The following is a 241,649-nucleotide window of genomic DNA, read 5'->3' as shown; positions in this document are numbered from 1 at the left end:
CCATTCTCTATTATTATTATTATTATTATTATTATTCTTCTATTTTATTCTCCACACTTTTTTGACACGTTTCATCTTCCACATAATTCATCCGATTCACTCCATTCCACTTTTCACGTATTCCAAATATTCACGACATGAGCGCTTATATTTTTCTCGTTCCGAAAATTTTCCGATTCCGCAAAATTCCCAAAATTCCGACAAATTTTTCCCCATTCATTCTTAATGGCACATTCGACATTTCACATTTACGTCGTTCCAATTTGAAATTCACATCATTCAGCACATTCTAATCACATTCGGAAGGATTCTCAACATTCCCAAAATTCCCAAATTCGAAAATTTCTCGTTTTCACGTTAAAAATTCCGACAAATTTTCACAAAATTTCGTTTTTCACCTCTAACTTCTACATTTTTCAACCGATTCAACTCGTTCCAACTTTCAACTGTTCATCTTTTGCCTACCTATTCCACAACGTCCCACTTACCAAAAACTTCACATCTTTTATTTTGAAATTCAACCAAAATTCTCTAAAATTTCATTTTTCTACTCTAATTTCTACATTTTTCAACCGATTCAACCCATTCCAACTTTCAACTGTTCATCATTTTTCTACCGATTCCACAACTTCCCACTTACCAAAAGCTTCACATCTTTTATTTTGAAATTCACACCCAATTCCTTTTCCCTTCTCATTTCTACATTTTTCAACCGATTCAACCCATTCCAACTTTCAACTGTTCATCATTTTTCTACCTATTCCACAACTTTCCACTTACCAAAAACTTCACATCTTTTATTTTGAAATTCACACCCAATTTCCTTTTCCCTTCTCATTTCTACATTTTTCAACCGATTCAACCCATTCCAACTTTCAACTGTTCATCATTTTTCTACCGATTCCACAACTTCCCACTTACCAAAAGCTTCACATCTTTTATTTTGAAATTCACACCCAATTCCTTTTCCCTTCTCATTTCTACATTTTTCAACCGATTCAACCCATTCCAACTTTCAACTGTTCATCATTTTTCTACCTATTCCACAACTTCCCACTTACCAAAAACTTCACATCTTTTATTTTGAAATTCACACCCAATTCTCCAATATTTCCTTTTCTCCTTCTCATTTCTACATTTTTCAACCGATTCAACCCATTCCAACTTTCAACTGTTCATCATTTTTCTACCTATTCCACAACTTCCCACGTCCCAAAAACTTAACATCTTTTATTTTGAAATTCCCACCCAATTCCTTTTTCCCTTCTCATTTCTACATTTTTCAACCGATTCAACCCATTCCAACTTTCAACTGTTCATCATTTTTCTACCTATTCCACAACTTCCCACTTACCAAAAACTTCACATCTTTTATTTTGAAATTCACACCCAATTCCTTTTTCCCTTCTCATTTCTACATTTTTCAACCGATTCTTCTCATTTCTACATTTTTCAACCGATTCAACCCATTCCAACTTTCAACTGTTCATCATTTTTCTACCTATTCCACAACTTCCCACGTCCCAAAAACTTCACATCTTTTATTTTGAAATTCCCACCCAATTCCTTTTTCCCTTCTCATTTCTACATTTTTCAACCGATTCAACCCATTCCAACTTTCAACTGTTCATCATTTTTCTACCTATTCCACAACTTCCCACTTACCAAAAACTTCACATCTTTTATTTTGAAATTCACACCCAATTCCTTTTTCCCTTCTCATTTCTACATTTTTCAACCGATTCAACCCATTCCAAATTTATTCACTTAATTCACCTTATTCTTCCCACATTCACTCCCATTCACCCCCACTTCCACTATGCTTACACAATTCAACCCTTGACCCCCAATTCCAGTGTGGCGGCCATCTTGGATGACCCTGAAGTGCCACCAATGAACCCAGAATGAACCGGAAGTGCCCAAAATCAAACCGAAAGTGACCCCAAATAGACCGGAAGTGACCTCAGGTAAACCGGAAGTGACCCCAAATCAAACCGGAAGTGACCCCAAATGTACCGGAAGTGACCTTTTTAGACCGGAAATGACCCCTAATAAACCGGAAGTGACCTCAGACGAACCGGAAGTGACCCAAATTAAACCGGAAGTGACCCAAATAAACCGGAAGTGACCCCAAATAGACCGGAAGTGACCCCAAATAGACCGGAAGTGACCTCTGGTAAACCGGAAGTGACCCCAAATCAAACCGGAAGTGACCACAAATGAACCGGAAGTGACCTTTTTAGACCGGAAGTGACCCCAAATAAACCGGAAGTGACCTCAGCTAAACCGGAAGTGACCTGTTTTAAACCGGAAGTGACCCAAATAAACCGGAAGTGACCCCAAATAGACCGGAAGTGACCCCAAAAAGACCGGAAGTGACCTCAGGTAAACCGGAAGTGACCCCAAATCAAACCGGAAGTGACCCCAAATGTACCGGAAGTGACCTTTTTAGACCGGAAATGACCCCTAATAAACCGGAAGTGACCTCAGCTAAACCGGAAGTGACCTGTTTTAAACCGGAAGTGACCCAAATAAACCGGAAGTGACCCAAACTAGACCGGAAGTGACCCGAATCAAACCGGAAGTGACCTTATTTCAACACTGAGTGCCCCAAATAGCTACATTTGCGCTAACTTTTTCGTTTTTTGTCTGATTTAACCCGTTTCAACATTTTTACCCCAAAGGTGAACCTCCTGAGGCCGTTTTTTTTGTTTTGTTCCAAATTTAGAAAGATTTTGGCGCAATTGCTTTTTTTTGTTTTCCCATTCATTCTCTATGGGGATTCAACATTTGCTCTAACTTCTACATTTTTTAACTGATTCAACCCGTTCCAACTTTCAACTGTTCATCTTTTGCCTACCTATTCCACAACTTCCCACTTACCAAAAATTCCAAATTTGAAATTCAACCAAATTCTCCAAAATTTCGTTTTTCTACTCTAATTTCTACATTTTTCAACCGATTCAACCGATTCCAACTTTCAGCTGTTCATCTTTTGCCTACCTATTCCACAACTTCCCACTTACCAAATATTCCAAACTTTCAATTTTGAAATTCACCACAAATTCTCCAAATATTCTACATTTCTCAAGTAATTCAACACGTTTCAACATCGTTCGGCAGCATTCCCCGAAAAAGTTATTCATACATTTCGCCTTCACACGCAATTTCTCCAGAAATTGCAAAATTCTAGTTTTATATCGTGTCGCTTACTTGTATGTCTATCGTGTAATATGTCTCGTCACCGTGGGATAGAGAAAACGTAATTTCGGTTTCTTTGTGTGTTTTGACATGTGAAGAGATTGACAATAAAGCTGACTCTGACTTTGACTTTGATTCTTCACTCATTTTTTTACTTCAGAAATATATATTTTACGAATAAAGACATAACCACAATGACAGTAACAATAATAATAATAATTTGTTGGCAGACAGTCATGGAATACAGACATGTTCCTCTTTTCTGCCACAATATAATAATATGAATACAGACACGCAATTCATTAAATGTAATCAGCAATATTTGTAATATTATGCAATATTTGTTTTAATTCATTTATGTATTGTTTTTAAAAGCATATTTCTCATACATTATTATTATTACTATTATACATACATACACACGTTTACATACACGCATGCATACACACTGTATGTAAAACTGTCATGTTCTTTCTGTCATGTCCTTTTTTTTTGTTTGTTTGTATTTAGACTTTTCTATGTTTTCCTTGTTCCTATTTATAAATGTCATCTTTCTCTTGTGTTCCATTTTTTTCAATTTCTGTCTCGTTAGGTTATTGTTTCCACCTTGTCTTGTCGGTTTGATGTGGGTAATGCGGTATTATCTCCATCCGCACTGGGTGGTCCCCAGCTACACGAAAAATTTGATGAGTCCTCGATAAGGACGCTAATCAGTCAGTGTGCAAAAGTGGCGCTGCCTCGCTTCGTTTACGAGTGAAAAATGCAACTTCAAGACTGCTCAACGCACTTAGCCTCGGGAATTCGAGACGTAAAATGGGCACACAAGTCTTTTGTAATAGCTCACGAAACAAAGTCGGAATTCTAATGAGAAATAGTGGCCATTTAAGAGGAAAAAATTAGGAGAAGAAAGTCACGATTCATATTTACCTCACACAATTATTATTTGTCGTAAATGTTACTGAAACCTGACGGGTGTTGTAAAAAACATTTCTTTGCGTATGTAATATACTGCCTCCTGGTGGCCATGACGCAAACATAAACAGAAGGAGCTGCACAATGACATTTAAATTGTATTCAATTTTTCATACACCTCTCATACCTCGCATTGTACTTGATTGTACTGTTGTGTCTTGTGTGTATCTTTTTATAAAATACAATACTGGTGAAAATTAGTTTTCAGGGCGGCTGGAACAGATGAATGGCATTTCAGTGGGGTGAGATGATGTGAGCTGCGCTTATGCTCACAGTACGAATCAAACTCATTGGTCAATTAAAATATGATTTTAAAAAAAATCATCTGTTTGTTTTTCCATTCAAAATTTAAGACAATAACGACACAAGTGGAAAAAATAGTTTGGCGACGTGAGGAGATTGCTATGATATGCTCTTGGCATGTGAACGTGTGCCAAGGCGTGTCGCGCACATTTTTCCTGTTGTTGATAAGGTGAAGATGGAGATGGAGCGTAATTGTCTCGCGTTCAGCCTAAACAGCCCTGTGTCATATAAACCCTCCCACGACGCGGAGCTACAAAAAGGCCGCACGCCGCATTTACCCACAACACTACACCGCGCCACCACACCACGACGTCATCGCTCCGTTTACGAACTGAAAATCTCGAAGAGGTAAGAGCTTCACGAGCACATTAAAACGGAATTAAAATCGATACAAATGCCAAATTGACTAAATTATTTGTGGATTTTATGAGGTTTAAAAAAAAAAAAATCATTTCCAAAAGTGATGTCTGAATTTTACATAAAAAGTCATCAATATTTTACAAGGAAATGTATTTAAGAAAAGGTGTCAATTTTACAAGATAAATGTAAAACCTTTGCATTGTAAAAACATTCTGAGAAAAGCCATAAAGTTGCCAGATTAAAGGTATTGGGAATTAGACTTTCCTTTAACAATTAAAAAAAAAAAAAAAAGCATAGGTTTGTCAAAGGAAAAAAGAAAAAACTATGGGGTTTGCCTTGGAAGCTAACGATGCGTACTTCAGCAAAATAACTATTTCAATCATTAGTCTTATTTGGTTGCTTCTGCTGAATTACCTTCTGTTGTTTTTTTTCCTCTTGTCGGTGTTTTAGATGCTTTGTTCCAGGTGTGTGCTGCCCTTGTTGGCTGTGTTCCTGTTCCTGGAAGTTGCGGCCAGAAGACCGAGGACCAGAAAGGTAGTTTGTTGTGCTGCTATGAGATACCATGATTGGGTTGTAATCTCTTGCTATTCTCTGGTGACCTCGCCGCATCAGGAAGTCAGCACGGTGGAACAGGAGCAGGAACAGGCGCAGATGGCAGGCTGGGATGTCCCAGCCATCGATGGCGAGTTCAACCCACAGCCAACGGCAGTCCTCCGCACTCGCCACAACCAACATACCAGCCACCAAAGGAGGTAAACAAGGAGCTCTTTAAAATCCCAAAACTGTAAACATATTGGAGGAAAAAAATGCAATAAGGTTTAATTCTGAATAAGAAAATAAGGCAATATATGACAATGATGGTTCCAATTTGACATGCACAAGTCCTATTTTAGCAATTAAGGATGATGTTGCTTGACGACAAAACCGAACAACTCCCTTTTAAAACAAGATCACAAATACAATTTGCGGCATGACAAAAATTTCCCCCAATTATGATTGTTACGAGACCGATGCTTTTGTTTTTGCAGAAGGAAGGCGAAGGTGGCTCGTGTGGATTCTATTGGCAGTTCGCTGATGTTGACTTTCAGGAAAGCAAAGGTGCTCTCCCCAAAATCAGCTCACAATTAGCAAGTGCTCAGTTGTGTTTGAATAACAGAACTTTTTTTTGTAGGATTAACCGAACCACGACTGGCAAGAACACATTGGGCATCTTGAATAATTATCATTATTATCATTATTCACTTCACTGGTTCTTTTATCTCAAACAAATTATTTTAGGTGCATTACCTGACATGTTTCGGCTTTTTAGAATCCGCCTTCATCAGAGTGCCAAGGTCTGTCGATCCATTGGTCTCAAATCATTACATTGAAATCAGAGGATACTGCAAGGAGTGTCCATGGCCTTCTCAACATGAATTGTGGCCGAGAGCCCGAAATGAACAGCCCAATCATATTGAACTGTTTCATTAAGAACAGTCATGACTCCCTACAGACATCCTAACAGCCTGGAGTACGAAGCTGTGGGTGAGTCTGGTGGTACGGGAGGTGTAAATGTCCTTCAGGGAGGGGAGTGAAGCACCATCTAATCCTACCAGCTGTGTTCACTATGCGCTGCAGGGCCTTCATGTTGTATTCAGTGCAGCTACCACCCCACACAACGATACAACTGGAGAGGACGCTCTCAGTGGTGCCATGGTAGAATGTGCGCATGATGGCTGGTGGAGCGCCTGATGTTTGCATGAAATGACTTTTTTTGTGTCTTTCTTTTTTACGCTACACTAGTGCGGTGGCCTTTGGAGAAGCTGTCGGTGAATGCTTCATTTGCGCAATACTATATTAGGCGCAGGGTTCAATGCCATCGCCGGCCATCTAGTGTGGGCTTTGCATGTTTTCACCCCTTCCCTGCGTGGGTTTCCTCCCACGTTCCTAACACACTGATGAGAGGCGGAATGGCCGCTCCTAATTGTTTTTTTTGGTTCAGTTTTTATAATGGTGACAGACAGGACTACCCGTGACCTTCGTGAGGATAAGCGCTTCAGGACAATGGATGGATTTGACGTGAATACGTGAATAGCAATATCAAAATCGTTACAAAGCAGTATACATTTTTTTCAAAATGGTTCCAAAGAGCAATAAAAAATGCACCCAAATGGCGTCATGAGGAAGTCTGACTAATACTCGTACCTCGGGCGTAATAAATTAGTGATCAAATTGACCAGATTATAAAATTGCCCTGTCCAAACCAGTAAACTATTAAATGAGTTAACCAGGTGACACACCGATTGTCTTTATTATTTTATTATTTTTTTGGGTCAATTAAACAAGGTAAAACAACAGATGGTATAATAATAATGCATGGTAAATTTAACAATAAGTAAATGAAATATAAGAAATCAATGATGAAAATGCACGGTAAATCTAAGAATAATAACATGGTAAATTGGCATAATCATAATGCATGGTAGATTTAACAATAAGTAAATGAAATATAAGAATTCAATGATGAAAATGCACGGTAAATCTAAGAGGATAACAACATGGTAAATTGGACAAAGGAATAATAATGCATGGTAAATCATCAGATGGCATAATCATGATGCATGGTAAATCTAACAATAAGTAAAATGAAATAAGAAATCAATGATGAAAATGCACGGTAAATCTAAGAGAATAATAACAACATGGTAAATTGGACAAAGGAATAATAATGCATGGTAAACCATCATTAAGTCAAGAAGAAGTAAACAGAATCATAACGCTTGGTAAATCTAACAAAAAGACTAATGCATGGTAAATCAGTCATAGTAATGCATCAATCAATGGTCAATCAAACAGAACGATCATGCAAGGTCAATTGCATTCATACGATTACTCGCCACTTGCATTGGCGCCTTTATCCAGCGCATAACGCTCCGTGGGCATCTTACACATGTAGCCGTTGAGTTCCGCGCACGACTTCATCTTCCATTTGCCACCCACCTGGCTCAAGGCGGCCACGCAATTCTCCAACCCCTCGCCAGGTTTTTCCGGAGCCCAGTTGGTTAAGGTCACCTTCTGGTGGTCCGACCACGCGAATTTGCCAGGAACCACCAGGGCGTTAAGTCCGATCCACGTGTCGCCGGGGGCTGCAAACAGCAAGAGCGCTCTCATTTGCTTTCCAGATATGGCAGCGATCAAGCAGTTGCGACGCTTGGCGAGCGCGCACCTGTCGTCAGGAGGTCTTGCAGCCAATCCCGCTCAACCTTGGAGCGAATGGACACCAGGTTGGCCTTCAGACAGGAGCAGTTTTGTCGAGCGCCGTACCACGTCTTTCTCTCATCAAAACGTTTGTAGCAAAAGTCCGCAAACTCCTCCCATTCAGGTCCCAAGCATCTCGGCTCTGCGCGCAAGATGGCGTCACGTGATGAAGTATGCTTTCTATTCTAGGCAGCTTACTCACCCTGGTCAAGAAAAGTGTAAGACGGAGACTGAGCCAAACCGCCACCATCCCTGCAGACAGTAAAGTGAGAATGAGCCGGGCGTCTTCAAATAGACGCTGCAGTGAGAGCCAACCTCGAGGTGATCCCGTTCCTGGCGGAGCCCTTGTAGGCCTCCTGTGGGTCTCTCTTCAGCAAAGACACAATTCCTCCAATCGCGTTCTCAATGACGCCCGAGTGAATGGCAGCCGCGCAGATGTTTGACTCCTGCACTCAGAGAACATCTCAGACAAAGAAGAAGAACTCCGCTGGCAGGTCGTGCACTAATTAACATACTTGTTTGTAGATCTTTGTTCCGTAGACCGTGTAGATTCGGGCGCAGCCCGCCGGGCATCGGACCCTGCGGGAGACCATGAGTTACGAGGAGGCTTTTCCGCAAGAAAAATTGATGGCGGGTTTGACTCACGTCATTGAACCGTCGAGGCCGAGGCTGGTGGCTGTGCTGCTGCATAAGATGTCTGCGGGTCAGAAGGTCAAATCAAAGGCTGTTTCTTGCTGGATTTTCCACTGCCCTCCAAACGTCGGTACTCACCGCGAGAGGTGTCGTCAGGCGTGCACCCTAAGACGTCAAAGCGAAGGCCAGAAAACCTTGGCAGGAGGCGGACGTACTTGGCGAACACGAACCTGGTTAGCATGTGCGTCCCCACAACAGGCTGGAAACAAAACACACGCGCGTTTGGAATGAATGACAACAGCCTGAATGACAAAGTTGGAGTCGGCTACCGCTCGCTCACCTCCTCTGAGTGGCGATACCAAGTCTCTCCGTCACTACTGAACTGCAACTCAAACTTGCTGGAAGAATACTCTTGGTACATACACCTCTGGGTCACAATGCCCGTCACCTTGTAGGTCTCACCGAGGTTCACCTGGATCCAGCTGCCGACTGAGGGAAGGCATTCCATTGCATTGCTCAGGATAACAAACGACCAACAACTAGGACGGCGAGCTGGTTTTTTTTTTTTTTTTTTTTTACATACGTTTGGACGGTCTCCAGCAACCGCTGCCCCCCAAACGTGCTTTGTGAGGTTCGCCATTGATCGCAGAGGAAGAGGCTGAAAAGGAGGAGTCTGGGATTGTCCCGTCAGCGATGCCCAGACTGTCAAGACACACTGAGGAAAGACAAAAAAGTGGAAGGAACGCTCGCTCATTCACTCTCATGTCTGGCCAGCCGACGCGCTTTCTGGGGATCCGTTGGATTCTTTCCTTGTGAAGCCCACCTTTCTCCTCACAGCTGTAGACGATGTGGTGGTATTTGGAGACACCAGGGCAGGGGTCCGTACCCGTAGGTTGAATGGGGCAATGCTGATGTTTGTCACACAATGCTCTAAAGTGAGAGAGAGCCCCTTTCATCCTGCAGCGACCTGCAAATGACAACGCAGCGCCATTTGATGCACATTTCATTCACATACTTCAACTGGTTGCAGGACAAAGGGAATTTCAATGGTTAATGACGCTTTAAAGCGTCTAACTCCATGCATATTGATATTGAATTATAGGTTACAAATGAGTTACTGGACTGCATGTGACACCTCGCGACAGAAACTAAAGCTAAAATCAACAAAGCCACTGGAGGATTCTTACCCTGTGATCCGGCGCCGCCACTCGGACAAACGTTGCTATGCCTCCGTCCATGGAAAGCCGACTGTACGCGGATGACGCTTTCATCGGAACAATCAAGGACTTTCAAATCGTCTTGGCAGAAAATTTCCTCCTTGTAGCCTGAGAGCAAGAGAGCACAACCATTGACTTCTCTCCGTCTTTTTTTTTTTTTTACAGAGACGTTGAAGGCGACTTACCGTCATGTAGCAGCAGCTGGGGTTTTGCTGTCTTTCCTAGAAGCGGGAACCACAACGTGTGATGAAGGTCCGCCCACCGTGGGGCGTCGCATCTCACTTACCTTTTCCTCTTTTCTTGCAGACGTAGCCTTTCATGTTGTCGCACTTGTCACGCTTCCAGTCATTGCTGCCAGTGCGCAAGGAAAGACATTTCCCCCCGTTGGCGTCACCTGGAGGGAGGGAGGGGGGGGAGACAAGATCTGAGCGAGCGCTCATCCGTTCCTCCAAAGTGCAGCTGACAACCGCCTCAGCCCGACCTGCACTCGAGTGGAGGTAAGAGAAGGGGGATCCGTCAGCCCACTTGCCGCCGTCACCCTCGATGCCTCCGTTGGCGCCCAACCACAGGGAGGCGTCATCACCCATAAGAACCTTGGCGATACCTTTGGATCCCAAGGAGAACACGCACGATTCCAAAACGACTCACACTTGACTACAATTTGACGGGTGTGGCACAGCCATGACAAAGTGCTAACAATACTGCAACAAAGAGTGAAGCCAAAAAACAACCAAGCAAAGCTGGCCATATCTCAGCTTGATCAGGTTTTGAGTTGGAAAGGAAGGTGAAGTAGGAAGAAAAAAAAAAAAAGTTTCTTTCTCGAGTCATATGCAAATTCACGGCCAGCCTACCCTCTATGAAGGCCTGCTCACGCGAGTCGGTGATGCTGAGCAGGTCCCCTTCGAGGCGTTTGCAGTCGTCTTGCGCCTTCTGCCAGGTCTTGGTGGGCTGGCTGATCATCAGGTAGCAGAAGTCGCTGGAGGGGTAGTCCAGCCACCAGCCGCATTTGTAAGTCCAGTCTGCGAGCCAGACGTAAGACGGCGTTACGCAAGACAGTGCAAGACGGACGGCGCCAGTGCTGGACACCTACCAGGTTGGCCCACCAATGGTGGACGCCCTCCGCCGCGCTTGGCTGCAGAGAAAGGGGGTATAAGCAAATGCGGGACCCGTCCAAAAGGAGCGCTCGGGAGCGACGTTAGCACCTGTTTGGCAGATAACTGACTGCTTCCAGTAGCATGGGAAGTTCAGGTAGATCCGTGCCTGATAACCTATTATTGCACAGTCACCACCGGAGAAGTACCTGTCATCGAGGTCTTCGTAGTCCTGCGGACGAGATTTTGGACAGAACTTTAAGCGTGTTGCATTTGATCTGGTCGTCTTCCTGCCGCATTTCCTCACTTAATGGCGTACCTTCTCTCATTCAAGTTTCACTTTGGTTTGTCGGCTTCACTTTATTGTCAGTCAAAGTAGTACGAACATTGCAATGAAATGAAGCATGTTGTGCCCTCTCTGGCGACCCAAAGGTCTCATGCACAATGCCACTAACCCTGAAGACCTAAGACAAACCATAGGCACCATCCAGGATATTTCCTGGACATCTTAAGTGCCTCCTCGCTGTCTCTAAAATCATGCCTCAAGACAGAACAGATGCCTGCAAACCGACTTTTCCAAAGGCCTCCAGCAATTCACTTACCAAAGCTGTTCCGTCATTCCACTTGTAGTCGTTGCCCTTCTTCTTGAGTCCCACCCAAGTATCAGAACTGAAAAGGTTATCTTGATGAAAGGAGGGAGAACAAGAGCTTCAGGGCAAGAAGAGCTTCAGCCAAGTGACGACTACGGCGGTTCTTCTTGGTGCTCACCATACAGGAATTGGGCATCTCGCTTAGAGTGGACGCGAGGCAGGTGGGCTCCCCGGGCGAGACAGAACTCCTCAGCATCCTCTTGAATTTCATTACTCGGGCCATGAAAATAGCAATGATCGCCATAAAGGATGTTGCCATCGTCGCAGTCAGAAGCTGAGGCCACAACGAAAAACATTGAGGAGGAAACCATGACCAGATGGTGCAAATAGGCGTGCTGCAACTCACTCTTCACTACAGCAGGACCACTTTTGGGGGAACACGTCGAGCAGTCTGCATAGAAAAAGACCCTGTTTGAGCTTTTCTCCTTTCAAAGTCAACCTGATTACAAACATGCAGGCTTACCCAGCGGCCGTTTGCACATGTAGGCTAAGGAGGAAGCGCAGGAGCCAGACCTCCACTTCCCGGAATCCTTCCAAACCTTTTGGTCGACGTAGGCGCAGGACGCGACGTCAGCGCTGTCGATAGATTAAAAAAAAAAAAGGAATATTTTCCTATTTTTCCTTGAGTGGTCATTCTCAAACTTGGTTCCAGAACCTTTACGCCGACGTCTCCGCCTGACAACAGCATGCAGAGTTGTGAGGTCTTACCTTTCAAGTTGATTTGGGGCCCAGTTGCGGTGTGTTGTTGTCTGGCCATCAGACCAGGCCAGCTTCTGTCTCCCGTCTTCAAAGCGACACCAGACCTTGTCACATTTCTGGGGGGAGAAAAGAAAACAGTTCCAGTTGTCGCCCCAGAGTCCACTGCCGCTTCCGTCTCACCTGGTTGGAGAGTCCCAGCCAGAAGCGGGTGTCCACCCCCATGGTCGCCTTCACAAAGTCTTCCTCGGCCGAGGAGGTGATCGATACCAGGTTGCCGCCCTCAGAGACGCAGTGGTGCCAGGCGCCCAGCCAACCGTTGGGGACTTCCATCTTCTTGTAGCAGCTGGGGCCGTACCCGCGCCACCCGGGATCACAGTGGTTGGCTGAGGGCACAATTTGGGGAACGGGCGCACAGATCAGAGCACAGCGATGGCATGTTTTTACTCGATGCTCTTCATTGGGCGCATGGCAACCAATTGCACGAGGTGGTTGATTGATTCACTTTTATTTCTTCACAACATCATTGGTGATGAGATTGCACACAACTGCCCCAAAGTTCTGCTATTAAGCTTCAGATGTACAGTGGGGCAAACAAAGGATGTAGTCAGCCACCAATTGCGCAAGTTAAAAGATGCCTGTCATTTTCATCAGAGGTACTATGAGAGACAAAATGAATCGAACTCAAACTCACAGTGTTAGCACTTCATCTTCACCATCAGCGATCCCCACCCACCAGTCACGCACGTGTGGCAAATCCATGACCAATGAATGACCTAAGCCCAAATCAGGTCCTCGCACATTTCACCGCTGGGGGTGCTAAAGCACAAGGCAACTCAGCAACTGTAACATTGCAACAGTTGGACCCCGCTCCACTCTTTTTATCTCAGGAAGCCCGTCTCCTTGAATTAAATGACAAAGTACAAAGCCAAGCTAGGCTGGGCTGGGCTGGGCTGAGCAGTGCAGGGGTTTCATGGGGAAGAGGGGCTTTTAAACTGCGGGCTCAGTCAGGTTAACCGAATAAGCACGGGCCTCGAATGGACTCTGAGGGGCAAATGCAATATTCAGATGAACACGCACTGAAAATCAGAGTCTCTCGTCAAAGTCCGGCTGAATTTTGCAAAGAATTTCACTGAGAAAAAGAAATGAATTTTTTGAGAGAGAAATTCATTGAGAAAAAGAAATGAATTCTTTGAAAACACATTTAGATGGTGCAAATGGAACACTCACGGCAGAAATATTTGGAACTGTGTCGCAAGTTCTTTTTGTGTGCGATAACAGAACAAACAGGAGCGTGTGATTATTTTCTGTACAGGAAGTCAACCATATTGTTTGTTGTCAAGCCTAAGAAATCAGGCATGTGGTGCCCACAAGTTATCTGCTGAGCACTGACAATTTTCAATGGGAAAACAATACCAGTCATCTGTTTTTCTGGGATTTCGATTCGAGCCAAATTTAATCAAGTCGATATTGTCCCGATTGTGAAAGATAAGGCTGGCACAATAAATAGCAAAGACAAATCATCTTTGCTCGTAAGTAGGTCTTGTATAAATAAATCATCAAATGGATTTGTGTGTTTGTTGTCTCTGATGACGTTTTTGATCATATAATTCACCAGACATTTTTGTTTATGAAGAAATAATTATTGTAGAAAGAGCTGTACGAAATTATTATTGTTAAATTATAATGATTATTTATCATTTATAATTTCATTACAATGTACATAATTTTTAATTATTATTCATTATATTTAGATGAAAGAAAACGAGAAATAGCTTTATAATAGAGGCGCTAAGAAATATCTGTTGTATAAAGGGCTGTAAGAAATAATTATTCGTAATATGTCTCAATAATATCAATAATGATTAAATATTAGGGCTAAGAAATTGTTTAGTTAGGAAGAGCGCAGGTTCGTCAAGTAGTGCTTTACAAGTTCATGTGAAGTTGAGCAAGTTCGGCAGGAATAGTTCACGGCCAACAAAGACGTTACTTGCGACATGGTTGTTGTTGTTGTTGTTGTTGCATGATACGTAGATTGGATGTTTTCGTGTTACTTTGTATCGTTATGTGGCGTGGAGAAATCGCGGACGTTTGAAACGTGTTGCTGCTGCCTGCCGTCCGTCGCCCGTCATTCATATTTCTCACATCCACCGCTAGAGGTCTCCCCAGACCACCGAGATCCGCTCGTCCGTCCGTCCGTCTGAGTGACTGTGCCCTTGAATGAGCATAGTAGAGACAGGTTGACTTCCTCTATAGGCCCTTTGGAATTACTTCAAAGTCAAGTTGTTCGTATATTCTGACAGAGGGCCAGCCAACATGAACGAAAAGGATAAACGCACCTTAAAAAGCCACCCCGTATTTGAACGAACGAGAAAGGAATAGAAAGAACCCGATTGGCAACGGTACGAAGGAAGCAATTGCGCTCACTCGAGCAAGAGTGACGTCATCAAAGTTGTACACAGCAACAGCATCAGAATAATTCAAAAGTTCACAAGAGCTAATTTCTGTGCTCAGAATTGGATCCATTGCAATAAAGTGTTTTGATCTCAGGCACCGTAATGTTTTGACAAGAGTAGAGGCAGATGCAGCCATGCGAACTCACAGTACAGCACATTTCATCACGTTGTCGACAGCGGTATTGTTTTAGCAACGAACTCTGTTGAACTGACTCTTTTTAATTGACTAAATTGCTTACCTGACACGCATGTCCAATATAGGCCAATCATGAGAATAGACCTCTCGAGTGCCTCCCACATCTTGGAGAGAGAGGGAGAGAGAGCGCGGGGGAAAAAAAATCGCCTCACTGAGGGTCGCAGCGATTGCACTTCGGAGAAAAGAAATGACAACGGCCTGTGGATTCCTGTCTGGAGAAACAAATGGACGTTTGGTGTGCCTGCTTGCTCCAAGCCAGAGACAGGCCAAGCCCACACGCCAACCACGTCACGTAGCACAAAATGTGGGAGTGGCGAGCGCGTGTGATGGACGCACTGTACCCTTTGAGTCCTTTCTTTTTTTTGTTACTTTGATTCCTTTATTTTTTTTGGTTACTTTGTAAATGTTCTGGTGTATGCGTGAACAACAGCAAGAAGCAGTCAACTCATTTAACAGTAAATCGAAATCATGAAATCCAAGTAGGAAAGTGGGAATGAAAGTGTAGAAACTGGATGTCCTCGAGGTGGAATTCATTGTATTCATTTCACAGTAAATCGAAATCATGAAATCCAAGCATGAGCGTGGGAATGAAATGATGTGTTATTCAATGTATTCATTTAACAGTAAATCGAAATCATGAAATCCAAGTCTGAAAGTGGGAATCAAATGAGATGTACTTGTGAATGAAAATGAGCGAGGAGGCGATGAGCAAATGAATCTGAGAGAGATGAGGGGGAAACGTCAAGGCCCTTGAGTGCAATAATTTGCACACCATGCGGGGATCTTGTGGCTTGTTGGCTCTTTGGGGGAAGCAAACGCTTGAGGACTCAGACGACTCCTCGATGGGATTGTTATCTTGTACACATTTTCAGGCACTTACACAGGGTGACCAGATTTGGGTTTTTCAAAAGGAAGATACCCTTTTTTTGGGGGGGTCATGGGTGTGTCTGTGTATGTTATGACACAAATGACATGGTGTCTGGAGAGCAATTGCATTTATTGGTTCAAATAGCACAAAACATAGGTAAAATACTTTTTATTAATAATGTTTATAATATAAATAAAAGAAAAAGTCTCATATTATTCTTATTGAACTTTTCATTCAGCTCCTCCGTGAACGTGCAGTTTGGTTTCGGCATTGTTTGTAAACACTCGGTGTAAAATGACTGAAACGTCAAGGCCCTTGAGTGCAATAATTTGCACGCCATGCGGGGATCTTGTGGCTTGTTGGCTCTTTGGGGGAAGCAAACGCTTGAGGACTCAGACGACTCCTCGATGGGATTGTTATCTTGTACACATTTTCAGGCACTTACACAGGGTGACCAGATTTGGGTTTTTCAAAAGGAAGATACCCTTTTTTTGGGGGGGGGGGGGGGTCATGGGTGTGTCTGTGTATGTTATGACACAAATTACATGGTGTCTGTAGAGCAATTGCATTTATTGATTCAAATAGCACAAAACATATGTAAAATACTTTTTATTAATATTCTCATAAAAGTCTCATATTATTCTCATCGAACTTTTCATTCCACTCCTCCGTGAACGTGCAGTTTGGTTTCGGCATTGCTTTTACACTCGGTGTAAGCTGACTAGCCCACCCTACATCCACACGCACACGCGCACACACATAGTCGCTCCTCCATTTGTTGCTCTTGCCACCGAAAAGATGTTGTGAGGATATGAGGGCATGTACAACGCCTCTCTCAGCTGCGCTGCAGACGGCAGACGGGAGCTGCGCTGTCTGCTGGCGCCCGGCATCGTCACGTAGGTAGATCAATGCTGTTCCTCTGCGTTGTGCTATTCCACTCCACTTGGTCCCGTCGGCTAGTTCCACTGAATGAGACTCAGGCTTGAATGACTCATCGAAGCTGGTGAACGTCTGGATGTCATTCACAATGTGAGATGTAGCTCCCCCGTCCACCATGATGCCTTTCACCTCCACGTTATCTGACAGTCTCTTCTTTTTCATGTGCTCGGCTTTGAAAAGTTGATCTTGGTTACCAGTCTCTCCCTCTGCGATTTGTCTCGCTCCATCTTGAGTCCTCTTTTTCCTGCATATGGACTCTTGATGCGTGTTGCTGTTGCAGTAACTGCACCAAACTTTTCTGGTCCATCCTCTTGACTTGTGCCCTTTTGTTCCACATCTGTAGCATGTCAGGTCAGCAGAATCTTCACCGTTTCTGTTGCTGATGTGCTTTTTAGTGGAGCCTCGGCTTGGCTTCACACAAGTTTTCATCCCATTATCTGCAGACTCTATTAGTTTCATCCTCTCAGTTTCTTCATAAATCCGTAGCCTTCTCTTGAAATCGGTGAATGGAACTGTATCTTCATTTTGTGTTACATGTACGGCTAGTGGCTTGAAGGAATCAGGTAGGCCATTTAACACCATTGCTATGGTCAATCCATCACTCATAGTCTCACCTGCATCCCTCAGAGCAGTAATCAGGTTTTCTGCCCTTATCATATAGTCAGTCTGTTACACTCTCGTTACCTGTCATGTTCAGTCTGGTCAACGAGGTATACAAGTTTATGATTCTTGGCTTGCTTTTTCCTGAATAATGTTCTCTGAGCATTTTCAAGGCTTTCCTGCCATCATCAGCTGCATCGTGTCTGATAAGCTTTTGTCGTCTAACAGCCTTATTAGCTCTGGATAACAGTCAGCATTTTTAGCTACATCTTGGGCTAATTCCTCTTCACTGGTGTCGGTTGCGGGCTCATTCAAAATGGTCCTTTTTAACTTACGAATGTGCAGGTGTCCCAGGAATCTTGTTTCCCATAGTTCATATTTATCTTCTGAACCGTCGAATAACAGCTGTGCTGCAATGATTCCTACTGTTGTGCTTGCCATTTTTCTTATTGTTGTTATTTGACGCGCCACGTTCACTCTAGCTTGCTAAAATACTTTTCACTTGCTAAGCTAGGTTGTTTGCTTCTTTAGCATTTACAACAATGGTTCCCAAACTTTTGCAGGCTGGCGCCCCCTTGGCTCCCCAGTGAATTCCTTTTTCTTAACCAAATAAATGGTGTGCAGCGGTGACTTTTCCGCTGTCTGCGTGGTGGAGAAAAGTAGGACGATGCGTGGTTCCTTTTTCAGCTGAAAACAGCGTATTTATTCAACAAACACACTGGCGGTAACGCAACAATTTCTCCGTCAGTCAATCCCATACAACAATCCGCTAGGGATGGGCGGATCGATACCAAAATATCGAGATATCAATCCAGGCTGCTCATTTTTGAGTATCGAACTCCCTAACTAAAATATCGATACTTACAATTATTTAATTATATTCTTTCCTCATTTTTTTCTGCTCCAATTTGACGACTTGCACTCATGCTAGCACTACTTTTCCTTCCGCCTGCTGCACCGGCGTGTCCTGCTCTGCTCTGCTCCCGCCCCCTTTTCTCACAAGCCAAGCCCTCCTCCTCCGCCTCCCGTTCCAATCCAAACACAAACAAGCATGGCCACGGCGGCGGCCCAGTCCGAACGTAAGAGAAGTCTGGTTTGGAGGTATTATATTTTAGTTAATAACAACGAGGCAAGATGTGAAATATGTCACAAAACGATTAAATATTGTGGCAACACCACACACTTAACAAAACATTTAAGTAAAATTCACCCCACGGTTCATGAAGAGCTGCAGTTGAAACGTGCCGCAGACACTAAGGCAGCAACGGATAACCCTGCAGCCACACCGAGGCTAAGGTACCAAAGTACCTTAGAAGCAGCGTTTCAGAAAGGCAAGACATCTCCAGGTATCAGGTGCTAACCAAAAATCGTAAGCATTTGTGGTTGATGTGCTATTTGAAGCAATAATTACTGCGCTTTAGTCAGTCATTTATAAATAAAGTTTTCCCCTTTTCAATTTCTGACTAATACTCGTATCTCGGGCGTAATAAATTCGTGATCAAATTGACCAGATTATAAAATTGCCCTGTTCGAACCAGTAAACTATTAAATGATGACCAGGTGACACACCGATTGTCTTTATTATTTTATTATTTTTTTGATCAATTAAACAAGGTAAAACAACAGATGGTATACAAATAATGCATGGTAAATTTAACAATAAGTAAATGAAATATAAGAATTCAATGATGAAAATGCACGGTAAATCTAAGAGAATAACAACATGGTAAATTGGACAAAGGAATAATAATGCATGGTAAATCATCAGATGGCATAATCATGATGCATGGTAAATCTAACAAGTAAAATGAAATAAGAAATCAATGATGAAAATGCACGGTAAATCTAAGAGAATAATAACATGGTAAATTGGTCAAAGGAATAATAATGCATGGTAAATCATCATTAAGTCAAGAAGAAGAAGTAAACAGAATCATAACGCTTGGTAAATCTAACAAAAAGACTAATGCATGGTAAATCAGTCATAGTAATGGATCAATCAATGGTCAATCAAACAGAACGATCATGCAAGGTCAATTGCATTCATACGATTACTCGCCACTTGCATTGGCGCCTTTATCCAGCGCATAACGCTCCGTGGGCATCTTACACATGTAGCCGTTGAGTTCCGCGCACGACTTCATCTTCCATTTGCCACCCACCTGGCTCAAGGCGGCCACGCAATTCTCCAACCCCTCGCCAGGTTTTTCCGGAGCCCAGTTGGTTAAGGTCACCTTCTGGTGGTCCGACCACGCGAATTTGCCAGGAACCACCAGGGCGTTAAGTCCGATCCACGTGTCGCCGGGAGCTGCAAACAGCAAGAGTGCTCTCATTTGCTTTCCAGATATGGCAGCGATCAAGCAGTTGCGACGCTTGGCGAGCGCGCACCTGTCGTCAGGAGGTCTTGCAGCCAATCCCGCTCAACCTTGGAGCGAATGGACACCAGGTTGGCCTTCAGACAGGAGCAGTTTTGTCGAGCGCCGTACCACGTCTTTCTCTCATCAAAACGTTTGTAGCAAAAGTCCGCAAACTCCTCCCATTCAGGTCCCAAGCATCTCGGCTCTGCGCGCAAGATGGCGTCACGTGATGAAGTATGCTTTCTATTCTAGGCAGCTTACTCACCCTGGTCAAGAAAAGTGTAAGACGGAGACTGAGCCAAACCGCCACCATCCCTGCAGACAGTAAAGTGAGAATGAGCCGGGCGTCTTCAAATAGACGCTGCAGTGAGAGCCAACCTCGAGGTGATCCCGTTCCTGGCGGAGCCCTTGTAGGCCTCCTGTGGGTCTCTCTTCAGCAAAGACACAATTCCTCCAATCGCGTTCTCAATGACGCCCGAGTGAATGGCAGCCGCGCAGATGTTTGACTCCTGCACTCAGAGAACATCTCAGACAAAGAAGAAGAACTCCGCTGGCAGGTCGTGCACTAATTAACTTACTTGTTTGTAGATCTGTGTTCCGTAGACCGTGTAGGCTTGGGCGCAGCCCGGCGGGCACCGGACCCTGCGGGAGACCTTGAGTTACGAGGAGGCTTTTCCGCAAGAAAAATTGATGGCGGGTTTGACTCACGTCATTGAACCGTCGAGGCGGAGGCTGGTGGCTGTGTTGCTGCATAAGATGTCTGCAGGTCAGAAGGGCAAATCAAAGCCTTTTTCTTGCTGGTTTTTCCACTGCACGCCAAACGTCGGTACTCACCGCGAGAGGCGTCGTCAGGCGTGCACCCTAAGACGTCAAAGCGAAGGCCAAAAGACCTTGGCAGGAGGCGGACGTACTGGGCCAACACAAACCTGGTTAGTATGTACGTCCCCACAGCAAGCTGAAAACAAAACACACGCGCGTTTGCAATGAATGACAACAGCCCGGATGACAAAGTTGGCGTCGGTTACCGCTCGCTCACCTGCTCTGGGTGGCGATACCAAGTTTCTCCGTCAGGACTGAACTCCAACTCAAATACGTTGGCACTTTCCAATTGGTATGTACACCCCTGGGTCATAATGCCCGTCACCTTGAAGCGCTGACCGAGATCCACCTGGATCCAGCTGCCGACTGCGGGCGGAAGGCATTCCATTGCATTGCTCAGGATACCAAACTACCAACAAGTACGACGGAGAGCTGTGTTGTTTTTTTACATACGCATTTCGGACGGTTCCCAGCAACCGCTGCCCCCCAGACGCGCTTTGTGAGGTTCGCCATTGATCGCAGAGGAAGAGGCTGAGAAGGAGGAGTCTGGGATTGTCCCGTCAGCGATGCCCAGACTGTCAAGACACACTGAGGAAAGACAAAAAAGTGGGAGGAACGCTCGCTCATTCACTCTCATGTCTGGCCAGCCGACGCGCTTTCTGGGGATCCGTTGGATTCTTTCCTTGTGAAGCCCACCTTTCTCCTCACAGCTGTAGACGAGGTGGAGGTATTTGGAGACACCAGGGCAGGGGTCCGTACCCGGAAGTTGAATGGGGCAAAGCTGATATTTGTCACACAATGCTCTAAAGTGAGAGAGAGCCCCTTTCATCCTGCAGCGATCTGCAAATGACAACACAGCGCCATTTGATGCACATTTCATTCACATACCGACTTCAACTTGTTGCAGGACAAAGGGAATTTCAATGGTTAATGACTAAAGCGTCTAAGTCCATGCATATTGATATTGAATTATAGGTTACAAATGAGTTACTGGACTGCGTGTGACACCTCGCGACAGAAACGGCTCCAGGACAGCGAGCTAAAATCAACAATGCCAATGAGGATTCTTACCCTGTGATCCGGCGCCGCCACTCGGACAAATGTTGCTATGCCTCCGTCCATGGAAAGCCGACTGTACGCGGATGACTCTTTCATCGGAACATTTAAGGACTTTCCAATCGTCTTGGCAGAAAAATTTCTCCTTGTAGCCTGAGAGCGAGAGAGCATAACCGTTGACTTCTCTCTGTCTTTTTTTTACAGAGACGTTGAAGGCAACTTACCGTCATGTAGCAGCAGCTGGGGTTTTGCGGTCTTTCCTAGAAGCGGGAACCAGAACGTGTGATGAAGGTCCGCCCACCGTGGGGCGTCACATCTCACTTACCTTTTCCTCTTTTCTTGCAGACGTAGCCTTTCATGTTGTCGCACTTGTCACGCTTCCAGTCATTGCTGCCAGTGCGCAAGGAAAGACATTTCCCCCCGTTGGCGTCACCTGGAGGGAGGGAGGGGGGGGAGACAAGATCTGAGCGAGCGCTCATCCGTTCCTCCAAAGTGCAGCTGACAACCGCCTCAGCCCGACCTTCACTCGAGTGGAGGTAAGAGAAGGGGGATCCGTCAGCCCACTTGCCGCCGTCACCCTCGATGCCTTCGTTGGCGCCCAACCACAGGGAGGCGTCATCACCCATCAGAACCATGGCGATACCTTTGGATCCCAAGGAGAACATGCAAGATTCCCAAACGACTCACACTTGACTACAACTTGACGGGTGTGGCACAGCCATGACAAAGTGCTAACAATACTGCAACAAAGGGTGAAACAAAAAAACAACCAAGCAAAGCTGGCCATATCTCAGCTTGATCACGTTTCAAGTTGGAAAGGAAGGTGAAGTAGGGGAAAAAAAAAAAGTTTCTTTCTCGAGTCATACGCAAATTCACGGCCAGCCTACTCTCTATGATGCCCTGCTCATGCGAGTCGGTGATGCTGAGCAGGTCCCCTTCGAGGCGTTTGCAGTCGTCTTGCGCCTTCTGCCAGGTCGTGGTGGGCTGGCTGATCATCAGGTAGCAGAAGTCGCTGGAGGGGTTGTCCAGCCACCAGCCGCATTTGTCAGTCCAGCCTGCGAGCCAGACGGCGTAAGACGGCATAAGACAGCGGCAGTGCGGCATGAGACAGCGGCAGTGCGGGACACCTACTGACTAGGCTGACTGATGATGCCAGCCGTCGAGTCCCTCCGCGCTTGGCTGCAAGGAAGGGGGTCAAATATCAGCAAATGCGATGGATGCGTCCAAAAAGGAGCGCTCGGGAGCGACGTTTGCACCTGTTTTGCAGAAGAATGGCCGCGTCGTTGAGCACTCACAGCCACTCAACTCCCCAACAGAATTTGGGAACGCACAGTCCCCCGTGGTGTCTTTTTCCCACCGTTTGTACTCCTGCGGACGACACGCGTGTATTGGACTCCCAACGCCCTTCCTGGGCTCACTCGTGCCCACGTTTTGCCCATTTCCCCTCCAAAACAAGCCAATCGTTGAGCGGCATTTCTCCCCTTTTTTTTTATGCTGCTCAAATTTGGACTTTCCCAGCGCAGCTTTTGAAAAATAAGCAATTCACTTACAAAGGTTGTTCCGTCACTCCACTTGTAGTCGTCGCCCGTCGTTTTCTTGAGTCCCACCAAAGCAGATTGTGAGGTCTGCGAGTGATCTTGAGGAAAAGAAGGAAGGAAGGAAGGAAGGACAAGAAGAGTTTCAGGGCGAGAAGAGCTTCAGGCAAATGACGAGTGCGGAGGTTCAACTTGGTGCTCACCATACACAAATTGGGCCTCTTGCTTAGAGTGGACGCTAGCCAGGTGGCCTCCCCGGACTTGACAGAACTTCTCGGCATCGTCATAATTTTCATACGTCTTCTCGTAACGGTAACAATAATCATCATAGTGGAAGGAGTTGTCGTCGCAGTAGTCAGCTGGGCCCGCAAAGAAAAACGTTACCGTGACAAGACGGCCAAAGTGCAAATAAGTGTGCTGCAACTCACTCTTCACGACAGCAGGACCACGTTTGGGGGAACACGTCTGTCCCTCTGGGCAGCCTGCACAAAAAAAGACCCGTTTGCTTCTTTCATTGGCAACGTGAGCACGGACGTGCAGGCTTACTCTGCGGCCGTTTGCACATGTAGGCCAACGAGGAATGACAGGAGCCAGACCTCCACTTGCCGGGCTCACCACTTCCCCCTTGGTTGACGTAGGCGCAGGACGCAACGGCGGCGCTGTCGGGAGAAAAAAAAAGGAATATTTTCCAGTTTTTATTTTTCCTCCCAAAGTGTCCGTCTTCAAAATTGGTTCCAGAACCTGCGCCTGACAACAGCATGCAGACTTGTGAGGTCTTACCTTTTGAGTTGATTTGGGGCCCAGTTGGTGTGCTTTATTGTCTCGCCATCAGACCAGGCCAGCGTCTGGATCCCGCCTTCAAAGCGACACCAGGAGTCGTCGCATTTCTGCAGGGAAAAACAACAACAGTCCCAGTTGTTTCTCCAGACTCCACTGCCGCTTCCATCTCACCTGGTTGGAGAGTCCCAGCCAGAAGGGGGTGTCCTTCTCCATGGTCGTCTTCACAAAGTCTTCCTCGGCCGAGGAGGTGATCGAGACCAGGTTGCCGCCCTCAGAGACGCAGTGGTGCCAGGCCCCCAGCCAACCGTTGGGGACTTCCATCTTCTTGTAGCAGCTGGAGTCGCGCTCGGTCCACCCGGGATCACACTTGCTGTCTGAGGGCACAACTTGGGGAAAAGGCGGACAGATCAGAGCACACTCCTGTTTTTGCCCTGCAATCCACTTTTGAGCAAAGGGTCATTTTCTCGGGTCGGGCAAATTGGAAGATCACTCGACGTGGTTAAGCTCAGCCCAGTGCATTTTTTGAAATGATTCCGGAAAATTCACCTTCACGCTTGAGAAACAACCCGGCCGCACGCACACAAAGTGCCGCTGTGCAAGTTAAGACGATGCAAAAAACATTCAACACGTGGCTGAGTACTTCACAAAAATGAACAAAAAACTGCACAGAATTTGTCGGTTGGCATGGTGTGACTCCAGGATCATGTGTTTTTGACGCTCAGTCCGACTTACCGTCAAGAGTCGGCGCTGTCAATCCTGCAAGAGGAAACGAAAAGACAGACATTAAGGCACAGACGGAGGTCAAGGGGCGATAACGGTCGGTGGGGCGTCATGCCTCACTTACCTTTTCCTCTTTTCTTGCAGACGTAGCCTCTCTTGTTGCCGCACGGGTCGTACTTCCAGTCGCCGCTGGCAGTGAGCAAGGAAAGACAATGCCCCCCTTTGGTTTCACCTGGAGGGGAGGCAGACAAGATCTCAGTGCTCCTCCGTTCCTCCAAAATGCAGCAGACAACCGTCTCCGACCGACCTTCCCAACGGCGCTTGAACGTGAACGAGGATCCGTCAATCCATTTGCCGTCATCGTCATCGAGTGAGACATCGGCGCCCAACCAGAGAGAGGACGCTTCTCTCTGACTCTTGAAGATAACTGTGGATCAAAAGAGAACATGCAAGAAGAATAGGGGGATGTTAGCCAAGATGACGAGTAGTAGAATCAACACCAAGCCAGCAATAACCGTGTGGTATACTGCGCTCAAACTATTATTTCATGTTCTAATGATAACATATGCACTTATATGGTTTCATATGCACTTATTGATACACAAACAATGTATGTTTAAAAAAAAAAAAAGGGTGACACTACTTTGCGGGTGGTCTTGAAACCAATTATCCGCGGTAAACGAGGGATTACTGTACCATCAAACCTGTCCTGTAAAGAGATATAAAAATAATACGAAGGGGATGTGGAAGGAAGGTATTTAACACTGGAGCTAAAAACAAAAACACAAAGTACCCGGCTTATTGTATTGAAATCGAGCGATCGATACACAATATGAAAGCGGTGGTCAATGAATAGTTTTTTTTTTTTTTTTGGTCAATGTGGGTGGGACCTGCTCAATCCATATATTTCTTGGTGTAGAAGTAAAACCTCAACTGATGACAATGATATTGGTATTTGTAGCATCCACAAAAGTTCTTGATGAAATTGCACAACCACTGACTCACATCCGCATTATGTCTTACATCTGGTAGATTTCCAAAGGATATGAAAATAGCTACTACCGCTGTAGAAATAGACTAATTTCACGCAATTCTCTCTCTCTGCTCTTTCAGTTCTCCGAGATCCTTGAAAAAGTTTCACAGAAAAACTCGACAACTTTGTTGAATAAAGAAAAGAAAAAAGTCAATATGGATTCTCAGCGCAACATCAATGGCACTAATGGATCCTATCGAGAGCGTCACACACACAAAAAAAAGGTGATGGGTTTTTTCACAGCTCTAAAGAAAGCATTTGACACAATAAATCAGGGCATCAGAGTGGACTGGGTGAGGAGCGACTTAATCAACAGGCAGCAATTTGTAAAAATTGGAGATCAGACTTTTTGCCCATAACATGTGGAGAACCTCAAGGGTCGGCTGTCCTTGCTCCTAAACGCGATCATCGTGCAGTAATGCAGCAAAAATAATGAAATGCATTTTGTTTTGCTCGTGATACAAACATCTATTGCGCTGTGGACAATGGACAGCAGCTTATGGAAACAACCACAATTTGATGGAAACAAAATTCGCATGATTTGCAAAGTACACATATCGAACCTCATTTGGAAGGGAAAATTGACTTCTGAAATAAAAGTCCTGGGTGTGACTGTTGACAATAAAAATCAGCTGGAAATCATGTCAAAACAAAAATGTCAAAGGCAATTCGGAAGCATTGCGGACTCCAGATACCGACATCGACTCAGATTACTGTGCGGGGAATATGGGGTAACACCAAATAAATCAAGCGATAAAAAAAATAACAAGGAGAATACAAACGCACTTTTTATAATACCAGACAAAACTTTTGTCACTCAGGGATCTCGATCAAACACAAGACAGCTCAAATTATGATGTACACAGCAAGATATGGTGACCTTCTTCCAAGCGGGAGACACTTTTTTTTTTTTTTATGGAAAGGCAGGCAGGGTGGCTATCATCTGAGAAGGAAACTGAATATTAGGCGTGGAAAAGTCTGCTGAACAACCATACAAATATGTATAACTGTTTGTGGGGTGAAATTGTGCAATGGTCGAGAAAATGAGCGCACGTAAAAACTGCTCAAAAAAGTGTATCAAATCTGGTCTCTTAACATGCAAGAGAAAAAAGACAAAGTGACTACACGCAGCCAAAAAGGAATCTGAAAGTGTGTCTACTTCTGTTTTTTTGATTTGTATGTTGAATTATTTGTTGAATGGATTAGGGTGGGAATCTAAAAAGCTCTGCTTCCTCCTACTCCAGCATTCTTTGTTGTTTTTGGGTTGTTGTTTTTTCATTTTGGGTGACTTCGATATGGCACTTTATTTTCCTATTTACGTGTTTTAAATATGTGCAAAAATAAACAGAACTTGTTCATGGCCAATATTTCAATTCACGGCCGCCTACCTAAGTCCTGCTCGTGCGAGTCGGCGATGCTGAGCAGGTTCCCTTGGTAGGCTTGGCAGTGGTCTTGCGCCTCCTGCCAGGTCTTGATGGGCTGTGGGATGATCAGGTAGCAGAAGTCGCTGGAGGGGCGGTCCAGCCACCAGCCGCATTTGTCAGTCCAGTCTGCGAGCCAGACATAAGACGGCGTTACGCAAGACAGTGCAAGACGGATGCCGCGAGTGCTGGACACCTACCAGGTTGGCCCACCAATGGTGGACGGCCTCCGCCGCGCTTGGCTGCAGAGAAAGGGGGTATAAAGCAAATGCGGGACCCGTCCAAAAGGAGCGCTCGGGAGCGACGTTAGCACCTGTTTGGCAGATAACTGACTGCTTCCAGTAGCATGGGAAGTTCAGGTAGATCAGTGCATCAAATATTAATGTACAGTCACCACCGGAGGAGGAGTAGTCGAGGTCTTTGTAGTCCTGCGGACGAGATTTTGGATAGAACTTTAAGCGTGTTGCATTTGATCTGGTCGTCTTCCTGCCGCATTTCCTCACTTAATGGCGTACCTTCTCTCATTCAAGTTTCACTTTGGTTTGTCGGCTTCACTTTATTGTCAGTCAAAGTAGTATGAACATTGCAATGAAATAAAGCATGTTGTGCCCTCTCTGGCGAGCCAAAGGTCTCATGCGCAATGCAACTAACCCTGAATACCTAAAGACAAACCAGAGGCACCATCCAGGATATTTCCTGGACATCTTAACTGCCTCCTCGCTGTCTCTAAAATCAGAGCGCCAAAAATGGCTCATCGGCTGCCCGATGCCTCAAGACAAAACGGATGCCTGCAAAGCGACTTTTTCAAAGGCCTGCAGCAATTCACTTACCAAAACTGTTCCGTCACTCCACTTGTAGTTGTTGCCCTTCTTCTTGAGTCCCACCCAAGGCCATTGACTTTTTTGACGGTAATCTTGATGAAAGGAGGGAGAACAAGAGCTTCAGGGCAAGAAGAGCTTCAGCCAAGTGACGACTACGGCGGTTCCTCTTGGTGCTTACCTTGCAGGAATTGGGCATCTCGCTTAGAGTGGACGCGAGGCAGGTGGGCTCCCCGGGCGAGACAGAACTCCTCAGCATCCTCTTGAATTTCATTACTCGGGCCATGAAAATAGCAATGATCGCCATAAAGGATGTTGCCATCGTCGCAGTCAGAAGCTGAGGCCACGAAGAAAAACATTGAGGAGGAAACCATGACCAGATGGTGCAAATAGGCGTGCTGCAACTCACTCTTCACCATAGCAGGACCACTTTTGGAGGAACACGTCGGGCAGTCTGCATAGAAAAAGACCCTGTTTGAGCTTTTCTCCTTTCAAAGTCAACCCGATTACAAACATGCAGGCTTACCCAGCGGCCGTTTGCACATGTAGGCTAAGGAGGAAGCGCAGGAGCCAGACCTCCACTTCCCGGAATAATCCCGAACCTTTTGGGCGACGTAGGCGCAGGACGCGACGTCGGCGCTGTCGATAGATTAAAAAAAAAAAAAAAGAACATTTTCCTATTTTTCCTTGAGTGGTCATTCTCAAACTTGATTCCAGAACCTTTACGCCGACGTCTCCACCTGACAACAGCGTGCAGAGTTGTGAGGTCTTACCTTTCAAGTTGATTTGGGGCCCAGTTGCGGTGTGTTGTTGTCTGGCCATCAGACCAGGCCAGCTTCTGGCTCCCGCCTTCAAAGCGACACCAGACCGTGTCGCATTTCTGGGGGGAGAAAAGAAAACAGTTCCAGTTGTCGCCGCAGAGTCCACTGCCGCTTCCGTCTCACCTGGTTGGAGAGTCCCAGCCAGAAGTGGTTGTACTTGGCCATGGTCGTCTTCACAAACCTTTCCTCGGCCGAGGAGGTGATCGAGACCAGGTTGCCGCCCTCAGAGACGCAGTGGTGCCAGGCACCCAGCCAACCGTTGGGGACTTCCATCTTCTTGTAGCAGCTGGTGCCGTACCCGCGCCACCCGGGAGCACACTGGTTGGCTGAGGGCACAATTTGGGGAACAGGCGCACAGATCAGAGCACACCGATGGCATGTTTTTACTCGATGCTCTTCATTCCGAGAGCACACTGGTTGGCTGAGGGCACAATTTGGGGAACAGGCGCACAGATCAGAGCACACCGATGGCATGTTTTTACTCGATGCTCTTCATTGGGCGCATGGCAACCAAATGCACGAGGATTCTGTCAGGGAGGGCAATGCTCATTGTGCCTTTGGCCCCTTCCAAAAACTTGCCTGTCCTTCATTTTGGGGTGAGCTGCTGATTGTTTGCATCAAAGCATCACTTGTGCCTGCCAAGGATTGATTGGTTGATTGATTCACTTTTATTTCTTCACAACATCATTGATCATGATTACATGTACACAGATCATGACAAGTTAAACGATGCCTGTCATTTTCATCAGAGGTACTATGAGAGACAAAATGAATCGAATTCAAACTCACAGTGTTAGCACTTCATCTTCACCATCAGCGATCCCCACCCAACAGTCACGCACGTGTGGCATATCAATGACCAATGACTTAGACTTAGACAGACTTTATTGTCATTTTGTAAACACTAAACGAAATTACGTTGCTTACGGCTCTCAACAAAGGAATGACATTTCGGCTGGATAAAAAGAAAACGTAAGCCCAAATCAGGTCCTCGCACATTTCACCACTGGGGGGTGCTAAAGCACAAGGCAACTCAATTGACTATAACATTGCAACAGTTGCAACATTGCTAACCCTAACCCGCTCCACTCTTTTTATCTCGCCCGTCTCCTTGAATTAAATGACAAAGTACAAAGCCGAGCCAGGCTGGGCTGGGCTGAGGAGTGCAGGGGTTTCATGGGGAAGAGGGGGGCTTTTAAACTGCGGGCTCAGTCAGGTTAACCGAATAAGCACGGGCCTCGAATGGACTCTGAGGGGCAAATGCAATATTCAGATGAACACGCACTGAAAATCAGAGTCTCTCGTCAAAGTCCGGCTGAATTTTGCAAAGAATTTCACTGAGAAAAAGAAATGAATTTTTTGAGAGAGAAATTCATTGAGAAAAAGAAATGAATTACTACTAAGTGAATTCTTTGAAAACACATTTAGATGGTGCAAATGGAACACTCACGGCAGAAATATTTGGAACTGTGTCGCAAGTTCTTTTTGTGTGCGATAACAGAACAAACAGGAGCGTGTGATTATTTTCTGTACAGGAAGTCAACCATATTGTTATCAAGCCTAAGAAATCAGGCATGTGGTGCCCACAAGTTATCTGCTGAGCACTGACAATTTTCAATGGGAAAACAATACCAGCCATCTGTTTTTCTGGGATTTCGATTCGAGCCAAATTTAATCAAGTCGATATTGTCCCGATTGTGAAAGATAAGGCTGGCACAATGAATAGCAAAGACAAATCATATTTGCTCGTAAGTAGGTCTTGTATAAATAAATCATCAAATGGATTTGTGTGTTTATTGATATCTCTTTGATGAAGTTTTTGATCATATAATTCATGAGGCATTTTTGTTCATGAAAAAATAGTTCTTGTGGAAAGAGCTGAAGAAATTATTATTGTTAAATTATAATGATTATTTATCATTTATAATTTCATTACAATTTATATAATTTTTAATTATTATTAATTATATTTAGATGAAAGAAAACGAGAAATAGCTTTATAATAGAGGCGCTAAGAACTATCTGTTGTATAAAGGGCTGTAAGAAATAATTATTCGTAATATGTCTCAATAATATCAATAATGATTAAATATTAGGGCTAAGAAATGGTTTAGTTAGGAAGAGCGCAGGTTCGTCAAGTAGTGCTTTACAAGTTCATGTGAAGTTGAGCAAGTTCGGGAGGAATAGTTCACGGCCAACAACGACGTTACTTGCTACATGGTTGTTTTTGTTGCATGATAAGTAGATTGGTTGTTTTCGTGTTACTTTGTATCGTTATGTGGCGTGGAGAAATCGCGGACGTTTGAAACGTGTTGCTGCCTGCCATCCTTGGCCCGTCATTCATATTTCTCACATCCACCGCTAGAGGTCTCCCCAGACCACCGAGATGCGCTCGTCCGTCCGTCTGAGTGACTGTGCCCTTTGAATGAGCATAGTAGAGACAGGTTGATTTCCTCTATAGGCCCTTTGGAATTACTTCAAAGTCAAGTTGTTCGTATATTCTGACAGAGGGGCAGCGAACACGAACGAAAATGATAAACGCACCTTAAAAAGCCATTTGAACGAACGAGAAAGGAATGGAAAGAACACGATTGGCAACGGTACGAAGGAAGCAATTGCGCTCACTCGAGCAAGAGTGACGTCATCAAAGTTGTACACAGCAACAGCATCAGAATAATTCAAAAGTTCACAAGAGCTAATTTCTGTGCTCAGAATTGGATCCATTGCAATAAAGTGTTTTGATCTCAGGCACCGTAATGTTTTGACAAGAGTAGAGGCAGATGCAGCCATGCGAACTCACAGTACAGCACATTTCATCACGTTGTCGACAGCGGTATTGTTTTAGCAACGAACTCTGTTGAACTGACTGGTTTTAATTGACTAAATTGCTTACCTGACACGCATGTCCAATATAGGCCAATCATGAGAATAGACCTCTCGAGTGCCTCCCACATCTTGGAGAGAGAGGGAGAGAGAGCGCAGGGGAAAAGAATCGCCTCACTGAGGGTCGCAGCGATTGCACTTCGGAGAAAAGAAATGACAACGGCCTGTGGATTCCAGTCTGGAGAAACAAATGGACGTTTGGTGTGCCTGCTTGCTCCAAGCCAGAGACAAGCCAAGCCCACACGCCAACCACGTCACGTAGTACAAAATATGGGAGTGGCGAGCGCGTGTGATGGACGCACTGTACCCTTTGAGTCCTTTATTTCTTTTGTTACTTTGATTCCTTTATTTTTTTTGGTTACTTTGTAAATGTTCTGGTGTATGCGTGAACAACAGCAAGAAGCAGTCAACTCATTTAACAGTAAATCGAAATCATGAAATCCAAGTATGAAAGTGGGAATGAAAGGAGGTGGAATTCAATGTATTAATTTCACAGTAAATCGAAATCATGAAATCCAAGCATGAGCGTGGGAATGAAATGAGGTGTAATTCAATGTATTCATTTAATAGTATATCGAAATCATGAAATCCAAGTATGAAAGTGGGAATCAAATGAGATGTACTTGTGATTGACAATGAGCGAGGAGACGATGAGCAAATGAATCTGAGAGAAATGAGGGGGAAACGTCAAGGCCCTTGAGTGCAATAATTTGCACGCCATGCGGGGATCTTGTGGCTTGTTGCCTCTTTGGGGGAAGCAAACGCTTGAGGACTCAGACGACTGCTCGATGGGATTGTTATCTCTTACACATTTTCAGGCACTTACACAGGGTCACCAGATTTGGGTTTTTCAAAAGGAAGATACCCTTTTTTGGGGGGGGGGGGGTCATGGGTGTGTCTGTGTATGTTATGACACAAATGACATGGTGTCTGAAGAGCAATTGCATTTATTGGTTCAAATAGCACAAAACATATGTAAAATACTTTTTATTAATATTTATAATATTAATATAAGAAAAAGTCTCATATTATTCTCATCGAACTTTTCATTCAGCTCCTCCGTGAACGTGCAGTTTGGTTTCGGCTCGTATCTCTTGGTATGGCGCCGTGAGTGGCTGCCTCCCAGCAGTGTTCTCTCTCTTTTCCTCTTTATTTCCTTCTTTTCTCCTTTTTCTTCTGTCTTTTTGTCCATTCGGCGTTGCTGGTGCCTTCTACCGCACCTCGGTACCTCTTCGGATCGGATATTTTATTTTATTTATCTTTTCTTCCTGGGACCGGGATCATCGGTCGAGGCCGGCGTAACTCTACGACAGCTTCCTGCTTATCCGACCAGCGATGACCGGGTCCCTCGCGTTGGCCTTGCAGCCGCAACACCTGTGGGGAGTCCGCTCCCTCGTGCTCGTCGGAACCAACGACTTTCGCCATGCTAGCCCCGTGGTGACCATCTGCACGTCCCCCGACAGGGTGCCCGGGACGCTGCTCGCACGTTTGCCTGCTTTGTGGTGTTTTCACCAATTCACCACCACGGTCCATTGGGCGCCGTTGAACTGGACTGCCCTTACACCCGTCGATGGACCCCGTGGAGGCTATTTTGTGTGTTTTGTGGTGTTCTCTTGTATTGAGGGGTGCTAGGTGGCCGCTGTTACTTTTTTTCCTTTGTCTTTTAGCTTTGATTTGCTTTGATGGCTTTTATCTTGTGCACTTTCTGACTTTCTTTGTGGCGCCGTTGTGTGGCAGCCTTATGAGAGCCTATTGAGTTGCGCTCATGCCATCTGTGTGTCTTTTGTATACCCGCTCTGTGGTATGGATACTGCTGGGGCCTGAATTTCCCCACCCCTGGGGATCAATAAATATTCAATCAATCAATCAATCATTGCTTGTAAACACTCAGTGTAAGCTGACTAGCCCACCCTACATCCATACACACACGCACACGCGCACACACACGCGCACACACACACGCACACGCACACACACAGAGTGACAATCAGCAAATTGATACATTTGAGGAGAAAGGCGTGACTTATTTGCAAACCATACTGGGAAACCTGGAATTGAGTGAAACGGAACGGAGTGGCACTTCTATTGACAATGTACTGTACATGTATTAAGTTTGAGGCAGTCCGAAAAAGTCCCGGAAGATTTTGAAATTGCCCCCAGACATCTTTTTAGCTCTCTAAAGTAGGACAGAAATATACAATTTTGAAACCTGGCATCTGGACCCATATCACAAATGAACAAATCGGAAAAACAGTTCAAATTCCTTGCACATTTGTTTTTAAAAGAGTCAAGGTCTGTCTATCCATTTGTAGCAATAGCAAAATTGTTACAAAGCAGTATACCGTAATTTTCGGACTATAAGTCGCGTTTTTATTTTTCATAGTTTGGGGGGGGGGGGGGGGCGACTTATACTCAGGAGCGACTTATATATGTTTTTTTTTCCACAAATTTTTACTTGATCATTAACACATCACTTACTTACTAGTTGACCACTTCACATGTTATTTTTAGTATAGTTGATCACTTCACATGCTTTGATATCTTTATCTTGAACATATTCAAAACATGAAAAATAGAGAGAAAAAATCAAATAAAGCAATTAACACTTTAAAGCGCCATATCCTCTGGACATGTCCTCTGTCACCAGGATGACATTAAGGATGAGAAATTTGGTCGATGGATTTAATGATTTGGAGTGACACAAATGGTTTGATAATATTGTTGTTTATGTGATAGTTATTTAAAATATAGTTTATATATCGTTGTATGGGCCTTTGGAATATTTCGAACTGTTGACAAAGGACGATTGATAAAAGACGAGAAATTTGATCGATGGATTTGGAGTGACACAGATGGTTTGATAATATTGTTATTTATATGATAGTTATTTAAAAGATAGTTTATATATCTTTGTATGGGCTTGTGGAATAATTTGAAGTGTGGCGCGGCACACGGCATTGTTGACAAAGGACGATCGATGGATTTAATGAATTGGAGTGACACAGATGGTTTTATAAACGTGTTATTTAAGTACCGTATTTTCCGCCCTATAAGGCGCACCTAAAAACCTAAATTTTTATCAATAGTCAACAGTGCGCCTTATATAATGTTATATTATTAAATAACTGAATGTTATGTCAGACCCGTTCTCAGCTCCTTGTTTGTGCTTGTCACGTTAGCATACCGTATCGTTTAGCCTGTTGTTGCTCGTTCTTGTCTGTTCTTGGATTTTGTCGAATAAATTGACCCCAAAATGCGATTTATACTCCGGAGCGACTTGTATATGTTTTTTTCCACATTTTTGGGCATTTTATGGCAGGTGCAACTTATAGTCCGAAAATTACGGTACAATCATTTTATTTATTTTTTTAAATGGTTCCAAAGAGCAATAAAATAAATGCACCCAAATGGCGTCATGAGGAAGTCTAATACTCGTACCCCGGGCGTAATAAATTAGTGATCAAATTGACCAGATTATAAAATTGCCCTGTCCAAACCAGTAAACTATTACCGTTTTTTTCCGTGTATAGTGCGCAAAATTTAACTAATTTATTGTCCTGAAATCTGGCACATTCACAACACATTGCCTTGTTCCTTTCGTCTCTGCTGTTCACTTCAAACACGCTCCATACGACCGCAATGCTCTGGTATCAGACAAGGCTTGCTCGATCACCTGCTCGTTTGCTGTCTGTCACAATGTACCCTACACAAATCCGAAACATTTGTTGCGGCTCCGAGTCACGACGAGGGGCAAGTTTTGGTTTCCAAGGGTGTTTTTTTCCTCTTCAACGTCTCTCCCATACAGAGCCACCTTTTTCACGTGCGCACGCCTCTTTCCCGTGGTGCGTTTACGGGCAGTCGGAGAAATCAACGCCAACAAAAAAAAATTACATCCAGCCTAGTTAAGACCATACCAAAGACTATAAAAATGGGACCCATTGCCTCCCTGCGTGTGTGACGATCATTGGGACTTAAAAAAATGTTTTTTTAAAAATTCATAAAAATTGGGTGCGTATTATACATGGGTACAGGCTTTTTTCCAGCATCAGCATGCCATTTTTAGGGTGCGTATTATACATGGGGGCGCACTATACACGGAAAAAAACGGTATTTGTTGAATGGATTAGGGTGGGAATCTAAAAAGCTCTGCTTCCTCCTACTCCAGCATATTTTGTTGTTTTTTCATTTTGGGTGACTTCGATATGGCACTTTATTTTCCTATTTACGTGTTTTAAATATGTGCAAAATTAACAACTTGTTCATGGCCAATATTTCAATTCACGGCCGCCTACCTAAGTCCTGCTCGTGCGAGTCGGCGATGCTGAGCAGGTTCCCTTGGTGGGCTTGGCAGTGGTCTTGCGCCACCTGCCAGGTCTTGGTGGGCTGTGGGATGATCAGGTAGCAGAAGTCGCTGGAGGGGTCATCCAGCCACCAGCCGCATTTGTCAGTCCAATCTGCGAGCCAGACATAAGACGGCGTTACGCAAGACAGTGCAAGACGGACGGCGCCAGTGCTGGACACCTACCAGGTTCGCCCACCAATGGTGGACGCCCTCCGCCGCGCTTGGCTGCAGAGAAAGGGGTATAAGCAAATGCGGGACCTGTCCAAAAGGAGCGCTCGGGAGCGACGTTAGCACCTGTTTGGCAGATAACTGACTGCTTCCAGTGGCATGGTAAGTTCAGGTAGATCTGTGCATCAAATATTGTTGCACAGTCACCACCGGAGTAGCTTCTGTCGTCGAGATCTTCGTAGTCCCGCGGACGAGATTTTGGATAGAACTTTAAGCGTGTTGCATTTGATCTGGTCGTCTTCCTGCCGCATTTCCTCACTTAATGGCGTGCCTTCTCTCATTCAAGTTTCACTTTGGTTTGTCGGCTTCACTTTATTGTCAGTCAAAGTAGTATGAACATTGCAATGAAATGAAGCATGTTGTGCCCTCTCTGGCGACCCAAAGGTCTCATGCGCAATGCAACTAACCCTGAAGACCTAAAGACAAACCAGAGGCACCATCCAGGATAGTTCCTGGACATCTTAACTGCCTCCTCGCTGTCTCTAAAATCAGAGCGCCAAAAATGTCTCATCGGCTGCCCGATGCTTCAAGACAAAACGGATGCCTGCAAACCGACTTTTTCAAAGGCCTCCAGCAATTCACTTACCAAAGCTGTTCCGTCACTCCACTTGTAGTTGTCTCCCTTCTTCTTGAGTCCCACCCAAAGAAAATGATAATTTTGAAGGTGATCTTGATGAAAGGAGGGAGAACAAGAGCTTCAGGGCAAGAAGAGCTTCAGCCAAGTGACGACTACGGCGGTTCCTCTTGGTGCTTACCAGACAGGAATTGGACATCTTGCTTAGAGTGGACGCGAGGCAGGTGGGCTCCCCGGGCGAGACAGAACTCCTCAGCATCCTCTTGAGTTTCACGACTCGGGCCATGAAAATAGCAATGATAGCCATAAAGGATGTTGCCATCGTCGCAGTCAGAAGCTGAGGGCACAAAGAAAAACATTGAGGAGGAAACCATGACCAGATGGTGCAAATAGGCGTGCTGCAACTCACTCTTCACCACAGCAGGACCACTTTTGGGGGAACACGTCGGGCAGTCTGCATAGAAAAAGACCCTGTTTGAGCTTTTCTCCTTTCAAACTCAACCTGATTATAAACATGCAGGCTTACCCAGCGGCCGTTTGCACATGTAGGCTAAGGAGGAAGCGCAGGAGCCAGACCTCCACTTCCCGGAATCCTTCCAAGCCTTTTGGTCAACATGGGCGCAGGACGCGACGTCGGCGCTGTCGGTAGATTAAAAAGGAAGGATTATTTTCCTGGGTTTTTTTTTCTTCCAAAAGTGTCCGTCTTCAAAATTGGTTCCAGAACCTCCGCCCGACAACAGCATGCAGAGTTGTGACGTCTTACCTTTCGAGTTGATTTGGGGCCCAGTTGGTGTGCTTTATTGTCTCGCCATCAGACCAGGCCAGCTTCTGGCTCCCGTCTTCAAAGCGACACCAGACCTTGTCACATTTCTGGGGGGAAAAAAGAAAACAGTTCCAGTTGTCGCCGCAGAGTCCACTGCCGCTTCCGTCTCACCTGGTTGGAGAGTCCCAGCCAGAAGCGGGTGTCCACGCCCATGGTCGCCTTCACAAAGTCTTCCTCGGCCGAGGAGGTGATCGAGACCAGGTTGCCGCCCTCAGAGACGCAGTGGTGCCAGGCGCCCAGCCAACCGTTGGGGACTCCCATCTTCTTGTAGCAGCTGGTGCGGTGCCCGCGCCACCCGGGAGCACACTGGTTGGCTGAGGGCATAATTTGGGGAACAGGCGGACAAATCAGAGCACAGCGATGGCATTTTTTTACTCGATGCTCTTCATTGGGCGCATGGCAACCAATTGCACGAGGTGGTTGATTGATTCCCTTTTATTTCTTCACAACATCATTGGTCATGTGATTGCACACGACTGCCCCAAAGTTCTGCTATTAAGCTTCAGATGTACAGTGGGGCAAACAAAGGATGTAGTCAGCCACCAATTGCGCAAGTTAAAAGATGCCTGTCATTTTCATCAGAGGTACTATCAGAGCCTAAATGAATCGAACTCAAACTCACAGTGTTAGCACTTCATCTTCACCATCAGCGATCCCCACCCACCAGTCACGCACGTGTGGCAAATCCATGACCAATGACGGAAGCCCAAATCAGGTCCTCGCACATTTCACCACTGGGGGGTGCTAGAGCACAAGGAAACTCAGCAACTGTAACATTGCAACAGTTGGACCCCGCTCCACTCTTTTTATCTCAGGAAGCCCGTCTCCTTGAATGAAATGACAAAGTACAAACCCGAGCCAGGATGGGCTGGGCTGGGCTGGGCTGCGCTGAGCTGAGCAGTGCAGGGGTTTCATGGGGAAGAGGGTGATGGGGGAAGATGGGGAAGCTTTTAATCTGCGGGCTCAGTCAGGTAAACCGAATAAGCACGGGCCTCGAATAGACTCTGAGGGGCAAATGCAATATTCAGATGAACACGCACCGAAAATCAGAGTCTCTCGTCAAAGTCCGGCTGAATTTTGCAAAGGATTTCACTGAGAAAAAGAAATGATTTTTTTTGAGAGAGAAATTCATTGAGAAAAAGAAATGAATTACTACTAAGTGAATTCTTTGAAAACACATTTAGATGGTGCAAATGGAACACTCACGGCAGAAATATTAGGAACTGTGTCGCAAGTTCTTTTTGTGTGCGATAACAGAACAAACAGGAGCGTGTGATTATTTTCTGTACAGGAAGTCAACCATATTGTTATCAAGCCTAAGAAATCAGGCATGTGGTGCCCACAAGTTATCTGCTGAGCACTGACAATTTTCAATGGGAAAACAATACCAGCCATCTGTTTTTCGGGGATTTCGATTCGAGCCAAATTTAATCAAGTCGATATTGTCCCGATTGTGAAAGATAAGGCTGGCACAATAAATAGCAAAGACAAATCATCTTTGCTCGTAAGTAGGTCTTGTATAAATAAATCATCAAATGGATTTGTGTGTTTATTGATATCTCTTTGATGAAGTTTTTGATCATATAATTTACGAGGCATTTTTGTTCATAAAGAAATAGTTCTTGTAGAAAGAGCTGAAGAAACTATTATTGTTAAATTATAATGATTATTTGTCATTTATAATTTCATTACAATGTATATAATTTTTAATTATGTGGGTGTGTCATGGGTGTGTCTGTGTATGTTATGACACAAATAATAATTGTGCTGTCCTCACTCTGAAGCATCTAGTTTTTCACCAGCTAGACAGCGAGTTAACGACGCTCCAAATAATCAGACTTGGTTTCTTTTAGCTGATTTATTTGTAGAATGGCCTCAAACCATTGCCCTCTTAAGACCGTCGTAAAACTAGGAGAAAATACAAGTAAAATTGTGCGTTAGCTAAACACATACAAGCTACATCACATTTACGGTGAATAGGTTTGCATTAAACATCACATGTAACCAAAATAAAATATTGTTTCAAAATTCGAATAATACTCACGGACAAATCTTGTCCAAGGCACAACATAAAAGGTTTAAACATCAGCTTTTAACACATGCACACGAGTCGACATTGCTTGCTGCCATTCGGTATTTGCTCTCAAAAACAACTTCCCACTGCAACCATTAGAGGGAGGTAAAGCGCTACATGTAAACGTGTTTCTACTTAAACTTATTACAAAAGGCATAATAATAATAATAATAATAATAATAATAATAATAATAATAATAATAATAATAATAATAATAATAATAATAATAATAATAATAATAATAATAATAATAAATTTTATATGTATAGGACCTTTCATACAAGAAGTGCAGCTCAAAGCGCTTTACAACAATGAAAGAAAAACATGAATACATAAAAACAAAACATTAATGTATGCGTACACAATTAATAAAGTGAGTTTAAAATAGGAGCGCGCTTTAATAAAATAAAGAATATATCATTAAGAAAAGGTAAAAAATAAAATAAAGATAAAATTAGGCTTAAAATGAAATTTACAAAAGATAATTAGTTAAATGCTCGGGTAAAGAAATGAGTTTTAAGTTTTGTTTTGAAAATATCTAGCGACCTGGCCTCCCTGATACCTATTGGCAGTGTGTTCCATAGTTTGGGGGCGTAATTGACAAAGGCTGCATCACCGATCTTCTTTCTGCTGTTGCTGGGAGCCTCCAATAAACCACCAGCAGATGATCGCAGGGTTCTTGGAGGTATATAGCTAACAAGAGAGTTTGCAATGTAGCTTGGTCCCTGGCCGTTGAAGGCTTTGTATAGAAGGAGAAGGATCTTAAAATCAATTCTAAATGTTACAGGAAGCCAGTGCAGAGCAGCTAGAACTGGTCTAATGTGCTCTCTCTTCTTGGTCCTGGTTAATAGGCGAGCTGCAGCGTTTTGGATGAGCTGAAGTCTATCAGTGTTTTTTTTCGGGAGACCAGTAAAGAGCGCATTACAGTAGTCAAGCCGGCTTGAAATAAAGGCATGAATCAGTTTCTCAGCATCATTTTGATTTATGAACGCTCTTACTTTGGCTATATTTCTAAGGTGGAAAAATGATGTTTTGGTCACCTTGTTAATGTGGGACCTGAAGCTTAGATCTGAATCTAAGATAACACCAAGACTTGGAACCTCGGATTTAATCCAGGGAGTTAATTTCCCCAAATTATTAAACAGCATTTCTCTTTTTGTTTTAGGGCCGATTAGCAAGATTTCAGTTTTATCCTCGTTTAACTTTAAGAAACTGCTGCTCATCCATTTATTTATAGCCAGAAGACAGTTGGTGATGGAGCTTATAGGTGTAGCATCATTGGGTTCTGCAGATATGTACAATTGTGTGTCATCCGCATAACTATGGAAATATACATTGTGCTTTCTGATGATGTCGCCAAGCGGCAGCATGTAAAGTGAGAATAATAGTGGACCAAGGCAGCTGCCTTGTGCAACCCCAGAGTGGCTGTCATGTGTGTTGGACACATGCTCTCCTCAGCTGACATAGAACTTTCTCCCTTTGATATATGTTCCGAACCAGTTTAACACACAGTCCGAAAGACGGACTAACCTTTCAAGACGATTGGTTAGGATATCATGCTCAATGGTATCAAACGCTGCATTTAGGTCTAAGAGGATAAGAATCGGCACCTTGTTTTCATCGGAGTTTAGTCTGAGGTCGCTGATTATTTTAGTAAGAGCAGTTTCAGAGCTGTGGTATGTTCTAAAGCCTGACTGAAATTCCTCCAGGATATTGTTTTCTTTCAGAAACGAGTTTATTTGCACTGAAACTATCTTTTCAAGTATCTTACTAATGAAAGGAAGGTTGGATATCGGCCTATAGCTGGTCAGTACATTTCCATCTAGGTTGGGCTTCTTTAGCAAAGATTTTACCACAGCTGTTTTAAAGGCATCTGGGAAGATGCCTGTTTGAAGGGATGTGTTTATAATGTTTAGGACATGACTTGAGACACTGTTGAATACCCGCTTAAAGAATGCTGTCGGTACAGGGTCAATACTTGGAGTGGAGGAGTTACACTCAGTGACAGTCTTGCAAAGCTCATTCAATGTAATACAGGTGAAGGTTCCCATGGTTACACAATTTTCATAGGATTTACTGAGATCATCTATGTTTATATCGGCAACAGTGCTGGCTCTAATTGAAGTTATCTTACGAGTGAAGAATAATGCGAGTTCTTCACATTTTGATGCAGAGAACTGTGGGGGTGTGGGGGCAATGTTGAGTAGTTGATCAATAGTGGAGAATAATATTCTAGAGTTTCCAGTGTTCTCTGAAATAATCTTCGAAAAGTAATCCTTTCTTGCCAGACAAATGACATGGTGTCGGGAGAGCAATTGCATTTATTGGCTCAAATAGCACAAAACATATGTGAAATACTTTTTATTAATATTTACAATATAAATATAAGAAAAAGTCTCATATTATTCTTATCGAACTTTTCATTCAGCTCCTCCGTGAACGTGCAGTTTGGTTTCGGCATTGCTTGTAAACACTCGGTCTAAGCTGACTAGCCCACCCTACATTCACACGCACACACAAACCCAAAGTGACAATCAGCAAAGGAGGAGAACATTTGAGGAGAAAGGCGTGACTTATTTGCGAACCATACTGAGAAACCTGGAATTGAGTGAAACGGAACGGAGTGGCACTTCTATTGACAATGTACTGTACATGTATTAAGTTTGAGGCAGTCCGAAAAAGTCCCGGAAGATTTTGAAATTGCCCCCAGACATCTTTTTAGCTCTCTAAAGTAGGACAGAAATATACAATTTTGAAACCTGGCATCTGGACCCATCTCACAAGTGAACAAATCGGGAAAACAGTTCAAATTCCTTGCACATTTGTTTTTTAAAAGAGCCAAGGTCTGTCTATCCATTAACAGCAATTTTAAAATTGTTACAAAGCAGTGTACAATCTTTTTTTTTTTTCAAAATGGTTCCAAAGAGCAATACAAAATGCACCCAAATGGCGTCATGGGGAAGTCTAATACTCGTACCTCGGGTACGTCATAAATTAGTGATCAAATTGACCAGATTATAAAATTGCCCTGTCCAAACCAGTAAACTATTAAATGAGTTAACCAGGTGACACACTGTTTGTCTTTATTATTTTATTATTTTTTGGGTCAATTAAACAAGGTAAAACAACAGATGCTATAATAATAATGCATGGTAAATTTAACAATAAGTGAATGAAATATAAGAAATTAATGATGAAAATGCACGGTAAATCTAAGAGAATAATAACATGGTAAATTGGACAAAGGAATAATAATGCATGGTAAATCATCATATCACATGTTAAGTCAAGAAGAAGTCAACAGAATCATAACGCTTGGTAAATCTAACAAAAAGACTAATGCATGGTAAATCAGTCATAATGCATCCATCAATGGTAAATCAAACAGAACGATCATGGAAGGTCAATTGCATTCATATGATTACTCGCCACATGCATTGGCGCCTTTATCCAGCGCATAACGCTCCGTGGGCATCTTACACATGTAGCCGTTGAGTTCCGTGCACGACATCATCTTCCATTTGCCAGACTGAAAGTCCAAGTGAGATTGATTTTAATGCAAAAAAACCTCGTCTCCGACGAGCGGGTCAATCGTTTCCGCACCCACCTGGCTCAAGGCGGCCACGCAATTCTCCAACGCGTCGCCAAGTTCTTCCGGAGCCCAGTTGGTGAAGGTCACCTTCTGGTGGTCCGACCACGCGAATTCGCCGGGAACCACCGGGGCGTTCAGTTCGATCCATGTGTCGGCGAGGGCTGCAAACAGCAAGAGAGCTCTCATTTGCTTTCCAGATATGGTAGCAATCAAGCAGTTGCGACGCTTGGCGAGCGCGCACCTGACGTCAGGAGGTCTTGCAGCCAATCCTGCTCAACCTTGGAGCGAATGGACACCAGCTTGGCATTCAGACGGGAGCAGTTTTGTCGAGCGCCGTACCACGTCTTTCTCTCATCAAAACGTTTGTAGCAAAAGTCCGCAAACTCCTCCCATTCAGGTCCCAAGCATCTCGGCTCTGCGCGCAAGATGGCGTCACATGATGAAGTATGCTTTCTATTCTAGGCAGCCTACTCACCCTGGTCTTCAAAAGTGTACGACGGAGATCGAGCCAAACCGTCATCATTGCTGTAGACAGTAAAGTGAGAATGAGCCGGGCGTCTTCAAATAGACGCTGCATTGAGAGCCAACCTCGAGGTGATCCCGTTCCTGGCGGAGCTATTGTAGGCCTCCTGTGGGTCTCTCTTCAGCAAAGACACAATTCCTCCAATCGCGTTCTCAATGACGCCCGAGTGAATGGCAGCCGCGCAGATGTTTGACTCCTGCACTCAGAGAACATTTCAGACAAAGAAGAAAAACTCTGCTGGCAGGTCGTGGACTAATTAACATACTTGTTTGTAGATCTGTGTTCCATAGACCGTGTAGGTTTGGGCGCAGCCTGGCGGGCACCGGACCCTGCGGGAGACCTTGAGTTACGAGGAGGCTTTTCCGCAAGAAAAATTGATGGCGGGTTTGACTCACGTCATTGAACTGTCCAGGACGAGGCCGACGGCTGTGCTGCTGCATAAGATGTCTGCGGGTCAGAAGGGCAAATCAAAGGCTGTTTCTTGCTGGTTTTTCCACTGCACTCCAAACGTCGGTACTCACCGCGAAAAGTCTCGTCAGGCGTGCACCCTAAGACGTCAAAGCGAAGGCCAAGAAATCTTGGCAGGAGGCGGACGTACTTGGCAAACATGAGCCTGGTTAGCATGTGCGTCCCCAAAGCAAGCTGGAAACAAAACACGCGCGTTTGCAATGAATGACAACAGCCTGGATGACAAAATTGGAGTCGGCTACCGCTCGCTCACCTGCTCTGGGTAGCGATGCCAAGTCTCTCCGTCAGTACTGAACTCCAACTCAAATACGTTGGAACTTTCCAATTGGTATGTACACCCCTGGGTCACAATGCCCGTCACCTTGAAGCGCTGACCGAGGTTCACCTGGATCCAGCTGCCGACTGAGGGCGGAAGGCATTCCATTGCATTGCTCAGGATAACAAACGACCAACAACTACGACGGAGAGCTGTGGTGTTTTCTTTTTTTACATACGTATTTTGGACGGTATCCAGCAACCGCTGCCCCCCAGACGCGCTTTGTGAGGTTCGGCATTGATCGCAGAGGAAGAGGCTGAAAAGGAGGAGTCTGGGATTGTCTCGCCAGCGAGGCCCAGACTGTCAAGACACACTGAGGAAAGACAAAAAGGTGGAAAAGTGCTCATTCACTCTCACGTCTGGCCAGCCGTCCGTCCCTAGCCGACGCGCTTTCTGGGGATCCGTTGGATTCTTTCCTTGTGAAGCCCACCTTTCTCCTCACAGCTGTAGACGATGTGGAGGTATTTGGAGACACCAGGGCAGGAGTCCGTACCCGTAGGGTGAATGGGGCAACGCTGATGTTTGTCACACAATGCTCTAAAGTGAGAGAGAGCCCCTTTCATCCTGCAGCGACCTGCAAATGACAACACAGCACCATTTGATGCACATTTCATTCACATACCGACTTCAACTGGTTGCAGGACAAAGGGAATTTCAATGGTTAGTGACTGAAGCAGGGGTGGCCAACCAGTCAGAGACTAAGAGCCACATTTTTTACTGTGTCATCGCAAAGAGCCACATCATACACATGAGCACACATGACCGCCCCCCCCCCCCCCACACACACACACACCCCCCTCTGCTCAGCCAAATTTACTGTGTGACATTATGTCACGCACCAACATGATAATGACAAATTGACTCCTACAGTACTAAAACCACAGACCAAAGACCACATTTTCAACAATGAACATTGTGTGCATTGTCTCACACAGACAAAAACTCTCAGTTCAACAAATTCCACAAACAAAAACATAAGTTTTTTCACTTACTATGTGTGGCAGGACAGACCATTCGTTTTAGTTTGTCGTTTTCAGGAGACAAGATTTCAATAACGTCACTGAGGTATTTTTTAACGAACTCCGCTTCATTGTATGGCTTTTTAGCCCGCGCAATGTTCCAAGCCAATTGAAACAATCCAAGTGTGACAGTCTGAGTGTTTCGTAATTTCTTGGAAAAACTGTTACCCATTTTTCTGCCTGTGTCCAAACTTGTGCTTGCGAAATTCAGTCCCTTTTGCAAAGTCCTTATCGATATTGGCATGAAGTGAGCGGAAGTGGCGCTGAACATTTGAAGCTTTTAAATGCGCTAATGACGTCCGACATATCAGGCAGAATGGCTTGCCATTGCGTTCAACAAAAAACAACTTTAACTCTGTTAAAAACGTCCTGTGTTCATCGTCATATATTCGTTTAGCTGTGCATTTTTTCCTTGCCATTTTGAGAGCAAAATTGACACTCCTCAAATGGGTTTGTCCCTCCTCCTTTGCGGGATTTCACCTAACGCGCATGCGCGTTTGACCAAAATACCATATTGAACTCAAGCGAAGCAAATACGCATGAAAAAAACCCACAAATGTTGATATGAACGTAAAAGAGCCGCATGAAACCAGCCAAAGAGCCGCATGCGGCTCGCGAGCCGCGCGGGTTGGCCACCCCTGGACTAAAGCGTCCAAGTCCATGCATGTTGATATTGAATAATAAACGCCTCCAGGACAGCGAGCTAAAATCAACAATGCCACTGGAGGATTCTTACCGTGTGATCTGGCACCGCCACTCGGACAGACGTTGCTACGCCTCCGTCCGAGGAAAGCCGACTGTACGCGGATGACGCGTGCATCGGAACATTCAAGGAATCTCAAATCGTCTTGGCAGACAAGTTCCTCCTTGTAGCCTGAGAGTGAGAGAGCACAACCGTTGACTTCTCTCCGTCTTTTTTTTACAGAGACGTTGAAGGTGACTTACCGTCATGTAGCAGCAGCTGGGGTTTTGCTGTCTTTCCTAGAAGCGGGAACCAGAACGTGTGATGAAGGTCCGCCCACCGTGGGGCGTCACATCTCACTTACCTTTTCCTCTTTTCTTGCAGACGTAGCCTTTCATGTTGTCGCACTTGTCACGCTTCCAGTCACTGCTGCCGGTGCGCAAGGAAAGACATTTCCCCCCGTTGGCGTCACCTGGAGGGAGGGAGGGGGGGGAGACAAGATCTGAGCGAGCGCTCATCCGTTCCTCCAAAGTGCAGCTGACAACCGCCTCAGCCCGACCTTCGCTCGAGTGGAGGTAAGAGAAGGGGGATCCGTCAGCCCACTTGCCGCCGTCACCCTCGATGCCTCCGTTGGCGCCCAACCACAGGGAGGCGTCATCGCCCATCAGAACCTTGGCGATACCTTTGGATCCCAAAGAGAACATGCACGATTCCAAAACGACTCACACATGACTACAACTTGACGGGTGTGGCACAGCCATGACAAAGTGCTAACAATACTGCAACAAAGAGTGAAGCCAAAAAACAAACAAGCAAAGCTGGCCATATCTCAGCTTGATCACGTTTCAAGTTGGAAAGGAAGGTGAAGTAGGGGAAAAAAAAAAAAGTTTCTTTCTCAAGTCATGCGCAAATTCACGACCAGCCAACCCTTTATGAAGCCCTGCTCATCGGTGTCGGTGATGCTGAGCAGGTCCCCTTCGAGGAGTTTGCAGTCGTCTTGCGCCTTCTGCCAGGTCTTGGTGGGCTGGCTGATCATCAGGTAGCAGAAGTCGTTGGTGGGGTTGTCCAGCCACCAGCCGCATTTGTAAGTCCAGCCTGCGAGCCAGACGGCGTAAGACAGCGGCAGTGCGGCATGAGACAGCGGCAGTGCGGGACACCTACTGACTAGGCTGACTGATGATGCCAGCCGTCGAGTCCCTCCGCGCTTGGCTGCAAGGAAGGGGGTCAAATATCAGCAAATGCGATGGATGCGTCCAAAAAGGAGCGCTCGGGAGCGACGTTTGCACCTGTTTTGCAGAAGAATGGCCGCGTTGTTGAGCACTCACAGCCACTCAACTCCCCAACAGAATTTGGGAACGCACAGTCCCCCGTGGTGTCTTTTTCCCACCGTTTGTACTCCTGCGGACGACACGCGTGTATTGGACTCCCAACGCCCTTCCTGGGCTCACTCGCGCCCATTTCCCCTCCAAAACAAGCCAATCGTTGAGCGGCATTTCTCCCCTTTTTTTTTATGCTGCTCAAATTTGGACTTTCCCAGCGCAGCTTTTGAAAAATAAGCAATTCACTTACAAAGGTTGTTCCGTCACTCCACTTGTAGTCGTCGCCCGTCGTTTTCTTGAGTCCCACCAAAGCAGATTGTGAGGTCTGCGAGTGATCTTGAGGGAAGGAAGGAAGGACAAGAAGAGTTTCAGGGCGAGAAGAGCTTCAGGCAAATGACGAGTGCGGAGGTTCAACTTGGTGCTCACCATACACAAATTGGGCCTCTTGCTTAGAGTGGACGCTAGCCAGGTGGCCTCCCCGGACTTGACAGAACTTCTCGGCATCGTCATAATTTTCATACGTCTTCTCGTAACGGTAACAATAATCATCATAGTGGAAGGAGTTGTCGTCGCAGTAGTCAGCTGGGCCCGCAAAGAAAAACGTTACCGTGACAAGACGGCCAAAGTGCAAATAAGTGTGCTGCAACTCACTCTTCACGACAGCAGGACCACGTTTGGGGGAACACGTCTGTCCCTCTGGGCAGCCTGCACAAAAAAAGACCCGTTTGCTTCTTTCATTGGCAACGTGAGCACGGACGTGCAGGCTTACTCTGCGGCCGTTTGCACATGTAGGCCAACGAGGAATGACAGGAGCCAGACCTCCACTTGCCGGGCTCACCACTTCCCCCTTGGTTGACGTAGGCGCAGGACGCAACGGCGGCGCTGTCGGGAGAAAAAAAAAGGAATATTTTCCAGTTTTTATTTTTCCTCCCAAAGTGTCCGTCTTCAAAATTGGTTCCAGAACCTGCGCCTGACAACAGCATGCAGACTTGTGAGGTCTTACCTTTTGAGTTGATTTGGGGCCCAGTTGGTGTGATTTATTGTCTCGCCATCAGACCAGGCCAGCGTCTGGATCCCGCCTTCAAAGCGACACCAGGAGTCGTCGCATTTCTGCAGGGAAAAACAACAACAGTCCCAGTTGTTTCTCCAGACTCCACTGCCGCTTCCATCTCACCTGGTTGGAGAGTCCCAGCCAGAAGGGGGTGTCCTTGTCCATGGTCGTCTTCACAAAGTCTTCCTCGGCCGAGGAGGTGATCGAGACCAGGTCGCCGCCCAGCCAGACGCAGTGGTGCCAGGCCCCCAGCCAACCGTTGGGGACTTCCATCTTCTTGTAGCAGCTGGAGTTGCGCTCGGTCCACCCGGGATCACACTTGCTGTCTGAGGGCACAACTTGGGGAAAAGGCGGACAGATCAGAGCACACTCCTGTTTTTGCCCTGCAGTCCACTTTTGAGCAAAGGGTAATTTTCTCGGGTCGGGCAAATTGGAAGATCACTCGACGTGGTTAAGCTCAGCCCAGTGCATTTTTTGAAATGATTCCGGAAAATTCCCCTTCACGCTTGAGAAACAACCCGGCCGCACGCACACAAAGTGCCGCTGTGCAAGTTAAGACGATGCAAAAAGCATTCAACACGTGGCTGAGTACTTCACAAAAATGAACAAAAAACTGCACAGAATTTGTCGGTTGGCATGGTGTGACTCCAGGATCATGTGTTTTTGACGCTCAGTCTGACTTACCGTCAAGAGTCGGCGCTTTCACTCCTGCGAGAGGAAACGAAAAGACAGACATTAAGGCACAGACGGAGGTCAAGGGGCGATAACGGTCGGTGGGGCGTCATGCCTCACTTACCTTTTCCTCTTTTCTTGCAGACGTAGCCTCTCTTGTTGCCGCACGGGTCGTACTTCCAGTCGCCGCTGGCAGTGAGCAAGGAAAGACAATGCCCCCCTTTGGTGTCACCTGGAGGGAGGGAGGCAGACAAGATCTCAGTGCTCCTCAGTTCCTCCAAAATGCAGCAGACAACTGTCTCCGACCGACCTTCCCAACGGCGCTTGAACGTGAACGAGGATCCGTCAATCCATTTGCCGTCATCGTCATCGAGTGAGACATCGGCGCCCAACCAGAGAGAGGACGCTTCTCCCTGACTCTTGAAGAGAACTGTGGATCAAAAGAGAACATGCAAGAAGAATAGGGGGATGTTAGCCAAGATGACGAGTAGTAGAATCAACACCAAGCCAACAATAACAGTGCGGTATACTGCGCTCGAACTATTATTTCATGTTCCAATGATAACATATGCACTTATATGGTTTCATATGCACTTATTGATACACAATGTATGTTTAAAAAAAAAAAAGGGTGACACTACTTTGCGGGTGGATGTGGAAGGAAGGTATTAAACACTGGAGCTAAAAACACAAAGTACCCGGCTTATTGTATTGAAATCGAGCGATCGATACACAATATGAAAGCAGTGGTCAATGAATGTTTTTTTTTTTTTGTCAATGTGGGTGGGACTGCCAGCTAGCAGGAAAAACACAGGATCCAGTCAGACTCGGCTGCTCAATCCATATATTTCTTGGTGTAGAAGTAAAACCTCAACTGATGACAATGATATTGATATGTGTAGCATCCACAAAAGTTCTTGATGAAATTGCACAACCACTGACTCACATATGCATTATGTCTTACATCTGGTAGATTTCCAAAGGATATGAAAATAGCTACCACTGTAGAAATAGACTAATTTCACGCCATTCTCTCTCTCTGCTCTTTCAGTTCTCCGAGATCCTTGAAAAGGTTTCACAGAAAAACTCGACAAACTTTGTTGAATACAGAAAAGAAAAAAGTCAATATGGATTCTCAGCGCAACATCAATGGCACTAATGGATCCTATCGAGAGCGTCACACACACAAATAAAAGGTGATGGGTTTTTTCACAGCTCTAAAGAAAGCATTTGACACAATAAATCAGGGCATCAGAGTGGACTGGGTGAGGAGCGACTTAATCAACAGGCAGCAATTTGTAAAAATTGGAGATCAGACTTTTTGCCCATAACATGTGGAGAACCTCAAGGGTCGGCTGTCCTTGCTCCTAAACGCGATCATCGTGCAGTAATGCAGCAAAAATAATGAAATGCATTTTGTTTTGCTCGTGATACAAACATCTATTGCGCTGTGGACAATTGACAGCAGCTTATGGAAACAACCACAATTTGATGGAAACAAAATTTGCATGATTTGCAAAATACACATATCAAACCTCATTTGGAAGGGAAAATTGACTTCTGAAATAAAAGTCCTGCGTGTGACTGTTGACAATAAAAATCAGCTGGAAATCATGTCAAAACAAAAATGTCAAAGTCAATTCGGAAGCATAGGGGACTCCAGATACCGACATCTACTCAGATTACTGTGTGGGGAATATGGGGTAACACCAAATAAGTCAAGCGATAAGAAAAACAACAAGGAGAATACAAGCGCACTTTTCATGATACCAGACAAAACTTTTGTCACTCAGGGATCTCGATCAAACACAAGACAGCTCAAATTATGATGTACACAGCAAGATATGGTGACCTTCTTCCTAGCGGGAGACACTTTTTTTTTTTTATGGAAAGGCAGGCAGGGTGGCTATCATCTGAGACGGAAACTGAATATTAGGCGTGGAAAAGTCTGCTGAACAACTATAAAAATGTGTATTACTGTTTGTGGGGTGAAATTGTGCAATGGTCGAGAAAATGAGCACACGTAAAAACTGCTCAAAAAAGTGTATCAAATCTGGTCTCTTAACATGCCTGAAAAAAAAGACAAGTGACTACACACAGGCAAAAGGGAATCTGAAAGTGTGTCTCTTTTATTGATTTGTATGTTGAAGTATTTGTTGAATGGATTAGGGTGGGAATCTAAAAAGCTCTGCTTCCTCCTACTCCAGCATTCTTTGGTGTTTTTGGGTTCTTTTGTTTTCATTTTGGGTGACTTAGATATGGCACTTTATTTTCCTATTTACGTGTTTTAAATATGTGCAAAATAAACAGAACTTGTTCGTGGCCAATATTTTAATTCACGGCCGCCTACCGTGCACTAAGCCCTGCTCGTGCGAGTCGGCGATGCTGAGCAGGTTCCCTTGGTAGGCTTGGCAGTGGTCTTGCGCCTCCTGCCAGGTCTTGGTGGCCTGTGGGATGATCAGGTAGCAGAAGTCGCTGGAGGGGCGGTCCAGCCACCAGCCGCATTTTTCAGTCCAGTCTGCGAGCCAGACATAAGACGGCGTTACGCAAGACAGTGCAAGACGGACGGCGCCAGTGCTGGACACCTACCAGGTTGGCCCACCAATGGTGGCAGCTGTGGACGCCCTCCGCCGCGCTTGGCTGCAGAAAAAGGGGGTATAAGCAAATGCGGGACCCGTCCAAAAGGAGCGCTCGGGAGCGACGTTAGCACCTGTTTGGCAGACAACTGGCTTCTTGTATTGGCATTTGACGTTCAGGAAGATCCGTGCCCCAGGACCTATTATTGCACAGTCACCACCGGAGAAGTGCCTGTCATTGAGGTCTTCGTAGTCCTGCGGACGAGATTTTGGACAGAACTTTAAGCGTGTTGCATTTGATCTGGTCGTCTTCCTGCCGCATTTCCTCACTTAATGGCGTACCTTCTCTCATTCAAGTTTCACTTTGGTTTGTCGGCTTCACTTTATTGTCAGTCAAAGTACTATGAACATTGCAATGAAATGAAGCATGTTGTGCCCTCTCTGGCAAGCCAAAGGTCTCATGCACAATGCAACTAACCCTGAAGACCTAAAGACAAACCAGAGGCACCATCCAGGATAGTTCCTGGACATCTTAACTGCCTCCTCGCTGTCTCTAAAATCAGAGCGCCAAAAATGTGTCATCGGCTGCCCGATGCTTCAAGACAAAACGGATGCCTGCAAAGCGACTTTTCCAAAGGCCTCCTGCAATTCACTTACCAAAGCTGTTCCGTCATTCCACTTGTAGTCATTGCCCTTCTTCTTGAGTCCCAGCCAAATATCATATCTTACACACTCATCTTGATGAAAGGAGGGAGAACAAGAGCTTCAGGGCAAGAAGAGCTTCAGCCAAGTGACGACTACGGCGGTTCTTCTTGGTGCTTACCAAACAGGAATCGGACATCTCGCTTAGAGTGGACGAGAGGCAGTTGGGCTCGCCGGGCGAGACAGAACTCCTCAGCATCCTCTTGAGTTTCACGACTCTCGCCAAAAAGATAGCAATGATCGCCATAAAGGATGTTGCTATCGTCGCAGTCAGAAGCTGAGGCCACAAAGAAAACCATTGAGGAGGAAACCATGACCAGATGGTGCAAATAGGCGTGCTGCAACTCACTCTTCACCACAGCAGGACCACTTTTGGGGGAACACGCCGGGCAGTCTGCATAGAAAAAGACCCTGTTTGAGCTTTTCTCCTTTCAAAGTCAACCCGATTACAAACATGCAGGCTTACCCAGCGGCCGTTTGCACATGTAGGCTAAGGAGGAAGCGCAGGAGCCAGACCTCCACTTCCCGGAATCCTTCCAAACCTTTTGGTTGACGTAGGCGCAGGACGCGACGTCGGCGCTGTCGGTAGATTAAAAAAAAAAAAAAAAAAGAACGTTTTCCTATTTTTCCTTGAGTGGTCATTCTCAAACTTGGTTCAAGAACCTTTACGCCGACGTCTCCGCCTGACAACAGCATGCAGAGTTGTGAGGTCTTACCTTTCAAGTTGATTTGGGGCCCAGTTGCGGTGTGTTGTTGTCTGGCCATCAGACCAGGTCAGCTTCTGGCTCCCGCCTTCAAAGCGACACCAGACCGTGTCACATTTCTGGGGGGAGAAAAGAAAACAGTTCCAGTTGTCGCCGCAGAGTCCACTGCCGCTTCCGTCTCACCTGGTTGGAGAGTCCCAGCCAGAAGTGGTTGTACTTGGCCATGGTCGTCTTCACAAACCTTTCCTCGGCCGAGGAGGTGATCGAGACCAGGTTGCCGCCCTCAGAGAGGCAGTGGTGCCAGGCGCCCAGCCAACCGTTGGGGAATTCCACCTTCTTGTAGCAGCTGGTGCCGTATCCGCGCCACCCGAGAGCACACTGGTTGGCTGAGGGCACAATTTGGGGAACAGGCGCACAGATCAGAGCACACCGATGGCATGTTTTTACTCGATGCTCTTCATTGGGCGCATGGCAACCGATTGCACGAGGATTCTGTCAGGGGGGGCAATGCTCATTGTCCCTTTGGCCCCTTCCAAAAACTTGCCTGTTTGGGGTGAGCTGCTGATTGTTTGCATCAAAGTATCACTTGTGCCTGCCAAGGATTGATTGATTTACTTTTATTTCTTCACAACATCATTGATCATGATTACATGTCCACAGATCATGACATGAGATTGCACACAACTGCCCCAAAGTTCTGCTATTAAGCTTCAGATTTACAGTGGGGCAAACAAAGGATGTAGTCAGCCACCAATTGCGCAAGTTAAACGATGCCTGTCATTTTCATCAGAGGTACTATGAGAGACAAAATGAATCGAACTCAATTGAGCCACCAATTGCGCAAGTTAAAAGATGCCTGTCATTTTCATCAGAGGTACTATGAGAGCCTAAATGAATCGAACTCAAACTCACAGTGTTAACACTTCATCTTCACCATCAGCAATCCCCACCCACAAGTCACGCACGTGTGGCAAATCGATGACCAATGACGTAAGCCCAAATCAGGTCCTCGCACATTTCACCACTGGAGGGTGCTAAAGCACAAGGCAACTCAGCAACTGTAACATTGCAACAGTTGGACCCCGCTCCACTCTTTTTAGAAGAAGGGCTTTTAAACTGCGGGCTCAGTCAGGTTAACCGAATAAGCACGGGCCTCGAATGGACTCTGAGGGGCAAATGCCATATTCAGATGAACACGCACTGAAAATCAGAGTCTCTTGTAAAAGTCCGGCTGAATTTTGCAAAGAATTTCACTGAGAAAACTAAATGAATTTTTTGAGAGAGAAATTCATTGAGAAAAAGAAATGAATTACTACTAAGTGAATTCTTTGAAAACACATTTAGATGGTGCAAATGGAACACTCACGGCAGAAATGTTTGGAACTGTGTCGCAAGTTCTTTTTGTGTGCGATAACAGAACAAACAGGAGCGTGTGATTATTTTCTGTACAGGAAGTCAACCATATTGTTATCAAGCCTAAGAAATCAGGCATGTGGTGCCCACAAGTTATCTGCTGAGCACTGACAATTGTCAATGGGAAAACAATACCAGCCATCTGTTTTTCGGGGGTTTCGTTCGATTCGAGCCAAATTTAATCAAGTCGATATTGTCCCGATTGTGAAAGATAAGGCTGGCACAATAAATAGCAAAGACAAATCATCTTTGCTCGTAAGTAGGTCTTGTATAAATAAATCATCAAATGGATTTGTGTTTTTATTGATATCTCTTTGATGAAGTTTTTGATCATATAATTCATGAGGCATTTTTGTTCATGAAAAAATAGTTCTTGTAGAAAGAGCTGAAGAAATTATTATTGTTCAATTATAATGATTATTTATCATTTATAATTTCATTACAATGTATATAATTTTTAATTATTATTAATTATATTTAGATGAAAGAAAACGAGAAATAGCTTTATAATAGAGGCGCTAAGAACTATCTGTTGTATAAAGGGCTGTAAGAAATAATTATTCGTAATATGTCTCAATAATATCAATAATGATTAAATATTAGGGCTAAGAAATTGTTTAGTTAGGAAGAGCGCAGGTTCGTCAAGTAGTGCTTTACAAGTTCATGTGAAGTTGAGCAAGTTCGGGAGGAATAGTTCACGGCCAACAACGACGTTACTTGCTACGTGGTTGTTTTTGTTGCATGATAAGTAGATTGGTTGTTTTCGTGTTACTTTGTATCGTTATGTGGCGTGGAGAAATCGCAGACGTTTGAAACGTGTTGCTGCCTGCCATCCTTGGCCCGTCATTCATATTTCTCACATCTACCGCAAGAGGTCTCCCCAGACCACCGAGATGCGCTCGTCCGTCTGAGTGAGTGTCCTTTGAATGAGCATAGTAGAGACAGGTTGATTTCCTCTATAGGCCCTTTGGAATTACTTCAAAGTCAAGTTGTTCGTATATTCTGACAGAGGGGCAGCGAACACGAACGAAAATGATAAACGCACCTTAAAAAGCCATTTGAACGAACGAGAAAGGAATGGAAAGAACACGATTGGCAACGGTACGAAGGAAGCAATTGCGCTCACTCGAGCAAGAGTGACGTCATCAAAGTTGTACACAGCAACAGCATCAGAATAATTCAAAAGTTCACAAGAGCTAATTTCTGTGCTCAGAATTGGATCCATTGCAATAAAGTGTTTTGATCTCAGGCACCGTAATGTTTTGACAAGAGTAGAGGCAGATGCAGCCATGCGAACTCACAGTACAGCACATTTCATCACGTTGTCGACAGCGGTATTGTTTTAGCAACGAACTCTGTTGAACTGACTCTTTTTAATTGACTAAATTGCTTACCTGACACGCATGTCCAATATAGGCCAATCATGAGAATAGACCTCTCGAGTGCCTCCCACATCTTGGAGAGAGAGGGAGAGAGAGCGCAGGGGAAAAGAATCGCCTCACTGAGGGTCGCAGCGATTGCACTTCGGAGAAAAGAAATGACAACGGCCTGTGGATTCCAGTCTGGAGAAACAAATGGACGTTTGGTGTGCCTGCTTGCTCCAAGCCAGAGACAAGCCAAGCCCACACGCCAACCACGTCACGTAGTACAAAATATGGGAGTGGCGAGCGCGTGTGATGGACGCACTGTACCCTTTGAGTCCTTTATTTCTTTTGTTACTTTGATTCCTTTATTTTTTTTGGTTACTTTGTAAATGTTCTGGTGTATGCGGGAACAACAGCAAGAAGCAGTCAACTCATTTAACAGTAAATCGAAATCATGAAATCCAAGTATGAAAGTGGGAATGAAAGGAGGTGGAATTCAATGTATTCATTTCACAGTAAATCGAAATCATGAAATCCAAGCATGAGCGTGGGAATGAAATGAGGTGTAATTCAATGTATTCATTTAATAGTATATCGAAATCATGAAATCCAAGTATGAAAGTGGGAATCAAATGAGATGTACTTGTGATTGACAATGAGCGAGGAGACGATGAGCAAATGAATCTGAGAGAAATGAGGGGGAAACGTCAAGGCCCTTGAGTGCAATAATTTGCACGCCATGCGGGGATCTTGTGGCTTGTTGCCTCTTTGGGGGAAGCAAACGCTTGAGGACTCAGACGACTGCTCGATGGGATTGTTATCTCTTACACATTTTCAGGCACTTACACAGGGTCACCAGATTTGGGTTTTTCAAAAGGAAGATACCCTTTTTTGGGGGGGGGGGGGTCATGGGTGTGTCTGTGTATGTTATGACACAAATGACATGGTGTCTGAAGAGCAATTGCATTTATTGGTTCAAATAGCACAAAACATATGTAAAATACTTTTTATTAATATTTATAATATTAATATAAGAAAAAGTCTCATATTATTCTCATCGAACTTTTCATTCAGCTCCTCCGTGAACGTGCAGTTTGGTTTCGGCTCGTATCTCTTGGTATGGCGCCGTGAGTGGCTGCCTCCCAGCAGTGTTCTCTCTCTTTTCCTCTTTATTTCCTTCTTTTCTCCTTTTTCTTCTGTCTTTTTGTCCATTCGGCGTTGCTGGTGCCTTCTACAGCACCTCGGTACCTCTTCGGATCGGATATTTTATTTTATTTATCTTTTCTTCCTGGGACCGGGATCATCGGTCGAGGCCGGCGTAACTCTACGACAGCTTCCTGCTTATCCGACCAGCGATGACCGGGTCCCTCGCGTTGGCCTTGCAGCCGCAACACCTGTGGGGAGTCCGCTCCCTCGTGCTCGTCGGAACCAACGACTTTCGCCATGCTAGCCCCGTGGTGACCATCTGCACGTCCCCCGACAGGGTGCCCGGGACGCTGCTCGCACGTTTGCCTGCTTTGTGGTGTTTTCACCAATTCACCACCACGGTCCATTGGGCGCCGTTGAACTGGACTGCCCTTACACCCGTCGATGGACCCCGTGGAGGCTATTTTGTGTGTTTTGTGGTGTTCTCTTGTATTGAGGGGTGCTAGGTGGCCGCTGTTACTTTTTTTCCTTTGTCTTTTAGCTTTGATTTGCTTTGATGGCTTTTATCTTGTGCACTTTCTGACTTTCTTTGTGGCGCCGTTGTGTGGCAGCCTTATGAGAGCCTATTGAGTTGCGCTCATGCCATCTGTGTGTCTTTTGTATACCCGCTCTGTGGTATGGATACTGCTGGGGCCTGAATTTCCCCACCCCTGGGGATCAATAAATATTCAATCAATCAATCAATCAATCATTGCTTGTAAACACTCAGTGTAAGCTGACTAGCCCACCCTACATCCATACACACACGCACACGCGCACACACACACGCGCACACACACACGCACACGCACAGAGTGACAATCAGCAAATTGATACATTTGAGGAGAAAGGCGTGACTTATTTGCGAACCATACTGGGAAACCTGGAATTGAGTGAAACGGAACGGAGTGGCAGTTCTATTGACAATGTACTGTACATGTATTAAATTTGAGGCAGTCCGAAAAAGTCCCGGAAGATTTTGAAATTGCCCCCAGACATCTTTTTAGCTCTCTAAAGTAGGACAGAAATATACAATTTTGAAACCTGGCATCTGGACCCATATCACAAATGAACAAATCGGAAAAACAGTTCAAATTCCTTGCACATTTGTTTTTAAAAGAGTCAAGGTCTGTCTATCCATTTGTAGCAATAGCAAAATTGTTACAAAGCAGTATACCGTAATTTTCGGACTATAAGTCGCGTTTTTATTTTTCATAGTTTGGGGGGGGGGGGGGGGCGACTTATACTCAGGAGCGACTTATATATGTTTTTTTTTCCACAAATTTTTACTTGATCATTAACACATCACTTACTTACTAGTTGACCACTTCACATGTTATTTTTAGTATAGTTGATCACTTCACATGCTTTGATATCTTTATCTTGAACATATTCAAAACATGAAAAATAGAGAGAAAAAATCAAATAAAGCAATTAACACTTTAAAGCGCCATATCCTCTGGACATGTCCTCTGTCACCAGGATGACATTAAGGATGAGAAATTTGGTCGATGGATTTAATGATTTGGAGTGACACAAATGGTTTGATAATATTGTTGTTTATGTGATAGTTATTTAAAATATAGTTTATATATCGTTGTATGGGCCTTTGGAATATTTCGAACTGTTGACAAAGGACGATTGATAAAAGACGAGAAATTTGATCGATGGATTTGGAGTGACACAGATGGTTTGATAATATTGTTATTTATATGATAGTTATTTAAAAGATAGTTTATATATCTTTGTATGGGCTTGTGGAATAATTTGAAGTGTGGCGCGGCACACGGCATTGTTGACAAAGGACGATCGATGGATTTAATGAATTGGAGTGACACAGATGGTTTTATAAACGTGTTATTTAAGTACCGTATTTTCCGCCCTATAAGGCGCACCTAAAAACCTAAATTTTTATCAATAGTCAACAGTGCGCCTTATATAATGTTATATTATTAAATAACTGAATGTTATGTCAGACCCGTTCTCAGCTCCTTGTTTGTGCTTGTCACGTTAGCATACCGTATCGTTTAGCCTGTTGTTGCTCGTTCTTGTCTGTTCTTGGATTTTGTCGAATAAATTGACCCCAAAATGCGATTTATACTCCGGAGCGACTTGTATATGTTTTTTTCCACATTTTTGGGCATTTTATGGCAGGTGCAACTTATAGTCCGAAAATTACGGTACAATCATTTTATTTATTTTTTTAAATGGTTCCAAAGAGCAATAAAATAAATGCACCCAAATGGCGTCATGAGGAAGTCTAATACTCGTACCCCGGGCGTAATAAATTAGTGATCAAATTGACCAGATTATAAAATTGCCCTGTCCAAACCAGTAAACTATTACCGTTTTTTTCCGTGTATAGTGCGCAAAATTTAACTAATTTATTGTCCTGAAATCTGGCACATTCACAACACATTGCCTTGTTCCTTTCGTCTCTGCTGTTCACTTCAAACACGCTCCATACGACCGCAATGCTCTGGTATCAGACAAGGCTTGCTCGATCACCTGCTCGTTTGCTGTCTGTCACAATGTACCCTACACAAATCCGAAACATTTGTTGCGGCTCCGAGTCACGACGAGGGGCAAGTTTTGGTTTCCAAGGGTGTTTTTTTCCTCTTCAACGTCTCTCCCATACAGAGCCACCTTTTTCACGTGCGCACGCCTCTTTCCCGTGGTGCGTTTACGGGCAGTCGGAGAAATCAACGCCAACAAAAAAAAATTACATCCAGCCTAGTTAAGACCATACCAAAGACTATAAAAATGGGACCCATTGCCTCCCTGCGTGTGTGACGATCATTGGGACTTAAAAAAATGTTTTTTTAAAAATTCATAAAAATTGGGTGCGTATTATACATGGGTACAGGCTTTTTTCCAGCATCAGCATGCCATTTTTAGGGTGCGTATTATACATGGGGGCGCACTATACACGGAAAAAAACGGTATTTGTTGAATGGATTAGGGTGGGAATCTAAAAAGCTCTGCTTCCTCCTACTCCAGCATATTTTGTTGTTTTTTCATTTTGGGTGACTTCGATATGGCACTTTATTTTCCTATTTACGTGTTTTAAATATGTGCAAAATTAACAACTTGTTCATGGCCAATATTTCAATTCACGGCCGCCTACCTAAGTCCTGCTCGTGCGAGTCGGCGATGCTGAGCAGGTTCCCTTGGTGGGCTTGGCAGTGGTCTTGCGCCACCTGCCAGGTCTTGGTGGGCTGTGGGATGATCAGGTAGCAGAAGTCGCTGGAGGGGTCATCCAGCCACCAGCCGCATTTGTCAGTCCAATCTGCGAGCCAGACATAAGACGGCGTTACGCAAGACAGTGCAAGACGGACGGCGCCAGTGCTGGACACCTACCAGGTTCGCCCACCAATGGTGGACGCCCTCCGCCGCGCTTGGCTGCAGAGAAAGGGGTATAAGCAAATGCGGGACCTGTCCAAAAGGAGCGCTCGGGAGCGACGTTAGCACCTGTTTGGCAGATAACTGACTGCTTCCAGTGGCATGGTAAGTTCAGGTAGATCTGTGCATCAAATATTGTTGCACAGTCACCACCGGAGTAGCTTCTGTCGTCGAGATCTTCGTAGTCCCGCGGACGAGATTTTGGATAGAACTTTAAGCGTGTTGCATTTGATCTGGTCGTCTTCCTGCCGCATTTCCTCACTTAATGGCGTGCCTTCTCTCATTCAAGTTTCACTTTGGTTTGTTGGCTTCACTTTATTGTCAGTCAAAGTAGTATGAACATTGCAATGAAATGAAGCATGTTGTGCCCTCTCTGGCGACCCAAAGGTCTCATGCGCAATGCAACTAACCCTGAAGACCTAAAGACAAACCAGAGGCACCATCCAGGATAGTTCCTGGACATCTTAACTGCCTCCTCGCTGTCTCTAAAATCAGAGCGCCAAAAATGTCTCATCGGCTGCCCGATGCTTCAAGACAAAACGGATGCCTGCAAACCGACTTTTTCAAAGGCCTCCAGCAATTCACTTACCAAAGCTGTTCCGTCACTCCACTTGTAGTTGTCTCCCTTCTTCTTGAGTCCCACCCAAAGAAAATGATAATTTTGAAGGTGATCTTGATGAAAGGAGGGAGAACAAGAGCTTCAGGGCAAGAAGAGCTTCAGCCAAGTGACGACTACGGCGGTTCCTCTTGGTGCTTACCAGACAGGAATTGGACATCTTGCTTAGAGTGGACGCGAGGCAGGTGGGCTCCCCGGGCGAGACAGAACTCCTCAGCATCCTCTTGAGTTTCACGACTCGGGCCATGAAAATAGCAATGATAGCCATAAAGGATGTTGCCATCGTCGCAGTCAGAAGCTGAGGGCACAAAGAAAAACATTGAGGAGGAAACCATGACCAGATGGTGCAAATAGGCGTGCTGCAACTCACTCTTCACCACAGCAGGACCACTTTTGGGGGAACACGTCGGGCAGTCTGCATAGAAAAAGACCCTGTTTGAGCTTTTCTCCTTTCAAACTCAACCTGATTATAAACATGCAGGCTTACCCAGCGGCCGTTTGCACATGTAGGCTAAGGAGGAAGCGCAGGAGCCAGACCTCCACTTCCCGGAATCCTTCCAAGCCTTTTGGTCAACATGGGCGCAGGACGCGACGTCGGCGCTGTCGGTAGATTAAAAAGGAAGGATTATTTTCCTGGGTTTTTTTTTCTTCCAAAAGTGTCCGTCTTCAAAATTGGTTCCAGAACCTCCGCCCGACAACAGCATGCAGAGTTGTGACGTCTTACCTTTCGAGTTGATTTGGGGCCCAGTTGGTGTGCTTTATTGTCTCGCCATCAGACCAGGCCAGCTTCTGGCTCCCGTCTTCAAAGCGACACCAGACCTTGTCACATTTCTGGGGGGAAAAAAGAAAACAGTTCCAGTTGTCGCCGCAGAGTCCACTGCCGCTTCCGTCTCACCTGGTTGGAGAGTCCCAGCCAGAAGCGGGTGTCCACGCCCATGGTCGCCTTCACAAAGTCTTCCTCGGCCGAGGAGGTGATCGAGACCAGGTTGCCGCCCTCAGAGACGCAGTGGTGCCAGGCGCCCAGCCAACCGTTGGGGACTCCCATCTTCTTGTAGCAGCTGGTGCGGTGCCCGCGCCACCCGGGAGCACACTGGTTGGCTGAGGGCATAATTTGGGGAACAGGCGGACAAATCAGAGCACAGCGATGGCATTTTTTTACTCGATGCTCTTCATTGGGCGCATGGCAACCAATTGCACGAGGTGGTTGATTGATTCCCTTTTATTTCTTCACAACATCATTGGTCATGTGATTGCACACGACTGCCCCAAAGTTCTGCTATTAAGCTTCAGATGTACAGTGGGGCAAACAAAGGATGTAGTCAGCCACCAATTGCGCAAGTTAAAAGATGCCTGTCATTTTCATCAGAGGTACTATGAGAGCCTAAATGAATCGAACTCAAACTCACAGTGTTAGCACTTCATCTTCACCATCAGCGATCCCCACCCACCAGTCACGCACGTGTGGCAAATCCATGACCAATGACGGAAGCCCAAATCAGGTCCTCGCACATTTCACCACTGGGGGGTGCTAGAGCACAAGGAAACTCAGCAACTGTAACATTGCAACAGTTGGACCCCGCTCCACTCTTTTTATCTCAGGAAGCCCGTCTCCTTGAATGAAATGACAAAGTACAAACCCGAGCCAGGATGGGCTGGGCTGGGCTGGGCTGCGCTGAGCTGAGCAGTGCAGGGGTTTCATGGGGAAGAGGGTGATGGGGGAAGATGGGGAAGCTTTTAATCTGCGGGCTCAGTCAGGTAAACCGAATAAGCACGGGCCTCGAATAGACTCTGAGGGGCAAATGCAATATTCAGATGAACACGCACCGAAAATCAGAGTCTCTCGTCAAAGTCCGGCTGAATTTTGCAAAGGATTTCACTGAGAAAAAGAAATGATTTTTTTTGAGAGAGAAATTCATTGAGAAAAAGAAATGAATTACTACTAAGTGAATTCTTTGAAAACACATTTAGATGGTGCAAATGGAACACTCACGGCAGAAATATTAGGAACTGTGTCGCAAGTTCTTTTTGTGTGCGATAACAGAACAAACAGGAGCGTGTGATTATTTTCTGTACAGGAAGTCAACCATATTGTTATCAAGCCTAAGAAATCAGGCATGTGGTGCCCACAAGTTATCTGCTGAGCACTGACAATTTTCAATGGGAAAACAATACCAGCCATCTGTTTTTCGGGGATTTCGATTCGAGCCAAATTTAATCAAGTCGATATTGTCCCGATTGTGAAAGATAAGGCTGGCACAATAAATAGCAAAGACAAATCATCTTTGCTCGTAAGTAGGTCTTGTATAAATAAATCATCAAATGGATTTGTGTGTTTATTGATATCTCTTTGATGAAGTTTTTGATCATATAATTTACGAGGCATTTTTGTTCATAAAGAAATAGTTCTTGTAGAAAGAGCTGAAGAAACTATTATTGTTAAATTATAATGATTATTTGTCATTTATAATTTCATTACAATGTATATAATTTTTAATTATGTGGGTGTGTCATGGGTGTGTCTGTGTATGTTATGACACAAATAATAATTGTGCTGTCCTCACTCTGAAGCATCTAGTTTTTCACCAGCTAGACAGCGAGTTAACGACGCTCCAAATAATCAGACTTGGTTTCTTTTAGCTGATTTATTTGTAGAATGGCCTCAAACCATTGCCCTCTTAAGACCGTCGTAAAACTAGGAGAAAATACAAGTAAAATTGTGCGTTAGCTAAACACATACAAGCTACATCACATTTACGGTGAATAGGTTTGCATTAAACATCACATGTAACCAAAATAAAATATTGTTTCAAAATTCGAATAATACTCACGGACAAATCTTGTCCAAGGCACAACATAAAAGGTTTAAACATCAGCTTTTAACACATGCACACGAGTCGACATTGCTTGCTGCCATTCGGTATTTGCTCTCAAAAACAACTTCCCACTGCAACCATTAGAGGGAGGTAAAGCGCTACATGTAAACGTGTTTCTACTTAAACTTATTACAAAAGGCATAATAATAATAATAATAATAATAATAATAATAATAATAATAATAATAATAATAATAATAATAATAATAATAATAATAATAATAATAATAATAATAATAATAAATTTTATATGTATAGGACCTTTCATACAAGAAGTGCAGCTCAAAGCGCTTTACAACAATGAAAGAAAAACATGAATACATAAAAACAAAACATTAATGTATGCGTACACAATTAATAAAGTGAGTTTAAAATAGGAGCGCGCTTTAATAAAATAAAGAATATATCATTAAGAAAAGGTAAAAAATAAAATAAAGATAAAATTAGGCTTAAAATGAAATTTACAAAAGATAATTAGTTAAATGCTCGGGTAAAGAAATGAGTTTTAAGTTTTGTTTTGAAAATATCTAGCGACCTGGCCTCCCTGATACCTATTGGCAGTGTGTTCCATAGTTTGGGGGCGTAATTGACAAAGGCTGCATCACCGATCTTCTTTCTGCTGTTGCTGGGAGCCTCCAATAAACCACCAGCAGATGATCGCAGGGTTCTTGGAGGTATATAGCTAACAAGAGAGTTTGCAATGTAGCTTGGTCCCTGGCCGTTGAAGGCTTTGTATAGAAGGAGAAGGATCTTAAAATCAATTCTAAATGTTACAGGAAGCCAGTGCAGAGCAGCTAGAACTGGTCTAATGTGCTCTCTCTTCTTGGTCCTGGTTAATAGGCGAGCTGCAGCGTTTTGGATGAGCTGAAGTCTATCAGTGTTTTTTTTCGGGAGACCAGTAAAGAGCGCATTACAGTAGTCAAGCCGGCTTGAAATAAAGGCATGAATCAGTTTCTCAGCATCATTTTGATTTATGAACGCTCTTACTTTGGCTATATTTCTAAGGTGGAAAAATGATGTTTTGGTCACCTTGTTAATGTGGGACCTGAAGCTTAGATCTGAATCTAAGATAACACCAAGACTTGGAACCTCGGATTTAATCCAGGGAGTTAATTTCCCCAAATTATTAAACAGCATTTCTCTTTTTGTTTTAGGGCCGATTAGCAAGATTTCAGTTTTATCCTCGTTTAACTTTAAGAAACTGCTGCTCATCCATTTATTTATAGCCAGAAGACAGTTGGTGATGGAGCTTATAGGTGTAGCATCATTGGGTTCTGCAGATATGTACAATTGTGTGTCATCCGCATAACTATGGAAATATACATTGTGCTTTCTGATGATGTCGCCAAGCGGCAGCATGTAAAGTGAGAATAATAGTGGACCAAGGCAGCTGCCTTGTGCAACCCCAGAGTGGCTGTCATGTGTGTTGGACACATGCTCTCCTCAGCTGACATAGAACTTTCTCCCTTTGATATATGTTCCGAACCAGTTTAACACACAGTCCGAAAGACGGACTAACCTTTCAAGACGATTGGTTAGGATATCATGCTCAATGGTATCAAACGCTGCATTTAGGTCTAAGAGGATAAGAATCGGCACCTTGTTTTCATCGGAGTTTAGTCTGAGGTCGCTGATTATTTTAGTAAGAGCAGTTTCAGAGCTGTGGTATGTTCTAAAGCCTGACTGAAATTCCTCCAGGATATTGTTTTCTTTCAGAAACGAGTTTATTTGCACTGAAACTATCTTTTCAAGTATCTTACTAATGAAAGGAAGGTTGGATATCGGCCTATAGCTGGTCAGTACATTTCCATCTAGGTTGGGCTTCTTTAGCAAAGATTTTACCACAGCTGTTTTAAAGGCATCTGGGAAGATGCCTGTTTGAAGGGATGTGTTTATAATGTTTAGGACATGACTTGAGACACTGTTGAATACCCGCTTAAAGAATGCTGTCGGTACAGGGTCAATACTTGGAGTGGAGGAGTTACACTCAGTGACAGTCTTGCAAAGCTCATTCAATGTAATACAGGTGAAGGTTCCCATGGTTACACAATTTTCATAGGATTTACTGAGATCATCTATGTTTATATCGGCAACAGTGCTGGCTCTAATTGAAGTTATCTTACGAGTGAAGAATAATGCGAGTTCTTCACATTTTGATGCAGAGAACTGTGGGGGTGTGGGGGCAATGTTGAGTAGTTGATCAATAGTGGAGAATAATATTCTAGAGTTTCCAGTGTTCTCTGAAATAATCTTCGAAAAGTAATCCTTTCTTGCCAGACAAATGACATGGTGTCGGGAGAGCAATTGCATTTATTGGCTCAAATAGCACAAAACATATGTGAAATACTTTTTATTAATATTTACAATATAAATATAAGAAAAAGTCTCATATTATTCTTATCGAACTTTTCATTCAGCTCCTCCGTGAACGTGCAGTTTGGTTTCGGCATTGCTTGTAAACACTCGGTCTAAGCTGACTAGCCCACCCTACATTCACACGCACACACAAACCCAAAGTGACAATCAGCAAAGGAGGAGAACATTTGAGGAGAAAGGCGTGACTTATTTGCGAACCATACTGAGAAACCTGGAATTGAGTGAAACGGAACGGAGTGGCACTTCTATTGACAATGTACTGTACATGTATTAAGTTTGAGGCAGTCCGAAAAAGTCCCGGAAGATTTTGAAATTGCCCCCAGACATCTTTTTAGCTCTCTAAAGTAGGACAGAAATATACAATTTTGAAACCTGGCATCTGGACCCATCTCACAAGTGAACAAATCGGGAAAACAGTTCAAATTCCTTGCACATTTGTTTTTTAAAAGAGCCAAGGTCTGTCTATCCATTAACAGCAATTTTAAAATTGTTACAAAGCAGTGTACAATCTTTTTTTTTTTTCAAAATGGTTCCAAAGAGCAATACAAAATGCACCCAAATGGCGTCATGGGGAAGTCTAATACTCGTACCTCGGGTACGTCATAAATTAGTGATCAAATTGACCAGATTATAAAATTGCCCTGTCCAAACCAGTAAACTATTAAATGAGTTAACCAGGTGACACACTGTTTGTCTTTATTATTTTATTATTTTTTGGGTCAATTAAACAAGGTAAAACAACAGATGCTATAATAATAATGCATGGTAAATTTAACAATAAGTGAATGAAATATAAGAAATTAATGATGAAAATGCACGGTAAATCTAAGAGAATAATAACATGGTAAATTGGACAAAGGAATAATAATGCATGGTAAATCATCATATCACATGTTAAGTCAAGAAGAAGTCAACAGAATCATAACGCTTGGTAAATCTAACAAAAAGACTAATGCATGGTAAATCAGTCATAATGCATCCATCAATGGTAAATCAAACAGAACGATCATGGAAGGTCAATTGCATTCATATGATTACTCGCCACATGCATTGGCGCCTTTATCCAGCGCATAACGCTCCGTGGGCATCTTACACATGTAGCCGTTGAGTTCCGTGCACGACATCATCTTCCATTTGCCAGACTGAAAGTCCAAGTGAGATTGATTTTAATGCAAAAAAACCTCGTCTCCGACGAGCGGGTCAATCGTTTCCGCACCCACCTGGCTCAAGGCGGCCACGCAATTCTCCAACGCGTCGCCAAGTTCTTCCGGAGCCCAGTTGGTGAAGGTCACCTTCTGGTGGTCCGACCACGCGAATTCGCCGGGAACCACCGGGGCGTTCAGTTCGATCCATGTGTCGGCGAGGGCTGCAAACAGCAAGAGAGCTCTCATTTGCTTTCCAGATATGGTAGCAATCAAGCAGTTGCGACGCTTGGCGAGCGCGCACCTGACGTCAGGAGGTCTTGCAGCCAATCCTGCTCAACCTTGGAGCGAATGGACACCAGCTTGGCATTCAGACGGGAGCAGTTTTGTCGAGCGCCGTACCACGTCTTTCTCTCATCAAAACGTTTGTAGCAAAAGTCCGCAAACTCCTCCCATTCAGGTCCCAAGCATCTCGGCTCTGCGCGCAAGATGGCGTCACATGATGAAGTATGCTTTCTATTCTAGGCAGCCTACTCACCCTGGTCTTCAAAAGTGTACGACGGAGATCGAGCCAAACCGTCATCATTGCTGTAGACAGTAAAGTGAGAATGAGCCGGGCGTCTTCAAATAGACGCTGCATTGAGAGCCAACCTCGAGGTGATCCCGTTCCTGGCGGAGCTATTGTAGGCCTCCTGTGGGTCTCTCTTCAGCAAAGACACAATTCCTCCAATCGCGTTCTCAATGACGCCCGAGTGAATGGCAGCCGCGCAGATGTTTGACTCCTGCACTCAGAGAACATTTCAGACAAAGAAGAAAAACTCTGCTGGCAGGTCGTGGACTAATTAACATACTTGTTTGTAGATCTGTGTTCCATAGACCGTGTAGGTTTGGGCGCAGCCTGGCGGGCACCGGACCCTGCGGGAGACCTTGAGTTACGAGGAGGCTTTTCCGCAAGAAAAATTGATGGCGGGTTTGACTCACGTCATTGAACTGTCCAGGACGAGGCCGACGGCTGTGCTGCTGCATAAGATGTCTGCGGGTCAGAAGGGCAAATCAAAGGCTGTTTCTTGCTGGTTTTTCCACTGCACTCCAAACGTCGGTACTCACCGCGAAAAGTCTCGTCAGGCGTGCACCCTAAGACGTCAAAGCGAAGGCCAAGAAATCTTGGCAGGAGGCGGACGTACTTGGCAAACATGAGCCTGGTTAGCATGTGCGTCCCCAAAGCAAGCTGGAAACAAAACACGCGCGTTTGCAATGAATGACAACAGCCTGGATGACAAAATTGGAGTCGGCTACCGCTCGCTCACCTGCTCTGGGTAGCGATGCCAAGTCTCTCCGTCAGTACTGAACTCCAACTCAAATACGTTGGAACTTTCCAATTGGTATGTACACCCCTGGGTCACAATGCCCGTCACCTTGAAGCGCTGACCGAGGTTCACCTGGATCCAGCTGCCGACTGAGGGCGGAAGGCATTCCATTGCATTGCTCAGGATAACAAACGACCAACAACTACGACGGAGAGCTGTGGTGTTTTCTTTTTTTACATACGTATTTTGGACGGTATCCAGCAACCGCTGCCCCCCAGACGCGCTTTGTGAGGTTCGGCATTGATCGCAGAGGAAGAGGCTGAAAAGGAGGAGTCTGGGATTGTCTCGCCAGCGAGGCCCAGACTGTCAAGACACACTGAGGAAAGACAAAAAGGTGGAAAAGTGCTCATTCACTCTCACGTCTGGCCAGCCGTCCGTCCCTAGCCGACGCGCTTTCTGGGGATCCGTTGGATTCTTTCCTTGTGAAGCCCACCTTTCTCCTCACAGCTGTAGACGATGTGGAGGTATTTGGAGACACCAGGGCAGGAGTCCGTACCCGTAGGGTGAATGGGGCAACGCTGATGTTTGTCACACAATGCTCTAAAGTGAGAGAGAGCCCCTTTCATCCTGCAGCGACCTGCAAATGACAACACAGCACCATTTGATGCACATTTCATTCACATACCGACTTCAACTGGTTGCAGGACAAAGGGAATTTCAATGGTTAGTGACTGAAGCAGGGGTGGCCAACCAGTCAGAGACTAAGAGCCACATTTTTTACTGTGTCATCGCAAAGAGCCACATCATACACATGAGCACACATGACCGCCCCCCCCCCCCCACACACACACACACCCCCCTCTGCTCAGCCAAATTTACTGTGTGACATTATGTCACGCACCAACATGATAATGACAAATTGACTCCTACAGTACTAAAACCACAGACCAAAGACCACATTTTCAACAATGAACATTGTGTGCATTGTCTCACACAGACAAAAACTCTCAGTTCAACAAATTCCACAAACAAAAACATAAGTTTTTTCACTTACTATGTGTGGCAGGACAGACCATTCGTTTTAGTTTGTCGTTTTCAGGAGACAAGATTTCAATAACGTCACTGAGGTATTTTTTAACGAACTCCGCTTCATTGTATGGCTTTTTAGCCCGCGCAATGTTCCAAGCCAATTGAAACAATCCAAGTGTGACAGTCTGAGTGTTTCGTAATTTCTTGGAAAAACTGTTACCCATTTTTCTGCCTGTGTCCAAACTTGTGCTTGCGAAATTCAGTCCCTTTTGCAAAGTCCTTATCGATATTGGCATGAAGTGAGCGGAAGTGGCGCTGAACATTTGAAGCTTTTAAATGCGCTAATGACGTCCGACATATCAGGCAGAATGGCTTGCCATTGCGTTCAACAAAAACCAACTTTAACTCTGTTAAAAACGTCCTGTGTTCATCGTCATATATTCGTTTAGCTGTGCATTTTTTCCTTGCCATTTTGAGAGCAAAATTGACACTCCTCAAATGGGTTTGTCCCTCCTCCTTTGCGGGATTTCACCTAACGCGCATGCGCGTTTGACCAAAATACCATATTGAACTCAAGCGAAGCAAATACGCATGAAAAAAAACCACAAATGTTGATATGAACGTAAAAGAGCCGCATGAAACCAGCCAAAGAGCCGCATGCGGCTCGCGAGCCGCGCGGGTTGGCCACCCCTGGACTAAAGCGTCCAAGTCCATGCATGTTGATATTGAATAATAAACGCCTCCAGGACAGCGAGCTAAAATCAACAATGCCACTGGAGGATTCTTACCGTGTGATCTGGCACCGCCACTCGGACAGACGTTGCTACGCCTCCGTCCGAGGAAAGCCGACTGTACGCGGATGACGCGTGCATCGGAACATTCAAGGAATCTCAAATCGTCTTGGCAGACAAGTTCCTCCTTGTAGCCTGAGAGTGAGAGAGCACAACCGTTGACTTCTCTCCGTCTTTTTTTTACAGAGACGTTGAAGGTGACTTACCGTCATGTAGCAGCAGCTGGGGTTTTGCTGTCTTTCCTAGAAGCGGGAACCAGAACGTGTGATGAAGGTCCGCCCACCGTGGGGCGTCACATCTCACTTACCTTTTCCTCTTTTCTTGCAGACGTAGCCTTTCATGTTGTCGCACTTGTCACGCTTCCAGTCACTGCTGCCGGTGAGCAAGGAAAGACATTTCCCCTCTTTGGGGTCACCTGGAGGGAGGAGGGGGGGGGGGGGGCTGAGACAAGATCTGAGCGAGCGCTCATCCGTTCCTCCAAAGTGCAGCTGACAACCGCCTCAGCCCGACCTTCACTCGAGTGGAGGTAAGAGAAGGGGGATCCGTCAGCCCACTTGCCGCCGTCACCCTCGATGCCTCCGTTGGCGCCCAACCACAGGGAGGCGTCATCGCCCATCAGAACCTTGGCGATACCTTTGGATCCCAAAGAGAACATGCACGATTCCAAAACGACTCACACATGACTACAACTTGACGGGTGTGGCACAGCCATGACAAAGTGCTAACAATACTGCAACAAAGAGTGAAGCCAAAAAACAAACAAGCAAAGCTGGCCATATCTCAGCTTGATCACGTTTCGAATGGAAAGGAAGGTGAAGTAGGGGAAAAAAAAAAAGTTTCTTTCTCAAGTCATGCGCAAATTCACGACCAGCCAACCCTTTATGAAGCCCTGCTCATCGGTGTCGGTGATGCTGAGCAGGTCCCCTTCGAGGAGTTTGCAGTCGTCTTGCGCCTTCTGCCAGGTCTTGGTGGGCTGGCTGATCATCAGGTAGCAGAAGTCGTTGGTGGGGTTGTCCAGCCACCAGCCGCATTTGTAAGTCCAGCCTGCGAGCCAGACGGCGTAAGACAGCGGCAGTGCGGCATGAGACAGCGGCAGTGCGGGACACCTACTGACTAGGCTGACTGATGATGCCAGCCGTCGAGTCCCTCCGCGCTTGGCTGCAAGGAAGGGGGTCAAGTATCAGCAAATGCGATGGATGCGTCCAAAAAGGAGCGCTCGGGAGCGACGTTTGCACCTGTTTTGCAGAAGAATGGCCGCGTTGTTGAGCACTCACAGCCACTCAACTCCCCAACAGAATTTGGGAACGCACAGTCCCCCGTGGTGTCTTTTTCCCACTGTTTGTACTCCTGCGGACGACACGCGTGTATTGGACTCCCAACGCCCTTCCTGGGCTCACTCGTGCCCACGTTTTGCCCATTTCCCCTCCAAAACAAGCCAATCGTTGAGCGGCATTTCTCCCCTTTTTTTTTATGCTGCTCAAATTTGGACTTTCCCAGCGCAGCTTTTGAAAAATAAGCAATTCACTTACAAAGGTTGTTCCGTCACTCCACTTGTAGTCGTCGCCCGTCGTTTTCTTGAGTCCCACCAAAGCAGATTGTGAGGTCTGCGAGTGATCTTGAGGAAAAGAAGGAAGGAAGGAAGGAAGGACAAGAAGTTTCAGGGCGAGAAGAGCTTCAGGCAAATGACGAGTGCGGAGGTTCAACTTGGTGCTCACCATACACAAATTGGGCCTCTTGCTTAGAGTGGACGCTAGCCAGGTGGCCTCCCCGGACTTGACAGAACTTCTCGGCATCGTCATAATTTTCATACGTCTTCTCGTAACGGTAACAATAATCATCATAGTGGAAGGAGTTGTCGTCGCAGTAGTCAGCTGGGCCCGCAAACAAAAACGTTACCGTGACAAGACGGCCAAAGTGCAAATAAGTGTGCTGCAACTCACTCTTCACGACAGCAGGACCACGTTTGGGGGAACACGTCTGTCCCTCTGGGCAGCCTGCACAAAAAAAGACCCGTTTGCTTCTTTCATTGGCAACGTGAGCACGGACGTGCAGGCTTACTCTGCGGCCGTTTGCACATGTAGGCCAACGAGGAATGACAGGAGCCAGACCTCCACTTGCCGGGCTCACCACTTCCCCCTTGGTTGACGTAGGCGCAGGACGCAACGGCGGCGCTGTCGGGAGAAAAAAAAAGGAATATTTTCCAGTTTTTATTTTTCCTCCCAAAGTGTCCGTCTTCAAAATTGGTTCCAGAACCTGCGCCTGACAACAGCATGCAGAGTTGTGAGGTCTTACCTTTTGAGTTGATTTGGGGCCCAGTTGGTGTGCTTTATTGTCTCGCCATCAGACCAGGCCAGCGTCTGGATCCCGCCTTCAAAGCGACACCAGGAGTCGTCGCATTTCTGCAGGGAAAAACAACAACAGTCCCAGTTGTTTCTCCAGACTCCACTGCCGCTTCCATCTCACCTGGTTGGAGAGTCCCAGCCAGAAGGGGGTGTCCTTGTCCATGGTCGTCTTCACAAAGTCTTCCTCGGCCGAGGAGGTGATCGAGACCAGGTCGCCGCCCAGCCAGACGCAGTGGTGCCAGGCCCCCAGCCAACCGTTGGGGACTTCCATCTTCTTGTAGCAGCTGGAGTTGCGCTCGGTCCACCCGGGATCACACTTGCTGTCTGAGGGCACAACTTGGGGAAAAGGCGGACAGATCAGAGCACACTCCTGTTTTTGCCCTGCAGTCCACTTTTGAGCAAAGGGTCATTTTCTCGGGTCGGGCAAATTGGAAGATCACTCGACTTGGTTAAGCTCAGCCCAGTGCATTTTTTGACATGATTCCGGAAAATTCACCTTCACGCTTGAGAAACAACCCGGCCGCACGCACACAAAGTGCCGCTGTGCAAGTTAAGACGATGCAAAAAACATTCAACACGTGGCTGAGTACTTCACAAAAATGAACAAAAAACTGCACAGAATTTGTCGGTTGGCATGGTGTGACTCCAGGATCATGTGTTTTTGACGCTCAGTCCGACTTACCGTCAAGAGTCGGCGCTGTCAATCCTGCGAGAGGAAACGAAAAGACAGACATTAAGGCACAGACGGAGGTCAAGGGGCGATAACGGTCGGTGGGGCGTCATGCCTCACTTACCTTTTCCTCTTTTCTTGCAGACGTAGCCTCTCTTGTTGCCGCACGGGTCGTACTTCCAGTCGCCGCTGGCAGTGAGCAAGGAAAGACAATGCCCCCCTTTGGTTTCACCTGGAGGGGAGGCAGACAAGATCTCAGTGCTCCTCCGTTCCTCCAAAATGCAGCAGACAACCGTCTCCGACCGACCTTCCCAACGGCGCTTGAACGTGAACGAGGATCCGTCAATCCATTTGCCGTCATCGTCATCGAGTGAGACATCGGCGCCCAACCAGAGAGAGGACGCTTGTCCCTCACTCTTAAAGAGAACTGTGGATCAAAAGAGAACATGCAAGAAGAATAGGGGGATGTTAGCCAAGATGACGAGTAGTAGAATCAACACCAAGCCAACAATAACAGTGCGGTATACTGCGCTCAAACTATTATTTCATGTTCTAATGATAACATATGCACTTATTGATACACAAACAATGTATGTTTAAAAAAAAAAAAAAAGGGTGACACTACTTTGCAGGTGGTCTTGAAACCAATTATCCGCGGTAAACGAGGGATTACTGTACCATCAAACCTGTCCTGTAAAGAGATATAAAAATAATACGAAGGGGATGTGGAAGGAAGGTATTAAACACTGGAGCTAAAAACAAAAACACAAAGTACCCGGTTTATTGTATTGAAATCGAGCGATCGATACACAATATGAAAGCGGTGGTCAATGAATAGGTTTTTTTTTGGTCAATGTGGGTGGGACCTGCCAGCTGGCAGGAAAAACACAGGATCCAGACAGACTTGGCTGCTCAATCCATATATTTCTTGGTGTAGAAGTAAAACCTCAACTGATGACAATGATATTGATATGTGTAGCATCCACAAAAGTTCTTGATGAAATTGCACAACCACTGACTCACATATGCATTATGTCTTACATCTGGTAGATTTCCAAAGGACATGAAAATAGCTACTACCACTGTAGAAATAGACTAATTACACGCCATTCTCTCCCTCTCTGCTCTTTCAGTACTCCGAGATCCATGAAAAAGTTTCACAGAAAAACTCGACAACTTAGTTGAATAAAGAAAAGAAAAAAGTCAATATGGATTCTCAGCGCAACATCAATGGCACTAATGGATCCTATCGAGAGCGTCACACACACAAAAAAAAGGTGATGGGTATTTTCACAGATCTAAAGGAAGCATTTGACACAATAAATCATGGCATCAGAGTGGACTGGGTGAGGAGCGACTTAATCAACAGGCAGCAATTTGTAAAAATTGGAGATCAGACCTTTTGCCCATAACATGTGGAGAACCTCAAGGGTCGGCATTCCTTGCTCCTAAACACGATCATCGGGCAGTAATGACTCAAAAATAATGAAATGCATTTTGTTTTGCTCGTGATACAAACATCTATTGCGCTGTGGACAATGGACAGCAGCTTATGGAAACAACCACAATTTGAGTGAACCAAAATTCGCATGATTTGAAAAGTACACATCTTGAACCTCATTTGGAAGGGAAAATTGACAATCTTATGATGGAAAGAGCTTCTGACATAAAATTCCTGGGTGTGACTGTTGACAATAAAAATCTGCTGGAAATCATGTCAAAACAAAAATGTCAAAGGCAATTCGGAAGCATTGCGGACTCCAGATACCGACATCGACTCAGATTGCCATATCTGAACTACCGTGTGGGGAATATGGGGTAACACCGAATAAGTCAAGCAATAAGAAAAATAACAAGGAGAATAAAAACGCACTTTTCATGATACCAGACAAAACTTTTGTCACTCAGGGATCCTGATCAAACACAAGACAGCTCAAATTATGATGTACACAGCAAGATATGGTGACCTTCTTCCAAGCGGGAGACACTTTTTTTTTTTTTTTTTATGGAAAGGCAGGCAGGGTGGCTATCATCTGAGAAGGAAACTGAATATTAGGCGTGGAAAAGTCTGCTGAACAACCATACAAATATGTATAACTGTTTGTGGGGTGAAATTGTGCAATGGTCGAGAAAATGAGCGCACGTAAAAACTGCTCGAAAAAGTGTATCAAATCTGGTCTCTTAACATGCAAGAGAAAAAAGACAAAGTGACTACACGCAGCCAAAAAGGAATCTGAAAGTGTGTCTACTTCTGTTTTTTTGATTTGTATGTTGAATTATTTGTTGAATGGATTAGGATGGGAATCTAAAAAGCTCTGCTTCCTCCTACTCCAGCATTCTTTGTTGTATTTGGGTTGTTGTTTTTTCATTTTGGGTGACTTCGATATGGCACTTTATTTTCCTATTTACGTGTTTTAAATATGTGCAAAATAAACAGAACTTGTTCATGGCCAATACCGTTTTTTTCCGTGTATAGTGCGCCCCCATGTATAGTACGCACCCCTAAAAATGGCATGCTGATGCTGGAAAAAAGCTTGTACCCATGTATAATACGCACCCAATTTTTATGATTTTTTTTTAAAAAAAAAATTTTTTTTTTTTTTTTTTTTTTTTTAAGTCCCAATGATCGTCACACACGCAGGGAGGCAATGGGTCCCATTTTTATAGTCTTTGGTATGGTTTTAACTAGGCTGGATGTAATTTATTTTGTTGGCGTTGATTTCTCCGACTGCCCGTAAACGCACCACCGCGCTCCGTGCGCATGGAGCGTGTTTGAAGTGAACAGCAGAGAAGAAAGGAACAAGGCAAAGTGTTGTGAAATAAAATATTACCTGTAATACGGATTTAGGTAGAGAACTGAACTCTCGCTCTTTATATAGCTGACGTGTCTTGCTCATCCGTTCTGCGCATCTGTAATGGCGGCCTCCGTATGATATCCGGTTTGCGTGTGTGCGAGAGCGAGAGAGAGCGAGAGAGAGAGCGTGCGAGAGAACGCTCAACCGTAGCGCGCCGCCGACCGCCCAACTGCACCGGGCTGGTCGTTTATTGTGACAGAGCCGTCGCTGAAATTTAGAAGATATTTTTAAAGTCCTGATGTACTTTCTAAAATTTAAGTGGACCTCAGTGCACACTGCGCAGGGAGCTTAATTTGGTGCAGCGCGCCGGGCGCTCACTGTCGCATTGCTTAAAGAGCGCCTTTGTGTTTTAGGATGAACAGCAAAGACCAAAGGAACAAGGAAAAGTGTTGTGAAATAAAATATTACCTGTAATACGCATTTTGTTATTTGCTGATTGAAACTGCTAATTAAACTGTGAATTGAAACTAATAGGAAGAAAACAACTCTCGCTCTTTATATAGCTGACGTGTCTTGCGCATCCGTTCTGTGCATTTTATTTCACAACACTTTGCCTTGTTCCTTTCTTCTCTGCTGTTCACTTCAAACACGCTCCATGCGACCGCAATGCTCTCGTATCAGACGCTTGCTCGATCACCTGCTCGTTTGCTGTCCCGTGCGCGCACGAAGCGCGGTGGTGCGTTTATGGGCAGTCGGAGAAATCAACGCCAACAAAAAAATTACATCCAGCCTAGTTAAGACCATACCAAAGACTATAAAAATGGGACCCATTGCCTCCCTGCGTGTGTGACGATCATTGGGACTTAAAAAAAAAAAAAAAAAAAATTTTAAAAAAAAATTAATTTTTTTTTTTTTTTTTGTACCCATGTATAATGCGCACCCCCGATTTTAGGGCAATAAATTAGTAAAATTTTGCGCACTATACACGGAAAAAAACGGTATTTCAATTCACGGCCGCCTACCTAAGTCCTGCTCGTGCGAGTCGGCGATGCTGAGCAGGTTCCCTTGGTAGGCTTGGCAGTGGTCTTGCGCCTCCTGCCAGGTCTTGATGGGCTGTGGGATGATCAGGTAGCAGAAGTCGCTGGAGGGGCGGTCCAGCCACCAGCCGCATTTTTCAGTCCAGTCTGCGAGCCAGACATAAGACGGCGTTACGCAAGACAGTGCAAGACGGATGCCGCCAGTGCTGGACACCTACCAGGTTGGCCCACCAATGGTGGCAGCTGTGGACGCCCTCCGCCGCGCTTGGCTGCAGAAAAAGGGGGTATAAGCAAATGGGGGACCCGTCCAAAAGGAGCGCTCGGGAGCGACGTTAGTACCTGTTTGGCAGACAACTGGCCACTTGGATCGGCATCCGACGTTCAGGTAGATCCGTACCCCAGAACCTGATATTGCACAGTCACCACCGGAGAAGCTTCTGTCATTGAGGTCTTCGTAGTCCTGCGGACGAGATTTTGGACAGAACTTTAAGCGTGTTGCATTTGATCTGGTCGTCTTCCTGCCGCATTTCCTCACTTAATGGCGAACCTTCTCTCATTCAAGTTTCACTTTGGTTTGTCGGCTTCACTTTATTGTCAGTCAAAGTAGTATGAACATTGCAATGACATGAAGCATGTTGTGCCCTCTCTGGCGAGCCAAAGGTCTCATGCGCAATGCAACTAACCCTGAAGACCTACAGACAAACCAGAGGCACCATCCAGGATATTTCCTGGACATCTTAACTGCCTCCTCGCTGTCTCTAAAATCAGAGCGCCAAAAATGTGTCATCGGCTGCCCGATGCCTCAAGACAAAACGGATGCCTGCAAAGCGACTTTTCCAAAGGCCTCCAGCAATTCACTTACCAAAGCTGTTCCGTCATTCCACTTGTAGTCGTTGCCCTTCTTCTTGAGTGCCACCCAAAACTCATATCGTACAGACTCATCTTGATGAAAGGAGGGAGAACAAGAGCTTCAGGGCAAGAAGAGCTTCAGCCAAGTGACGACTACGGCGGTTCTTCTTGGTGCTCACCATACAGGAATTGGGCATCTCGCTTAGAGTGGACGCGAGGCAGGTGGGCTCCCCGGGCGAGACAGAACTCCTCAGCATCCTCTTGAGTTTCATAAGTCAGGCCATTAAAATAGCAATGATCGCCATAAAGGATGTTGCCATCGTCGCAGTCAGAAGCTGAGGGCACGACGAAAAACATTGAGGAGGAAACCATGACCAGATGGTGCAAATAGGCGTGCTGCAACTCACTCTTCACCACAGCAGGACCACTTTTGGAGGAACACGTCGGGCAGTCTGCATAGAAAAAGACCCCGTTTGAGCTTTTCTCCTTTCAAAGTCAACCCGATTACAAACATGCAGGCTTACCCAGCGGCCGTTTGCACATGTAGGCTAAGGAGGAAGCGCAGGAGCCAGACCTCCACTTCCCGGAATCCTTCCAAACCTTTTGGTTGACGTAGGCGCAGGACGCGACGTCGGCGCTGTCGGTAGATTAAAAAAAAAAAAGAACATTTTATTTTTCCTTGAGTGGTCATTCTCGAACTTGGTTGAAGAACCTTTACGCCGACGTCTCCGCCTGACAACAGCATGCAGAGTTGTGACGTCTTACCTTTCGAATCGATTTGAGGCCCAGTTGCGGTGTGTTGTTGACTGGCCATCGGACCAGGTCAGCTTCTGGCTCCCGCCTTCAAAGCGACACCAGACCGTGTCGCATTTCTGGGGAGAGAAAAGAAAACAGTTCCAGTTGTCGCCGCAGAGTCCACTGCCGCTTCCGTCTCACCTGGTTGGAGAGTCCCAGCCAGAAGTGGTTGTACTTGGCCATGGTCGTCTTCACAAACCTTTCCTCGGCCGAGGAGGTGATCGAGACCAGGTTGCCGCCCTCAGAGACGCAGTGGTGCCAGGCACCCAGCCAACCGTTGGGGACTTCCATCTTCTTGTAGCAGCTGGTGCCGTACCCGCGCCACCCGGGAGCACACTGGTTGGCTGAGGGCACAATTTGGGGAACAGGCGCACAGATCAGAGCACACCGATGGCATGTTTTTACTCGATGCTCTTCATTGGGCGCATGGCAACCAAATGCACGAGGATTCTGTCAGGGGGGGCAATGCTCATTGTCCCTTTGGCCCCTTCCAAAAACTTGCCTGTTTGGGGTGAGCTGCTGATTGTTTGCATCAAAGCATCACTTGTGCCTGCCAAGGATTGATTGATTCACTTTTATTTCTTCACAACATCATTGATCATGATTACATGTCCACAGATCATGACATGAGATTGCACACAACTGCCCCAAAGTTCTGCTATTAAGCTTCAGATGTACAGTGGGGCAAACAAAGGATGTAGTCAGCCACCAATTGCGCAAGTTAAACGATGCCTGTCATTTTCATCAGAGGTACTATGAGAGACAAAATGAATCGAACTCAATTGAGCCACCAATTGCGCAAGTTAAAAGATGCCTGTCATTTTCATCAGAGGTACTATGAGAGCCTAAATGAATCGAACTCAAACTCACAGTGTTAACACTTCATCTTCACCATCAGCGATCCCCACCCACAAGTCACGCACGTGTGGCAAATCGATGACCAATGACGTAAGCCCAAATCAGGTCCTCGCAGATCTCACCACTGGGGGGTGCTAAAGCACAAGGCAACTCAACAACTGTAACATTGCAACAGTTGGACCCGGCTCCACTCTTTTTATCTCAGTACAAAGCCAAGCTAGGCTGGGCTGGGCTGGGCTGAGCAGTGCAGGGGTTTCATGGGGAAGAGGGGCTTTTAAACTGCGGGCTCAGTCAGGTTAACCCAAATAAGCACGGGCCTCGAATGGACTCTGAGGGGCAAATGCAATATTCAGATGAACACGCACTGAAAATCAGAGTCTCTTGTAAAAGTCCGGCTGAATTTTGCAAAGAATTTCACTGAGAAAAAGAAGGAGGAAAATAAATGAATAGGTTTTTGATCATATAATTCATGAGACATTATTGTTCATGAAAAAATAGTTATTGTAGAAAGAGCTGAAGAAATTATTTTTAAATGATAATGATTATCATTTATAATTTCATTACAATGTACATAAATAAATCATCATACGGATTTGTGTGTTTATTGATGTCTCATTGATGAGGTTTTTGATCATGTAATTCTTGTAGAAAGAGCTGAAGAAATGATTATTGTTAAATTATAATGATTATTTATCATTTATAATTTCATTACAATGTACATAATTTTTTATTTATTATTCATTATATTTAGATGAAAGAAAACGAGAAATAGCTTTATAATAGAGGCGCTAAGAACTATCTGTTGTATAAAGGGCTGTATGAAATAATTATTCGTAATATGTTTCAATAATATCAATAATGATTACATTTTAATGCTAAGAAATGGTTTAGTTAGGAAGAGCGCAGGTTCGTAAAGTAGTGCTTTACAAGTTCATGTGAAGTTGAGCAAGTTCGGCAGGAATAGTTCACGGCCAACAAAGACGTTACTTGCTACATGGTTGTTGTTGTTGTTGCATGATACGTAGATTGGATGTTTTAGTGTTACTTTGTATCGTTATGTGGCGTGGAGAAATCGCGGACGTTTGAAACGTGTTGCTGCTGCCTGCCGTCCGTCGCCCGTCATTCATATTTCTCACATCCACCGCTAGAGGTCTCCCCAGACCACCGAGATGCGCTCGTCCGTCCGTCTGAGTGACCGTGCCCTTTGAATGAGCATAGTAGAGACAGGTTGATTTCCTCTATAGGCCCTTTGGAATTACTTCAAAGTCAAGTTGTTCGTATATTCTGACAGAGTGCCAGCCAACATGAACGAAAAGGATAAACGCACCTTAAACAGCCACCCCGTATTTGAACGAACGAGAAAGGAATAGAAAGAACACGATTGGCAACGGTACGAAGGAAGCAATTGCGCTCACTCGAGCAAGAGTGACGTCATCAAAGTTGTACACAGCAACAGCATCAGAATAATTCAAAAGTTCACAAGAGCTAATTTCTGTGCTCAGAATTGGATCCATTGCAATAAAGTGTTTTGATCTCAGGCCCTGTAATGTTTTGACAAGAGTAGAAGCAGATGCAGTCATGCGAACTCACAGTACAGTACATTTCATCACGTTGTCGACAGCGGTATTGTTTTAGCAACGAACTCTGTTGAACTGACTCTTTTTAATTGACTAAATTGCTTACCTGACACGCATGTCCAATATAGGCCAATCATGAGAATAGACCTCTCGAGTGCCTCCCACATCTTGGAGAGAGAGGGAGAGAGAGCGCAGGGGGGAAAAATCGCCTCACTGAGGGTCGCAGCGATTGCACTCCGGAGAAAAGAAATGACAACGGCCTGTGGATTCCAGTCTGGACAAACAAATGGACGTTTGGTGTGCCTGCTCCAAGCCAGAGACAAGCCAAGCCCACACGCCAACCACGTCACGTAGCACAAAATGTGGGAGTGGCGAGCGCGTGTGATGGACGCACTGTACCCTTTGAGTTCTTTATTTCTTTTGTTACTTTGATTGCTTTATTTTTTTTGGTTACTTTGTAAATGTTCTGGTGTATGCGTGAACAACAGCAAGAAGCAGTCAACTCATTTAACAGTAAATCGAAATCATGAAATCCAAGTATGAAAGTGGGAATAAAAGGAGGTGGAATTCAATGTATTCATTTTACAGTAAATCGAAATCATGAAATCCAAGCATGAGCGTGGGGATGAAATGAGGTGTAATTCAATGTATTCATTTAACAGTAAATCGAAATCATGAAATCCAAGTATGAAAGTGGGAATCAAATGAGATGTACTTGTGAATGAAAATGAGCGAGGAGACGATGAGCAAATGAATCTGAGAGAAATGAGGGGGAAACGTCTCCAATTGAGCCTTGGGGGCCTTGAGTGCAATAATTTGCACACCATGCGGGGGATCTTGTGGCTTGTTGGCTCTTTGGGGGAAGCAAACACTTGATGACTCAGACGACACCTCGATGGGATTGTTATCTTGTACACATTTTCAGGCACTTACACAGGGTGACCAGATTTGGGGTTTTCAAAAGGAAGATACCCTTTTTTTTGGGGGGGGGGGGGGTCATGGGTGTATCTGTGTATGTTATGACACAAATGACATGGTGTCTGGAGAGCAATTGCATTTATTGGTTCAAATAGCACAAAACATATGTAAAATACTTTTTATTAATAATGTTTATAATATAAATAAAAGAAAAAGTCTCATATTATTCTTATTGAACTTTTCATTTAGCTCCTCCGTGAACGTGCAGTTTGGTTTCGGCATTGCTTGTAAACACTCGGTGTAAGATGACTAGCCCACCCTACATCCACACGCACGCGCGCACACACACGCACGCACGCGCACACACACAGAGTGACAATCAGCAAACTGATACATTTGAGGAGAAAGGCATGACTTATTTGCGAACCATACTGAGAAACCTGGAATTGAGTGAAACGGAACGGAGTGGCAATTCTATTGACAATGTACTGTACATGTATTAAGTTTGAGGCAGTCCGAAAAAAATCCCGGAAGATTTTGAAATTGCCCCCAGACATCTTTTTAGCTCTCTTAAGTTGGACGAGAAGATACAATTTGGAAGCCTGGCACCTGGACCCATCTCACAAATGAACAAATCGGGAAAACAGTTCAAATTCCTTGCACATTTGTTTTTAAAAGAGCCAAAGTCTGTCTATCCATTGGTCTCAAATAATTACATTGAAACAAACAAAGTGTGAGCAGCGTGACTCACATCACACACAATTGTGGTCACCTTGCGGGTGAGACGGGAGGTATAAATGTCCTTCAGGGAGGGGAGTGAAGCACCATCTAATCCTACCAGCTGTGTTCACTATGCGCTGCAGGGCCTTCATGTTGTATTCAGTGCAGCTACCACCCCACACAACGATACAACTGGAGAGGACGCTCTCAGTGGTGCCATGGTAGAATGTGCGCATGATGGCTGGTGGAGCACCTGCTCGCCTGAGTTTCCGCAGGAAGTACAGGCGGCGCTGAACTTTCTTCGCCAGTGATGCAGTGTTGGTGGTCCAGGAGAGGTCGTCACTGGTGTGCACCCCCAGGAATCTGGTGCTGCTCACTCTCTCCACTACAGCACCGTCGATGGTCACTGGCAGGTGTTGGGTGTGACCCTTCCGGAAGTCAACAACAATCTCCTTGGTCTTGCTGACCTTCAGCAGGAGGTTGTTGTCCTTGCACCATGTGGCCAGAAGGTCGACCTCTGACTTGTATTGAGTCTTGTCGCCCTTGGTGATGAGACCCACCAGCAGCAGCAGCAGCAGCAGCAGCAGCAGCAGTAGTAATAATAATAGTAGTAGTAGTAATACGTATGATTATTTTGTGATTTTAGTAAATATTGTTTGGGAGCAAATGGAGTAAGATTAAAATTCTCATCAATAGAAGTTATGAAAATAATCAGAGACAAAGGTCACCCTGGGCACAAAAAGAACAAAATCTGAGACAAAGAGCGCCCTGGGCGCAATAAAAACATTTAGATCTGAATTTCTACATAAATCTAGGAAATAGATTCTTTGAAAAATTACAATTAATTTCAATAGTTTCAGGCCTCACAGCTGTTACAGGCAGGTGGGGTGGAGACAGGCAAAATCATTGAAATTGTTACTGTAGCAGAACTTCACTGAAGGGCAACATTTGTTTCTTCTAGATCACTTTATTCCCAAAATGTTCAACCAAACAAGTTTTATGCCTCACATAATTGTGTAATTAAAAAAAGATACATCTTGGAATCTCTGTTATCATGTACAGGAAATACAATAATGTTTGAAAAACAAAAATAAATCCCTGCACCGTAACACAAACATTTGGAGAACGAAAAAACAGGTTACAGCTCACATTTAGCAACAAGCGCTTATTCACACACATACAGACAGTAGGGCATGAATCATTTATAACATTCCACACATACATACCGGTCATTTCAGCCTGGATTTTCCATGCCTCATTTTGTTTCATTCTCCCAGAAATGACGTCCACGAGGGCCAACCTCTGAGACTTTGGCTCATGATATTGCAGTTACACAGGAATGTGTCATGGCGAGAAGAAACTGCATGTCAATGAGTGAGGAAAATGTCCATTTCATCAAAGCAGAACTACAAGGGATTTGTTCTGTCACCGGAGACAAAAAAAAAAAAAAAAATGGACCATCCATATACAGTAGTTTAAAATCAGAGAAGATACGAAACTATTTAAGTTACTATGCTGGAAACAAAAGTGCAGAGCATGAACAAATTCCAACATTTCGAACAAACATACCGAGAAAAAGAGAAAAATTTCAACCCTGAGTCTCATCAGAGCAACGAGAGCCTCTGACACTTGACATCGCACTACGACCGTCAGCGGGAAAACGCAATCCATTAGAACGCGGGGCTTGTTTCTTTTTCTTGCAGCGTGACGCCAGTGGAATGACAGAAGAGTGACGACAAGCAAGTGACAAGCGGCGGTTGGTTTGAGTGGTCCCATGCGGCAGTTAACCCCCCCCCCCCCCTTCTCTCACTTGCAGTAGATTGGCAACTGCCTTCAAAGTGGGCATCTCATCACGAGTAGATGGTGATGACTTCACTTCCTCCACCTCGGACCAGCAGAACACGCTCCAAACCCTCGGTGAGAACTTCCAGGAACTCCATGTCTGCTCAAGTGAGTCACGGACAGCCAAACATTCACGCAGACGCTGAACCTCTCCGAGCACAAAACAAACCACCAAAAGGATTAAGGATACAGTTCTCATCTCCGTCCGGGTTCTTGGGTGGTCCCGGCATATTGAGGAGGACTACTCTGGCGTCGTGGGATTTGTTGACGATGACTTCGTTGAGCTTGACGGCCGTGTGCATCCTCCTCACGTTGGAATGGTCACTGAAGAAAAAGACATACTGGATGATGCTTGTGCGGAGGGGGAGGAGCCACGTATGAACACTGACGGTCGGATGCTGAGCATGTCTCTGAAGCCCTCGGGCGTGGAGCATCCAGAGTGCGCTGCCCGGTACTGCGACGCCTTCTCTTTGGTCCAGGTCATTTGAACGCGACGGTGGCGCTCGGACGAGGACCCGTCGCCGGCCGCCGCCGCCGCTCGCTCCCGTTCGCCGCCGTCCGTTTCGTCGTCCTCGTCTGAGCCGATGCTGGTCAGTCGCAACATGGAGTTGCGGTCCTTGACCAGCTGAGCCTGGCCCGCGGGTCACAAGATAAAGTGGCAACGTCAGGTCATAGGTTCCTCTTGGACTTGTCTGCCTCAGCCCTGGCTCCCGCGAATTGGCGCGCGACACATACTGACTCGCTAGCTCAACTACATCACATCTACAGTACTAATGCGTGGGCCTTTGAGTGGATATTAAAGCGAACTCCTCAAATCGCTCGCCATAATTCCGTAGAAGCAATCTACTTGGACTAGCTGATGGCTGGCTACTCACATCATCAAAACTCCAGCGCACCCGCTGAGGAAATCCAGCGGCGAGAAGGAAGCCAATATTTCAAAAATGTAAGGGTCAGGCGGGCGGAAATATTGCCCACACGTAGCCGCGCGGCTTTACCTCTCGCTCACGGTCCGATTTGGAAAGCCGCATCTGGCGGAGCATCTGCGACCTCTGCTCCATCATCAGGGTCCTCTCGTAAGTGTAGGCGCTGATGTCACTGTCGTGCTGGCACAGCAAAAAGATGCGTTTAGTTGATGCCCTCCAAATTAAGAAGAGCAGCGGTGGCTTACCATCTCAACGACTTCCACCTCGGCCTCGATTCGTAAGTGATAGAGGAACGTCGCTAGGTCCTTCTTCATTTGGATGGAATTGTCCTCCATCTGGGCCACGGTAAAGATGCGCATCCCGCACTTTCGCCATACCTACTCCAGGCCAGCGAGAGAAGAACACAGCAAGGTTAATAGAGTTCGCTGGACAACAAAACAGAGTTGTTGGGGTTTTTTTTAATGGAAAATATTTATTGTGTTATTTGTTTATTACTTATTCATCACTCATATTATTTATTTATTATTTATTGCTTGTGCCTTCTTGTTTTTATTTTGTGTCGTCTACTTGTATGTCTATCGTGTACTGTGTCTCGTCACCGTGGGATAGAGGAAACGGAATTTCGGTTTCTTCGTGTGTCTTGACATATGAAGGGATTGACAATAAAGCAGACTTTGACTTTGAAATGTTAATCGGCAACTAATGTATTGTGTGGCCGGCACCTTGTGCTGGCGTAGCAGGAAGGGCAGCAGCATCAGCATCCCGCCGTCGTGCACGATCCACCACACGTCCATGTAGCCGTCGGCGCACGGCTCGTTGTTGCTGGGAAAGAGGGAGATGTTTTTCGGCACCAGCAAGGCCAGGTGAGCGGCCGTGGTGACGCGCACTGTGTCTGGAGGGAGGACAGGGGGCGCCGTCAGACTCTCAATTGAAAGACAGTGGCGGGATGTACAAATCTTTTAGTAGTAGCAGGCATCTGTTCTGTCGACACATATTTTTGAAGCCGCGCAACTTAGTCAGCAACAGTTCAGAATTGTAAATGCCATAAATGGGAAAAGAGATAGCATTTGCGTTGTAGGTAAGCAACAGTGAGAAAAGGACACACACAGACACGCAGACACACACAGACACACACAGACTCGAGTAAGAGTATGTTTGCCACTTGTGTGGGACGGAGAGGAGCGAGAAGCAGCACTCACGGATGAAGGTCTTCCAGGACTGCGGATCTTCGCTCTGCCTCCAGGCATGAGGCCATCCCATCACCACGGTGTTGGGCTTCATCCCCCCCAGACCGCTGGACTGGATCATATGACTGATGCCTTCACGTGCCTTCTGTGCGACGATGCACTGGCAGAACCCTTTGACCCGCTCCTTGTCCATCAGAAGCTTTAGGGTCTGACAAGATGAATTTTATTTGTGTTAATCAAAAAGCAGGACCTTGTAGTCCAGAAATCAAATCCTGGCCGACGAGATCTCACCTGTTCCGCCGCCAATGCCTCTCCGTAGCTGTGAAGGAAGTTGCCGGAAACTACCGTGCCCACGATGGTCAGGCCTTTTCCTGCCTTCAGCTGGCTGGCAAAGGTCAGCAGGCGCGGAGACTTGACGTGCGCGTCTTCATCCAGTTTGAGTAAAACCAACAGCTGCGGCCTGCAGGAGACAGGTCTTGAATTGGAGCCCGAATCAATTCTTGCCGTCTTCACCTCACGGGGAGAATTGTGTACCTCCAGTTTTTAGTGTGAGGTGGGCCCTCTTCCAACCGCAAGAGGGCGTAGCGGGCGGCGCTGAGCGAGAGTCCGCGGATTCCATCTCCCCACTCCTTCTCTGCTCTGGATTGCAATACAGGACAGACACTCATGTTACCCATTGCTCATACTTCAGTGAATTATATGTTTAAATGTGTTTCTAATCTCTGTGTTAAAAGACTTTAAATATGAAGTGGCATAAATGCTAGACAAACCATGCGTAGGGAGAATTTCTCAAGGGGACTGTATTTCTTTATTGCAAATTTCACTTACTCCGAGGGTGGCTAGAAACGTTAACCCCAGCGATGGAGGGGGGGGATTACTGTAGTGTAAAAGTGTCAAATTGAAAATATAACCAATGTTTTGGTGTAACGTTGAGGAGGCGGGGCTAAATGTTGCCCATGACCACATTTTATTTAACGTGAGCGACTGTTGTCAGCTCTCTTAGCCTTGAGCGGCCACGGCACATCCAAAGATGGAGGCGCTCGTACGTCTAGGTACCACTATAAAGTGAAGGTAACCCTGAACGGCACATGCCATCGCCATGGAAACATACCCGTGGTACTCGATGTACTTGTAGATCATGCCTGCAATCACTATGGCAACGATTGCATAGTACCAGGAGGAGATGAACATGAGCGCCAGGCAGATGGTCATCCCCAAAAATGACAAGGTCCTTGACACACACACACACACACACATACACAAGCACAGACACGGTGAGTGTGTGTGGATCCACAGCCAACGCAGCGGCTGCGGCGCACACACCAGTGGTAGTAGGAAAAGCGTGGTCTCCAGTTGGGCGTCCTCAGGAGGGTCTGCAGGCCGCAGGCCAGGTTGACAAACAGGTAGCACATCAAGAAGAACCTGGACAGAGAAGAAGATTGACAGCTCTGACGACCAATGACGTGACACAAGAGGGGTTGGGATGTCTCACATGGTCAGGATTGGAGCCACCAGGTCCAGAGAGGCAATGAGGATGCCCAGCTCAGCGATGAGGGCCGTCAGCAGCAGCGCCCAGGTGGGTTCGCCGTTGGCTTTACCGTGACCGAACACCTGACGCGCACCAGCAAAAGCGGGTCAGCACATTGCCTAGCACGCATGCTGAGAATGTCCGACAGTCTAAGTTCCAACCCGAAGAAAGGGAATAATGTTGTCTTTGGCGATAGCCTGCAGAAGCCTTGGAGCACCCGTCAACGACTGGAGACCCGCGCCACACGTGGAGAAGAAGGATCCCACCACAATGACCCAAGGAGTGGGCCAGGCTAACGTGGCCACTACCAAATTCCCTCGGACAGAGTCTCCAAACCTGCAGGAAATGACAACGTTCAAAAACATCTCTCTTACACAGGGAGACACGTAACGAATGGAACCGACTTGTCTCTGAGGACCACACCGTCAATGCAGGCGCCAAATAAAACAACGCTGCTGAGGTCTGGGTAAAGGAAACTCAGGAAAACGTCAAACCCTCAAAAGGTCAGCTCAAACATAATTCTTTTGCGTTGCATCTACTAGCATCATGCTAATGCTAATTTAACACAAACGGAGTGGCAATACATGTAGAAAGACAATATTACTACAGTCAGTGATAAGTTCCTTATCGTCCGTGAGGAATGAGTCATATTAGTGCCGTACTGATAAGCGGAGCGGAGTTGTGATGTTGCCACGAACAGTACAGTATCTCTGTCTGTTCCGAGGTGGACAAATCATGCACATCAAGAAGGGTAGCACAATACCTTTTTAGTTCTTGGAGTGTGATAACAACTTTTAAAATAACTTTTGCAGTTGTTGTTTTTTTTATGGGGCCAAACAAATGGTGTTTCCATTCATTTCAATTGGGAAACGATATGTTAACGTTTTGCATACAGCGCGTCGGAATGAGTGAAATTCACACTGCACTGTGCTCTAATGGAAGGATACAAATAAAGGAGGTGGTGAGGATAGCAAGGATAGTCCCGATGGGGATGGACCGCTGGGCGTCTTTTAGGTCCCCTGACCGATTCGAACCGGCCATGATTCCTGTGGAAGACAAGTAAACGCCTCAAAATGAGAGAGCTTCAGGAAAACCCTCCTCCACCTCTTAATGGGGATGGGTGAGTACCAATTGTGAAAATAAAGAAAATGTTTACCTGTGACGGAGGGGAAGAAGATTCCCACCAGGAGGGTGAAGGAGGTGGTGATGTCAGCAAAGACGTAAGGCTGCTGTGTGGATGGCGAACCCGCTCCCTGGGAGGAGCTCAAAGAGCCTTTCTCCACCACGTCTCCTTTGCCAAGGTATGAGCTCCACAGGTTCTCTGCGCCGCAAAGGAGGAACGTCACGCGCCATCGCGGCCAAAACGGCTACCAATGCGTGCGGCGTTACCGGAGATGATGCCACTGGCCAAACCAGGGATACCGTCGATGCGGGAGAAGTTATTGGCTGCAAAGTAGTCGTCACAGGAGGAGTTGAGTTCGACACTCTGGCAGAAGCGGCTCCACAAGTATGTGGTATTCTCGCCGCGACTGGGGACCAGCTCCGTTGTCGCCAGAGTCGTGGTGTTGCCGTCCGCTGGAAAAAAAAGGTGAAACGTTTGTCAACTTTGCAGGCCTCCTAAGCGTGCAAACGGTGGTGCACAACATCAGAACGCACCGCCGCCTAGCGTCTCGTTGGTCACCTCCCTCTCGGCGGACAGCGGGACGGTTTTAGCGCACTGCTGGTCGAAGAGGTCGTGGCCGTTGATGGTTCGGTTTCCGAGCGTACATACCCTGCAAAGTTAAAGTTAAGTTAAACGCCCAATGATCGTCACACACACATCTGGGTGTGGTGAAATTTGTCCTCTGCATTTAACCCATCCCCATGTGATTTTAATCCATCCCCTGGGGGAGAGGGGAGCAGTGAGCAGCAGCGGTGCCACGCTCGGGAACCATTTGGTGATCTAACCCCCCAATTCCAACCCTTAATGCTGAGTGCCAAGCAGGGAGGCAATGGGTCCCATTTTTATAGTCTTTGGTACAACCCGGCCGGGGTTTGAACCCACAACCTTCCAGTCTCAGGGCGGACACTCTACCACTAGGCCAATGAGCTGGCGGGTCAAGTTCGGCTATATTTCAGTGGGAATTTTAAGAGTAGTTCAAATTGGAAACCTTCCATTTATGAATGAAATCATTGCGCTAATCTTACGTTGCGCTTTGTCACAAATGTCAAGCATTTAGATGAGACAACGCACCGGCGATGGGACGGCAGTACGTACGGGAAATTGGGCGGCCTGAAAGCGGAGACCAGCGCGCCCACATAAATGGAGACGATGGAGACGATGACGCAGGCCAGGAAGACAGAGGCCAGTTTGTTGACGTACTTGACGCCCACAAAGACCAGCAGGGACATGAGGAGGAGGCAGACGGAGCCGTAGACACGCATGTTGTTCAACATGGCCGCACCCTCGCCCTCCAGCCCCTTGGCGGTGAAGATGGCCGCCTCAGGTGCAATGTACATCTAGAGGAGGAGACGAGGGAGTGTTGTGGCCTGCGAGCGAGGACTTGGCAAAAACGAGCAACCCACCAGCAGGATCTCGACGGCTCCGAGGATATACATGGCCCCTGCAAAGGTGGTACCCAGGTAGAAGCACAGACCCACCGCCCCCCCAAACTCCGGACCCAGAGAGCGGCTGATCATGAAGTAGGAACCGCCGGCTGCAGGGGGAAAAAGTAAGGTCAGTTATTAACATACAGTTGGAGTATCTAGACTAGACCTACGTAGTCAACAAAGAATGATCTGGGGTTACCTGGAACCACTCCATTGGTGGCAATGGCACTCATGGATATGGCGGTCAGCATTGTCTGGAGGCACAAAAAGAGGTCAAAGAGGGTGAGACTGCTCTTCACCCCCTTTGGCGAAACTCTGCGGCACTCACGCAGCAGCAGCAGATGAAGACGATGCAGAGGCCCTGCAACACGCCGGCGGTCCCCACCACCCAGGTCAAACGTAGGAACAAGATGACGCCAAAGATGTTCTGCAGGCACGGCAGGTACACGCCCATGAAGGTTCCCATGCGCGGTGACTGTGGAGAGCCGCCAGAGCACACCAAATAAGCTCCCGGTGTCCAATTCTGCTCATTCTGATAATATTTACTTCCACAAAAGATTGAAAAATGCCAACCTGCTTTAAGGGGCACATTTTAAGAAGTAGTAATGACGAGAAAATGAAGCTTCAGTTTCAAAACTGCTTCATGAACCAGTTGTATTTTTTTGACCACTCGATGGCACTCTTAGTTTAATTCAAGGAGCTTTAGAAAATGGCAGGTCAGCTCAATGCTGAACAGAGTGCCATCTAAAACTGCCACATGGTGAGGAAAGTTTTGCTATAATCAATTGTAGCGACATTTTGAAGTACCTTGGCCTTCTTCTTCTCATTGTTGCTCTCGGCCTCCTCATGCTCCTTGGCGCTCTGCATCAGGTTGGTATAGTTGGCCAGACGACTGAGCAGGGACGAAACTTTGGGCCGCGTGTCCATTTCCTCCTGCGAGCAGCGGGAAGACGATGACGTCCGAGACTCGAGGAATGAGACGAGCTACCGGAATGGGACCCAAACCTCAAACAAGGCCAAGTTCCTGTCATAGAAGTCGTCATCATCCGCGCCGTGGCTGTTGTTGATGTACACGCTAGACAGTTTGGAATTTCCATCCCCTGCAAGACAGAGCACAACAAACGTAAACACAACAAGCCTCCTTCCCCTTGGTGCCTCCCGTCAGCCAACTACCAAGCTGTGAACATAAACACGACGCTAGTTAATTAATATTAGGCCGTCGCACTGTTCATCGCTTACACAAAAAGCAACACTCGTTCTTGGAGATCTGTTCCTCAACCCTATTTGGGGTTTTTCTAACAAATAGCAATTTTGTCAATAATTTGACAGATTCACCTGTCTAAAAGAATCTTCTAAATGAGAGAGGATGGGAAGAAAAAAAAAAACCCAAAACAGATCAAATGACAGGCTGAGCTCAGCACACCTGCATGGGATTCATGTGGCATCACTGCGAGGGGGGGGGGGGGCGAGGAAGGGGCAACGCCGCGCTGCCTCACTACTCCAAAATTTTTGTTCCCGACTGAGCGCCGCACGTGGGGAAACTTGAAACTCAGTGGGATTAAGGGGCTCAATTCCTACTTATGGAAGCTTATTATGTAGCGACGGTGTGGGGCGGCCTCGTTACTATAGACACGCACGAGTTGTTCTTTCAAGCGCGGAAGTGAAAGTGTCAGCTGACTTTCTCACGAGCAGACGACGGCGGATTTTGCAGACTCTTGTCTTAAACGCTGAGTCAGAAAGCAAAAGGATAGTTTGTTGGGCAAAACAAAAGGCCAGTTTCTCCATTTGATAGCTAATGCGGTTGGATTCTGTTCTTTTTTAGCGGGTAGTTGCAGCCGAGTGGTTACGAACGGCCCCTGCCACCGCCGTTGAGCAAGATGGCAAAACTTCAAGAAAGTCATTTCTGGAAAAGGCACAATGGGCAAAGCTCAGAACAGGGTTTGGGTTTTGGGTTACACTCGTGTGACAACTAATAAATCCTGACCGAGCAACCGGCACATCTCCTAAAATCCAGATTACATTCCAGATTAGTAGGCCAGTTCACACTTGGGGATTATTCTATGTGCACGTCCTCACCTTGCTCCATGTTACTGTGGTCCGGCGTTTCCGTGCCGCCTCCTCCTGTCGGTGCCACGACTCCCATCGATGAGTCGCTGGGCGGCTCGCTTCGGCTGACGCTTTCCCGGGAGCCGAAGCGCACGTGGTTGCCGGAGCGGGAGCTGATTTCGGGCGACGTGTCCGACAGCCCGGGGTGGTCCTCCGCCTTGGTGGGCGTCACGGTGAACCTCACCGACGTCATGGCGAAGCCCGAGTAGGGTGTGGGGTCGGGAAGGTCGGGGCGAGCGAAGGGAGGGCGGCTGGTGGGCGCACAGGCTAGCGAGCGTGGCTGAATCTAACTGAGTTTAGCTGATGCTTGTGGAAGAGGGAACGATTGCCCGTGTAATTATTTCTTTGACAGTCGCCATTCTCCATCGAGGCGACGTAATTGGCCAACACCAAGCTTAAGTGCCCAACAGCACTTTCCTTAAGGGCTGTCACTATCAAATATTTTGACAATCTATTCTTTTGTCGATCAATAGAATAATCGGATTAAAAAGTAAAATTGTACATTTAAAATATATTTTTTTTAATTTTACAAACCGATTACTGTTTTTTGCAATTGTTTAATAATTAAACTAAGTCAAATAAACAAAAAGGAAAGAGCTACTAATTGATGCGAGTGAAGGCCTCTTAATTTGAAACACACTTCTGAGGCTGCTTCAGGTTCAGCTACATGTCATTCATACGACAGCTTCAAATTTCCATTACTTCCATCACATAAAACTGGAAAATTGATTACTGGTTTTGTCAAGTGAGAAAATAGACTAAAACCTTGTATTTTAAAATATGTTATTTACATTTAAATTTATTAACATATTATTAGAATATTGGGCTAATATGGCTGCTTTCATTAACGGACGACACAAATCAGAGAATATTTGTTGAACGAGCTAAAATTCGGAGGCTGGCTCGAAATGATTAATCAATAAAATAGTGGTTGAGTAATTTCACACTTGTTTTTTGAGTAATTGACTAAAAGTGGCGCTTTGCTTTAAGACAATTTGCTGAGCGTGTGTCTTTTCTACTGGGGCAGGGGCAAGGGGCAAGGATTGGAGGGGATGGAGCAGTAGAACAAGAACAGGGGGAAAGACAGAAAGCAAGAATGGAAAAAAATAACAGCGTTATTGTCACAATATATACGATATCAAATAGAATTTTGTCATGCTTTCATAGAGGACAACATCTAAGGGAAATATTTACAGATGTGAGGCTGAAATTGACACACAATCAATTATTAATATATCTACCGACTATCGAGCCCCCCCCCCCAAAAAAAAATCAAACACTGAAATATTTAAAGACTTATCTCCAAGTGAGTACAATACCAATTCATGACATCCTAACAGGTTCACACACATAGGCAAATGACTCACCAAGGTATCTACACAAAGCATCTCAAAAAATAACCAGGGTCAACCTGGCTCCAACCGGTCGGACCAGTTGCTGCTTGCTGCTTTGTTTCATAACTCGATGTTTCCGAAGAGGAAACGGCGGCTGGATACCTTTTACCCGTTTTTTTGGTCTTGTTTTGGGAATAAAAACAGTTGTGGAATGGGAGCTTGGGGGTTATACTGACCAACACCTTGCTTGGCATTTTACCCCCAAGGAACATCAACCTCTGGCAGATGCATTCATTTGGATGGCTCCTAATGTAAACGGTGCTTAAAGTAAATAAAAATAGAGCATGGAACAACATGTGTGCACATTGTCAAATTAGATGCTCCACATTTATGATGTAGCCTTCGTTCACTTGTCAGGTATAAAGCGCATGAAATGATCAAGATGAACAATCATCAAATTTAATGTAAATACTAGAGCTGCTAAATATATATATATATATATATATATATATATATATATATATATATATATATATATATATATATATATATATATATTTAAATGAATAAAATTGGCCCATGCAATACTCATATTGAAAGATATGTAATAAGATTCTTATGAAATTGTATGCTTTTGCCTAAAATTTACCAGTCAGACAAACTTACCGTATTTTCCGCCCTATAAGGCGCACCTAAAAACCTAAAATTTTCTCAAAAACCAACAGTGCGCCTTATAGTCCGGTGCGCCTTATATATGGACCAAATTCCTAAATTTAAACTGGCCCAAAGCATTGTGTCATGAAATCAATCATAAGTGGCCCGCTGAAGACTATGAATCATGACTCAAAAAGACTATGGATCATTATTTTATGATTATAAAGTAATTTGTTCCGTCTGAAGTTGAAATAAAAAAGATAAAATGGAGAATGATTTGATTTGGATTAAAAATCTGACATGATGCATTAATGGTGCGCCTTATAGTCCGGTGCGCCTTATATAAGGATAAAGTTTTAAAATGGGCCATTCATTGAAGGTACGCCTTATAGTCCGGTGCGCCTTATAGGCCGGAAAATACGGTAAATTGCATTTCAATAGTTAAATATTAGCTGAGGCAATTACTATTAATTAGCTAAGAAAATATTGAGTTGTTTTATTATCCCAAGTAAAAAAAAAGTCATTCTTAAAAAAATAATTTGAAAAAAAGGTATGTGTTATATATTGCGATATTGATATAGCTCGATTCGAAAACCATATCACAGCCGTAGTACTGTACTGTACCGTGCGGAAGCATTGGTGGTTACGTGACCGTTACATTTTGTACACCAAAACGTAAGATGCCAGTACTCATGTAATAAATGACACATTAACAAACCTATGAATGAATGAATGAATGAATATATCCCTAATGGCTTAATTAATGAGTAACGCGAACGAACCCTAAGCAAGCTGCTTGCCATGCTCGGCTTAATAATAATTTTTTGAAGTATTTTGGAAAACATTTTCAAAATATGGCAATAGAGCCCAGTGTTTAAAGGATGAGAAATCAAGAATGTCGCAACAGCTGCTCGCTTGTACGTCTTTGTGGCGACAGAATGGATTGCGGTGGGAGATGCGGACATTTAAGACCAGCTGCAACCAGTTTACAGCTTTGCGTCTTTCGTTCCCAAGCTTGTTTTTTTTTTTTTTGTTTGTTTTTTTTAAAATGAACAATGAGCGTCAAAAAATGAAGAGAGGAACACAGAAACGCCGGTCGCCTGGCTGGGTTGGCAGGTTCCAGACCGGTGCCAGCCAGCACTATGCTAACGTTAGCCACCGATTTGCCCATGCCGCGCGAGACTGTCAACTGTCAACCGCCGTGACACACAACGCAAGCGGTTGAGACTCATACCTGGATTTGGTGATGTGGACGCTCTACCGAGTTGTTCCACGCTCGGACGGCTGTGGAAGCGGGTGGCTCCTCTCGGCAGTTTATCGACTCCTTATTGTCCAGTCGAGAAGCAAAACTGTATATTTTGTCCCTTGCAAATCACCGTCCTTACTCCCCGACCGCAACCTCGCGCATGCGCAGTAGTAAAAATGAAACTACATGACATCTTGCTGGACAGACACAAAAGTTGTTGTAAAAATGTTTATTTTGATTCAAAGTCCCTTTTATTCCTCCCCAAACTAGAAAAAAAAACAGATTGATAAAAACAACAACTAAAGAAAACGAACAGGTGAACATGTGGGCAAAGAAAATAAATGACGTCTCTATAAATGAAGCTTTTCTTATAAAAATACATTTACAATAACATTTTTTGCACAAGTTGCCCGTATAAAAATATTCTCAGATAAAACATTAACATTTATGGTTAAGGTGAGTACACAAAAATGCAACCATGTTTAGTTAGAATGATTGTGCCTTAAAGTGTCTCTTTGCGCTAGCATAAAACAAAGTCTGCAATTGAGTGATTTAAAAACCGAACATGGAGCTCTTTACATCACTTTTTTGTACCCATTGAGCATGTTTCCATTGTTATTGACCGGCAAATGGCGTCCAGCCTGGTTAGGCTGTAGGTGCTCACTCATCACTTTCTGGTAGATCGGGTGGGTTGTCAACATTCGCACAAGGTCATCTGAGGAGCGAGTGGTAAAATACCAAAGTCACTAACAATCTTTGACCCCAGAGAACAACAACAAAAATCCCATTAGAAAGAAAATACTCTATTTAAAGTCATTAAGTTAGTACCTTGACTTAACCGGCCACCAGTGGAGACCTCCAAGTACAGCTCTGCAGTGTGATTCTGACGTAAGCCAAGCAGCGCCCCCATCAGGCCAGAAAGCTCCTCAGCACTCAGACTTCCCGTCCCCTCCTCATCAAATAACTGCAAGGTCAAAGGCCATTCATTTATCACACTCCCTTTCTATGGCATTTAATCTATGTCCATCAGTCACTATTAATACGATGCACTAGTAGAACGACTATCTTATATGTAATGTTTTTCCACTACTCTACGACATTTCTAAACACTAGTAGGACAACTTTGGCAAACTAGATCAACTAAATGTTACCAGTGCGGCAGAACTACACATTGGTGGTGGCACAGTCAGCCTACTAGTGCATTGAATTGCCTTACTAGCGTGAACCAAGAGCGTACTAGTACTAGTGTTGTGAAGATAATTACATTGAAGGACGTGCACAGGAGAGACTTGATGTCAACAAGTCCAGATAGCGCGGCCATATTCAGATAGATCTGTCTCAGGTCCACAACTTTTTCCTGAAAGCCACAACATAAAGCAGAAGACGCTAAGCTAACACACGTCACGTCACAGAGACGACACGGCAACATCGACCCTTGAGAACCTCGGGGTAGAGGCCGCAGATGCTCGCCGCTGTCTGTCGGTCAGCGAGTCCCAGAAGGCCGGCGAGATCTTCCGTTCCGACCAGCGAGGATCCCGACCGACACCTGTCGATCATTCTCTCCAACGCGGCTTCTATTTCACTTGTTCGAAGGCTGACGCACACGAATTACGGTTGGTTGTTTACGAACATGACGAAATGTGGTAAAAAGAGATACGACTCCCCTTACCCGGCTTTGTACAGCAGAGTCAGCGCTTCCCTCCCAGGTGATGGCACCGGGAGAGAGAGATGGCCCACTTTTTGGACCGGCACGCCACCTTCCATTATGTAGTCTGTAGCTGGGACACCCAAGGCTCTGAAAGCCGGCGCCAGAACACGTTAGAATTTTCTTTGTGCACATTTTAAACAATTGGTTTACAAATGCTATTTTCCGATAAATAATTACTTAGCCATGAGCTTCTGCACGTTGTCAGCATACAGATTAGGGTTGCTCCGCTCCTCCGGTGAGGGATTGTAGACAGGCAGGAACTGAAGCACAGCAATTTGTTACTCCAAATAGCAAAAAGTCCCCCCCCACCCCCAACACACACACACCTCTATAGTTATGTTGGTATAGAGTTGAGAAGCAGTGTGCCAGAGCGCCTCAATCCTGCAAAACAGACAACAAACCTTAGCATTTGCACGAAAACCCCAAGTAGCATCACGAACCCGGCAAAAATTTACCATGTTGTGCCTTTGTACGTCCAGCGGACAGTATCCTGAAGCACAGACACGAATTTGAAGATGCCGTTCAAAACAACAACAAAAAACCCGTTCGCTTCGGCAGTTTCTTTTTCGTCCAATCAGATTTGAACCTCTGCGTGTTGCTATGTCAATCTGATCCACCTTCACATTCAGTCGTGCTGGCCTATGGAACTTTAACTCTATGATGAAGAGGACTGTTTCTTCAACCAACCGAACTTCTAATTCGCCTGGCTCTTGATGACATCAGCATTTTTCCGTTGTCTGATTGGTTGGTCAGAGCTAAATTGAACTCATTCACACAATCCACTACCATCTAAATATTTGCGTGGTTAAACAAGCTCTGCAAAATAAACCGCATGCTGACGTCACTCCCCTACTAGAAAAAATTCTGATAAAAACACTTTTCAATCCATTCAATTAAAAGCCAGAAATCGTGAAAATTTGGAGGCAGAATTCTGGGTGTGAGATACAGAGGAGCCAACTCACCAACTTGTTGGGGTAGCGCAACAGAACCGGTTGGACCGGGACTCCGCATAGAAAAGCACCTGACGGTAAAAGAGGGCAAGGAAGGAGAAACTTGTCAAAGGAAAGAAATGAAATGACTGAATGTACCATTAAGCAAACACTGCGCCCTTTTCCATCCTCATGCCAATCATTCCAGAGGAAGGCCTCAGGCCAGCGCTGCATCAGGACTGGATTAAATGACTCCATCAATTCTCCTCACCTGGCTTGAACTTGATCAGAGCGCTGCCGTTCGTAGTGGTCCCTTCGGGAAACATCAGCATCTGATGACACATGCCCAAGAGTCTTAATAGAGGTGGACATGGGTTTGAATATTTGTGTCGACTCACCTGAGGCCACACGCCGTTGGAAGTGATTCTCTCTGTGAGTTGGGCAACAGCCTTTTTCCTGGAATCCGGGTCGTTCCTGCTCACCAGCACCGACTGGTTGAACTCCAGGAGAGCTAAGGCAGGAGTAGTTCAACATCCAGGAACACCGGGATTTGTAAAAATAGAAGATTAAGCTTAATAATTACTTAACTTTTGTCACACACGGGGGATGTAACATTGTTCGAAAAGATCCAGTGACATTCAAACTGGAGTGGACTCAGCACACACACATAACATTTTGGAAAATATATTTTACATTTGCATAAGTGAGGTTTAATTTTTGGTACAATGAAGCTAAGATTGAACTTTTTGACGCTATCACAACACCGACTGCCGTGATAGAAACATTCTTTGGGACTCATTTTATTCAGCTGAAACTGACCGGGGTGTGCACACTTGTGCAACTATATTTAAATTTTTTCACTTGTCCTCAGGGGAAGAAGCCTCCCAAATTCAATTGGGCAATAAAGTTTATGGGTGACATGAGTTCTTGAATTTTGTGGGGCAAAGGTAAACAGGGGTGTGTAGACTTTTGTACACATCCTCCATCCAATCCAGCTCACCTCCGATGACGGGCAGGCTGGTGTTCTCTGAGCGAGACACCACGGTGGGAAGGTAGGTGGAGCACAAAACCAGCATGTCCAGAAAGGTGCTGTGGGGCGCTACTACTAGCACAGGGGCCTCCTTTAGGTCAGCCCGGCGACCTTTAACCCGGACCCACACAAAACCCAGGGAGAAGAAGACGGCCCGGCTCAGGAACCAGACGCCAGGGTGGAAAAGCCAGCGGCGCCAGCCCACCACGGGTCGGGCGCGATCTTCCGCCGACAAGCCGGCCACTCGTAGGCGGGCCAGAGGCCACACGAGGAGGAAGAACAAGCTCACCAGGACCACCCGAACCGGGAACAAGAAGCTTCCTAGGATCAGACCCTTGGGAAAGAAAAGCCCATTGAATTTCTAGTCATCTAATCCACATCCTATAACACACTGACAAAGGGAGGACGTCCCAATATTTGCAAATGAAATATGGCAGTAGTGAAACAGCATTATTCCAACATGGCAGCCATGTTGCACAGGTGAAGTTGTCGAGCAAACACAAACACTCCACCTTGGTCACAGTGGGGCAAGTTGGTTTAAAGTTCTTACCTGGATCCTCTGGAAGCTGCTCATCGTCACCTCGTGAAAGAACGGATTCTTGGACCCATGGACGCGACGCTCCGACTTCTCCATGGTGACGACAGCAAACTCCCTCCTAATAATGCTGTGGCCAGAATTTGAAGATGACGAATCACCAAAGTAAGTGCAACAAAACTCAAGTCACCACCAGCTGAAACCAAAAAGAACTTGTTAAACGAGCGAAGGAAACAAACTGACAGCTGCACGTGAGGAGGTAGGTGTGTGTGTGTGTGTGTGTGTGCGCGCACACTGCGAGCAAGGTGACTAGAATAAGCGGACGCAGCCTGACACGTCACGACACGCCCCTTTCCTGCTACTTTTATGGTCGAACCGGTATCCTTTTTTTTCTCTTTCTCAGGCGGTATTGAACAAATCGCTCATACAACGTCGGGATAGAAGAGTAAATTCAGAGCGGACGAAAAAAATCCCATTATAAAAATAAATGGCACTGACAGCATTGTTTTTGGCAAGAACGTCTGGCTATTGGAGGTTACACACACTCGGTGTGAAAACATGAAATATTTGGCCTGATAAAAACATTTTGCTTTCATGTCGTCTCTCGAGAAACTGACTTTTCTTCAGTTTTGATAATTGCTAACGTCTACCTAAAGCACGTATGCATAAGTGCAGCAGGAAGACAGAATCGTTCATTGGATGAGATGAGCAATTAGTCAAAAGAGCCTGGAGCCTATGAACAAAAGTGTTGAATGTTTGAATTGAGTTTGTGTTTATCTTTTAATTTTATTTTAATATACCTCCATGATCTAATCTTTTTTGTTGTTGTTGTTGGCCTTGTTTCAGTCTGTTCAGTTACATTTGAAAACTAGTTGCTTGAGATTTGATTTTATACTTATGTGTACAGTTCATTCAGTTTTTATAAAGTAAAGCGGTTTTAGTAAAACCAAAAATAGAAACGTCTTTACAAAAATTTTCAGGACAAATTTCATTTGAAATCAAGGATTTATTTCACAAGGGCAAATCAGTGTGGATTAAAGAAGTTAGTTATACATTGCTGGCTAGTGTGCTAAAAGGAAGCAGATGAACAAAGAATTGTTTTCAGAACACGAGCATACTTTAAAACAAAAAAACTCTCAAATGTCAGGTGCTGGTAGTCATTCTGTGAAACATGCAAAGGACACAAAGCATCATGACTACCCCAAAATGAAACAAAAACAAGGCGAAACAAAGTAACACTTTGCCAAAAATGTTGGCCGCCGATACCACGTCGAAGGTCTCCCTCCGTCCCGCTCCAGGGGCGTCTCGACTGCCACGGCAAAAACCGGAACTATCTGGATGACCAGTGACTGCTTCACAACACCATCCCTCCGCCCATCATCTCCATCCTCTGAGAGAACACACAGTTGATGCGATTCAATTTCCCCCTCAATCTTGAAATAGTGACATGTGAGTGGCTTTTCTGTTGCATTTTCAAGCGGTCCAATTCAGTTCAACATTTATAAGAAGGTCATAAGTGACATCTGCTTCACTACCTGAGCAGGCTCAATGAAAGCCAGCCAATCGGAGGAGTGCGTAGGCAGCAGCCCCATCGATTGACACTTGTAGACGGCCAACGCCGAGCCCAACAGGTTACCCACTAGGTAGACCAGTCCCTGAAGCCACTGCTGACTGGAGCTCTCCAACAGCTTGAAAGCTGTTCAAGACACGAGAGGAAGACAAGTAGAAGATGACAGGGTAACCCCTCTACCGCCATCTTCTGCACTCACTGGCTGACATAGACATCAGAGCCTGTATGGGCCTCCAGGCCATCATGCACACCATCATGATGGGAAAGATGGAGATGGTGTTCCCCGACATGTACATGATGAACAGGTTCATGGGGATCTGTTTGAGAGGGCCCAGTGCCACATCCCAGCATCGCTGTCAAGATAGGAGCAGCTCAGTCAACAACCCACTGATAAAAAAAAATCAAACGCTTAGGCCTCCTTATCCAGACTCACCTTCTCCACCAGGTTCTTGTCCGTCTCCTGGATGCTGGTGTCGGGAACGGGCTTCTCCGAATAGCCGATGGGATAAACAACATCTCCCTGGCCACCTTGGCGGTCGCTACGACACCTAGAGCAAAGCGGTGTCGCCGTCAAAAAGTCCAACTAAATCGTGTTCATAATCAGTGTATCAATTAACAATTCGACATTTGCGTAACCAACAGCTGTGAATATTCTGAATACCTGTCCGGGGTGCAACAAGGGTCTATTTTAGAAACACTTGTTTTCCTCAACTATTTCGGTACTGGTTTCAAAATCTGTTTTTTTTTTTCATCTGTATGGGAGCAAGTCTGAGGAACAAAACAACTTCTAATAGGACACTTCTTTGCAAAGCATTTTTCTGTTACTTTGTCATCTGGATTGATAAAAACCTGTCTGTCGATTGGATCGTAAATTACTTACAGATTTTTTCTACACTTAATCATAGTTTTTAAATTTACCTCGTGTTGCCTAAACTCAGCTCCAGAGCCCACTTCATCCTCCTGGAGCCGGCACCTCCTCTCGTAGACAAATGTCCCCCACCTTGTCCCCCGGGAGATGTCATGGCAATCGAATGGACCGCGAGATAAGCCTGATAAATATAAAACAGACACCTTCATTTGCAAAATGAATAAAAATACAGCGTATTTTAAGTTCCATGTTTTGTCGTCTAATGCATGTTTCCACGGCTTTTACAGATCCGGAAGTAAAGGTGACGGTGACGTCATAGCGAAAGGTCGTGCTACTTTATTTCATTCCATGGCGACATTTAAATATCAGATGCCACATCAGATGATTTTTTATCATTTTGCAGAACTCGCCAGATCCGACGGAGTTTTATTCGGTTTGCTTGTCGCAATGGCATAGCCTCAATTAGCAATAGATGCTAGCATGCCACCAGGAGAAACCCAAAACGAGCGTGACCTCGCGAGAAAAGCCACGGTGAACGACAACTCAACTTTGTGACTAAATGAGCCTTTCAATGCTACTGAACTTTCGTTCACCTTTAGAAAGAGTCCAAAGCGAGGCTGATGTTTCTTTTGGACGATGACAGGAGTCCACTCTTCTTCGCCGCATACGGCGTAGCAATGAGGAGTCTGTTGCGCAATGACTCACAGTGTCCCTTGTGGGCTTTCTGGAGAACTACCGCATTCTCCACATCAAATGAGTTAATCACTTTATTACACTTTTAATTCTTTGTTATTGCCGCGAGTGAATAAGTCAACCCATGAAGAATTCAAGTTTGGACATCATGGCTATATTAGTGCAAACATTCGAGACAGTGAAACATGACATCACACATGATAAAATGGCAGTTGTCAACAAGTAAACATTATATCATCATCAGGCTTATGGGACATTATGAGGTGTACTTGTCACTTATACAGGCTGAGCTCGGGGCTGTGGTACAAACACATGTAAGCGTCGCACAGGAGCCGGCGAGCACGCTCTGGAAGGGAAACGGGGTCCACCCTGCTCAGCTCTTCCTCCGACAGGCTGAGGTAGCAGCCCACCTCGGGGCACGGCCTCACCAGGGGAACATTGAAGCCGTTCTCACCTCCTGAAAGAACATGCGGCCAGTTGATTTGGCTGACATGTTTTTTTTTGGGGACGGAATGAGCAGCTACTTTGCGTCTCACCTTGGCGGTCGGCCATGCTGTCAAAGAAGAGCCAATCGGAGGGCAGAGGCCCGTATTTGACGAAGCTGACGTAGTGGCTGGTCTCGATACACGTCACGGCAAACAGAGACATCTGCTGGCGAGCGAAGTTAAGGGGCCCACTCCACGTTCCCTCGGGGACGCTCATCTCCAATGGGCAGTGAGACGTCCGCTTCCTGTGACTATGAACCTGATGGGAGAGACACGTGCTTACCTGCGAGACATCTCGCGGTCGGAGGCCGGCTTTGGCGCTGAGCCCACCTACCTGAGCGTTGCAGGTGTTGCAGTACTGTTTGAGGTGTCCCGGTGTAATTTCTTGGTCTTCATAACACTCGGCGCATTCCCACCGGGCTAAAGCCTGACAGATGCTGCACTGCCTCAAAGCTATGCAGACGACATGTGCATTACATGCTAGTAAACCGGAGAAAGATGCTCTAAAAATATGACAATGAAAATCAATCATTAGGGTTGCACAAATAAACATGATTTGTGGTGGTGTTGACCCGCGAGAGACTATGAAAGCAAAACTGGTAGAATTTGAACTGAAATGTCACATAGGGGACTTCCAGTATAGTTTGAAATTTGTAACGTGTCAAAAATTCCCAAGTTGATGGAAATTGACTGTCAACCTTTTCAACCCAACTGAACATTGAGATCAATTTTGAGTTACTGTCATCCAGAAGGTCTGTGATGTCCAGGCTGAGGGTGGGCAAGATCACGTCAAACATCTTAAAGTCCTTTCCAAAGCGAGGCATGAGCAGAAGGAGGCAGGACGGAGCCTGTGGCGAGGGTCAAATACAGGAAAAGGATTTTACCAGATGTGACGGCGTACCACTGCTTACCTCAGCTAACTTCAGTCCGGCGTGGAGGAAGGAGGACTCTAGCAAGGTCTGGACGCTGGCGACCTTCAAGGGCATAAACAACGGTGAGGGCAGCAAAAGGGACGCGTCTGCAGGAGAGGGCGAACGAGGAACGTGGGGCGGGAAGAGCTGGTACAGGTGACACTCCTGCGGCTTTTGAGACAACGATCTAGGTCGGTGCAAAAAAGTCACATAGGTCATTCATCCCATGAAGAAAATTAAACTGTCACTGCGGCAATAGAAAAGAAAAAAAAATGATTAGGATGTTGCTTGATGGTAATAAATAATGGGGAGAAGAAAAATCATGAGGAAGACAGGAGCGAGGAAGCGTGGCATACCTGATCTTGAGGAGCGGCTCGACGCAGAGAAGCTGGAAGAGCTTGTTGAGGAACTCCTCCGGATCTGGACAGACATGAAAGGAGGAGCGGTGTGGTGGCATTCCTGGTGTGTGTGGCCTTGCGACTCACATACCTTTCTCCTGGTTGGTGAAGCCTGCGTCTTGATTGGCCGCCTCCAACAATCGCCTCAAGGCCATGGTCTTGCTGGCGCACACGTAGCCGTACCTGCGAAACAGACAGACGGGAATTGTAGCAGTTGGTCGAGGAATAAGCGACTGTGCATGTGTCAAGCTGATCAGGGTGACAGGCGAACCTCCGCAGGGGGTTGACGATCTCGCAGCGCAGCAGGTCCTGAGCTTGACCGGAGCTCGGATCCGCTCGCGTGTCGTCCGAGGGCCAGAACAGCAACCAGTCCGCCGAGCTACAGCAGGAGAAGAGGCTGCCGAGCGAAACGGAGTGAGGCGCAATAGAAGCCACTATGAACGGCAGAGCTTAGTCAGCGTGGCACCTGAACAGCGTGGCGTCCAGGTAGCAGGAGTTGAGGTGACCCTGGATGCCTTTCTTCCAGCCCTGATAGAGTTCCTTGGCCTCGTCGCCTTCGGTGGGAAGAGTGTCATCTTCCACGCGCTCGCTACCCCACTCGGCAAAAGCTGCCCGGCCAGAGCCAAAAGACAGAAAAGCCTTTATGTAACTCACTTGCGACGCAAAAAGTGCACAACCTATTCACCTATGGAGTTGCAGCGCTCCACTTGGTTGACACGAGCTTCGGGAGCGGGGAATCTGGAATCCCGCCGACAGTTTAAGAGCTTGACAAAGAGCCCCTTGTTGGGCGGGCAGCGGAAGTAGCGCTCGCCGAGGTAGGTGCCGTCGGATCCTGCCGACACTTCCTGCTCCTGCGTGGGCAAAAGCAAATATAGTCAACCTGTGGAAACACCAAACTGTTTTTCCAATTTGAAACGAGGTCAATTTACCAACTCGATGCCCGCCACCACCTCGTAAACCCCCTCGATGCGTCCAATCCAGCGAATCACACCGTAAAGCGGCGGATCATTCACTTCCACCATGGAGCCCACCTCCAGGACTTCCCTATCATCCACGGCCTCTTCTCGGTCCACATCTGGCGAAATGGGCGGCGAGGGCGGCGCGTGCATGCCGTTTGCGCGCGGTGCCACCGCCACGTCGAAGGGTTTGGGAGGCGGCTGCGGTGGCGGGAGCCGGGGCAGGGAATCATAGGCCGGCTTTGGTGGTGGGAGAGGAGGAACGGATTTAAAGGGTTTTACGGCGGGAGGCAACAGGGCCACTTTGGAGGCGGAGGTGGGTGCCAACGCAGTGGGCAGTTTGGCGGCAGGTGGCGAAGTCTTTGTGATGGATTTGAGGACTTGGGCGGGAGGGATGGCGCCATGCGGCGACTCTGACGACAACAGTGAGCCATTATTTGTAAACAATTCATCAAAAAGCAGGGCTCGATGCCTTTGTTAATTCATTTTGGTTATAGTGTCAAATTCAAGGACCAGAGGGTAGATCTGGAATTGTTTCATTTCATTGAAGAAGAAGAAAAACTACCTGGGGACACTTTTGAGGACAGCACCAGTTTTCCATACAGGGCAGAAGGAATTTGGCAGAGCTTCTCTCCCCTGTAAAGGCCGTCCCAGTTGCCGGTGGGAGTGTCCTGAAACATAAATCGGCAAATGATGAATGAACACTTTGGCCATGGATTAAAACATGTCAGCAATGTCTGAAGCAACTGATCAGCAAGATGCCCACGTATATCGAATACGAGGGCTGACGGGGTAGCGGCCCACAGAAGCGCACCTCTCCACTCACGGCCAAACTATCCACGGTGACCCGCTGACCTACATCGAATGGCAGGGGAGTCGGATGATGAGTTCTGGTAGGCGCCTGCTCGTCCGATCCGCTGGAATTCTGAGAGTGAGTGGGAATTGAGGCCAGAGGCAGGTGGACGCCGTCGGGCGGCTGGACGTGTGTGGGGCGACTGTCGTTGTGAAGGTTGCGGACGGTGCTGCGACGGGGGGGCTTCTTCCTTTCTAGGCCGTCCGCCTCGTTGCCGCTGGACCAGTGTCTGACCTTGATGTGGCTGACGGGCAAGAAGGCAGCGGAGCCGTCAGGGCAGTTGAAGTGTCCGCTGCCAGTGCCCTTGCCTTTGCCCACCGCGGAGCCCTGCGCCCGCAAAGAGGCGATTGAACCACCTGACTAATAAAAGATCAAACAGAAGCGACATTGTACGCTCACAGCTTTACCTTGAGTTGCACCCCAAAATACTGAGGTCTGCTCCCTTCCGTCAGCGGCCCGACATATTTGAGTTCGGCCTCCGAGAGTTCGTCCGCTTGGTCCATTAGGACCCACAGGAGCGTGCCAACGGGCAAGTTGGCCAATTCGTACAGGTTCTCACGATTGCCTGGTGGGGGGATGGAGGACATGACAAAAGCTCCCGTTGAACATTTCTGCGGTCCGTTTATAACTCACGTAGTAGTTCCAGGCGAGCCTCTGGGACCACAGGCTCCAACAGGCCGACACAGTCAGTTGGAACTTCAAGCAGCATCCTTTTGTCCAGATGTACGAATCTGTCAAGTTCCAGCACCTGAAGAGGGGACACAACTATTAGACATAATTACACCCTAAGTACCTGTAGCTACAGAGGAAGTGTGAAAATATTTAAAAAATGATGCTCACTGTTACCTTGACATATAGAAAATCAACAGTACTCCGACTCGATTGCCTGTCCAAGCACATGACCCCCCGCGGAAGCACAATGGTACCTTCCGAATGCACCTGGAGTCGTTGTTCGGTCGACAGTAAGAATATTTTGGGGGGGCGTCCTTTCCTTCTTGGGTCATGAGGTCCGGACATATTTCGTCTGGTTACTCGCAGCTGGTCAAAAGCGAAAGGAAAGTTTTTACTTGTGCTTTTCGATGAATAGGTGAGCCCGAACTCCACGATCCGACTAATCGCAATACAGGTTCACATTCATCGTGCCAGACATTTTTCACCTGTCGTTAAGATTGCCTGTGACGAGGAATACCAAAGCGACACATTCTTAGTACAAAGATAGATGTTTTCGCAGGTTAAAAAACGTATTTTCGAAGAACTTACCAACTCAAGTGTCAATCACTCAAAAGTCAGGAACTCTCACAACAAACCGAACGATAAAGCCGGAAGAATGGAGACTGCCAGCATTGCCAACCAATGAAAAGACAGAAAAGTTCCACAGCCAATCAAGTTAAAGATGGGCGTTTCAAAAAAAAAAAAAAAGGCTTCTGGAACGCACAAGGTTTAGATAGTCAAATAATTGTTATTCGGAACCACCAATATTTAGTTTATTAAACGTACATAATATTTTTATTAAACACATTATTTTACCTTGAAATGAATGGGCATTTTAAGTCTGTTTCCACTCATCTATGAAATCAATTTTAGATACACCAACCATATGCTATGGAACAAAAGTATATTTGCATATATATGCACAGAATACATAATATGCCTTTATTTATAGTTTAACTTAATTAGTTCATAAATAGTAGTTTCACATTGTGTACAACATCAATATCTAAAAACATAAAATATACATAAACTAATAGATATTTGCATTGCAATTAAAATCTAACAGCAACTTCCAACGCTTCATTGGTGTGGTGCCAACAGTATTTTATAAAGTATGTACCTGAAAGCAATGGTTGAGTGAAAGTGCAAGTATCTTTACAGAAAAGAACATTGGTAAAGTTGGTCATTTTGTAGAAAATCCCTTGAGTACAATTTATTTAAATGTACTTACAATATTGGATGTATTAAAAAAATAAGTAGCCATATTTTTCATGATGTTTTTATCTATTTTAATATAATTTATTATTTAATAATATTAATTATTAGAATTGTTTGCTTCAGTGGTCTGCATATTGGTCCCACATGAGTAAAGTTACCCAGGTCATCACACAGCACTGGTGTTGTGTGTGAATCACTGAATTAAATGTTCAAATTGTGCATAAAGTTAGTCTTACATTTAAAATCAAATCAAAAAATTTGTTGAGGTGGCACTAATGGTGTAAAGACTTTCAGAACCACTGATGCAGACAATTTCACATTCAACACAAATGATCCTTCATGTAAATCAGCAAACTGTCATTGATCTGATGTTTTGGGGGGGGGGGGGGGGGAGTATTCATATGCAAATACAGCCAAAGTAACATGATCATTCAACTGATCCGGATCATATTTAGTGTCTCATGCCAAGACGGCAGGCAGTCAGCAGCAGGGCGAGACGGTGGCACCGTCACCATAGCTAGCACGAGACGGCAACGGGCTCCTTGCGAAGGTCTGTTTCAAACCGCACCGACTACAAACTGCGGTGGTCAGAAGTCCGGAGATGACTGCTCTGCATTGACGAAGAATGTGGTCAGTTCACCTTTGCCCTTGACGTTGATGACTCCTCGGCGCGTGACGCCGTAGCCCACACTCTGGACCACCTGGGCTGTTTCCTCTGTGACCTAGACACAAAGACGGGAGCGGTCAAGCCGGGCAAGGAGACGAGTTAGTGGCGAGTGGACTGACCTGGATCTTGTCCAACACTCCCGTACTGTCCATCCTGCTGGCCACGTTGACCGAGTTTCCCCAGATATCGTACTGCGGTTTATGAGCCCCGATGACTCCGGCAATGACCGGGCCCTGGTTTATTCCTGACGATAGATATTGAGCAGTCAATTCTTTCATTGCAGACTAAAAAGATAGATGTTCAAAACCTGTCAATTTGGAGATCATGACGGCGGGGAGATGGTCTCACCAATCCGCAGTTTGAAGTTGTTGAAGCAATCGGTGTTGATGTGCTCCAGACTGCTCATTAAAGCAAAGGCAAACTCCACCATGGAGCGCACGTGACTGTAGGACAAGTCGCATTCCTGCAAAGGGAGCCGGAAAGAGGTGGTTTCAGGTATCAGAGGATGTGATCCTTTGCGACCCATATACCTTTCTGTCATCTGATGATTGCGTCAGCCCCGTAGCCGCCATGTACGTGGTGCCGATGGTCTTGATCTTCTCCACCGAAGAAAATTTCGGTTTGGATAGAAGCTGGGCAACCGAGTGACACGAAAGAAGGTGAAGCCGGGCGTACGTTTTGGGGAAAAAAACCTTCAGACGTTACCTCGTCAAAGGTGATGATGATCTCGTTGAGTAAACGTAAACACTCCAGACCGTCTCTGTTGACGCTGCTCTCGCTGTAGAACTCTTTGAACTGAGGCACAGAGGCGAACATGATGCACACGCACTCGTACGACTGACTGTACAGGTCCTGAAATCAAAGACAGCCCATCAAATTTCAGCGGCAAGTCAAATTGATTTTTATAGCACCAATTCGGAATAGAAATAATAAGCACAGCGTTTGTCAAAAACAACCGTTACATTCTCAGGATAGTTGAAACGTTTCAAAGAGAAAAATGAATGAATCACCTGATTACGGACAGTTTTTTCCATGAAGAAGGAGGCCACATGAAGCGGCATAACGTTATGGAGGAGAAGCTTGTTGACATTCTCCACGGTCTCCATTTCCTCTTGTTCCAGCTTGAAACAGTGTTCCAACAGGAAATCCACGCGGCAGCCCAGCTCATCCTGATTAAATGATTGACTGAATGTTTTACTTTGAAAAAGGAAGTGACGCACACACGGACGCATCCACGCACCTGTCTGGCCAGTATGAGGCAGACAATATAAAAAATGACCAGCCAAACCCCAGACATGATCTGAGGGTCCTTCAGCACACCGGGCCTGGGAAGGGAGGCACAGATGGAAATGAATCAGAGAGCATCATTCCAAGGGGCACCTCGTGGGTGTCAGAAAAGACCGCTCGCTCACTTGATGGTGTTGTTGTACAGCAGGTCGACGAGGCAGAACGAGCGGTCGGCGTACACGTGGAGGAAGAGGGCCAAGTAAACCACCACGGCCAGCGTGAGGAGCAGAGCCTTCACCAACAGACATATCCTGACAAAGACGATGACTCCGAGCATGGCCAGCAAGCAGCAGTACAGGTAGTACTGGATGGATGGATGGATGGACAGAAAGACAGTTTGAGCATGTATTCTACATTTTGATTTATTCGTGTGCTCTTTTACGAGTCAAGATTAAAAAGTGCGGAAGATTTATCGCGTTAGTCAGATGTACAACAAATGCTCAAATGTTTGCACACCACGAGGAGCCTACATGCTCATTGGTAACTCACAGGCGTAATGTGGAGTTTGAGACCCTCCAGCGCGCTCCTGTCGCTAATTTCCGTGCAGTTGCTTCCTGGGATGAAGACCTGAGGAAGTGCAATAAAAAAAAAAGAAGGAATAACTAAACGTGGGAATGCTGCCGCCAACGTTGCCAATGAGGCGAAATAATTTCCACAAGACGAAGATGATACTCAATGATTTGCTATCAAACAGTGTCATGATAAAATGCGCTCTCACTTATTTCTTTTTTTTTAACAAGAAGATAAATAATAACTTTGCTCGGAGGCCGGTATGCATCAATTCTATTTCTCTTCATTTCAAAATCGATCCTTGCGCTGCTTCACAAACAGGCTGGAAATGAATCAAGTTTATGAAGAGAGGTTATAATAAATAAATAGTTATTATACTGTATAATTTGGAATGAAAGCAAAAAGGCTCACAAAGTTGAGGATGGCCATTAGCAGCGTGATGAGCAAACTCAAGCACACGATAAAGAGACGCAGCGCCGCCCTGGTGGAGACCCCAGGAGAAAATCCTGATATACAATTATTGCATGTCTTGGAATGCCATTTCTGAAGACAAAACAGAAAGGAAAATAAATATTAAATATCCATTGTCATGTTTTTTGTTTTGGTGAGTTTGACCAAGCATACCTGCATGTAGCCACAGAAGGTGATGGACAGAAGAAGCACCATCACAGCAAATGTGGCGCTGTAGGACACGGCCAATTCAAAGTTCCTGGCAAGTACGCAAACACATTTGTAAGACAAAAAAAAAAAAAAATAAAAAACACACAAATCCACTCTTCCGAATAATATTGCAGGGCGTCACTCACCTGTCAGAAACAAGTATCTGGACAGCAAACAGGGTGACAAAGACGAAAGCGAGGCAACTCATGGACTGGTGTAAGCCTTTCACTTCCGACAGGCGAAACTGTAACAAATATGAGACGTGAGATCAAGACGCCACAGAGGCCGGCTTCCTCACTTCCTGTTGGACGAGTGGCACGACCTGCTTCTCCAGGCGCACGTCATTGAACAGCAGCGTCAGACAGTTGAGTCGCTTGGCCCTCCTCCTGCGGAACACACGCACATACGGATCAGAGAGAGACAGCGAGAGGCAACGAGAGATTTGGGAAAAACCTCAAAGCTACCCTGCGGTGTCCATCGTGTCCAGCGACCCCCTCACGCAGTGATCTACAAACAAACTGAGACAAAAAAATGACTACATTACAGAAGAAACATTCCGGGCATGTTTTGGTGAGTAGTTATTTTGCTTCTGCATTAAAAACCTCAAGCAAGCATACCTGGATGGGCTGTTCTGACAAAGTGGTCTTTCCTGAGGGAGACAGAAATTTTCCAATCACGACACATGATGGCAAAAAGTGGCACTTGTAGCGTGTGCTCAACATACAGCGGACGACTGCTGCTGGTTCACGGTGACCTCGTTGATCTTCTTGGACAACTCAGCTTGATGGTTGTTGAGTTCTGCGAAGGGTCGGACGTTCTGCCACGACTGAAGGTACATGCGCATGGACGCCCGTTGCCTGTTCTCGACTGTGCCAAGAAGGTTGCCGGCCTGGGAAATAAAAAGCCACGCCGTCACACTCTTGCGTGTCCCGCCGCAGAATGCCGCACCAACGCCAACCGTTTGCGCTCTTTGGAGCGAGCTCTCCGAGTTGTTGGGGTCCAGCACCAGGTAGGTTTGTCTCCCTTGAAGAAGAGGATTCCGACTCCCCCCGTCGCCATCCTCCACTTGGAACGCTCCGTTCAAGTGTTGCAGAGTCTCTTGAGTGATGTGAACTCGCCTAGTCGACGTGAAAATCACACGTTTGTTGCCTTTCATTACAGAAAAGCCAAAAGGCAACTATCCTCACTCACCCGGGAACACCTCCAGACTCCATGTGATTGGCTAGCGTAACGTCATGTGACCAGACGTCGTACTGCCATTTTTGCAAGCCGATCACGCCCGAGAGCAAGTTGCCCGTGTGCACGCCAACACGCATGCTGAGTTCCACTCCGGTGGCCTCTCGAAGTTTACTGAAATCCAAGAAAAGGTGAATAGTTGGAGCTTGACACTGAACAACGGACACCTTGCTGTCTGTGAATAATTGACGCCCAGTACAAAAAAAAAAAAAGACAATGTGAAGTTCTTTTTTTTTCTCTCTAAACAAATAAAAAATTTGTAAAAGAATTCAAATGGAGCAAACAACAAAGTGAGAAAGGTTGGAGCAAGTATATGATGTAAAGAGGAAGTTGATGGTCTCGCCATGCAAATGAGCCAACCTGATAGCGGTGCACATATCCAAGCCCATTTGAACACAGTTGCTGGCGTGCGTGGAGATCGGGTCAGGCAGACCCGACACGCAGTAGTAGCAGTCGCCCAAGATTCTAATGCGAAGGCAGCAGTTCTTCTGTACAGAGTAACAGCATGTGTGGCAAATGTAATGGCGTGCCTTCAAACAAACAAACACACACACACACACACTCTTGGACTGGACATGGCGATACCTGGGCGATGTCGTCAAACCTGCCGAAGAGCTTGTTGAGGACAGCGACAAGCTCCTCTGGTGAGCAGCTGCTGGCGAGCCTGGTGAAGCCCACAATATCTGCGTACAGAATGCTGGACACACACACACACACACACACACATTATACAAGATGGAAAGCAGAACAGCTTTTGGACGGTTTCCCTCCTCACCTGACGTCTTTGTGCTGCCGTATGTAGAGGCTGTGGAAGTTGCGTTTATTTTCTTTCTCTTCGATGGGCTTGGTCAGCCTCTTGATCAACTCCGTTTTCAGCTCTATGGCGATGTAACGCGGCAACACCGACAGCAGAAGACGCTCCTAGAAAGAACGAACAACCGTCTTTTTCTCAGCGTCTCGCTAACGAGTGCCGGCTGCCATCACACCTGTTGATATTTCCTGATTTCCTTCTGGGAGCGGACGGCGCTGAATTGCTCTCTCTTCCGATTGGATTTCCTCAGATCGTTTTCGGTGGTCCACAAATGGAAGACCCCGATGCAGTTCACGCACAAGAACAGTATGCCGTTTGCCACCAGCTGAGGTCCAAATGATGGATTAACACGAGTGCAAATGGTAAAAGTGGGTCAAGTTGATCGAAAATATCGTCCCGGTAACCCTTATCAACTTGGACGCACCTGCACAACCAAGTCCGGCGTCTCCGGGCTCGTGACGGAGACATAAACACTGATGATGATGATGTGTGAAACGCTGGTCCAAATCCCAACTATGAGAGCCCAGGCCAGTGAAAGCGGCAAAACAGTGTACACGCTCAGGGACAGGAAGAGGAAGAAGGCCACCTGAGGAGGACGGAGGGATGTGAGTTTCTTTCAAAATGGGCCGGGTCACTTGACTTCTCCCCACCTGCTCCCATGTTGTGACGGGTCCTCCGGTGAAGATGAAAACAATGGCTGTCATGTACAGCGTCCCCCAGACGAAGAGGGCCAGGGCACCAGCGCAGCGTCTCACGGTGGCCAGCCATGGCAGGCACACCAGCAGGACGGCACTCAGACACAGGACCACGCCCAACACCGACAGAGCCCCCACGTGGACTTCCACATTCTGTGCACCAAAGTGAAAATTTTTAATTTAATCGAGCGGCAAAACAGTTTGCAAGGTTGACATCTATTGTTTTCTGCACATGTTAAAGTAGCATTTGTTGGAAGGTTTAGAATAACAATAGCACCTATGCTAATTCATATTAGCTTGACTATGGATTTTTGTGTTATATGTTAGCATGAAGCTAGTGGATATTTGTTATCCTATGTTTGGTTGAAGATTTTGGTGTTTAAACCATTTTTAATTCTCTTTTGCATTATTTGCAAGTTGTACAGTAAAGTTCAAGTCAAACTTTAAATTTTGATGCATTCAAAGGATGCGGGGCACAGATTTTCACTCAACGGAGACGGGGGATGACTGTATTGACACCCCCCTTGATGCCAGACAAACAGATAGACAGACGGACACACACACACACACAAAACTGCAGTTTCTCACCCTTCCCATGGCTGGAATGAGGACGATGATGGCTATACAAAATGCCAAAGACAGCACCAGTCCAGACAACATGGCCGGTGTCTCCTCCCCACACTGCAAACAGCCCCTGTGAACGGACCTATAGCAGCAGCAGACTGCTTCCGCCACGGTGGGCCGCGACGGTGGGCTTCCATGCTCGTCTTCATGCTCCGCCGAGTCCTTAGGTGAGCTGCACTTTTCCTTTTTCGTCCTCGATTTGGAAGCAGGTTTGATTTTTCTCCTTTTATTGAACTGATTCCCTCGTGGAGTATGTTCCGAGAGGATGTCAGAAAAGCCAGAGTTTCTACTGAGGTCGCCACTGAAAGCAGTGGTGGCGTAGCTAGGGCTGGAGCCGGCGCTGCCATAGCCCGAGTCGACGGCCCCGCTCTCGGCCGTCCTGCTCGACAAAGAATCCACCAGCAGATGTTCGGCTAGCTGGACGGACGCTTGACTTTGTGAGAGTTCTGACTGGCTGCCCGACAGTCCTTCAACATCAGCGGTGTCTGCAATGTGGCCAAGTTCCAGCGTATTGATTCCAGTTTGGGCCACGCCATTAACCTGCAATGCTGCTGCCGCTTCTTGCTCAGGCCGCATCTTCTACTAGACTCTTCAGCGCTCGTCTGCCCTTGAGGAAGTCCGGCCGATGTGCTCCTGTGGAAACACTTCCCCATGTCATCCTTTCACACTGCAGAGAGGGGTGGCTAAACTTTTTCTTTCAAGGGCCACAGACAGAAAAATCAATGAATCAAAAGACTGGAAGGTGGAATCTAACCCTATGAACTGTGAGGCGGACATGATAACCATTGGCCCACTGTGCCACCTTGTAAAATATCAATTTATTAAAAAGAAAACTACTCTGTGATAAAGCAATAAAAGGCTTTCTCAAGATTTTTAGGTGGCCGGTTGCCCTGTGTCAGACTACAATAGATCCGTCCCTGTAGTGAGCAGCAGTAGAATCCCATCTTCACGTTCAGAACCAAAACGAGCAATCTGAACTAAAATGACTTTGACATAGAGCAGAAAGTAGAGAAAACAATCGCAATTCCGGGGTGCGTCTTCATGATGAATGAAAACAAGGAAGTGAGAGGAGAATGAATTTCTTGCAAATGTCTTTGTTGTCCATCCAATGGTGCATGCGTGTGTATGCGTGTGTGTGCGTGTGTGTGTGTGTGTGTGTGTGTATGTATCTGTGAGAGAGAGAGAGAGAGAGAGAGAGAGAGCGAGAGAGACCAGTGTTTAGTACAGCGTTCCTCGTTGGTGCTGTTGAGCCCCCACACTGAATACTCAACCATCGATGGACGACGTTGAAGTCTTGTCGCAAAAGAAGGTCAACAAAAGCAAGATCATAACAAAGTCAAACCCTTAATTCTATGATAATGATGTCCTCCGCTTGCTTCTCTATTATGCTAAACTCGTTTGTCTGGTTTTTTTCTGTCACACACTCCATTCAGGTGTGTTCTGGAATGTCATGACAGTGACTCACCTTGACAATTTAGTCACAACCTAGCACGAATATCAGATACTTTAATCTTCCTTTGCTAGATTTCTAATCATAACGATGGCTATCATAAAATATTACCGTCAGCAATGACCATTTGAAACCGAGTACAGACACAACAAAATAAAAAAAGTTATTCCATATTGTTTGCGGTGTATGAAGTGTGTCAGAAAAGTTACAGGACTGGGGTCGTAACTTGAAAATGTGCCAGTCAATCAACCGGCGTGACTACAAAGAGCGCCTGTGACATTTGGAAAGTTATGAATTTCGTCACCATGACAATGCACCTTTTTTTTTTTAACTAATGTGGGAATCAAACTCATTGTACCGGCACACAACACAGCCATCCCATCCCCAAGGTATGAATGTTGTCACCTTGACATTTCGCCGAGGATCAAACCCTTCTTAGCTGTGCTGAAGCAACCTCATAACTAACTGACCTGGTTCTGTGGCATCGATGGGTACCGGATTAGCAGAGGCGGACGACATCGAGGTTGGCCCCAAAGACGGAGACTCTGTTTTTTTAAAGAGTCCCATTCAAAATGACTACCACAGCACCTGTCATGCAGCGATACGTTTCAAGGATTAAACAGAAACTTAATTGTACTGGAAGTCTAATTATTGTCCCTTACCTGTGGCGTCAAGCAGGTTTAGCCCACAAATGGAAAATGCACATCAGTAACATCTTCAGCCGTGTTGGAAAGGAAAATATGACAAGGGATTACATCACCGATGAAAAGGGAACAAGTGCATCTTCGAAAAAAAATAATGTTATGTACATAAAAAGTACAACAACTTTCAAGGTCATAGCGTGACGGACCTGAATAAAACTTCACTGCCGTTGTACTTTTTTTTTTTTTTTCCAAAGACAATCAAGACATTCTTGACATTCAACGTGAGTGTTGTCCAGTTAGCTTACCTCGTGACACACGTTCAATTTAGTCATATTCCAACAGCTTGATTTCTGGCCAAAAATCGACCAAACAAACCCATTGCCCTAATAATAAACTCGCTTTTAAAACCCAATGAGAACAACCGAGAGCGATCCGGCAGGTGAGCGAGAATTCCAGCGCGAATGTACACACACGCACACACAAGCTCTTTATTCCGTTGTTGAGCTGGGCGGGTGAGTGCGCGTGCACGACGCCAAGTTTACGAGCGCTTTCAGCTATGAGTCGATATTCTGTGGTAGAAGCAATTTTAATTCAAGTGGGAGGAAAGAAGGAAAGCGACAATCACAGCGCGTTTTTGGACGTTTATTGAACGGGAAGAACACAGATTCAAAAATAATAAAATCTCAAGGAGCATGAAAAAGGTATAAACACTGTTGTGACAAGATGTCGTTTCTTCTGTTGCATCGGGTGTGGTGTCTTTGAGCAAGGCATTGATACCACAAACGGCTCCTCAAATGCAGAGGTCAGCTTTCATGCACATCGCGGTGGTCCGCGGCCCTCTAGTGGGCCGTGGCGGAATTGCGGTGCTCCGTTAAATTGGAAATAATTGTAATCTTCTTTTTAAAAGATAAAAAGGATTCATCATTTATACTTGATTTGTTTTCCAGCTAATTTTGTGAATCGTTTACCCATCCAAATTATGTCAAATGGAGCTGAAATTCCCAACATAGCCATACAGATGCTAATCAATCGCATGTACAGGTCTAACCTCCTTCAGTGCAAAATAAAATAATACAGTAATCCCTCGTTTATAGCGGATAATTGGTTCCAAAAACCACCCGCGATAAGTGAAATCCGCGAAGTACGTCGCCAACAAGAAGTACTGGGCCGCCTAACGAGTTAGCGGAAAGATGTTAATTCGCGATCGTGCTAACACGCGAAAACGGACTTCTAAAAGAATGTAAACGACCATTTGGAGCAATACTACATTGTACTAAAGGTTAGACACATGTTTACTCAATTTAGAAGTTTTACTTTGACTTTTAAATGCTTTTTTTTCAATTCGGAAAATAAAATCTGCGATGTAGCGAAGCCGCGATAAACGAAACGCGAAGTAGCGAGGGATCACTGTTTCTGCCAAAGCAGAAGTTCCTGAGTTGCTTCTTGGTTACAATGGTGGTCCCTTGGACAAAAGCAGTCTAAAACCTTTGATATACCTGACAGATAATTTTGCGGGCACCATGGGGAGCGGTAGATTAAAAAAAAGACATTTCAGTTGTGTGACCCTGACTAAACTGCAAAAGTTCTATTGCTCCAAAAGAAGGGCTGAGAGCACATTGAGGTCGTTCTCGGTCGGGTTACTCTGCAAAACCAGCATCACCATGTTGTCCTGACCAGGAAACACCTGACAAAGACGCTCTCTCAATTCCGCTGTGGCCTCCACCGTTCTGCTTACTGAAATGGCCTCGGGGCCTTGCTGTTCTCCGGACTTGGGGTGATGACTTTCCTCTCCCTGCCTCCCTTCACCTGCTCCAATCAGAGCACCATCTGGTGTTTGCTCAGGAAAGTTGTGGACTGGAATTTGTGAGCGCAGAGGATTAAAAGAAGGGGAGTTCTTGGCTACACCAGCAGGGTCGGGTGTCCTGGTAGGGAAATTGCTGTGAGAAAAACAGTGTCTAACTTATTTCAGAATGATCCCACTAGCGTCACACCTGCGGTCCGAACGGAGGAAGTCATCCAGATGAGGGCCCTCCCTTCCCAGTGGGTCATCTGGAACCATGAAATGATCACCAACAAACGTGTACTGAAGCAGTCTGCAGGGGAGATATGAACTGAATTTCATTTGCAATGCTTATTTAGGATCAGACATGAAGTAAAATCAAAGCAGATACAAACCCAGATACAACAAATAGTATAGTGTGAAATAATAAATATTGTTGAGTCGAGAAAAGTGATAGTAGTAGGTATCACCACTAGAGGAAGCCCACGTTATGTATTGCGTTCCAAGGATGCACCAGCGAGAAGAAACACAACTGTCGTGTCCTCATTGGTTTCCGTGGCCAGTAATTCCACGACCATCTCATTTAATCCAAATCGTAATTTTGTTTGGAGCCTTTTACCTCTTTTTGATGATGTCTCTCCATGCGTCCGACTCCTCCAAAAGGTCCCTCAGATTGTCGTTGGTCACAATCACGCCGCCTGTCTTTTGCGCCAGCTTCAGCATTAGTCTACAACAATCATCTGATATTATTGAAAAACAATAACCGGTGCAAGTTTTCAAATCTCTAAAGACGACATCTTGCTGCTCGTCCAACCTGTCGTCGTACGAGCTAATCCTCGTGCCCAGGACCTCCCTTGAGGGTGTGTAGGACAGGAGGCCCAGCTTCTGCAGCTCTCCTAGATAGTGCTGCTCTGTGGACGTCAAAAACCCAAAACCGTGTTTAGACGAGGCTGGAAGGAAAAAACATGACAATGTGAGTCACTGGAGGGAACAGGCGTAGCCACCTCTGGCGCGGGGGTCGCTCTTCTGACGCCACTGAGGCAGCAGGGCGCTGATGTGCCGATGACCTCGCTCCCAAAAATGCTGAACGGCCAAAGCGATGCCTCGGCACGAGAAGAAGTGGCCGAGCCCGTGACTGCGGAAGGGGAGAAGCTTCAAATGAGAATGAAGGGAAAATAAACCCTGGATTGACAAAATGAACGCTTGTCGTGAAAAGTCACAAGTCGGGTTACTCGTATCTCAAGAGGCCACCCTGGTTGTAAAATTCCCTCCGCAACCTACACCTACCTCATGGCAACATTGCTCCCGTCAATGATAATGGTCCTCAGCTGGGGGTTCCCCGGTTGATCTGTTAGCTGGAGTTCAAAGGGCGTCTGCAGACCCTCCATGAAGCGCTGCTTGCCCGTCACCACCACAGAGGGAACGCTGGGCGCATCGCGGCATTCCCCGCATCTGGTGGGAGAACGCTGAGCGGGGAGGGTTCCTTTCAAGCAGCTCGGTTTTTGAGGCTTTGGCCGAGGGCTGCGAGTGGAAGATGAGGGAAACGTTGGTCCAGGTGATTCTTTGGCCTGATTGGAACGTTGAAGGACTTGATTCTTGGGCGACAGGTCCAGATTTGCGACAGGTTTAGCTCGACTTGGTGTTTCTGGGTCACTTTTCTCAGCAGCTTTGGTCATTCCAGTTTTCTGACTCTGCTTCTCCAAGCCTTCCATGCCAGCACTTTTCTCCTTCTGCAGCTCCAGGAGCAGCAGGTGAGTGGAGCCATCTGGCAACATGCTGCAAGCCTTGGCCACCTTGTGCTCCAAGTAGCCGCAGCTCACGGCAGCTTTCTTCAGCACTCCCAACACAAAGTCGTCATCCTCTTTAGTTTGTGCGCTCCCAACGCCGCCGGCCTGACGTCCACGGACCTCGCCTGGCACATCTGCTCCTCCCACTGTTTCGTCATCCATCTCACAAGGCGGTTTCCTCTTGCTCTGTTCCCTGCAACTGTAGTCCTGCTCTTGCTGAACCAAATCCAGTATCCGAGAGGCTTCTTTGGGTCCCGTTCGGCCGAGGACCCGTTTAACCACCTCTTCTGTGTACCCCATGGTTGTGAAGAATTTCAACAAAAGCCCAAACTCTTTGTTTGGCGCCGACAGCTCCCGCACTTGGTCCTCATCCTGGCCGGCCGATGCCGCCACATGCTCCGGCTGCTTTTCTTCTCCCGCATCTTGGAGAACCTCTTTTTGCTCTTCCCCCAAAGTCATCCCAGGTAGGCTACGCTCATGGAAGCCTACTTCTCCTTGTCCTGACTCTTTCACCAAATCCAGCAGGGCTTCCTTCACAGATCTCGGAAGTACGAGGAGATCCAGGATGTGGCGGTCCTCCTGTTTTTCCACCAGCGCTTTGAAGGCCCGCAACTCACCCGAACCTCGTTCTTCAGCGTCCGAGGAGCCAGCCTGCCCCCCCTTATATCGATCCAAAAGGTCAGTAATGAGGGAATAGGCTCGCACCACTGGCTCAATGAGACCAGAGATGAGCAGCGAGCCCGGAGAGCTCACCTGGTTTGATGTGATGCAACAAAAATAAGCATTGTTACTTTAAGAGCCTCCATTTTTTGGAAGATTTGAAAAGCATTAATGAGTCAATGTTACTGAGGACTCACCACGATGTCTGCTGAAGTGCTCTTGATCATGCAGTCCATGAAGAAACCTTTGGCACCGCAGAAGATGCAGTTGAGCGCGGCGGGATAGGATATCTCCTGCCGCCCCTCCTGGTTCACAAGTCCTTTCACAAACATCTAAAAGACACACTTGCCGATCATCTGCACTGCCAACCGCTCGCGAAGAGGCACAAGGGGGTGTCAAACCTTTGCCGCTTTCACGTCACAGTCTGACCCCCGCAGTCGCAGCCACATCTGGCCGTTGGTGCCGAGCGGGACGTCACCAGTTCCGATTGTGAACGACACCTGGAATATTCTCTCCACTGTGTCCTGCTGGGAGCTCAGGGGTCCCCGCAATACCTCAGGGCACACAAAGTCATCCCCCACCTTGCCTTGGTCGTCCATCCTTCGTTTCCTTTACAATAATGGTGCCAAAAGAAAGTTTAAAACAATCTTCAGGTGGTCAAATGTTCTGTTTTAGTGATGAGTAATATTTTTCAGGCAATTTCTGAACGAGCACATTTCTATTTTATGTCAATTTGAGCTACTTGTTTGTTTGTTTATTTCGAACATTAAAGAAATACAAGAAAAAAGTAAAAATACAGAAAAATGATAACTCCATAGTACAATAGAAAAAAAGAAAGAAAAGGAAAATGACATTGCATTATAATTTTCCCTTTATCGTAAAATCACTTGAGTGGACACTTCCTACAATTCCCTGCTAGAAAAAAAAAATGCAAAAATGGATACTGTATTCAAAGATCAGTTTGTTTTAACAAATATTCAATATATAAATAACCAAGTATATAAGTACAGGTTGCGGATGGAAAAACAGTGGCATTCTTTTCAGGTAACGTTGAAGCGTGCGACTTGCCAAAACACACACACACACACACAAACAGCACAAGGCAATGACAAAAAGAACATCAATAAAAGTATTAGCGTAGTTTTCCTACCCTGAGTTGCTGCTCTTCGGTCTCGATTTCCGAGTGGCTCCGACACGCAAGCTTCCGTGATCACATCACTAACTTCCTAACCTCTAACTCGAAAACACAACAACACAACAAAACACGACACAACACGCGATCCGCCAAGACAGGACAAGCGGACCACTAAACCCAGAAGCACCGAGGCAGCGACGAAAGCGAAACTAACCGCGAAGAACACGAAAACAAAAGAAGCAAACTGAGCATGACGCAGTTAAGAAACACGTTAAACAATGGGCCAAAAATGTCTATTCTAATACCACCTACACGTCGCACACACATACAAAACAGAAAGCGGTCATTTAAGCAGCTTTAACAGTTTCTCAAGGCGTTGAGGGGGGAATTCCGGTGACGTCAAAACGGTTTTTTTTTGTTTTGTTATTATCAAGTCTTCAAATGTATGCAAAGGTTTTGAGACAGCCCTCATTTAATAACTTCACAGGTTGGAAAGAGAACAGCTATCTTTTATCTTTTCCAGTAAAGTCCATAAAGGAATGTTTTGAAATTCGAAGATCAGTTTCACTCTTCCTGGGAATGAGAATATTTGCGGCAACAGGCAGACAATAGTCAATACCTCAAGTCTGTTCAGAGGAGTTTTTTTTTTTTTTTTTTTTTTTTTAGTTTCTTTCCTTTTTCCTCCAAAACAGCAATCTTTCCAATTCCTAATTTAGATATCAAATAAATCTTTATGAGATGAAAATAAACTAAAAACAATTGTTCAAAAAACAAGGGAGGCTCTCTGTCGCATCTTAAATCATCTGAAAAGTTTTGGGAAACTTTCAATGTTCCTTTATCTTCAACACGTGCTACACTAACAGTAACTACCGGACAACTGTATATTTTTAACTGAAGTATTGACTGGATGCCAGAAAGAGCCACGCATGCTGAAAAAGCACAGATGCTTTTTCCATTTTAGGGAAAGCCTAAAAATAAAAATATCCAAAATATTTTAATGTATGGAATATGTATGTATTTATAACCTGTGAAGCGTTCTTGGACTTGAGTTAGCGTTAGCCTGCATTTGGCAATGATATTTCACATTGCTTAGCGGCACGTGCTAACGCTGGCCTCCACTGAGACTTACAGCTTATGGCGGTCCGGAGTGAACCCAGCAGGCTTCTGGCGATGGCGCCTTTGCTTTGCCGCTGATTCTCCATCTGCCACCGGATGCGAAGAGCCACGGCGTGGATAACAAACAAAGTCACACGCTTGCTTGCATGCTTCCGTGGTTGCGCATCAATGCTGTTTACGACAGTTACACATTATTAAAAGTTTTAATGAGAGTCTACCTTTGTTAGGGTCGACTGGGTTAGAATGCATCTGTCTGGCTTGGTGGTGGCAATCACGTGTGTAACTAAGCACAAAAGGAGGCAAGGTCGTTTTGACCAGATAAACTTTATCTGCCAGGTGCATTCATGTTCACCAGCTAGTGTGAGAACAAATAGTACAGTCACTGTGAGACAGAGTATATATTGAAAATGAATGAGACGGCAAGACATCTATAATACAGCATAGCTAGCTATTTTGAATGCTCCAGCAAGCTAGCTCCATTGAAATTTTTGCTAGTAGCTTGTAGCTAGTAGCGCAAGATAGACTGATCAGAAAGCTAGCAAACAAAATCCAAATACAAATTGATTCATGCTTTTGCGAAAATTCCGAGCAGCCTCACGATGCGAGCAAGCACAGACATTGGGTTACAATCACGAGTTATTGACAAAAGTTTGGGGGAGATGAAAAATACCGTCAGGATGATTTTGGTGCATGTTAATAATAGCTAACTAGCTTAAAAGTCTTTTGCTGTTTAACATTATTGTTGGCAACGATTAAAAGGCTTTGTCGTCTCTCCACAAGCATTCACCCGGCCGCTATACTACAAAGGAAAGACCAGAAATCCGGAGAAAGTGGAGTACTTCCACCCACCCATCAGGTTGCCCCTCTCCAGTTTGAGATATGCCTTGTCCCCTCTTTCCATCATCACCAGGCCCGCGTTAGTGGCAGCTTCCCTGGTCACATCCTGGTCACCCGCGAAGGCTGAGATCACTGGCCATCCGTTGAGGACCAAACTCACCTTGAAGAAACAAAGTGAGGAGGTAAAAAAAAAAAAAAAAGAAAAGTCAAGTTTGCAGAGGAGGTACCAAGAAGGGAGAACGCACCTGTATTGTCTGCCTGTTGTAAACTTTGACCACATGAAAGCTAAAACTGTAGACTCCCTTTCTTGGAGCCACAAAGAGACTCCTGGCGGGATCAAAATGGCTTCCGACGTTCACCAAGATCTGTGAATAAAGAAGAGGACCCTAATGCGCTGTCCCCTGCTTTCCACCCCACCAAAGTCCAAACTACCTGGTCAAAGTAGATGGTCATGGTGTGGTTGCTCATCTCCGAGGGTTCGTGGTTGGTGTTGCGGATGGCCGAGAAGGCCACCCTGCCCGTTCCCGACCTCACCGACATCCCCAGGGCGTTTGTCGATGGCTCTGCGGAGGGGGTGGAGTCGCACACCACCAGACATTTGCCCTCCAACACGATTGGCTCCGTGTCATTCTGGCAGCGGACCCCCGGGGGCACCCAGGGGGTGACCAGAAGCACTCCGGCAAAAAAGGCGAGGTGGGGCCAAGGAGGCTGAAACTGCATCTTTCTAAGGACGTGTTACTTGGTGGGATCTTCACAGGTGTGGATGGTGCTCTGCTTCAAGGCCACGAGACATGATGCAGATCCTCAAGGAAGAGCTTTGCCAAGACCGGGTGGAGCTCTCATAGCAGAGAGCACGACGCCCTTTTTTGGGCACACAAGTGAAGAGCGATCTTGCCTTGGGTGGGACCGTAGAATTTGAATTAAACAGACTACATGTCCCGATCAGAAACATCAATCGGCAAACTTCACAGGTATGGATAGACTATTACAACCCGGGCGGTTGGTAAAAGTCAACTTTCTGTTTTAAATTTTGTAGTGAAAAGAACACTTGTGGACACATCTTTGTCGTGAGCAAAAACCACCGACCGTCACACGCGAGAAGAATAAAGAGGACAACTTACCGTTTGCATGTGCACGCAGACAACTTGTCCACTCCAGCTTTGCCTCTGCTATTTCTTGCCGCTCATTCCCGGCCAAATTTTCTCTTCTCCGCTGTCTCCCCCCACCGACTCCCACCTGCTTCCCTTCCTGCCTCCTCAGCTTTTATTGGCTAAGAGGACAACAGCGCTCTCCAAGCAAAATGATCCATTCTGGCGTATGATAGTGGATATTTTCTCCTCCAAGCTGTGCATGAAGTCATCAAAACAAACATATACTATTTTAGACCACCGCGCAATATGGCATCTTTTGTTGTCACCCGCACAGTGTGCAAGGTTTGCTTTGTCAAAGTTGCTTTCTTCATCCATGTTAATTAATCGTCATTTTCATATTTTTACCTGATGAAATCATATTGAAATGCAGCTTCAAAACCAAACTGCTATAAATAAAAACTCTTTCAATAGCTCACAGTAAGGAAAATGGCAGCCTATCATATTTGTGCCACCACATTCCCTTAAAGAGATGCCAGGCTGGACTCTGAGTGCGCCTGGTCCAATCTCAGTCCATCCACATCCCAATCACAGGCTCTCTCGAGGTCTGTCCCATTTTAGACTATCTATCTATCTATCTATCTATCTATCTATCTATCTATCTATCTATCTATCTATCTATCTATCTATCTATCTATCTATCTATCTATCTATCTATCTATCTATCTATCTATCTATCTATCTATCTATCTATCTATCTATCTATCTATCTATCTATCTATCTATCTATCTATCTATCTATCTATCTATCTATCGTAGTCAAAAGAGATGATCATTTGGGTTCTGTAATAGCAAGATACAGAGAATGTTGAGGGGGAAACAAAAAAGTCTGACTGTCAAGTTCCTGAAAATGTCACATGATTGTTAAGTGGAACCATGTGACAAGCGGGAAACAATGCCGCTTATGCAGAGCGACAGCATTCCTGTCTGATTTAGTGCTCAGGTGAGTCATAGGTCGAACATATGAACCATTGGACCCTGATCGGGCGTGAGTCTTCCGAGCGTTACAACGCAGAGGAGAGAAGAGACGCGTGCACAAGATCATCGCGGTATGTTTTGCGCTTTGATTACGATCCAATTTTTGTATCTTATGATGTTATCAGCTCTCCTTTTGAATGACTTTTACTGAAGCTAAACACAACATTGGCTGAAAAAAAACCCGTATCACAACAAACTTTGTTCCAAAAAAATACCGTATTTTCCGCCCTATAAGGCGCACCTAAAAACCTAAAATTTTCTCAAAAACCAACAGTGTGCCTAATAGCCCGGTGCGCCTTATATATGGACCAAATTCCTAAATTTAAACTGGCCCAAAGCATTGTGTCATGAAATCAATCATAAGTGGCCCGCTGAAGACTATGAGTCATGACTCAAAAAGACTATGGATCATTATTTTATGATTATAAAGTAATTTGTTTCCGTCTGAAGTTGAAATAAAAAAGATAAAATGGAGAATGATTTGATTTGGATTAAAAATCTGACATGATGCATTAAGGGTGCGCCTTATAGTCCGCTGCGCCTTATATAAGGATAAAGTTTTAAAATGGGCCATTCATTGAAGGTGCGCCTTATAGTCCGGTGCGCCTTATAGGGCGGAAAATACGGTAATCATACAATCGTGTCAAATCATCATGGCACACAAAGGTCAGAAATGCAAGCCGGGTGTCTATTCAATATCCGAATGGATTTTGTAAGAGTAGAAAAACCGTTTTGAATCACTGCAATAAACGTTTATTTCAATCACTCTTTTGTTTCCCATGTGAATCAAAAAGTTGTGCGGGCGTGTCAAGAGTTTACGGAACAAAAGAAGAGCACACCTAATCGTGCAAGGTGGAGTCTACATTTAGAGACGTGTACAAGCGACTTTGAGATACAAACGACGGGACTTGTTTTGCTTGCGTGGCAGAAATGGCCTCCCCGTGCGGCAGTCAGGCTCAGAGGCAGTTGGAGTGTCCCTTGTGCGAGCAGGTCCTGGACGACCCCGTCACCACTCCGTGCGGACACAACTTCTGCCAGGCTTGCCTCCAGATCCGCTGGGGTGCCAGCGAGACTTGCAGTTGTCCCACCTGCGACAAGACCTTTGCCAGCCGGCCCGAAATAAGCGTCAACGCCGCCTTTAAGGAGCTGGCCGACACCTTCAAGAGGATGTCGCTAAGTTCGTCCTCCTCGCCCCCGCCCGGAGACGGCGAGGTGGCGTGCGACGTGTGCGCCGCCGCCTCCCTGCGGGTGCGAGCCATCAATTCCTGCTTGGTGTGCCTCACCTCATACTGCCACACCCATCTGGAGGCCCACCGCAGCGTGGCCACCTTGAAGATGCACAGGTTGATGGCACCGGTCGCCGACCTGCGGGAGCGTCTGTGCGGGCAGCACAACCAGCTCCTGGAGATGTTCTGCCGGGACGAGGGTCTGTGCGTGTGCCGCTTCTGCACCGAGAGTCAGCACAAAGGCCACCGTGTTGTTCACATTGACCAGGAGAGCGAGGAGAGGAAGGTAACGCCGTGGCAATATTTCCTCAGCAACATGTACAAGGGCATCCAACTCCACTATCCCGCTTGGTTTTAAATCTCCAACACAGCTGATCCAAAAGATCAAGATTGTTATTTGGCTTCTGCCCAACAGCGACCAAGGAGTCCAGCTAAAATTTCAGTTTCAATACATTTGTATCTTGTATGCTCCAGGTCCAAATGGCGACGACACAGGCCGACTTTGAGCAAAAGATCCAAGACAGACAGAAAAAGATGGAGGAAATCCAAAACGTTCTAAAACTCGCCAAGGTTCGTCATACTCCTTGCTGAACGTTTCCATGGCGGTCATGAGGCGGCGTCACCCTCTTATCCTTCACCAGATAAGAGCAGGAAATGAAAGGACGACCAACAAGACCCTCTTCGACCGCCTGATAGCTTTGGTCGAGGAGAGACGAGGGGCGGCCGACGCCGAGGTTGAGCAGAGTGAGAGGGCGTCTGAGCAGAGGGCTACCGGACTGGTGGACGAGCTGCGGCGGGAAATTGCTGAGCTTCATTCGAGGAACATCGAGTTGGCGATGCTGATGGACACGGACGACCATCTGCACCTTCTACAGGTGGACATGAGACGCAACGGGTTTGTTGCCAGTCACACGCGGTGTGACCTCTGACCTCTCTGTGTTCACATGGGACAGAGGTTTCCCTCGTTGACATCGCCTCCCCCGACAAGAGAGTGGGCGGAGATTACCGTGCACCCTGAGCCCAGCGTGGGGACGCTGAGAAGGGCGCTGTCCCAAATGATTGGCTCCATCCAGACTGAGCTGGAAGGCCTGAAGACGGACGGTGAGTTGCACATTCCGTGTATTCAAAACATCTCGAGACCTGATTTCTTCTCGCCCTCAGAAATGAAGAGCATGCAAAGTTACGCAGGTAACGCCGTTATCACTGATCTCATCTTGGTCCATGACTATTCAAGATAACAAAGATTCTGGTTCCAACAGTGGACGTGGAGCTGGACCCGGCTACCGCCCATCCCAACATTTGCCTTTCGGAGAACGGCAAGCGGGCGGACCGCGCCGAGCTGCTGCAAGTTGTGCCCGACAACCCTCAGCGCTTCGGCCAAACGAGGGTTCTTATCCGGCAGGTTCTATTTCCAGGTGACTACTATCTCCACTGTTCTACATCAACACCAGCACAGCCATACTTTCCCATCGCTTGATAAGATCTTTCTCTCCCATCAGGTAGAAGTGGGGAAAAAGACATATTGGGATGTGGGTGTGGTCAAAGAGTCAGTGAATAGGAAGGGCCTGATCACCTCAAAGCCTGAGAACGGTTTCTGGACCATGCGTCTGAGAGGTGGGGACGAGTACCGTGCTCTGGACTCACCGTCGGTGCTTCTGACCTTGGACGCGAAACCGCAAACCGTCGGCGTGTTCACCGATTACGAGGAGGGAATAGTGTCATTCTTCGATGTGGATGCCAGGTCTCATATCTACACTTTCACTGGCTGTGTGTTTACCGAAAGAGTTTTCCCTTTTTTCAGCCCTGGAGTTAGTGATGATGGGAGGAATTCTGCGCCACTGATCATTATGAATGTAAATCAGCAAACGCTGACGCCTTCACTCCACAATAATGTGGCACTTGTTAACAATTCATTAGACTTGTCACAACAGTAAATAAAACATGTCAGAGCCATTGAGCGTCTTTTTCCCCCCAACTCATTCTCTGTCTAAATTTAAATAGTTGAAGAGTTGTGCGGCTAAAAAATTCAACACTGCCAATGATGTCGAAAAACAACCACAGAGATCCCACCGCACATACACAGCACAATTGTTCAGTTTTCAATGATAGCTTGAAATTATTTTTATGCAAGCAATAAAAAAATGTTAGTTACCTGAATGTTGTCAGTCACTTAAATGTTGTTGAGATCAACCGGAGTCAAATTCCCTGTTTGGCATGCACGGACTTGGTCAATAAAGCTGATTCTGATTCAAGGAAAATAGTGAAGTCCAAAAATGATTACGTAAAAGTATTTGTTCTAGTCGCTCGAGCTCACACACATGTAAAAAGGCTAGCCAATTTCTGAGGCAGCCATTTTTTTCTACACCATTTTTATGTCGTCATTGTTAAGCCGCGCCCCGAATGTGGCTACCTACGATGTTGGACGAGCAAGAAAACAAAGTTCCCTGACCGGGAATCGAACCCGGGCCGCGGCGGTGAGAGCGCCGAATCCTAACCACTAGACCACCAGGGAGCTGATAGGCGAAGCTAACATATACTTTTTTATAATATAAAGCAATAATTTAAAAAAAAAAAAACATACTACAAGTCTCGAATCCCTCCCAGATCGTACTTTGGAAAACCCTCATATCCTTTCGTGTAGTGAAGTACATATTTTTAATTGGGCGATAAAAAAGTTCATTTCCATTAATTTGTTTAACTTTTGAGTCATTATAACTATATTTAACCTTTAATAACTGTTTGTTTCTTTCAAGTACAAATTCAATACGATGGTGTCGCTAAGGGTTTTTGTGGGGTGATAAACTAAAGTTTGAGAAGGCGAGTGCAGTTGCGGCTAGTCGCCTTCTAGAGGGAGCCATCGAATCTCTTGTAACATATCGAAGGAACGAAAGCAAGGAGGGAGGGAGGAAGGAAGGGAGAAAGCTAGAGCCTCACCCCACGATGGCGGCCACCATAGACAGCAATGCCGTCCAGGCACCCAAGAAAAAGCATCTCGGTATCCCCGAAGCAGTGTTCGTGGTACGTGAGCCCTGAGCCGTCTCGCGTGTTTCATGTGCAGAGCCTGAGCAGTTGGGCTGAGAATGGCCTTCTCGGTGCTCGTCGGAAGCGTTTTGGAAGCGTCATGCTAACACAAAGCTAACTCGCTAACATACATCTCAAAAGTGTGCGCCAGACCGCCACTTCCATTTACGGGCTTGAAACTTTAGTGTTGTTCAAACGATGCTGTGCGAGCGGGCGTCCGCTTCTCTCATTGTTCTATATGCAAATTAACATATTGCAAGCTACGTATAAATTCAGAATCGTGCAGGAGCACCGTCAAGAATCCATTAACAGTCATTATTATAAAAAATGGAATACCTCAAGGAGAACTGACGCGGTATATTTGTGTTGGACGGCAGACAAGAGAAGCCGAGGAGGTGGCTAAAGTGCCTTGCTTAAAATTGAAGACCTGGTCTCTTATCATGGGGCCAGAAAAAAATATGATATGAATTGAATGAATGAGATATTTGTTAGCGATCAGGTATACCAGATTGCTTAGTTTGTTAGCGATGTGATTAAATGACATTAAAAAAAAACTCTGAAAGTCTTTTCAATAGAAAAATGGATGCTACAAAAATATTGCTTAATTGCTTGTTTTAACATGAAATATCCAAACTAAGAAAAAGAGTTACCCGTGAATAGGAATAAGAATTTAATCAATGTATTTGGCAGGAGGACGTCGACTCATTCATGAAGCTGCCCGGCAACGAGAAGGCGGACTCGGCTCTGAGAAGACTGGATGAGCAGTACCAAAAGTACAAATACATGGAAGTCAACCTATCACAGAAGAAGCTGAGGTAGGCGGTAAACCAGGCGCCGAGGTCTTTCCTTCCTCCTCCCTGACGTAATCAGTCCTTCACTGGGTTTCAGGTTGAGAAACCAGATCCCACAGATCAGACAGACGCTAGAAATCCTGCGACACATGCAAAAGAAGAAGGTATGTTTGAGTTTTTCCGCCCGCCGTGATGGTCTTGTAACTCGCTTTTTATGTATTCATCACCAGGACACCACAGAGCCTTTGGAAACACACTTCATGTTAGCCGACAACGTTTACTGCAAGGCTTCGGTACCACCCACTGACAAAGTGTGCTTATGGCTCGGCGTAAGTCAACTTGGAGGGGGGTGGGGGGTTATGGGTCGTCCTCACCTCAGCTGGTTGTGTGCACTACATACACCTCACAGGCAAATGTCATGTTGGAGTACGACATTGACGACGCTCAGGCCCTGCTGGAGAAGAACCTGTGCACTGCCTCCCGAAATTTGGAGACACTGGAGGAGGACCTAGATTTCCTGCGAGACCAGTTCACCACCACCGAAGTCAGTATCCTTCCATATGTATGTGTTGGCAACCCTTCTGTGTGTGCGTGCGCCCCTGTTGTTGGTTGTGTATGGTACCTTTTGGCCCTTGACCCCTCGCGCTAACCTCAGACATGGCACGAGTCTACAACTGGGATGTGAAGAGGAGGAGCAGAGAGAGCCTCCTCAAATCATCAGAAAAATCTTAATCCAGATTAGATGAAACACGGTCCCCTCTCACCCCCATGATTTTTCTCTTCAATCAGAATGTGAGATGGATCGAGGGCTACGTTTGTTTTCAGATCCAAATGACACTTTTTCAGTTGATTACTGGGAGGGGGGGGAGGTCATTTTATGCTTGAGCTCCTTCTCCACCTATTTTCATGTTTTTTTTCTTTGGACTCTATTTATTTGTCTATCGTTAAAACACCAAGAGCAGCAGTGGGCCATTAGACAAAACTGACGTTTGTTACTTGGCAATCTTTCAGTACATGACACATTAGTATCCAAAGTGGAAAAAAAAAAAAAATTGGGGCTTGGCGGAGAAACCGGACACTCGATGAAGAATGTCCTACTCGGCACATTTCTGCTATCCTAAGACGAGGCAAGCAAATGTGTGTATGCGTTGAAGCGAGGTTGTGTCCTTTGATTGGGAAGAGTTGAAAACAATGTCAACAGGTCAAATAAAAGATTAGGAACATGCCTGTGCTGCTCCTTGTGTCCTAATATAAAATCAGACATCCATGCATCATGTCCAGTGATTTTATTTCAGAGACGATCTGAGCTTTTCAGGACAGATGACTCATTTCAGCAGCGATGGCTACCTGCACCTTTCTGGTTAACTTCCAGGTGATGATGTCAGAGCCAGGTGGCTAATGGTTAAGCTAACCACATGACATGATTAGTTGGGATACATCAAAAATGGCCCCAAAGTGCATTCTCAGCTTTCAGATAGTGCAAGTATATGGCTGAAACAGAGTGTTATGATGATGATGTGGGCAAAAAGGTTGAAAGAAAACACTAAATGATGGGGAACGTTGGCCAGGTGGACATCATGGGGGACTATCTTGGCGTAAAATTAGACTTGGAATGGCAAACAACGAGGAGGGGTGATCCGATGTGGCTGCCAATGGGGCACCTTGGTCATCCACACGTAGATTGATTGACTGCTGAAGTGAGCGAAGGGAAAGTCAACCGGAAAGTTTTCTTTGTTCTAATGTTCTGTGTAGCCCTACTAGTCAAAACAGTGTTCTGATTAAGGTTTTGTTTGTGGAAGATAGATTAAAGAAGCAAAATCCACTTGTTTTCATCCATCTCAGGGAGTGGCCATTTTGCTGAAAATGACAATCACAGTTGCAGGGCTCCCGTCACAGCCAATCACAACTCACCAGTTTTCTAAAGCTGAGCCGTATTTGGTTGTTACCTGAAGCAAGTGTGATATCATTTTCAGTTGACTGTCAAAAAGAGATGAATAAAAAAAAAAAAAAAAAACACTTGACTTTTGCTGCTTAACTCATATTCCACAAATGTAATATTAACAACATATAGGAATAGAAACTTTTGGGGTTGACTTTCTCTTTTGGTTTTCAGCCTTGGCTTTGTCTTTCGGTATTGGCCAGAAATGTTCATTTAGAATGAATGATAAGCAAAAGTACATGGTGATGGACACACAAAAATTGCGGATGGGGGATGAATAGTGACTGCATGCCAGCTGGACCAACATTGCATGGTCGTACTCTCGAGTCCATCTTGATGTGTGGAAGTGTTTTAGTTGCTTCCAAGTCCATGTAAGTTTCCACCGACTCTCGACGAGCTTTCTGGCTTGCAATGCGGCTTCGCTCAAGGAGTCCTTCCAAGTGGCTCCAATTTGTGTGTCATGATGGAATTGCATACTGAAGGAGGAGACCCACTTGAATTGTGAGAGCCCGGACAAGGGTCTGTACTTCATTAATATTTGGGATGTGTCTTACTCCACTCGCGTCAAAAACAAGCACCGCCGCTCAGCTGTGCTTCCGCCGACTTGCCCCGGAAGAGCAAAAGCTGTACTCCGCCTCGCAGCCGCACATCAGCAGAGGCAGCGGCGGTCGCTCTTGGTCACCTCCTCGGAGGAGTGAACCACGTTTGGGACGAAGCCGCTCTTGACGCCCTCCCAGCCTTCCTGGATGCTGATGTCTCCAGAGCGCACCAGGGCGAAGATGTCTTTGGTCAACTCGGTGAAGGCACGCTCCACGTTGATGGCGTCTCGCGCCGACGTTTCGATGTAGCGCATGCCGTACACCCCCGCCAGCCTCTCGGCCTCCTGCCGGCTCACCTGCAACGTTGGCCGAGGAGAAAAGTTGACCTCTTTTACGCAAACTTTACATGTATTTTGACTATAGACATGGGAGGAGAAGGGTGTCCATATTAACTTTTTCTTTTACTTCCTGTATGCCAAGACAGTCAAGTTTGCAGCTAAAATGTGCCCAATACTTTTTTTTTTTACTTCACAATACATTCACTATGAAAAACCATTGCTCCATTCCGCTAAATGATCAAAATAAGTATCACCGTAAATTTCTGACTAAGCTGTGACTTTTTTCGCAAATTTCATCGTCACAAGTTTCAGCTGGTGTGGCTTATAGTCCGAAAATCACGGTATATATTATAAACAGATTATTTTGTTTCAGTTGGTCTTTTTTAGTGTAATCAGTACCTGCCACCGTTTCAAGTGTCTCTGAAAAACCCCAAACACAATTCAGATGTTACAGTAGGCTGACACGGACAAATGTTTTCAATTCTAGCATAAATCTCAAGGGACAACGCTGATTACTCGTAATTCCCTCAAACGATGTATGCTGTTCTTTCTGTGACGAGCAATTTTGTGTTTTCATATAAACTTTTAGAATTGCGCGTGTGTGGACTTTCATACTGTAAGTAGAAGGTGCGAGTTGTTTTGACAATTATGTGCACCACTTCCCCATTTTTGCAACGGGCGAGTCAATGTGAACCTGCACGCACCTGTCGCTGAGCGTCCAGATCGCATTTGTGGCCCACCAGTAGGAAGACGATGCGGTGCGGCTGCACGTGACTGCGAGCCTCCTCCAGCCACTCGTGCACGTTCTGGAAGGAGCGGCGGTTGGTGATGTCAAACAGGAGCAGCCCTCCCACCGAGTTGCGGTAGTACGCTCGAGTGATGGACCTGCGGGCGACACATTTCGTAGGCCATTGGAACACGACTTGTGTTTTCTACATTCATGTTTGGCTACATGTGTTGCACAACTATTTGTGTTCAAATATCCATATTTATACAGTGACGTGTTCAGGAGTGTTTCTGGATTTAAAAAGTGTTTCTTAGCTCTATGGAATATTTTGGATTATACCATCATGTTATGCATTGTTTACATGTTGGATATTGTTTTTGTCCTGAAAGCTGCCTACAAAAAAGATTAGTTCAAGCATTTATTTATACAGTATGTAACTCCAAATTCCATTGGTTGATTTTGTCATTTTAAAAAGAGCTTGTTTGCTTGTAGCAAACACTTAAGGTGGTAATTCTAGTTTTCACACCTCCAGGGTGTCTGCCTTGTGTTACCTTTCCTCACGTCATTGAACCCTGACTTATTTTCTTGCGTGGTTTAGTTAGCAGACGTCGGCAACGTTTCTTTTCAGTGTCATGCCGAGTAAACTCAATGATGACTATACAGATGTGGCCCACCTGAAACGCTCCTGGCCGGCGGTGTCCCAAATCTGCAACTTAATCCGCTTGCCCGGCTCGATCTCCACCAGCCGAGAGAAGAAGTCCACGCCCACCGTGGGATCCGACACCTGAGCGAAACGTCCCTCGGTGAAGCGGCGGATCAGACACGACTTGCCCACTGTTGAGTCGCCGATCACGATGAGCCTGAACTGATACAGCCAGATGGCCTCCATGACTCTGCTCGACTCAGCTGTCGCTCGACCGGTTTTGTCTTTATCGTCTGCGGAGGCGGGAGCATTCCGCGAAGCGAGAGAGAGAGAGAACAACTGTAGTCACCAGCTCATGTTGAAATATTCATTTGTCATTATTTGTTGGTGCCTTGAGGTACAAGTCAATCGACCATACTAGCTTCACTCTTATCTCAAATTATATTTTCCTTTTGAAATCAATTTAAATACCATTCATATAAAAAATTGTTCTGTGTAGTTTATTTTATATAAAAAAAATCTACTCTGGCATAATTAAATAGAATACTAGGGTCAACCATTTTTTTGCTTTGGTTTAATGCCCATTATGCTGTTCCTTCTGATATGCATACCTTGGCCACTTGGGGGCAGTATATGACACATACTAAATAGTCATTCTTTGCAGAGGATAAATATATCTGTGTATTGCTCTACTATCTGTCTGTGTTGCACCACCATTTGTGTTCAAATATTTCTTGTTTAAGAAATAACACTGCAACACTGAAGCAATTTGTTGGCCCTTGTATCTGCTTTTGCATTATTTGCTAGCATTACGCCAAACAAACCTCTTCTACAGGAAGTGAAATGTATTCTGGTCCACACTGGAGAGTGTTTGTTTGTTGAATTCCACAAAGGACTTCCCCAAAATGTTCCCACACGGTTGAGAAGCATCACACACTATCCAGAATGCCTTGCAAAAATGAAGAATTTAATTTACCAAACGTGTGCAATATTTCAATATGCTCGTAGTAGCAGTTGGTGGCGCATCGCAAACGGGTTATGCAATAACTCTCAGTACTCGCATGCTATTGAGGCCCATAACATAAATCATTCACCTGACAAAACTACACTCTTGTGCTTTTCATTTCAAGGAGTTTTTGGACATTTTAATACTTTTTGGATGACCGGTCCCCCAACTGGCCCTGAATGTGTGACCTTCCTAAACATGGGATTCCACTCTCAAAAATTTGACTTGCATTTGTGCGTTTAGTGTAGTATGGGTGCTTTCAACTAAATTGAAGAATACCAAATAAATTGGCGTATATGGCATGGCGTTGTTAGTCATCTACTCATGCACAGAAATATCAGTAGTTGAAGGCATAATCAAAAAAAAAAGTTTTTTTCCTCATGAGTGAGACAATTACTACAGCCTACTACTGACCCCCCCCCCCCCCCCCTCCACACACACACACACACACACACACAGACACACACACACTACTGTCTTCTACTACTGCATAGAATTTCTGCATGCTATGTCTTCCACAACAATTTTCTGGGCACAAATAGAATAAATGGGATGCACTAGTGAAACAACTGCATCCAACTAGGTAAAAGTAAATGAGTGCACACTAGTGCACGTGCATATGGTTGATCTACTAGAGTGAAGTCAGCAGATGGCGAGAAAAAAAAAAAAAGTCTTTTACCTCCTGACAGAACAGGTGGAGGAAACACAACGGACCTACTTCAGCCAACTGCTGGAGGCGATGACAGGGGCGGCCGTGTAGGCCCCGAAGTTCCAAGCTGGACTGGTGCCCTCGTTGCTGGTCCTGCCGCTGCTGCAAAAGATACAACAAGGGCAGTTAAACGTTGAGGCTCACTTGGCACGGCAAACTCGCACAGTCATCCGCATGTCATGCGTCCACGGGCCGGGGAAATGGCAGCGATAGCAGCATCATAACGCCTGACTCATCCCGCATCAGTACCACTACCGTAAAGAACCGTCGTGAGGCGCAACGCGGAAGTCAAACTCGACAAAAATAATCGTAATATTTTAATAAATAAAACAAAACAAAATTAAAAAATCGATTTTGCAGAATACGCCATAAATACCTTTGTTTTAATGGCCTCACAACGTTAGTATGTGGATGAAAACGGGCAGATTTCAAATGCAAAACAAATAAAAAATAGCGCACGATTTCCGTGCGGACCCGGAAGTATACACACTGCTGGAATATGTAGTTCCCACCGCACTTGAACGTTTGGATGACAGACAGTGGGCGTGGCCTTGACATAGGACTTGCACACAAACCGCAGGCTAAATAGTTAATAAAATTACATCTCCATTTTGTCTCTTTCACTTGGTGCGAGGAGCAACTTCAGCTTCTTCTTTTCCTTCTACTGCTTCATCATCTTTTTGGAACTCGCAACGTTTTGCAAGTAAAATCATCATAAAAGTAAGTTTGCACTCGACAACACTGTAACTACAGCGCTACTTTTGACTTACGAGTTGAATTTACCAGCACGTAACTCAATTTATTTGTACATAAATTTAAAGTTCGTCATCGAAATTAATTGAATTGTTATGAATTGTTCTATGCGATGGGGGCTCGGTTATTTTATAAAGAAAATAGCTTTTGTGGGGAAAAAAAGAAGAGATTTTATAGGACAAGATGAAAATCACATCAACACCAAAAGAATGAATTCAAGTGGCCAAATATTTTCTGGCCTATATGGACACGTACTGGGTACTGCCACTGAATAGTTTCCACTGTACAGTGGGGTGCAAAAAGGGGAGAGGGGGGCAGTTAGTGGAGCGGCGACCCTCTGCATCAACTGTAACAGTGCTCTACATTTATTCAGTGACTTAAGACATTGCCACCACTGTCACCAACAAGACTTGGTCATTAAACTGAAGCTCCAACTCAACTTTATTTTCTCATGTCGAAGCTTACTCGTATTGTAAAATGTTGGTTCACAAAAATATAAATAAATCAATCAACCAAGTGAAATAAATATCCATAACCTGCTACCAATTAGCCAGCGTGGTTAACATCGATTGCTTTCGGCACTAACGTTACTTCACAAAGCAAAAGTAGCGCGTTCAATGGGAAGATTTACTGAGATATTTCAAAGTCAAAACTTTTAGCTATAATTACAGTAGCGTAAAGTTTTGCTGCAGTCTATCGGACCATCACAATGAGATACTATTGTATTTGCTCTTCAACTGTGATTCCCTTGTCACGAGGGGAATTATAGGAGGCGTTGTCGTTGCGAGTAACCCGTCACCTCGCAGAGGCGTCGCAACAACTGAGCCCCGGCCATGCAGCCGCAGCAGCGTCTCCTCAAAGTGCTGGTGATCGGCGACCTAGGGGTGGGCAAGACCTCCATCATCAAGCGCTACGTGCACCAGGTGTTCTCCCAGCATTACCGGGCCACCATTGGCGTGGACTTTGCTCTCAAAGTGCTTCAGTGGGACCATGGCACAGTGGTGCGTCTGCAGCTGTGGGATATTGCCGGTACGTTGCGCCACCATTTACAACTCTATAATGTGGTGCTGGTGAATAAAGATTAAGAACGTAATGAAATTAAATGTGAAGAATTGCACCTGCATTATAATTCATTCCCTTCAACTCCTTTTGGTGTCATTGACTTGGCCACTGGAGGGCAGTATAAAATAGTCATCAAACAACACTTTCACAACTACTTTAAGTGATTTGGTAAACTGCAGCAATATTAGTTACTTTGAGTAGAGGATGAAGAAAACGTCTGTGAGTATTTTATTAAGTACTATTACTAATACCCTAAAGTGACAACAGCGTTATTTATTAGCCTGTTAGCTGGTGGAGGGCAAAGATTTTGAAATACACAATGAATAACTGTTGTCTGTTTTGTTTTGTGTGTCAACTTCAGGGAGTTACATAAAACAGCTTGAAGCCTTTTTTGTAATTGTTCACTAACTGCCTACATTGACCATTTTTGTTTGTTCAATTTTTGGTCAAACTAAAAGAAGCTACTGATGTCCCGTTCCCACGATGTTATAATGCTACTATTTATATTGTCTGGAGTTGTGGTAGGCCACAAAACACAAAACGTCCGGCCATGACGGTGCATGTTGCAAGCCAACATGGGCACAGGCTTTGTTTTGTTTGTTGTTTTTTAACAGGCTTGCTGCTCGCATCATGCGGAGCACGTTAACATCCACCATAGAGCCTCGTCTATACATCGGCCAACACTCAACAAAAGATGCTTTTTTTTTAAATGAATAAATGTGGAAATCAAATGACTGCTTCCATTATCTTTTGGGGTGTAGATCTACTTTGTATACAATGCAAACCTCATCCTCCCTTCTCCCACACAAAGGACAAGAGAGATACGGCAACATGACCCGTGTTTACTACAAAGAGGCCGTCGGCGCGCTAGTGGTCTTCGACATGACCCGCATCTCCACTTTTCAGGCTGTCCTCAAGTGGAAAGGAGACTTGGACTCCAAGGTGAAACAAATGTGGAGAAAAACTGCCAGGTCCTTTGCTCATGTTCTTATTCTTATTAGGTTGCCTTGAGCAACGGGAGGCCGGTTCCGGCTGTCCTGTTGGCTAACAAGTGTGACCAGCGGCGTCTCGGTTTGTGTCCCAAACTCCCCAAACTGGAGAAGTTCTCCAGGGATTATGGCTTTGTGGACTGGTTTGAAACCTCCGCCAAGGTAAATTTAGCCGATCACTACTGCTAAAATAGTTTTTCATTTGACTCAAAAATTATTTTAGTTGATCATGTAGAGTGGATATAAAAAGAAAAAAAAACATGTCGGGGAAAGCCTGCTAGAATATCTGAACTTTATCCCGTGATCGTCAGAGGTATTGGCAGATCATTACAGCTCACAATAATGGTGGCAAAAGTTTTGAAATATCGTCTCATTTCTTTCCATCCCTCAAACATGGCATTTGACTTTTTATGTACAGTGATCCCTCCCTCGCTACTTCTCGTTTCGTTTATCGCAGCTTCACTACATTGCGGATTATTTTTCCAAATTAAAAACACATTTAAAAGTCAAAATAAAACTTCTAAATTGAGGAAACATGTGTCTAACCTTTAGGACAATGTAGTATTGCTCCAAATGTTCGTTTGCATTCCTTTAGAAGTCCGTTTTTTGCGTGTTAGCACGATCACGAATTAGCATCTTTCCGCAAACTCGTCAGCCTGCCCAGTACTTTTTGTTGGTAACCGTACTTCGCGGATTTCACTTATCACGGGTGTTTTTTGGATCCAATTATCTGCGATAAACGAGGGATTACTGTACACTGTTCACGCAGCCGTACGTCACGAGGGTTTGGGAAATGTGCTCCGTTCCCAGGACGACACCAACATCGACGCGGCTATCTTGTGCTTGATAAAGAACATCATGGCGGCCGAGGAGGAGCGGGCGTCCAGGAGCGAGACCGACGGCGGTATCTTGGTGCTGCCGCGCATGGACTACGGCGCAGGCGATAAACCACTGTCTGGATGCTCCAAATGCTCCGGACTCAAGACTCGTGACAAACATGGCGACTAAGTCTCAAACCAGAGACTGACGGGACATTTGAATGACTATTTGTCTCGTCGCTATGGACGCTTCTCATCCGGAGTGGCGCAAAGATTTCAACGCAGCGGTGCCTTGAGAAACCAGCGCACTTCTGATCCGCGCCTCTAGATGGCGCAAGTAAATTTCACAACAGCAATTGACGTTTCCTTGCGGTGGAAGGAAAGACTACATCAGTACGTAACGCTATTGCACCATTAAGTTGCTTTGTTTTACAAAAAAAAATTTGGGCTTACATTTTCTACAGTTTATATGGACAGCAAATATTATTACTGTGTGTAAAAATATCGGAGAAAACCTCCTGGATGTTTTTTTTTTTTTTATGGGGGGGGGGGGGGGCAATTACAGATTAATTGCTTTTCCATTCATTTCAAATAACCCCGTACGAGTTATTGTGTTCCTCGTTAAGCACAGCATGCTCTGTTGAATATTACTTTCGGAAGATCCACCAGCTGACATTTCTGTTGCCGATCGAGATCAGAGAGTAAGGAATGAATGAATGATTGCTGAGGCGCTGACACTAATTTCCTACTTTGTGATTTTTAGTGGGAATGTAGCTGCTGAAAAAGAAATTTCAAATCCAACTTACCTTTCCAATAAAAAATAAAACTGCTCGCTGGCTGACTTCATTTCGGCTTTATGTCCCAGGCTGCACGGTGGGAAGGGGAAGAAATGCGTTGCCTCCTGGGAATAGCAAAAATAGACACGACATAAGCACGGGCCAAAGTCGAAATCTTTGAAAGTCACTGCTGATTTATTTATTTACAGACTGATACCTTTGAACTCCATTTTCTTCTTATCATTTGTTTTTTCTCTCTGGATTTTTTTTAGTCGGAATCTCACACCTTGCAATCAGGCTCAGGGGGCTGCGCCTCTTCACTTCCTGGTTCCTCCAAAACAAGCACACGCGCGCGCACACAGCTGGCTTGTGTCAGCCACGCCGCTTCTCGATGAAGTGTTCCCACAACTCGGAAAGCAGATGCATGCTTTTGCTTTTGACTTGAGTTCTCCTTGTTCTTCCTGGCAACAGTGAAAGAGATGCTGAGTGGAGAAGTGGCAGTAAAACAGGCCAAAATCCAGATGGCAGGGCGGGAGACAATTTGCGTACTAGGTGTTATTTAATAAAATGTGAGACTGGCTGCTGCCGCTAAACCTCTTTTCCCAAAAGTTCTGATAAACACACGTTTCTTCTTTTTATTGCCGGCGCTTAATGTCTTGGCCCAAAAAGGCAACATTTTAGGAGCGCTCCATTCCAAATGTGACCTCATAAAAGTCACATTAGCTGCCCTCTAATAAATGCAAACCGCACGTCCAGTTTTGCTCTTCCGTGTGCACCAGTCCGCCACTCCGGCCTTGAATGACTTTTATCTGAGCATTTTCTCTGCATTCTTTTAGTGGAACCCGGCTGCCCTTTCGGAGTCAAAGGGAGAAAGGTCACGATTTGGGGTCACGTGTATGAGCGTGTGCAGTGAAGGGTTAACGGAGGAAGCTCAGCAGGCCAGACACATTCCAGATGAAAAAAAATAGCAATTTGGGGGGGCCATTAAGGAGGTCATGAGAACAGCAGCTTGGGCGCACATGCATAGACACACACACACACACACGCCATTGAAAATGTTTGCCTGCGATCGGGAAGCGCCAGCAGCATGAGATGAACTGACAGCGAGTGACGTTGACTGTTTTCATTGGATGGGCCGGTCCAAACCAAAAAGTGGAAGACCAGTTTGATTTCAGACTTGTCACTCTAGAGTGTTTTGTTATGCTCAATTTTCCGCTCTATAGTTTCAGACAGAGCAGACGATATGATCAAGGTCACGTCTATTTTTCATCAGATGCCATCATCTTTGGAGCTTTTTCCATTTGAGATAAAAAGAAAAAAAATAACTACAGCAGGTTTTTGATCGAAAGAAAAATGGAATTAAAACACACCCCAAGCTATTTTGATTGAGCTCCTTTTGTTTTAGAGAAGACAAAAAGTGAACAGTTGTCATCCTCGCAGGCCGGGAATGTGCCGGCTCACAGCTTCGTCCAGAACCTCAGCAAAAGGAAAGTTCACGTGATTATTGATCCCGCTGGCTGATGCCGAAAGATTGTGCTTTTGAGAAAATACTGAGAGTAATGTCTCGGGACGCCTCTGTGACGACGTGGTTTCTTGCGACTCATCAGACAGCGGATGCCGATTTGACTTTGGAGGAGAGGACCTGCCTGAATCTCCTCTTCAGCTCCTGCATGTTGGGAGATTTGGGCCGGGCCAGGTGGAGGCCTCCTCGACGTTTCTCGCCGTTGCCTCCCCCCAACGCCCGGGACACCTGTGCCACGGAGATCACGTGACCCACCAAAAATCAAGACAAACATCGGCGTGGCGTCGGGAGATGAGATCCCACCTCGTGGCACAGCTGCAGGAAGGCTGTGTGGACACCCTCGTGGTTTTCCCTGGCTGAGGCTTCAAAGTAAGCGCCCCCTGCGGCAAGGAGCAGGATTCAAGTCAATGTTTACCCCCGCAAATTTTGATCACCGCATTTTCAATACATACTTTACTCATCCAGTGATAGGACAACATCTAGCAAAAATGAGCAGTAGGCGGGTCCCACCTAAAGAGGACGCTAACGTCTCGCCTTCATCCGCCGGCACTTGTCGGGCTCGAAGCAGGTCGCTTTTGTTGCCGATCTGCAGCAGATTACACAGATTAACGGGATTATCAACAGTTCAACTGCAGCAAGTGAAACAATTCCCCATCGGTCAGGGAGGCCAATGAACGCAATTGCCACAAAAAGATTTTATTTTAAAGTCGGCTTTTCTAGCGCCTGGTGGCATGACGGCTTGCTAGATTCTTCTACCCTCTTGAGATTTCAGTTTGCATTATTCCGATTTTCATTATCATCACACAGTTGCTATCAATATCACCCGAACGCCGTCCCAAAATAATCCACTCGTAGTTAGTGCCAGCTGTATATACATTCATATATAATTACATGTATATATATATATATGTGTATACATATATATATATATATATTTATATAATTATTATATAATTATAATTATATATATATATATATATAGTTAGTGCCAGCTGTATATACATTATTACATATATATATATATATATATATATATATATATATATATATATATATATATATATATATATATATATATATATATATATATATATATATATATATATATATATATATATATATATATTCATATATATTATATAATTTATATATATATATTAAAATGAATTTTTCTAATTATTATTTTATACTGATTTTTTTTATTTATTAACTTAATGATCTGCTGTTACCCACCGCCTAATTTACCCGGCAACAGTGAAATAAGGAGGCTAGCTTTTTCTTTTTTTTGGTTTGAACTTATTTTTCGGTGTTTTACACATTAGGGTGTAAAAACAAAATCGATTTAAAACAACAGCACCGGGTGGCATCCAAACTCGTCACTGACCAGGATGACAGGAATGTTTCCCGAGGGGTGGATGCGTCTGACGTGCTGGTACAGAGGTTGGATGGTGCGATAGCTGCTGTGGTCCGTGATGGAGAAGACCAGCACGTAGCCGTCTGCCCAGTAGATGGACCTGCTGGTTGAAAGCTTGTAAGCAGAGTGCTCGGAAAGACAACACGCGTGCCTGACCTGTTGATCTGCTCCTGGCAGTAGAGGCCCTCGGCGTCGTCCTGCGCACAAACAATCATCAAGTGTTTGGGAGTGACAGCGCGGAGGACACAGAAAAGCCCTTGTGGTGGCAACAAAGTTACGGACAGTCGTTCATGCCACCAGGAGGGGCTTCCTCAGACCCTCGTTGTCTTGGCACCATAGGAAGCAAGCGTCTCCGAGGACCCGCTTTTCATAAACACGTTGCTCTTCTTAAAGTGACGGAGTGCCACAGCTTGCCTGCTCTAGCATCGCATCCTGTCGCTTCACACACACATTCCTGACCTCGCTTGGAGATAAGCGTGCAAAAACGGAAACTGGCAAGAAGCTTATCTGCCAAGCGTTGCCAACAATGACCGACGAGAAGCAGGCAGTGTATACCTGCAGGGCCACGCAAGGCGTGTCCTGGATCTGAAGTGACACTTCTTCACCGTCCAGGGTGACCTTTCTGGAGTAGAGCGCTCCTGCAAGGCCAACAAGCAGAGGAGTGAAACAATACTCTCAGCGCAAGGATAAGAAGGAAGAGAAACATGGTGGAATTTACCTGTGTTGGCTTCATAGTCTCCAATAAAGCGTTTTGTCAGAAACCTGACAATGAGAGCTGAAAAGAAAAAGAAAAAAGTGGGAGAGCCAGCTTTTAGAAAAACAAGCTGCGTTGACCTACGTGCCACCATTTGTTGCTATCTAGGCCGGAATTTCCCTTTTTAGGACGAGTCGAAAATAAACAGGTTCAAAGTCCCAAATGGAGGAATGAGGCAAAATGCAAAAAGAAAATACCAATAAAATGCTCATTAGTGGTTAGAATAAGACAGGGGGGTCCAAACCATAGCCAGGTAGTCTTTTGAAGTCTGCCAATTTGCATCAACTATCATGTAACTTATATTTCAAAATAACTAATATGTGTGTATAAATAATCTAAATAATAAATAATAATCTAATAATCTAAATGAATAATCTGTGTTAAAAATAAACTAAATAATCTGTGTGGTAAAAATATTTTGATTTATGCAGTGTGTTTTTATACAGTACAATGCATTTTTTTCTTGTGAATGAAGCATGTTTAAAAAAATGATTTGCAAAAACAAGTCATTCAAGATAACTTGGGAGCGCAATGACAAACTCGTATGTCAATGCACAACTACATAACTGCTATGGTTTGGTTGAAGCATGCTTCATCAAATAAATTTGAAGACTGTCAATGTCTCGAGAACGAAAGGATGAAAAGCACTAGCATCTTTTGCCTTTTCTGGAGGAGGCTTTGGACACCCCTATAATAAGATAACAGTAATCCTTGAGGAAGGAATTAATATGATCCTTCTTTTGCCGCACTCGAGCCCGGCTGGGAATTCAAACATGCTCGCTCACCAGTTTTGCCGACGTTGCTGGCCCCCAGCACCACGATCTTCACCGTCTTGTTGGGCACGCAGTCCGGTAGCGGGTACTCGGGGATGGGCACCAGCAAAAAGTTGGCGGAGCCGCTGTTGCTCATGGCTCCGGGTGCAGGGAAGGGGTCGCTCCAGCCAGCAGCATTGACCTCAGCTCCGTGTGGGAAAGAGACCACCCTCCTCCTCTCTTTCCTCTTTTTCCTTCTCCTCCTCCTCCTCACGGCGTCAGCCCAGTATTCCCAGCTGGCCCCTGCGCTCTTATCCCTGGATCTGCTTCTGCTCCAGAGCGACACTTGAGAGCTGCGCCAAACACATGCGGTAATGCCCCAAAAGCTGGAGAAAAGTGTCAACAGATCTCCAGGCCACTGCGCCTGGAGGCGGGTTTGTTCGCACTGGGCACCGCACTGGGCAGGAAGAAAGACGAAGTAGAAGAGGAGGAGGCAAACTTCATTCACTGGACCGCCCTCCCAGAAAAGAGTTTTTCAAAGCCCATTTGAAGTTGATTCCAGAGGCGGTGCTAAGTGGTGACCAGGGGTTGTCATACATATTGAAACAAAGAAGAAAGACTTGTCACTTGACTACCGCAATAAAATTATAGTATTTTTTTTAACATGTTAAATGCTGATTGAGCTGACATAGGAAACCCTGAGAAGTAATTACGATGTGAATAGTCAAGCACGTTTGATTATGAATGACGCGATGACGGGAATTGAGGCGTGCCCTGTCCAACGTGACAGTAGTAGTAAACAGGACAATTGAAATAATAACATAGATGTAGAATATTTACATAGACTAGCGGCAGCGGGTTTGCCATATTGGATGTGGCAGCTCTGCCTAGTAAACCGATCCAATTCAATGAACTGAACTTAAGAATCTAAAAATAAGGTCTGTCAAAGTGTTGAAACATGGTGGTTGCATCCTGTTTTGGCTCAGTGTTTTTTTAATCACCCGAACTGACTCCTTCGACAATGTGAAAAGAAATATAAACAGTCATTGTTAGCACATAAGCTTCAAGTGTGCGTTGGGGTTACTTGGAGGCACATAAAAAGATGGCAGCTATGCCCTGACTCACAATTAATTTGAAGATCAGTGGTTAATTCTGAACCCGGAGTCATAACCCAGTTTTAGAGGGTGTGAAGACTTGTGCAACCAGCTTATCGGAGTTTTTGCTCTTTAACTTTCCCTCTCAAATATATTATAAACACCGACACGTACACATTCAATATGGCGGCGACGGGGCCGTACAATGAAGCGCTTAGGGCCACATCTTGTCTATGTGCATGGTGTGTACGGGGCAAAGTAGCTTTTAAAGCATTGAAGCCTCAAAGCGGTGTAGCCTCTCCCGGAACTGGGCAGCCGCCACGGCTGAACGTTTCACCGTCAGGGTTTGGTCCAACATGGCGGCGCACGGATGGAAATACTGATGACAGTCCGAAAGATCGCCTCGATTTGTACGATGGTAAGGTTTGGGCATTTTGGACTCCGTTATTAGCTGTCGGCGACAGGCAAGTCTCCGCGCTAGCCTACTTGCTAGTCATTCACTACATAATAATAACACCCTTTGAATGCTTTTAGTTACAACTTTCGCTTTGTATCCATGCCAGAAGCGGCGAGGTCAGTGAATCCCGCAACGCATTAGGTCTCTTATTTACTTCAGTGAGACGCTATTCTTGAACTAAAGTTGATTCTTGCCCTTTCCTGACTAATCATATTTGACTGGACATTAAGACGATCATCATTTCCACCTCCTGTCATGTGACGGAACTTGTACCATTTCCACGCGTTGAGAAGGTGGACGAATTGAGCTTTTGGAAACTGCTGATCAACATGTGCTTCACGAGGAGGTCAAAGTTGAAAGTAGAAGATGAACCAGGAGTGCTTGTGTACAATTATTTTACATCTGCAGTGAGAAATCACCCACACCTAATTTAACTGCATTAGTGGGAAAATGATGGCTTGTTTAGAAGAGTGTAGCTCATCTATCTATGCCAATGACGTTCAGTGAGATTCAATTCTCAATGGCAGACTGTACGGACAACCTGTGTTGCGCTTCTTACAAGTCAATAATAGCTAAACTCGGAGGCTTTTCTGGAGGAATTGAGCTTTGACTTTAAAGAAGTGATATCGCCCATGGAAAATCCTCACACCGGAGTAAAACTTGATTCTTCATTATATCTTCTCCTGCAATTTTTCCCCTCCACAGGGCGCCAATGCCTCTGCTTTGGAGAAGGAGATTGGACCAGAACAGTTTCCTGTGAATGAGCACTACTTTGGCTTGGTCAACGTCAGTATCGACAGCTTTTGTCTCCATTTTCCAATGCAATTTGCCGCAACAATCTTCTCTGTCTGTTCCCTAGTTTGGCAACACTTGCTACTGTAACTCGGTGCTGCAGGCTCTCTACTTCTGTCGGCCATTCAGGGAGAAAGTTTTGGCCTACAAGGTAAATCGGGGTACGGTGGGGCTAGCGGAGTTCCGCTCGGGCTCACTTCTCAGTTTGCAGGTGCAGCCCCGTCGCAAGGAGTCTCTCCTCACTTGCCTGGCTGACTTGTTCAACAGCATTGCCACACAGAAGAAGAAAGTGGGAGTCATCCCTCCTAAGAAATTTATCTCGCGCCTGAGGAAGGAAAATGGTTGACCCCTTTTTATCCCGTGGACTTTGGACTAAAACAGACCTGACCGTGTGCCATCTTCTCCGCGCAGAATTGTTTGACAACTACATGCAGCAAGATGCCCACGAGTTCCTCAACTACCTCCTCAACACCATCGCAGACCTGCTCCAGGAGGAGACGAGCCAGGAGGGGCAGCAGAACGGAAAGTTGGTCCAGAATGGAGGAGCAGGTGGTGGTGAGGTAGTAGTAGTAGGGGGAGGGGGAAGTGGAGAGGGTGAAGGTGAGAAGGAGACGCAGCCGACGTGGGTCCACGAGATCTTCCAAGGAACGCTAACCAACGAGACACGTTGCCTTAACTGCGAAGCGGTGAGCGACATGAAATCAGGGATCACCTTGGCTCCACCACCGAGCGCACGTGTGGAAGATGTTGATGATGTCACACTGGTGTTGCAGGTAAGCAGCAAGGATGAAGACTTCCTGGATTTGTCGGTGGACGTGGAGCAGAACACATCCATCACTCACTGCCTCAGGTGACTGACGGGAACCTCTGGGCATTTAGTCCTCCTGCGGGATAAACAGTTGCACTCTTTATTGCACCCGTAGAACAACTCCGACGGAGGAGGGCTGTCAATTGAAAATTTTCCAGAATCGATTATTCTAATAAAATTTCTGTTAATTTTAAGAGGGTGACAGTAGGAGGATTTGGACAATTTTAAGTTCAAAATGGCTATGCATGATTAACCGATTATCAAAATAGTTATTGATTTAATTTTGACATTTTTAACGAGTGGTGGAAAAAAAAAGCAGTAGTTGTAATATGGTTCTACTGGTACAATGAATTGGCTAATTTACAGACAAAGAGCAGACGAGTACTGAGATCTTAAGGTAGATCTAGAGCCCATGTGACCTTGGCTATGTGGCCGTCTCCTCGCAGGGGCTTCAGCAACACGGAGACTCTGTGCAGCGAGTACAAGTACTACTGCGAGCAGTGCCGCAGCAAACAGGAAGCCCAGAAAAGGTCGGTCGGCTGCTCTTCCTCGGTTGTGGCCGATTGTTGCGTTAACAGATTTCCTCTACTCAGGATGAGGGTGAAGAAGTTGCCCATGATCCTGGCGCTGCACCTGAAGCGCTTCAAATACATGGACCAGCTTCACCGCTACACCAAACTGTCCTACCGCGTGGTCTTCCCTTTGGAGCTGCGTCTCTTCAACACGTCGGGAGACGCTACTAACCCGGACCGCATGTACGACCTGGTGGCCGTGGTGGTGCACTGTGGCAGGTGGGGCCCGATCACGACCCCCCCCAGCCCCCCCTGCTCTGTTCCTCACTTGTGCAGTGTGTCCCTTGTAGCGGTCCCAACCGAGGACACTACATCACCATCGTCAAGAGCCACGGCTTCTGGCTCCTCTTTGACGACGACATCGTTGAGGTGCGTTGCGTTAAGCCATTATAACTAACTCCTCCTAGGAAAAAAAAAAAAACCCTGCCTGTCTTCCAAACAATGGAAAACCATGGTTCTGCTTTTCTGTTGTTCCTGCAGAAAATTGACGCACAGGCCATCGAGGAGTTTTACGGCCTGACGTCGGATATTTCCAAAAACTCAGAGTCAGGATACATCCTCTTCTACCAGTCCAGAGACTGAAGCGGTCCGTCGTTGGCATTAACGTAACGGATGACACGAGGGCTGAGCTGTCTTGCCTTTTTTTTTTGTTTTTCCTAAGCGGCAGGATTGGTCAAGACCTCTCGGCGGCCTTGATGAAGACAAACTCGAGCCGCGCCCTAGCTCAACAACTGACATGACCTTTTTTCCGTGTGCATATTCAAATGTGTGAAATGAGCTGGGCGGGTTCGGTTTGGTGAACACGGGCCACGCGGCCCCTCCCTCCCAGGTGACTCAAAAGAGCTGTGGAGAGAACTTCTAAAGTTTATATGCGTAATGTCGTCCAAGGGCTTCTGGCACACCGGCAACACGCAGCCGCCAGGAACGTTGCCAAGCGGCAAACTCGGGTCCAAGGCGGCAGTCGCACTTCCTTCCACGACTGCTGCGCTGAACTCCATGGTAAACCCTCGTACATTTTGCTTGACTCTGCTGTTTGCAGCCAGGTCGAGATTGCCAATGAGATTCTCATTTTCCTCACCTGGATAAATAAAGGCTAAATCAATAAACACTCGGCGTATAAACAAACGCTACTCGCGCATTTGGGGGAAGACTCAAAAGCGCACCGATTCAATCAAGTCAAACGAAATGATCACTATTTAAATATTCGTGTTGATTTTATTTTGACATCACTCTTCACTAATGACTCCGCGTTTGTTGTATATGCGAGATTTTGACTTTCATTTGGGGTCGAGAGTGTGCATGTGTACATATATAAAGATATTATCAGAAGCAAAAAATAAATGCTTGCTTGAAACAATAAAGCTAAAGAGCTTGGATTTCCACTTTATGGATAAGTAGAATCCCGCATCGACTGTTCTTTGATGACTACACTCATAGCGCTTGATTTCTACAAGTGTCAAATGCTGCCCTCTAGTGGCTAAATGGTACTCAATTTGATGAGTGACAAAAAACCGAAACCGACATTTTTGGCTCCAAATGCACAAAGGAGTTAAGAGTTACAGCACTCAATCACTACAACCAACGTGCCGCTTATCAGAAGGCAATCTGTACAAACACTGCAGCTCTGCTTACCTTCTGGCTCTCACATGCGATCACGCTGTCGTTTGTAGCCCAAGTCACACAGATGGAGAAACCGGGGGTGGTATTATGTAAATTAGCACCATAGTGACGTCACAATCCACAAACCTGAAAAGTGCTCAGACATTTAGTGACACAACGTTGAATATTACAGACTTTTTGCATGAGACAATTATATTGCCGTGCAACAAAAACAAACAGAAAAAGCCATTGAGGTCATATTTACAGCGGGCATTTTATTGAATTTCACAGATAAATTCAACAAAATAGTATTAGTTCATACAGCTCTAAAATTCTATTAAAATTCTTTGTGTCATACCCACGGCGCACACAGAGCTGTTTATGAAAAGAACAAAGCCCCCGACCAGCACCATATCACACCAAGGTCTCAGAGCTCGAACCTTTCCCTGTGAAGAAATCCCAGAAGCTGCTCTTGCCTTCCTCGGGGGGCGCCTGCTTCACCCAAACGTTGCCGGCGTCCGTCGACTGTCGACTGGAGGGGGAGGACACGCGGCACAAGGTGGGCTGGGCCAGACTGAGCAGGTTGTGGTGGGAGTGGAACTGTCGCATGTGGCGGATGGATTTACCGGGCCGTATTTCTCCTGTTGGTACACATTAAAGATCTTGACCGCAATTAAAATAGCAATGTCATCAGCAGAGGCGGAAGGGATGCATACCGTATCGGTTGTCGTGCTGCTTCCTGCTCTGGTTCATCTTGAGCACACTGAGGAAGACCTCGCTACTCAGGCCGCCCTCCAGAGACGAGCGGGGTTCCATCGGGGACAGACTCCCACTTGAGGCGCCGACTGAGTCCAGAGACGTTCCTGTGTCCCGGCGACCGCCCGAGCCGACGTCGTTTTCCTCCGTCGCGTTGCTACGGGTCGGTCGGTGTTACGGGTGCGTTTAGAAGGCGGGCATCAAAAGGATGACTGTCGTCACCTGAGTTTGCGACGGAGCAGATAGTCGATGATGTCGGGGTCAGTCTGGATCAGGCTCACCAGGACTTCTTGTTGGAGTTCGGCCGACACCTACGCACACACGCTGGAATATTTAGACGGAACACAACCAAGGAGGGTTCACAATGCTTCATTGAGACGCCTCGTTCCTCAGTGCGGCACTAATATTAGTCCTTCTTTACAGAGGATAAAGACCATAAGCTTCAACAGTAGCATTGTAATTGTAAGCCTCTTTTATAATAAATAATTCACTATTTGATAGAGCTGTGAAAACATCCCAAGTTGAGTCACTTGTATCTCAAGGCAACCCTGATGAATATTCCGGCTAAAAGTGAATCACCATGAAAAGTTTCCTGTAGTTCTCCATAAGCACCAGCGTGACGTTGATGATGGCCGTGCTGTCCTCGATGCCAACGGCCTGCGGACCGGCGTCTCCTCCTCGTTCCCTTTGAAGCAGGTTCGGCCCAAAGATGACCGCCAAATTGGCGGCCGTCATCTTGTTACCGGGGATCTGGGCAGGGCAGAGAGGCAGTTTTGTGAGCAGAAGGTCAAAGGTTGACTTGAGTACGGATATGGGTCCAAAAACAAAGTCTGTGTACTCTGTAAGAACCCACACCGACCTCCTCATCGTTGGTGCCGACGCTGTCCTGGGCGAAGCTGTGCACGGTGTGCAGGAAAGTGAGGAGGCGCAGCAGCGTGTCGCAGTTGCAGGGAGGCAGCAGGTAGAGCAGATGCTGCAGGTAGTGGAGTTGCTCCGCTCCTCTGAGGACTGGCCCGCAGCCACCGAAACAAAAATCAGGTGGAAATGATTGATGGACTTCCAACAAAATCTATCCTTGCAACAGCGGCAGACTTCCACTGCGCAGTTGTCATGCGTGCGTACGGTTAGCGTGCAGGAAGGCGGGGTACAGCTCTCTGGTGAGAAGAGGGTCCGGCATGTCCCTCAGAAACTCTTTGAGCAAGGCAGCCACGTCGTGCACGCTGTGCTCCTCGTCCAGCTGAATGTCCACGCCTGCGTCAAAGTCTTCTCTCAGCTGCGGGGCGGCAACGACGGAATGTAAACGTTGTATGCATTTATCACCGCGCTCATCACAAAGTGCGCTCACCTGGCGCACCCTCTTCTTGGAGCTCCCGACTCGGAAAATGCCCACGGTCTGAAGACCTAAAGGGACGGAAAAGGGAAAATCAGGCGTGCCCGTGGGACGCGGCACAAAGACGGGAGGACAGCTGCCTCACCGTGGGACTCGATGTGGCCGCAACAGCGCTCCAGTACTCGAGGCACCTGGGGGTAGACCGGGTTGAGGCTCAGCTTGCTTTGGCTCCTGCACTCGGATGAGCCGCCGCTGCCACTCTTCTTTGGCTCTAGCTCCGCCGGATGGGATAGCTGCAGCGCCTCCAGCAAGCGGGACTGACTCTCCACCAGGTCGGAGATGGAGTCCACGGAGAGGCCACCCTGCGACGGGACCGTTTGGGTTAAGTTCCATAAAATTGATCTGACCACGACCTAAAGTTAGTTTAGTTTTTGTTTTGGTCAATTATTTGTTTGGATTCTTCCAACTTGCTTGCTGCCTTAATTCAGTTTTTGTAGATTACAATCACTGAAGTGTTACCCGTCTCTGTCCTCGCCCAACGAAGTCCAAAATGCAGTGCGGCGGCGCCGGCGCAACCGATTTTGCGGGCACGTTCCCCGAGAGCAGTTGGCGCTTCTCGGCCCTGAAGCGCAAGACGCTGGCCTCCAGCTCCAAGCAGTCACGTCGACTCTCCTTCATGGCATCCTGACGCCGCTTGAAGGCCCGGTCGTTGGCGATGACCTGCGACAGCGGGATGCCGAATGCCTTGGGGGCAGATTCTGACAAATAACAAGCGCTGTTCTGTTAGGACAGACCAAACTGAACAATTGAGGATGGTGCACAGCGATGTGCCTAAAAACCAAAGCCAATCTCATAGTCAGCCAGCAGAGGGCGCTAGCAGGCGTTCATGTGCTTTTCTAAGACAGGTAACCCATGGAGGCCTCCTTTGGCAGAGCTTGGCTGTAAGCTCCTCGCTGACCCCGACGGACGCTGCCCGACTTTAGACCACGTTTGCTGGCATCCGACAACAATGGCCGCTGATCCGCTTGTTTGGTAACATCCTTGACATCTTGTGTCCACTGACAGTTCTTTACTGGGTTTGGTGCAGATGGATGCAAATTTGGATCTAGGTTGGACTCAGGTTGTTCAATATTTTGGTGGTGGTGGTGGGGTATCTGCTTTTTAATTTCTTTCGTTTTCCACTAAAACTTAAAATAGCCTGATGCGATCAAGAATAGAAAAAGCTTCATAACGTCTAAGAGACCAAAGGCTCATTACCAAATGCAAATTATAAAATCCGATTTTAGTTTTTGTGATTTAGCCAAAATTTGAAAAAAAAAGAGAAAGAAAATCATTCTTTTTTTTTTAAATTATTTTTGTGCAAGATAATAAAAGGAGACAAATGTTGAGTCAGCCTTACAACTGATAGTTTGCCAATTTAAAATGGAAAATAAACAAAGGATACTTTGTATTATCATTGTACGTCTTCATTCTATTTTGGCCACTTTAAAGCTGCATCAAGGATTTGAAGGCAGGGAAACACCAGCTTCCGTGGTTATTAATTACACCACGGAGGATGCTTGACGGCTGCGAGAAGACGGGCGGAGCCAGCAGGAGCGGGGCCAGCTCCCGATGTTCCGGGTTTTCATTAACAGGGTTAGCCTTCAGCTAAGTCTAAGTGGGAGCAGGTGCTGCGTCTTTAAAGATCTGCACCACCGTTCGTTGACCTTCTTTAGAATTTATGTATACGTTTTGGGTAAATATTGCAAAACAATATTTCATGCTATTTAAAATTTTATACTGGAGCAGGGGTGCTCACACTTTTGCAGCTCGGGAGCTAATTTTAAAATGACCAAGTCACAGATATATAACCAGCACATATTGAACATTTACACCATTATTATTATTATTTATAATCTTATTCATTTTATTATTATTATTATTACTTCAACAAGGTGAAAAAGCAAATATCCTCCTGTCCAAAATGAGTTCATTCACTTTTGCTCACGAGCTACACAACCAACATTTTCGACCATTCATCCACATCTTTTTTTATCATTGCGTATGGGCATTCAACTCACCACGCTCTTTTTTTTCCTTGGAAAACGAGTCAAACTTCCTGCGCAGTGATTTTCGGCGTTTGCGTATTTCTGCGGAGGAACAAATACGATTTATTCTCACATGTTCTCGACACACAGGTGCACGTTTGCTATTAAAACAACTTTGGATATATATTATGCGTTAGCGGGTCATTAAATGTTGTGCAAATCAAATGACGCTGTTGTGTGGCCTCACAATTTGGGCCTGGGTGTTCTTTTCCTGAAGTGTGGAACAGGAAGCCCACAAAAAGGACACAGGAGCATGAGAACAAGCAAATACGAGAAAATGTCTCTCAAAGCAATGACAGAGAATTCCACGGAGCTCGCCAGCGACTAAATACGCCTGGCGACATTCAACAGCGCAACCCTCAAAATGTTAGCGAAGGACAACAGGAAGTGGAGGGGGGGGGGGGCGACAGATGTGACCCGACGTGCTCACCTCAGGGGAGAAACAGAGCGGGAAGATTCCCACACTTGTTTGAGGGGGTGGGAAAAAAAACACAAAAAAAAACCCACACCAACCCGTGTCCAAGAATAAAAAAAAAAAAAAAAATACACTTCATGCCATTCTCAAAACAATTACGCACAATGAAAAGTTAGTTTATGGTCCTGTACTGTATATAGATTTGATTGATGAATTGATTGACATGTGACAACCATGCAAATGTTGCTAGCCAGCCAGCAGCCCGTTTGAAAGCTGAACACTGCTCAGAAGTTAATTGCCCTGAGAAAGCTTGCGAGACGAGGCTAAGAAAAGCAGCTTACAGTCTCGCCGGACACATAAACACACGAGTGCAGTGCCCGTGGTTTACGCGTCTTACGTTTGAACGACCAAAGTTGAAAGCACACGATGGTCCTTGCGCTTTTGACAACACCGGTGGATAGAAGAGAAAGCGTTTACGATGACTTAAGAACTTGCCGTGCCTCATTTGAAGCTGGCGGTGTTATTTTGAACATCTGGCAGCAAGTTTGGATGAGGAACTGGAGCTCGGCCCAAAATCATGGCATGTTTGCAACTCAGAGAGCTCCAAATCATTGGCGCTGCGAACCTTGATTAGCTCGACTCAACTTGATTTATAGAGGCCTTGATCAACATGCGTAACAAATTGCTGGCTTGTTTCCTTCAGTGATATCATGGAAGATAAAGTCAACAAAGTCACTGGTTGAGAAAATAAATTTGAAGATCTCAATTTTATTATTCTTGCAAATGACAGTTATTGTTGAATGCTTCATGTGCATTAAGTTTTATAAATAGCAATGCTAATTACTTTTAGCCTGTCTATGGCGTTTTGAATTACATCTTAGCATTAAGCTAGCACCCTTTTTTTTATTCAAGACTATTTTCTTTTGTGTTAGGGTTAGTTTTACAGTGTACCTTAACTGGGGTGATAAATCTTTTTTTTATTTTATAATTAATTTTATAATTTCATCTAGTTATTCTGGAACACATTTACAATGTGTTAAAAACTTACGGGGGGGCTAAAACTTGTTTTTCGAGTCTTTACACTGGATATTTCATGCTCTGGTCCTCGACGGCCGCTATCCGGCACATTTAGATGTTTCCATCCTCCAAGGTACCTGATTCAAATGTTCAGGACAAAACTTGGTGACCCTTGCTCCGGAATGTATCCCACGCCAAAGTTTGGGCTTCCCGTCATTGACATAAGAAACTACAAGATTGGTCATTTTTACTCTCGAGACGAAGCGGAGATCCTTGGACAAAGCTCCCTTGCTTTCCCTGTCCAAAGTTTTGCCTTTTTGTTCCATCGTCTCCCTCCAAGTTCTCGCAAGTGTCTCCCCATCAATCAGCCCGCTTTGCCTTGTAGTTCTCGCGCTCTGCTCGTCATAAATCCGAGCGCCTTCCAAAGGCACACTTGGCCAATGACAACAAGAATGCCTCCATGTACCTCTGGGAATGCTGATCTTGAAGTGGAGCTCCCTCTGGTCCAGGTGGAACAGGGCCACTCGCTGCAGTCTGGCTCGCTCCACTTCCGACAGGTTCTGGATGGCCGCGGGCTGGAGACGCACGCTCTGACCCAACATGTTGGCCCACGTGAGGCCCCCCTGGCCAGATGCAAAAACACACGTGACATGTGGAGTGGAAACATGACGCTCCCTCATCTGGCAAGATTTAGCGCAAAAAATTGCCAGGTTGTCTGCCGCCGCCAAGTTCGGGCACACGGATGGGCCCGCTGGCTATTATATTGTCAGGAACAGGACATCGGATCAAAACAATGTGGAATTTTCCGCCACGTGATTGATGAACGGGCGTACGATAGAAATGTGGATCTTGCTTTTCTAATCACTTTGTAGTGAGAATACAGTTGTGTGCCAAGAGGCTAAACTGAAACGTTACCAGTCTTGGAAGGAGGTCAAAGTGTCAAATAATTCCAAATAAGGCAATTCTATTGTGGAAAAAACATGTCCTGAACATTTTCAAGTCTGAATGTTTTCAGAAATGCGGAAGGAGGTAAAATTCTAACAATTTGTGCAAACTATTCATCAACGCAAATCTTCAAGTTGGATTGAATACAAAATGATGGGGAAAAGGGACGTCAACATGTTAAATAGCTTATCATTTGCTAACTTGACTGTAAAATTTGAGGAATTTAAGGAGTGTGATGGTTAAGAATGTCAAATAGCATGAATGCTTTAAACATTTTTATCTTGCGGAGGATTGAGTGCAAATTGCGATGAGGCGGCCAAAGGGTGATAGCGTCTGTCATGTATGAAAAACAACAACAACATGAGACTCCACTTGCTTATTCCTTGGATCAACAACTAGTGGAGAGCAAAAAAGTCTACTATGCCCTGGAGGTTTTGCTGCTCCATTTGGGAATCACAATGTGACCAGCCGACGGAGCAACGACAGGCGCACAACGAGTTCATCCGCACATTGTGATCTCCTTTTTTCTCTCTCTCTCAAAGTAACAATGTGATTCTACCACCAGTTTCAGCGTCAATACATTTAAAAGGTGAATTTAACTTTCACTCAGAGTAAAAAGACAATTTTGAAGACAACAAACAAGCAAACTGTCAAGGTACAAATACCTGGTTTGTCCGTCTGGTTGAAAAATTCTCAAAATGTGTCCCGAGGCCCCCCCTCGTGTTCGCTATCTGGACCCCATTGAGGCGAGTGGCACCGTCTGACTCCAAGCACAGCGTGAGTAAAGCGAGGGGGTTGGGGAGGGAGGTCCAGAGAAAGGAGTTAGATTACAACAAGAAGAGGAGGAGGAGGACAAGTTTCACGAGCTGCAGAACGTAAACATGGGGAGGGGTGTGGTGGCTCATGTTGGAGCTCTGAAGATCAATGCTGAGAGAGAGAGGAGGAAATTGGACGCAGTGTGTGTTGCATGTGTGTGTGTGTGTGGGGGGGAGGGGGGGGGGGTGTTCAGGTGAGTGCCAAGAGGAGGAGGATTAAAACGTTGGATTAAAAAGGACGCAGGCACAGACGCTGAAGATGAGTGCAGACGTGACAGAGCAAAGCATCATGGGTGGCTGCGCGTGCGTGCGTGCCTGCTAGCAAGCGTGCACACGCGCGCACGTGTGCTGACTCAGTCTTAAAAAAAAAAAACAGGATGGACGAGACCGACACGCGCGCGCGTGCGAGACACTTTCTTGGACAACACTGCACTCTATTGGCCGAAGAGCGCTCATGAGATAGCGCGTGTGTTGAACATGTGATGTGTGATATCTTTCAAAATATTAGAAACCGCTGCCAATCCGTCCCGGTGCACTTTCAGAAGCATAAAAAAAAAGGAAACTGTAAAAACATTGAGAGGGTAATATTAGCATTAACCACTGGGGGGAGCTAAAGGGGGAAGGGCAGGGGCAGAGCAACACCAGCGGAACTAATTGTTTTCCTGACTTATTGACATGATTTCCCTACTTTTCAGATGAGCTTGGGCAGGAAATGCCGACGGTGAAAAGGAGATGGGGAACTAGGATACGGACGGTCACTCACTTCTCAACTGCCTCCGTTCTCTAAACAGGACGTTTACGCCCACGGCCAGGGCTGCACTGGCCATCAGAACCTGGTGGGTCAACATATTTTGGGACTGTTTGAACTTTATTTAATCGTTTTCTTGAATCTATTTGTCTGCAAGAAATAATTCAGAGAGAGCAGCCCGTTACAATATAGACACAAAACAGAGTCAACATCAGTGCAGGGGCGGAGCTATGTGGTTGCCAGGGATGGTCACTCAGGATATTTGATTTTTTTTTTCTTGAATATGCTACTGCTGGTTGTCTGAAGGTATTTACTAATGACCTGGATAATACGTGATTTTCATGAGGTGTTAGCATTAAGCTAATCTGATATGCAATTCTACATTTGGTTAAATAATGTTTGGTTTTTTGTTTTGTGTGTCAGTTCGACAGTAAACTCCAAGGAGTGACAAATCAAGCACACTTGGCTTCTTTTTTGGAGGGGGAGAACTACGTCAATCCCAATTAGAACACAAACGTTTCCCTCGTCCACCCGAAACCTCAGCGAACCCGATACAAAGCGACACTGGAGAAGAGGCAGTGTTGACGTCTTATCTCTGACTGAATTGATCCATCGTTCCAAGACACGTCTGGGCTTTGATTATGATAAGACTCATATACTTTTGGGGGGAAAAGAAACATTCTAGAATCCTTCGTCCAATCAGAGTTCAGCTTTTGTAGCCATGTCAATTCAATCTGCCTGTGGTCTTTCCAAATAGTATTCCTGACCTTCGAAACAAACGATATTAGCAATAGTGCAGTTTCGTTTGCCAATTACATTTTCTATTTATCCTCACAGGGTCAGAGCACTGACCCACAATGACGTCTCTGATTGGTCGATCACAGCACAACCTGCTACAACTTACTTTGATTACAAAACACATTTGTAGCAATCTGCATGCCCGCAATATATCAGCATTTGCCGACCTGAGCATCTTGTGAGTGTGAAGTTGAGGATGCTAACCTCATGGTAGAAGTGCATGTCGGATGCCGCTCGGCAGAATCCCGAAGGCCAGGATGCCAGCTGCTCGGGTCCATCCGGCGAAATCGTCACTCGGGCGCCTCGTCCGATGCTTCCGCTCATCAATAGGAGAATGGAAGCTGCCTGTGCTGCTGCTGCTGCTACATTTTCTTCTCATTCCATCTTTTTCTTCAGTTGCTTCCCCTCACATGACGAGCCCCTCCCCAGTCCAGGGTCACTTTCATCTGAGGCGAGATCCGCCGCACATCACTTCATGATTCTTCCCTTCTCCTCCTCTGGGGCTCTTTCCTGAAAGAAATCAAGCAGCACACACGCCAAGCCGCATGCCACCCAGCCTGTAGTTGTCAGTCCTTCCTGTGTGCGTGTGTGTTGTGTGTGTGTTGTAGATAACATGGCGTGCTTTGCGCTGTCAGAAACAGGAAGTGTGCAGCTTGCTTGTTTGGCCCCGATGATCCATCTCCTGTGTGTATGCACACGGGTGGGAAAGGACAGTAACTCAAAGCTTGGGCAGGTTCTTTGAGCATTTTTTTCCAATATTTGTATTTGATAGAATCGTTGAAACTACTAGAACAACAAGAAGCTGTTACATGTGAGGCAAAAGTGCACACTCGGTGATAACTGCATGTTACTAGTGACCCTGACGCATGGTAATGTAAATTTGAATTTCTTTTTTTTTTTTGCCAAAGGTGACACGTGGCATGAATGTTGTGACTGAAATGAACTGCAATATTTTAGCATGTTTGGCAGACGCAACCCAGCTTGCACCCTATGAGTGGAATTAGCTTCCACATCTTTGAATTGGGCCAGTTTATGGACATTGGAATTTGAAGTAACCAAAGACTAAAGATTTTTACGCAAGAAAAATAATTTATTTATGATAGAATCACTTCATGGCACTGGCATGTTGGAATGTGGCGCTTACACCAAACCACTGGATGGGCCACAAGGGGTTTTAATACATATATGTAATATTCCTTTAAATATGGTTTTCTTCCCTTAAGGAATAACAAAAATAGAACTCCAATAGGTGGACTGACTATTGATGTATGTTTCTCTAAGCTGCCCTTAAATGGCGGTCGGGCGCCTCGTCTAGGATTGTGACCTGGGCATTTTACAACAAGGCGTCATCAGCTGGGGTTGTGTGCAGCATGCTCACGTCGAACAGCCTACGACTCAAAGTACACAAATTGACGGACGACACAACCTTGCTGCAAGATTATCTGAGGCATCGCGCACACACACAAAGTAAAGAGAGGCTTTTTTTTTTTTTACACGGCCCACTTAGTGGATATCAAGCAAATGAATCAATGGCAATCTTTCCTGACCTTTGAAAGTTTGTCAACATGGCTGCAACCCCTGCACACCCCAAAAAAAATCCAGATCTCAAATAGATGGCATGGTGCTGCAGTAAGGCAGCCAAACGTTGTGATGCAAGATAAACAAACTTGTTAAGTACTCTTTTTCATCATTTTCAAAAAGAAAGCATCACTTGATGAGTGGTCAGAAGCAGCGATGCGTTTTGACGTGACGGTGACCAAGAGTGCGCGTCGCAACCTCCCGCCACCAGAGGGCAAGCTGACACAGTGGCCCAAAAAAAAAAAAAAAGTCTACCCCGTGAGCCGACCTTCGCGTGTCCCCGTTCGTCATCCTGATCCTTCCTGAGGTCCAGCGCGGAAAGGCAGTTTCAAACGAATAAACGTCTTTTTGTGGCCGCTCGCTTGTTGACATTCAGCTGGTGTAGACGAGGGGAAGGTCAATGGGAACGGCGGGGTCCGGAAGTGACGTCACGCACCAGGGCGGCCAATGGCGGCGCGCTGACACACAAACACTCTCGCGGGCGCACACACACGTTCGCTCCCGTCACCGGAAACCAAAACGAGAGGGAAACCTCCCGAGACCTGCTTCATGCTCTCCATGCAGAAATTCCGCAGGCATGATGAGGATAATGACGATGATGAGGGAGAAGATTTGTGCGCACGCATACTCATGCCAACACACACAAGCTTGTGCAGACATTTTTGTGTTCTCCATCACACGGGCAGTGTCTTGTTTGTTGTTCTTTGGATACACAACACGTACATAATAGTGAATGTGTACGTCCTACTGGCACAAAAGACACCAAACAAGTTGGGGAGGCGACGATGGAGGGGTGGGGGGGCAATTGCCGCCTGACGTTGAATCCATTTGTGGAGCATCTGAACCAGAATTTGACATGTGGACAGGTCAGATGGATTATTACTACACGAGTTCCTGAAATCACATGACTCTTCATCATCAAGATCTTCATCAGGGCTCGTTGCTGTCATCCAGGAGAAAAGAATAAATGTTTACCCTTCTGGTGTTTTTACATACTTTTTACGTCTGACATTCCCACCGACCAAGTCGCGGGATTCCCGTCTCTGCTCTTGCAAACCCTCCCAGAGCTTCAATGAGGAACACTCCGACTCCAACCAAGCCAGGGACCATTTGGTTCAAAATGACGCGATTGGACGACGCAAATGGTCAGCCAGTGGTTGGAGCAAAGCCATTAGCCGCTAGCTTATCAAGACTGGAGCGTCCTCACTGATCACCAACTTTGCCTTGAATTTCGCCACCGTCGCCAGAAAGCTCCGTGACACGTCGCGCCAGAGGATTTGTGCTTTTGAGAAGCTCAGCAGCGGACACCCTGGCCCCCGCGCTGGAAGACTTGCTGCCCTTCTTCTGAAGCAGGGCCATGAAGTTCTCGTTGCGGGAGCTGGACCGCTGGAGGTTCATCTGCTTGACGGGGGAGGTCAGACTCTGGCGGCTTCCGAAGGAGTCGGAAGGCTCCTTACGACCCAGAACTTTTCGCTTGGATCTGGCCGAGAAGAAGACATGGATACTGTTGGGTGGTACCTTCACTCACGACTTTCATTTCTTGCGGGACCAGGCTGCCACAATACATCATCACTGTGTTAAAAATATGATTTAAAAACTCAAGACAAGGCTCAAGATGGACCTGCTCCTATTTTTCTATCTCATCCTCAACCTTCCTTCACGTTATTCCGAGCTATTTTCAGCATCACGCCGAAAAATGACGAGCTTCTGTTGCTAAGAGACCAGAGTTGCGTGCGCGCGCATGTGAATCGATATGTCCGCGAGGAAAGAAACGTGGACACGGCAAAGAATAGTGAGAAACGGTCGCTGGAGCCGTTGCCAGGTAACCTCGTTCTCCGGCTGCCTCGTCGCAAAGTCCTACTGAGCCCGTCGCTGCCGGTCGAGCCCACCTGTGTATGATGGTGAACAGGTCTTCAGTGGTGTGTGTCGGAGGCGCGCCGGCCACAAAGTCCTCGTCCGTTTCCTCCACGATGTGAAGCACCGTTTTGTCATCTGAACAGGATATCAAGTCGTCATCAAAATGATTCAAGCTTCAAAAAATCAGAAGGGAACTTTCCACCAACATACCTGCCCCAGTCCCCGTGGCGGCACTTTTCCCTTCCGGCTCCGCTTGGGAAGATTCCAGCAGGGAAGCATGAAGCGAAGACTCCGTCAAAGCGTCCGCTCCCAAGTGATTCTCATCCTGTGTTGACATTTCAGCACTTATGCTAATGTTGTCTGGCGGAAAAGCGTCCCCGAAAGACGGCGCGCCCGGTGGGCTGTCAGTCGGCGTGGATTGGCGGTCTGGACCGCTGTTAGCTGATGAAGGAAGGAGCAGGACGTTTGGCTTCTTGGGCACGGGGGGAGGAACCTGGCGAGAAAAAGTCTTGAGGTCAAAATTGCCAAAGAAAGCTGTTAACAACATTTGTTCCCACCTTGAGTTTCTTTTTGTCAGAGAGCTCTGCCAGACTGGAGATTGTCATTCTTGAAGGAAGGGTCTTGCTCTTGTCTTGGAGTTCCAGGGCCTCCTGGTTACTGCCAGGAGAAGGGAGGGAGCCTCCGTCCTCTGGCCCGAGCTGAAGGTCAAATTCCGGCTCCAGCATGGGGTCTTCCAGAAGCGGTTGGGGCTCCGGGAGGGGAGGCAGGTCGAAGAGGCACTGGGTGTAGGCGGCGTGTGCGCCGGACATGGAATTACAATCGGGGATCGCAGTTGGATTTGGGAGACCTTGTGACTGAGCTTTTTTGGCTTTGGGTTTCCTCATGACTTTGTAAATGTTGCCCAGGGGCACGGGACGGTCGACGGGCGATGCCGGGGGTGAGTCCAAGGCGAGAGGAGGGGTAGAGGACTGGGACTTCAGAAGCAAGTTGAGGGGGCGTTTTGGCAGAGGGGGCTTGACGGCGACGGGTGGCTTGGGTTTGGGTAGGGTGGCGGGCGGGCTGGCGTCGTCGTCTTCAAAGTCTCTGCACTGCTGTTCTTCCTCGATGGTGTCCGAGGCGCCGTCCGGGCAGTCCTCCAGATCGCCTCGCGAGACCGAACGAAGCCGAATTGTTTTCAATTCGTTCTGGGTGACCACGGGGAGAACCTGCGAAGAACCGGGGCTCATTTTTCCAGGCTTTGTCGCCGTGGACGTGTCTGAATGCCGTCTGCTCGCCTTTTGCTTTGGCTTGATGGACGACAGCTCCAGATGGGCATTGCCCGGCATCTCAAAGGATAGTCTGTACCTGGCGGCAGGATCCTTCGGGGACGGTAGTGACGATTTTCGCTCGGGAATCTTTGGCCGCATCTTACATCCCGACCCGCCGGACGACCCCGCTGACCCCCCACCCGCTGCCTGACTGAGCGGCACGGTAGGGGTGGGAGTTTCAGACTGGCTGGAATAGCCGCTCGACGGGGACATGAGTCCGGGGGGCTTGAAGGGGGAAACGGGCTTGACCGCCGTTTCGGTGAGGAGGTGCGACGGTGACGTCGCCCTGGAGGCGGCAGGGGAGTTGAGCAACGACTCGGAACTGCCTCTCACTTTCATACATTCAATCACGGTCGTGCCCGTCGCAGTGCTCGAGCCCGATAGAGACCTGGGAGATGAAATCGAGGAAAAACGTAAAGGGAAAAGAAAATATCCAGAGCAGCCAAGTCACAAACAATCCTACCTGTAGGGGTCGCTGCTCTTCCACTCTCCCAATTGCCAGGGTGAGGGCAAAGTTGGTTCTGCTTCCCGCTCTGGCAGGTTTGGAGGTCCGTCACAGCCTCCCGGGCCGAGCTCCCCGGATCTGGAGCTGGGCAAGAGAAAATCTGGCTGGAAGTCGGGGAAGTGGTCCCTGGGAATGTGCAGGCTCTTTGGCCGTCCGTCGCGATGCAGACCGCCCTCATGGTGGATCCTTCCCTCAGCCTGGCCGAGGTTTTTCATCAGAGAGACGCTCCTCACCGGAGGCGGCGGCTTGCGCTTGGACTTCTTGAGTGAGATGGACCGCGAGCGCAGGCACAAGCGTGCTTCGGCACCGTAGTCCGACGCGGAAACGGAGATTGTGTCGGTCGTACTGGCGCTATCTTCTGAGCTCCCCCTGGGATAGAGGAGAGCGTAGTTGTCACCGAGACCCAAAAAGTTCTGATGATGCCACTGGTGCTCAGCAGACGTCACATTCCCATTTCCTGTGGCTGTGAGAGTCCCATCCGGCTGATCTGTGCCAATCTCAGTGAAGCAAAAGGAATCCGAGTCTGTGGGCGTGGAGAGAGAACGTTCGCGGAACTTGAATGCGTTAGCCGCAGCTAACGAGCGCGCCGACATGCCCCTCCCCCTGCCGGCCTCGGCAGCCCCAACGGCGCCGCCTCTCCCGAAATCCGCCGTGGCCCCCTCGGTCTCTCTCCTCCTCTCCATCCTCTGCCTCCCGGAATTGTCTGACATAGTCGAGTTGCTCACGAGCATCAGGCCTTCCTGCGTCCCGACCCCCGTATGCCCAATGACACTGTGCTGTTTGGGCGGAACCGCCGGCCCTTTCTTGGCGATGTAGTTGTAAGGCTCGGTCCAAGCCCCGGGAGAGAAGGTGGAGCCTTTCGGTCCGTTCCAGTTGCTAGAGTTGGAGCAGACCAGGCCAGAGTGGTCCATGGTTCCCGGTTGGTCCACAAAGATATCTGCAAAGAAGGAGGGAACTTCAAACTTCATTCAGTTGAACTTCTCGCGCTTTCACACGCACACACCTGCGGGTGAGGTGCTGTCAAGGTTGGCGTGAATCTTCCTCAGGGTCAGGTTCTGCTGAGGGGTGTCCGTGACGGGCTCCAGGGAGCGGGGCTGGTGGAAGTGCGCCACTGGAGAGGGGGATGGGGAGGCCGAGTGCTGAAGGAGGTCCACACCATGGAATTTATCTCCGGCTCCTCCTCCTTCACCTGCAGACCAGACATGACATTTTCTTTCCCTGAGCTGAGATGCGGTATGAAAACTGAGCTCGAGTGGAGGCGAGAGCGGACGAGCGACAAAATATTCTTTTATTAGCTTCCATTCACTCTTCTTTCATCCCTCTTTTGGCCTTCACGCCGACACGTCTCTTCTCATGTTCCGCTTGCTTGCATTTTTTAATTTTTCCATTTTGTTTTGCTTTCGTTCCCTGACTTTCTTCCATTTTTTGTTGTTTTTACTGTGAAGAAAGGTAGAGTAGCAAGTTACCATGGCAACAGCAAGGTGGCTGGCGGCTACCTGTTGGCTCGTGTACAGAAGAAGCGGAAAGGAGGAGATGGATGGTGTCCAACGGAGGCGCGCGACTACATGCAATGCAGCTGCCTCAACAGACCTGACCTTTTAATCCAAAAACGCTGGCGCAATGGGACCATTTTGGATTTACAAGCTCGCTTTGAATATAGCAGTCTCACACACACACACAAGACCCATGTCCGCTACTTTCCTCACCTGCTGCGTTTTGAGCCGGCGTGCGTCTGCCAAGGTGCCAGCGAGGTTTCTCTGCGACGGGCGGTCTGGCACTCCAGCCTAACGGGGGGCGATCCGACTCGCAGGACGATGGAGATGGCGATGGGGACGGGCTGGCCAGGGACCTCAGTCCGAAGACTGACGTGGCTGTCTCATCCTCGTAGAGCTGCTTGGATGCCGGCTGGAGGAGGGGTGGATCAGATGGATCACTAAAAACTATTTTCTTTTTTTCTAATGTGTTCCAGTTGTTAGCTGGGCTGAAGAACTTGCAAGCCCACCACTGCCATATACTCTAGCGTCCCAGACATTTTCTAAGTTGTCTTCCTTGAAGACGGAACAATTTCAGCTGCTGTCAAAAGGAATTTCGATCTAAGTCATCTCTCGGGACTTAAAAAGTGGAATTGAAATCAGCCCCATCAGGCGTGAACTTCACAGAGCAATTTAAGAGGCTTGCCAGTGGAATCACCTCAGTACTCAGGTCTCAGGACTCAGTCGCCCAGCTGGCTGCCATAGCAACACAGCTTTTTTTTTTTGGGTCCCCATATCGTGTCCCAGAGCAGACGCTTTCCATCTGGCTGCAAAGATACGCATGCAAGGTTTGATAAATTCCTAATGGAGATGTCACATTTCCATCCAGGAGACACTCAATTATTTCAATAAAAGCCTTTTGAGAGTGTGAATGTGATGTGGCTCCATGTGCACTGCTTCCACTTGATTGGATTTCATACTGAATTTATCATCGCACTGTTCCATTAACATTAAAGGAGCGAGCGAGGACACTCCGAGCCGGGCCGCGTGGCGTTTTTCTTGCGGTGATACTATTCAAACACGCTGACGCAATCCAATCAGCTGCCTTTACCAGAAAGATGAAGTCGGGGCGCTTGTTGCCGGGGGAGACGGGCGAGCGGCGGCCGAGGGAGGTGTCGTCGGAGCTCTGCGAGGGCGGGTGTCGGAATGTCTGACCTGCCGGCTTGTCGTCGCACAGCTGCTCCTCGAAATCTGCACAGAGCAAAGAGACACGCGTCGTGTTAGCGCGACATTCCTCCACACGAGAACCCAAACAAACATGGACACACACGCTCACACACACGCACACGTTTAGCATCAATTACAAGACTCACTTGAACTCCTTCAATGCATTTTCAAATCCGGCAGCTTCGCAACTCTCACTCTTTGTTGCTTTCTCCACTTTCCGTCTCTCTATAGCAGTCTTGCCTCGGCTCCTGCAGTTTAGAGTTAGACGACTCCCCCCTGGCCTTTGTAAACAGATTCCAACCCCCCCCCAGCCCGCCTTGGTCCCCCTGTCCCCCCCTCACATTCTCTCTCACACACACACGCACACACACACACACACATGGCCACTCCCCCTCACAAGCCACCAGCCAAAGCTTTCCCCCAAAACATACTCCTGACCCAGTCTCCACTCATCCCTTAAAGCCCCTCAGTGCACAACACGCACGCACGCACACACACACACACACGGAGGTATAGAGAACTGGGTTAAACTTGCTTCATACGGATTCCATACTGGAGGTGGTGTGGTTGCTAAGCAACACAGGCAGGGGTTTGGAGGGGGGGTTCACTTGAGAGCGCTGAGTTGGCCAAAAGTTTTTTTGTCAGCGACTGTAGGTGCTGATGGCGTCTCAATCTGCTTTGAGCCTTGGGGGGAAGGAGCGTTTAATTAGTAAGTTGACGCATGCACATATGAGCTAGTCGACATTTTGCGCTGTCAACAGGGTGGAATTGATGCTCAGGTGGGCTGGCCCTTTGACCTGAAGACTGTGATGGGGGCCAACTGGAAACTGTTCAACAATAGCTGCAGCCAAAACGGGGAACTTCCAGTGAATGACAGTGGTGGAGAAAAAGTTTTACAATGGCAACAGAGTCTCGTTTTTTTTTTTGTTTTGTTTCTGTTTTTTTTAAGAATCACAAAAAAATTGAAACAAGGGTGTGTACAATTTTCTTACTGCCATCTTCTGGGAGGAATCATTAAATAAAAAAAATAAAAAAACACACACCAGTATGTGTGTGTGTGTGTACGTGTACAGCAAAAGCATTCAGCAAGGAAGCCAGACATCGTCGATAATAATAAGCGCCCGGGTGCAACGGGTCACCCTTTGAAAGGCGCAGAGGGGAAATGGACACAAACAAAGCCCCTCGTTCATCTTTGTCTGTGTACACTTTTTGTGTACACGCTTGGCTTCACTCCACGATGCGAATATATGGACGACAAATAGTACTTTTTCTTTTTTTCTTTTGCATTCACAATCACTGGAATGACAAGATGCGCCGCACTGCTATAAAGCACTAAGATTGTTCCGCTTGCACACATGCCAAGCGATCAAATGAAGCTGGCACCGAGAGTTAGCATTGGACGGCCAATGGACTCACAGCCCAAACGCTAGCTTGGAAAATATGGACGAGTGAAAGCCGGGTGACCAATTTAGTCGTAAGCTTTACCCATAATGACTTCTTGTCTGGATGTTGCTGCCGGCACATCGCGCTCATCAGGCAAAATCACTCGCATAGTTCCTCGTAGGCTGTAGCAAAGCACTACTTTTGCTTAACATATTTCTTGACACTAAAATCACACAAGATGAAAACGAAGCTGTAATTATGTCAAAATGAAACTCTGCAGTTGACTTCAAGAGATGGGAAATATTTCAATCAATCAATAAATGAATAAAAATAGGTGTGCGATGCAACCTTTGAGTGTTTATCGTGGGAAATATTTTTTTAATAAATAAAAAGATTAAAAAAAAAAAATTGGTGTGCAAGACAACCTTTGATTGTCTATAGTGGCAAAATTTGTATTTTTTTTCCCGAAAAAAAAAGCCATAAAACAAAGCCAAAAGAACTGATTAAATTTCTTGGTTGACGTGTCAACAACACGGGCACCAGCAGGGGTGCAGTGGCCATTAGGAAATTCAAGACAACTCCCAAACGGCTAACGGCTGGTTGATTCCAGGCCAACCCGACCCAGCAATTTGGTTTCAATGGGCCCCAATTTGTCCTATTTAATTTCCAACACACACAGGCATCTTTTATACAGTTCAAGAAAAGCAGGACGATGGATAAGGAAGTCTGCAAGCATGACAAGCGCACCGACCGGCTTGGCCACAATGGGTAAGCCAACAAAAAGCAAGTCTGCAAGTTGCAATATGCATTCACGCTTTTTCTGATCATTGCTTATCGTGCGACCAACAAATCATGAAAGTACAATGTAGACCGTTACAAATGTCATAATGCTGAGCCTCGCCACACGGGTGAAAACAAAACCCGCGGGCGCATTCAGATGCCGCCGCAAGTCAATAGGTCACCCCATCGCTTCTTCCCATGTGGTCTCGACTCGATAGCCCGGGCTGCTTGGGTGGAGGCGGAGGGCGAGAGAGCACGGTGACGATAAAAAAGAGAGAGGAGCAGCAGCAAACGGATTTTCACGCTGAAAATCTCTGGAATAAGGAAGAGTGACAGCCACTGTCAGTGAGCACTTCCCGAGCGCTATGTTGGCACACTGGCGTGCGTGCGCACGCACACCTGCACGCGCACACCCTATCAGAAGCTTCAATAACAAGGCTGCATCATCTGCAGTGCCCCCTGTATATGCTGAGAAGCGCACCCACAGCCGCACGTTTTCAATGTGCCGCATGTAAACAGAGCAACACGCATGCCCACGCACGCACGCACCTTCCATCCAACAAACCAAGCTCCCTCTTTCTCCATCCGTCCGTACCTTGCAGTAGGCTCTGGAGGTTAAGCTGCGCCTGCTGGTGCAGCTCTTCCACACACTCGGGCCTGCTCCACGAGCCAAACACGTTCACGCTCTGTTGCCATGGAGACTTAAAGCGGGCCGCGCCATTGCCGTGGTCGCAGCTCCCTCGCCGTCCTCCTCCGGCGTGGTTGTGACGGTGGTTGCCGTTGCCGCCGTCGCTGCTGCTGCTGCCTCCGCGCCTGACACTCTCCACCTCGAGTCCGACGGTGGCTGCGGGAGGCGGGAGCAAGTGATGGATGCGGTAGAGAGACGGAGAGAGAGAAGAGAAGAGAGGGTGGGAAATAAGATTATTGCGAGTGAGGCTAGAGAGAGAGAGAGAGAGAGAGAGAGAGAGAGAGAGAGAGAGAGAGAGAGAGAGAGAGAACAAGAGAGGAGGAGGAGACACAGAGAGCAAAGTACATCAAACGCTCACAATTTCCATAACTAATAGCCAGAGATTACATAACACCGTCGTGTGTTGTCAGGGAGAACGAGGAAGGAAGGAGAGAAGATCAAGGAGGGAAGAGGGGTGTGGAACGGACGGAGATAGAAGAGGAAGGTCACCAGAGCACACAAACTAGACAGACCATGTGAGCTGCTGTCAACAGCAACATAGGAAGACAGACCCTTCACAAAATGAATGTTGCCATACCAAAGTGCCGATCTGAGATGTAACTGACATTTAGTGATGCTGCCTCACAATTAAAAGTACAGCGGATCATGTTGGTAGGAAAGCCTGTGGAGGCTGTTAATTAGCTCACACACACGCACATAGATGGAGCAAATGCATCCACCCCACGTCTGCTGGCTGAAAAAAAAGGCCACTCAGGGATGGACGTGTGGTATGCTGTCTCAGCACTGCCCCCTGCTGGAGAGGCAAGTGTACTGTCACTATGGAAACCACCGCCTACCCTGAGGATACTTTCGTTGAATAGTTTAAAAAAAACAAAACAAACATCCCCGTCATTACATTTATCACAGGGATAGATACAAACTCTAAATTTAGCATATACTGTATTTTCTGGCCTATAAGTCGCTCCTGAGTATAAGTCGCACCAGCCATAAAATGTATACATAATAATCGCATCGGAGTACAAGTCATTTTCGCGGGCTTACGAAAGTTTAGTGTGAAAATAGCATGCGAAGTGATACAACGTGGTAATAATTTCACATAAAAGTTACTGCTGTCAAATCTCACCCCGGCCAAAGTATGAAGAAACGGACTTATAGTCTGAAAAATACGGAAAGAAAATAATAATAGAAAGAAAATTTGGTGACAGCTGCATGGACACAGAAAAAAAATGTTACAAGAATAAAATAATGTTTTAGATAAAGTTGTACTAATTTAAGTCAAAATTGAATGAGAGAAGAAAGGAATAATCTAACAAATCGATAATGCGACATCACTGTCATTATTTTACACCAACGAGAGTTCTTGAAGAAAAATGCCTTTGAGAAAAAGAAAAAAAAAAAACGGTAGACCCATCTCTGTATCAGTGACACCTCATCGGACTTTCTGCAGAAGTCTCCACAGTCGTACTATACGGGAGACTTGACGGGAAACGTGGCCCCATGGACTTCCTGGAGATAAAGGCCAACCGCCGCGACATGGCAGAGGAAGCCCGTGTGGAAATTACAATGTCACCATGAACACAAATCACCAGGTGTTGTGTGGGACCTTGACAAAAGGGAGCTTTCTATTTTTTCAGTTGAATTCAAGCTAGAAGCAAGTCGTTTTCAGCTCACACAACTATTAATCATGCCGTGTGAAATGCCATTTAGAGGCGGCAACGTTTCTCACATGTTGTACTTGAGTCACCGACATGATCAAATGAGAAACAAAACCATGCTAAATGTCGCTAACTGGCAGAGAAAAAAAAATCCTCCTTATTTCCAGAATTTATCAATGGCTGAAACTCCTCTTTTTCTTGATTCAGGTAGATAATCTTGGTTCCAGCTGAGTAACGACAGAATTTAAATAATAATTAATCAATAATCCATTGCAGACCTTGTTTTTGAAATTGCTCAGATTACAAATTATTGTCGACATTTCAGCCTCTCATCAGTAAATATTTTCGCAACAGTTAACATTTTTTTTCCATATGATACAAACGAGGAGAAAAAACATTTGATTCATCCCAAATAAATAAATAAATAAATAAATAAATAAATAAATAAATAAATAAATAAATAAATAAATAAATAAATAAATCAACAGATAACTCAACTTCAAAAATATCAATCGCTGCAGCTCCAGTTACTTGCAAGGTGTAATGTTATGATTCATTTGTTCATTGCCTGCGTGAAAAGATCTTGTGCGAGTTGGAAACGCAGAAATGCTGCGGGATTGAAAACTATTACAACCACATTGTGACAGACACACACACGGGATAAACAAATTGCACGCGTTAGGTGATGCAGCACCAACAACAACCACCCAAGTAGTGTGCATGCATGCGCACCATTTGTGACATGCATGCACACTACTTGCATGTTCCACTTGGTGTCACATTCCATCGCAAACCATTTGTGCTGCGAAATGGAAACACTTCATGACCTCCTTTCCCCTAGCAGAAATCCACACAAGGGTTCAACCCGCGCATCTCCGACCAAAAGCAGCAGTCTCCTAAAAGTCAACCCGTGTCGCGTGTCGGAATCATCCCAAACAACTTGTGGATGCCTTCCCGTCCCTTTCTTACCCGGACTGGCTCACAAACGCCGCATATCCCTGCAGAAACACGGGTGCATTGACGTGAAGGGAGCGCCACATGGGGGGGGGGGGGGAGGATAAAACCTCATTCCCACCTAGAATGAAAGGAAATCCTCCTCCTCCTCACAAGATGTTCTAAACACAAGCAAAGTAATGAACACTAGCCCAATGAACACTAGTTTAGCTTAAATGCTAAGAAACAAAGTGCCAGATATTGCGCTAACAAAACTATCATCACAAGACTTCTATTTGAACACAAGCGGAAGCAGCACATGCAGACAGATAATAAAATACACATATGCACATCTTCTTTATCCTCTGCCAAAAATGACTCGTATCACTTAATTACGACCATCTTCTCTGTTTCAATTCAACATGTGGCACGTATGAGCAAGTAGGCTGATAAAGCGCCACACAAAACTCCCCAATTCAATTCAACATTGTTCATTAGCACTACGGTCATACTTGTTTAGCACAACCAAGTGAAGCCCACAAGATAGAGGCAGAACACATTTAAAACTCCTCAACTCACACACACGCATCATTGGGAAGACGCCAACCGGCCACATCATGCAGCAATTGTTGTTGTTGCGCTAATGAGACAACACAAGCGCGTTTGTTATCAGCCGGTCCGGCTGCCGTTCCGTTGACCTGCGCGGTTGCCACGGCAACAGCAGCCGGAGGTGCACGCCTCTCCGCTGTCACACTACTTTGTCTGTTTTTATTTTTCGCCTTGCTCTTTGTTCTCTGTCGCCACTGTGTGGGTTGACGTCATCTTCATCATCATCATGAATGAGCATGTGGCCATATTTCAAAGTCGGCTGTGGAGGGTTGCGCTTCCCATCGCGTCAAGGTCAAAAAGTGTGAGGATTCCTCGTACACGATACGCATGCGCACTCTGTGTGTACTAGTTAACATCTTGTGGTTCCCTCACGGTGACTGTAGCACACGCTTGTCAACTAATGCACAGTTTTGCCTCCCTACTAGTTAGGTTCTAGCGCTTCACTAGTAATACGTCAACTGGTACACACTGACAAAGCATTTGAGCATTTAATTAATATCCTAATAGTGCACTGAACGGTCCATGTACTAGTGTGTACTTTGTAAGATGCACTAGGGGAATGACTAGGGTAGTAGTATCACAATTTGTTCACTAATCTGATATTTCTGCACACGAGATTAACAACTACGCGTTACCAGTGAGGCCAACTAGTTGGCGACCGCGTGCAACTAATACGGTTATAATAAATTTCGACTGGTTAATGTGTGGTGCTTTTTACGTTGCACAAGTGGTATGTTCAAGTTTGCAGACATGTCATATAGTGGTGGTGTGTGTGTGTGGGGGGGGGGGGGGGGTGATTAGAAAGGCACAAGAGCTGGATTGTCTTACACATGAGGACAAAGGGTGGACTAGTACATGACTAGTATATCAAGTATATGGATCTGCGTCTCGCCTGTTTCTCAGCCACAGCGGGCTTACCGGCGAGCTCACGCGGGACGAACTCGTGCAGCCCATTAATCACACGCAAATGGGCACGCATGCACGCAAGCCTGCTTCATTCTTGCCTCGGCGGCTGACTGATTGACCCATTTCATCCCAAAACGACGGCGAGACGGGAGCAAACTCGGTTGACCGTACACGCTGCAATTACTGTGATGACGTGATAGAAGCTGCGAGTTTGAGTCGGACACGCCGGATCAGGTTCCATGTATGCAAAAAAGTACCTGTTGCCGATTTGGGTCTGTGTCTCCCTTTGGGCCGCCTTTGTGGATTGCCCGCACTGTTTTTCTTGTCCCAAAACATCACGGATGCATTCCACGACACGCACGGACCAAAAATCAAGACTGAATCTTGCGTGGCCCTCGTGCCAGAGGCGTCACATCTGTATCCCCTGAAAGGATGTGTGTGTGAGGAGAAGGGCGAGCGGCACAGACAGAAAGAGGTGCAGAGAGAGTGTGTGTGTGTATGTGTCAGTATACCTCGCTTACGTGAGCTGTTGGCTAATCATATGTTGGGTGTGTGAGAGCGAGAGAGCGAGAGACAGAGAGCGAGATAGAGCGAGAGAGAGAGCAGTGGTTGCATTGATTAGCATCCAGCCAGTCGCATCCCAGCATCCGCAGCTCAATTGATAAAAGAGGCAGGCTGGCGAGAGCCAATCAGAAGACGGCGAGCGCGAGTGTTGGAGCGAGGCAGCGCGACACATGAGGTGAGATGGGGAGGGGGACTGGGAAGGGGGGCACGACCCAGCTATTATGGGATGCTGAAGGCGAAGAGAGCTGGGGACGTCTTAAGATGCACTGGCACATTTTATTCCCAATCTTTTGTTTAATAAATTGACCAATCACTTGATGTAAAAAAGGTGTTAAATATATAGCAACCATTTTATTTATTTTATTTTATCGACAGAACTCATAGAATTATTATTTAATAAATGGAGAGGAAAATTGATTAATGAATTCAATTTTTGAAGAAATAAAGTATGAATTCATTATAATGGATTGTCTAATTCTTAAATAAATGTATAAAAATGAAGTGAAATGAGCTGGATTATAAACACCCTAAATGTGTTAAAAACAATTCTTACTATTAATCTTTAATTTTAGAACTTCGATTTTAAAATAAATTTAGCAAAAACAAAATCAAAAAATGAGTAATTTAAAAATAAAAGATATAAATACATTTTCAAATATGAAAAAAAAAAAAAGGTTGCCTTAATCAGCCTACCATGCCTGTTGTTGGAAGAAACCAGAGTGCCCAGAGAAAACCCACGCAGGCACGGGGAGAACATGCAAACTCCACAGAGGGAGGGCTGGTGGTGGAATCGAACCAACACCGTGTGAACTGTGAGGCGGACGTGCTAACCAGTGCTCCACCGTGCCTCTCAACTATAACGCAAATATTTTGAATACATATATATTATTATTGTAGCGGAAAAGGCAAAGATGAAAGCAATACATATTACAATGTTATTTTGCTTATCGTCATTTCTAAAACTTCTGGTTGAAACCCAGACTATTTAACTATTTTTAAATATTTGTTTGCTCATGAAGGTTTAGGAGCATGTGCATCTGTACCTAATAAAGTGACCAGCACTTTTGCTTTCCTCTATGCCAGAACTAATTTCACCCGCTCACGCTAAACAATAAGTCAGCCTCAAAGCCGAGGATACATATATATATCTTCAAATCCAATACGGGGTCAGCCTCAAATTTGAAAATAGTCACACATTCCTCATGTGCAAAGCGAAAGGGTTAATCCTGGCATTTGAGACGCCGGTGGACACGCAAATAAACTCAAACGCAATCACAAATAATCTCCTTCTCCTGAAAGGCCACAGCAACAGAGTTCGGTGTGCTCATTCGCTTTAAAAAAAAAGAAAAAAGTGTGAAAGAACGCCGCACTCCATTCGTCCTACCTGACTAATGCTTGCCCTGGAAAGCTGCAAAACACAAGAGGGCTTTGAACGCACCCTTCCCCTCTCACGCTCTCCCTGCAGTGCGCAGGAAAAAGGAGAGGGGAGGGGGGCTGGTGTGTCTGCTTGTGCGCGTGCGTGTGAGGGGGTGGGGGGGTCTGTTTTTGTTCTGCATGCTTGCTAATAGGAAGCAGACTTTAGTGGAGGTAGCCGGACAGGAGAAGAGGGTCGTGACCGCCCTCTAGTGGTAAGTGAAACAATGACTCAATGTTCAAACTGAACATGATCATGTAGCTTTGCCGTTTATTAAAAAATCATTTAGATACAGTTTGGTCGTATTTAACTTTGAATTAGACATTCGACAATTTATTATTCAGAAAGGCAGAAAGTTATAATTGAACTTTTTTGTGCAATGTAAGTCCACTACACGCTCAAGGACGCACACAAACCACTAACTTGACTGGCCTCTACATTTACATCATGGGGAAAACATCTGCTTTTTGGACAATTGGCCTCCTCTAGACCCCCACCCAAACCCTCCCCTCCACGACCGACCCCCCCCCCCCCCCCTCCCTTTTATTCGAGTGCCACGGGAATCTTCTCCCAATGAGATCATATAAACAGAAGTCTCATGACTTGTCCGCGTGCGTGCATATGCGTGTTGAACATGAAAAAGCTCTGGCCGGAAAATAGGCGCGCACTAAACCTAAGTTTCTGCAGCCAAAGAAAGTTCTACGCGCGCACACTTCCTGCTTTCTACCACTATTGTTACTCAATCGCTCCGATCCGTGTCGGGTCTGTTTTCATTCGCAGCATTCATCACCATCGTCTTTGACTGAGGCATTGACTGACAGTGGGAAAACGAGATGCCGGGCAAAAGGAGAGGGGCAAACAGGAGGGGTTATCCAACTGGGGAAGCTGACGTTGCCATGGGAACCTGACCCGAGATTTCATCGGCAACGGGGCCGTCACGGCTACAAGTTGCCACAAGGATCGGACCTGGCAAGGGGGACGCAACGGAGGCCCGATAAATCACTTTTAGGTCGAATTCCGTTGAGGCGCACAAACAACTCAATTTGCTTCCTGTTCACATTCTTGGATTGCTCCCAGCAGGAATATGGCCACAAAAAGTGTGTGTGTGTGTGTGTGTGTGTGTGTCTGTGTGTGTGTAATAGCGTACATCTTTTAGCTTTTGTTTTATTTTGATCCCCCCCCAAAAAGAAAACATCACTTGGATTTCGTTTTTCACATTGTAAAATAACTATTTTAAATCTATGTAAAAAATAATGGGTTTATCTTTTTAAAATTTGTTTTCGTCAAAGTTTTTGACTTCATTTAAACTTTTATGCTTTGATTAGACATATTTTCTGATCTTTTGTCTTTTGGATTATGACAAATAGCCCAAATTACAAATAAAAAAACAGTACTAATAAAACCTAGTTTACACGAAAACAAAATTCAACTGAAAAGGAGCCGAGCGAAAAATTACAGAAAATTGTATTTCCACCCAAAAAAAACAGTTTTGTCTTTTTAAGGATTTGGCTGCAACAACGAGGCGCTCTATTGGGGCCACGCATAGCATGATAGCCTTTTCCACATGCTTCCTGTTACGTTTGAGCTCCCCTAAAAAAAATCCTCCTTCTTACTTATACTGTCATTCTCCCCATGACATGCACACACTCACGGCAAACAACAAGGCGCTCCCCGAAAGGAATATAACATTTTGCAAGCTTTTTAACTGCGATAACTTTTGTGTGTGCGTTGCTGCTGCCAAGTTACGTCATTGCGCTGCATATTTGCTTCGACATATGAAGGCGGCAGAAGGGAGGTGTTGGACGAGTGACGCTACTGATGATCTACTGATGATCCATTTTAACCCAGCGCATCTTGTGCCCACTCTTAGTGGGGCCCACACATTTCGCTCTGGATTTTGACAGCACGCGCAGGAGGAGAGCGAGGATATTTTCTGTTCCATTGCAGAAAGGCACACCCGCAGAAAATGTCAACGTCCGCGCCTGCAAGTTCGAAAGGCAGCTAGCTATGTTTTCTTACATCTGGACTCAGTTTGGGGGACTTTCTATTACTCACACGCGCCCGTCAAGCTAGAACAGAAACATGCTTGCTGGTGGCTGAAGAAAGTTGAATTCTGGAACATTTGCCAGCAAACATATATGTGGTTGTAATATTGGCCGATGCAAAAGTAATGCAGTGAACCCCAGCTTTTTTTTTTTTGCTAGTTGTACAAAACAGTACACGGGTCCAATTTTATGGGTATCAGTGGGTCTATTGTAACTGATGCTCATTTCAATTCTGTAGGTAAGCGTTTCAGTTCTTGCAGGTAAAACAAGGTATTTGGCTGTTTAATTTATATTTTTGTGTAATTTATATGTCTGAAGCAAGCACTCTTGGCTTCTTTTTGGAGATGTGAATTTGACACATACGTATCCGGAAATGCAACCTTGATTGACAGACAGCTGAACAGGTGGATTAAATGGATCCAAGCGGAGTGTGAAGGAAATTCAAGAAAACTTGTATGAGTATTCATTTGATAAGAATATTTATCACATTTCCCATTTATTATTCAAGTTTGCAATTGGACTTGTCAACACTGAGAATAAAGTCGCCAACAAACTTTTTTTGTATTTGTCGTACCTGTGTGTGTGGAGGGACTCTTGCGGAGCATCTCGACCAGTCGGCCCAGTCTGCCCTCCAGCTCGCCGGACCTGAGGCAGACGGACGCCAGCTCGCCCTCCAACTCCTCCAGGACGCCCAGCGAGTGTCGGGACAGGTCCGAGAGTTGGCGGAGCACTGAAGCCAGGGTGAAGGCGCACACGTCGGCCAGGTCCGCAAACATTCCCGACGTCTTGACTCCAACGCCGGGCTTGCACAAATCCCTCGGCAGGACAGTGCGCTTGCAGAAAGGCATCGTGGAGCCGACCGGACCCGTGCAATGATCCAAAGGAACAAAACTCCGCAGGTGGTCAGGTTATATCATCGTGCTGCGTCTTCTCCGTAGCCCTGTGGCCTGCGCGCGGACTCATGCTCCAGGACGCTACGGCTGGAAAAGTCCGTTCGGGTTGAGTTCGGTTCGGGCTTGGCGTCGTGCGTCCTCATCGTCGAGTCTCCTCACTCCTTCCTCAGATCTACTCGCTTGTTGCCCCAAAGCCTTCTCTCTGTTGTCTGCTAGAGACCATCTTTGGAGTTCCGCTGTCCTTTCAAAATTAAAGCACAACCCAACCACTTCCGGCTTCAAAGTGGACAATGCTTAATTTTAAAATTTGAACATTGTAAGATGCCCTTAGACAATATTCAAAGTTACGTTCAAGCGTTCACCAAAAACAATGCTCAGTTGTTTTCGAAATGCTTAAAGATAAGGAACAAGTCCTGTCAAGTAATTGATGCCCTTGCTCTGAGGTTCACAATTTTCTTCAAGAGTTAACTATTCAGTTTCTTAACACAACGATGAATTAAATACTGTGGAGGAACTGCCCCAATACTACGAGTCAAACATCCACGTGATGTGAGTTCAGTGTTAACATTCGCATATTTCTGCAGGCGACCCCCCCCCCCCCTTTTCTTCAAAATCCCCACATCTGGTCATCAGCAGAACCCCTTGGGCCCCCTTCAGCAACCCCTCCCAGGCATGAAATGGCCCACCTCAATGTTTTTTGTTCCAGCGGCTCTGTTGTGCACCGAAGAGGCAAGAATTTCAAAATAAACATGCAATGGAAAGGCATGTTTTGAGTTGTAACCTATTGAGTTCTTGAATGAAGAACCCTACGTTACTTTGATGGAGCTTCCAAAGCGGAGCCTCCCATGTTTGACAGGAACCTGGCAGCCTCGGCCAAAGGGGAAATCTACAACACTCCCCCTGAGGAATTTACGAGTCCATTATGCAAAAGAAAAAAACTATTACGCTTTTTTTTTGCGATCCGTTAAGCACAACTATGAGAACCCTGCAAAAATCATACACGCAGTTTGTTAGGCAATGCTTCGGCCATTTTTTTAACAATTGACTCGAGTTGTTCATCAGGGACAGACGTTCTCCTGCTTTAGCCACACATTCTGCTCTGTGTAGCAATAGCATAACGATTTGGTTGACATTAGTTGCTGTTTTAAAGGACTTGCTTGAGAAGCAATAAACCCGTCTATTCAATATGCACACAATTGCAGGTGATGTTGAGGAGGCGAGGCTCCAAAAGGAAGCGCTTGCCACCCGCTGCAGTGGACATATGGCGCAGTGATGACTTGGAACGTAGCGTGGGGAGAGAGTGAAAGCGGTAGAATGAGCACACTCGGTAGAGGTGGCTGTGTTGACTGAAAAAAAGATGCATCGGGGAGAAAGGGGGGTAACTTAAAAAAAAAACCAGAATCCACAAATGTTTTGGATCTAACATTTTATTGCGAAAACCAGGTGTCGTGGCCGGCCCTCTTAACTGCTGCTTTGCTTGGCAGCCAGCCTCTTGTCTCTCTCCTCGGCAATGGTCAGGCGGATTCCCTTCCCTCTGGGCAAGGACACCCACGGCTTGTTGCCCTGGAGACCAGCAATATTTTCAGTGTTGACATACGTGCATCAAAACTCCATATCAGAGTTCGTTGGCAACCTCGCCTTGTTTCGGATTTTGAATCAATCGTTTTCAGTCTTCCGTGAAGGTTCCCCGACTAACGTCAAATAAGCTGAAAAGGTTTGCGAATTGGTGTAATGCTCATCTTGTGTTTTAAGTAGCAGGAAAATGAAGCTTTTCAATCTCCATAACAATGCTAATTTAAGTTAACCTATCAATAGTGTTTTACCTTGCATATTAGCATTGAGCTAGATGCCATTTATTTGAACATTAAAAAAACGGGCGAACACTCACTTTGCTTCATCGTAAGCCTATGGAGCAAGGAAGCTGCGACAGTGGAGTAAAAATTACTTTGATAAACACCATCAGATGCAAGCCCATTCAAATGCAACGTTCTAGAAAGTTTTGCCAATGATAAACGAGCCTTGAGGGTATTTGAGGAGCTCAGAACTTCTTAGAGGATTGAGGAATGATTTTTCATTACTGTCAAAACACAAAAGTCATCATCGCTCCATGTGACAAGTGTAAATCGACGTTTGGGGGGGCTGCCGTGACCTTACCTTGCCAATGACAAAAATGTTGGACAGCCTGGTGGCAAAGCTGTTGCCAGTGCTGTCCTTGACATGCACCACGTCAAAGGAGCCAGGGTGGCGCTCTCTGTTGGTGATGATGCCAATCCTGCCCAAGTTAGCACCTCCGGTCACCATGCACATGTTACCTGTGGAAGGAACAGGGCAAAACCTGGTGAGCTGACCATCCACCCAATTGTCTGAATGCCACAAGTGCCCGAACCTACCGGTTTCAAACTTGATGAATTCGGTGATCTTGCCAGATTCCAGATCAATGCGCACCGTGTCGTTAGACTTAATGAGGGGATCGGGGTAACGGATGGTACGGGCGTCGTGGGTCACCAGGTGGGGGATGCCCTTGGTGCGGACCAGGATCTTCTTCACCTTGCACAGCTTGTACTGCGGCAGGGACATCGCGGCGTCACAAAGAAGAGGAGGCAGCTGGTCACACAGGCACGCCGCCGTCTTCTTACCTTGGCCTCCTCGGCGGTGATGCGGTGCACAGTGAAACGGCCCTTCACGTCGTAAATCAGACGGAAGTGCTCGCCCGTTTTTTCGATGCTGATCACATCTGACGTTGAGAAAAAGAGTGAAAGTTGGGATGAACTTCAGAGGCTCGGTACAGACAGGAAAACATTCTGAATTTCATAATGTGATGCGGGGCTGGCGGCTTCTGAAGGCTGCTCAGCTGTCCACCGGACTCACCCATGAATCCAGTCGGGTAGGTGATATCAGTGCGGACCTTGCCGTCAATCTTAATGAACCTCTGCATGCAGATTTTCTTCACCTCATCTCCGGTTAGGGCGTACTTGAGGCGGTTCCTCAGGAAGATAATAAGAGGCAGGCACTCCCTCAGCTTGTGTGGACCCGTGGAGGGACGTGGAGCCTGAAAGACAAATCACACTCACAGAAACCACACTAAAGCCTCCGTTACTGTCAGGGGAGGATACTACTTACAAACACTCCAGTGAGCTTGTCGAGCATCCAGTGCTTCGGCGCCGCGACGCGCTTCAGGTGCTTCTTCGGTCCTCTGGCCTAGGCAATAGCAGTGACGGTGAGCAAAAACAATCCTAACTATTGCACACAATGGCTCCTTATTGCCACTCAACTCTGCCACTGTACACATTTAGCTACTTTGCTAATCCACAATGAGCTGTAACAATATAAAAACGATTTAACATCGAAAATCGATAATTTATCTCAGCGATTACCTTGGGGTACTTAGTTATTAATGTACAAAATGTTGCCGTAGCATAATTGACATAGCAGATTACCATGCCGTAAATTAACACGTAATTCAAACATCAGAAGGCTCAAGTTATTTAAATAGTTTTTAACATTGAGACGCGTGGTTACACGCGCCCGGTCCAAATCGTTTTTTGACACTAGCATAGCAGGTAGCGAGCCGAGCTGCGGCCTGGACCGGTTTAAAAATACGTTCATGAGCACGACAAACAATGGTCAATAATCACATTACGCTTACTTAGTATACTGCTAGATAAACACGCAGGCATTACTAAAATCGCGGTGGAGTGAATCCGCTAACTGTCGCTTTTCTGACTAGCATTGCAACAGTGAGGCTAACGCTCCGAACAGACGTCTGCCCAAAGCTAAAAATCTACATCGATGGACTCGTATCTCATCTACAATATAGACGCTAACAATATTGTAAGATGTCATATTTTGAACTTATCTAATAATGTTTGTTGAAATACAAAACATTAAAGTGATGTTTGACGATGATTTGAGAAAAGAACAACACAGATTTGAACCCACCATGTTGAGGTCTGCGGGGGAAAGGACCGACTCACTTCCGGTATGACGTCATAAAGCCGCATACGGAACAGTCGGAGGGTCAAAATCCTTACAGTCGAATGATTGCTGTAGTCATTGCAATTGAGTTTAGAATAATTAATCAAACATTTTATTAAATTATATGTAAAAAAAATAAGTATGTGTATATGTTATGTTTGTAATTTTTGGCCACTTCAAGATGGACTACTGTTCCCCGGTGTGTGCGACCCTCTTGAAGTTTTTTTTTATTATTATTGATTGGTGCGTCACTGAGGGATTATTTGTGTGTGCAATGCTTGTTAGATTTGCAATATAAAGTTGGAGGTGGAGAAACTCATTATATGGATATCGTATAAGGAATTTAAAAATGGCACATTTTAAATTTCGTTGTACATATGTGACAATGACAATAAAGATCTATTCTATTCTATTCTAAAATAATTTAGAGACCAAGGATTATTTTCCTACACCCTCCAACTCGTTTTGACCACGTGAATTTTGCCGAACGGCGACTTTGTTTCTTTATTTTATTCATATTAAATGTTTTATTTTCGCTGTTAGAAGAAACAAATGAAGTCATCAATAAACACAAACCAATAAATATTATGAGGAGTAGTACAAACCATCAAAATTATAGAAGATAACACTAGATGGCGGCCTCTATTCACATTTTGAAGTCAGGTAATATGGAAGTTGTTTGACGAATTGAAAGGCAAACATAGTCACAACCGTTTTTATTTAAAAAAAAAAAAAAAGATTAAACTAAAAAAATAAGCAGCAGGCTGACTTCCGAGGGTGACAATGAATTAGATTTAATAACAATGGCTCAATGGGCTGAATGCAGTGACACAGAGCAACAGCAAAACAGAGGGATACCCAGACAGCCGCTGACCCACTTTGGTGACCCAATCGCGCGCATCTACCTTACTGACAATTAACGACGCGTCACGCCAAGGTAGTCACACACAGACTCCCGTTGTCTTTCCATTCCGGACGGACATCGGCTGCTGTTCAACGTTCTGCTCCCGCTCGATTCCAACATGAAAAGAAAGGCGAGTGCATGGAGATAAGCACTTGTCAGACAATTACTTTCCTTGTGAGGCCGGAGAAAGAAAGCGAGCAAAAGAGGAGGCTTTTTTTCCCCACCGTGAGAGCACAGTGCAATATTGTTCATTGAGAAAAGAGCAAGCATACTGTGGCTCATCATAAAGTCCGGCCGGCATCCCACTTTCATGTTGCTGCAAGGAGAACAGCAGAAACAGGTGCGTCTTTGTGTGTCCGTCCATCAGCTTCTTCTCATTAAGCCACCACTGTGGAGGAAATAGGAGACCGCAACGGCTCCTTGTCTCTTCTCCTTCAGGCTTCCTCATCCGACCAAATACTACAGCCGCTAACCCAATGGGAGCCTTGGTTTTACCAAAACTACAGGAGATTTCACCATAATATGACATATAATTCTCATCATATAAGCGAGGTAAAGACATTCAGAAAATAGCTTAAGGTGATAATTGAAAGTGGTCTTGTTTTCTACCGTGCTAGTTTTGATGTGCTGCGCGAGGTAAAGTGATCGGAGCTGAGACAAAGGTGTCTGTGAGGCAAATATTACATAATTATTGAGGGACTAGTTGATTGCCTCGTCTGTTACCCAAACTAACAGCACAGGAGTGCTCTTAAATTGGCCGGAATAGCTGCTGTCCATTATCTACTTACAAACAAACCTGCGAGAAATTGGAGAGAAGTCTGTCCCTTTCCAAACGACTTGTTTTCATAAACATAATTGTTTGATGAGACCATTTTTATAGAGGTCTAAATGGTGTCAAAAGGAAGCTTGAAGATTGTTACTCAGCAGCCTGCCACCACATCTGACACAAAGTCAAACTCGTTTTGGCCCAGCCAGAGTTCAGGCAAGTCATTGGCCCGGTCCAGTCCGAGCTCCACCACCAGCTCGGTGAGGACCTCCTCGTCCACGAGGTCAAAGTCCATGGCTCCGCTCGGACCGGCGTCCTGCGTCCCTGCACCCACCCCCGCTGCACCGAGGCCCCCGGAGGGCCCCAGAATCTGGTTTCCGGCTCGAAATCCCCTTTGGACGGCACCGGGCGTCGGGTGTCCCGCTGAGGAGCCCGCCGGGTTCTGGTAGTGCGAGTTGAGCTTCTGCAGCTGCATGCTGGCGATGAGGTGCGGCCCTGCCTGAAGGCAGAAAGGCTGCGGCTTGGGGGACGATGGCAGGGACGACGGGACGGCGCCCGGGGATGGAGAAAAAGGTCCCGCTGAGGTCTTGGAGGACGGGTAGAGGGAGTTGAGAGGACAGGAGCAAGAGGAAAGGTCCTTCATGGCACCACCAGTAAATAGGTCATCACCTGCACCGAATGAAACATCACGTTTTTATTCTTTTAAGTGTATATCAGCATATAAGTCAAAAGAAGAATTCATTTGTTCTCATCTCTCATGAGTCATTCAAGGCCTTTCTGTCTGCACGCTCTCGTGACCCCGGCCGACCAGTGAGGAAACGTAAGTCAGAGCCGCCAGGGGCACGGGCCGGGTACGGTGCCCGGCGGGACCACATGACTCGCGTAAGACTCCAGCGCGCGTTTGTGTGCAGATTTGCTTGAAGTCTGCTTTTCCTCATGATCTATTGAGCGGCAAATGAACCTTGAAAAGCTGCCGGCGCCGAGCGAGCTGACGGAACGCGCGTAGCGAGGCTGTGTGGGAGAACAACAGCCTGTTTGATTGGGTCACATGGCTGGATAAATACCAGAGATGACAAAAAGTACTCCCATATAAGTAGAAGCGCATATAAGTTCACATAAGATATACACATCTCAGAAGATGTACGGGAAGAAAAGATTCATGTCAATTAATCAAGAAGTCAACCTTTCAATTTCTCAGTGTGGTTGTTGATTGATCATCTGCGGAGCCTGAAAAAAGACGATTTTGAAGGTGCGTTGATAACTCAAATGATCCTGATTTGTTTCACATCTCCATACATTGGAGTGTGTTAAAATTCAAAGAGTTTAAAATAGATATTTTCATTCCATTTGGATGGAACTGAAACAAATTTTAAAAAGGTAAAATGTTCAAAATATCAAAATGGACTCCAGTTGCCTCCGTCCAATCTTTGCGGCTCACCGTGACAATCAACATGGACGCTTTTTGGACATGTTATGGAAAAAGTAATGAGCCACCCCCAGGGCCCCCGCCTCCGTTGCTATTGTACGTGGGAAACCTAATTGAAAAAGGCAGGCACGCAGCTGCACTCGACTGATAGAGTTAACACACACAATGACACCAAACAGCTGTCGGTGGCAGCTCGCCGCATGTGCATCTGTGTGTGTGTGTGTGTGTATTTATCAACTGATTAGTGTCACAACCAGGCTGCGCCAGACTGTACACAGCACAAAAAAAAATATGAACTTTTTTTTTTTTTACAGTGTTTGTTGCATGTGAGCTGAAACTGTCCAGTTAACATTTGGACAACTTGACCAAACATGAAAAAACTACAGCCGCAGGTTCTACACGGCAAGAATTTGCAGTGTGAAGCAATTCATCACAAACCTCTTTGTGTGTGCTGGTGCGATTCCTCGATGGGCTTTCACTTTGTGTTGCTTGCCTTTTCTTGTTCCTCCCTTATGTCTCAAAACTGCACATACAAAAATGGAAAACAGTTTTAGTCCAAAAAGGGAATTTTAATCTATTTATTTTGTACTACAAAAATAGTCATAGCAGTCAGAAGAATTCAATTCATCGACTTGAAGGCAGAAATGGATTCACCTGTTGCTATAATCACTGTGGATTATTTGAAAAAAGTACTTTTCATGAAAATCTTTTGGGCGGTCTGATTTTTTTTGTTTGTTTGTCAGAAGTGAAAAAGTAGAAGCGTATCGATGTTTTGAGAGTGATGCCAGGATCTCAGCTTCTCTTTAAAAACAGGACGACAAAGACGTTTTTGAGTCAGGAAGGATGCCGGGTGACGCCGACAGGAGACACAATATCTTGTTTTCCGTTGAACTTCCACCACTTTGCTCGGGCTTCCAAAGTGTCGATGAAGCGGCTTCAGCACGAGGTCTCGGCCAATCGGGCCGTGACAATTCCTGGCAGTGATTGCTCGCTTTGCAGATAACTGATGGATGACTGATTATTGGACTCTGATGCACAGTTACTGTTTGGAGCAATTCTAGGAGCCGGAATGTAAAAAGGCCTGCTCCTAAACGTGCCATACTTTTAATGGTTCTTTTGCAAACAACAAGCCATGTTGCCATAATTGCCATCTGTTGTTTGAACTTTGATGCAATTCTGGGGCGTGACGTGATGTCTCATGTTCGGATGAACTCGTGCCTCTTTGTTCATGTGTGTTGTCATTGCTTCCAACGTGAAACAGAAGCCGGACACAAAGTGTCGCTAGCAAATGATTGACCTCAATTCAAGAATTATGTCAATACTCACATGCACAAACTTGGCACAACTCATATGTACGTTGCTTAAACAACAAGTGACCAGAAGAAGTTACTCACCTCGCAGTGGACGGCCAGTCACGCTTTCAAGAAGATCACATTTGAAAGTGAGCAACTCAAATGGAGGGGGAAATACACACTTTGTGTGACTCAATTGTAAGGCGCACAAAGTCGCTGTCAGATCCTCAATGCTGAACGCAGTACAAGTGCAGTGAAGGCGCCGCCTCGTTCCACTCTTCGCACAAGCAGTGTGTGAAAGTGAGTCAATGAACGTGCGTGTTGTGGGAAAACAAGGGGCTGGATCCCCCATTCGGGATCAGGATCTGGACGGAAGGGGAGTGACAGAGAGCGTGCGTGATAGAAAGAAAGCACATTATCTCCTTATGTCACAAGATGGAAATAAAGTGATAAAGGTGCCTGACATTTCTAAAGAAATACATTTAGCTCCAGGCAAAAAAAGAAGAAGCAAGAACTTGATCATGAAGATAGTCAAAGTCTTAAAGAAAGCTATAAACAAGTCATTGTCAGTGTGTCTCTGTGGCGATTGCGTAAATGTAAGATCGAGCCAAATATGTAATAAAACACGAGCCAAGAAACAAAATGATTATGGATTCTGAGGCATAAAGCTTGTGAACGAAATGCTAAAGTGAGTTTTGAGGAGTTTCTTTTAAACAAAAGTAGTGCTTTGCCGCCAGCTTTTGCCATTTATAGGCAATTATAAACCTTTTTCTGGGGATGTTTTTTAAGAGAGAGAGAGAGGGGGGGGGGGACTATAGTTTCAATGACCCAATTTGTAAAACACATTCAAACATAAGAACGTTGGGTAGAAAGCACCAAAAAACTTTCAATTCCTTCTCCTGGAAGCCACGCGCTAATGTTTTCCCTCCAAACTTCTTTTGCATCAGAGCCGCAGCACTTAAAGCTGAAAGCCTGCCATCCATATTGTTTTCATTAGTGAATGTGGACGTCTCCTAGAGCACGTTCTTCAGATTCCCTGAAAAAAGGAGCATGAGTGAGAGAGAGAGAGTGAGAGTCAGTCAGTGAAGTGAGAGGTGCACACATGGACATAAGGCCAAAGAGGATGGCGCAGACGTAACTAACACACTCATGGATTGCTCTGCCGCCGTCAAAGAGGATGTCAGTTTTTCTGGCTATTGTGAAGCTGTCAACGTGTACTTTTTATGTTTTGTTTTTAAAATATGGCCTCAAACTGAGTTTAAAGCTTAACAGCGCCCCCTAGTATGAACCAATTCGCCGTGGCCACTGTATTTATATTAGAAAAATATATATATATTAAAAAAAAGAGGATCTGCTAGCCACCAGTTAGCCACACCCACCTTTTAAAGGCTTTGTTGACAAAAACTCATTGTCAGATGTCTGACTTCACGAGTTCTGCCTTAGTTTGTTTGTTTGTCTTTGGGCTGTTGAGATGCCACAAAGACAAAAACGAGGGTTTCACATCCTGCCCACTGTGATTTAATTAGGACATGAACAAAGTGAGAGCATCCAGGAGCAGTTTCCTGTGTAGATTACGAAACACTAATTTATTGATATGCCTGAAGCCAATTGGCAATGGCGGCGGCCAGCTGACTCTATTTTATCTTACAGTCCCAACATTGTTACAGACACAACATGGCATTTTTGCTTGGCCGTCGTAATTGAGGACACATCTTCACTAATTTGGGGGTGCGACTGGCCACCCAGGGCGGGAAGGGACAGTGGACAGGAAAGGAGGAAGTGGGAAGGAAAGAGGTGGGATCCTTCCCTTTTTCCCATTGTCCCTCCCTTTCCCGTCTGACTTCGTGTCATTTCTACTTAGCATATATATCTTCTTCCAAGAAACATTTTCAAAAATGACAAGATTTTAACTTTTCAAATGTCTTGTTATGCTTGTAAACACATTTGTTGTACATTCCAAATTTATTTTATTGCGAAATAGAATAGTGTACTCATATCGCCACTGGCCTCAAAGCGAGTTCGGTTCTCTGAGTTCAGCTTTGCTTGGTCATCGTGGGTAATTGGGAGTTCTTGTAAGTAAATGTACAAAGATTTTATTGTTATTATTACTCTAGTCTTGTGTGCAAATAAAGACTTGCTCTCGGAGCCGAGGGGAGTGAAGTGCACTGAAGAAAGCGAGGGCAACACGCACATGACACACAAAGAATGTGGAAAGAGCGAAAGAAAAAGAGGCTAGTTTGTGTTCAAGTAAAATGGCTTCATTGTGTCCAATAATTAGCTGTCAGCCTGCCATCATCTGGCTGGAAGAGTCTGGCACAGAGTGCTCACACCACACGCACACGGAATTGTTTGGATCGTTTTGGCCACTAGAGGGCAACATGGTGCAGAGTAAAATATAAGCACCTGCTCGAGTTGTGTGGTCGGATATCAAGACACTTTCTCAATTAAAAAAAAGAAAGAAAGAAAAAATAAGCTTTTTCACATTTGTACATGGTTTTAAAATCTATTATCGAACTATCTTTTTCAAAAACTATTTTTATCATCATGATTTATTTATTTTATTTCTTTTTTCTTTTATTTGATTGTACCTTGTCATTTATGTAAGTATTTTCCTTTGAAATGTATTTCATTGACTTAATTCTGCAGCCTTTAATCCATTTGTTCCTGTTGAATTAAATCAGACACACCCTGTTTCTGATCGTTTTATCCTGGAAGTAGCAGTTGTTTCAATCCACCGCCTTGCGCAAAAGGACGTCGACGCCTCGATTGGCAGGACGTGCGGAATCAATCAATTAATGAATCAACCAATCAATGAATCAACCAATCAATGAATCAACCAATCAATGAATCAGTCAGTCAGTCAGTCAGTCAGTCAGTCAGTCAGTCAGTCAGTCAGTCAGTCAGTCAGTCAGTCAGTCAATCAAGCAAGCAAGTCAGAAATTCGGGCGTCCAAGTGTTCTCACTCATTTATTCTTTGTGATAACAAATAAGTTTTAATATTTAGGTGCGCTTAAGGATTGTTACAATTGTATCTATCTTTATGAATTGTTTCATCAAACTATACATACAAGCTATACAAAATACGACTATTTGGCGTCCAAATGACCACTTCTGGAACCGTGAAAACCGTTTGTCGGGTCTCAAGTCACATTAGGGCGTTTTATCAGCCTCTTACGCAAAACGACAAAATCGCTGCTTTCAAAATAATACATATTTGACTCTGGCTTTTGTTTTGAAAGGACGTGCCTCCGAATCCGGTTTTCGATCCACACTAGCTTCACGAGGCACTTCGGAAAATACACCCAGTGCAGCAGCAAAACATTAGCTTAGCTAACCGGCTAGCTTCAAGTGCGTTGGTCCTTTGATAAATCATCTATGAGTCGCAAGAGAAATCAGACTTATTCAGGCACTCACCTGTCCCCCGAATTACAAGGAGCATTCATGGAAACTCCTGGGTCGACGTGCCGTCCCGACGGCGATTTCCTGAATCTGGAGTCCGACGAAGAGCTTCTGTGCTCGGTGAGCTCGGTCAGCGAACACCTGGGCAGGAACATCAGCGCCGCTCTGGACGCCGCCATGGCCGAGATACGACACATTCTCGGCATCCGGATACGGGCGCTCAAGATGGAGCTGAGGGACAAAACCGACGAGATTGCGCTGTTGAAAGCGAAGCTAAGCAACGTTAATAGAGATGCCAAGGAGGCTGTGGAAGCTCCTCCTGATGCTACGGAGGCTCCAGACGCTGCAGAGGCTTCCGATGGCGCCGCCTTCAGAAGCTCCAAGATGATCAGCGTGGATCCAAAAAGAGAGAAAAAGTCCCTTCTGCCCGGGGTGAAGAAAGAAAACATTGACGCCATTTGCAACTACTTGATGAAAGACAAGAACTCGAGGGGGGCCACGGAGATGGACGGAGGTGACCAGAGCAGCCAGGAGGAGGATCAGCATCCCCTCCAGCTGTGGCCGGATGGCGGGATGAGCGTCTCCGGGCCTCCTGGACACACAGATGACATCTTCAACATGCTGCCGTCCAGCAGCCGACGCGTGTATGACTACGAGTGGATTGCACCCATGGAGTATTCGTCAGACCTGAAGGGTAAAATGGATTCACCTCAAATGCTGTATATTTAGAGCACAAGTTGAGAAGAGGGTTCTTTTTCCCCCAGTAGAACCTTGTAGCATGTCGGTCCCATGTGCTATGCTGCCATCTTGTGTCATCTTTAGACAAACAGTCATGAGTTGTCGTTGCAGTCGGGAAGCAGCCGGAGTGTGACAATGAGGAGGAGGACGAAGGCTCAGCGGAACAGACTTCGTCTCGTTTCCCGCACGTCCAGCCCGCCGGTTTCTCTGCTGTGCCCGGTTCCCCCGGTGAGGGTGGCACACATCCACTCCCTGAGGCAGGTGGGTCGCGTCACATTATAAGTAAATCCTAGACAAAAAAAAAGTATGCCATCAAGTATTTGTTTGTGTTTCCAGGCCAGCCGTTCCCCAACCACACCTTCATCTGCTCTTTGTGCGGAACCTTCTGCCCCGATTCGGCATTCCTGGAGGAACACGTTAAACTCATCCACCCGGACACTGCTGGCGCTCAAGCCCTGCAAGGCCCGCAGACCACCGCCGGAGACCAAGGACAGGCATTGGACGACGGGGAAGGACGACCTGACAAAAAGGAGGTCCCGCTCAAGGGCAGGTACGAGTGCGACGACTGCGGTCGTCATTTTAACTACCTGGGCAACCTACGGCAGCACCAGCGCATCCACACCGGGGAAAAGCCCTTTGTGTGCCCGGACTGTGGGGAGCGCTTCCGCCACGCCGCCCGCCTCAAGAGCCACAGGCTGGTGCACAGCGGTGACCAGAGCCCCTTCCCGTGCCTCCAGTGTGGCAAAGGCTTCTCCGTCCTCTCCGGCCTCAAGAGACACCAGCGGGTACACACCGGAGAGAGCCCATACGCGTGCCCGCAGTGCGGCAGGCGCTTCAAGGAGCTGGGCAACCTGTACACCCACCAGAGGATTCACAGCGGCGCCACGCCGTACTGCTGTCAACAGTGCGGACGCAGCTTCCGCCACCTGGGCACTTACAAGAGTCACCGGTGCGCACCCCCACAGTGACCCGAGTCGGCAGACCGCATCAGAGTTGACTTTGCGTCAAGTCCGCCCGCAGACGACTGACAATTGGCGTTATCCCGGCGGTCTGCTCACGCAATACGGTCACGTTCTCCGATGACATCGCGCGGCACGGCGGCCGATCCTCTGCTGATGCTAAGCGTGCAAATATCGAGTCGTGTATATAACCGGGGTTGTGTGCTGTTACACACTATCTTGTGTGAAACAAGCGTTTTCGGTTTCAAAACAATCGAAGTCAAAGCTAACCACTGACAATCCTTTTTTTCAATAAATAATTACAACCTATTAACAAGATCAGTGGGGTTTTTTTTTTTGCCTTTTCATGATGTCAACTGACTGTGCTGCCTGTGCCTACCCACCCATCTGCAGAATAAACTTGTCATTTTCAAATGCATAGGAAAAAAGTATTGCTGCGTGTGTGTGTGTGTGTGTGTGTGTGCGTGTGTGTGTGCGTGTGTGTGTGTCTCTTTCTCTCACACGCACACACACACACGTGCAGGAATCAAACTCACAAGACAGACACCATCAGTGACTCCCTCTCAAAGAAATGTGAATTTCTTCCCCTGCCAAAGTTGGACTTCAAGATCCCACGCTCAAGATTATTGGGGAAAATGTGACTTCTCTTTAAATCTGTAATCAATTTATTCTTACAAGCTTCTTGACAAAATACATCTTTACTCTCCTAACTGCAAAAAAAAATCATTGCAAATTTACAATAAAATAAAAACATTGCGATAGTATTTTTTTCTGACAAATATCCTTAACTCCTGACATGATTTTTTTTAATACTTTTTTTTTTTTTAATCAAGAAAATGCTTTTCAGTCCGAAACATATGCCTTTTATCCTGACATGAGTTTTTCTATCTAATACGACTACCGTTATTTTCCATGTATAATGCGCAAAATTTAATTAATTTATTGTCCTAAAATCTGGGGTGCGCATTATACATGGGTACAATTTTTTTTGTTTTTTGTTTTTTTTGGAAGAAAATCTCCCTCGAAATAAAACTTGAAATCACCTTTCTTCTTGTTTGTTGTCAGTAAAATTCCTAATTGACGACATCGTTTGATGCGATGATGCACTCCTTGATGGTGTGTTATTGTCAAATATTGTTTGTTTTTTAATCTCCATCGCAAACCGGATATCATACGGAGGCCGCCATGACAGATGCGCAAGACACGTCAGCTATATAAAGAGCGAGAGTTCAGTTCTCTACCTAAATGCGTATTACAGGTCATATTTTATTTCACAACACTTTGCCTTGTTCCTTTCTTCTCTGCTGTTCACTTCAAACACGCTCCATACGAACACAATGCTCTCGTATCAGACGCTTGCTCGATCACCTGCTCGTTTGCTGTCACAATGTACCCTACACAAATCCGAAACATTTCTTCGCTATCGAGTTTGCTAGCGCATGCGCAGTGATACTGACCGGCAGAATAACATCCGATTGTTCCCAAAGATGATCTTTTTTCTGAAATAATTTTACGTTTACGGACTTAAGTAGGAGTCAGAATTTGGGTGCGTATTATACATGGATACAGGCTTTTTTCCAGCATTGACATGCCATTTTTAGGGTGCGTATTATACATGGGGGCGCATTATACATGGAAAAAAACGCTAAATATTATTTAATACAAATGAAGCACTCGGGCCTCTCAATCCTCTTTGTGACTAAGCGCGTCCATTAGCTAAAGATGCATCATTTCATGCAACAGGCATAGGTGGAGTCATGAAACACTGAAATATATGGAGCTTGGCGAAAAGACGCCAAGGAGGATGGGAGACTGAGATGGCATGCTAAATAAACCAGGGGGAGGGGGGAGAGAGAGAGAGAGAGAGAGACAGACAGAGAGAGAGACAGACAGAGAGGAGAGGCGGCATGAAGCGATCGGATGCTACTGACACACTCAGAGGATGAAGCAGTGTGTCAAAGGACGCGACTCGTGGACCAGTAGAAGCATTGCAGTGACCAGAGAAGCCGGAAGGTGAGAAAATACCACGCAGGAGAGAGCTACGCTTACTCGCAAAGTTACAAGCCGATATTGAAAGCCGTGAGCGAGATTGTTCCGTGCATTCAGAAGATTGCTGTGCGCTTTGCTCGGTGGGGCTGCGCAGGTGACAAATGCTCGGATGGGTGGGCAAGATGCTACAAATTGCAGCACTAGCATCTTTGACAAACCAGCTCTCCAAATAGACACTACCATGATTGTATTAATTGAAATGTGCATGATTATTGGACAGAGGTACTAAGAGTGGGGGGCACTGCGGACCCTAAAATCTGCAGGTACCAGGACAGCTATGTGACTTTTAGGTAATTCCAGATTTTGTTTTAAAGTTTTTTTTTGGGGGGGGGGTGTAGACTTGTAAAAAATATCTTTTAGATTGTTATGTGAAGACCCTGATATTTCCATAGCCCCCCCAAGAAAAAAAAAATCCTAGCTCCGCCAGTGGTCAGAGGAACAGACATTCACTGCATCTTCCAATTACTTCCATGACAGGGACTGGCGTGAAGGTATTAATCCCACATCAATGCGCTCAATTGCATTCTCCGAAAGATAACTCAAACCATCCTGAATGTTCCCCCATTACCACAACAATGAGCTATCCGCGCTTTCATCCATCCCCGTAATGGATGAGCTGTCCTGGCTACTAATTCTGTAGAATAGGATCATGGAGACCCGCGTTAAAGCATCTCTTTCTTTCTCGCCACCTCAAACGTATCGCTGCATAATTTTTCCACTAATGCAACTTCAAAAGCATGTTTGCGTACATTAAAGTAGGTTAACGCAACTCGAAAATCCCCTTGGCGCTGATAACAGAAATTTTAGATTTTCAGTACACGCACACACACAGAAACCAAATTGGCTAAAAAGTGATTGCTAATCTTCCTTTCTTTTGTCTGTTCAGGAGGACTAGCGACGATAACATTTGAGCCACCCCAAGGCTAGCGATCATGGATTTTAACGTGAGCGTTGCGATTGTGCCGACGGGCCCGGCGGCAAACGCGAGTGCCGACTATGAGGACTACTACCCGGATCCAGACGCCAGTAAAATCATCATCCCGTCCATCTACGTCCTGGTGTGCTGCGTGGGCCTAACAGGCAACGCCATGGTCATATACGTCATTCTCAAGTACGCCAAAATGAAGACAGCGACCAACATTTACATCCTCAACTTGGCCATCGCCGACGAGCTCTTCATGCTGAGCGTGCCCTTCTTTGCCACTTCGGCCGCCGTGCGTCACTGGCCCTTCGGCTCGCTCATGTGCAGGCTTGTGCTGAGCGTGGACGGCATTAACATGTTCACGTCGATCTTCTGTCTCACTGTGTTGAGTGTGGATCGCTACGTGGCCGTGGTGCACCCCATTAAGGCGGCGCGTTACCGCCGCCCAACCGTGGCCAAATTGGTCAACGTTTGCATCTGGGGGTTGTCCCTGGTGGTCATCCTGCCCATCATCATCTTTGCCGACACCGTCCCGGCTGAGGACGGCGCCATGGACTGCAACTTTCTGTGGCCGGAGGAGTCCTGGTCTGAAGCTTTTGTGGTCTATACCTTTCTTCTGGGATTCCTGCTACCCGTGGGGGCCATATGTTTGTGCTACTGCCTGATGGTGGCCAGGATGCGAGCGGTGGGGCTAAAAGCCGGGTGGCTTCAACGGCGGAGCTCAGAGAAGAAGATCACCCGCATGGTGCTGCTGGTGGTGGCGGTCTTTGTCATGTGTTGGATGCCCTTTTACGTCGTCCAGCTGGTCAGTGTCTTCCACCGGCCGCCGGACCCCATGGTCACCCAACTTTTTGTCATACTCAGCTACGCAAACAGCAGCGCCAACCCAATCCTCTACGGCTTTGTATCTGATCACTTCCGCCGCTCTTTCCAGCGCATCGTGTGCTTCCGCTGGCTGGAGTCCGGGGTGGACGCCGAGCAGGTGGACTACTGCGCTGTGGCGGTCAAGGGACAGGCCACCTGTGCCCAGCTGGATTTCCCCAAAGACTTAACAGCCTCCGATACGGTGTTTCGTCACGGAACGTATACCTCGCGCACTACCGCTGTGTGAAGAAATTTCCCATAAGAAAGCTTGGCGTGTATGGACACAAAATAAACAAACCGAACTTAGCAGGAGAGCATCCGAGAACTGTTCGTCCATGTTCTTGACAGGGGTTTCGCATCACAGTTTCCCGGGTCAAACTCGTAGAGCAGCAAAAAGTGAAAATAAAACACCGACCGTCAAAGCAAAATAGAAGAAAAAGAAAGACGGTTGCTTAAAACCTGTCACCTTGTCGGGGGTCGAGGGAAGCTCTGCGCTATCTACGCGGAGCTAGCTAGCTAGCAGCATCTTCGGCTGACCACTAGTGCGCCTAAACACATTGCAGAGTCGCTTCTAAGTCATTATCGCCTACGTGGCTGTGAATAAGCCCTATCTCTAACAAGTTTCACAATTACAAAGAAATGGCAAGAAAAGCTGGAGGAGTCATGCTAAATGCTAACCTAGGTTTGACAGCTAATGCGTTTAACACCTCAATTAAGGGGTAAAAACACCTTTTCATTTAAGACGGTGCCTTTTTCCTTTATCGGAAACAACTTCCCCCAAAATGTTTTGTTTTTTGGGGAGGCTGGAATTGATCAATGGCATTTAAATTCATTTGAATGTGGTTTGTACTGACTGATAGCTTGTATACCTTTCAATTAGCCTGTATGTTTGTATGTCGAATACAGGTATATTTTGTTTGTCTGTGGGTAGGTGCTTACTTGCGCTTACTTGTACGTTTTATAGACTTTGTGTTTGGGTGTACAGTCGACGTATATAATTTTTCAGTGATGGCTGTGGCAGCTTTATTGCAAATAAAATAACAAGCCTGTCAAAACACTTTTCATTGGCGCACGCACACGCAGACAAGAATAAATGAACAAGCTTCTAGGTCTAAACAGAAGTTGTATTGCCTTTTTTTTTATATTTGACCAGTTTTTACTCGTCTGATTTGAAAACGAGTTATTTGTCAGTTTGTTTTGTAGCTTTTACTGTATATAATATGAGGTGCCTATACATTTATTTGGGTTGACAGTCATAATGGCCTTCTGAAAGAAGCTATGACTACAATGCGGCCCGTGAAAAAAACGAGTTTCAGTCTTACAAACATCAACTCTTCTGACCGGCTTTTGTCTTGAGATGCTTCTCGCGACTTTTGTCAAGCCACACCGGGAAAACAGCTAATCAACAGACTTGATGAAGCAATGACCTTTTTTTTCCCCCCCTTTCAGCCAACAACCTCCCTGATGCACACATAGCCACACTCGCACACGTCGGTTTTATCAGCACTGCTGGGAACACAGCGACGGGTCACGGCAGGGTTGGAGGATGGCTGCTGACATAAACATCTCACATGTGTTTTCTATCAGCGGCTGCGGAATCACACATCATTCAGATAGCGAACAACAATGCCCTCCTTCTAAATGTCTGCTTTTGGCTTGCCTGTACCAAGAGTCCCTTCCATAATGACTGTCAAACAATACTACAAGTCATGAGCCTCGCGTGTCCCTCCCAAAAGTCATCAATGTGTAACCAAATTCACAGTGCTGCAGACTGTGGTCCTGGGAAATTAAGTTGTACGTACCCCCCAAAAAAGTTCAATTTAGTCTTCCAGTGAAAAGACCACCCACACAAGCTTTGCTGGGCTTCATTACTTTGTCAACAATTAGTCAAGTAGGCAAATAAAAATGAAAGATGAATGTACAAAATCTAATAACAATGTTATTATAACATAGCTTACCTTTGTTTAGGAAATTCATTTTGAAGCTCAGTTAAAGCAGTAAATCCAAATATGACACAGAAAATAAATCTCGGTGTTTATCTGGCCCGTCTTCTACACATTAATATTTTGAGTCACCGTCTACGCAACACTCAGTAATAAATCAACCAAATTAGGTCCTTCTGCTTTCTCAATAACGCTGAGTGCATTTAAGTCAAGATGGGTCCTAATTATTTAGAATGTTTGAGATACAGACAAAACCAGCAAAAGCACTTGATGTTAAACTGTAAACAACGAGCACAATCATATTGTCTCATTCTTCGATTCGGAGCCTTCGTTTTCTTTCTGTTCTGCTCGACACCTGGTGAACGAATGGAGAAGCAAAAACTTCGGCAGGACGCATGCGATTCAGGATGTCCTTCATTAAAATGAGCAAAGATCAAATGAGAAAGCAGGACAGAAGATAAGCCAAACACTGGTGTTCATTAGCACAATGCTCAACTAACAGCAACGGGTTCAAGGCATTTGCGGAATTTGCAGCAGTCGTGTCGTCACCAAAGATGCCACGCATTCATCAATGTCGTCAAAAAAAAGTCAAATGTTCACACAGGGACTTACGATTTTATGAGTGTAAAAATAAAATTTTAAAATAAAGAATTTTTTATTCCTTTTTTTCCCCTCCCCATTCACATTAAAGGAATACAACAGATGTTATTGGTTCGTGTGGAAAAAAGTGAAGCCATTCGGGGGAGAGAGAGAAAAAAATCCCATGCAAATTTTGTTCGTAATGTACGCACTTGTGATTGTCTTTCGCTTTCAAACAGCTGGATGTGATTCAACAATCCAGACTCAAAGAAGTGAGCTGGAGCCAAGGGGGGGGGTTCTGATGAATTTGTACCAAGTCAAGGTTAAAACAAAGAAATACCCATCCAACATTCAGACATCTGCACCACGAACGTTTCTTTCTTTTCTTTTTTTTTTTTTTGTCTACACCAGGATGAAAAATTGCTCGTAAAGTAAACATTCTGTACATTCCTCTGCATTTCACGGGGCTTTCACTGCCGATGGTGTAGAGGCTAAAATCATCCGCGACAAGATTGAAGAATTTACAATGGAAGTTTTTGCCTCTAAAGCAAAGGACTTGAGCTGTGAAATGTGTGTGTGTGTGGGGGGGCGGGGGGTGCTATCAAGTGATCAGTGCCGGCAACTTATAGGCAAAGCAACAACACAGACAAAAACGTTTTCAGTGTCTCTCACCTGCTACATGAACGGATAGCACAATATTTAACAATGCCAATCGGCTTTAACCATGACTTCTTCCTTTTTGCAAATTTGACTGTTTTTTTTTATGCAAAGCCATTTTTCGTGCTCTCGACCTAGACTTGGCTCTTGACTCCTGCCAACGGTCCAGCAGCGGCCTGCTTATCGTGAGCGCCGGAGATCCAGTGGTAACAGTCTGTGTCCGTCTTGCTCCGGGACCGCACAGCGCAGCGGGTACAGTAGACGACAGCCAGAACCGCCATTAACACCGCGAAGATGCAGATGGGCACCAAGAGGCCCACCAACAGCCAGGTGCTACTCCGAGTCGACCCCTGGCCCTCCTGGACTGAATCGGAATGTTTGATTGTGGGCTGCTGAGAGGGGATGACCCAGGTGGGCGCATCTTTGGAGGTGGTCGCGACGTCCTCGATCTGCTTTTCTTCCTCCGGGGTCTGTTTTTCTTTCTTTGATGGATTGCGGTGGCTGGAATCAGTAAGCATGTCAGACGCTGTGACTTTCTCCTCTGGATTTCCTTGGTTCTGGAGCACAGTTGAGAACCCCGCCCACCAATTCCAAGCGCCTTCTGAGATTGTAGAGGTAGAAGACAAGGGGGAAGGAGTGGTCTCCTCTTCTTCTTCCGGCTCCTCATCTTCGTACGAGTAAAGAGAGGTGCTGGAAATAGTGGTGGGTGCAGGTGTGTTTATGACGGTGGTTGGCAAAAGGTCAGTGTGGTCACCAATATCTTCCTCGTGTGTCTCTGGTGCGGGATGAAACATGTCCTCCTGTGGTGCGCTGGTCACCCAAATTACATCCGAACCCCAAACTTTGGGAGGGTCAGTCAGCCACTCAAGTGTCCGATCCCCCTCTGGGTCCCAATGGGTCTGACCGGGCTGTGGTGGCCAGTCGTACTCTACGGGATCCCACACGGGTGCAGGCTGGGGCGTAAGCCAAGGAAAGGACGGCGTGACGGCCGATCGGTCGCCTATCTTCTGACACGAAGACGAGTCGGACGGGACAAGTTGGTAGCCTTCCTCGCAATAGCACTCGAAGCCGCCCTCGTAGTTGACACACATTTGCTCGCAGGTTCCCGGGATCTGGCACTCGTCCGTGTCTTGACACCGACTGCGGTCCTCGGGTTGCGGTGAGAACCCAAAGTGGCAGAGGCAAAGGAAAGAGCCGTCAGTGTTCTCACAGGTCTGTTCGCACGGATCGCTTAGGCATTCGTCCAGATCCTGGCAGGCGCCTTCGTCGTTGAGGCGGTAACCCCGCTGACAGCGACATTCAAAGCTCCCGGGGGAGTTGACGCAAGCGTGCTCGCAGGGACTCTGGAGACACTCATCCACGTCCAAACAGCCGTGCTCATCCGCAGCCAGCATGTAGCCATCGGGACAGGCGCAGCGGTAGCCCTCGGAAAGAGGCAGGCACTCAAACTGGCAGTTGGCCTCTTGGCAAGCATCGGACAGCACGCAGCTTTGACCGTCGTCTTCCAGTTGATAGCCCTCGGCGCACTCGCAGTACGAGTGCGCGCCGGCTTGCTTGCAGAAATGCTCGCAACCGCCGTTATTCTGCCGGCACCAGTCGTGAGACGCCGGAGGACCGGAGCAGAGAGGGGGATCTCTGGACCACCCCACTGAACCGTCTTCCCTTGAGAGACACATTACCGATTGCTGCTCCCTCTCGCAGGGCACGGTTGCCACCGAGCCTAAGGGCACGTGGGTCAGAAGGGTGCTCAGAAGGCCAAACGGTGTGGCGTAGAAGGCGTTGCCGGAGCCCTCGCTCCACAAGGCGGGGCACATTCCTTTGTAGCCATAGTGGCACAGATAACCATCCACGGGCACCGAACAGGACCCGTCCAGCCACTTCAAGTTCTCGCCGGGGTCCTGAGTGTTGTACCCCATGACGACGCAGCGCGGCACTGAGCACATGGCGTGCGAGTACTCTCTCTGCCAGTTTGTGTATTCTGTTTCTTGGTCACCTGTAGTCCAGGAGAAACCCCGAAGAGGTCGGGTGGCCGTGCACTGGCGAGGTTGCCGCTGCAGGCCGATCCAAACTTGGACCTTGGTGCGCGACCGTCGCAAGTCCACGGTGGTGAAGAGAGCATGGACAGCGGCGGCATCCACCTCGCGTTTTAAGGTGGCCAAGTTGCCACCCTTCTCCTTGCAGGCCCTCCACGAGTCCAAGAAAGTCTTTCGTTGGAAGTAGACCACCAGGCAGCCGTCCGCATTGCACAGCGCGTCTCGCTCCATCAAGTCCTCGGTCCAGACGCAGGAAAAGCCCCAGAAAAGGAAGGCCAGCAGGGAGGTCAAGAGGGGGGACACAGAACCGCTCACCAGGGAGCCCATCCTTTTTCAGCACACGGTATTCCTTTCCTAGCTGCCGATTGTAGCCTAGTTCAAGTTTTCTTCCGTCATTTGAACTTTTTCTTCTGGGAAACGCTCCTCACGCTGCCCGACAGGAACACATCTGAACTCCCCGCAGTCAAACACACGCAGTGCGCAGGAAGGGGGGGGAGGGAGGGAGGGAGGGCGAAGAGAAGAGAGGAGAAGGAGAGGAGGAAACAAAAGTGTTTTTGGAAGATGTGGGAGGAGGGGGAGGGGCTCTGGCGGTGATGTATGTCAGAATGGGGGGGCTAAAGGCAAGACTGTGTCATATGGTTTTCATAAATCTTGATCATGGACGTAGTTTGATACGCTGCCATTTACACCCCCAAAACACACACACAAAGGAGTTAAAGGTGGACACTTGGCTTTATCAACTTCAACATTGTCCCTTTCCTGTTTGCTGCAAGATTTCATCTACGGACTTTTTTTTTCCAATTCAATAATTATTCTTTCATTATCTAATCACTGGCCAATGCATCTCGAAATGGAAAGGACCAGAGGACGGGAGGGAGAGTATCTTCCTGATCGCACACATCTGCTTTCCTGGTCTAGAAGCACATTTGCACTCAGCCAGAAAGAAGATACAGTTTCTCGCAGAAATAAAAAAAAAAGTTCAAGAACAACAATTCCAGCTAATAAATCTCCCTGTTGGTGATGGGGAAGTAGGGAAAGTTGTCAAGGTCAGTGGCGTGGAGGAAGAAGGGGCTCTGGTATTGCTATGAAAACAACCACTCAGTACTGAAATGGAGACCAAGGTGGATGGGGGTGGGGGAGGTGAGGTGGGGTACTTTTGTGTGAAAGGAATGAGGTAGCAGGGGACAAAAACTTTTCGTCCTGTGAGTCTGCAGAATAAATGATTGGCTTTTTAGAACGCGAGTTAGAGTCCAGTTCCAATGCATGTGTAGAGCGAGACGAGACAACAACTGAGCTGAGTGTTGAATAAAAATAGCCAAATAACATTCAGCTGATCATTTGATGAAGATTTTTTTTTTTGTTCCCCTGAAAAGCAATCCTCTGCATTCAGTGATTTTGGCTGTTTTAAAAGGAAAAGCAGCTGGCAACCACGGGACAAGCACTAAGTAGGTTGGAATGACTGCAAGACAAGAGCTGCTATTCACGCGCAGACAACACAATGAGAATATTTGGCAGGGAAAAAGCATCTCAGCGATTAACACTTCCCCCCGACACAATCCCAAGGCGCTTTACGGATAGAAAGAAATGAGCAGCCATTGAACAACATTTTTTTGCGGTTGAGTAAAACTCAATTCATCAATTTATGTTCCTTGCTACCAGTCTGTCGGATATAGTAAATATTGTAAGCCCATCACTGATCAGTATAGCTGAAGCTAGCCAGGCTAAGTGCTACAATCATCCAACTCCATCTTATTTTTATGCTCTCAGACCAACCAATTGGAAAACAAGATTGTAAAACCATGTGGAATGTAAACCGTGGATTGCAAACTTCAAATATCAAAGTATCGTTATGCAGGAATAGAAAAAAAAATAGGTTGGCTTAAAGAATAAAATGAATTTAGAATCGACTTGTTCAGTCTACAATCAAACAGAGTCCGACAAGACCGTAGCTCACGTTTGATTCAGATTGCCAGATTCACCTAACTCTGCGTGCATCCGTTCAAGAATCGGCAAGTAAAGCTTGACATTTTTCAACCATCACACTTGGAAGGTGGCTGATCCCTGTGAGGACATCTGGAACGTTTCCCAAGAACCAGCACTCCCCGAGTGAGTCACAAGTGGCCGAATGTCCTCAAATTCCGACTCTCTGTCCATGTGATGTTTCTATTCTGCGATTGAAACGCTCGGAGTGCCCCCCCCCCCCCTTCGACTTCAACAGTCTTCCGCTCCTTGTTAGTTCCTCCCGCAGTCTCCTCCTTTTGGCTCAGCAGGAAATTCCTTTTTATATGCTTAAGGCTAATCAGCCCACCATATGGTTCAAATACACACAAAAAGATCATCTCGGCATTTTCCCGATTTTCCTGGGAGTGTATAGCGTAGATTCATAAAGGAAATCAGCAGTGCAAGATAAGATGAACTCGTCGTCACTGTGCTATGATTGTAACTGAAGTCCAAGTATGTGAGAATGCGAGGTGTCAACAGCGCCGCGAGGAGACGTTTAGGTGTTACTCGACACTGTTCATGGTCACAAGCCGCCTGCTGCTACCATAGGAGCGGAGAAGGTGATGAAGTCGGGTGAGCTCCAGAAATAACAAACATTTCAAAAGTCCAAGTGAGGCAGAGCAGATGCGAGATGCAGACGTCGCAACAAAAAGTGAACCCTTTTCCCTCGCCAAGTTTCCTGAGACACGTGGTGAGGATGGAAATGGCGCAAAAAGCAGCTGGTGTTGGATTTCACTTTGTATGGTCACTCCAGATGGACAACAACACCTGGATTTTGATCTAAAAGCAAATACACGTGAGCCTTCATTAGAGGCCAACGCAATCGAAAAGGTCAAAACTGACACCTGTGAAAACGTGAGCTGGGGGAAAATAGAGTCACATCTTGAGTCGATGGCCAGCGGCTCCCGTAAGCATCGGCAAGCAAAATAGTCCAACAGCTCCAATGGCTACGGTCTGTTGCCTCAAGCTTCCAGACTTTGTGTGTGCCAGAGACTCCACACAAAGAATCGGCTTCAGGCTGGACGGAGCTGCTTCTGCATTTGAATTTTGTGAGCCAATTGACATGATCGGGAGAGGGGAAAATTTTTTATTGCAAATTGCCTGCGGCTGCATAAGATTAGCCAGAAGGGAAGGATATTAACCAGTGAAGCTTTTTGAAGACGATTACGCTTCTTTGCCGGCTGCCGTTATCGGGCCAAATTAATTGCTCGACTTGGGGTCGAAACACGGCTTGGCTTCTCAGGAAAATGAAGTCTCTCAAGGCAGAAAGTTGGACGCACCGTCCTCATCAGCTGCTTTTTTTTTTTTCATGTCATCAGCTGTAGCGCCTGTGCGTGCGTTCCAAGTTTGCCACCAAAAACTGTTGGACTCTTGGTGGACAATTTGCACAAGCGTCTCATAATAACATTTGAGTCAATACGTGCAATTTGCGCCGAAGGACGTAAAAGAGGTCATCAGTTACACCAACTGACTGCAAATACCTTTGAGCTCAATATACAAGCTTAAGGTGAGACTTGATTGGACTCACATAAGCAGAGGTGTGCTGTCGCCATGGCAACAGACTATGACTAATATTGTCATTCACATCCTAGTCATGCCTTGTGGAAGATTACAGGGTCCGTTAGCCGCTTGTCGCACTTAACGTGCCTTATTAAGCGTACCGGAGCGATAAGCATCCATGCAAAGTAATGGAGGGGTGGAAGAAAATGTGGCGGGGGAGCGGCAGGCATCGTGGGAGGACGGACTGGACGCCAGCCAGCTCGGCTGTGGGAGAACTCTGGGAAATGTTTATTGTGCTAAAGCTAACGCCCGGGGGGAAATTGTTCTTGTCGGCCAACATCAAACCGTCCGGCGGAGCTGAGCCTGGATCCCTGAAAATTTCTCTCCAGACGCTTTCCGGGAAATGTTATTTGTTTGAAAGGCGTGATGGTAGAAGATGAGCTGGAATGACGATGGAGTGACCAGCGTGAGAGCGTCAAGGCAAGCTAGCTAGAATTTCATTTCGTGGCAGAGAATACACAAATTGGGATGCAACTCCCGCCCGGGTCATACCAAAGACTATAAAAATGGGACTCAGCTCGGCACTCAGCATTAAGGGTTGGAATTGGGGGGGTTAGATCACCAAATGATTCCCGAGTGCAGTACCGCTGCTGCTCACTGCTCCCCTCTCCCCCAGGAGATGGATTAAAATCCCACGGGGATGGGTTAAATGCAGAGGACAAATTTCACCACACCCAGATGTGTGTGTGATGATCATTGGGACTTTTTTTACTTTAAAAACCCCAACACATCAATGAGATATCAGCAAGAAACACCGATCGGAACCAACAAAATCAGTGCTCCCCCCCGAAGCCCTTGATGGCGCAAACCTCCTTATTCTTATACGTACACAAGCATTCCCAGTACTTCAAATACCACTGGGCTAAGGCTGATTGACCCCAAAACATTCTCACGCTCTAAATGGGCCTTTCCCCGAAACACAACAGGAAGTGGAGGTCAAATGGAGGGAGGGAGGGAAGGAGGGTGTCTGCAGGGCTAGTGCCATATATGTCTGTATTTGTATGTCTATGTCAGTGAGGGACTTGCTGCTTTTTCTCAGCATCGTTGTATTTATAGCCCCCTCCCCCAACCCCTTCCAGTTCCAGTCAACTTAGGCTCTAAAAATACCAGCAACAAGGGCACCCAAATGTAAGTTCGCAGCCCATTACCCGAGAACCTTTATGCCCTCACGTAATAAAATCAACAACCAGCTCAAGTACCTCAGGAATTGCGTTGTTGCCCCCCCCAGAGGGAAGATCAACACTGCTGACTTTGTGGCCAGCATTCCTTGCAGTTGTATTCCAAAGTGACCTGCAGCTGCTTTCTCCACTGGTAACTTGTGAAGTTGGAAAGCTCTCAAGTGAGATCGTTTCAATCGTCCACATTCTCATCACGTCTCCAGCAAAGCTCGAGTGTTTCAAAATATGCAGGATCGTTCATGATAACGGTGGGAGAGCACAAACAAGTGGGAAAGAAACCTCCCGGGAAGAAAGCTGTATGATTTTCATACAAATGGACGACAAAGATGTTCTCCTAACATTCATGGATGCTCCAGTTTTCTGGGAACAAGCTGCACTCGAGGTCGACGAAATTCCATGACGACAGATGACACTTTCACGCGCAATAAAAAACTGCTCCTAGACATTTTTTTTTTCTTTTAGGGATGTCGCGTCATCGATAGGTCAAAGGGCAAGGACCCTTTGTCGTCAACTATTCATTGCAGTCCAGGCTGTTATAAAAGCATATTGCCAAAATAAAGCAGCTGTACATACAGTGACTTGCTGTCAGGAAAGTTTTTTTTCTTTGTTTAGACACTTTTGAAAGTACACCCCCGCATCCCCAGGGTCGACTCCTCAAGTCAGCCCCACGCTCACGATAAGATCGTGAGGCCAAAATGCCTTTGTAAGCCTTTTAGCTAATGCTAACCCAGCAAGCAGCGCGATGCTTTTTTTTTTTAGGAAGCAACAACAATCAGGAGGAAATTAACTCAATATTCCAACTCAACGCTAAAGCCCGAGATGTAAAACTAACTTTTTTTTTCTGCCCAGTTTCAGCTTTTTACATCCAATATCGGCCGAGAAACACGCAAGACAATTATGAGGTCCCCACATTCCGCGTTTGATTGATCCCTTTGGAGTCGTCCATCTGGAGCATGAGAAGAGCGAACGGCTCCGCTACGCAAAGCAACGACACAAAGTGAGGAAAAACATTGACGCAATTATGTTGTCACTATTTGTTTTTTCCACTCAGTCACAACAATGACGCAAAAAATTGGAGCTCAAGCTAGATAGATTTGCAAATGCAATAGCTCGGCCTTGCATGTCAAGCGAGGCAACTGAGGGGACCGAGATCAAGTAAACATTGCGGGAAAACGTGACCCCCCCCCCCCCCATGTAACAAAGGTGGAAAATAGCAAGCGCTTCATATTGACATGAATTAAGACTTAGCATCAGACGTGAAGCTATCTTTTCAGATAAGAGAAAAAAATCATGACGACATGTATAAAATTTATTTACAAACTTTTTTTTTTTTTACAGATAAGGATTATTTATGTCAAAGAGTGTTGCGATCCATTCACATTCCCTGCGCTCATCACAAGGGAAAAAGGAAAACCTGGACTCATTGTTGATAAGCACATTTGAAATTTCTCTATTGCCTCTAGAAAAATAGGAGAGCTGCTCAAGCTTTGCAAAAATAGATTCCTCTGCTGTCACGCTTTACATCACACCCGAAGCAAGCGAAATCACATTTCAGTGTTTGTCTTTCCTACCTGATCATTTATACAAAAGTGGTCGGTGACAGTGAAGTACAAGTCAAAAGGAAGCCAAGGACAGAGGGGAAATCGAGTGACGGCGCTTTAGGAGGTGGCATAATGATGTGCCGCTTTGGGGGAAAGGTTGGACTAACTAATTTTATTTCCAGCAAATGTTTATCTTGGCACAGAAAAGCCTCTTTAAACTGTACCATAAATCAGCCAGTAGCTGTGACACAGCTCTTGATGAATAGTGTTTCTCTGTAATGGACCAGAAAAAAAAAAACAACAAAAAATGGAACGCTCTCTGATGCCTTCTAGTGTTGGCCTCACACAAAGACCACAACAGCAAACACTCACCACCACCTTTACTTAGGAAATAAAATGCTCATGATTTTCTATTGCTCAAATCAGTCAATGTTGTCTTCACAGTACAAGTTTAGCTTATAGAGTGTTTTGCGCTTTTTTTTTTTTTGTCCTTCTTTCTTCCTTAAAGTTCTTGCTGCCAAAAGCACCGCCGATGTTCCCTATTGGGGATGATTGTGAATGTAAACAAAGTAGTGGTCGCCATTGCAGTATTGCAGACCTGAGCTCTGTATCGTCTTCATCTTGGAGCAAGGTGGAGGACGGACAGACAGACAGACAGACAGACGGAGGGAGGGAAGGAGAGAAACAGGCCAGGATCAAGATGAGGCGAGGCAGAGGCTGTTGGAGGAAGAGGCCAAGGTGCACAGCGGTGTGGGGGGGACGTAGTAGGACGGGTCGGTGAAGGGGAAGAGGAAAAGGAAGAAGAGGAGGACCCCCAACAGGTAAGAAGAAAGGACAGTGTGACGATGGGGGTGCTCCAGAGCCGCAGTGATGGCGGGGAAACCCATGTAGTTACAGAAGGAGTGGCAGAGTACCGGACCCACCAGGTGACCTGGAAACAAGGGAGACGCACGAGTGGATGGAAACTTGCCGCCTTGTTTACATTTAATCCACTTCATTTTGTCGTCTTCTGCTATTAATTCTTATTCACAAAATAATAATCGACCTTCAATTATTACTTATTGTTCTTGTTATTAATTTCTCACTTTTCTACTTTTATTGCTCTCTTCTTTGTTACTCATGTGCAATGTTCTCTCTTGTGAGCTACTGGGTTATTGATCTTATTAGTTTTGGGGGGGGTTCACCGCTGTGTATCTGCGCGGGGTGACAGTACTGAACATTTCTTACCTGTTCTCATCAAGACGAAGGCTGTGTAGGCCCCAAACACGGCTGTGTAGGAAAACTGGAACACTGTGGTTGGACGAGACAAAGAGCTATAAGATTAGCATTGTCGTGTGTTAGAAGATGGGCAGAATATGACTCGCCTGCTGAAAGGAAGATTCCTGACAGCGTCCCCTGCCGAAAACGCAGCAGCTCAATCACGTGATGGAAGTGAGCTGCAAGACAACAACAACACGTCATCCATCGTAAAGTAAAGAGAACTTTTTTTGCCCTCTTCTCGGCTCAACTCACCCACTCCAAAGAAGAGCGGGCACGTAAGGATGGCGAGAGCCGGGCCAAAGCAGGGCACCAACATGGGCAGCATGCAGGCCCTGAACACCAGCTCCTCTGTTAACGGAGCCACCACCTGGTTCCTCAACCAGCGCATGTCACTGAAGCACACCGCCCAGAAGTACGGGTCTGCGAGACGGAATCGTCTAAACTCAACGTGTCAACGTTCCCAGCAAAAAGTCTCATGCGCCAACTCACCGAGGGCCACCCGGATGCCGTCCACGAGGCTCCAGGGACAGTCCATAGCCAACTGCGTCAGGGGGCCCAGAAAGAGGACCTACAGTACATTTGAGTTTTTTTTAGGTATACTTTTATTTCATTTTAACTTCTATAACACCTGGCTTTCACCTTGGTGGAGTCCCAAAATGGAAATCCCATCTTAACACGCTTTGACGTTTGGACTTGTGCCATCTTACCATGGTCAGCAGTAGAGGAAAGATGACAGCAGGGACAAAGCCTTCAAAGCGGATCCCCATGAGCGCCAGAAGTGATGGCCCCATCTGAGACACACACGCAAAGTGATAGAACTGGACCAAGCCACAATAACTCTCCATCTTCAACACACTTACCCTGATGCCTGTGAATTCCCTCCATGCCCACACAAAAAGAGGCGACGCGCCTGAGACGATTAACACGCTGGTGAACCGCCGCTTGATGACAGTCGGGTGGTCCCTGACAATCAATCAATCAATCAATCAATCAATCAATCAATCAATCAATCAATAAACAAACAAAAACACACACACGTTTGATCCCTAGCGGAAGGAAGAAAGTGTTACAGCAGTTTGGACAAAACAACATTAAATTAATTAATGCAGTACGTGCAATTTTAATTGAGTGGAGGCTAAAGTGACGCGAAATATCGGCACAATTTACAAAAAGGAATCATGGTTTGGAGAAGTACTTTCTACTACTCGCTATTTTAGTGTACTGTTCGGACATCATTTGGGAAGTCAACACACTCACACCATCTAACGACTTACCTGGGCAGCTCACTTTTCCACACGTACAAACTTCCAACGTAAGAGCAGGCGAGCAGCAGACAGGACAACACCGACACTACGGCTATGTTCATACTGCAGGTCGATTACGATCTCCCCCCCGATGTGTCCTGAATCGGATGTTTCTCCATTTCAATCTGAACAGGACATGTTTTCCTCCAACTACGATCGGGCGGCTTTCGTGTCTGAATAAAAATCGGATATGTATCAAGGTAAAAAATAGCTGTGAGACCAAATAGAAGATTCAACTCGATCAACTAAGCCACGAAGAGGATGCGAAAAGAGTGCATACGACCTTTTCGGCACATTAGTTGACGTTATTAGCTAAACGGCTACTTTCTCGGACGCTGGTTGATACCGTCACCGGTCTGCTTCCTCTTTGCCTTTGGGCAGTTGACAACACTGCCACCTGCTGGCCATAAGCGCGCAGCACAATTTTCCGGAAATGGACGGCTAAGTGAGAAATTCGGATGAAATTGGGGACTAAGCGGTACAGAAAATGGATGGATGGATGGATGAAATTATGTAGAGCTGCGAGGAATTGCAAAAACACCCCAAACAGTTTTGGTATTATGCTACTTCCAAAAAAAAAAAGAAATACTTTGACGTAAGTTATACTGTATAATAATAATAATAATAATAATAATAATAATAATAATAATAATAATAATAATAATAATAATAATAATAATAATAATAACGCCCGCGCCCTGACTTCAGAAATGGGTTAGTCTCCAGCACGCCCGCAACCCCAGTGGGTATAAACAGAATAGAAAATGGCTGCTGGATGGATACTTAATTACCTAGACAAGGTAATTGGAAAGTTTCTCATTAATAGCGTCGACCTGACAGCGGAAAGCAGAGCAAAACAAGGCAAAATATACAAATGTATATATGGATGCATGGCTGGCTGGATGTACTAACATCACACATGCACTGTATTGTGTAGCCTTCCAGTGGCCCTTCAAAGTGCAAAACATAAAACTGAAAAGCAAAAATAAACGTGATTAGGCACAAATTTAACTTAAAAGTGGAAACTTCCACGGGCCACTTGATGATTTCTGGGTATCGGATTCCTTCAAGAGCTACTATTATATCTCAAGCTACTGTGACTGTGTGACTGTGAAGATGAATAAGCTTTTGGCCGCGTATTTACAAAGGGGAATTTACCGAGTTCTTTGAACGCAACACCAATTTCCCCATCTCTCCAGGAGAGAGTGAGTGAGCCAGCCAGCCAGCAAGCGAGCGAGCGAGGGGCTCTTGATCCTCGCGTCCCTTCTTCCCTCTAGGCGGGACTGACGTGGACTGTCAGGAGCCCCAATTCCCAAGGAGGAATTCCAAAGCGTTTTGCGATCCCGGTTGGAAAAGCTCAGCGCGTACGTGAGTCGTTTGCCGCGTTTGTTTTTGTGCCTCTGTGGCAGAGGGCGTCCGCGAAAGCAAATGGCAGCTCCGGCTGTCATCTGCTCCATTTGTGCCCGACATTAATGTCGCATTCATGTCTTGTCGCATCCGGAATTGCAGCTGCTCTTTTGGGTGGGGGTGTATGTAGGCGCGCGCGCGTGCTGATGTTTTTTTGGAAACGGAATCCCCAGCGTGCGCGTGCGTGGCAGGCCGCGTGTACAAAAACAAAGGAAGCGTCTGCACATGTTAAAGCCAGTCAGTCGCAGAAGACTTGTGAAGACAAAAAGCTCACTGGACGCCCTTGTCGTCTTCACAGGCGTTTAATGGCCTCTTGATCAAGTGACTCCATCCCTCTCCTCCTCCCCCTCATCATCATCTTTCGAGAATGAGGAGGACGTATTGTGGGCTTGGTCTTGAGGATCAAAACGGCTGATGCTGCTCCTGTCAATGCTCAGGACCACACTGCTGACAGGAAGGGCGGAAAATGTGGTTCTTGGCACCTTGAGATACGAGTTGAAGGTATTCCTTGGCTTCACCAGCAACCCAAACTTGTATCTCAAATGATCCGTCCCCAATGAAAAGAAGGGAAATGCTGTCTTTGCTTTTTTTTCATTTGAGCCAGCGAGGGCTGTTCTTAAGTCAACATAGTTTGCGCTTTTCTGTGTCAACTTCAGCAGGCAGTGGCACGACAAAGCCTGAAAATGAAGGAGAAGACTGTTTTTAGTCACAAAGGAGGATCCTGATCACCACGGCGACACCAGGGATGCTTCTCGTGTGATGCAAACTTTGCGACGACAAACGTTTGGATGTTCTTCTCGTCGGCTTGGCCCGGAAAGTTCAACACGAGAAATGAACTAGCTTTGACCGAGGTTCCAGCCAATGCGGACGTTTCCAAGTCCTCTTACGTACTTGATGACCTTTGACCTTTTACTTGTCTGCCATCCATTTTTTTTATTACCCAAAGTTTGTTTCTTCAGGCCTGGCGGCTTTTGATCCTGCTAGTCAGTGGTGCTAGTATAGCTGAAATTCGGAGCATTCCAGAGAAGCGGGAATTGTGTGGGAGGCACGTAGCAGTCTTCATCTTACATAATGTGCAACAGACACACATGCACGCTTGATGCTATTAAATGCAAACGCGTTTTCTATTTCCATTCAAGGTCAGGAGAAGAGATAGATTCAATTACTATGTCACGTCGTTTGTCACCTGGTTGCAGAGTATATTTCCACGGCTTGCTTTATATTTGGGATGGCTTTAACAAAAGAGGACTTCCTGAGTGGCTCTCCTCTTCCTTTCTCTTGTCTATTTCATCCTCCCTTTCCCACCCCCGAGACACGACAGTGGCTTGATTAGAAAAAAGCGTGGCCATCCATCACCCTGGCTGCCACGCTGTTGCCGTCGTACGCACACGAGGAAAGCCCTGCAAGGCCGAGCTCCCGCCTCGTCTCCCTCACGCTTTCCCTTTGGTGTTTTCGTGGGGAAACGAGCAATCACCTTTCCATCCCTCCTCTCCCCCCACGAGCAGATGGCATTTGTGCAACCATCGTGGAAGTAGCAGCATGTCGGCGTCACGAAGGAAGGCTTGGATGCGTTTTTGTCCGGGCTCCTCCTTTGAACCACCCCACCCCTCCAATTTCCAGCCAGGCTAATAAAATGGCCTCCGGCTGGCCGTCATTTGACGGTGAAGATCTTCTCAGCTTTTCTTCATCATAATAAAAGGTCACCCGTAGTTGCGTTCATGGTCACATTTCGACGTGGTTGCCTTAATGTTGAACAGGAAATCGCGATGACTGTCTCATCGGCTGACACGGAGGATAAAGTGTCTAACCGTCTGTGGCTGCGTCATGCTTCTGAGTGGAGGTGCTGTGCACGGCAGAAGAGACGCTGATGTGCTAACTGTGTGCCCCTCCTCCCCAGCAGCAGTCCCCGGTGGTGGCCAGTGGGCATGGTTTTGGAGGGTAGCTCCGAGGCGCTGTGTCCCCCCCCGTCGTTGGAGCTGCGCCCATCCTGCAACAAGAGCCAGCCCTCGCCCCCTTTGGGCTCCAGTTCTCAGCTTCCGGACGGAGTCTTTCCCAATGACAGGGAGACCGTCACGTACGGCGAGCTCATCGTCTTGGGGTGAGACGCCCAAATTTGCTCCCGCAAGCACCTCCGTGATTACGGTTTGTCGCTGATGAGGTTCGCTTGTTCAGAGCGCATCCAAATGAGACAATGATTTCAGCTTTTTCTGAGTTTAGCCAAATAAAATTATTTTCAACTTGCATTGTACTAATTCAACAATAGGGGCCCCGAGATTGACCTCTGAAGAACTCCTCGGGTCAGAGCTATTTGTTTAACCCAAACTCCAGAGGTCCATTACGCATCGTAGCCCTTTTTGCAGTGATGTCATGGTGGACACAGGATTGAAATTTGGAACATGAAAAAAGGTTCAAGTTCTGTTTGGGACTTGATAGTTTGTGCGATATTTTGCAGGCACAATGGCTCGCTGGCCAGCGGAGACAAAGGTCGCAGGAAGAGTCGCCTGGCCCTTTATAAGAGACCAAAAGCCAATGGGGTCAAACCTGATGTCATCCACAACATCTCAACACCTCTTGTGTCCAAGGTAACTAACACAACACCCGGAGCAGTCCACCCAAAGCATTTCGCTTTTACCAAAAGGGGGGGGAGATTGAAGTTGCCTTGACTTGAGCACGATGCTGGACGTTTTCTTTGGCAGGCACTCAGCAACAAAAGCCAGCACAGCATCTCATACACGCTCTCTCGTAGCCACTCGGTCATCGTGGAGTACACGCATGACACAAACACCGACATGTTCCAGGTGAGTGTGACAAGCACGCAACGCGTGACGGGAGCGCCCGACAAATCTGAGTGACTCGTCGCATTTGTTTCCCGCCAGATCGGCCGCTCCACGGAGAGCATGATCGACTTTGTGGTGACGGACACATCCGGCGGGGGCGGCGGCTGCGCCAGCGGGGAGGGGGGCGGAGGTCAGTCGGCGCAGAGCACCATCTCCCGTTACGCCTGCCGCATCATGTGCGAGCGCAACGCCCCCTACACGGCCCGCATATACGCCGCCGGCTTTGACTCCTCCAAAAACATCTTCCTGGGGGTGAGTGAGGCATTCTCATGGCCGTGTGATTGCAACTCATTAGCGTTATTGATGAAGATTGATGGCGAGCCAACTGTGCCTGGACAAATGGCCGCTATCTCACGTCGAAATCAGCACCCGCTCGACTCACTCGGAAATTTCTCCAGTTAAAAGCCGTCGGTGAATGGATTTTTTTTTTTGGTTTGACTCGCGATCAGAAGTTTGACATACGAGGGTTGTAAGTCGGCCGTCAACCTTACGCCAAGGAACAGTTTGGTAGCTAGAATTAGTCAACAAAAAGAGGCTTCATCCATTTGTTGAAAGGGTGACACGTGACAGCGGCACTGATCTAATAATAGCTTTCTCAAGTCAGCATGACATCAATCTATGCAAAATTTATCAGAGGCCCCTCGCACGCACGCAGACGAGCCGCGCCTTTTAATTCTGCGCCAACCGTGACATGGCTCTGGTCCCTGCAATTTGTCCACAAAATGTTTTCCTTTGATTGACAGCTCATTTGAATGAGTTTATTCTTAGGCGTGGGTGAACCTTTCGGCTTGAGTCACTACAGCACAGGACTAAATATAAGGGCACCCACCTGTCATCCACCTCCACCATCTTCCCTCCCCATGTTTCCTCCTCACCTTGACGTCCATCTTTTCCTCCATCTCCCCACAGGAACGCGCCGCCAAGTGGAGGACGTCGGACGGCTTGATGGATGGACTGACCACCAACGGCGTGCTGGTCATGCACCCAGCCGGCGACTTTGTATCCGAGCCGGCTCCGGGCGTCTGGAGGGAAATTTCCGTCTGCGGCAATGTCTTCGCCCTGAGGGAGACCCGATCGGCACAGCAGAGGGGAAAATTGGTACGGATTGATGGCAATGTGTGGCGTTAGGAAAGTGTCATAAGCAGGGGCGGAGCTACAAGCTGGCCAGGGCTTGTTTGATATACTTGACTATATAGGAACGGTCTAATCCTTCAAATATGGCAAGGTGGTGAACAACAATGTGTATGATTTATAAGACATTGATTTTCCACTGTGTTGCTTTTATCATCACGTAGCAATTTGTCGTACTAGCGCGGACCAGCAAGATTTGGACAACCGACGGCTTTCAACTCGCTGATCTTTCCCCGACACAGGTGGACAACGAGTCCAACACCCTCCAGGACGGCTCCCTGATTGACCTATGCGGGGCTACGCTGCTGTGGCGGACTCCCAGCGCCCTGCGCCGCACACCCACCCTCAAGCAGCTGGAGTCCCTGCGCCAGGGTCTGAACGCCGCTCGGCCGCAGTGCCCCGTGGGCTTCAACACCCTGGCCTTCCCCAGCCTGGCCCAGCGCGAAATAGTGGACAAGAAACAGCCCTGGGTGTACGTCAACTGCGGCCACGTGCACGGCTACCACAACTGGGGCTACCGCAAGGAGAAAAGCCCCGCCGGGCCGGGGGGCACGGCCCCGGCCGCCACGGGCGAGAGGGAGTGCCCCATGTGCAGGCGGGTGGGCCCCTACGTGCCGCTGTGGCTGGGCTGCGAGGGGGGCTTGTATCTGGACGCCGGAGCGCCCACCCATGCTTTCTGCCCCTGCGGCCACGTTTGCTCCCAAAAGACAGCGGCGGGATGGAGTCAGATCCCGCTGCCGCACGGCACGCACGCCTTCCACGCCGCCTGCCCCTTCTGCGGGACCTGGTTGACGGGAGAGCGGGGACACATTAAACTCATCTTCCAAGGCCCCGTCGACTGAAGCCATCAGGACGCCACATCTGGACACAGCCCTTTGGTTTGCTCCGTCACCACGCTCATCTCCCCGAATCACCTTCCTTCATTGAAATCAAAGACAATTATTCGTTCCAACGGTAAAAACAAACGCAATTCCTTTTTAACACGTGAAAGCCAGACTGAGGGACCACGTGGTACATTGTGTGTATGTGTGAGTGTGTGTGCAAAATTTGTAAATAAATTATGTGGACATGAGTGTGACACTGATTTGTGTGTCACTAACATCACCAGATGATGTCAAGTTTTGTAAGGTAGGTGCTGATTATGCCGCACAACTTCAAGCTGTACCCCACACGCCCCACCGTGCTAAAAATAACTCAAGGTCAGCAGAAGAACAAGAGAGGAAATAAGAGAAAATAACTACCAGGCTAATTTGAATGTATCAATAGTTGTCCACTGATACATCAAGGAAACAAAAGCTAGTAAGTAAATCTCCTCAGTAGCAGTTGGCATTAAACTACTGCAGTTTGAATCATTTGCTTTAGAAATAAATGCCTTAATTTACATTTTCTTAGTCAGGAAATTTTACACATAGGAGGTTAAAGGTCGTTTGAACATCTCTACTTAGATCCAAGACCAACTGGGTGGGAGTTAGTGTCAATTGCAAACTTGCATAATGGTCAAATGGCCTTTAAGTGAAAACAAGATGACTTATGGGATCGCAAATCAAACTAAATATTCAACAGATTAAAAAAAAGCAAGTAACTATGATTCAATGAGTCCAACTATAAAAATGGATAGAAATAACAAAAACAGGGTTGCTGTGGCAATAGCAGATCTGGTGTAAAACACAAAAAACCCAAAACAGGACCATTTCTACAACAAGACAATTTCTATTGTTGAACTTTTTCATCATTTTATTATATAGTTATTTATAATATGTACAGACAAACATTGTCAAAAAACAGCAGTAGACAGCACCAAGTGAACAAGCAAAACAAAAAAGTGACTGACAGGTGCCTGATTTATGTGTGTGTGCATGTACTTGTTTTTTTCTTGTTTTCTTTTTTTAAACAAGTCCATAAAGATGTGTACAAAAGCCGTGGACGTTACCTGCTTTGAGACACGTGTACAACTACGGAATCAAAGTTTGCGTGGACACGCCGCCCAGCAGTAAATAATCGATGAAAACGTTAAAATCAGTAGAAGAGCAAGTCGAAACAAGTTAAGCAGTCATCAAAGCACAACATCCACTAAATGTCCGGCATCTGCTGGAATGACACCGGTGTCACAATTGTCCAAATAGATCAGGAATGTTTTGACTCAGTCCTGCTCCATTAAAACATTAACCCACCAAAAAAAGAATTCACATTTATGCTCTTCCTCGCCAATGTCCTCAAACAGAAGCCGCTGCTCTACTCATTTGCAGACGAGTCGAGAGATCATACCTAGTCCGGAAACCCAAGACCAGTCCGTCCCAGAAACGTCCTTATGCTTCAAAAGCATCAGCGAGCCTACAAGTCAAGCTTCTGTTCGGCACTGCACGTCATCCCCAGAGGAAAGACAAATGAGACTTTTTTTTTGCTATGTAGTCACAACTTTTCAAGGTCCTTGGTCATAAGCCAACATTATCAGGACGAGAGTGCACTCAAATAAACAACTAACCGACAAGAGTAAAGAGCAGTTTCAGTTGGACAACATGTCTCAACTTCAGCGACGTCATCCTGAACCTGGCACGCCGTGGCTCACGCGAGAAACCAAAGTGGAATCGAAGGACTCCAAAGACACACGGAAGATTATCGCAAATGGGAAGCTCCCACCGACAGCAATTTGTTTTGCCCTCGTAGTGCAAAGAGCCGAGCCACCGCCTGGTTCTGGATGGAAACAAATTCACGAGGCCTTGGATTGGGTTGATACATGCCCAAGAAAATCTTTCCTCTCCATCAGGAGCGCAAATGTTTGCATGCGCTCGGGACAAAAGCGGCCAGATGCTTGCACCTGTGCACTAAGCAGATTTGGGCTGATAAGATGGCAGAGGGGCAGAAAAAAAGAAAAGGGTGTGGGAGTGTCATCAAATTGCATTGAAAAAAAAAAAAAGGCGTGCTAAATGTGGGATAACCGTAGAAGCAACAGACAAGGACCAAGTGGACTTTGCAAAGTGAACAAACCAGCCAACCCCCCCCTCCCCACCTCCACCTTGTGTGAGGATGCCGGGGGCAATCCATAAAAATCAGATATTCTAGCAAAACAATGTGGCCGGTCCAGGTCAGATGGAGATGACGGATGGAAGCACACAGAGGAAAGCACAGGGGGCTGGGAATCAATTGACACCAGAGACAGCGGTGAAGGTGGGGAATTAGGCGGGAGTTTGGGGCCCCCCCTTTAACAGCAGCCTCCCCCCGACTGCCTGACGGGGGTGCTCTCGATTTTCAGATTGGGCCTGTCACCGCCCGCCGTGGCCCCGGGGCCCATGCGCTTCTTGATCTCCGCCGCCATGGTCATGAAGGCCTGTTCCACGTTGGTGGCGTTCTTGGCGCTCGTCTCCAGGAAGGGGATGGACAAAGAGTCAGCAAACTCCTGCCGGAGAGTAGCAAACGTTGGCGACAACATTCCCAGCGGGTCTCGACTCTGTTTCCATCACTTATTTGAACTGTAGTGTGGTACTTTGCTTTCAAACATGCCGTTTGGTTTCTAGTTTTAAATAAGTAACCGTTTTCAACAAAAATGCAGCAATGGCACACAGAAATACTTTCTGTAAAATCAGCTGTCATTGTTTTCGGGGGGAATTTTACATATCAACTAGTGACAAAAAAGTCAAAACACCCTTAGTCGTGCGTGTGAGTCAATAAAGACTCAGTCGGCAGACGAGCGCAACGTGTGGCTGCGGACCCACCTTGGCAGTTGTGTAGTCCACCACTTTCTTTGTGGTCAGGTCACACTTGTTGCCCACCAGAAGCTTGTTGACGTTTTCGCTGGCGTATCGGTCGATTTCCTGGAGCCACTGCTTGACGTTACTGTAGGACTCCTGTGACGGACGTCACGCCTCAGGTTTGTACTTCATAGACCACCAGACAAAGTCTCACTGATCACCTACCTGGTCCGTCACGTCGTACACTACGATGATGCCATGCGCGCCGCGGTAGTAGCTGGAGGTGATGGTGCGAAACCTCTCCTGGCCCGCCGTGTCCCACTGATAAAGAGGTACGGGACACGTTAACAGGCTAATTAGGCCGCTTGTCGATGTTGACGGGTGCGTGCGTGCATGCTTGCGTGCTCACAATCTGCAGTTTGATGGTCTTGCCATCCAACTCGATGGTTCGGATCTTAAAGTCCACCCCAATGGTGCTGATGTAACTCTCCGTGTAGGTGTCATCCTGCAAGGGAGATAAGATTAGAAGAACGCTGTTTGCCCGGCTGGTGACACAGGTGCGGCACTCACGGCAAAGCGGAGCAAAAGGCAGGATTTGCCAACTCCAGAGTCCCCAATAAGCAGAAGCTTGAACAGATAGTCGCTGGAAGGAGCAAAACACACCATTAGCATGCGTTCATTAGCAACGCGGCTACCAACATCGACATTTCATGATGGCCAACGATAAAATTAAACAGCGAAACAAATGACAATGTTAGCAATGTTGTTCGTTGTGAAGAAACCAGAGAACAAGTGTGGCATTTACACGCACACGGAGGGATTCGGTGACAAGAGCGGGTGTGTGTCTCCGTCTCATTTCAGGCTGGTTGCTCAGGCATCAAACATCTGCCACTTGCAGTATCGTCTATCCGACCGCTACAGTCGGCTCACCTTCCTCAAGCGGGCTTATTATGGACAATTCAAGTTTTGTTGAAGTCACCTGTTCATTCATTTTGCAGACAAGTATGATGAGGCAATAAACTAACCAAGTTAATTTCTCATTGCTTATTTGTGACAGCGACGTATAGTGACAGGCGAACAATGCCATACTCTGCCACTAGGTGGCAGACGGGCCAAGGAACTTGTGCGTACCTGTACAGCGGTTGTATTTTATAAAGCACAATAATCGCATACGGAAGCTAATGGGTCAGATTTTCACTTCAGAGTACATCGGTTGAAACTGGACCGGCATTAAGTCAAGATTTATAGTTTTTTTTTTTTCAGACATTTTTCCTCGATGTAAATTGTTTGCTTAGATTCAATACGGTTTAGGAAACACTTGGGTTGTACGTGTGTTGCGTTTTGTTCTTGTTGTGGCGTCAAATCCTGGCGAGGTAGTCATCTGACACTTCCGGATGAAACGCCCAGGCGGCCAGCGCCGACGTCAAACGAACATGGAATTAACGTGACATTAACATCAACGACGTAGGACGAGGCAACAGTCGCATAGCAGCTCGCGTGTCCGCTTACAAGGTGAAAGCGAATCGACAGGTCCAAACTTACTATTCGGGATTCATGGTCTCACTGCTGTCGCCGTCTAGACTCGACACTTCCTTTTTTCTTCCGTCCTTGCTTTCCTTCTTTCTTCCTTCCGACTCGGGCAAAATGGCTCGTAGGTTCGGTCGTCGAGGGACTCGAATGAACGTTTTTCGTGCTCCCGTCACCGTTACTCGCTCACCATTTGGTCATATAATGCTTATTCCTCGTCGTTGGATTGCGGCCCGGTGATATTCGACGAGTTCTCGCTAGTGTGACGCTGTTAGACTCGCTTTTCCTTCTTTCTGCGACCGTTGGTCAGTAGAAGCCCCAAGTGCCTGATCGCGCATGAGCGGAAGTGACGTAAGTTGACGTGTCGCTCCCGACTATTTACGGCAGGGGTGTCCAACTCAATTTATTCGCGGGCCGCATTGTAGTCATAGCTTCTTTCGGAGGGCCATTATGACTGTCAACCCAAGTAAATGTATGAATACCTCATATTATATACAGTAAAAGCTACAAAACAAACTGACAAATAACTCAGACGAGTAAAAACTGGTCAAGTATTTTAAGAAAATGATATTAAAAGTGAAGACAATTTGCAATTCTAGTAATGACATACGAATTTGATGCACAATTTGTCTTCGCGGGCCACATAAAATAATGTGGCGGACCGTATCTGGCCCCCGGGCCTTGAGTTTGACACCTGTGATTTACGTGAACATATACGGTTTGGTTGTTAATCACAATATAAAATCAAGTCCCTTCCGAAATTCCATACAGACGATTCCAAAAACAGTCACTCAAAATATTTTGTTTTAAATGGAAACCAGCCAGTAAATTAGTACCAAAATAAATAAATAAAAGTCACAACTATTGCTTTAGTCACTTTAATGTAAAAAACAAACCCGTACTTCACGTATAATATGTAACCACATTATTTGCATAATCAAATGACGGTAGTTGCTGACACAGGATAGCAAGTTGGTGCATTTGTCTCACAGTTCAGAGGTTATAAATTCGATTCTTCCCTGTGTGGAGTTTGCATGTTCTCCCCTGGGCCTGCATGGATTCTCTCCGGAAATTTCGGTTTCCTTCCATGTCCAAAAAACATGCTTGGCAGGTCGATCGAGTACTCTAAATTGCCCATAGGTGTGAGTGCGCGTGTTGATGGATGTTCATCTCAGCGTGCCCTGCGATTGGCTGGCAACCAGTTCAGGGAGTCCCCCACCTACTGCCTGATGAAGACTGGGATAGGCGCCAGCACGTCAGCCACCCCCGTGGAGACAAGCAGTACAGATGATGGATGGAAGTTATAGAAGTTTTTAATTTAAATAAACGACATAAAAATATTTCACCAAGCATTTGTAATTGATTTTCTTCACGCGGCCATACTGAATGTATATTTTGACTAAAAATTTAAAGCTGGTTGGTCCTTCATTTGTTTTTAGAGATGCAGCACATTGACTTTTAATTCTTTTCTTGGACTCGACTGTTTGAAATTTTCACAGTGTTCGTGTTAATCCATTGAGGCAGCAGCTGCAGCCTCCAAGCTTAATGGAGTTGGCCTCCTGGCTGGCCTCCAGGACAGGCAGCAAGGACAAAAGAGCCTTCAGTTTCTCGCCCAGTTCCTTAAAATCGGTCTCCCCCTAATCTCAGCATCTCCAGAAATATGCAAAATTCCATCAGTAGCAGTATATATACTCGATGGATACTTTGTTTTTTTTTCAGCAATTTAAATAATTAATTCATTTCTTGTTTATTTTTTTCATTATGATTCCGTCTGAATTTTTTTTTTCAAAGATGGAAATTGTCTGCCAAACAAATCCACCATTCTGGACAAAGGAAACTCAAAAACATCTTCACGTCACAATAATATTTAATGCAGCAAGACATTCAGTGCATTGCAAACTTGACAAATGTAACAAGAAAACAAGTGTCACTCAAATTTCCTAAAAGTCACACAGTTGGGATTCTGAACAAAAGCGGAGTATGGCCACAACCCTTCAGCGGGTCCAGTCCTACTTACAAGTTGGTGATGCGGTTGGTTACCGCCAAACCATTAATTTATTCCATCAAATCTCCCTTTTAAGCTTCGACCAGTTGCAATTGGGTTAAAGGGTAACTCGAAAATGTGCATAACAGTGCTTTGCTGTAAATACACAACTCTTGTGTAATTCGTATGTTGCCACATGGCCCAATTTAATGCCGCAATCAGTGGAAAAAGAATAAACAAACAAACAGGTGAGTGGGGGGGAACCCCCAATAAATTAAAGTGAACTTGGAACCAAATTGTTTGCAGCACTAAACTGATTTAAGAGGCTGACATTTTAAATACATATATATACTGAAAGTATATACGTATATGATATTTTAAAGTTTTGTTCAGAAAAAAGGCACATTAAAATGGGATGGGACCTTTTCTTTTTCAGTAACAACCATCCCATGGTAACAAGGCACAGTCAAAAAATCAAACAAGTTGCACACATACTACAGCAACATGGCTTTGGGACTATATGATTTCTTTTTTTTTTCTGTAAGCGTTTCAAATGTCGCTATCAAGACTCGCATAGCGTATTGAATACAAATGTTCAAAATAGCAGATATGGCAGATAAGTCAGAAAAAGTGACACATGGTAAAAAGTTCCCATTAAGAACTTGTAAACTCGTATTGCCTTAAAATGACTAAAACTCCCATGTCATTAAAACTTTGAAATCACTGTCAGTTATTCTGACTTGAAATTAAACAGATCAATCTTTGGTAAGGACGTGGAGTGACACACCTCCTCTCCTCTCACTGCATGAGACACTTCTCTTTGTCCAGGTTGGCGTACTTCCGCCGACGTTGCTCCAGACCACGTTCGAGACGTGCGTCCTCCTCCAGAGCGCTGGAGACAGAAGCGTGGCTTTAATTATCCACTCGTCGTGACACTATCAGTGACCTCCTCCTCTTACCGTCTCTCCTTGGCGTCCATATTGTGGACCAATTCGTCCCTCTGGTCTACCAACGAAACCAGCTCTTTGAGCAGCAACTGCTCCCTCTGTTGGTGGGCCAACGTCTTCTGCCACTCTGAACGGCGCAGCACCGAAGCATTCCGGTGAAGTTGCGGAGAACGAAAACAAGAACTCAGCAACGAGACCATTTTTTATTTTATTTGTTTGTGGTGGGCAAACCTTCAAGGGCCATTATGTCTCGCAGCTCTTTGGTTAACAGCTCAAATCTTCTTTCCAAATCGTGCTCCTCCAGCCTATCAAATACATACAGAGGGGGCGCTCATTTCTGAACATATTCTTCCGACCATGTCACATCTTGAGCTATCTTACAAGAGCTGCAGATGATCCTGTCTTCTAATCAAGGCATTCTTCTTATTGACCAGCACGAACCATTCCTGAATCAACCTTTCCTCCTCCACCTTGTCACTGCCTGTCAGTCGAACGCACACAGGGAATCAAGCATCGCGTCGAAAACAATCGTTGCCAAAATGTTTCGAGATGAATTACTCGTTTCCATGAGCTGTCGGAGTGTCTTCTCCACAACTGCGGCTCTGGTGTCGATGTGGTTTTGTTCTGCTTCCAGGGCTTCCATTTGACTGAGCACGTACTGGCTGGGGTCCTGATTGTGCACACGCGTATTTATTATAGTTTGTACAGTTGTGTGGACCATTGAAGCACTAACTGACCTGTCCTTCTCGTCTTCCCACTTCAGCCAGATTGGCTCTCGCCTCTGTAAAGTGAAGCACCAATAGGGCGCAATGTATTTGATACTTGTTGTGTAAACAGACTGACCGGTTCTGATACTTCCACTTTCTTCTAATTCCGCAACAGCCTGTAAACACAGAAAGTGTGGCTTGAAAAAAGTTCAATTCAAGAGTCAAGTCTGAATCCTACCACGGAAGTGTCTCCATCCTCCTCAGACGCACTCCTCCGCTGAGACCTGCGCTTCTTGACCAGATCGGCGTCTTTAACCTGCGAGAAACCACACTTGGCAGGCAGATGAGTCCTGGGCGGGGCGACCGGTGACTGAGCACCACTGGCCTCGGACGCCTGCGCCCGTTTGCTTCTGGGGAGCGGAGCTACATCTGCGGCCGCGCTAACCGAGCCGTTGGTCTCCAGACTGATGCCCTCCTCCTGAAGCCTTTGGGTACAGTAGCGAACAGCGGCCTCGGGGTCCTCTTTGCTTTCACGGTCTCCCGTGACCGCATAGCTGGACTCGCTAGCGTCTTTCTCAATATGAAGCACACTTAGCTCCTGGCCCATAAAATGAGCGCGAATCTGGCTGAGGTATGTCATGACAATGAGGCGATCAGGCACAGTCAGCATAACCATGTCTGAAGGCTCCATCAGCCTGGAAATGCCCAGCTCAGCGAAACCATCAAATGCCTGCCAAATCCAGAAAAAGAAAATACACAGTCAGCATTAAATATTGAAATTAAAAATCAAATGATAATCAAATGTTCTTCACCCGTTTATTGTTGTGCTTGATATCATAGGGGTCCAAAAATTCATAATTACTAAAACAAAAAAGAAATAAAGAAAATTATGATTCTGCAAAATGCTAATTTGGATTTGATTATAGGGCTGATTGTCGTGAAGCCATCTGCCATTTGTGGCAGCTTACATCTTTTCTGGGTGAAAGTGATGCAAGATGGCACAAAATGCCATGCCGTTTCTCCAGGAAGTGTTGAAGTTGCTGATCTTCACTCCTTTGTGATCTTGAGTGACCTCCTTGCACCACTCCAGTAGAGACTGGCTGGATGTCACCAGGTTTTGACTTCCTGAAAGATTCTACCGCAGGGGAATTTGGATCACAGATATCTCACAGGGTAACAATTTGCTCATACACATTTTGGGATCAACTTACTTCTGGAGATGCCAAAGCATCTTCAGGTTTTGGTGGGGTCAATGTTTGGTGGCCACTAACAGCTTGGGCTTGACTTTTCTCTACATGCGTACTGCTCCTATAAACCAAAACAATGTGAAAAGTATCATCAACAAAAAATTGTACAGGTTTGAAACTGAATAACCTGCCCAAAACAACTACTGGTAATAGTAGTAGTATTCTTACCCGTCTTCCTCTAAAAAACCAGCAGCAAAATCTACAGACCCAAATCCACGGTTTGAGTCGTCGTTTTTTAGATCAGCCTGTTCGCTGCTTCCGACATGTAAGCGGTCGTCCAGAGTTGTCGTCTTCGAGGAGGTAAAGGGCTCAAGCATTTTTATTGAAGGCTCAGGTGAATCTGTTGTGGTTCCACCTGTGACCGTTGCATCCGGCGGCTTTTCTGAACCTCTTTTTTCTGCTGAGCTGACACCTGATGGCAAGCCATCGTCTGCTACCTCGCAGGAGACACCCACAGCCTCTGATGGATCTGTCTCTGTCGGGCAAAAGATGTTTGCGGGCGGAGTGCTTTTAGAAACAGTCGTGTCGAGGTGCTTCCTGACTCGGGGCAGCGGAACGGGCGGGCTGCTCTGCTCAATGTGGTGATTCGATTGCTGGTCAGAGGTGCCTGGTACCGTGTGCGACGAGGAAGTAGATGGTGCGCGAGAATTTGCAGCTTCATCCGGGAATGAGCTGCTGAGACGCTTCTTAACTCTTGGTTTTGCTACGGGCAAGGTTGAGTGTGGCGTTACGGTATCGTCAGCTCCGGGCCTGCTTTTCCTCAAACGTACTTTCAATATCTTGTCGTTGTCATCCACAAGATGGCCGACTTGATCTCCTGCATGGGGCCCTTCCTCCCCAGCGCATTTCCTCACTCGGGCCTTTGGGAAGCGTTGCGGATCGATCCGTTGGATAATCGACAAGGGCTCATGCTGCTCAACAACATTCCAGCGTTGCTCTGTTTTTAACGCCATGCTTTTGTGTTGATTTTTTTCCCAAAATGCGGTCCCTTGACCAGAAGATGTGTCTTGAGGGAATTTCGTGTCTGAAACTGTATGAAGCTCACGAGAACATTGTTTGACGGGTTGGACCGTTTCCGGCGGTGTTTGTTTTTTTGCGGTGACGCTGTTTTTTGCCGTCACCAGTTTGCTTGACGCATCTCTCGTTTCCACATCGTTATCTATTTGTTCTTGTTTGACAGTCACGTGTGGCGAGCCAATACTTCCATCTCCATCTCGAGGACTGCGACTCCAAGAAGAGAGGGGAAGGTCCTCCACTGGTTGCGGGAAAATGATCTCACCAGACCCGATGGTCGATAACTCAAGAAGGACGGACAAGCCAGGCTTATTGTGGTGACGGTCTGGCTGTTGTAAAATGGAAGCTGGCTCCGGTTCCCGCCGTGTTTGTTTAGCTGCCGGAATTGTTGTCTCTTGCCGAGAGATTTGGATTGGCGCATGTGCTTGAAACACGCCAAGATGCAGATCATCAAAGTCCGTTTGTACCTCTGGGTTTGGTTTGGCATCTGCCAATGGTTCAGCTAATGTAGGACGCAGAGGGGTTGAATCAGCAGTTGCGAGTTGGGGGCTTAAGGACAAGAAAAAGGTTTCAGAATTTCGAAGCCGACCTTTTTGCACTCCATGCAGCCGCGCAGCACAACAAGGACACTCCGACCATCGGTTCATCTTCAAACGTGTGCTTGATTCCTCAGAAACACTCACCCAGGTTCCAATTTGGAAGATGTTTCCACCTCATTTTGTTTGGCGTCTTGATTCCCTTCTGACAAGGGCACTGCAGAGTCGCATTCACTTGCACCACACCGGCCGAGCAAAGCATCCTCACGTTGAACTTCCATCGTCATCCCCGTAATGTCTGCGGCGGTCAGCGGCGGCCATTTCTTCATATTTGCAAAACCCATGAACCCCTCATCGCCGTCTGCAGGCGGCACCACTCTATCCTCTCGCATGTGATTGTCCTCAGACAAAACGATGACCTGGTCTACTACGGTGGAATCAAGACCCACACAGTCGGGCATATCTTCTTGTGAAGAGATTACAGTCTGGTCTGGTCTCTTTGGTTGAAGATCATTTTCAGACACAGATGAACCAGATGGGCCCAAAATGGATGCTACTGTTTCATAACTGTGAAAAATGGGATATCCCAGTCAGGGAGATCCGATAGGCAAAGCTAGGATACACACGCAGCAGAGGAATTAAAGGTCCAGTCTTACCCTTTATGGAGAACGCCCACGATAGTTTGTACTATTCCAGGAGCCTCTTCCGCCTCTGCATACGGCAACGATTCCGTCTCTTTTCCTTCGAGCTCCAGTATTTCCCAGCCCGCGAACCCCTCGGTCTCCGATGGCCCGTCTTTCTTGTCTGCTGCAACTGCTTTTGTTACACTGAAGATCCAATGTGAATGATGTTAGCCACAAATTGCATTTTGCGTTCCATGTTAAGCTCACAGCATCACACATGCAGCGGTGTTCCTTCACTTACTCATTATCGGATGAAGACTCCGTGCTGTGACTTGAAGTGCTCTGTAACCAAGTGACCAGGTTGTATTTGCTTCCAGGTGCTGAAGGCAGGCCATGGATTTTGGATGCTTCTGGACAAGAAGGTACAATGGCACACATATTGTTTGCTTTGTCCGGGAGGACTGGCCCATGGTTAATCTTTAATTTGATGTTCTTCTGAGGTTTGTGGATCATCCAATGCAGTTCAATAATCCATCCTTGCTTGTTATCTTCAACGGAGGACAATCCAAGGACAGTAGAAACGGCAGGGCACAAATTAAGGAGGCTTATCATGTTTGGGACTTTGGGTTGAGGATTAGATGGGATGCCCGTTACATGTGAGACTTTAGGAGAAGAAGTAGCCAGAGAAGGCGTGTTTTTCCATTTATTGGCCATGTCCAGTATCAAGCCTTTCTTGGCCACCTTAGTCTTTGACAATGACTGATTTCCCATCATCCATCCAAGGCTTTCACGTCCATCAACTGACGCGAAACCAGGCACGTTTGAAACTCGGGGGCAACCTGCATAAAGGCTTGTAATATTTGGTGCACAATACGCAGTTGTAGGCCTCGGATGAGTGGCGAAGCCCGGTGTCAGTGTCTCTTTTGGACATGATGGTACAAGAGAAGCCATTGTCTTCATTGTCCTCTCATCTCGTTGAAACCCTCCGATCACCAGTGGCTTCTTCTCAGCTGTTCTTGGCTCAATGGCTTGCTTTTTGTTGACCGTCCATTGGCTGGGATTACTACGGGATGCAAACCCGGGTATTCCTGACACTTTGGAGCAAGAGCTCAAAAACCTAACCATACTGAGTTCATCAAGGCCATGAGTCGGTCTCAGCTGTTGTATGGAGGGACAACCGCCAATGTTTGATTCTTTTGGGCGACTCCGAAGAAAAGAAACGGCTCCTTCCAGATCTTTCTGCATTTGGCTGCTCTCTGGCATCAATTCAGACCCAATTGTATTCCATAAGCAGTGGGTCGTTCCAAAAACATGGCAGGCTTTGCTGTCGACTTGGAGCAAAGATGGAAAACCGGCCACGCTGGAGGAGGCCGGAAGGGATGGGAGGACGTGGATCGTGTCTGACGACTTCAAAATGTCTGATGAGAGTGGACTGCCAGTTTCAGGAAACGCTGTGGGTGCCTCACGTGGACTGACCTGCTGGCCGGATTCACTTTCAGTTTGGAGTGAAGGCTGCAGTGAAACCACGTTTTCATTTCTACAGAGCAGGAAAATACGAGTTGAACTCCAGAAGGAGCAAGTATATGCGGTTTTGGACAGTTCTGGTTGATATGTTAGGAAGCAAAAACCACCAGCTCGGCCAGCAGGTCATCCGCGTCAATCAAAGTTAAAGCACACAAAGCTTGCCATGCCACTTTTGTCGTCAAAACACATTCCCTGCCCACAAATTAGTCCTCCTCATTTCAAAAACATCCTCATCTCAAGCAACACGGACTATACGCAATCCATTCTGGCAAACGGGAATTCAGTCCATCAGTGTTTAGCGCACGCCATTCCTCTGTTATAACCCACCTCTTGTCGGACAATAACGTGTCGCCACTGATTAAATGTGGTATTCCGCCATCGGTTTTCCTGAAATATCATTTGAAAGGGATATTTAAGGAAATAAAATCGGACTTTTGTCATCACGCCAACATTAAGAAACTCACCCTGGTTCTGAAGCAGTTGCTTCTTCTTCAGTTGCCGCCATTAAACCACATTTGCCTTCTTTTCTCTCCAAAAGTGATTCCACGACATTATTTCCTGTCTTGATGTCCGACTCATATGAAATAGGGAATGGCGTTGCCGACAATGATCTTTCGAGTGAACTACTTGATGGCATCCCCAGGAGGGAAGCGGTCATTGGACAAGAGGGCAGAATGTTTACCATATTTTGGACTTGTTCTTTCGTCAGGCCGTCAATTGTATGTTGAAGGGGAACGAGAGTCTTTGGTCTCTCTTGGTGAGAGCGTCGTGTTGACGTTGTCAACGTTGCCCATAATATGTTGTCATCAGAGCTTGGGAGATCTTTTGAGGGCACACCCACAACGCTTGTTTGCCTTGGGCAACATGGCAGCAGCTGTACCATGCTCCCATTTTTTTCTTGTTCTGCGTCGACAGCTGAGAGTTGCGTCGCAGAAGGAAATCCAAAACTCTCTCTGGGACATTTGTTTGAAGTATCGTTTGCTGGTGAGCCTGGAATTTGACCATGCTTTGGGAAAGTGAGATTGGATTTTAACACGATGGAGGCTTCTACTGCCGGACATTTACCAGCCTTGGAGGGAATTCCGTAAACGTTTGAATTTTTGGGACATGGAGGCAACATTGATGCCATAACTGCAATTGTTTCCTCCTTCAAAGAAATCTTGCACTTGTGCAGAAGTGTTTTTCTTTCTGGCTTCTCCAAGGTTCTTCTCCAAAGTGGCCTTGGGTCAACCTTCCATTCTGCTCTATCAGACTCAGTCACAAATGTGGAGGAGATTCCACTAATTCTGGAATGTCGCGGACATGTCGGGAGCACATTAACCATAGGTGCAATGGCTTCTGACTTGTGACATTCTATCGATGGGAAGCCGGGTGAACTGGCTTGCAGCGGACACGAGGACACGATGCATACCATGTTAGGAACCGGATGGCTGTCGACCGCAAAGATATTATTCATCTGATGAGTTGCAACTGGATACATTTGCGACGGCTGTAGCAGAAAGCTGTCCTTTACCCATGGCCCTTTGTGACCGTTTCTACTTGGCAAGTGCTTCTCCAAACTCCAAACGTCACTCGCAGAACAAACTGGATCCAGAGACGGTAAACCGATGATGTTGCCTCTTCTTGGGCACGTATACCAAAAGTTAGTCATGTTGACATTTTCACTTGGAGCAGACGGTAAACCGTAAGTGTAAGATCTTTGTGGACAAGAAGATCGCATCGTTACCATGGCTTGGTCTTCATTCTCACCCAAACTGTCCTGAACCAGAACACAATAAGGTCTCTTTTGTTTGCAAAATAAGGATCTGCTCAATTTTAGCCAGTGGTCTCCTAGTGTAGTCCCTCCAACACCTTTCTTAAACGGCATGCCTGCGATCCCTGCGGATTGTGGCAATGCAGGGTGAAGACTGGCCTCGTTTGAATGACTTGGAGCTTCCTGACACGGCGTAGAGGGAAACCCAAGAACACTTTTGTTCCTTGGACATGTTTGCCATATCTCTTTGGTCAAACTATGTGATTCACTCGCAGCTTTTGGCTGGACATAACGCAAATGCGCATATGCGGGTGAGGGCAGTTTTTCAATGTATAATGACTGGAACAATGCACTCATGTGTTCAGAAAGAGCACCTGACTGAAGACAAGATGGAATGCCAGGAACATTTGAAAGTTGAGGACAAGCTGACTTGAGCTGTATCATACTTGGCTCTTTCATTGTCATCCCAGGCTGTACTTTGACTTTTAAATCTTGGATAGTTTGGGGACATCTATCTTTTGAACACAAGGGACCAGACAGTGGAAATTCCACTGTCGGCGTATATCGGCGTGCTTTATCTGTACTTTGCGGAAGAGTCTCTGGAACTTGATTTTTTTCATACAGGTCTTTGTCTGGAGACACGTCATCAGCTTGTCGTAGCATGTTGGTTGCTGGCTGCTGTCCTGGGACAAACCCAAAGCGGGAATCAAGTCTTGAAGAAATAGGTTCCATTTTCTTATCGGTGATGGCCATTAAACTAGGAGGACTGAGTTTTTGCTTCCACTCTGATGTTTTTGCCTTAGAAATGTCTTCCAAATGGTCACCTGGTATCTTTTTCATTACCTTTGACGTGAAAGTATTGTTGTCTGACTTGTCCGTCAAACCAGTTGTCACTGAGGAAGTCTTGTGCTCATTTCTGAAGGAGTAGGGATTTGCAAAAGATCAGAAAAACTACAGCTTGAGTTCCAAAGTTCACAAGTCACTTACCTTAAAGCTTCTTTTCTATGCCCACTTTCTATCTCCCCTTTACTTGTTGTGTCCGTGGTCATTTGAGGAAAGTGCAATGTACGGGTCTGAGAATTTAAGGAGGTATGATGGGGACCACCCAAAAACTTGGCCACAGCCTCACCAGGCTTTGTTTTGGTAACTTGACTTCCTAATCGAATGGACATTTTTGACAAGTGGCTTTGAGGTTTGACAAGAGACGTCCTTGCAAGCCTTGAGTCTGAATGATCCATTTGTGCTTTGGGGATCTCAAAATACTCGAGATCTTGTGCTGAAGGCGTTCTGGGGCTAAAGGGCAGAAGAGAGGCCATACTCTCAGGTCTAGAGGACAAACAAATACAAGTCCACCAATGAGGATGGTATATGCCGAGAGACAACCTGAGGCTGACGTTTATTGTAGTCATTATTGCGAGGCTGCCATCTTTGCAAGAACGCTATTTAAATGAACCACAGTTAATCCATTCGTGCAATGAAGGCATTCCATATATATACATATATATATATATACGTGTATATATATATACGTGTATATATATATATATATATATACATATAATTCGGCGTATATACATTTGTTTTTTTACGGATGTTCCTTAAATTTAAATAAATGAATAAACAAATAAATACATTTGCTGGCATTGAAGTCAAACGTCCATGTTTTTTGTTTTTTTTATAACCTAGTTTGACAGTGAATGAGTTAACAATGCGTACCAGGACCGAGGCAATCTTTTACTCACCCAGCTGATGCCTTGACAACTTTGACTCCAAATAATGCATCTCCAGCATCCGATGCCAAACCCTGGCAGTCTTTGGAATCAGGATCTGAATGAAACAGTATTACTTTTGGAATGGCATGACGACGCAATGTGACCTTTTTTGCACAAATGCTCACTTGTAGGTGTTGTACACTGCTGCTCCTCTTCACTCAGTGTGCTCAACTGCCTTTGTATTTCTACAGGGAAGGAAACAGATCAACATAGGAAATTCAAAGTCCATATTAAACTGTTGCTACGCTATCAACACAAGGGCAAAGACATTTTTCCTGCTGTGAGAATTCAACAAGATACCTGCTCTTTGGGCACTGAGAGAGTCAATGTGGGGTAAAGGAGTCTGAGGATGAGGAACAGAAGAGAAAGGACCTACGAAGGGACACGGGTGGGTGTCGGTGACAGTGGCTGGTGCGAGCCCGTAAGCGCGTTCGTGTTTTTTCTGGGAATGAGGGCCCATGGGCGTGCAGGAGGAAGCTGACAACAAGGATTGTGTGGCGGAAAGACAGGAAGAAAGAAGGGAAATAAAGGGAAGGAATTTCAGGGCTCTGAACTCAAAGCGTATTTGCACAACCTGCATGCTTATTAGACATTGCCGAGGTAAACAGGCTAGCTCCGCTAGCTCCCTGGAGCTAGCTTGTTTACCTGCTGGTTGAGTTGATTAGAAGCACTTGTGGCTAAAGCCAAATCGTGGCAGGGGTTCCACTCTCTGGACCTGGATTTGACCCCTCTAACAACAATGGAATTTTGACTAGGAACTACTTAACAGATTTAGATTAGAACTGTAAAAACAACTCTCAAGCAGCATTACATGGCAGGTCTACTCTTTGTCTCTTGTGCGCCACAGAAGGCCGGCCGGGATCATCTACAGGCAGGTGTAGGAAGTCTGGAGAGAGGGCGGTCTGTGCGAGAGGGGCTTGAAATTTAGGAGGCCTCCATTCGCTCTGCCAGGAAGCTGGGCAAAGAGAAGAATAGACAAAAACTAACAGAAATGCGGGCGGGGGGGGGGGGGGGGCTGAAAACATTCCTGTGGCCTACAGTCCTTGTACCTGTCTCGGGGGCAGAGGGCAGACTGGTGGGTCGGGTCAGCGTTGAGCCGGCCTCCGCCCCTTGAGGCTTCTTGGGAGCAGTTGCGTGCGGGGGAAAAGGAAGAACTGAGGAGGAGGAGCAGCCGACAGAAACTAATAAAGGAAGGAACCGAGACAAACTTTGGGAGTCAGCGGTTTGGGGAACAAAAAGACGAGGAGAGAACATTTGCCTGTGGTTTGTACCTGTGGGCGAGCGAATCGTTAAGGCGGAAGGGACAGAAGAGGGATCAGGGGGTGAATGACAAAGGGCTTTCGAAGAACTGAAGGTGGGGAGAGGCGGAACAGCTCCTTCAGTGGGAGAGTTGCCGTGGATGCTGTGAGGCCTTGGAGCTGCTGCTGAGCAGAGTTTTAGTGGGACAGAAGCTAGGCCTTTGCATTATTCAACCTCACAACCCAAGACGAACGGCTGCAGTCATGCTCTAAATGCTTCGACGCCTAAAACCCCTTTCGTTCAAGGAATCTATACAAAACGTTCTGGTCTCTCGAGCGATACCTGATCCAGAACCTGGCTGGAAAATTTTAGGAAGTGCCGGAGGGTGAGCTCGTATGAAAGCTGGCGGTGAGTAGGCATAGAGGGAACGCTGGGTCTGAGGGGCGGGCGGGTGATGGGGTTCGGGAAGAACAGGCAAAGATGGAGCAGAGATGGAAGCGCAAATGCCCGAGGACCTTTTGCAATCCATCTCTGTGGTTGCTGGGTGAAAGGGAGAGAAAAGAAGAGTGGAGCATAATTGAAGTGAAACGTGCACATGAGCTGAGGTCAGATTATGGGAATGGATTTTTTTTAAGTTAGGGAGCAGATGCAGGCCTCTGAGCCAGGGCGCGTTTGTTTGCCGTAGAGTGCTCCAGGGCTGCGAAACACCAAAAGGAAAGGTCGAGACAGAAATGTGAAGTGAAAGATGACTGAGGGAACAAAAGTCGTCTCTGAAGCTCTCTTCACGTTCCTTGTTGTGGAAGATGCCTGCGCGCGTTTTACCGGTGGCAGGCGTAGCTTGTCCCGATCCGAAGCTCGACCTCTTTTCTTCCCAGACTTCGTCGTCGCTGTCGTTAAAATCGTCCAGATTGCCAATGTCGCTCTGCTTGAAACTCATGAGACTGGCCAAACTCTGCATGTCCTCATCACTGTAAAATGTCGAGGTAAAAAATGAACAACAAAAAAAACAATGCGGCATTCGGCATAACACGAGTGGTGTTGCTGAAGAGGCGCTACTGACGTGGCTTTTCCCTCCTTGAGGAAGACGCAGGACAAGTTGAGCTTGAGCGTGGCCTCTTTCACTTTCACCGACAGAGGTTTCAACTTGAGCGTCAGGTCGTACTGCGCCGGCGTGGCGCTGGCATATTTCTTCATATTGATGTCAGCTGAGGCCAACACCTTCCTCCGCCCCTTCGTCTCCTGACATGCCCAGAGACCGAGAAGCTCAAGTCAAGCGGAGAGGATCAACTCTGAATGAAGACTTACATTTTCAATGACAAAAGTCCAATCTTTGTCCTCAAACTCCTCTGCAGTCGTCTCCTGTTGACAGAGGAAATTACGTGGATGGCTCAGTGGTACAATCCGGCCAAGGTACCGGAGGCTCATCTTCCTAATCGCACCTTGTAGAGGGTCACGGTAACGGCCAAACTCTCGGGGACTTGCCAGAGTACCAGACCTCTGTAGGGATTCTGAATCCCTGGCTGCCAACTGTGGAGCTGCAAATTGATATCAAACACGTTTTTTTCCCCCACCTTGAATTCACAGCCAGATGTCCCTTTCTACCACACAGTTCCGTTGTCACCTTTGTGCTGTGACGTCTGCTTCTTCTGATCCACACGACTCTTAGTTTATCTGGTTGCCTGGATAAACACATTGGCAGACATTACGCACATTATATACATAAACGTGTGCACGTGGGTCCGCTCTCCGACCACAGGGTGGCGCAAGAGGGAGTCGTCAACATTAGTCTCCATTAAAGAGAACTATTGTAAAGCCATTATAAGCCTTTCAGTTTGTTTTTAATCCTAGATGGGTTATTCTGTGGCGGCTCGGTGGCGCACTTGGGTAGCACGTCCGCCTCACAGTTAGGAGGGTGCGGGTTCGATTCCACCTCCGGCCCTCCCTGTGTGGAGTTTGCATGTTCTCCCCGGGCCCGCGTGGGTTTTCTCCGGGCACTCCGGTTTCCTCCCACATCCCAAAAACATGCTTGGTAGGCCGATTGATCACTCCAAATTGTCCCTAGGTGTGAGTGCGAGTGCAAATGGTTGTTTGTCTCTGTGTGCCCTGCGATTGGCTGGCAACCGGTTCAGGGTGTCCCCCGCCTACTGCCCGATGACGGCTGGGATAGGCTCCAGCACGCCCGCGACCCCAGTGGGGACTATGCGGTACAGAAAATGGATGGATGGATGGGTTATTCTGTGACCGAGAGATGACCGAGGAAGCATTTCTCAACCGGCCAGGGGCAAAACCTGTGACTGTTGCAAGGGAAGAAGGCAGAGCAACAATGTTTGCGTGCTTATACGCATGCGTCACTCCATAACTTTACTCGAAATAGACTCTGAACCTTGCAGGGATTTAAGACATTCAACACCTGCTGCACAGCATTTGGTAGCGGTGGGTGCATGACGATGCAACATTTGCCATCCATTGGATTACAAGTAAATAAAGATCCCATACTGCTGATACTAAGAATAATACTGTACTGCCAAATATATGTCTAAATTCTAATTGTCTACTTACAACGCAGAGCAGAATTTGGGTAAGTTGGTTTGGTAAACAGAAAATTCTTAATCATCAGAATAAAATCTTGTTCAGAACAAATAGCAGACAAACAAAACCTTACTCCCTTACATCACATCTAGAGTTTTAAAACAATGCTTTAACAGTCACTGACAAATAAAAAATAAAAATAAAAAGTTCTTCCTGGTAGGATTCAATAAAATGTATTCCGTGAGCACACTTCTTTCACAAATACAAACATTGTTTCAATAAATCGTTTTGTTAATGTCCGACTGTTCCATAATAAAAATATTGACCTACTTACAGGACATTAGGTCAGGGCACGATACATATTCTACCTTAATTGTTTTCTAATTTCACGATTTTATTTTATGAAGTACTTCATGTCTACACTCTGACAACGATTGAAATAAAAACTGTTTACACGGTGCAAACGTTAGTCCAAGTTTACAAGCAGTCCGTTCCCTTGGTTAGAATCGCCATCAGACTGCGACAAATTGTCACGTGATCATATGCTAATGAGTCACAGTTATTATTATTATTATTATTATTATTATTATTATATTTCATTAAAAAGACATTACCATATCGGGAAACCTAGCTATTATACAATGCTGCAACTAACTATAAAAACGTATCGGTTCTGAAATAGTCTTGATTACTGATATCGTGTCGATGTGCCTCAGGCTCGCGCTCCGCCTCGATTAGCATTAACATGTCCCGGAAGTGAAGGGGCGTGTAGTCGTCTCCAAAACAAGTCAAAACAAATGGCAGCGGACGTAAAATAGGCTCAATTTCAAACCTCTAATGTCGGTGTCAGTGACAACGGTATTAAATACCTCACGTGCGTGAATCCGTCAAAGATGTTTCAAGTGTGAACACTCACCATTTACTTGAGCTTTCCAGCACCAGTTGGGAGAAGGAAGCGGCGAATTGAAACTTGGACGCCCTCTTTCCTACACGCTGAAGTCGCTTCCAAACCGAAGTCATCTTTTACTAATTGTGCCAAATAGGCCCCGGGTAGGGTGGCGAGCTTGGTCTCTGCGACCCTTTCTCTCCCCCGGGGGATGACGGAGCACCTGTCTTGACGACCACCTGCGTGGATCGCGAGACGACCACTCGCACTCGTCTCCGCGTCCGACCGGACTGTCTACCCGCGACCTCACGTCAGGTTGCAAAAACTAGGACAAACCGGAAGTGGCCAAGAAGCCGCGCGTAGTTTTTACAAAACAAAACGCATGTGCCAAAATAAAAGCTCATTCCTTTGTTATTATGTGCTGCACATCCAACGCAGGGACCAACGAGAAACATTTGACATTATGCTCTCGTGTGTGTTGTTGTTGTTGTTTCTTTTGTTTTATGCCAGGGAGCATCAGCATTAAGTTTCATTACCGCCCTCTACTGTGTTGGAGTGTGAACGAAAGTAGCTACCATCCCACCATCAGTTTTACAACTTTACCTATATTCTTTCCATCAAACCTGTCTCGGTTTTCGTCCAATCGTGACTGCGTCTATTAATGATATGGAGAAAACACCGATTTTTCTTTGGGGTGTCGCGGAACCTCGAAAATGACATGGGTCGGGGACTTGTTCCTGGCAAGAGTTGTTCCAAAGGGAAGTCAGATGAGGTGAAAAAGGTCAAGAGCCAAGCACGAATGGCCTGCTGGTAGAAATTGGATCGTGGCAAAAGAAAAAAAGAAAAAAAGAGGGAGAGAGATCCCTTCATTCAAATGATGGAAATAAGCGCACAGTGGTAGGGGGAAAGGAGCAGCCAGCCCTGTGTTGTTGGAAAATCTCAAGTACGTACTGCCATCTTGATACCATCTGGCAAATCGCAAGTTAGTTACATTACGGCCGATGCGGCCATAAAGCCTGTGTTTTGTGTCGATAAGACTCTTCGGTCCATTTGCCGAAACCGAGGATCTTGCACTCTGTTGTCAAAAAAGGGCGCCGATGTTCAGGTTTGGGTAACGAGAACTGTTACGGTCAATGTACAAAAGGAATCATTTGAGATACTTGTCCAGATACATTTAAAAGAAAACACAATGCAGCACACGCAGACGGCCGGGGGAATGGCGGTTTTGCGGATTTAAGAACAAAGTCAGCGTCAGTTTGATAGAAGAACGCATGCCGGAAATACAGCAATCTCAGATACACCCCACCCCCCCAAAAAGTCTCTTCAATTTAATTGATAAGTGCATGGAGGAAAGTTGGATGCAGAAATCCCATCTGTTTTTTGGCAAGAAAGAAAGACCCTTCATTTGATTGGAAAGTGCATGCACAAAAGTTTGA

General features: G+C 46.1%; 30 protein-coding genes, 2 long non-coding RNA genes, 2 other non-coding genes and 1 pseudogene across 58 annotated transcripts; 9 read left to right on the top strand and 26 right to left on the bottom strand.

The window, feature by feature from the left end:
• Positions 1-7,118: 7,118 nt before the first annotated feature.
• On the bottom strand, positions 7,119-15,258 carry LOC133159154 (uncharacterized). The gene is made up of 24 exons (XM_061286185.1): positions 15,056-15,258; positions 12,544-12,746; positions 12,373-12,479; positions 12,128-12,240; positions 12,011-12,055; positions 11,783-11,938; positions 11,617-11,696; positions 11,126-11,246; positions 11,014-11,055; positions 10,775-10,942; positions 10,405-10,527; positions 10,210-10,317; positions 10,109-10,144; positions 9,894-10,031; positions 9,530-9,673; positions 9,290-9,421; positions 9,047-9,195; positions 8,845-8,965; positions 8,719-8,770; positions 8,589-8,652; positions 8,389-8,519; positions 8,276-8,325; positions 8,042-8,215; positions 7,119-7,961 (listed from the first exon to the last, which is right to left on the bottom strand). Exons 1-24 carry the CDS (start codon positions 15,114-15,116, stop codon positions 7,705-7,707), a joined length of 2,775 nt encoding a protein of 924 aa, XP_061142169.1. The 5' UTR covers positions 15,117-15,258; the 3' UTR covers positions 7,119-7,704.
• A 3,771-nt stretch (positions 15,259-19,029) lies between these two features.
• On the bottom strand, positions 19,030-31,905 carry LOC133155304 (macrophage mannose receptor 1-like). The gene is made up of 34 exons (XM_061280557.1): positions 31,673-31,905; positions 28,903-29,105; positions 28,732-28,838; positions 28,485-28,597; positions 28,368-28,412; positions 28,140-28,295; positions 27,341-27,382; positions 27,108-27,269; positions 24,994-25,113; positions 24,811-24,918; positions 24,699-24,722; positions 24,138-24,352; positions 23,967-24,073; positions 23,733-23,845; positions 23,615-23,668; positions 23,390-23,545; positions 23,202-23,287; positions 22,908-23,019; positions 22,783-22,830; positions 22,539-22,706; positions 22,172-22,294; positions 21,977-22,084; positions 21,876-21,911; positions 21,667-21,804; positions 21,292-21,435; positions 21,049-21,183; positions 20,813-20,961; positions 20,611-20,731; positions 20,485-20,536; positions 20,355-20,418; positions 20,155-20,285; positions 20,042-20,091; positions 19,808-19,981; positions 19,030-19,727 (listed from the first exon to the last, which is right to left on the bottom strand). The coding sequence occupies exons 1-34, from the start codon at positions 31,731-31,733 to the stop codon at positions 19,471-19,473; spliced, it is 3,882 nt and encodes a 1,293-aa protein (XP_061136541.1). The 5' UTR covers positions 31,734-31,905; the 3' UTR covers positions 19,030-19,470.
• Positions 31,906-32,699: 794 nt separating this feature from the next.
• On the bottom strand, positions 32,700-39,844 carry LOC133157470 (lymphocyte antigen 75-like). Its single transcript, XM_061284021.1, has 11 exons — positions 39,674-39,844; positions 39,407-39,537; positions 37,741-37,943; positions 37,570-37,676; positions 37,333-37,445; positions 37,216-37,260; positions 36,988-37,143; positions 36,299-36,901; positions 36,188-36,229; positions 35,955-36,116; positions 32,700-33,498 (listed from the first exon to the last, which is right to left on the bottom strand). The coding sequence occupies exons 2-8, from the start codon at positions 39,414-39,416 to the stop codon at positions 36,759-36,761; spliced, it is 777 nt and encodes a 258-aa protein (XP_061140005.1). The 5' UTR covers positions 39,417-39,537; positions 39,674-39,844; the 3' UTR covers positions 32,700-33,498; positions 35,955-36,116; positions 36,188-36,229; positions 36,299-36,758.
• Positions 39,845-42,780: 2,936 nt separating this feature from the next.
• On the bottom strand, positions 42,781-46,760 carry LOC133159170 (uncharacterized). Of its 2 annotated transcripts, XM_061286187.1 has the most exons (14): positions 46,669-46,760; positions 46,568-46,603; positions 46,359-46,496; positions 45,034-45,177; positions 44,782-44,916; positions 44,541-44,689; positions 44,341-44,461; positions 44,215-44,266; positions 44,085-44,148; positions 43,885-44,015; positions 43,772-43,821; positions 43,538-43,711; positions 43,312-43,457; positions 42,781-43,233 (listed from the first exon to the last, which is right to left on the bottom strand). In XM_061286187.1, the coding sequence occupies exons 1-14, from the start codon at positions 46,700-46,702 to the stop codon at positions 43,126-43,128; spliced, it is 1,482 nt and encodes a 493-aa protein (XP_061142171.1). In that variant the 5' UTR covers positions 46,703-46,760; the 3' UTR covers positions 42,781-43,125. The 2 variants fall into 2 exon arrangements, with proteins under 2 accessions (XP_061142171.1, XP_061142170.1); XM_061286186.1 differs by lacking the exons at positions 46,359-46,496; positions 46,568-46,603; positions 46,669-46,760 and adding an exon at positions 45,596-46,089.
• Positions 46,728-56,368, bottom strand: LOC133155242 (C-type mannose receptor 2-like). The gene is made up of 24 exons (XM_061280436.1): positions 56,136-56,368; positions 53,512-53,714; positions 53,341-53,447; positions 53,091-53,203; positions 52,974-53,018; positions 52,746-52,901; positions 52,580-52,659; positions 52,057-52,177; positions 51,936-51,986; positions 51,697-51,864; positions 49,657-49,776; positions 49,471-49,578; positions 49,359-49,382; positions 48,798-49,000; positions 48,627-48,733; positions 48,393-48,505; positions 48,275-48,328; positions 48,050-48,205; positions 47,874-47,959; positions 47,591-47,702; positions 47,466-47,513; positions 47,232-47,399; positions 46,847-46,986; positions 46,728-46,733 (listed from the first exon to the last, which is right to left on the bottom strand). The coding sequence occupies exons 1-24, from the start codon at positions 56,194-56,196 to the stop codon at positions 46,728-46,730; spliced, it is 2,550 nt and encodes an 849-aa protein (XP_061136420.1). The 5' UTR covers positions 56,197-56,368.
• A 4,341-nt stretch (positions 56,369-60,709) lies between these two features.
• LOC133157446 (lymphocyte antigen 75-like) lies at positions 60,710-64,306 on the bottom strand. Its single transcript, XM_061283973.1, has 7 exons — positions 63,870-64,306; positions 62,204-62,406; positions 62,033-62,139; positions 61,796-61,908; positions 61,679-61,723; positions 61,451-61,606; positions 60,710-61,364 (listed from the first exon to the last, which is right to left on the bottom strand). The coding sequence occupies exons 1-7, from the start codon at positions 63,877-63,879 to the stop codon at positions 61,222-61,224; spliced, it is 777 nt and encodes a 258-aa protein (XP_061139957.1). The 5' UTR covers positions 63,880-64,306; the 3' UTR covers positions 60,710-61,221.
• A 2,940-nt stretch (positions 64,307-67,246) lies between these two features.
• LOC133161796 (macrophage mannose receptor 1-like) lies at positions 67,247-82,052 on the bottom strand. Its single transcript, XM_061290421.1, has 37 exons — positions 81,856-82,052; positions 79,456-79,658; positions 79,285-79,391; positions 79,044-79,156; positions 78,927-78,971; positions 78,699-78,854; positions 78,533-78,612; positions 78,010-78,130; positions 77,889-77,939; positions 77,656-77,817; positions 74,146-74,265; positions 73,963-74,070; positions 73,851-73,874; positions 73,290-73,504; positions 73,119-73,225; positions 72,885-72,997; positions 72,767-72,820; positions 72,542-72,697; positions 72,356-72,441; positions 72,062-72,173; positions 71,937-71,984; positions 71,703-71,870; positions 71,337-71,459; positions 71,134-71,241; positions 71,033-71,068; positions 70,824-70,961; positions 69,500-69,643; positions 69,248-69,382; positions 69,007-69,155; positions 68,807-68,927; positions 68,681-68,732; positions 68,551-68,614; positions 68,351-68,481; positions 68,238-68,287; positions 68,004-68,177; positions 67,778-67,923; positions 67,247-67,699 (listed from the first exon to the last, which is right to left on the bottom strand). The coding sequence occupies exons 1-37, from the start codon at positions 81,914-81,916 to the stop codon at positions 67,592-67,594; spliced, it is 4,089 nt and encodes a 1,362-aa protein (XP_061146405.1). The 5' UTR covers positions 81,917-82,052; the 3' UTR covers positions 67,247-67,591.
• A 2,282-nt stretch (positions 82,053-84,334) lies between these two features.
• LOC133152568 (solute carrier family 12 member 6-like) lies at positions 84,335-96,944 on the bottom strand. Of its 3 annotated transcripts, XM_061276283.1 has the most exons (27): positions 96,785-96,944; positions 93,533-94,577; positions 92,462-92,556; positions 92,264-92,389; positions 91,785-91,931; positions 91,656-91,710; positions 91,433-91,563; positions 91,125-91,366; positions 90,524-90,639; positions 90,257-90,442; positions 90,024-90,188; positions 89,815-89,913; positions 89,272-89,329; positions 89,029-89,203; positions 88,832-88,950; positions 88,663-88,761; positions 88,451-88,570; positions 87,874-87,978; positions 87,631-87,799; positions 87,352-87,547; positions 86,875-87,044; positions 86,398-86,529; positions 86,225-86,332; positions 85,619-85,860; positions 85,420-85,553; positions 85,198-85,329; positions 84,335-84,809 (listed from the first exon to the last, which is right to left on the bottom strand). In XM_061276283.1, the coding sequence occupies exons 2-26, from the start codon at positions 93,753-93,755 to the stop codon at positions 85,238-85,240; spliced, it is 3,504 nt and encodes a 1,167-aa protein (XP_061132267.1). In that variant the 5' UTR covers positions 93,756-94,577; positions 96,785-96,944; the 3' UTR covers positions 84,335-84,809; positions 85,198-85,237. The 3 variants fall into 3 exon arrangements, with proteins under 3 accessions (XP_061132267.1, XP_061132249.1, XP_061132257.1); XM_061276265.1 differs by having other exon boundaries at positions 84,335-85,329; XM_061276273.1 differs by having other exon boundaries at positions 84,335-85,329; positions 93,533-94,580; positions 96,785-96,934.
• A 66-nt stretch (positions 96,945-97,010) lies between these two features.
• Positions 97,011-101,298, bottom strand: lpcat4 (lysophosphatidylcholine acyltransferase 4). Its single transcript, XM_061276293.1, has 13 exons — positions 101,014-101,298; positions 100,434-100,797; positions 99,832-99,944; positions 99,705-99,765; positions 99,467-99,525; positions 98,960-98,994; positions 98,831-98,885; positions 98,682-98,764; positions 98,466-98,591; positions 98,240-98,390; positions 98,061-98,153; positions 97,625-97,760; positions 97,011-97,511 (listed from the first exon to the last, which is right to left on the bottom strand). Exons 1-13 carry the CDS (start codon positions 101,095-101,097, stop codon positions 97,372-97,374), a joined length of 1,500 nt encoding a protein of 499 aa, XP_061132277.1. The 5' UTR covers positions 101,098-101,298; the 3' UTR covers positions 97,011-97,371.
• Positions 101,299-101,984: 686 nt separating this feature from the next.
• On the bottom strand, positions 101,985-104,182 carry emc4 (ER membrane protein complex subunit 4). Its single transcript, XM_061281453.1, has 6 exons — positions 104,030-104,182; positions 103,487-103,617; positions 103,002-103,116; positions 102,768-102,921; positions 102,534-102,694; positions 101,985-102,388 (listed from the first exon to the last, which is right to left on the bottom strand). Exons 2-6 carry the CDS (start codon positions 103,588-103,590, stop codon positions 102,353-102,355), a joined length of 570 nt encoding a protein of 189 aa, XP_061137437.1. The 5' UTR covers positions 103,591-103,617; positions 104,030-104,182; the 3' UTR covers positions 101,985-102,352.
• A 79-nt stretch (positions 104,183-104,261) lies between these two features.
• On the bottom strand, positions 104,262-109,102 carry si:cabz01101003.1 (ubiquitin carboxyl-terminal hydrolase CYLD). Of its 3 annotated transcripts, none has more exons than XM_061281424.1 (17): positions 108,993-109,102; positions 108,579-108,770; positions 108,366-108,480; positions 108,140-108,297; positions 107,632-108,059; positions 107,445-107,551; positions 106,853-107,292; positions 106,609-106,774; positions 106,390-106,531; positions 106,195-106,320; positions 106,015-106,106; positions 105,882-105,945; positions 105,526-105,712; positions 105,354-105,462; positions 104,949-105,067; positions 104,666-104,873; positions 104,262-104,586 (listed from the first exon to the last, which is right to left on the bottom strand). In XM_061281424.1, exons 2-17 carry the CDS (start codon positions 108,747-108,749, stop codon positions 104,402-104,404), a joined length of 2,817 nt encoding a protein of 938 aa, XP_061137408.1. In that variant the 5' UTR covers positions 108,750-108,770; positions 108,993-109,102; the 3' UTR covers positions 104,262-104,401. The 3 variants fall into 3 exon arrangements, with proteins under 3 accessions (XP_061137408.1, XP_061137416.1, XP_061137425.1); XM_061281432.1 differs by having other exon boundaries at positions 107,445-107,550; positions 107,694-108,059; XM_061281441.1 differs by having other exon boundaries at positions 107,445-107,550; positions 107,739-108,059.
• Positions 109,103-110,032: 930 nt separating this feature from the next.
• LOC133155646 (adenylate cyclase type 2-like) lies at positions 110,033-118,735 on the bottom strand. Of its 2 annotated transcripts, XM_061281131.1 has the most exons (27): positions 118,551-118,735; positions 118,264-118,316; positions 116,116-116,784; positions 115,483-115,680; positions 115,257-115,418; positions 115,008-115,157; positions 114,797-114,942; positions 114,607-114,718; positions 114,382-114,509; positions 113,977-114,135; positions 113,744-113,903; positions 113,510-113,674; positions 113,403-113,434; positions 113,250-113,303; positions 113,108-113,171; positions 112,932-113,029; positions 112,750-112,834; positions 112,537-112,668; positions 112,105-112,182; positions 111,741-111,919; positions 111,569-111,653; positions 111,339-111,497; positions 111,034-111,180; positions 110,859-110,960; positions 110,677-110,791; positions 110,448-110,572; positions 110,033-110,383 (listed from the first exon to the last, which is right to left on the bottom strand). In XM_061281131.1, the coding sequence occupies exons 3-27, from the start codon at positions 116,725-116,727 to the stop codon at positions 110,249-110,251; spliced, it is 3,582 nt and encodes a 1,193-aa protein (XP_061137115.1). In that variant the 5' UTR covers positions 116,728-116,784; positions 118,264-118,316; positions 118,551-118,735; the 3' UTR covers positions 110,033-110,248. The 2 variants fall into 2 exon arrangements, with proteins under 2 accessions (XP_061137115.1, XP_061137124.1); XM_061281140.1 differs by lacking the exons at positions 118,264-118,316; positions 118,551-118,735 and adding an exon at positions 118,072-118,144.
• A 136-nt stretch (positions 118,736-118,871) lies between these two features.
• Positions 118,872-123,978, bottom strand: khnyn (KH and NYN domain containing). The gene is made up of 9 exons (XM_061281145.1): positions 123,623-123,978; positions 122,874-123,081; positions 122,670-122,804; positions 121,313-122,565; positions 121,030-121,160; positions 120,840-120,936; positions 120,645-120,752; positions 120,237-120,338; positions 118,872-120,167 (listed from the first exon to the last, which is right to left on the bottom strand). Exons 2-9 carry the CDS (start codon positions 123,069-123,071, stop codon positions 119,831-119,833), a joined length of 2,361 nt encoding a protein of 786 aa, XP_061137129.1. The 5' UTR covers positions 123,072-123,081; positions 123,623-123,978; the 3' UTR covers positions 118,872-119,830.
• Positions 123,979-125,028: 1,050 nt separating this feature from the next.
• si:dkeyp-74b6.2 (cerebellin-1) lies at positions 125,029-131,360 on the bottom strand. Of its 3 annotated transcripts, none has more exons than XM_061281227.1 (5): positions 131,065-131,360; positions 126,682-126,904; positions 125,993-126,455; positions 125,806-125,925; positions 125,029-125,720 (listed from the first exon to the last, which is right to left on the bottom strand). In XM_061281227.1, the coding sequence occupies exons 3-5, from the start codon at positions 126,278-126,280 to the stop codon at positions 125,523-125,525; spliced, it is 606 nt and encodes a 201-aa protein (XP_061137211.1). In that variant the 5' UTR covers positions 126,281-126,455; positions 126,682-126,904; positions 131,065-131,360; the 3' UTR covers positions 125,029-125,522. The 3 variants fall into 3 exon arrangements, with proteins under 3 accessions (XP_061137211.1, XP_061137220.1, XP_061137223.1); XM_061281236.1 differs by having other exon boundaries at positions 125,993-126,421; XM_061281239.1 differs by lacking the exon at positions 131,065-131,360 and adding an exon at positions 127,057-127,515.
• LOC133155665 (E3 ubiquitin-protein ligase TRIM39-like) lies at positions 127,578-131,069 on the top strand (annotated as a pseudogene).
• On the bottom strand, positions 131,353-131,424 carry trnae-cuc (transfer RNA glutamic acid (anticodon CUC)). Its single transcript has one exon. It is a non-coding gene; the product is annotated as a tRNA-Glu (tRNA).
• Positions 131,425-131,770: 346 nt separating this feature from the next.
• Positions 131,771-133,949, top strand: vbp1 (von Hippel-Lindau binding protein 1). Its single transcript, XM_061281249.1, has 6 exons — positions 131,771-131,930; positions 132,624-132,748; positions 132,822-132,888; positions 132,955-133,053; positions 133,134-133,272; positions 133,380-133,949. Exons 1-6 carry the CDS (start codon positions 131,853-131,855, stop codon positions 133,454-133,456), a joined length of 585 nt encoding a protein of 194 aa, XP_061137233.1. The 5' UTR covers positions 131,771-131,852; the 3' UTR covers positions 133,457-133,949.
• Positions 133,950-133,995: 46 nt separating this feature from the next.
• LOC133155692 (ras-related protein Rab-39B) lies at positions 133,996-144,122 on the bottom strand. 3 transcript variants are annotated; one of them, XM_061281202.1, is made up of 6 exons: positions 143,241-144,122; positions 143,054-143,148; positions 138,596-138,727; positions 136,942-137,203; positions 136,245-136,425; positions 133,996-135,558 (listed from the first exon to the last, which is right to left on the bottom strand). In XM_061281202.1, the coding sequence occupies exons 4-6, from the start codon at positions 137,154-137,156 to the stop codon at positions 135,313-135,315; spliced, it is 642 nt and encodes a 213-aa protein (XP_061137186.1). In that variant the 5' UTR covers positions 137,157-137,203; positions 138,596-138,727; positions 143,054-143,148; positions 143,241-144,122; the 3' UTR covers positions 133,996-135,312. The 3 variants fall into 3 exon arrangements, with proteins under 3 accessions (XP_061137186.1, XP_061137195.1, XP_061137200.1); XM_061281211.1 differs by having other exon boundaries at positions 138,631-138,727; XM_061281216.1 differs by having other exon boundaries at positions 138,635-138,727.
• On the top strand, positions 139,171-143,088 carry zgc:162171 (uncharacterized protein LOC565931 homolog). Of its 2 annotated transcripts, none has more exons than XM_061281184.1 (5): positions 139,171-139,345; positions 140,148-140,407; positions 141,252-141,382; positions 141,442-141,591; positions 142,240-143,088. In XM_061281184.1, the coding sequence occupies exons 2-5, from the start codon at positions 140,212-140,214 to the stop codon at positions 142,435-142,437; spliced, it is 675 nt and encodes a 224-aa protein (XP_061137168.1). In that variant the 5' UTR covers positions 139,171-139,345; positions 140,148-140,211; the 3' UTR covers positions 142,438-143,088. The 2 variants fall into 2 exon arrangements, with proteins under 2 accessions (XP_061137168.1, XP_061137175.1); XM_061281191.1 differs by having other exon boundaries at positions 140,137-140,407.
• Positions 144,123-144,402: 280 nt separating the features above from the next.
• On the bottom strand, positions 144,403-147,972 carry rasl11a (RAS-like, family 11, member A). The gene is made up of 8 exons (XM_061281261.1): positions 147,499-147,972; positions 146,678-146,734; positions 146,515-146,597; positions 146,116-146,156; positions 145,930-146,059; positions 145,056-145,131; positions 144,849-144,925; positions 144,403-144,773 (listed from the first exon to the last, which is right to left on the bottom strand). Exons 1-8 carry the CDS (start codon positions 147,620-147,622, stop codon positions 144,627-144,629), a joined length of 735 nt encoding a protein of 244 aa, XP_061137245.1. The 5' UTR covers positions 147,623-147,972; the 3' UTR covers positions 144,403-144,626.
• An 836-nt stretch (positions 147,973-148,808) lies between these two features.
• usp12b (ubiquitin specific peptidase 12b) lies at positions 148,809-152,588 on the top strand. Its single transcript, XM_061281170.1, has 10 exons — positions 148,809-148,977; positions 149,722-149,802; positions 149,876-149,959; positions 150,020-150,149; positions 150,220-150,494; positions 150,582-150,658; positions 151,063-151,146; positions 151,210-151,407; positions 151,479-151,557; positions 151,669-152,588. The coding sequence occupies exons 1-10, from the start codon at positions 148,930-148,932 to the stop codon at positions 151,768-151,770; spliced, it is 1,158 nt and encodes a 385-aa protein (XP_061137154.1). The 5' UTR covers positions 148,809-148,929; the 3' UTR covers positions 151,771-152,588.
• Positions 152,589-153,042: 454 nt separating this feature from the next.
• Positions 153,043-162,220, bottom strand: arhgap36 (Rho GTPase activating protein 36). Of its 2 annotated transcripts, none has more exons than XM_061273851.1 (12): positions 161,903-162,220; positions 158,859-159,015; positions 156,934-157,002; positions 155,393-155,631; positions 155,019-155,235; positions 154,889-154,944; positions 154,666-154,816; positions 154,403-154,551; positions 154,123-154,293; positions 153,766-153,854; positions 153,504-153,700; positions 153,043-153,428 (listed from the first exon to the last, which is right to left on the bottom strand). In XM_061273851.1, the coding sequence occupies exons 1-12, from the start codon at positions 162,020-162,022 to the stop codon at positions 153,202-153,204; spliced, it is 1,842 nt and encodes a 613-aa protein (XP_061129835.1). In that variant the 5' UTR covers positions 162,023-162,220; the 3' UTR covers positions 153,043-153,201. The 2 variants fall into 2 exon arrangements, with proteins under 2 accessions (XP_061129835.1, XP_061129844.1); XM_061273860.1 differs by lacking the exon at positions 161,903-162,220 and adding an exon at positions 160,003-160,283.
• On the top strand, positions 160,744-163,569 carry LOC133151117 (uncharacterized). Its single transcript, XR_009713860.1, has 2 exons — positions 160,744-160,988; positions 161,324-163,569. It is a non-coding gene; the product is annotated as an uncharacterized LOC133151117 (long non-coding RNA).
• Positions 163,147-181,469, bottom strand: nhsl2 (NHS-like 2). The gene is made up of 10 exons (XM_061273839.1): positions 181,196-181,469; positions 172,403-172,651; positions 169,529-169,668; positions 168,652-168,850; positions 167,949-168,134; positions 166,904-167,882; positions 165,691-166,828; positions 165,344-165,626; positions 165,166-165,268; positions 163,147-164,756 (listed from the first exon to the last, which is right to left on the bottom strand). The coding sequence occupies exons 1-10, from the start codon at positions 181,467-181,469 to the stop codon at positions 164,480-164,482; spliced, it is 3,828 nt and encodes a 1,275-aa protein (XP_061129823.1). The 3' UTR covers positions 163,147-164,479.
• On the top strand, positions 178,691-181,342 carry LOC133151114 (uncharacterized). Its single transcript, XR_009713859.1, has 3 exons — positions 178,691-178,790; positions 179,357-181,074; positions 181,210-181,342. It is a non-coding gene; the product is annotated as an uncharacterized LOC133151114 (long non-coding RNA).
• A 1,454-nt stretch (positions 181,470-182,923) lies between the features above and the next one.
• Positions 182,924-185,527, bottom strand: rps4x (ribosomal protein S4 X-linked). Its single transcript, XM_061273865.1, has 7 exons — positions 185,454-185,527; positions 184,635-184,712; positions 184,383-184,563; positions 184,151-184,248; positions 183,905-184,076; positions 183,669-183,826; positions 182,924-183,077 (listed from the first exon to the last, which is right to left on the bottom strand). Exons 1-7 carry the CDS (start codon positions 185,454-185,456, stop codon positions 182,976-182,978), a joined length of 792 nt encoding a protein of 263 aa, XP_061129849.1. The 5' UTR covers positions 185,457-185,527; the 3' UTR covers positions 182,924-182,975.
• Positions 183,549-183,618, bottom strand: LOC133165569 (small nucleolar RNA SNORD61). The gene has a single exon (XR_009717622.1). It is a non-coding gene; the product is annotated as a small nucleolar RNA SNORD61 (small nucleolar RNA).
• Positions 185,528-186,190: 663 nt separating the features above from the next.
• cited1 (Cbp/p300-interacting transactivator, with Glu/Asp-rich carboxy-terminal domain, 1) lies at positions 186,191-190,976 on the bottom strand. The gene is made up of 3 exons (XM_061291546.1): positions 189,980-190,976; positions 189,024-189,108; positions 186,191-187,828 (listed from the first exon to the last, which is right to left on the bottom strand). The coding sequence occupies exon 3, from the start codon at positions 187,800-187,802 to the stop codon at positions 187,314-187,316; it is 489 nt and encodes a 162-aa protein (XP_061147530.1). The 5' UTR covers positions 187,803-187,828; positions 189,024-189,108; positions 189,980-190,976; the 3' UTR covers positions 186,191-187,313.
• Positions 190,977-193,138: 2,162 nt separating this feature from the next.
• On the top strand, positions 193,139-195,291 carry znf16l (zinc finger protein 16 like). 2 transcript variants are annotated; one of them, XM_061289807.1, is made up of 3 exons: positions 193,139-193,970; positions 194,126-194,271; positions 194,351-195,291. In XM_061289807.1, the coding sequence occupies exons 1-3, from the start codon at positions 193,253-193,255 to the stop codon at positions 195,095-195,097; spliced, it is 1,611 nt and encodes a 536-aa protein (XP_061145791.1). In that variant the 5' UTR covers positions 193,139-193,252; the 3' UTR covers positions 195,098-195,291. The 2 variants fall into 2 exon arrangements, with proteins under 2 accessions (XP_061145791.1, XP_061145799.1); XM_061289815.1 differs by having other exon boundaries at positions 193,140-193,970; positions 194,126-194,275.
• A 2,628-nt stretch (positions 195,292-197,919) lies between these two features.
• sstr1b (somatostatin receptor 1b) lies at positions 197,920-199,055 on the top strand. Its single transcript, XM_061279456.1, has one exon. It carries the CDS (start codon positions 197,955-197,957, stop codon positions 199,053-199,055), a length of 1,101 nt encoding a protein of 366 aa, XP_061135440.1. The 5' UTR covers positions 197,920-197,954.
• A 2,332-nt stretch (positions 199,056-201,387) lies between these two features.
• cd248a (CD248 molecule, endosialin a) lies at positions 201,388-204,516 on the bottom strand. Its single transcript, XM_061279444.1, has one exon. It carries the CDS (start codon positions 204,345-204,347, stop codon positions 202,122-202,124), a length of 2,226 nt encoding a protein of 741 aa, XP_061135428.1. The 5' UTR covers positions 204,348-204,516; the 3' UTR covers positions 201,388-202,121.
• Positions 204,517-210,054: 5,538 nt separating this feature from the next.
• Positions 210,055-213,264, bottom strand: rce1a (Ras converting CAAX endopeptidase 1a). Its single transcript, XM_061279470.1, has 9 exons — positions 213,148-213,264; positions 212,835-213,037; positions 212,421-212,523; positions 212,268-212,351; positions 212,050-212,128; positions 211,813-211,980; positions 211,665-211,736; positions 211,528-211,590; positions 210,055-211,231 (listed from the first exon to the last, which is right to left on the bottom strand). The coding sequence occupies exons 2-9, from the start codon at positions 212,924-212,926 to the stop codon at positions 210,996-210,998; spliced, it is 897 nt and encodes a 298-aa protein (XP_061135454.1). The 5' UTR covers positions 212,927-213,037; positions 213,148-213,264; the 3' UTR covers positions 210,055-210,995.
• Positions 213,265-214,049: 785 nt separating this feature from the next.
• peli3 (pellino E3 ubiquitin protein ligase family member 3) lies at positions 214,050-219,311 on the top strand. 5 transcript variants are annotated; one of them, XM_061286537.1, is made up of 8 exons: positions 214,050-214,228; positions 214,570-214,772; positions 216,172-216,369; positions 216,724-216,853; positions 216,968-217,069; positions 217,148-217,360; positions 218,018-218,206; positions 218,482-219,311. In XM_061286537.1, exons 3-8 carry the CDS (start codon positions 216,197-216,199, stop codon positions 219,079-219,081), a joined length of 1,407 nt encoding a protein of 468 aa, XP_061142521.1. In that variant the 5' UTR covers positions 214,050-214,228; positions 214,570-214,772; positions 216,172-216,196; the 3' UTR covers positions 219,082-219,311. The 5 variants fall into 5 exon arrangements, with proteins under 5 accessions (XP_061142521.1, XP_061142530.1, XP_061142540.1 ...); XM_061286546.1 differs by having other exon boundaries at positions 216,169-216,369; XM_061286556.1 differs by having other exon boundaries at positions 214,050-214,232.
• Positions 219,312-219,946: 635 nt separating this feature from the next.
• Positions 219,947-223,800, bottom strand: rab1ba (zRAB1B, member RAS oncogene family a). The gene is made up of 6 exons (XM_061286576.1): positions 223,468-223,800; positions 222,496-222,568; positions 222,335-222,430; positions 222,151-222,246; positions 221,950-222,081; positions 219,947-221,633 (listed from the first exon to the last, which is right to left on the bottom strand). The coding sequence occupies exons 1-6, from the start codon at positions 223,479-223,481 to the stop codon at positions 221,439-221,441; spliced, it is 606 nt and encodes a 201-aa protein (XP_061142560.1). The 5' UTR covers positions 223,482-223,800; the 3' UTR covers positions 219,947-221,438.
• Positions 223,801-225,301: 1,501 nt separating this feature from the next.
• LOC133159455 (EH domain-binding protein 1-like protein 1) lies at positions 225,302-240,687 on the bottom strand. 8 transcript variants are annotated; one of them, XM_061286462.1, is made up of 31 exons: positions 240,244-240,668; positions 238,420-238,477; positions 238,238-238,333; positions 238,104-238,157; positions 237,859-238,037; positions 237,621-237,766; positions 237,141-237,338; positions 236,831-236,983; positions 236,609-236,740; positions 236,371-236,514; positions 235,860-236,036; positions 235,685-235,744; positions 235,530-235,614; positions 234,775-235,113; positions 232,499-234,703; positions 232,362-232,421; positions 230,812-232,047; positions 230,544-230,714; positions 230,035-230,454; positions 228,506-229,900; positions 228,302-228,398; positions 228,059-228,225; positions 227,903-227,951; positions 227,329-227,820; positions 227,227-227,266; positions 227,121-227,164; positions 226,942-227,053; positions 226,765-226,864; positions 226,615-226,688; positions 226,396-226,510; positions 225,302-226,328 (listed from the first exon to the last, which is right to left on the bottom strand). In XM_061286462.1, the coding sequence occupies exons 1-31, from the start codon at positions 240,345-240,347 to the stop codon at positions 226,235-226,237; spliced, it is 8,796 nt and encodes a 2,931-aa protein (XP_061142446.1). In that variant the 5' UTR covers positions 240,348-240,668; the 3' UTR covers positions 225,302-226,234. The 8 variants fall into 8 exon arrangements, with proteins under 8 accessions (XP_061142446.1, XP_061142464.1, XP_061142455.1 ...); XM_061286480.1 differs by having other exon boundaries at positions 234,775-235,080; XM_061286471.1 differs by having other exon boundaries at positions 236,831-236,980.
• Between the last annotated feature and the right edge of the window lie 962 nt (positions 240,688-241,649).

This window comes from Syngnathus typhle, linkage group LG1 (genome assembly GCF_033458585.1).
Source record: "Syngnathus typhle isolate RoL2023-S1 ecotype Sweden linkage group LG1, RoL_Styp_1.0, whole genome shotgun sequence".
Lineage (NCBI taxonomy): Eukaryota > Metazoa > Chordata > Actinopteri > Syngnathiformes > Syngnathidae > Syngnathus > Syngnathus typhle.
This window is presented reverse-complemented; position numbering and strand designations above follow the sequence as displayed.

What these genes read in the sequence shown, in the direction of transcription:
- LOC133155692 (XM_061281202.1), bottom strand. Translation starts at nt 137,156, where the DNA reads ATGGAGGCCATCTGGCTGTATCAGTTCAGGCTCATCGTGATCGGCGAC. An exon ending in GCCGGCCAGGAGCGTTTCAG is followed by an intron (nt 136,426 to 136,941) that starts GTGGGCCACATC and finishes TGTCGCCCGCAG; the next exon opens with GTCCATCACTCGAGCGTACT. An exon ending in ATCTGGACGCTCAGCGACAG is followed by an intron (nt 135,559 to 136,244) that starts GTGCGTGCAGGT and finishes CCAACGTTGCAG; the next exon opens with GTGAGCCGGCAGGAGGCCGA.
- nhsl2 (XM_061273839.1), bottom strand. Translation starts at nt 181,469, where the DNA reads ATGCCTTTCTGCAAGCGCACTGTCCTGCCGAGGGATTTGTGCAAGCCC. An exon ending in GAGTCCCTCCACACACACAG is followed by an intron (nt 172,652 to 181,195) that starts GTACGACAAATA and finishes CGCCTCCCGCAG; the next exon opens with CCACCGTCGGACTCGAGGTG. An exon ending in TGACAGCACCTCACCCGCAG is followed by an intron (nt 167,883 to 167,948) that starts GTGTGTGCGTGT and finishes CCTTCTTTGCAG; the next exon opens with ATATCTTTGTGGACCAACCG.
- rce1a (XM_061279470.1), bottom strand. Translation starts at nt 212,926, where the DNA reads ATGAACATAGCCGTAGTGTCGGTGTTGTCCTGTCTGCTGCTCGCCTGC. An exon ending in GGGAATTCACAGGCATCAGG is followed by an intron (nt 212,352 to 212,420) that starts GTAAGTGTGTTG and finishes TGTGTGTCTCAG; the next exon opens with ATGGGGCCATCACTTCTGGC. An exon ending in CCCGCTCTTCTTTGGAGTGG is followed by an intron (nt 211,737 to 211,812) that starts GTGAGTTGAGCC and finishes GTTGTCTTGCAG; the next exon opens with CTCACTTCCATCACGTGATT.
- rab1ba (XM_061286576.1), bottom strand. An exon ending in AGACCATCAAACTGCAGATT is followed by an intron (nt 222,247 to 222,334) that starts GTGAGCACGCAA and finishes CCTCTTTATCAG; the next exon opens with TGGGACACGGCGGGCCAGGA. An exon ending in TGTACGACGTGACGGACCAG is followed by an intron (nt 222,082 to 222,150) that starts GTAGGTGATCAG and finishes CGTCCGTCACAG; the next exon opens with GAGTCCTACAGTAACGTCAA.
- LOC133155304 (XM_061280557.1), bottom strand. Translation starts at nt 31,733, where the DNA reads ATGTGGGAGGCACTCGAGAGGTCTATTCTCATGATTGGCCTATATTGG. An exon ending in AGAGGCCCAATTTGTGTATG is followed by an intron (nt 23,288 to 23,389) that starts GTGAGCACCAAG and finishes CTTTTCCTCAAG; the next exon opens with ATCACTCGCAGACCTCACAA. An exon ending in CTGGGAACCGTCCGAAATGC is followed by an intron (nt 20,962 to 21,048) that starts GTATGTAAAAAA and finishes TTCCGCCCGCAG; the next exon opens with TCGGCAGCTGGATCCAGGTG.
- emc4 (XM_061281453.1), bottom strand. Translation starts at nt 103,590, where the DNA reads ATGACATCTCCCGGGGGACAAGGTGGGGGACATTTGTCTACGAGAGGA. An exon ending in TCTGATGTCTATGTCAGCCA is followed by an intron (nt 102,695 to 102,767) that starts GTGAGTGCAGAA and finishes TGTCTTGAACAG; the next exon opens with CTTTCAAGCTGTTGGAGAGC. An exon ending in CTTTCATTGAGCCTGCTCAG is followed by an intron (nt 102,389 to 102,533) that starts GTAGTGAAGCAG and finishes GTGTTCTCTCAG; the next exon opens with AGGATGGAGATGATGGGCGG.
- si:cabz01101003.1 (XM_061281424.1), bottom strand. Translation starts at nt 108,749, where the DNA reads ATGTCCGGACCTCATGACCCAAGAAGGAAAGGACGCCCCCCCAAAATA. An exon ending in GAGCCGCTCCTCAAGATCAG is followed by an intron (nt 105,713 to 105,881) that starts GTATGCCACGCT and finishes GCACCGACCTAG; the next exon opens with ATCGTTGTCTCAAAAGCCGC. An exon ending in CACAGACCTTCTGGATGACA is followed by an intron (nt 105,068 to 105,353) that starts GTAACTCAAAAT and finishes TCGTCTGCATAG; the next exon opens with CTTTGAGGCAGTGCAGCATC.
- rps4x (XM_061273865.1), bottom strand. An exon ending in ACAAGCTCACTGGAGTGTTT is followed by an intron (nt 184,564 to 184,634) that starts GTAAGTAGTATC and finishes TTTGTCTTTCAG; the next exon opens with GCTCCACGTCCCTCCACGGG. An exon ending in TCACCGCCGAGGAGGCCAAG is followed by an intron (nt 184,077 to 184,150) that starts GTAAGAAGACGG and finishes TCCCTGCCGCAG; the next exon opens with TACAAGCTGTGCAAGGTGAA.
- LOC133159170 (XM_061286186.1), bottom strand. Translation starts at nt 45,893, where the DNA reads ATGTTCAGCGCCACTTCCGCTCACTTCATGCCAATATCGATAAGGACT. An exon ending in GCCTGACGAGACTTTTCGCG is followed by an intron (nt 44,267 to 44,340) that starts GTGAGTACCGAC and finishes TCTGACCCGCAG; the next exon opens with ACATCTTATGCAGCAGCACA. An exon ending in GCAAGACCTCCTGACGTCAG is followed by an intron (nt 43,458 to 43,537) that starts GTGCGCGCTCGC and finishes TGCTGTTTGCAG; the next exon opens with CCCTCGCCGACACATGGATC.
- LOC133159154 (XM_061286185.1), bottom strand. Translation starts at nt 15,116, where the DNA reads ATGTGGGAGGCACTCGAGAGGTCTATTCTCATGATTGGCCTATATTGG. An exon ending in TGGCGGCGCCGGATCACAGG is followed by an intron (nt 9,674 to 9,893) that starts GTAAGAATCCTC and finishes TGTCATTTGCAG; the next exon opens with GTCGCTGCAGGATGAAAGGG. An exon ending in GAACAAAGATCTACAAACAA is followed by an intron (nt 8,520 to 8,588) that starts GTATGTTAATTA and finishes CTCTGAGTGCAG; the next exon opens with GAGTCAAACATCTGCGCGGC.
- zgc:162171 (XM_061281184.1), top strand. Translation starts at nt 140,212, where the DNA reads ATGCAGCCGCAGCAGCGTCTCCTCAAAGTGCTGGTGATCGGCGACCTA. An exon ending in GCAGCTGTGGGATATTGCCG is followed by an intron (nt 140,408 to 141,251) that starts GTACGTTGCGCC and finishes TCCCACACAAAG; the next exon opens with GACAAGAGAGATACGGCAAC. An exon ending in GGTTTGAAACCTCCGCCAAG is followed by an intron (nt 141,592 to 142,239) that starts GTAAATTTAGCC and finishes CTCCGTTCCCAG; the next exon opens with GACGACACCAACATCGACGC.
- znf16l (XM_061289807.1), top strand. Translation starts at nt 193,253, where the DNA reads ATGAGTCGCAAGAGAAATCAGACTTATTCAGGCACTCACCTGTCCCCC. An exon ending in GTATTCGTCAGACCTGAAGG is followed by an intron (nt 193,971 to 194,125) that starts GTAAAATGGATT and finishes TTGTCGTTGCAG; the next exon opens with TCGGGAAGCAGCCGGAGTGT. An exon ending in GCACACATCCACTCCCTGAG is followed by an intron (nt 194,272 to 194,350) that starts GCAGGTGGGTCG and finishes TTGTGTTTCCAG; the next exon opens with GCCAGCCGTTCCCCAACCAC.
- sstr1b (XM_061279456.1), top strand. Translation starts at nt 197,955, where the DNA reads ATGGATTTTAACGTGAGCGTTGCGATTGTGCCGACGGGCCCGGCGGCA.
- LOC133159455 (XM_061286462.1), bottom strand. Translation starts at nt 240,347, where the DNA reads ATGACTTCGGTTTGGAAGCGACTTCAGCGTGTAGGAAAGAGGGCGTCC. An exon ending in CCAGCCAGGTTCTGGATCAG is followed by an intron (nt 236,984 to 237,140) that starts GTATCGCTCGAG and finishes AACTCTGCTCAG; the next exon opens with CAGCAGCTCCAAGGCCTCAC. An exon ending in TGGGAAGACGAGAAGGACAG is followed by an intron (nt 227,054 to 227,120) that starts GTCAGTTAGTGC and finishes GTGCACAATCAG; the next exon opens with GACCCCAGCCAGTACGTGCT.
- rasl11a (XM_061281261.1), bottom strand. Translation starts at nt 147,622, where the DNA reads ATGAGCAACAGCGGCTCCGCCAACTTTTTGCTGGTGCCCATCCCCGAG. An exon ending in GAAACATTCCTGTCATCCTG is followed by an intron (nt 145,132 to 145,929) that starts GTCAGTGACGAG and finishes AATCTGCTGCAG; the next exon opens with ATCGGCAACAAAAGCGACCT. An exon ending in GACGTTAGCGTCCTCTTTAG is followed by an intron (nt 144,926 to 145,055) that starts GTGGGACCCGCC and finishes TCCTTGCCGCAG; the next exon opens with GGGGCGCTTACTTTGAAGCC.
- cd248a (XM_061279444.1), bottom strand. Translation starts at nt 204,347, where the DNA reads ATGGGCTCCCTGGTGAGCGGTTCTGTGTCCCCCCTCTTGACCTCCCTG.
- peli3 (XM_061286529.1), top strand. Translation starts at nt 216,197, where the DNA reads ATGGTTTTGGAGGGTAGCTCCGAGGCGCTGTGTCCCCCCCCGTCGTTG. An exon ending in CAAACACCGACATGTTCCAG is followed by an intron (nt 217,070 to 217,147) that starts GTGAGTGTGACA and finishes GTTTCCCGCCAG; the next exon opens with ATCGGCCGCTCCACGGAGAG. An exon ending in CCAAAAACATCTTCCTGGGG is followed by an intron (nt 217,361 to 218,017) that starts GTGAGTGAGGCA and finishes ATCTCCCCACAG; the next exon opens with GAACGCGCCGCCAAGTGGAG.
- LOC133157470 (XM_061284021.1), bottom strand. An exon ending in GCCCCAAATCAACTCGAAAG is followed by an intron (nt 37,446 to 37,569) that starts GTAAGACGTCAC and finishes ATCTACCGACAG; the next exon opens with CGCCGACGTCGCGTCCTGCG. An exon ending in TGGTCCTGCTGTGGTGAAGA is followed by an intron (nt 37,144 to 37,215) that starts GTGAGTTGCAGC and finishes TTGTGCCCTCAG; the next exon opens with CTTCTGACTGCGACGATGGC.
- LOC133152568 (XM_061276265.1), bottom strand. Translation starts at nt 93,755, where the DNA reads ATGACGTCGGTGAGGTTCACCGTGACGCCCACCAAGGCGGAGGACCAC. An exon ending in TCTTCATCTGCTGCTGCTGC is followed by an intron (nt 91,711 to 91,784) that starts GTGAGTGCCGCA and finishes TTGTGCCTCCAG; the next exon opens with ACAATGCTGACCGCCATATC. An exon ending in AAGTACATCGAGTACCACGG is followed by an intron (nt 87,979 to 88,450) that starts GTATGTTTCCAT and finishes ATTGCAATCCAG; the next exon opens with AGCAGAGAAGGAGTGGGGAG.
- LOC133157446 (XM_061283973.1), bottom strand. An exon ending in CATGTGCAAACGGCCGCTGG is followed by an intron (nt 61,724 to 61,795) that starts GTAAGCCTGCAT and finishes TTTTCTATGCAG; the next exon opens with ACTGCCCGACGTGTTCCCCC. An exon ending in AGATGTCCAATTCCTGTCTG is followed by an intron (nt 61,365 to 61,450) that starts GTAAGCACCAAG and finishes CCTTTCATCAAG; the next exon opens with ATCACCTTCAAAATTATCAT.
- lpcat4 (XM_061276293.1), bottom strand. Translation starts at nt 101,097, where the DNA reads ATGGAGAAGTCGGAGCGTCGCGTCCATGGGTCCAAGAATCCGTTCTTT. An exon ending in ACGTACAAAGGCACAACATG is followed by an intron (nt 98,886 to 98,959) that starts GTAAATTTTTGC and finishes TCTGTTTTGCAG; the next exon opens with GATTGAGGCGCTCTGGCACA. An exon ending in GTGCAGAAGCTCATGGCTAA is followed by an intron (nt 98,592 to 98,681) that starts GTAATTATTTAT and finishes GCCGGCTTTCAG; the next exon opens with AGCCTTGGGTGTCCCAGCTA.
- LOC133155242 (XM_061280436.1), bottom strand. Translation starts at nt 56,196, where the DNA reads ATGTGGGAGGCACTCGAGAGGTCTATTCTCATGATTGGCCTATATTGG. An exon ending in GAAAGCGCCGACTCTTGACG is followed by an intron (nt 49,001 to 49,358) that starts GTAAGTCAGACT and finishes TTGTGCCCTCAG; the next exon opens with ACAGCAAGTGTGATCCCGGG. An exon ending in AGAGGCCCAATTTGTGTATG is followed by an intron (nt 47,960 to 48,049) that starts GTGAGCACCAAG and finishes CCTTCCCTCAAG; the next exon opens with ATCACTCGCAGACCTCACAA.
- khnyn (XM_061281145.1), bottom strand. Translation starts at nt 123,071, where the DNA reads ATGGACGACCAAGGCAAGGTGGGGGATGACTTTGTGTGCCCTGAGGTA. An exon ending in AGAGACATCATCAAAAAGAG is followed by an intron (nt 120,339 to 120,644) that starts GTAAAAGGCTCC and finishes TCTCCCCTGCAG; the next exon opens with ACTGCTTCAGTACACGTTTG. An exon ending in TTCCTCCGTTCGGACCGCAG is followed by an intron (nt 120,168 to 120,236) that starts GTGTGACGCTAG and finishes TTTCCCTACCAG; the next exon opens with GACACCCGACCCTGCTGGTG.
- cited1 (XM_061291546.1), bottom strand. Translation starts at nt 187,802, where the DNA reads ATGAAGGACCTTTCCTCTTGCTCCTGTCCTCTCAACTCCCTCTACCCG.
- LOC133161796 (XM_061290421.1), bottom strand. Translation starts at nt 81,916, where the DNA reads ATGTGGGAGGCACTCGAGAGGTCTATTCTCATGATTGGCCTATATTGG. An exon ending in GCCCCAAATCAACTCAAAAG is followed by an intron (nt 72,998 to 73,118) that starts GTAAGACCTCAC and finishes TTCTCCCGACAG; the next exon opens with CGCCGCCGTTGCGTCCTGCG. An exon ending in CTACAGCTGTGAGGAGAAAG is followed by an intron (nt 69,383 to 69,499) that starts GTGGGCTTCACA and finishes GTCTTTCCTCAG; the next exon opens with TGTGTCTTGACAGTCTGGGC.
- si:dkeyp-74b6.2 (XM_061281227.1), bottom strand. Translation starts at nt 126,280, where the DNA reads ATGCAGTTTCAGCCTCCTTGGCCCCACCTCGCCTTTTTTGCCGGAGTG. An exon ending in TGACCATCTACTTTGACCAG is followed by an intron (nt 125,926 to 125,992) that starts GTAGTTTGGACT and finishes CTTTATTCACAG; the next exon opens with ATCTTGGTGAACGTCGGAAG. An exon ending in ACAACAGGCAGACAATACAG is followed by an intron (nt 125,721 to 125,805) that starts GTGCGTTCTCCC and finishes TGTTTCTTCAAG; the next exon opens with GTGAGTTTGGTCCTCAACGG.
- vbp1 (XM_061281249.1), top strand. Translation starts at nt 131,853, where the DNA reads ATGGCGGCCACCATAGACAGCAATGCCGTCCAGGCACCCAAGAAAAAG. An exon ending in CTATCACAGAAGAAGCTGAG is followed by an intron (nt 132,749 to 132,821) that starts GTAGGCGGTAAA and finishes ACTGGGTTTCAG; the next exon opens with GTTGAGAAACCAGATCCCAC. An exon ending in GACACATGCAAAAGAAGAAG is followed by an intron (nt 132,889 to 132,954) that starts GTATGTTTGAGT and finishes ATTCATCACCAG; the next exon opens with GACACCACAGAGCCTTTGGA.
- arhgap36 (XM_061273851.1), bottom strand. Translation starts at nt 162,022, where the DNA reads ATGAGCGGAAGCATCGGACGAGGCGCCCGAGTGACGATTTCGCCGGAT. An exon ending in CAAGGAAAAAAAAGAGCGTG is followed by an intron (nt 155,632 to 156,933) that starts GTGAGTTGAATG and finishes GTTATTTGTCAG; the next exon opens with AATCTGCCCCCAAGGCATTC. An exon ending in TTGGGCGAGGACAGAGACGG is followed by an intron (nt 155,236 to 155,392) that starts GTAACACTTCAG and finishes GTCCCGTCGCAG; the next exon opens with GGTGGCCTCTCCGTGGACTC.
- LOC133155646 (XM_061281131.1), bottom strand. Translation starts at nt 116,727, where the DNA reads ATGCGGCCTGAGCAAGAAGCGGCAGCAGCATTGCAGGTTAATGGCGTG. An exon ending in GATATGTGCACCGCTATCAG is followed by an intron (nt 114,136 to 114,381) that starts GTTGGCTCATTT and finishes CTTGGATTTCAG; the next exon opens with TAAACTTCGAGAGGCCACCG. An exon ending in TAATGGCCATCCTCAACTTT is followed by an intron (nt 112,183 to 112,536) that starts GTGAGCCTTTTT and finishes GCACTTCCTCAG; the next exon opens with GTCTTCATCCCAGGAAGCAA.
- usp12b (XM_061281170.1), top strand. Translation starts at nt 148,930, where the DNA reads ATGGAAATACTGATGACAGTCCGAAAGATCGCCTCGATTTGTACGATG. An exon ending in GTTGCCTTAACTGCGAAGCG is followed by an intron (nt 150,495 to 150,581) that starts GTGAGCGACATG and finishes CTGGTGTTGCAG; the next exon opens with GTAAGCAGCAAGGATGAAGA. An exon ending in AAACAGGAAGCCCAGAAAAG is followed by an intron (nt 151,147 to 151,209) that starts GTCGGTCGGCTG and finishes TCCTCTACTCAG; the next exon opens with GATGAGGGTGAAGAAGTTGC.